The sequence below is a fragment of the Excalfactoria chinensis genome, chromosome 2 (assembly GCF_039878825.1).
Source record: "Excalfactoria chinensis isolate bCotChi1 chromosome 2, bCotChi1.hap2, whole genome shotgun sequence".
NCBI classification, from domain to species: Eukaryota; Metazoa; Chordata; class Aves; order Galliformes; family Phasianidae; genus Excalfactoria; species Excalfactoria chinensis.
Genome location: NC_092826.1, coordinates 39,940,685 through 40,229,042, shown reverse-complemented (window position 1 = coordinate 40,229,042; position 288,358 = coordinate 39,940,685). Strand labels below are relative to the sequence as shown.

Below are 288,358 nucleotides of genomic sequence, written 5' to 3'. Positions count from 1 at the left end.
CCTGCTTCACACCATGCTGATCAAAGCTGCAGCCAGTGCTCAGCAAGTTGTGAACACCTCCAAGTGTTGGTTGGAATAAAGCTGAGACATTAAGAAATAGTTTATTGCAGCATATAACCCAAAGTATCTTCTGCTAAAATTCTGAGGACTAACCTTTACAAAGCTGATGGATATTAAACTAATTAAACAAGACGTCTTTATTCAACATCTTTATTAATAATTTTGATGAGGGGATTGAGTGCACCCTCAGTAAGTCTGCAGACAACAGAAAGTTGGGAGGGAGTGTTGATCTGCGTGAGGGGAGAAGGGCACTACAGAAGGACCTGGATAGACTGGATTGATGGGCCAAGACTGTATGAGTTTCAATAGGGCCAAGTGTCGGGTCCTTCATTTTGGTCACAGCAACCCCAGGCAACACTACAGGCTTGGGGAGGAGTGGCTGGAAAGCTGCCTGATGGAAAGGGACCTTGGTGTGCTGATGGACAGTCAGCTGAATATGAGCCAGCAGTGTGCCCAGGTGGCCAAGAAGGCCGATGGCATCCTGGCTTGTATCAGGAATGGTGTGGTGAGCAGGACTAGGGAAGTCATCCTGCCCCTGTACTCGGCATTGGTGAGGCCTTATCTTGCGTACTGTGTTCAGTTTTGGGCACCTCAATACAGAAAGGACATTGAGGTGCTGGAGCAGGTCCAGAGAAGGGGAACAAGGCTTGTGAAGGGCTTGGAGAATCTGCCCTACGAGGAGAGACTGAAGGAACTGGGGCTGTTTAGTCTGGGGAAAAGGAGGCTGAGGGGAGACGTTATTGATCTCTTCCAATACCTGAAAGGTGCTTACAGGAAGAGCGGGGTTGGTCTCTTCTCACTGGTGACAGGACGAGGGGAAATGGCCTCAAGTTGCACCAGGATAAGTTTAGTTTGGATATCAGGAAAGACTTCTTTACAGAAAGGGTTGTGAAGCACTGGAATAGGCTCCTTAGGGAGGTGGTTGAGTCACCATCCCTGGATGTGTTTAAAAACTGTTTGGATGTGGTGCTCAGGGACATAATTTAGAGGAGGGTTGTTAGAGTTAGGGTAGTGTGGTTAGGTTGTGGTTGGATTTGATGATCTTGAAGGTCTTTCCTAACCTGAGCAATTCTATGATTCTATGATTAAGAGGTGCCTGACCTGACTTCTGTGCAGTAGGATTGTCAACCTACTTTGAAGTACAGTGCAATGCATACGTATGAGCCCTACTTTTTTTTTTTCTGGTATTTGTATGTTGATAGATCAGAGAAAATTTCCCTTCATAATGCCAGTCCCAGCCCAGTTCCCAACTGATATGTACTCCAAGCCCAAAGATGCAAGGGGATCATTAAATAAACTTTTAAACAGGATCCATTATTGACATATCTGCAAAGTTTTAAACTACAAGTGTAAGGGCAGTGAGAATTTTGATGCTGCTTTTGAATTTCCAGTATTGGCTTAAACTCTGTGAGAAAAGGATAGGTAGTAATTATTTTGCAGTGCATCTGACCCACTTGTGCTTGTGAAGCCTAGGAAAATCACTTGGCTCAATAGCAAAGTCACTGACTGTGCATTACACATAATTCTTATTAAGAAAAAAGAAAATATCACAAGTGGCAGCCCATTAAGTATGGCTGCACAACAAGCTTATTTTCCTTATAATAAGAAAATAAGCTCAGAAATACTCTTCTGTAGGCCTTCTCTTAGCAGAGTAGCCTTTTTTGCGGGAATCTGAAAGCAACAGTGTTTTCTGCAAGCAGTATCCTACTATGCTGTAGCTTCTGTATGCTTGATTGTAGTGTAGGTGGGAACTCCTACCAGCAATAAACCGAAAGCAATAAATGTCCACCCATAAACTGTTGCCATGATTTCATCTCCGCCTGGGGAATATTAAGTCTCAATACAAAATCATCAAAGTGAAAGAGAAGATAACTTCATAGTTCTTGGCTCTTCCATTATCTGGGGCTCAAATGAAACTAGAGTTTGAGACCAGAGTACACAGCCAAGAACAATCAGCCTCACTCTTTATTCTACTTTCTTAAGTTAGGGTCTATTAAAAAGATTTTGGATTTCTTTTCTTTTCTGTGAGGGTGCACCTCAGTGTGATCAAGTTACTTCTCAATTTTCTCTTTGATAAAGCTATGGACACTCAGGCTTTGAAAGGTTTGTCCAGGCTCCATATTTGTTCTTTTCAGTTCTGGACTTTTTTCTGTTTGTTTCCCATGTCATCTGATTTACAGTAGCAGCAGCAGCAATGGCGTGCAATATTCCAGTGCCCCATTTAGCAGTAAAATCCTTTTTCCTCGCAAGTTGCCAGTTCACGCACCATGTGCTTCGACAGGGCACCAGGATTTCCTGCTGAGTTGCTTATTTCCTGGGATCCTCACATCTTCTTCCATTCTGCTATTTTCCAGGATGTGACTGCCCGTTCTGTAGCTCTGAACCCTTTCTTTTGCCCTGGGTATGTATTCAGCAAATCAAGTAAAACTCTATAATACAATGAACATTTACAGTCTAGTTAACAAATAAGCATTCTCCAGTCTGTTGAGTTTAGTAGTTCTAAATATCAAAGAACTACAAAATCTCTTCCTTTACTTTCAAAAAAAAAATAAAAAATAAATTAAAAAAAAAAGGATTTATATTCATCAGCGCTGAGATTAAGAATTTAGTCTGCAAAAAAGGCTGGAAAAAACAACAAACAAATTACTGAATGAACTGCAAGGCAACAACCAGAAAGACAAAAATATGCCTGAAGAGATCTAGCTTCATTAATAAGTGAACAACAGATGATGGAGTAATTACTATTTCAGTATCAAAGGGTCTCAGTCTCTTTGAGGAGAGAAGTGAAACAAGGCTACATGCTGTAAGTAGGAAAGTAACCAGCTGCACAATCACGGCCAGAATCTGATCTTGATAAGTTAGCTTTACTTAGAAATCCTGTCTATACACAGAAAATACAAGGCTACAAATTAATAAAGCAAGTACAATCAAAGCCTATTTATACTTTAGAATAAAACTCAGTGAAAATATTTGCCTTCAGAGACCATAGACATATTGAATTCGATGTAAAATTCCCAATTTAATTGATATGAAAGACCTTTGTCTCCAGCCAAGGTGGATCCAACCAGTATTTGATAAATTTGATCTGCCCATTAGATCAATGGTTTCCTTGGTAAGGGCCAGAAGCTGAGAAAGAGTGCTGTTCCCTGCTCAGATGATCAACAGCCCTTGGAGGAAGCAAAGAGATCCCACTGCTTTGTAGGAAGCAGAGCAGTCCCTGGGTCTGCAGCGAGCTCTCTTGGAGTCAGGTGCTCAGACACAGCCTCATCTCAGGGCCATCAGTTAAGTGGTGTGTGAGCAGGCAGCTGGCCACATGCAAAAACACTTCGAGAAATCCAGGGAGGTGGGAGAAAGGTCAGAGGGAGAAGACCGTGATTCTGCAAATGCATGCATGTGTCCATAGCTGTGAAATCATAAGTTATCCCATTGACTTTAAAGGGCGGGCTGTAGGTTTACTGGCAAGGCGGGAGCCTGATGTCATAAATCCCTTGGGGCAAGAGGGATCCATCTGGGCTCTGCTCACAGAAAGTCTCAGAGTCTTAGGGCACTAAAACAAATGGACCCGTCATTGTTCTTCTCTGTACAATAGGGCTATGGAGGAACATCCACTGGAGATGGTAAACAAAAGGTGAGTTGTAGCCTCTTTGTGTTCTCTGTTGTCGCCAAAATAACCAGGGGAAGGACCACCCTTGAGATCATCTGTGTGTGCATCAAGGATGATCAGAATCCAGCCTGTCACCCCATAAGATGACACCCTGCCTGGTAAATTCCTCCTGAGAGAAGAGAGCCTTAAAGCCCAGCAGGTGTAATGAGCACACGCACATAACCCTACATGCATTTATACCAGTTCTGTGCTGTCTGCAGCAGGCTGCTTGGTGCTGCCCCTGGCCTGTGCTCATGTCCTGCTTTGTGCAGCCTTCTTGGCCAAGGGCTGGGTTTTTGTGTGATCAGCCTTTTCCTGTATAAGGCAAAGGGATGCCTTAGGGCATGAAGCAGGGTTTGGTACATGCCAGCTATCTCACACAGCCTCTGCTGTACTGAAACTCAAGATAGGAATGGAGGTAGCTGCACTGCCTCAGGACCATCTAAATTCAGATTTCTCATGCTGGAAAAGCATATACTCACCAGGACAACTGAGAAGACTGGAGCAGCAAGAGTGACTTTAACCCATAAAAAATCTATTCCAGTTCCAGTAAAATGGTCAAGCCCACCAGTCTGCATTATTAACTGCAAAAGTAACTGGAATTTCTTATCCTTCATAAGTCCATGCATTTTATGTCTCTGGTAATTCCTTAGCCTGCAAATTCCCAGAACCAGAAATGTCCTAACAGGCTTTTCTGCCTATCATGAAATGCACTTATTACTTCTGCATGGGAAAGTAATTTGCTATTTTGATTTTCAACAGTCATTTCTGTGTGAAGCACAGCGACTCTCAGCAGCAACCAGCAGCTTTTTGTAAGCTGGAAGTTAAACAGTGGCCACCAGCTCCAGCCGTCTCATTCTCCTAATGAGATTAAGGCTTGTTTTTCAAACTAATAATAAAGTTTAATATTCTTTGAATCATAGTTGTACTATCTAGAAATATTCTGAGCCTCATTTTATGATTGAGACGTAGTCCCACACAGCACAAAGTGCTTGGAAATGCTGTGGGCTGAGGCTCAGTGCAGTATGTGGAACAGATCCTCCACTCTGGACGTGACGCTCTGCAAAGCTGCCATCAGTTGTGTTTAAGTCATCGTGTAAGGATTCCTCAGCCCTGGGGAACATCTAGAAAGTGTGAGGCCACTGCAGAGTTCCTCCAGTCAGTGCCCACCACTGATGGAAGGAACTGCTGTGGGAATCCAGTTGTTCCCGTAGCTGGTTTAGCTGCGCTCCTTCTAGGGCTATGGATAGGCACCAAGATAGACTGTTTGCCGGGAAGTTACATCATTTCAGTGAACTCTGATGTTTGAAGCAGAGATCTGCTTTGAGGTCAAGTGCGCTGTTCAGTGGTGGCATTCCACGGATGTTTCTGTGGATGAACCACGGCCCTGGCAATCAGTAACACACCTGGAAAATCAGCTGCCTGAGGGTTCTGATTTAAAGCATGTTTTTGTTTTTTTTTCAGGTGGAAGCAAGAGAAATCAGTGGAAGCATTTCAACTGGAACAGAAATCAGAGGTCTCATTTGCTCGAAGATGTTCAAAAGGAACAGAGCTGCTGGCATGCTGACAGCTCCCACATCACACAGACAGGAACAGCGCTATCAATGCAGGCCTTCTTCTGGATCAGCTTCAGGCTCTTTCCCACCCTTCCACCTGCACTGCTGACAGAAACAGTGGCTGATGCCTCTCCACGGCTGCTGATGCTTCAGACACTCTGGTTGGAAGCCCAGCACAGTTTCTCTTCGCCAGGGAAAGCCCCATCAGCGGCACACGTTTAATAGAGGTGCTGCCGGCAGCCCACCCGCTGCGCTGTGGCTGCAGGCAGGAGCAGGGCTGGCAGCTCTGCCAGGACACAGACAGGGCTGTGGGCAGCTCACCAGCAGCTTGCACAGCTCTTGCCCAGCCTGCGTTGGTGCAGGCAAGCTCTCTGCACAATGAGAGAGCCCGGGGCAATAGGCAAACGCATTTCTCTTCTCTTTGGGAGAAAACAGAATGCTGTGTTGTAATTAAATTTGCCAGGCTCTACTGCAGCATGGTAGTGCAGATGACAGGATACAGATATATATTTCTGGGCAGCCTACTCTCACGTTAAAGCACTGAAAGGTTGAATTTCTTTGTTTGGTTTACAAATAGCCTCAGTCCTGCCTAGTCCAAAAGGGAGTGTTACTGAAGGACGGCTTACAAATATTTCTTTCTGCACTAAAAGGAGGATGCAATTTTTATCACTGATAAATATAGCAATGTAACTTCTCTCCAGACCCGAGCTAACGGAGGTCTTGATTTCCTGACTTGGAAAACCAACCAATCAAACAACAACACACAAAACAAACAACAGCTACCACAGCAGCTGAAGCAAATAGAAGGTCTATGGAAGTGGAGTTATTACTTATTGCAAAGGATTTCTATTCAGACTGTTATGACTTGCTCCCACTGATACCAATAGAAGACGTTTGTCCGTAAGGAGAGCTGTACCAACTGATTTTCATAGAACACAGAATCACAGCATCACCAGGGTTGGAAAAGACCTCCAAGATCATCCAGTCCAACCATCCACCTACCGCCAATATATCCCCACTAAACCATACAATCATAGAATCATTTTCACATGGTTGTTCTGTTTAAATATGTTTCCTCAGTTTCCCAAGGCACAGAGGAGGACAAGGTTCAGCATTTGTCTTTGAGTTCCCAGCCACTCTGTTTGGACTACTGTGGCTATGCATTACAAAGTGGTCACAAAGCTGCAAGTAGCTCATTTCAGATCGTGCTTCTGATCACCTGGGAAATCGGCTTTTATTGTTGTATGCTCAGATTCCGTCATGATCCAAGTCCCTGGGCTGATCAGTGCAAATAGCTGCTGAATACATGTATAACCTCTTCTGATTATTATGCAGCTTTACTTGTGCAGTAGCTTTCCTCCATTTACTTTGTCATTACCTGTTTAATGTTCCTCTGTCTCTCTCTTTTAAAAAGGAAATATTTTTGACCTCAATCAGTGTTTCTTCAAACTCCTTCCTCCCCCACCCCTACCAGGCTCATGCTTCTCCATCAGCCTATAATGCTCCTTCACTAGGGTGGCTTGTCCTTCATCACCTGCTGTCCCTCTCCCATTTGTGCTAGGGCATCTCTGTGGCAGGACATGAGAGCTTCTGCCACCCTCGCTGGCCTGTAGTCACTGGCAGGAGGATGAGAGGAGCTGTGATGGTGACACACGCACTCTGTGCAAAGGCAGCACAAGCCCCAGCTGGGGGAGCGGGGAGAGACTGAGAAACACGCTCCTGTTTGCACTGCACCATGGAGGTTGTGCTGCCGTGGGATGCACCAGGCTTGCTTTTGCACTGAGGCTTTTCGCAGATAAGAGTGCCCTGCACATGATTTTGGATGACCAGTCCTTATAACCCTGAAAGGTATTGTTTGTGTAATGGTGGAGAGGTTGGAAAACATGATGTATTTGTTGGCATGTTCACACATATTCACACAGAGGGTGGTGATGCACTGGAACAGGCTGCCCAAGGAGGTTGTGGATGCCCCATCCCTGGAGGCATTCAAGGCCAGGCTGGATGTGGCTCTGGACAGCCTGGTCAGGTGGTTGGTGACCGTGCATATAGCAGGGGTGACAATTAGATGATCATTGCGGTCTCTTTCAACCTAGGCCATCCTATGATTCTGTGATATGGCTAGGAGGCACTTCAGTACTTACAGATATCATCCAGGACACTTTTGAGAGCAGTGACGATGAGACTGGAGGAGGATAACTCAAAAGGAGCACCGGCTGGACTGCCTGGGCTCACCTTGTAGCATTTTCACAGTTCCAGACTATCACATCTTGGACAGGGGCAGGGCTACCTACCACAAACATGACTCAGCTTGATGGTTAACAAAGTCTTCTTGGTAGTTAATGAAGTCTTCTCCAGTTCAGACTCAGAGAAGGAGTTTTTGTGCTGACTTCCACCTCCTTTCAGCTTTATAACCTTGTTCTTCAGCACCGGCCCAGCTGAGTTTCACCCTTTTCAATATCCCAAACTTTTCACTGTCCCAAACATCTCAAAGTAGTTACACCCTATTGGAAAAGCAAACATCAGCTTTTCTTGTCCGCTAATTACCTCACTCTAAAGATACTGGCTACCCAGAATTTAGCTCCCGCTTCCAATGATCTGCTGCCATTAAATTCCTGTTCTCCTTGCAGAGCCCAGCAAGCCCTCTGCAGCAGCACCGGTTCACTCAGCACACAGCCAAGGACAGCCAGGAAGGTTAATGGCGTTTCACACTTCCTCCAGCTCTGTCTCTGGCACTGTGGGATTCCCGCAGCCGCTCACACCATTCGTTCTTGTGCCAAAAGCGCTCTTTAGCTTAGCTTAAATAGCCCTTTCCCCCTTCCTGCTACTATCTCTTCTGAATTACTTATGAAGGGAGATCATACAAGCTCCCAGTCTTTTGCTGAGCTAATTACTCTTCTATGTATTCCCCCAGATGAGAGTGGCTGCCCCAGCCATCACCTTTATATCTGTTCCAAGCTAATCAAGTCTTTCCAGACTCATAGCCACTTCTGTAACATGGAGATGAGATCCCTCCAGAGATTTCTTTGACAGCAGTAATAATAATCCTTGATCTCTGTAGGAAGTACTTTGCCTAACAGATTTTTGGTCACTTGTTTTTATTTCTCAGGTAACACTTCTCAGTGGTCATTGTCATCTTGTGAATAATAAAGCCAAGACACTCCTCCTCAGTTATTCACAGCTGATGAACATGAAGAAATTTCCATGATTAATCCCAAAGTAAGAAGACTATTACTTTACTATTAAATACATTTTCACTTCAACCTAGAACTTGGCTGAGAGCTGAGTCTGCCTCTCCTCAGCTCGAAGTACATGTGGCAAAATGAGCTTGCTACCTGTCTGTGCTACAACTGCCTTCCTTTCTATGGACAGAAAAGAAGGGTCAGTGGTTTTACCTGGGTACCAGAAAATTAATTCCATATTCTATGAAGAATCTTCCTTTCAAGTGCCAACTGAGAGGTCAGCGTGAGCACCCACATTTCTAAAGCACCAGATTAGGTGATAGGAGGGTAGGCTACCTGCCGGATAGGCTTTTACACTGACTATACATTTTGTAAATGGAAAAGAGAGGTGGGTGCCAAGCACTGCCATAAATTTTTCTGCTGCTTGCTTTCTTTACTCTTTCCTTACTAGAATTAAATCCTATCTATCATTAATATTTTGCAGTAACTGGGTGCAAGATTTATTCCTTTATTGTCTGCAACCTACAAAAAACATTTGTGCATTTTTGTGTTTTGTTCTCTCTAAAAACTGATTCCTTTCCCCACTCCATTTGAAGTATCTAGCAGCTTATTTTGGGTTATTGTCTCCTTAGTCTCCCCCATGTTATTCCAAGGCTGACATGATGACAAAAGCCATTTAAGGATGGCAGCTAATAAGGCATCTGCTTTCCTGTAGCGAGGGTGTAGGGAGGTCTGTAAGGCAGCAGTCAGATGTGTGCTGGTAATAGGATGCGCTACCTTTCAACTCTGGGTCACTGCTTCACCTCTGATCCTGTCAAAAGTGGCCAGAAGTTGTTATCTGGATGTAAATCATGAATCTAGGAAAAGGAGTTGATGCTCTTTCTTGAAGCCCTGCTGACAAGCATCCACACTGCAATTAGACAAAGTAGGCAGGATAGACTGCAGCAGGGTCCAGCAGGTCAGGGGCAAGGATGCTTACAAGGCCAAGGGCTGGATAGGACCACCAGTGGCTGAATTCACATGGGTCTGGAGAACCACCATGCCACAGTCACAAGATGCATTTTGATAGAAATAGGAGTAAAGTACAGTGAATCTATGCAAGATTTAGATTCCCTGTTGTTTCTAGAGTACCACAAATAAGAGAAAAAGGTGCCCATTTGGTAGAGTATACTTTAAGTAAGACTGGACAAAAGAAACTCTAAGATAAAAAAACATAATTTTCAGTTGTTACGGAGTCAGAACCTTTAAAGAGTCTCGTGGTTCCTTTAGTGTGCACTGTGGACAACTCTGGGCTTTGTACCGATTTTGGCTGCTTTGTGTTTTGGCCATACATAAATCACACCAGAACTGCCAGCCAGCTGTGCCACACTTGCAACATAAACATTACAAATTTCCTTTGTAATTTCTCTCCGTATCTTAAGGACAATGTAAGATTTAAGTCTGCAGTCTTTTTAACTAGAGCCATTAATCAGTGAAATGTGCAATGCTATCAGGTGGTTTGTGTTAGCCAGTTTCACTATGTGTAATTACCAGTGTTCTTCTTAATTTCAGGTTGTCACTGTCACCATATTATGCATATAGATCACTGTATTTGTTTGTAGTCTTTATGGATGTCAAAACGTAACAAAAACTTAATCCCAATGAAAGATACATTGAGGAGCTCCATTTGTGCTGATTAAATCATACATTAACCCGAAAGAACAGGTCTGACATCACTGTCAGGTAGTTAAGGATTATGCTTCATAATGTCTCTGAATATTATCTTGGAAATAGCCATGTCGGAAGGCCTAGAAACTCCTCAGAGCTTCTTATGCTGTCTTATTTTCAAGCATCCGATGTCAGTACATGATCAGAGAGAGACACAGAAATATGAATTAGTTAAATGGCCCACTAGAGGATTAAAAAAAAAAGAGAGAGAGAGAGAGAGAGAGAAGGCTAAAACCTGCATTTCTTTAGTCAGCTCTCAGGCAAATCAGTCACCAAATACTTCTGGGGTGATTATTTTGCTCAGGAAGTTATTTCTGAGCAAAACAGGAGCAGGCAGATCCAAATATCTCACAACTACTAGATAGATAGTTATTTCAGAAAGCTACCCCATTCACTTTAGTGAGGACAGGGACAGACATTTGGACTTAGCACAAGGTCTATATTTCCTTCAGTGGATGCTCCAGGATGAACACCAGAGATTGGGAAACAAACTATGATGAGTCTTCCACTAATTCCTCCCTCATAAAACAGCAAACTGAGGCCTTCAGGAAAAAAAGAAAAAAAAATAAATAAAAGAAAAAGAAAAAGAAAAAAAATTACTATCATGGAATCACAGAACTGTAGCACAGTTAGAAGCTCATCAAGTCCCACCCCCTGCCATGGGCAGGGCTGCCTCCCAGCTGCTCAGCTGCCCAGGGCCCCATCCAACCTGGCCTTGACAGCCTCCAGGGATGGGGCACCACAGCTTCTCTGGGTAGGTGTGCCAGTGCCTCACCGCCCTATGAGTGAAGAATTTTTCTGTCTAATCTAAATCTACCCTCTTTTAGTTTCAAGTCTACAGTCAAAGCATACATAAAAATTATTCATTCTTACCAGTGCTGCACAAAGAGGACTTATTCTTTTACCTGCTCTTCACTGGGTGTAATAAATATTCTCTCTCTGGTGCTGACGGTTTGCATGTGTGTGCCCATGCCTCATCCAGCTCCTCAGGGCTTTATTCCAGCAACAGGCTTAAGAGATTTGCAGCCTACTCATAGAGGCCATAAATAAATGCTAAAGGCCTGAACACCCAGGTCATTAGGCATTGCCCACTTCCAAGCCTTTTACTGAGAGACTGTGAGAATCATAATCACCAGACTTGTAAGAATCTGGCAATGATGTTTTTAATATTTTATACCCTATTGCGCTTGGGAATCAACCAATCATCTTCAGTCAGTCTATGTTTAAGCTCATAACTCCAAACATAGAATCATAGAATTGCTCAGGTTAGGAAAGACCTTCAAGATCGTCAAATCCAACCACAACCTAACCATACTACCCTAACCCTAACAACCCTCTGCTAAATCATGTCCCTGAGCACCACATCCAAACAGTTTTTAAACACATCCAGGGATGGTGACTCAACCACCTCCCTAAGGAGCCTATTCCAGTGCTTCACAACCCTTTCTGTAAAGAAGTCTTTCCTGATATCCAAACTAAACTTATCCTGGCGCAACTTGAGGCCATTTCCCCTCGTCCTGTCACCAGTGAGAAGAGACCAACCCCGCTCTTCCTGTAAGCACCTTTCAGATATTGGTCTCCCCTCAGCCTCCTTTTCCCCAGACTAAACAGCCCCAGTTCCTTCAGTCTCTCCTCATAGGGCACATTCTCCAAGCCCTTCACAAGCCTTGTTCCCCTTCTCTGGACCTGCTCCATCACCTTGATGTCCTTTCTGTACTGAGGTGCCCAAAACTGAACACAGTACTCAAGATGAGGCCTCACCAATGCAGAGTACAGGGGCAGGATGACTTCCCTAGTCCTGCTCACCACACCATTCCTGATACAAGCCAGGATGCCATCGGCCTTCTTGGCCACCTGGGCACACTGCTGGCTCATATTCAGCCAACAGTCTATCAGTACACCAAGGTCCCTTTCCATCAGGCAGCTTTCCAGCCACTCCTCCCCAAGCCTGTAGTGTTGCCTGGGGTTGCTGTGACCAAAATGAAGGACCTGACACTTGTCCCTATTGAAACTCCTACAGTCTTGGCCCATCAATCCAGTCTATCCAGGTCCTTCTGTAGAGCCCTTCTCCCCTCACTCAGATCAACACTCCCTCCCAAATGGCTGTTGTCTGCAGACTTACTGAGGGTACACTCAATCCCCTCATCAAAATTATTAATAAAGATGTTGAATAAAGACGTCTTGTTTAATTAGTTTAATATCCATCAGCTTTGTAAAGGTTAGTTCTCAGAATTTTAGCGGAAGATACTTTGGGTTATATGCTGCAATAAACATTCCCAGTTAGCCAGGACTGCTGAAGAACGATGGACAGTGGCTTGGCAACCACATCCACCAACTCCCTCTGCACTCTAGGGTGCAATCCGTCCAGCCCCATGGACTTGTGAGCATCCGGCTTTCGAAGCAGGTACAAGACCATGTCATCATGGGTCGTGCAGGGCCTATTCTGTTCCCCATCCCTATCTACAAGCACAGGGGGCTGTGTTCCCAGGGAGTAACAAGTCTTACTATTAATGACAGAGGTAAAGAAGGCATTAAGTACCTCAGCCTTATCCTAATCCTTGGTCACCAAGTTGCCCTCAGTGTCCAACAAGGGATGGAGATTCTCCCTAGCCCTCCCCTCCTGCTGTTGATGTATTTATAGAAATATTTATTGTTGTTCTTGTCTTTCTTTCTGTGAGACACGCTTTGCATCACATCAGCTGCTGCAGTGCCATGGCTGCAGCAAGGCCCTGCTGGGTGTGGGAGCACAGCAGGAGCACTCCTCACCCTAGGAGACACCCATGGTCTGAAATAAAGGTGGAAGAAAGGCTCGTGTTTGCAGGGCCAGGGGCATCCATTACACAGAGTGGAAAAGCTGGGCACAGGGGGAGGCAGGGAAATGGCTCTGAAGCATGTACACCCTGGGCCCTGGCTGCTCCCCTGCTTCTATGTCCAGCTGATTTCACAGATAATGTGGGAATGAGGAGAATGAGGAGCTGCAGATGCTGCCCAGCCTCACACGCCTCCTCTTTGGCCTGAGCAGCCTGCCCTAATTTCACCGCATGTCCAGACCATCTGCAGCCACTGCCTTGCATGAGACTGCACATCTATTACATACAAACATCTAGTTTATATCTGTGTGCAAAACGAGCTATGTAGAATCCTAATTAAGAACATTTGCTCTGAAATAAGAGCATCTACTCAGGAAATTAATTGGAGGCAGTTAATTAGGGATAACTCCCCATGCAGTGAAGCCCTTAGCGCAGACATGGGAATGGGGCTAACTGCTGTGCAACTGCTCCTGGCTCCTCTGCAGAGCGTGTGCAAGAATTTGTCCTCAGGCTCCTGGTGAAGAGAAAAAGCGAACATGTCACTGTGGTGAATCTCTGGCTTGGCTGCTTCTACAGGATTTAAGCTGTTGTCTAATCAAGGTGCTTAAAAACACCGCTACAGCTTGATGAACTGGTGATTAATCTTCACTATGCTCCCCAATGGTCATCACAGCAAAGAGCAGCACCCGTGTGCCTGCTTGTCCGCTCTTCTGAAAGTTTCACAGGTAAAGAAGGATTTGGTTGAGGGTTAGATTTTGTCATCAAAGCCAATTTTTGTTCACATGAAGCAAAAAGGAAAGACTCACTTTTGAGGGAAAAGGGGAGTAAGAGGAAAGCACAACTGCTGGGCAGTTTTCTGTGACATTTTTATAATGCAGTGTGTGTCCTTGCACAAGATTTCTGTGATGAGGAAAGAAAGGTATAGACTGAGAAAGGTTACCAGGGTTCTTCAGCCATGAAGTCATCTCCAGGCAGCAGCCGGTGCAGTTTATAAACAGGTTGTGCTACCACCCATCTGCGTTCACAGACCCACAGCACCATTTAACCCATTTGCTTGCTGGCAGTTGTTTAATAGCCAGCTTTGATTTTCCCCCCTAACAGGAGCATTAAAGCAAGGAATTAGGCCAAATGCTGGATTTAGGAAAGATGTTTGCAGGCAATGCCCTTGCTATCCTGTGTTCTGCAGAGGACCCACGCAGAGGAGGTGGGCACCAGATTGGGAACTTTGTCCCTGTTTGCTGGGAAAGCACAGCTGGCACTCACAAGGGGAGTTCTCTAAGCCCTGGGCATGGCTTTCTGTGAAACTGAGAAGTCAGACAGATGGGCAGAGGATGCAGATGAGGGCAGAAATGACAGGATGAGAACCAGCATTTGGGCTCTGTTCCAGCTGCAGATCCATGAAGAAGGAAATCCAAAGCCTTTCCTCAAACAACTAATATGTCATCTATGTCAGAAGCAGTCACTTTGCTTTCTGTTTCTCTCTAGTTTCTAAGCAATATGACTGACTCAAGCCATGGCTCCAGGGTCATGTTATTTCTATAGTTACAGTACCTAGACTATTATTTCTATTCTGCTTGGAGTGTATTACCCTACAGAAAGCTGTGTGGGCACCCTCACAGTCAATAGGTAGATCTTGCACAGACAAGACTTCTGAAGATGGAAGTCCAGAAGCAGATGACACAAAGCTGAGCAGCACAGCTGATATGCTGGAGTGATGAGATGCCACCCAGAGGGACGTGGATGAGCCTGAGAAATGGGCCCTCATAAAGTTCAACAAGGCCAAGTGCAAGATTCTGCACCTTGGCTCAGGCAATACCAAGCACAAAAATAGGCAGGTCAATGAAGAGAACAGCCCTGAGGATAGTGATTTGGGTTATCTGGTTTATGAAAAGCTGGATATGAGCCAGCAGTGTGCACTTGCAGCACAGAAGGCCAGCCATATCCTGGGCTGCATCCAAAGAGGGGTGGCCAGCAAGGAGAGGGAGGGTATCGTCCCCTTCTGTTCTGCCTTCATAAGCCCTCTTGCCATATCACATCCAAGCTTATAGCAGTAGAACAGGGGGTGATGGCTCTTAGCAAAACGAGGGTAGATTTAGATTAGCTATAATGAAGAAATTCTTCACTGTGAGTGCAGTGAAGCACTGCAACAGGTTTCCCAGAGAAAGCTGTGGATGCCTCATCCCTGAAAGCATTCAAAGCCAAGGTTGCATGGAACCCTGGGCAGCCTGTTCTAGTGGGAGGTATCCCTGCCCACAACAGGGAATTAGAACTGGATGTAAGGTCCCTTCCAATAAAGACTATGCTAAAATTTTCTGATTCTATTAAATACAGAAACGCATTTGGAAAAGCTGGTATTATATTGCTAGGAAATCTAGGCAGAGAAGTAGAGGTCTCTCTGTTTTCCTGCCCTTGTAGTGCTACCTAGCTTACCTGAGGTGGCCTGAGGCACCAAGTGGTCCCACTTCATGGCTTGTGAAAAACTACTGTTTTGTAGATTGCAGCACTCTCGAGCAGGAGTGGGCAAAGACCAGCACTGGAGTTGCTGCTGCACTTGTAGGGCATTGACATGAACTTGCCAAGAACACAAAAGGTCTGGGAGTAGAAATACCTCTTCCTCAGGCTCCTAGGCATAGTCTGCCTCAGAGGTGAAATGCCTGCAGATGTAATTCTCTTGGTCACAGGATGCATGATAACACTAGACTTCTTTCAGCACACTGAACTGATCCTGAACCTAAAAGAAATAGTAACCATGTATAAGCACAGCTTAGGTGCTTTTAGAGAGCACATAGCCCACATCAAGACAACTTACTCTCTAGCAAAGACAAAAATGAAATGCAGTTGTTGTGGGATCATGAAGTTGTCTGTTTTAAAGCAGTCTATAGCGTCTTTCACAGTGTTACTTGTCAGCGTGCAGTTAGGAATTACTTGGCCAGTGTGACCACTGTTCTTGTCTGCAGGTGGGAGCACTGCCAGCCTTCTGCTCTGCAGTTCTGCCATTGTTAACTGTACAGCAGGAAAAGCGTTACAGTCCTCACGTCTGACAGAGAATAATATACTCTGCATTGTGCAAAGCGGTGTTTAATTGGAGACATACAACATAGCACTTCCTACTGCAGGGAGCAGCACGGGCATTCACATTTAAGCTTGCTGCACTGCCATTTGAACCCAGCTTGTACACACTTCATCTTGCAGGTTGGTTGCCCAAGATCTTCAAATGCATTCCTGTTGCTGGCTCCCATTCATTCACTGCCTTCTGCACACTGAAGCTAAGAATGTGTGACACTTGGTTGTGCGCTCCATGCAGCTTACCCCTGCCCTTTTTAATCCATTCATTTTTATTATTTCTTTCATTTATTTATTTGGAAGAAGCACCCAGGTTCCAAGGAGATTTCTGTGCAAATGACGAGTAAAGACGGCCGGTGCAAACCAAAGAACTGGTGGAAAGCCCTCAGCTGAACACAGTCGCCTGACTCAGGTTAAAGTGCGGCACATCCCGAGCCCGCAGGGAGCTCTGGCCACACAGATCCCAGCTCCCTCTACCGGCACTTGTAGACAAATCCCTCCCCCCTTCTCCCCCCCACCGCTTTTGTGGCTGCAGTGGATGGAAAAAGAATAAACTAAAACCCTAGTAAGTCGCTGATCTCTTAATGACACAGAAGGTTCTAAGGAAAAATTCAGATAAATGCCTGAAATTATTCGAAGTTGGGAAGACAGAAGTAACTGAGAGAACAGAGGAATGCTCAATACTGCAATGGGTGCAAGTTAACACAAACCATGCATAAAAAAAAATACAAATTAAAAGCGAACACTGCAAGAATGTATTTGAGAGCAGATGCACTTGGCAATACAAAACTTCAGTTCTGTGACCCAGAGGGCTTCAGGAGATGCTGTGTCACAAGTGCTCATAGTGGCAGCATGGAGGGTCCCTGTGCTGCCAAGGCATGCTTGTTTCCTTGTGCACCCAGTGTTTTGCTTCAGGGACTCTTAAAAGTCGTATTGCCCCCTCCATGCGTATGGGCAAAGAGAAGCATTTGTGTCTGGAAGCATCTGTGCCCTGTGTCTTCTCTGGCTGCCTGAACAGCCAGAGCTTCCTTTGAGAAAAACAAGTGTCGGGCCTCAGAAAGCAGAGATATTGCACTTTCTGTACAAAAAAGGGGTATAGCTGATTTTCAGAAAAATACTCTCATTCATGAATTTAATTGCAGCAGGCTGACTTCTCTCTTGGCTGTAGTGTATTGAAGGTGATGTGAATGAGTACCGTAATAGCATCTCAAAATATATTGTCATGGAGATAACCCGAGACCTAGGTTTAGCAGTTTATATGCATTTGGTTAAAAAATAAAACTTCATAGAACCATAGTATATCTCCTGAGCTGGAAGCAACCTACAAGGATCAGTGAGTCCAACTCCTGGCTCCACACAAGACCACCCAAATCCAAACCCAGTGTCCGAGAGCACTTCCAGATGCTCCTTGAACTTGGGGCCATGCCCACTGCCCTGGGCAGCCTGCTCCATGCCCACTACCCCCTGATGCAGACCCTGTCTCTGACCCCCAGCTGCCCCTCCCCTGGCACAGCTCCATGCCATTCCCTCGGGCCCTGTTGCTGTCACACAGAGCAGAGCTCAGCGCTGCCCCTCCACTCCCTGAGAGGAGCTGTGGCTGCCATCAGGCCTCCCCTCAGCTCCTCTGCTCTGGGCTGAACAAATCCAGGGACCTCAGCCACTCCTCACGTCTTGCCCTCCAGGCCCTTCACCATCTTCGTAGCTCTCCTTTGAACACTCTCGAATACTTTTATGCCCTTCTCATAGTGTGGCACCCAAAACAACACTCAGTGCTGGAGGTGATGCCTCACAGCACAAGGCAGAGCAGCACAGTCCCTTGCTCACCCTCTGGCAGTGCTGGGTTCAATGAACCCCAGGGGGGAGTTGGCCCTTTGGGCTGCTGCAACACAGTGCTCTCTCATATTCACCTTGCTGCCAGCCAGAACTCCCAGATCCCTTTCTCAGAGCTGTTCTCTTGCCTCTCATCTCCCAGTTGACACACACCTCCTGGGCTGCCCCATCTGTAACACTGCAGATTCCACTACTTGCTTTTGTTGAATTTCACGTGGTTGGTGATTTCTCAGCCTTCCAATTTGTCAAGATGTCTCTGTAAGGCCTCTCTGCTCTTGCAGGAACCAACAATTCATCTTATTTTAATATTATCTGCAAACTCACTTGGTATTTCTTCAAGTCCTGTATACTAAGAAACATAAATGTCTGTTTAGAATTGTCATCCAGTAGGAAAAAAATAAGTCTTTTATGAGGTACGATCTTCATCAAACTAATATATATCTTCTCTGACTCAAGTGAAATTGAAAAGCAGCTGGCCATAATGCATTTACTTGAATAAAAGTGTGGCACAGTGGAACACAGGAGTTATATTAGGAAAGCCTCCAAATTTTTATATCACCAATATACAATATTTCTGTAAGATGCAGATTCCGGAGGCTGGTAGCTGATCTAAATTAAAAAAGGAAAGTGAATATGCAGAGAAAAGGAAGCACAAACTGTGGTTTCATATAATATATTTAGCAATGGTTGTATGTCGTACACTACATAAATTCAAAACCAGCTCACAAACAGTTATGTTGTGAGAGCTGAGGGACTGGAAGGCCTACAGCCCTACTTGTTCATGGGCTTGGCAAACTGCAGACAGCTGTGTAATGTGAACAGGCCTTACAGATGGCCTATTTTTTGAATGAGGTTCACAGTCATCCTTGTTCAGCCCTGATCACTTCTTCCATAGAGAGAGTGGGATACTTTTTGCACTCTGAAATAAGGTCTGCAAGGAACTCAGCTGAAACCACAGCTTTCATTATACTGATGGCATTGGGCTGGGCATGGAGCATGACACCAGTGCTAGCCCTACAGCCATCCTGAGGCATTTACTATTTTGGAACACATTATGGTTCTGCCTGTGCCCTTCCTGGCCTGGAAAGGAGAACTCAGTGTGAGAACTCATCATTAAGACTAATGTTTGAGTGTAATTGCTCTTGGTGTAGTCCCACTGCTGAACATTTTTATTGTGTGGGTTTGTAACATTTGTACCATGGACCTATGAGAGAATGTGGGCCACAGCCTTAACTTGTGTGTGAGAGATACATTATGAAATTAAGTAGATGCTTGATTTGAGGAATAGTAACTGCTCAGTTCTGTAGGTTACTAGGTAAAGGTAACTAATGGATAGGATTACAGCAAGTCTCTTTTAAGTGTCTTTCTAGGTTGTTACTGGCATGGAACTTATATGACAGTTTACAGCTGGGATACTGCCTTGTTTCTGTTCATGATTTTTGATAAAATTAATCAAAAGCATCACCTGGATTGAGCACACTAGGTCAGCTTCAGTGCTTACAAATATCTAATGATCATAAGACAAGTGGATGTGGCCAGGCTCTTCTCAGTGGTGCGCAGTGACAGGACAAGGGGCAAGCAGGACGAACTTGGAACACAAGAAGTTCCATACAAACATGAGGAAAAACTTTACTTTGAGTGTGACAGAGCACTGGAACAGGTTGCACAGAGAGGCTGTGGAGTTTCCTTCTCTGGAGATATTCAAGACCCGTCTGGACACTTTCCAGTGTAACCTACTGCAGGGAACCTGCTTTAGCAGGGGGTTGGACCCAGTGATCTCCAGAGGTCCCTCCCAAGCCCTACAATTCTGTGGCTCTGTGAGATATAAAGGAGTGCTGTGAGCCTTTGATTCATTCACCTTGAACAGTGACAGAAAGCCCTGGACTGGCTCCTTTCTTGTGCCTGAGTGCTTTGGGCACGGCATACTCCCCTGCAGTCACCCCACATTCAGTGATCTAAAAGCTGCCATGGGTCTGCAAGGAGGAGGAGGGTAGCCAAAAGGGCTGAGGCTGTTCATTAGCACTTCCCAATGCAGTGTATCTCCTCTGAGGCAGGGCAAGGAGGATGCCTCAGACCATGATCATTACACCTGTATCCAGCTGTGTTCATCCAAGGACCCCACTGGACTGCAGGGCCATGGGAGAAAGCAAACCCTCCAGTAACCAGAGCAACACATTTTCTGTTCAGTCACTGAGTGCTTCACTTCCCAGTGCTGTTCATCATAAAAATTGTCTTCCTGATTTCAGAAGCTGCTATCTATGGTTATATATAGGCTGCTCAGCACTCAGCTTTTTGCCCACATTAACTCTTGCTGTGTCACACATGGAAGTGGAATCATCACCTACTGGTTAAAGGACCCTGCATGTGATATAGGGCCACCTGCAAATGGTGTTAGAAGAGCAGCTTCAGAAACCATCAGGACTTGAATTGCTCCTGCCCCTGAGAGTGCTGCATTCGTGGGGCAGCAGCCCACACTGTGCAGGTGCAAGGCTACGGGCACAGGGAGGGGAGGATTGGATGAAGCTCCAGTGTGTTTTTGTGAATGAAAGCTTATGTCACCATGACCCACCCCGAGCAGAGGGAGCAGGGGAAATGTTACTAAACATGAATTCACAGGCACAAACAGAATGCAAACTCATCTTTTCCTGCAGAATACACATGCGTAGAAAGCTTCTATGAGTACCAGACGCTGCTCGTTAAAAACTGGCATCTGTTCAACAGAGCTACCAGTTATTTTTCCATAAAACACATTAAGATGCAGTATAAATGCCTTCATGGATTTCACACCACATTAAAAGGAGGGAGTGATCGACTGCCTTTGCAGTAGCTTATTTTTCATCCTTTGACAGCTGTTAACCAGACAGAAGCATTATTAGTTCAACTTCTCATGCTGTAAAAATATTTGGATATAGGAAGTTGGCCAATTTTTTTCCTTCTTGTTTCTGACTTCCTATCAGAGTTGTTTAGATTCCATCGACAAAGCTGGGGTACAACTAACACAACATCTTAAAGGGAAGGCTGATTTAGTTTCCAAGCTTCCAGGTTTGCTAAGGCGGACTTGAAGCTCTGAGTAAAGAAGCACAATCTCTGGTCACAGCACTCCCAAACAGTTTCGGTGTGCTCAGGACTAGATCTGGGTTTAGCTCTTCACAAAAATTGGAGCTGCTTACAGAATGTAGATATCCAGTTTATGGTAAAGATCTCCCTGCCACAATCAATAGATGGCACATGAAAAATGAATGTGGTATGCTAGTGCTGAGGCAAATCTGTTTTTCCCTTGTGAACTGGACTACAGACAGGAGAACATCCTTCCTGTTCATCTTGAAGCTCTGCAGTTTTTATCATTAATAGTCTATCTATGTGTCTTCTGGCAATTGCATCCTCTTAAATCAAACTCCTTTGCAATCAAGTTTCAAAATACTTAAAATGTTAGTTATAGAAATAAAAGAACTTCCCAGCTGTTGCAGTATCTCTAGCAGAGCCGCTGCTATGGACCTTGAGGAATTTACCTTACTTCATCATTGGACCAGAGGTAATGACCTCAAGTTGTGTCAGGGGAGGATCAGGTTGGATATAAGGAGAAATTTCTTCTCAGAAACAGTGATGAGGCAGTGGCACAGGCTGCCCAGGGAGGTGAGGAGTCACTGTCCCTTGGAGGTGTTCAGGAAACATGTAGATGTGGCACTGAGGGACGTGGTTGTTGAGCATTGTGGAGATGGGTTGGTGGTTGGACTAGGGGATCTTAGTGGTCTTTTCCAACTTTAAAGATCTTGTGATTGATTCCAGCAAAATGATTGCATCAAAAGAGCCAGGCTACACAGAGCCACATTGCAGTGTCGGTCAGCAAGAGTAAATGCAAGGCACCAGCACCCAAATCAAGAAGCTGCTTTGCATTTAATTCAGGGAAACTGGTACATCCCTTTCTGAGCCCTGCATGTGCTACGGACAGTGCAGCTAACCAGACTCCGGGCTCTACCAACTCTGCTATGATAAGCCCAGGGGTTTCATAATCCCATCCTTGTAGGAAACAATTCCTCATGGGGAAAGAAAACACCTGAACCTTTCTCAGTGTATTCATCAGAATTATGGACTAGTAAAGCATACAGAAAGTTTTGGAACAAACACAGGAACAATTCTACCGCCTGCTCTCTTGGAATATAGTTATTTTCAAATTAAGTCTAAGCTTTGAAATGTAAATGTTACTGGCCAGAGCTAAATTATAAAGGAAGATCTGTTGTTGTTTTGTTTCTAAATACATAAATGCTTTTATTTTTAACAGGCACACTGGAAGCAGACGTTTTTCAAGAGTATGAAATGCTCACTGCTGAGCAGCATAAATAGCAGCTGCTGTTGCAGCTACTGAGTTTGGAGGTTCAGTATTCTTAAATGCTACTGAGAAAGCATTTCCCATTCCAACAAAACATTTCTGTATTGATGTTGTTGTGTTTTTTTTAATGCAAATATATAAGGCTGTAAATAAGGCAGTGGCAGAGATGATGACCAGGTGAGCACTCTGCTCAGGTGAGGAAGCAGTGGAGGTGACAGCTAAATGACCATGGCAGGCTCCATTTGTGTGGGGTTGGACCTGTTATTCACCTGAATTAAGACAGAAGCCTACTTTTATTTTCCTGAACTATCTTCATACAACTAATTAATATCTCAATCAGCAAAGAACAGGCATTCCTCGGGGAATCACTGCATAGAGGCAGTACAATTAATTTAGATGAGATCCATTTAGATAGCAAGCTACTTTTAATGGATAGAAGCAGAGACAGGAACATGATTTTTCAAAACAACTCTGAGAAATCAAGTTATTTTCCCCTTTGGCTGTTGCCTACCTCAAGCAAATCCTTTTATTTGTTTAATTATTTTTAATACAGAAAGCATAGCAAAGCCTCTGCTGACTTCCTGTGGGTTTCTGCCTTTAGCTGGGGCACTCAGGCCACGTAACAGTGAAGACCAAACTACTCATCAGTGCCTCGTGGAGGGAGGAATATTCATCAATCAGATCAGCTACAAAAGCGAAACTGCATCAAAGGCCAAAAAAAATTAAGTACTTTCAAACAGCACTAATTACATTTTGTCAGCATTAGAAGTACACCTTCCAAAAGCTAAGTCAATAAATTATCACTGTGTTGCTTTTTTTAGGAGTTATATGACTAAAGATTAGGGGGGTGAAGGGGAAGTGGCAAGCAAGCCTTATCCCTTTGTAGGCAAACTGGGTTATTGTAAGCTGTCCTTGTCACTGGCTGCCAAAGTGCAGCGTGTAGCTCTTGCCTCCCCCATGGGCCGCCATCTGCCAGCACATCTCCTTCTCCTTCCTCTGTCTCCCTGTCCGGGTGAGCTGGACCATCACAGGCTTTGGCAGGCTGTGTTCAAAGCAGCATTGTGAGTTTCCTAAAGGCTGAGGCAGTCTGCTCTTGATACTGTTTCAGTCTCAGCCTACAGGAAATTAAGGTCAACAGTCCTTGGGTTGCTCTCAGGCAGAATCCCCAAAATGCTACAGGAATGCACTGGGCACTCTCTGTCCCAACCAGAAGATCTGCTTTTCCATTCCTGCACAGCACTGCAGCAGGCAGTGATTACGTTATGTTATAGGGAAGAAGGGCTTTTAAAGTTTATATAAGGCATCTTTGTGCATTTAAAAGTTGCTCGCAGCGTTTGTTTTCAGCAAACACCTCTTTACAGCTCATGGGAGGCTCTTTTTTGAAGTATTAGATTCAGCTTACGTTTGTACAGTGTTGTATGTGTGTCTAGAGGAAATGCAAAGTCAAAGCTTGAACCAGTGAATGAGCACCTGGTGGGAAGGCAGGGCCCACCCAGGGGAGCTCAGGTGCATGCAATGAACTGAGTGACTGGAAGGGCTGGAGCCAGGATCCACCCCTTCACAGACCTCATTTAAGAGTTGGCAGTGGAAGCAAGAGCATCTTGCTGGTGATTCCTGCTTATGTGTGGTTTTCTATAGTTAAGTAATTTTTCTCCTTTTGCTTCTGTGCCTATGGCTGCTGTATTTGGGCTTGTCCTCATTTGCTGCAGCTGAAGGCTTTGCCACCCTGCTATTATTGCTGTACTTTCCATCACATTACAGTGTGTACAGGTGAGACTCTACTCAACGAGAATTTCACTTGGACACTGTAAGGCTGATGCAATCCATTAATGTGATAACCAGCAAATCAGATACTGACTAAATTCCTGCCCGACTCGCTGCTTTTGCAGTGTACAGTGAAAGAAAGTCCTGAGTGCTACTGCCCAAGATTATGCGTTAAATACAAAACGTTAGAAGGACTGTTTCCAATTATAGCAGGCACTCCATACGAGAAGAAAATTCAACAGCCGCAAGTAAACAGCATGATGACGTTTGCCTAGGAAACCTCTTCTATAGCTATTTCAAACTCTGTACACCCAGATGAGCACTTACATTCCTGTGGGTTTTGTTGTTGTTGTTGTTTTGGGTTTTTTTTTTAGGAAAATGAAGCAGGATGTGTTTATGAAATGTTAGTTACAAGTTGTTTCTGTGTTTATGCAAGTCAGAGCTCAAACCCCTTGGACAAGACCTGTTCAGTGAAGACCCCAACGTTGATGTCAAACTTAAAGCCTGACTGCTGGGCTAAGGGAATGTTCAAGGGAGGTTTTCTTGTACATGTAGTTCTCTGTCAGCCACTGGTTCATTTTCATGTCGTGTTACAACACAGGGAAATTTGAGTCTAATGAGTTTTTAGGTAACTATAACCTATATTTTATTCTATTTTTAAGTCTGTAAAAAAGTCTAAATGAAATAGCCACATCTAGCTCTGTGGAACAAAGGAGGCAATTAAGATAAGTCACAGAAATCTCAGCACCCTGACTTGTGTTCCCTGAGGCGCCATGAGATGCTCTGACTGTTTTGGGGATCAGTGTTGGCAATAAAGAAAGCACACTTTTGTCACAGCTGCTGTGATGCCACAGCAGAGAATCATTGAGTTTTTCTCTGAAACCCACCAAAGGGCCTTCCAGCATTTCTATGCTGAAACAGGTACTTACCCCTGTTAGTGTACTGACGGAATATTCTAGCATCAACTTTCCCACAGAAGGAGTCTTATTTTATGTGAGGTGTAGAAAGATCTCACGCTAACAATTAACAGCTGTTTGGTGAAATGTGATGCAACAGCTTTCTCCTTTCAGTCATTCATGCTGTTTCACCCTGGAAAGCATCTATAGATTTATAAAAGCATCTATAGATCTATATGTCCTGTGGCCATAGGACTTCACACAAATCTGAAGGTATACAGCTGCAATACAGCTTATGTGAGGTTCTCATTTCAGCTCCCATCTATTGCTTCATCGCTGAGACATAAAACTCCATCCCTCACCAAACTGCTGCTTCCTCTTGTAAAAGAGAGAGTTTTGGGAATCTGCTCAGAAACAGCTAGGTTTGGTCCAAAGGTTAAATGGCCACTGTGAAGCTGCTGGAGGTGTATTGATGCCCAGCAAGTAGCAGTTTCAACAGAAGATTTCCAAAAGGGTTAAGTGGAAAGAAATGTAAATGTATGGAATGCAATGGCTGTTACAGAAACCTTGTTCAGTGACTGAGGGGAACAGATCAATCTCCTGACAAGGTAGAGGTGAGAGATGTCATGTTGTGTTATGTTTCCAGGTTTTGAAAATATGCAAGAAGCTATAATGCCTTAGGACAAAATAATAGTAATAATAATTACTCAGAGCATAGGAAACTTGTTCAATAATAGTTTTTCTACAGCAATACTTGGAGCATTTTTTTTTCTCATTAATTCTCGGGGACAAATTTCCCTGTGGTGTAAAGACATACATCTATTTTAAAAAGTCCAATAAGACCCTTTTCCATTGGTGACTTAATTACATCATTTGTAATGCAATTTGCAAATATTAGGACACTTCTTTGTGTGATTTCCAGTCAAGTTAATTAGAATAGTTCATTTAGGAATGCCAACTTTGTCCTCAGTTCAGGTCTGCTGCTGGTTGCCAGTGTAGTAATGAAGAAAGTCAGTGCCTTCCATCCCAGGTGAGGGCTGATTTTCAGTATGGGATTTGCAAGAAATAACAAAGATGGAGCACTCAGAAAAAGTGCATACATTGCACTTACATAAGTCGGGTACATCTTCTGTTCTGTGTTTTTTACAGAATGCAATAACAGAATGACTCCCAACCATGCACTCATGAAACCTCACTGTAACTTCTGCATATGAAACTCCATTGACTTATAGTAAGTGCTAGAATAGCTTTATCTCCTATTGCTTCAGATTTTATTTTCCTGATAAAGGTTATGTGAGCTGCAGAAAGAAACACAATAAAGGCCTGCATGGTGTGTAGGTAGGGAATTTGGCTGCAGTTTAACCAGTAGGGAATGGTCCTTCCAAACCAATCATTCAGATTCAGGTGAAGGAATAAGGGAAATAAAGAGCAACCTGAAGAATCTCCCCAGTATATGTCTCTGAAAGGTCAGACATGAACAAGTCTGTATCACTGTTCTGACTCTCTTGCATGAAGAAGCAGAGCCAGCTCTAGGAAAAACTACTGCCTTCATTAAATTAGAGATGGCAAAAGCCCTGCAGATCAACAGGCTATGGACTTAGTGTGGGTGCTGCCCCACACTAAAGGAGGTATGAGGATGCCTGAGGCAGCAGCTCTGGCTTGAAGAGCACAAGACAGGGAGAGGATGAACCCTGCCCTCTCCTTTTCCTACTTGCATGCCACATCTCAGCCACAGCCCTCCTCTGTTGCTCTGACCGGTCCGCTGGCCCAGCCAGTCATGGCCTCCCAGCCTTGAGGTGGCCAGGCCAAGCTGGCCCAAGGAGACCTTGAGTCTGATCTGCAAGGATTCACATTCACCTGGCAACACTTACAGAATCCCCTTGAAGCCCTGCAGCTTTCCTTCTACATTCTTTCCCCGCATTTTGTTTCCCTTCTATTTTGGCTGTTCTACACTATTACGGGTACAGTGCACTTCAGTTCTCTGTTTCCCTTCTAATCAGCTAAGTAGCTCTAATATCAAGTCTTCTTTGGCATTGCATTAGGACTTTCCTGAACAGTAATAAAATAAACAAATAAAATACGCAGTACAGATCCATCACTGTGAAGTTCAAAGGTGTTCACAATGATACATTAGAGGAGGATTATATATGAATCTCTAGTTAAGATGATTATACATGGCTCAGTTAGCAGCCACACCTGGAATTATGAGCATTTCCAAACTGCGCACTGTATAAACCTGTGTATTCATTATATGTGAAGTATGAATACCTATATGAATATTGCGTGTGCATATACAGATAGATAGAATTCAGGGCAACAAAACTGTATTAGATGTGGAAAATGAGTTCTGCTACATATAGAATATGTAGCAGAATTTTTATGGTCTAACACAGTAAAAAGTCAAAGGATTAACAAAATGCATAAATACTATCAAGCAACATGATAAATGAAAGGGGAACTATTTAGTTTCAGAAAATAGCAAGTCCAGGACAAAAATCTTAGATTACATAAAGTTCTCTATGGAGCACTTAGATGATCACATGCATAGATTAAAAAAAGAAGTTGGGAATGGTATGTCTTAATATTTAATAAGTAAGTTCCCATTACAGTAACATTGTCATAGCAAACCTGTACTGAAGACCGGCTGAGCTATCACAGAATGAGACTTGCTCACGGTTCATTTCATTACTAAAGTCAGCTAATTGGGATGTATCCCTGCTTTCTGCATCACCCTTTACCTGCTATATTAGATCTTTAGCAAAGTAGGCATAAAGTGCTAATACGCAGAGTAAAATACTGTATCAGTGGCTGCAGTAAGCTTCACATTTGTGTTACTACCTTGTAAATTTCTGCACGTGGCAATGACAAATCAGCTTCTCTTGTTGTAGGCTCTCAAGTACAATTTAAACAAACCAGTCAGAATAATGTCTTTGTCAGAAGGCAAGAATATCCTCTTAAGTACGTGGGACAGAACTAAGTGACCTGAGTTCTGACACGGTTATCTATTCTTTCAAGAATGTAATTCCTTTTCTCTGTGAAGTCAATATCCCACACCAGAAGAGTATGATGTGGTTTACTTTTTTTTTTCCCCCTATGAATATCTGCAGAGTAATCAGTAAAGTCAACAGTACTTGGGAAATAAGATGCATAGTCCTCATCTAAATGTCTGTACCCATCAACTGAACAAAGAGTTGGATTCCGATTTCTTAATTTGTTTTCCCCACATGGGTAGCTCTTCTGTTTCCAACAGCATTTCAGATTCCGTACATTTAAACATTTACTCCATTGGAGATTATTCTGTTTCTCAGAGAAAAATATATTGGATGTTCTTTTTTTAAAAAATAAACAAATAAAGAAAGTAAACTTGTGACTTTAAGATGAAAAACAAATCTCTTGCTATAGCAAAATAATTATAAGACGGGTCAAGTTTTCAGTTCAAATTAATTGGTGACATCCCTTCAAATTAGTTATGGACTGTCACAGTCAAAATCTGTTTCTTGACATTAGCGTGACATTTTCCATTCCCTTAATTCCCAAGGGAGCGTATGTGAATTTTGGTGACAGAATTTGTCAGAAAATCTGAAAAATACACATCTGAGAAGGTCTGGGATGTGAACGTGGTCTTAGACTGTTTATCAGAAACAGGAAGTAAATAATGTAACATTAGGCCATCGTCTTTAGGTAAGCAATGCCAATTGCTCTAACTTGAATGAGCAGCGATAAGGACTGATTAACTTAATTGGCTTTAGACAATTCCCAAAGGCTTTCACATGTTTCTTACACAAAATACACAGAACGTTCACAATTCCTCCCGATGTGCTGCATTCCTGGAAGACAGACATGTTTCTGTCATACATAAAGAACTTGTTATTGCACTTAGTCCAAATTTATGCTAATGTAAATCAAATCCACGAGAATCACCTCAGCATAAACCCTGCCTAAACGAAATCTGGAATCAAGCCTTATGAAAGTCCTTCCTCTCATCTCAATTACCAGAGCAATTCTCTATTAACATTCAGTCCAGATTAGTCTGTGTGTTGTTTGAATAACGTATTTCTAAATTACATTCATTAAAAATCATTGTAACTTCACATTATATGGAAGACTTTCATGTTGTTTGGAGTTCAGCAGTAGGAACATCCTAGGGGCGCTCTGGGCATCCATCAGATGAGCAAGGAAAGATAAAAGATGGCATGTTACATTATCCACTTAAGTGCCACTACTCCATCTGTAAACTAATGAGAATTCATTACAAAGATACTAGAGAAAAGCAGATTACCTCGGATTTGTGGCAAGGTAAAGCTGGTTTTGTTTATTTGTCTGTTTGTTTATATTCAAAGTCCTTACAAATGAGCATCCATTATCTTCTTTGTTCAGCTTTTATAGTTCTCTCCTTGCTGTGAAGTTAAAAATGGAAGATCCGTATTGGAAAGTTGATGCAGATCTGGTCCAGTCTATCATTCTGATTTTTCAAACACCTGAGTTTGAAGCAGGGCAGCTTCTACATCTGTGTTCTTACATAACCTCTAACAAGCATCAGCTGGTTACATGGGCAAGATTTTCAGAAGTGGCCATTGATTATCCATTTGCTTTATAATACACGACTTTCCAGGAAGTATTAGCACTAGTTTTCTCAAAGTTATAAAATCATAAGAAAGAAGGGCTGGAGGTAAATTTGCAGTAGGGGACGCATAGAACTGGGACAATTCAGAGCAATGGAGAGGAAATGTGTGTAGAAGATAGGGAAGTGGTGCGAGCAGAGATGAACTGGAGTCCAGTGTAAGGTGGTATATAGTCCCAGCACTTCTCAGAGCATCCAACCCATGCACCAGCATTTCTCCGACAAGGTTAAATAACAAGTAAATGATTTCACAGAGAGAATCCTAACTTTTCATTTGATTGGATTTTGATAAGGCACAAATAAATATACCATATAAATATACAGGAGGAAATGTAGGGGTCAAAGGAGATGTAAGAAAAGATATTCCTATCTCTTTCTGCTCCATCAGAGTTCACATCTTTACCCTAATCATTACCATGAAATATACATTTCTTATGGAGACACTTGCTGAAGTTTTTGTGGATTGTTCTGGTGGCTCAAGACACAAAGAGAAGTGTGATACCCCCTGAAGCAGGTAACTAAATGTTTTCCTGTAGGAAACTGAGAACTTACAGACTCTTGAAGCCAGAAGACTTGACACCAACCTCTGTCCTGGTCAGACGTATGTAGGTCATATATTCATATGAGAGCTCCTTGTTGGACAAGAGCTCCTTACTCTTGTTAGCATTCTACCACCTTGATGATATAAGGTGCACATCAAAGTCTGTCAGATCAAACCTTATTTCAGTAATCCCTGCTGATGCGAGGTTAAGAACTTTAAACCAATGCTGCAAATTGCTGCAGTCTCGCAGCTGCTGTAAAGTGTATCTTATTTGGGCTGGATCTGTAGGATTCAAAGTCTCCTTATATTCTGCTCTTTCTTTCACCAAGAATTATGTTTGTTATTATTCTCCCGTCTTAAGCAAAGATATCATGGTGCAGAGAAATAGGGCATCATTATTCTTCCCACGTAAAGCACGGAAACCTTAACCCATAGCACATTTATGCAGTAACATCCAAGTCTATATCTGTTGCTTGCTTAGTTATGACTGCATGTCTATCCCCTCATCTCTACCTCATATGGGATTGTCATGTTAAGGGGAACAGCTCATGAGTTTAAGTCCTTATGGCACCCAGAAACATTGGTGTTCCCTGTTAGAGTATGTTGCACGTGAGAAGTAAATTATCTTGCCTGTAATATTCTGGCAATGAGTATTTTTTTGGAGATTGATTACATGCTTCAGCTTTGCTCAGTCTATTAATCTCAGCAGCCATTTATTGCTCTGTATACTACAGCGCGTTTGGGATTATCCCTTAAGCACTGTGCGTAGAAAGCATGTAGAAGCAAGATACAAATCATGCATCTTGGAAATGCTTCTCTGAAAATGAAGAAAGGATCTGTCAGCAAAAGGCACAATGGTTAATATTTGTACTGGAAGCCTCAATACTTTGTCATCAGTATCACGAGCCTCCATTTCCCACAGGAAATGAATGATACTAACTACGGAGAACCTAGTGTGCCACTGATGCACAGACATTGCATGCCTGTTAATTCCTGGTTATAGCTGGGTCAGGGCAAAGTGGACTTAAAACACTACAAACTTCATATAGCACTGTGAGCAATTGCTCTTGTGTGTTGGCTGAAGCATTCAGCCTCTTAATCCAGTGAACTGTTGCTACTGACTACAAATGCTGCAGGTATTGTCATTCTGCATATTAAGCGTATCTTTCAAGGTAATATGTGCATCCTAGTGGATGAGGCAGACTTCCAACATGTACCGATTGTGTTAGCATAGAGGCTACCAACTTCTTTGATTTCAAAGAAACCAAGCCCTAGGAAGTCTTTTATTGAATCATGACTTACTTTTTTCTTTCATCTAAACTGATGCTTAATGAAACGACGTGAGCTTCAGTGGAAATATGCCAGTCTGCTGCAGCAGCAAGACAGGCTCTTTGCTGCTCAGCCACTTTGTGCAGTCATACCAGTGACCTAGTATGAACTTCAGTAGTTCTATGAGCTAGACAAGAGTATCCATGCTAAGGAGCCCCAGAGAGGATCTGGAAAAAGACATATCTTTGAGATTTCCCGAGGTTTCAAGCAGCAGTGTAAGACACTGAAAACTACAGGATGAAAACAAAAACAAAAGCCAGGAATGGTGACAGCCTCTGAAGTTTTTCAAACATAGCACCTGTAATGTCTTTCAGAGGCATCAGTTTAACCATCATCCAGGTTTAGGTGAACTGAAAAGTAAAAAAAATAATAATAAATAAAAAAGGAAAAGAAAGAAAGGCACAAAGCTCAGGGGTCACATAGGAGTCTCCAGCTTTCCGATGCACTGAGTGTTTTTCAGACAGGAGAAAGTGAAGGACAAATGGAAGTAAATGGGTAAGAGCAAAGAAAGGTCTTATAGAAGTACTAGAGATAGAAAAAGAGTTTCAGTGTGAGCTAGTGGCTGCCAGAAAGCAGGCTCAAGATAACAAAGCACAGTCTGGCTGTAACAGAGAGGGCAACTGATATGGATATGGAGACAATGCAGCAGCTCAGGGGCATTCAGAATAGGTCATTATTAGTATTGTAAAGAACCATCTGCCAAGGCTGCCAGGCCTTTGCCTCCCCCTACTTTTGGCATCTCCAGTGTCACACAGCTCTGTCAGCCCTGACTCCACCAGTCCCTAGCACCTGTCCTACCAGGAAAAAGCATTCAGCAGTTGGCTCCCCAACCACAGCACAGCTTGGTCTGACACAGAACGGGGACACTATGAGTCTGATAAGAGACCCTCAATGTATGGGGGATCCCCAAATAGAGAGACTGTTCTCCAGGACTATAAGCCTTCCCACAAAAAGCTCTAATATTACATTTAATTCACCCTTAATTACGAAAATATATTCCTACTTCTCTCTTTTCATTTCCCTCTCTGCGTTGATCAGAATGGCCTCTAAATTATTTGTGCATGCACCTCTGGTGCTATTTGTTTTCATGCACATTAAGGACAACAGAGACTTATCTTATTTACTTAGTAAAGCCACATCTTGTTTACTGATTAAGCATCATCTTTTTCTTTTTTTTTCTCTCATCAGCTGATTTTAAAATTCATGACAAATCCATATAATGAAGCTGCTAATTCTGAAAGCTGAAGCATCCACACAGAGAACACACTTGGAAATACAAGAGTAACGTTTTACTGAGGGAAAAGAATCCAGGCACTGAACAGAAAAAAACCTTTCTGGACCTACAGGTGAGGGCTCTCACCTAGATTAGCCTTTCTGTGCTACAGGCAAACAAGGATCAGCATCCATGGAAGCACAGACAGGCTGCAAAACAGTCCTTCTGATGCACCACGCTGAGCCCTCCCACACATTAGGACTGACATGTACTACTGCATTTCAGAAAAATATAAAAGATCATTAAAAAAGAAACCAAGTAGTGTTTGAAAAACAGTATTTTCATTCCTTGGATCCAGTGCTCCAGCCATCTCAGATTATGTACTGCTGGCAGCTCATGCTCCGGAGGACATCCCCCAGGCTGTTTGACCCCAAATCCATGAACCTCTAACCAGGGACCCCGAGCTCTAACCTTTAGTCTCAGCCTTATGCAGGGCACAGTTCTCTATTGTAATTCAAAGCATATACTGCTTGGATAGCTCAGGCTCTCTGCCTACTGTTCCACCTCCTATAGAGAAAACCTACTGTCACACTGCAAATGCTTAAATAATGATGAAATAGGAGTGAATTTTCTTCCGCCCAGTGAAAAGCTTCCTTAACCATGACTGTAGGAGGATAGAAGAGAAATGCTAATAGCATTTATGTTCATACTTCGAACCACACTGGAAAACTACTCCATTTTTTTTTTTTTTTTTTCAGTTTTCACTAGGGAAAAATGGATAACAGTTTATGAATATTCACTCACAGTCTTTCCCAAGCAGACTCACGTTATTATTAATCAACATAGCAGGCCATAAGATTCAGCAGTGAAATAGAAAAGCCTTTCTTTTCTAAACTCACTGGGTTGGTATGGAGACAAACAGTGTCTGCTGAAAGCAGGGAACACCATTTTTTGTCGTTGTTTCCAGCCTTCTGTGGATGGCAACCATTATGGTTGGTAGAGAAGGTACTTCTACATAGCAGCATGCTACACAGCCATAGCAGTTAATTCAGGGTCAGTCTCCTGATAATTAATCAGAAACAAGGAGACTAGTCGCTTATGAGTTTCCCAAGTGTTTGTTTCCAGGACTATATCCTTTGACAGCCTCAAGTTACTCAGCCATCACCGGTCATTCCAATTCTGCTGCAAAATCCAGTCCAACCAATCTCCACATCTGTTCATATAAAGAAAACCAGTAGAAACAAAGATATTGAGTATAGTTAAGGGACAGAATTATGCACCAGGAAAAGGCTGAGGTGATTCTTGTAAAGTGAGCTTATGAGATACCGATTTATTAGGGTTCTTTCTAAGAGTTAATGAGCAAGTGAGCTAAGGTGATTTATTTGATATAGTATACTTCAATTGCCAAAGTTTCAATGAGATTCTTAAAGGCTCTCGAGAAGAGAGAAGGTGTCTTAATAAACTGACCCTCAGTTAAAAGGTAGGAAAGAAAAGACAGGAATAAATGGAAACATCTTGTAGCAGAGGCTGGTTCCCACATATTACCACAGAGATAAACGGCAGGCTTGTTACCAGATATTTGAAAGTCAGGTATCAAAACATACATAAGGTTGCAAAGTTTACAGATGACATGGCTGCTCAGAGAGTAAAGCTGGCTACGAAGGATTTTTATCGTCTTTTATTAATTGGTGGCAAAATAGCAGAGGTAATTCAGTGCCAATCCATAAAATATAACATGAATGGAGAAAACAATATGAAGTATATGTGCAAAGTAGACAACAGCACTTGCCCTTCCCTTCTCCACTGTGCCATCACTCCATCGTATGAGGTCCCTAGGTTGGCCAGGCATGATCTGCCCTTAGTGAAGTCATGCTGGCTGTCTCAGATCACCTGCCCACTCCTCATGACCTGTAACATCTGTTCCAGGAGGACCTGTTCCATGATCTTCCCAGGCACAGAGATGAGGCTGACAAGTCAGTAGTTCCCCAGGTAAAGGGTACTGTGAAAGTCAGAAGAAAAGTGAATTTTATAAAGGGATTAAGTTAATACCTTCTGACTGCTCAGGAACAAGGTGCCTAGCAGGAATACATCCTGTTTCTATCCAGATGTGTCACTATTTCATCCTGAGCCACAAATTTAAAGTCAGATGGCAATGAACTCTTGTGACAGAAGACAAATGATGGCATTTTTACTCTTATGTGATAGAATACAGAAAATGCAGATTTACAGTGGCTATCAAAAAGATATGCTTCTAGTTCCAATGGAACAATCCCAAAATGCACTAGGCCCCACATTACCCCCAAGCAGCATGAAATTTTAGTTTGCAGCACTGAGGGAATACTCTGAAAGAAATCACCACCATGATGAAATAATGACTTATAGCGAGATAAAAGCCAATTGCTTCGTTATCTCTACCTATCCCGGAGCAGATAACATGAAGCCAGCAAATAGAAAACTATCATTTCTGAGGATATTCTCTAATGCAGAGAAGTTCTGAGTGTGAAATTAAGCATCTGTGTTTTTCAAAAAATTCTATTGACATCTAGTTGCTCATGAAGCTTAAAGGTACCTAATTGTTTTCATTATCATTCTACAGTTAATATAATACTGTAAGCTGCTACCAGAGATCCCCCTGGAAATGATATCCCCCCAAAAAGCTTCCAGACAAAGACGAAGTCTATTCCTGTACTAAATCTACATGGTAGGAAATCAAAACACAGATTTTTACCCAGGATGGCAAAGCTAGGGCAATCTTCTAAGACAGAGATACCGCAATGTGAAAAAGAAAGGGACAGGCTCCTAAACAGACATCAAAGTACTTCAAGGGAGTTTCCAAATACTTTTCTGTGAAGGTAAAGTGATTAATGGTCTTGTTGTTTCTCCTTGTATCTCAGTAGGACTCAAGGTTGGTAATGCCATTTTGTTATTGATTAAAATGGCACATCTTTGCTAAAATCTTTGCTGGGATAGGCAACATGTAGTGGGATTAGCCACTCCAGGGTATTCAAAAGCATCTGCAGCACTGCCCAAGGAGGCTGTTTTGGGTATGGGAAAGCAGGACATGATGGAGGGCAAGAATCTGTGGAATCTAAGCAGTAATCTGTATATCTGATGACACGATTTGAACCATATTATAAGTCCAAGTATTTGGCTAAAGTTGTTTACCTACCTAGCATTGTGTTCATGTCCCTCAGGTTACACAGACATATGTATTCATGCCAATAATGTTGACTCAGTAAACCAACAGCTATTTCTGCCTGTAACTGAAAGCACTTAAACCCTGAGTTTAACCATAGACTTGATTTTGCTGCCTTGGATCCACAGAGCAGTATAAATGCTGCTGCTTTACTGCACGTGAAAAAGTCTTAAAGTGTTCAGTCAATCATGGGACTGTGGTACAAACACAAACAACTTCTGCCAGTTGTTCGCTGTGTTTAAAGTTGTAGGTGAGGGGAAGACTGAGAGAGCTGAAGAATCAGAACACAAGAGTAATTTAAGAGTATATCTTTGCAGAGCAGACATGACATCAGCACCTGTAGTCTGAGAGCACCAAGAGCCGCACTCATCTAGCCCCATCTTTGCCAGTTGTGCATACAACCATCCCCTGGCACCAGGCAGTGCTGAAGGCAGGAGCACTTCTCCATGCTCTTTGATGAGAAATCCCCATTGTTAGCACAGCTGAGTGCTAAGTGTGTCACAGGCAGGTGCCTTTGCACTGGTGGGTTTGGGGAGCTCCTATGCAACGTTGCTGCCAGGTGTAAGCCTGGCACACAGCAGTGCAATGTAGGTGAGGAGTCATTTGCAATTAATGTGGCACAGCCCTGCCTGCAGACTCCATGGCCTCTGACAGCAGTAGGGCACTTCCTTCATTTCAGTGTAAAGGTATTTAGGAACAAGAAAATATGACCAAAATGGCACTAATGCATGAACTGAACAAATGTCTGGAAAACTGTGTGTGCGAGAAGATTCTCACAGCTTTCTGTGAGGTCTGCCTTTCCTGCCAAGTTAGTTGCTCTTGGTTATTTATGATTTATGTATTTATTCAATTTTAAAAGTGCTGGAGGGGGTGAGGAGGGTTATGCTTTGTATGCATGCTAAGTGAAATATGCCTGTACTCAAGAGTCAATGTTTGTTTCAATCAGGTCAGTCTTTACATCAGTTTTGTTAGTCTATTTGAGTTCCAACACTTTGAAAAGTACCCGATTCCTGTTATTTTGCTGAAGGTTCCAATAGTCACATTTATTATAGAGAGATCACAGGCCAACATGTCTTAATGTTCTGAAGTCTATGTTCCCACATAGCTCAATGTACTCAAACAAACAGTGCTAAGGTTTTGTCTTTGTGTTAATATGATTCTAATAAGAAGCGGACTAATACTAGTTTAGCCTAATGATACTAAAGCCTGTTATTTCTTTACTTTTCCTATTACCCAATTTGTAAGTCACACTGGGTAGTAACCAAAATGCCTGCCGGGTGACTTTTTAAGTAGGTATTCTTTGCAGCCCATTTGCTTCCATACAATTGATCGAGGTGGGGCTGAATCTGTCAGTCAATTTGAAAAGGCTTTTTGTAAGAAAGTTATGAGCCACCACCACCTCATGTTTACAGCTACGGTTTCTTTTGAAAAAGACAGTCTTTTCAAAAGAGATTGCGCGTTGCTAAAGGTTTGAGAGGTTTATTTGTTTTCTTGAAATACAATTATCCCTGGGGTTCTAGAAGTGGTAACTGAGAAAAGGTTAAACTAAGCCGAAATCATTTGTATCAATTGTGTTAACTGATAAGCTGACACAAACAGTTGCAGCCTTATTTTACCACATCAGAGTATCAATACTGCTGTGCCCACTTTCTGTTGTGATTTCTGGTGGGTTGTTATATATTCATTTGTTACGCTTACTCAATCTGTTTGCTGTCTTTGGGGCTCTGACTCCACGTTATTAATATTGGACTTCTACAACACTTGGGAAAAGAAAACTGATCAGGATCAGGGAGGAAATTACATTTCTGTCCAGTCAGCTGCAACATCCAGAACATGATTCACATTGACGGTGCTTTATGCAGCCTCTCTAAGTTATTTCTCATCCAATACCAGCACTATAAGGACAGTAAACACCTGATCTGGCATGCAGTCTGCACAAAGTTAACCCTTCAGTATATCTAGAACAAATCTGAAGCAGTTGGGTGAGGTGCCCCTGCCATCCACAAGCTGCATTTTAATTCCCCACTGCTAGCTTCACATGATATCTCTTGAAACCACAGCTTAAGACTATTTTGTTACCAGTTCTCCAAAACCCATCTGCTTTATCGTTAAACTGATTGTATTGGTTGTTAATATACAGATGGTAGCAAATGTACAGAAGGAATAAGTAAAGGAAAACTCACCAGTGGTGGTGCCTTGGCTGAAGAAGCTGGGGCAGTCCTCACTGGTGAGCAATCTCCAAGAGACATTGCCTCAGTGGGAGTCAGCCCTTAAATGAGGTCTCAGAGGGGATGGAGTCGAGCTCCACCCCTTCTGGGAGCACAGCTACATCACTCTCACCTGTGCTCCCACAGCTGACCCCACACTTGCCTCAGCTGATTAATCAGAGGTTCAGGCTGTGATTACCAATCTCCCATACACTGATAAACTGCAAAATCTTGTCCTGTTGCATGTACTATCTCCCCTGTAGAGCAGTTCAGCTGACTCTTGAGAAGCTGCCCAATGTAAGCACTGCCCTCACTTCTGCTGTGAAACACAAGGTGTGTGGGCACGATGACTGCCACTGAACCCACCATGGGTATGTGAACAACACAGGAGTGCACAGATAAGCTAAGCGGCACAACGTCATGGTTGAGTGTGATAATGCTCTCTCAGTAGAATCAAAACTGAGTGCCAGGCTCTCAAGCACTGTGCCTCTGTGAGATCCTGGGGCCAAAGAGTGACTCAGTATGAGAATGCCAGGGGTTACTTTATAGGATTAGCAACCAGATTTAAATATTACCTAGAAAACCAGGTCCTGCTTTCATATCATCACTGACGCTGGTATCAAAAGGTATCTCTTCAGTGACATTGTTTTCTACCTGACACACCAAATATCTTGACAATGGTAAAGACCTCATCATCAGTCTTGTTGCAACCGATGGCAAGTGAATGGAAGCGAATCTGTCTCAAAGTTGGGAACATATAATTATTACAGTGTTCGAAGATTCAGCTCACAGTGTTGTGTCCACAGTGACTTTTCCACGCAGGAAGCAGTATTCCCTGTAGATCACAGCTACACCTATTTTATCCAAACTCTGTCCCAGAACTGTTCAGGAACATGAATCTTAATCCAGCTGAAAGGCTGCCAACACAGTTTGCTCTTAACTACTAGCTTCCTTACCCCTAAATGATGTTCTCTTTTCACTTGTCTCCACCGTAAGCAACACACAGAATAATTATGGTTCTAATTTAATATTCCGTGAGCACCTGAGGGCTGAAATTAAATGTATTTTTTAATCATCTCAGAAATATGAATAGAGTAGTGGAAAATTTTTCATGTCTATATGCTTTACTCCCTACTACAGCTACTTCCTAAGGGTTTCCTCTTGGCATTATTTGCAGATTGCACTTAAGGGTCTGCCACGAAAAATACCCACATAGGTTTAGGATAAGAACAGAGAGAAAGAGCAGAACCACAGCCCCAAATGGTTTGGGTCTTCAGCAACAGGCTGGGATCTGATGATCCCCTTGTTCCTATTCTAGGTTGAATTTTCATCCTTCCTTTCTTTAAGATGCAGTTGACAAGACAGGGAGTGAAATAAGCAAATGACCATTTGCTTCTTTTAGCATCAGACTTCATTGTTTCTCTCTGCGTGCTTCACTCATAACCTGGAGCCTTTGAATTGTCTCTTACTGTTTCCACAACTGTCTTCCTAAATCCATCTTTTGGAAAGATTATCCAGAAAAATATGGCTAAAATGTAGTGTGAAACTGCCTCTCCTTTTGTCCTCAGCCTTCAACCTAACCCAATGGACCACTGAATATTCACAAATTGGGCTCTTTCACTTATTTATTTTATATATATTTTTTTGCATAAACCTGACCTAACATTATTTGCTATAGTACTAGGAATCAAATCAGGTTAAAATAAGCTATCAACCTTTAGCACTTCCTTCATCCTCAATCTGTGCATTCCTCAACATCCACCATATGCTTTTCAATGTTCCATTTCCCTAACCCTACTCCTTATCGAATATCCTGCATAATCAACTGGAAATCTCAGATCTGTACATATCTAATCTCTTGGTACAATCTCCAAAAATGAACAGCTGGGACAGGATTAAAACAAGAAAACAACCAGTGAATGAATAGAGCATTTTGCTGCACGTTGATCTTCTAGCAGTTCTACTCTAAAACCAAGGATCCTGGGAATGAGGAAAAATGCTCGTACAAGGTGTACATGGCAAAAATAAGTTGTGTACCTTCATGCTGCTGTTAACAGAGCTGCAGAGTAGTGCTCTAGAGACATCACAGGCCAGATCCTCACTGCTACAAGCTGCCAGCAACCCACAACCAGCAGAAATACAGAGGCAGGGGCTAGCTGCCTGCCTGGACAGCCAGTCCCACCTGTGGTCCGCATGGTGTTGATCTGCACAAGGACAAAAGTAAGTGCTCAAGGTACTCCTCTTTGCACACGTAATTGGATTGAGAATGGGTTTTAGTTGGGCTCAACCCACAAATACCAGTGGAACAAGCCAATGAAATATACTACCAAATTGATACTTCTGCATTGATACTTCTGCACTCTGCACACTAGTAGTATGTAAACAAACGCAGTCCTTCAGCTTTATATAGATCTGAGTCTCTGTTTTCTCCTGAGCAAAGGTAACATAATTTTACAAAGACATTTGTGAGGTTATTTAGGACTGGACTCCGGGAGAAGAAATCGTACCATAGTAAAATATTATGACACATTAGCTTTTCAGCTCTGTACACCACTATCTTATCAGAGCTCTGAATTAATTGGCTAATATTGACTACACACTTTAACACTGACTTGCAGAATTGGATTGCTGAGAATTATGTTATCCCCTGTGATTTAAGCTGTTAGACAAAATCACAGACACATAAGTTTAGAGAAAACATATGGCTCAGATCTCCTTCAAGAAACAATCAAGTCTGCCTAGCATATTCCTGAAAGAAGTTTGTCTGTCCTGTTCCAAAACTTTGATGATGTCAGAGATGGTTTCTTAAAGATGGTTTCTTAAAGATGTCAAGAAGAAACACCTTTAATAAACCTCTTCAAATGCTGAGAAATGGTTTGTCTAACACATATCCCTTGCTGCAAGTCACTTCTCATCTAATTTGCTGTCAGCATGGAGAAGACTTGATTTTCTTTGCAAGTCTTTTACACTGGTCATCATTCAATTTCCTTTTGTCTAAATTAAATAAACTCTCCCACCCCAAGATTTATTAAATCTTGTCACACCTACTGCTATTATCCTGTTTTCTTGCTTTTTCTTTTTCTCATAGTGTTCCATCCTGGACATACAATCCTAGTTATTAGCGCTGAGTAGACCAGAAAAATCACATTAATAGTCACCAGAATTACATTTGCTTGGTTCGTGGGGCAGTAAAGGCATTGTGGGAGGAATGTTTTTTCAGCAGCATCATACTGTTGACTCACAGTCATCACTGACTGTAAGATCCAAAGCCTTGTCTACAGGACTGCTGTCTCACCAGCTATTCTCAACTTCTCATTTGATTTCTCCCCCCCCCCCAAGAGGAGTTCTTTGCATTCTTTATTGAACTTGATCTTATTGATTTCTGGGCATTTCACCAGCGTAGCAAGATTATTTAAAATTCTAATCTCATTCACTAAAGTGCTCACAAACCCTTCTGTCTTTATGTCATCCACAAATTTTACTCTTTATTCAAACCGTTACGCTCATCCAAGTCATTATTGAAAGCACTGAGTAACGCTGACCCCAGACAGACCCTGGTGGGACCTCACTTACAGTGTTCTCCTGGTCTGACAGTGAATCATTGGTAATTACTCTGGACAAGTGGTATTTCAACCACTTGTGCACCTGCCTGACTGCAGTGATTTTATCTTTTTTTTTCTCCAGTTCAGCTCAGAACATAAGAACATGGGACCACATCAAAAGGTTTTAAAAGCTCTTGCTTATAATTCATGCTTACCACATCCCAGGTAGTTGAGGGTTGTCCAGTGTACACATCTCATGGACTACATCCTCCAAGTTAGCTCATGTAGCCTGTAGCCAACAGCCAGGCATCTGCTGTACCTATGTATACAGCAAATGATGTTCATTTGCAAGTCTCAGCCGTATGCACTGTGTAGTGCTTGCCCTGCAAATCCAGCAGCAACAGGAAGAAATGAGTTTTGCAGACAGTAAGTGTTTTCTGGGCGCCATGTTTCCACAACACATGGGGAAAGCAAGGGAACTCCTGTGTTCTTCACAAGGAGGACACAGCAGCAGCAGCAATAGGTGCCAGGAAGTTTGTCCTAAAGAAGTGGTTAAATCGGTTTGACACAACGTTCTTCAAAAGTCCTTGTTACCTGACTCTATTTTGTGTGTTTGGGGACAAACTGTATCTGTTTGTCTTAAAAAGTACTCAGCAGCACTCCCAGCTTGACTCCTCCAGAAGTCACAGAATCACAGAATTACAGGGCATTGAAGAGACCTCAAGAGATCATCAAGTCCAACCCCACTGCTAAAGGAGGTTTCATACGATGGGTCACACAGGTAGGCATTCAGATGGGTCTTGAACATCTCCATAGAATTAAATTCCCACTTTTTCCCTTTTAATGACAGATACTGTGCTTATCCACTGGGACTTTTCTGCTAGCAGCTGCCAAAGATTATAGTTAGTGCTTCAAAGGCTGCTCTAGCACTCCAAATTTATCAGCATTAAGTTCAACAGGCCTGGATGATTTCAATGTATCTACACCTCCTGGCATTTTAAAATGTACTCTTTTACATGATTTTCAGCTTGTCTATACCCCTCTTAAAAAGAGGCTTGCTAAGTTGATGGTACCAGCACCTTGTTTGTGACTAAAAGCCACTGAGTAAGTACTTCAGTCTTGGTGTCATCTGCTTTTCTTCTCATCCCTCACTCAGCTGTAGACTTTCCTTCTAACTCCCCCTGCTTCTAACATCCTTTCAAAGCTGTCATTACAGTTCGTCCCTTGTGACTCATTTTGTGCCTTAGCCTTTCCGAGTCCTTCCTATTCAGGTGCCCTTTGTCCCTCTATCCCTTTCTGTGCAGTTGCTTTTGTGTGATTCCTGTCATTTATTTTGCAAGGTGAAACTGGAGATGCAGCAGGGCATTTCTGTGGTGCTTGCTGCAGTCACAAGGACACAAAGAAGGCAATGCAGTCACACAGCAGCTCTCTGTCACACAGCCTTGCATGTGCACAGCTGGCAAAGTGGTTCTGGCTCCTTTAGAGCCAGTAGTGGGTTAGTTCATGGACATGCCACCCTCCCAAGGGAGTGGAGCTTCATACTCACATCTTTCACATGTCCATGTTTGAAGTGCTTGCTACTGTTGTGTGCTCCCATAGGGAACTTTCCATGCAATTAATTTAAATGGTGGATATGGGTACACCTAATCCCAACAAACATATCTACCAGTTTTCCTTGGCAGTTTTTAAAAGTTTGGCAGTAGAATATGGAAAGGTGAGGACTACTTCCACAGCAACACTTGGGGTGGTGAGTTAGGATGGAAATCCTGGCTGCCAAATCCCAATCCAGCATCCTGGTCTCAGCTTCGTTGTTTCTTCATGGATAAGCTGCTGATTTCCTTCAATATGTACCGAGGTACTGATATACACCTATCTTCACTTTCCATTTTAAGAGGCATACCGCTCATCTGCTTGGCACAGACAGCAGCAATGCACTAATGAAATTAAAGTGTTTGCAAAGCCCTACATTGTTACAAAGTGTCATCACCATGCCCATCTTTCAAACACTTCCAACCATTCGCATCTGCAAGATGTAGAGTACAACAGTGCGGTACATTAATGCAAATAACAATCATAAAATCGCATGTATAGGCTGATGGTAATTGCACGGCACAATGTTTTCACTCTTTCACAAGATGACTGACACCGCTGTGCTATTTACTGAAGACAAAAACTAAAAGAGAATTAAAATTTCCACTGTGGTGACTGACGACCTTTACAGCATCATCCTCTCAGACAAACTGAAATCTGATTGCTTAAAAGGATGCTGTTTGGGGAAAATCCCTCTGCTTCCTCACAGCCCCAGCAATAGCATTTGTCTGCCTCTCTCCTTCCCTCAGCAATGCTTTCCCTGGGTTCCCTTCAGCCTGTTACCTCCTCTGGCAGTGGGGCCAGGCTGCACCGTGAGGCTGGGAGCCCACAGTTACAGGGACCATCTGCTAACACCTGCCACCAAAAAGGCTTCAAACTCCTCGTGGAACAGAATAAGCGGCACACCCAGAAGGTGCTTTGTAAGTGTTAGATGTGGATAGCCCTCCCATTTTGCAAGCAAATACATGCCTGTTGCAACGTATTTCCAGTACAGCGTGACTTCTCAGGGACTGCCATCGTGTTCTGAATGGGACTCATGCAGCTACCACAAAGTTACCTATTTAGTAACAGACTTAATCACGATTCTAACTTCCAGATCATTAAGAAAGCCCAATCTGTTACTACCAGTGCTATTGGTGTTGCGAGCCAACATCATTTCTTTCTTCTAAGGAGAGAATGAATGAAGTATTTAGTGGAAAAAAGAAAATACAAAAACCCAGCATTCAGATGGTTTGTAGTTCCCTGCAAGCACATTATCCACTATTTTTTTTCCCTCTCTATGCAGCACAAACTCTATTTATTTCTATGACATCTCCGTGCTAAGCACCACATTTATTTCAATGATGTTCTTTATTCTCTGTAATGAGTCAAGCAAACCACCAGCATGCGGTGTCAGTATTTTTACTACTATTATCTGTGTTGTGGCATCTCTGACAAGTTAGAGATCACAGTAATGATGATGTACCCAAAAGTCCAGTTTGGATAATGTATCCAAATGGAACAAATTCAGTTCATTATTCGATTTCACAGGCACTTAATCATACAAAACGATGCCTGGCTGGCACCGTGGTAAATGAACAAGGGAAAGATTAGATTTGTCAACTGTAACATTAAGATCAGCACAGCCTAGTGTGATTCCCTCCCTCCTCACGCTTTCTTAGATGTGGGAGGTGTGATCTCCTCTCATTCTTCTGCAGTGAGGTGATGTCAAACTGGGAGCCCCATAAGCTGATACCAAATAGTGGGACGGCTGCTTGGTCAAAAAGTGCCACTATCAAGTCTGTCGTCTTCATTGCTAAAGCACCATTCATGTGACCCCAGAGGACATCAGCTGTGCATGGAAAACTTGAGAGAACTGCTAGAGCTCATAACTTCTCGTGTTATTAAGGCGAGCCAGTAAAAGGTTTGTGAACTGCTTCATGAATTGCTGCCTGGAAAGAGGAGCTGCTCAGTGTGTCCCAGGACAGCTTGTTTGGAGGGCATGAAAGATAGCAGGGCCAGGAAGGAGCTGCAGACAAAACGGCAGCTGGCCACACCTGAGGCACTTCCTTCCTGCTGGAAGGAACTAGACAAGCTACACAATGCACGTACAAATTAGATTGATGGTTTTTATGGACAAAACACATCTTAAAAACTCAAAGTGAAGGATAATAGGCAGCAAAGGAAGAACCTGTTCTTAAGTTTGCCCTAGAATTACATTCCAAGTTTAAATGACTCTTGGTCATTTTCATTTTTCAGCCTTGTAATTAGGAGCTTGCCCTTATGCCTGGCTGAAGTAAACCTTTAATTTGGTTAATGTTTGCACTCTCAACTAGTGTTAATGAGAAGCCTAGGTGAAGCCAACTAACCTCAGAGTGTTCCCATCTTCTGAGAAAGTCCAAATGCTTCTAAGGAAATGGGCATGAAGAGGCAGCTTCTAGATGAACTGCTCCCCAGGGCATATATAGAGCATCAACAAACAGAATGCGTTCCTTTGTAGGTGCGTGAATTAATGAGAGGACAAGAGTTTTCAGGTGTTTGATTGCAGAAAGATGCCTGCTCTGATAGACACAAGCCAGTGCTCCTCCTGCAAGGGAAGGATGCTCGAAAGTTATCTTACAATCACAGGCAGCTCTCAATGTGCCTGCCCAAAAGCAGGATTTTCCCTTACCAGCGGTTTCCACTGCTGGTATTTAGCTTTCATCTAATTCAAGCAAACCCACTAAAAACAGTATTTCCATGTCTCGGTTTCATTTGGGACAGAGCTGACTCTTTCTTCATCATGTCTGGTGGGATGCTGTGTTCTGGCTTTCAGAGAAAAACAACGCTGATAACACACCAAGGTTACAGTTGTTGGTGAGCAGTGCTGCACAGAGCCAAGGACATTTCAGTTTATCAGCTTCTCACGCTGTTCTTCCAGTAAGGGGCTGGGGGTGGTTACAAGGACCTGGGAGGGGACAGAAGCAGGAGAGCTGACCTAAACCCGCCAAAGGGATATTGCATACCATCAGACAGCGTGTGGGAAAAAACAACAAACAGCCTTGAAAAACAGTGGGGAGTTGGCTGGGAGGGCAGCTCCTGCTCGGAGACTGGCTGGGCATCAGTCAGTGGGTGGTGAGCAATTACACTGCATACCACTCGTTTTGTATGTATGTATAGGTCTATAATTATAATACGATTTTTGTCTCTTCCTTTTCTGTCTCAGCAAGTAGCTTTTACCTCATCCAATGAGTTCCACTTCGTTGTTTTTTTGCCAGTTTTCTCCCCTCATCCCATTGGGAGGGGAGAGCGAGTGAACAACTGCTTGGTGTTTAGCTGCCTGCTGGGTTAAACCACAACATACTGCAAAACAGATATTTAAGGGAAACTCCACTGATGTTCAGAATTCCCCACACAAAATAACCTCCCTGCTGTGGCAACTGCTTAGTTGGGTGGGCATGCTTGGCCCTTCCCCAGGACTACTAACAAGACCTAGAGCAGCCTGGAAGCCAAACATACAGCTCCTAAGGCACTCTGTCAGGAACTAAAGCACTTTCCTAAAGGAATTCGAGTCTGCTGAACAGTTGCTGCTGACACAAATCTCAGTCCCCTTTGGAAAGACTACTGTGCAAAAACCATTACAGCCAGATCTTTTGCCCGTACTGTGGGCAGTCCTTTAGCCATTTAGCCTTGGTAGTCTCGTTCTGGAGAATGAGAGATCATGGCTTATCATGGTGAAACTGCCTCTAATTGAAGTTCAAGTTGTTTGTGTTGTGTTGGCAATTAATTCAGCCCATAGTTTCAAGAAATGGAGCGATACACCCTGACAAAGCCGTGGAAAATGTAAATGATAGAGGCTGCTCACTGGAGGACTAAGGACATCCTCAGCCCTGCTAACCTCTTTGCTGAATCCTTAGTGAGCACCAGGCCTTGTCATCCTGTGAGCTGGAATCAGAAATTCTAAAGACAGTTTCTTCTGTGGTCCCACCTGCTTTATGCATCACTCTTCCCTTTCAATAAGGCTACTGTCATTTAAACCTCCCTGCTTACATGCAATCTTTGCTCACCTCGGCATTACAGTGACAGCAACCCTTGTTGCAGGCTCACTTGTGACACTACCTTTCCCCTGCACTTTGTTACTGTACTCTGGCAGCAACAATCAACTTCTGTAGCAGGTATGGTCTGCAAACACAGAGAGCTCCCTTCTGCCCCTCCATTCCCTACCAAATCTGATTTCAAGCTCCCATTTCAACCTCTGTGTCTTCCACAATGTTGCACTGTACTCCAGTTGTTTTGTCATTGCTGTGCACTCCAAACCCTCCACACTGCCTCTGCATTTTACCAAGCCAGAGGGTACCAGCAGACCATGGTCTGCATTACCGAATGTTCCTGCATCACATTCTTATCCCATTATCACCTCTCTTTCCCACTGCTCCGGCAGCAAGAGGAGGCCAGTAATTGCAGATGGGTGGAACATGGCATCCTGGTGTGAGAATCCAGCCTTGCCTGGGCAACACCATTCTCCTGTGTTCAGTGTCAGATGTGTGTTACCAGATTCTGAAATTTTTACATGCATGTGGATAGTTTTGTGCCCTAACTATCTAACATTGCAGCCTCCAGAATGACCAGATCTTCCTTTCTTCTTACTTTACTGATTTTTTCTACTCAAAACTGGCATCTCTTCATGTTGTTTTCAGATTGGTCAAGCAGCAATCCAGTCCCAACACCCTGCCTTGAGCAGGGCTGCCACCCACAAGAGCAAGCTGCTCAGGGCCCTGGGCAGCCTGTGCCAGCACCTCACTGCACTCTAAATGAAGAGTTTCTGCCTACCATCTAACCTAAATCTCCCATCTTTTAGTTTAAAATCATTTCCCTTTGTCCTGCTGCTATCAGGCTCTGTAAAAAGGTAGTTCCCTTCCAGCTTATACGTTCACTTCAAGTATTGGAAGGCTTCATTGAGCTCTACCCGGAACCTTCTCTTCCCCAGTCTGAACAGCCCCAGCTCTCTCAGCCTATCCCCACAGGGGGTGTGGGGAGTGTTCCATCCCTCGGATCATTCGTGTGGCCCTCCGCTAGACAGGCTCCAACAGCTCCATGTCTCTCCTGTACCAGGAGTCTCAGGCCTGGATGCAGTACTCCAGATGGGGCCTCACAAGAGCTGAGTAGAGGGGGACAATCATCTCCCTCTCCCTGCTGTCACCCCTCTTCTGATGCAGCCCAGGACACACTTCACCTCCTGGGCTGCAAGAGCACGCTGCTGGCTCATGTTTGGCTTATCATACACCAACAGCCCCTTTTCCACAGGGCTGCTCTCAGTGAGAACAAATATTGTTTTAAATACTATCCATTGCACTCCTAACGCAGACAGGCATCTCTTATGTGTGTCAGTGAATGGAGATACAAGACTGCTTCAATGACTAGTGCTACATTTGCTTCCCCATCACCCTCGCACAGTGTATGCTTGGCCCACACAGCTCGCCCCCACGGTATATCTGAGCATGAGGACACAGGTTGGTCACAGGGAGGTTCATGGCTATCCCCACACCAAGGCGTGCAGTAGCAGCCTAAGCTTTGGATGCCGGCTGCCTTGTGTGTGCGGGGTGCTGCTCGCAAGGACACACACCGCTCCTGAGGAGAGCCGCGGTAAGGCTGAGCACTCACAGGGCCACCGGCATCCGCAGGAGCCAAACGCAGAGCCATAAAGGCTGCGGCTTTGGGTTAATACGTACATTCGCGTACCTGCTCGGCTCCACGCGCCGTGCCGCACTGCATGGCGCAGAGGTGCGAGCTTCCTCCGCATCCTGCGGCAGACCCGCGGCGGCGGAGCCGACAGCGGCTCACAGCGCAGCCCCCGGAGCCCGCCGCCCTCCTCGCGGCTCCCCCCCGCCCTCCGATCCCGCGGAGGGAGCGCTCCGCTCCGCCCGGCCCCGCCCGCTCCGCCCCTCGCAGGGAGAAAAGGTGACGTCATCCCTCCCGCTCGGCCCCACGGCCGCTCCCCCGGCCCAGCCGCCGCCCCGTTACCGTCGGGGTGCCGTACCCGACCCCCCCCTTCCCCCCGACCCGCAGGGCCCAAAGCGCGGGACGCGGGGCCGCACTCCTCGGGCCGCCGCCCGCCGCCGCGCCCCTTCCCCACACCCACGACGTCATCCCTCCGCCCCCCGGTGCTGGCGGGCGCGCGGCCCCGAGGGGGGAGCTCCGCGGCCGGGCAGCGGCGTCGCGGCGGCTTCGTCCTCGGCAAGGCGCCGGCGCAGAGGCTCGGCGCCGGCGCGGTAGGACGGGCGCGCATGCGCAGCGGGGGGGGCGGGCGCGGCGGGCGGGCGGCGGGGCAGCTCCTGCGCTGACACCTGCAGCATGTGCCAGGAGCTGCAGCGGCAGCGGCCGCCTCTGCCTCTGCGCGGCGCGGCCGCCCCGCTCCGGCGCCGTGCGCGGCGGCGGCGGCGGAGCTCCCGCTCTCGCTCCCGGCGTCCCTCCCGCCCGGCGCCGCGTGCCGGCGGCGCGCCGTGACCTTACCGAGCGGCGCTACCTCGCAGGTACGGAGCGGTTCGCCCCGCCGGGCCGGCAGAGCGCGGGCGGCGGGGCGGCGCCTGTTGCCGCTCACCTGTGCGCGGCTGCGGGCGCCCGGCTCCCTGCGAGGGGCTCTGCGGGGCGGCTGTGGGTGGGGGTGCGTGGGGCTGCGGGGCTCCCTCTCGCCCTCGGGACTGGGGGCAGCGGGGCCGCGCTGATGCGTGTGACATATGACGGGTGCGGGCGGCGGGCAGCTCCCCCGCGCTCCCGGCTCTCAGCCCGCCGTGCGGCCCCGCGGACGGGCTGAGGGAGCGCCCCGTCACGCCCGCCGCGAAGTTGGGTGAGCGGCACCGCCGGGCGCTACGTCGTGTCGGCGGCTGCGGGGACGGGTGAGCCCCGCGTTTACCTGCTGCCTCCGTTCCACAGCGTGTGTGGGGGGGGTGTTTAAACCTGATGTAAAGCATCGGAGGGGGAACGTGCTGCGTGTTGAACCGCCGCGTGCGCTGGTGGCCCTGGAGGTGTGGAAAGGAGAGCTGGAGAAGTGTTAAAGAGGTGCCACAAACTCAGTGTTTTCTGGGCTTTAAATACAGTTTCGCGTTGGAAGTTTTGTAACTTTCCGTTCACTTCTGAATGTTGCCCTTCCCGTTCCCGTTGGTGTACTGGAGCGGTCATACAGTATTGAGGGGATAAAGGCTTGGAGGCTGTATTTTAACCCTGCTGTGACCACAGAGCTGTTTCCTTAACTTTTATCTCTTTCGTGTATCCACCACCAGTGAGTGTGCTCGTGGCTGGGCACCTACCTGCTGATGGAACGATGGCAGCTGGAGCACAGTGGGTGCTGGGTAGTTGCTTTGTGCTGGCATCTGGCTGCCCAAGAGTAAGTGAGCATGAGACAAAAGCTAGTGCCGTGTCTACTAATCAGCTTGTCTTTGCTTTGCTCCTCCAAGCGATACACTGGTGACGTGTGTTTGAGTTTAACCCTCTTATTGGTGCACCAAGGCTCCCGTATCGATTCAAAGTTAATACTTTATGCACAGAATTGGGCACCTGTGTGCTGTGGTCAGAGCAGGTGGGTGACTTCTGCATGTTATACATGGGATAAGTGCCTCCCACCAGTGTAGTCATGTCTACAGGCAGCCTTTGGAATGCTGTTATGAATGTGTTCCAATGCCTCAACTACGCCAGCTCAACCCTGGTGGACTCAGCTCTCTTGGAAGCCCCTCACACCTTAATTGTGAAAGCAAAGCGCATGGCTGTGATTGCTGTATGGTGGGTTAACCTGCTGGTTCTATAATGGAAAACCAGGGAAAAAAGCCCACAGAGTACACCATGGGAAGGTAGTGAATAGCAGTCTGTTAAGGTTTAGAGGAAGGCGAAGGATGGATTTTTCTTGTTTGGCTTTTGAAGACGTGGTGCTGCCTTAATGATTTCCCCAATTTCTGCAGTTGTGTGCTGTCACAGAGCAGAGAACAGCTGATCTCCTCCTATCCATTTTACCCAGCGTAAGTCTGTTCAGAGCAGTCCTTAATGGCCAGCACTGATCTAACGCTCGTGGCAGGCAAATAATCAGTTATAATTGCACTGAAATCAATGAGTATATACTGACACGAAACCAAAAACGCTTTCGTGGAGCTTTATATTTGTGTAGCTGAAAGTCAGAAATAGCTGCCACAAACACAGTGTGTCCCTTCAGACAAGGCAGTCAGTGTCACTTTTAGAGTTGCCCATAAAGTTTCTTTGTCCAGTTTCAGCAGCTTTTGGTGAGGAAAGCACAAGGAGCAATCTTGGAATGAGAACTGATCTGGGGAAACTTCTTGTTCTAGTGACTAATCTCTCTCATTCTCTGGTCTTAGTCTTAGCTTGCACGTATACAAGCTATTAGCAGTGGGCAAGGGCTGTTCTCTTCAACACGGATGCTTGCTTATGTCATCAGGTGTCACAAGGTTGTTTCTAATGACCGTGACTGTTTTTCTTTACATTAGTTGTAGGTGTTCCTCTCTAGGCATAACAACCAAGTGTAAGGGGGAGGCGATGTTACATTCCAGTTAGTTCTGCTGTGCAAATGGGGACTGTAGTTGAGGGGGGGTCTTATATGGTCGGTAGGACTTGTGTTTTGCCTGGAGAGGGGGGATTCTTGGGAGCCCCAGGGGGACACAGTGGGTGTGTGAGTCAGACCCCTGACTGCGGCTTTAATGTTGTGATGTACTCTCACTCTGGGTGTGCTGCATTCATTGAGCACCTAGATGAGCACCTAGCAAGTGAAAAACTCACAGACACTAGGTGCCTTTTCTTTATGGAGCTTATCCTGCTCCTTACTGGAGCGCAGCACTGTTGGTTGCATTTGTAGGGAGAACTGCGGTACATAAACTTGCCGAGGAAATCGGGTCTGCCAGGCAACACAGGTTCATTTCCTGCATTGTCTCCAATCCAATAGTAGTATGACCTCATACTTCTATTTTCACTTTCTGCATTGTAGATTTGCGTCAGCATTTTTTAGAGTCTGAAAGTGGATCAGGAGTAGAGGAGTAAGAACAGCGTTGCATCTTCATACGTTCCAGTGTCTGCCTGCGCCGAATTACTTCTATGGGCGTTGCTGTGGACTGACATCTTTGTTTCAGTTTGCAGAGAAAAACAGCGTTATTGCTAAATTAAGGAAAACGAAGTTTCTTAGAGGCAGCAGCCTCGAATATGTTACACAGTGAGAGCTAGGACTGCTCGCTCAGCTGTTCTCAGGAACAAAACAAAGCCTTATGTCAAAGGTGTCTTCAGTTCGGCACTTACTCTGAGCTTCCTTGAATGGTAATCGTTAATAACATCATCTTCTCAAGCTAACAGAGCGTGAAAATTCCTTCATTTATAATCATTTAGGAGCATGCTTGAAATTCTGTCCACTGACACAAACAGCACAAGAGCTGTGCTTTTGCTGGAAACTGGGAGGGGGGGGGGTGGGCAGGCAGGTGGCAAATGTGTGGAGTAACCATAATGGGCTGGAAGAGTGTAATGCGGTGACTCTCTCTCCTATTTCGTTACAAAAGCCACTGGAGAGAGCATGTTGGAAGAAATACAGAAGGTTTTTGTCTGAAAAGCATAGCAGAACTGTATTGATCTGTATATTTTTATATCCCTTGAATGTAACCAGTCACCATTTTGTGACCACCACAGGCGTTTGCACTCTCCTTTGGGAGAGGGCGTTAACGGTCTTGCAAACATAAAGTGTTCCCACATTGCCTTCAGTTTGGAAACCAGTACATGGAAAATGGCTAGAAAGGGTGTGGCAATTCACGTGTAAATCCCCCCAGGTTCTGATGGAGCATAAACATTTCATTTGTTTTTAAGGTAGTAGGTACCCCTGTTGTATTCTCTGATAGCACATGTTCAGCAGTTGAGATGAAATGCAAAGCCACTTGGAAACATCAGTGGACTTTGTGTCCTGCAGTGGAGATCAACAAGCCTAAGACAGGTTGCACTGGTGAAGAAAGTGATACCAAAACTATGAAGCTCCAGAGAAAAAGAGCATCTCAAATGTAGAGATGCAGATCTAAGAAAAGCTTTCAAATATGCCTTGTTTGGGTTCAGTTACTGTAGAACTGGAACATCATGAATTTTCAAGCTGTAGATTTCAAGCCCCTTGAAGTCTACAGAAGCAGGGTTTTGCCCACTACTTGGGATAATCATGGCTGAAATCCCCCGGATCCTTTTCTCATTTATGATGGCATAAACCCAGTCCTGATATATTCTTCTCCTCACATGGAAGAGAAAGAGATCGCAACAACCCTACTTCCTATCTGCAACATATCCACAGTTCCTGCTGGAGAATATGCTTCTTCCATTGTGCTGTTCAAAACCATTACTATTAGTTGTATGATGTCATCTCCTCCTCCTGTATCCATTCTGTGTGTTCTGACTCTATGAGAAGTACCGCTGACAGTGCACGTACTGGTGCATATGCTGCGAGGACCCGCAGGGAAATCCTCACCTGCATCTTTTATCATACAGAGGCTGCTTTTGTGTATGGATGCTCTGTGTAGCTAGAATGGCTTGTAAAGGAGGATTACAACTTAACAGAATTCCACCCTATAATGTACAAAGTACAAAAATTAAGGCACTTTTCAGTTAAATCCTTTGCCAGAATGGTGCCAAGAAGCAAATAATCAAACAATTTTTGTGGTGGTGTTTTTTAAATCTTCTTAACCAGAAGAGATGTCAGAAGAGCCAGGGGTGGAGAGCCACAAAAATTAAGTAGAAGAATCATGTGGAATTTCTTCATGTAGTGGTCTGGATGTCTCTGCTTATTTTATTTAAAGTGAAATTCTGACTTCAGAAGCACGCTTGATTTTCGTCTTTCGTGATGCTGACAAACTCTGCCTCGGCTTTGTTGTCTAAAGAGGTAGCAGCAAGTAAAATGTGATGTGACAGCGACTTCTATAAACTGTTTTTTTGATGTAAGAGTCATAACGTAAGATTTTCTTTTGACGAGATGTAAATTAACAGGGAAAAGGAAGCCTTTCGGTGTTAGCCACAGCTTTTCAAAAGCTCAGCTGGAACTTCTTCCTGCTGGTCAACTCCACTCACAATGGAGTGTGGGACTCAAGGCCCATCCAACTGGTGGAACTCTTTTATAGAGAAGTTTGACTGTGTTGGTTTGAGTAAAAGGCCTTGGGCATTCCTGGGGAATGGAGCAGCTCCTGCTTTTGTGCCAAAATTTGCTAGTCATACGTATGGGCAAATAGATTCAGTGAAAGCAATGAGACCATACTGAACAGTTCATCTTGGTTCATGCAGAAGAGTGGAACTGGTTTGCACCTCACCTTGGCAGCTCGCAGAGTGGGTGAGATGTTTCCAGCAGCTTTGGCTACATCCAGAAGGAAGAGCCATGCAGAGCAGTTTGCGCATCTTGGTTGAGAGAAGATGGTTACCGGAGGAAGGGAAAAGTAGGAGATAATGCAACGTTTTCTGGAGTGTAAAAGATAAAAAAACAAAAGTAAAACACGATTCATCTCTGTTTTCAAGTGATAAACTACAAGGAAAGACAGCTCGTCTTCTATCAGAAATGTAAGAGGGAACTGTGGGAGCAACTTAGTAGTGTGATCTCTCTGAAAAGATGTGAGTTGAGTGTAAGATCTGATGCAGGTTGTTCTGATCGTCACCCTTGGTTGTTGGGTAGCTGTAGTTCCTCACGGGCATCGGTACCCACAGGAGCTGTCTTTGTAGGCCATTTGTTTGTGTCCTTATGCCTTGCAAAATTGTCCTGTATAGCAGCAATTTGCATCTATTGAGTATTCTCACAATTGCACTGTTGTACTTGTATGGTGCCAGAGTGAAAGTTAAATGATGGTTGGCCAGTGCTCAGCTGCGGGATCATTGTCCCCCCAATAATCGCTGCCACAGAGTAGGTCTTGATCACAGCCTGAAGCAGCAGTCAGCTTTCCTCTTTTCTTTCCTCTTTGAAACACTCTTTGCTTTGGCATGCGTGTCAATGAGCGTGGCCATGTGGCGTTCAACACAAACTCCAGCGAGGCTTGCCTCTCTGAAGAAAGCAGAGCTCTTGGCGGCCCACCAAAGCCCATCACGGCTTGACAGCTATGCTTTAATGAAACGGACCGACCAACTTCCCAGCAGGCAGTGTGCCAGCCTAACAGATGAACCTGAATGTGGGCAGCCAGCAAAGCAGATACATATGCGTAGATATAGATATTGTACGTACAGGCATAATAAATTGGGATCTTTTCAATTTGGAAAAAGATGTCCAAGTGGAAGACAGCTCTAAAACCAAGAGCCTTTAAAGATGCTTTTGAGGAGGGGGTGTGTTAGAGTTGCTCAGAGGAGGATCTGTTCTTTCCTTGTTACTCTCTGCTTGCTGTTTGGCAGATTATATAATAAACAAAGGAGGCTATTTAGTCTTTTGAATCCAGGCACCCTTGTTATTATAACCAAGAATGTGGAGAATGATGCTTTACTGCAGCGAATCCCTTTACAAACTTGCTTGAAGCTTGTTTCGGCTCACATTCTACCAAGATGCTCACTACAGCTTGAGATCAGTGCAAATCTGTGCATTTCATGCTTTTCATTTTGAATTAATTACGGTATAAAGTACTTTGCAGATTGAGAGTTGCACAGGAATCAGTTACAGTACAGAATGCAACAAAGCCTTTTCTGTAGGTACCAGCCTGAATCCTTCTAAAATCTGGGTGTGCTTAGCTAGTGAGTAAATGCCAGGCCCCTTCCATGGATGGCAGTCAGTTGCCACAGGTGTGTGGGCTTGAGTAGTCGTTGCCCTGCATCAGTCCTTTGAAGAACTCAGCGTTAGTTACATCTCTGCAGAAGGGCCATAGGAAAGCAAAGTGACTTGAACTTGTCTGCAGAGGGTTTGGATTGCAGAAGCCTGTGTCTCTTGAGACCTCAGCCTAATTTTATCATGCCAGAGAATTGCCTAGCCTTGCTGTTCCGGGTCACACAGGTACTTGGTTGAAAGTCTAGCTTGCATTAGGAGAGAGCACTACTGAGCTGCAAGATGAATAGCATCACATCCTCAGCTTGAAGCTCCTCTTAAAACTCTGAATGGTCTTTGGACGTAGTTTTCCTTAAGCCCCACAGGGCAAACCAAGGATCTGTGATTTTTGGCAAAATCCGTAACAAGCTTTGAAAGCAATTTACTTCCTTCAGAGCTGTCTTCATCATCCATATGGTTAGAAAGGTATGGGATTATTATATTTTTTCCCACTCGGTATGAAAGTAGGGATTTAGCTTTATGATTTGATGGCCCTTGCATTAGACATGAGCAGGAGTTCTCCTTCTAGACCAGGTTGCTCCAAAGCCCCGTCCATCTTCCTCACTTTCCAGTGAGGGAGCATTCACAACCTCTCTGGGCAACCTGCTCCAGTGTCTCACCACCCTCATGGTAAAGAATTTCTTCCTGATATCTAGTCTCAGTCTACCTTCTTCCAGTTTAAAACCATCTCCTGTCACTACCTGCCCTTATTAAAAGTCCCTCCCCTGCTGTCCTGCAGGCCTCCTTCAGGCATTGGAAGGCTGCTATAGGGTCTCCTTAGAGCCTTCCCTTCTCCAGGGAAGAAGAGGGGGCTCTGGACCTGCTCCAGCAGCTCCATGTCCTTCTTGTGTTGGGGGCTCCAGGACAAAATGAATACAGAATCAAAGAATAATAGTGGTTGGAAGGGACCGCATTTACCATTCCCTTTTTGCACAGGCTAGGGTGAACATAGCCTTTAAATCTCGTGTGATTTTTTATCAGTTTTCTTATCACCTGCATTCAGCTGCTTCTGATGGGACTTGAGAAAAGACTCCAGTGTTGTCCTGCAAAGGACTGGGAAAGGGCAAAGGCATAGAAGAGCAGGACGGAGGAGAAGGGCTGTGGAAAATGGAAGGTGGGATGGGAGAGAAGTTAGGTGTGAAAGGAGGAGGAAAACAAGGCAAAAGCAAAAGGTAGAAGGAAAGAAGAAAGAAAATAATCTTGAAGGCAATAGAAAGGAAAGAGAGAGGGGAAGAAAAAGGAAAAAAAAAATGCAACCCAAAACAGATAGTCAGATGACAAATACGGCATCGTGTTGTTGAAAATTAGCATGTGTTCCAACACAGTTCTTTTTCTCCTTACCTGACAGAGCAGGACTCATCTTGCAGTGGCTTCTCTGGGACTAACATGAGAAAGTCACTTGAGAAGACCTTTACAGGGCTAAGACCAGCATGCTAAGAGTAGCAGGGTCAAGCTGTATCTGTTTATGCCAGTGGATAGGATGCTGATTTCCTTTTCATCGCTGAGTCTGCTGAGGTAGGAATGTATTTATCCTCAGTTAAGTGCTGGCACTGGGAAGAGGCCAGTAAGTTGCTGTATGTTTCAAGTCTGCAGACGGGCGCATTGAAAGCTGAACTTCATCACACCCTGCTCTGTATAACCTGCTGCAGAGAAAGGTATACTGTCAAATACCATAATATTAGATTTATTATTTCTGTGGTTCCTGTTCCTCCAGACAGCTACAGAAGCTTTAAAAGCAATCAGTGTTCGTGAAGGTGTCATCAGTCTACTCTAAAAGACACTTCACTAATTTTTGCTTAACCCCTGTTTAAACTAGTCATATGAGACTGATGTTATTATGGATGACCGCGTGGATGTTGTTTGCGCTGTAAAAGATAAATGTTGTACAAGGTTGATAACTTAAATGCAGCTCGTTAGTTCATTTCTCTGCACCGTGGACTAGGCAGTCCTCCTTATGGAGGAAGTACATTTTGAAGGATATATTACATTTCAGAAAATATTTCATAGAATCATAGAATTACTCAGGTTGGAAAAGACCTTGAAGATCATCAAGTCCAACCGCAGCCTAACCAGTAGCCTATCTCTTAAAAAACAACCACAAAACAATACCACAACAACAAACCTCTGCTAAATCATATCCCTGAGTACCACATCCAAACGGCTCTTAAACACATCCAGGGATGGTGATTCAACCACCTCCTTGGGGAGCCCATTCCAGTACCTAACCACCCTTTCTGTAAAGAAGTTCTTTCTAATATCCAACCTAAACTTGCCCTGGCGCAACTTGAGGCCATTTCCCCTTGTCCTGTCACAAGTCAGTAGTGGGAAGAGACCTGCCCCACTCTCACTGTAAGAACCTTTCAGGTACTGGAAGACGGCAATAAGGTCTCCCCTCAGCCTCCTCTTCCTCAGACTAAACAGCCCCAGCTTCCTTAGTCTCTCCTCATAGGGCTGATTCTCCAAGCCCTTAACGAGCCTCGTTGCCCTTCTCTGGACCTGCTCCAGTACCTCCATGTCCTTCTTGTGCTGAGGTGCCCAAAATTGGACACAGTACTCGAGGTGAGGCCTCACCAATGCTGAGTACAGGGGCAGGATGACTTCCTTAGTCCTGCTCGCCACACCATTCCTGATACAAGCCAGGATGCCATTGACCCTCTTGGCCACCTGGGCACACTGCTGGCTCATATTCAGCCGACTGTCCATCAGCACACCAAGGTCCCTTTCCGTCTGGGAGCTTTCCAGCCACACCTCCCCAAGCCTGTAGGGTTGCCTGGGGTTGTTATGACCAAAATGCAGGACCCGACACCAAAATGCAGGACCCGACCTTGTTTGTCCCCTTGTAATGCTCTCCTACATTTCCAAAAGGAATGTTATGTTTCTTACACTCTGGAAACACCATATTATGATTACTGTTTGCATTTACGCTAAAGTGTTTCTTATCTTCCTTTTAAAAGTAAAGCTAGTAGAGCATTATTCCTTTGCAATTTGTGGCTTTTTGTTTCGATGCATGGAAATCATGTGGGGCATCATAAAACTACTTTTGATTTGTTGTGAGCAGTCAGATTTTCGATGGTGTGCTTGAATGTTAGAACAAATGACCACGGCTTCTTAACCATAAGTTCTATTCCATACAATTAATGTAGTGTTATCGGACTTAGCGAAGCAGTGGGCTACACTGCAGTGACTGCAAAGCATGGAAACCTACCGTGCCTTTCTCTCATAAAAAGGCTCTGCCTGTGCTGTAGATCCTATGAAGAATTTTTAGAGATACTTGAAAGGATAAACCGCTGTATAAATTCATGAAGTTCAAAGAGGAAAATACCACTCGGGATAAAAAAAAAAAAAAAGAAAAAGGGAGCTTAGCCCAGCAGCTTAACCATAAGTGACAGATCTAGTGCTAAGTCCTGCACCATCAGTGCGAATGCCTCTGGGGTTCACCAAGTAGCCAAATGGAAGGACCAGAAGAAAGACTTTGAGAACACTGACCTCAGAGGGGTAGTTGGAGAGGGCACCCTTTTGCCTGTTAAGTGATGCAGGTTGTCCCGGGCAAGATTCGAATGGGGAAGATTTAAGATGAGTACAACTAGATCTGTCTTCTGTCTCGTATTTCCCATGAAAATGGCTTTTAGAGGCATTAATATGTATTTGTCAGTATTACTGTGAAAATATTATGCCAGAATGAAACTGGAAACTATGTGAGTTGGCAGCGCTGTTATTGTAATGTAGGGATAGATTATACCAGGTCTGAAATATACCTTTGAGGACTGAGACTCGCTAAGTCTCATTAGGTATGAGGGTACTTCCCTCTGTGCCGTGTACATGAACATTGGGTCAAAGTTGATTGGCTTCAGGTCATGAGGGCAGCCCAAAGTTCAGCAGTAAGTCTGGTTTAGAGGTGACACTTCCTTCTTGTCATCTTTGTGTGTATCCTGGACCCAAGTGCTTTTATTTCTCACCATCCCATGCCCTCCTAGCTCTACAGAGAAACATTCCATAGACCCAGCCCAGCCACTCCTGATGCTGGCCTCCCTTTTTCTCCCCCAGCACAGAGATGCTCCTTCCTGTACAACCTGAAGCTCTGTCTGCCCATGGAGCTTGGATTGAAGCAGCCCTCCTGTCTCAGCCATTGCTGCGTATTGGCCATACATGCAAGTGATCTCTGTAAATAAATTGCACTATTTGTCCCACAGAACAGCATAACCTTGGTGGCATAACCTTGTGGCAGACTGCTGTTGCATTAGGAGATGTGTGGGGATAGCTACTGGATACTGTTCCACTTCTTACTGCCTTTATTTCAGGCAGCTCCAACATTTGGAAGGTAGGAAATTATATTGTGTCCAGAACACCTTGCTGTTAAGTGAGATATGAACATGCAGCAGTGAGTGCTCTCCTTGAAAATAGATGTGAGGCTGCAATCACTACTAAGGCATGTAGGCTTGTTGGAGGCTGTGTTGTGGCCTCTGGGCCTTTATTGGCTACAGTAGGCATAGAAATGGCTCGCATTGCTTCTGAAGCCTCACCTCTGTTCCGAAGTTAGAGTATAGTTTAAAGGTACTCCCTTTTTCCCCATGGTTTTGGTTTTAAGGAGGCTGGAGCCATGTATTCTAAGCAGTTGTGGGAGCTTTAGTGACAGCTGTTTTGCTGGAAAGCCTGTAGCTGTCAGTGTCTGTAACATGATTTGATGTAATCCTTTGGATTTCCTCATGCCTAAAAAAGCTGCAGAGTCTTTCTTGCCTACCAAGACACATCTAACAGCTGAGATTTTAGCAGTGAATATTTCTAAAGTCTACCATTTTTTGCATATACTGTTTGATGATCTACTATTTATGTATTTTTAATACACCTCTCACTTCAGTCTAAACAGCCAGTTAAGGGCATAGCTTTGGAAAACAAAAAAATTAAGGGGGGAAAAAAAAGGAGCAGAAGTAAAATATCACTAGCAGAAACCTTAATAGTCTCATTTCCTCTGTACTGTTTGCTGCTCAAAACTGAGCAAAAATATTTAAAAACCCAAGTTGTCTCTTCTGACAGACTTTATGCCTATGAGTCAATCTCATCTTACTACTCAGCTGCTGAGATTTGTCCTTGAAACCCAAATTTCCCATACTTCACTGACATGCATTTAGGAAGACCTTTGGATTATGCAATAGTAGGAGAGATGAAAGCTGCTGCCAAACGTGCCAGCTGGGCTTGGTCCTGCAGGTTGAGAACTGTGGCACTGCTGCCGCGGCTGTTGGGAAAGGCAGACTTAGGCAGCACAAAGCAGGGCTGACATTCCTTTGACATTGGCAAGAGAGTTGTCACTGTTGTCACGTTTTGTTCACCCAGAAGGCTTCGCTTTTATTTCAGGCAGAGATAATTGAAAGGAAGCTGTATATTACTGGTGCTGTGGGTCTTGTGCTACACTGACCCTCTCAACATGCAAGGAGGTAGTGGCACCTGATTATAAGACAACCAAGCTCAAGGCAATTGAATTTGATACCTTGTTTGTTTGTTTGTGTGTTTTTCCAAAAGGACTTGCTATGGCCTTGCTTAGCAGAGAGAAGAATGCAGTGAACATCGTGCAACTGGTGCTGTGATTTGCACCCCGATTAGTTGATATCAACACATTTATCTTTGCTAAGCTACAGACAGATAAACTTGATTCATCAGATCCAAACTGATCTGATCCAAAACTGTCTGCATCCAACGGGGTGATTTTTATGGGGCTCTGGGAGGTAAAGTGTGTTTGGTTTTCATGGTGCCGTTTTTAGTGTTCCTTTGCTTTTCTTATTGCCAACTTCTTTCTCTGAATTGACAGCAAGTGTTGGCTGTTATAGTTAGGTCTTTGTGGATGTGTCTCCATTGAAGAGCTGACTACAAGATACTGAGCCAGTTTACATTTTTCAGGTGGACTTGGAATGCAGTAATGGAGAAGAATGTGTTGCTTCCTTCACAAAGCCCCAAACCAAAAGAAGAGGTGTTCCTTTTGACACCTTGTCTTTGGCAGGCACATAAGAGTGAAGCTCCCTCTTGCTCACTGCTTGGCTACGTCTATAGAATCTCTTAACCAGGGGTCAAAAAGAGTATTTTTTTTTAATGTTTTACTTCATACTTCTGCCTGTGTTTGTTTAGAACTTAATGCAGTTCCTTACCAGTCACTAGAGTGATTTCTGAAATGTTATTGAATGTTATTTAAATGGAAGCTCCAACGTACACTCATATGCAGTCCTCAAGTAGAAAACCACTTGTTAGAATATGTTACATCATTACACGAGCAGTTAGATTGAAATCTTAGAGTATTCAGAGGGTCTTCACTGTTTTTTAATGTGAAAATCCTCCCTTGTTTTGAAAGAGCTGACTGATGAGACTTTGTTCTGGAAAATGGCAGCATCTTCTTGCGTGCTATGCTCCAGTCGTCAGTGTCATTAGATAGTGAGGTGTTTAAGTGGTTTTAGATATATTAAGCTCTGCTCCATGCTGTCTGTGCTTCTGTATTAATTGTTTTCTTAATTATTGTGTTTTTTCTACTTAGCAAATTCTCAGCAAAAGCACCTACAGCAGTTGCTCCTAAAAATGCTGCATTTGTAAATGGTAACTTGTACTGTTACTCTTAGAATCAAAGGATCATAGAATTGCAAGGTTGGAAAGGACCTACAAGATCTAGTAGTCCAACCATCCTCCCATTACCATTGCTACCACAAGCCACTATATCATATCTCATAGCTCCTCATCCAGACGCCTCTTGAATGCTGCCAGGGATGGCGACTCCACCACCTCCCTGGGCAGCCATTCCAGCACATGACCACTCTGAGAGAACAAGTTTTTCCTTATGCCTAATCTAAACCTCCCCTGACACAACTTGCAGCCATTTCCTCGGGTCCTGTTTGTTGCCTGGGAGAAGAGGCCAAACCGCTCCTCATCACAACCTTCCTTCAGGAGGTTGTAGAGTGCAATGAGGTCTCCTCTGAGCCACCTCTTCTCCAGACTGAACAATCCCATCTCCCTCAGCCGCTCCTTATAAAACTTGTTTATTCTGTTGTTTATTCTGTATTTATTCTATGCTTAAACTCTATTTTTAAATCTCCCTTTTAAAAAGAAAACGCATGGGACACCTATCAAGAAGTACAGCAGAGCTACCACAGTCCAGGCAGCCTTACAATAGAAATCAAAGCATCATCTGTCTCCTCATTGAAAAGAACTGTGTAATACAGCAGCGAGGTGTAGCTTCATGAGTTCATGCTGTTCCACTGAACTTCTTAGAGGATCTGCTCTGACTCTGAGTGTGTTCCCTGTGAAGCTGCTCACCGTGAAGAGCCTCACACAAACAACTAGGACATGGTCAAACTACGTGTGCATCAGAGAACTAAATGCCTGAGTATACGAATACATACATGTGTGTAAAGGCAGGATGGCTGAATTGCTTAGCATTTTAGAAAGTAAGGTGGAAGGAGATGATGGTAATACCAAGAAAACACAACAGTAATCAATTTCCAGGAAGCTTATGAAAAGCTTCGTATCACAAAACATAACTAGAAGGTGAAAGTGCTAGAAGCGTGCACTGAAGTGATGAGAAGCCCTTTCAAATGGAGTGGAATCAACATCTGCATGAATCCTTATTCCAGGAAGGGGGGATATTTACAGCATTGGGAATATTTACAGCACTGGGACTTGTTCTGTTCATCTTGGTGATCTGACTGCGACTGAACTTGTTTCCCACTTGTAATATGAATGATATTCAGGCATCTCTTTTCTCACTGCTGGAATTCAGGTCCTAAAGAGGTGTGAGTTTATTTGTTTTATTTACCAACGAAGTGGAATTGTCTCCTTTGATGTTTACCGGCTGCATCTCTGGACACATTGGCCACCATGTGTAATGATCTAATTTTGTCGGATTTAGACCTGTATAATAACAGTGTAAAGTAACAATGTTTCTGTCGGTTCTCTTTCTTTATAACTTTTTCTACATACATAGAAAGTGGAAAGAAAAAGTAGAATCTGGGAGCAGATATGAGAGTTGACTTCCAGGGGCAATATCTGCATACAGTCCTAACTGCTTTAGCATGAGTCAAATGCCAGGTTAGCCCCTGGTTATGGAGAGAAGGCTTCTCTGGCTGAAGAATAATGATTGTGACTTTGCATATTTAGACCCGTGTTTCATCCACTTATTTCCTCTTTTCTCAGCACTTCAGATGATGAAAAATAGCTGGCGAACCTTTTTTGCATGTTTGTTTTTAAGTACTCTTTTGAACTGACAAGACATGAAATCCTTGGACCAAAGGACAGCTTTTGTTAGTAGGTTACAAGTGTCTGAAAGTAGAAATGCCAAATGTGTTTACCTCAGCCATGATTTCACTGGCATAATAAGATTTCTTTTTGCTTTGCTGCAGGACTTTAAGATTACGTTAGCTTACTTTGAGCTAAAGGCAGATTTGGGATTTGGTTGTAGAACATGCAAGAAGCGGTTTGTGGCTGCAGAAAGTCTCTTCGTTTCCCTTTCTATGAGAGGATGCTGGTTGGGTTGAAAGCAAGGAACACGGTCCCAACTAGGGTGTTGGTGGCCATCCTGTCTGCACCCTGTGCAGCTCCTGAGGACCTTGGCAGTAATTCTGTTCCTCTTCCCAGGGGCCTGTGTTTTCCTTCCAGATCCCTTGGCGTTCATCACCACTGGAACCAATGGTGACCAAATGTGCCTGAAGTCAGTGAGCACGCTTCCTCTCCACGCCACGCTGTTGTTAAGCCCCTGCTAGCAACCTTCAGTAATTGCAGCAGTAGCACTCATCAGCTTGTACAGCTTGTTCTGAAGGTCACCCACCCCTATGGTATGAGCGCCTAAGTAAGCCCTTGTGTTCCCCTCCGTGGGAGCATCCACAATGGCTGGAGCTTAACTACTATCATTTGATGATTCATTTGCAGTGCTTATTTTCTAAAAATTGCATAGCCTGTTCTCAAAAGCAAAGCAAAGAAAAAAACCAGCTGTTATGAAAAGAGAGGAAGAAAAAACTCCACATAGAAAACACAAGAGCTTTAAAGAACCAAACCCACATTATTGGGGTAGGAAAAAAAAAACACACACACACACAACAATTTGCCACATCTTATCTTTGAAAAAGATCAGAAATAGAGTTATATTCTACACAATTAACAGTTTTCAGTGCTTTATACTTCACAGTATAATGCAAAGCAAAAAACTGTAGCTGAAACTGAAGCTTCCCATTAAGGGATTTCTTAAAATTTGTTGTAGGAATTTGTAATAGAAATGGAATGTTTTAACACCTCCAAATACATTGTTTTCTTTCACCTCACCCTGAACTTAGATGTTTTTCTGCCTGAAAAAGAGCACCTCTTCCTCCCCCTCATATCTCCTAATGAGCCTGCTCAGTCCAGAGATACATTTGTCTCTATGTGTCAGAAGAATGCGGCCTCTGTACCTGGTGGGGAGCCTGTGTTTAATGCTGAGAAGATGCACTACTCCAAAGCAGCCCCTTGGTTCGCTCAACAGGGCACCAAAATTAGAAGTCCAGAGTGGTGCTTCAGATAACACAGCTTATCCCAGTACAAAACACCGTCTGCTCCGAATGTGATATATTTTCCTGCACGAATCAAACCTGGCTTTTAGTGCAGTGCTTTATTTGGATTTTGATGATGAAAGGTTTCTGTTTTCAGTGTTTGATACAGTGTTTCCTTGGTTAAACTCCATCTGTTCTTTTTGGTTCTGCTGACCAGCTCTCTTCTGAGGCTCTTCTGTTCACCATTTGCATGGCTTTTACCTGGGAATATATTTGTTGTGAAGGATTCTCTCCTAAGTTGTGCTCCCTGTTGTTACATGCAGGGAACTGTGGAACCAGTCTCAGTCATCTCAAGGTGGAGAAAAGGCATGACGATGAGCTGATAAATTTTCTTGCAGACTAATGCGAGGAAACTGGGTTTCAAGTCCTGACTGACTTGGAGCCCAGAGAAACAAAAAGCTCTGTCTGCGTGTGTGTAGGTAAGGGAATAACCCACAGGATGAGTCATGAATGCAGCATTACTAATGACCCTACCCACACCACAGCTGCTGAACCTTCCTGCAAAGCAGAATCAGCTACAGACCTCCCCCAGATGACAAGCACATCTCATCAATACCCTGCGGAGCTGATGATCTCGGACAGGCTTTCAGAGTTGCCCCCACCTTCTAACTGAGCTCCCTTTGTGGGGGCTCCCCAGAAAGATCTGCTCACTTGCCTTGGCCTCACCTCCTGCTCCTTGAAATCCCCCAGTACTACGGCTTTCACCTTAATGTCAGGAAGCTGCAACAGGGAGTCTTGCTAAATGAGTGAATGCATGCATATAAATGTAAAGCACGGAGAGTGTGGTGATTTCTGCAATCCTTGTAGCGTGGCTATAGGCCTATTAGCATTTTCTTTGATGGGGTGGCTTTCTTTTGATGTAGGACATTAACATATATATATATATATATATTTAATGACCTTTGTAAAGGCAATTTGCGGGGGAAAAAAAAAAACGGTGGAAATGGTGCAGTGTTGTTTCTGGAATGGGCTAAAAATTACTTTGCAGTTCTTCTTGTTAAACCTGCCCTGAGCTGTAAGAAGAACAGTGCTCCTGGTTCCGGTGCAAGCATGGCCAAACAAATGGGCCGGTTTTATGAGCAAAAGTAATGGATTTTCAGATGGGGTATAACAGATAGAGTCAATTTACAACAATGAGTGCTTATTGATGCTTTCATACTTTTGCTGAAGAAATTATAGCATAAACGTGTTCCTTCCTCTTCTTCTAACTTGTATATCTGAAAATGGGAATCACTTCGGTTCTCAAGGATCACTGAATACTCATGGAGCATCTGAAGCAAAAGGTGATAATCATGTTTTAGGAGGCAGGCGAAAATCACTGCTAACTCTTCCTTTGAGTTGTGTTGCGAGTAGGTTAGTTTGAATTGCAGAGAATTATTGTAGAAGTGTGTTTGGAAAATGTGTTCATAGAATCATAGAATCATGGAATGGCCTGCGTTGAAAAGGGCCACAATGATCATCTGGTTTCAACCCCCTGTTATGTGCAGGGTTGCCAACCACCAGACCAGGCTGTCCAGAGCTACATCCAGCCTGGCCTTGAATGCCTGCAGGGATGGGGCATCCACAGCCTCCTTGGGCAACCTGTTCCAGTGTGTCACCACCCTCTGTGTGAAAAACTTCCTTCTGATACCTAATCTAAACCTCTCCTGTCTTAGTTTAAAACCATTCCCTCTTGCCCTGTCACTATCCACTCTCATAAACAGGAAATTCGAGGAAAGAACTGAAAACAGGCGTAGTGAACTGATGTGCTAAGTTTCATTCTGCCTTTATCCTTAGCTCCTGCACCAAGACAAAAAGTCTGTCTGATTAATGACATTCTTCAGTATTTGACAAAACGGGAAGCTCCTGTGACTTGTACGCTTTGCCAAGACTGGATTAGGAGTCAGGGAACAGGGAGAGCTGCTGTGCATGTGCAGAGCAGTGTGGAAGAGCTTGCACTAAACTTGACCCATATCAGTGCTGCCAATCTGTCATTATTCGCAAACACGAGAGACATCACATGGCTGGCCCTGCACCCAGTGTTGCTCCAGAAAATGCTAAAGGCTGGCTTAATGGAGAGACTTAATGAAGGGATTGATTATTTCTGTATTTCCTCCCTTGCTTCTAAGTCTGCTTCATTCTTGGCTGAGAAGGTTTCGCCTTTCAGACCCTGCCATGAGGGCAGCATTTGCTTGTGCTCCTCTGGGATGAGCTCACATCGTAAGTGCAGCAGCAAAACTGAAATATGCATGAGATTTGTAAATGTAATAAAGGGGGTTGAGACATATTTGAAGATCGTGTTCTGTCCCAGGTACTGGCCTTTGCTAGTAAAATTCTTAGCCACTGAAAACACAACAGGTACACTGAAAGGGTGTGCTGACAGACATATTTCAGAACCATTTTTTAAGTTCCTCTTGAACTACTTTTTCCTTGGCAGCATTTTTAAGAATGTGTAGTTATTGTTATCTTTTTGACTATCCTTAACTATAATAACGAGAATAGTAGAAATATGCTCTTGAAGAATAGATAGATGTGAGCAGGACCAGCAGTCTATAGCAGCGCTAACCTTATGCAAAGAGCTGTGCTGTGAAACCCAGTGGAAATATTGCTGTGTGTGAGGCTTGTTGAGTGTGTGTCATCCTACCTGGCTCAGAGCCTGGGATAAACACCTCTACTTTCTTCTGGGACACATAAAGTGGCTTTGAGAAAAGCTTTTCCTAAGCCTCTTCATGTGAAAATCTAATACCAAATCATTTCTGCTACACTTTATTAGAGATGCTTGCAACTGTATTGCTGTAGATTGCCATTTAAATCTGATCTCGCATTTGAAAAGTTACAACAGGAAAATGTCAGTGATATATGTCTAGCCCCCCATCAGATGTGAAGGAAAACACAGTATCAGTGACCTGCTAATGGCAGAGAAGCCACTGACTGTTCGCAGCCTAAAGGCCTCAATCATACCATTGCTTAAGAGTTGCATGCCTATAGTAACATCAGTAACTGCACAGAGTACATCAGACACACTAGTAGGAAGAGCTGAGATATCAGATCCTGCTCTGACAAAAGAAGTAATGGGGCATTTAGGTTTTGTAGGAGGCATTCAGCAGACCTTGGTAAGGTCCTGATAATCTCAAGTGAGGGTGGACCTTCAAGGATTTACCCAGCTGATGCCAGAGCTTCTAATAATCCCACCTCTGTATTTTCATCTCCAGTTCATACAGTTTTCCTTGACAAGTATTTTCTGATGGTTGTAACACTTAGAGTTTTGTAAGCTGTGCTATGAAAACCTGAGTTCCCTACGCTATGATTTTTTGTTTTACTTAGATGGAAGAGCTAGGCTCACTTTGTCCAGTTCCCCTGAATCAGAAGACACTGTGTTCTGGGACTTGGGAGACTTTGAATGATGAATTGATGTCCACTGACCAAAATGCTTTGAAGGTCCTCAAATGGATTTTATTTCTAAATGTTATTAAAATGCATCTTCTTTGAAATACAAAGACAGTTTCACAGTAGTACTGTCCTAATTCTAGTGATCTTTCTTTGCTAGCGTCAAAAGAAATTCATAGCATTTATTTTACTCATCCAGTGACAGTATGGGTTAATAAAAATTGTGTAAAATAAGAGAGCTAGGTGGGATTCGGATCAAGGTAAGCTGTTATTTCAGACACACCTGGCTAAACTGCTAACCCTGTTGGCATTGAGGCCGATCTCCACCTGAGTCTTAAGTAGGTAAACATCCTTGGCTTGGCAGTGATTTTCCTGTTATTTCACTCTTCTGCTATTGTGAGAGCATGAGAAGGAAAAGAATATTATTTAATGACCAGATTCTGGTATCTGTTTTGCTGTGGGAATTAAAAATGAGTATTTATGATTTGCCCTGTACTGCATCCACTGTGGCTCCCCTGCATTACTATCTAGCTGAATTCTATCCTTCAATTACCTCTCCAAAATACTGAACTCATTCTCAAAAAATAGAATGTTTTTCTGACGTATGCCTCTGCACAGAGAATGAATTAAACTCAAGTAGAACACAGTGGAACCTGTGACCAGAAATCTGTATCTCTGGTTACAAATGAAGTGCTTAGCTCATAAATTAGTTCCAATACATTCTCTTAGCTGAGGACATTCTGTCCCAGCAACACCAGCATACATGCTGTAAGGAAGCAGGTATTGCTGTTACTGTTTCAGGGAGAGGGGACTGTGAGTAAAGCGTCCTTACACGATGTTTTTGTGGAGTTTAGGCAGACTCTTTAATCACATGAGTATTTATGTTTTATTGCATATGGAAAGTTGGTTCCTCCAACCATTTCCATGTGCGTGCCTATCTACATTACCATCCATGCATAGGAGCTTCGGTGTCAAGCCACAGCCACGCTTGCATGAATCATAGCTGTTAGAAAGAAAGACTTATTAGTCATCTACTTCATTGCCCTTCCTATATAGAATTATTCTATATTGTGCTGTACATTTTCTGCTTTTATGCTAGTCTAATTTTAAATTATTGAAGAAATGGGGCTCCCACTGCTTCCCTTGGGAAAATGTTCCAAAGCATAATAGATCTGCTGTCAAAAATACACTCATTTCCTCATATTCATTTTTCCTTTATTAACTTTTTAATTCCACCAACTTCTGTCTTCTCTGCATTTTCCTGTGATGTCACTTAGAATCATGAGCTTTGAACCCTGTGAATATCTGTTTATTTTCAGCCTCCTATAGGTGCATGTAAATGGGTGCAAATTACGCGTCCATGCTAGTAAATTTGGCTTGCATTTAGGAGGAGTAAGCCAGTAAGATTATGAATGTTAGTTGGTTCATTTTGAAGCAGTACACCTTTGCAGCAGTGTCAGAAGTGACTGATTACAAACAGTGGCTTAAAGTTTCATGCCAGCTGAAAGTTAATTTCTTCGGCCACTTCTTGCAAAAAGTGGCTCCTCTGTGAGAATGGAAGCATGCAGAGTATGTGGAACCTTTGTGGAAGTTGGTTTTGCCTCGAATTACCATGTTTATCCAGAGCATTCATGGAGTACATCAGACAGATGGAGAACTTAGTTTCCCAACTGAGGTGCACTCATGTGAGCTCCCCTAGTCCTTATCAGCACCGATGTTACTATAAAACCAAAGTCAGTGCTGGCTTCTGCTGCCCTGTTATTTCTGTCCTGATGTGGCTGAAGAGCACTCATTGATCATCACCATCTTGTGGGCTAAGGCAGTGGTTTAAGAATGCCTTTCTGCTTTGTGTTCAAGTGAACTTCATTAGTTCAGGAAAAGGACAGCAGCTTAGTACAAGATCTGTCAGAAATCTTCAGACATTCTCATTTGACTGGGCATTAAATCTGTTTTCAGTACATATCAGGTCTACCTTAGTTGGATTCTCAGTGCCGGTATATAATCTGACTTAAACTGCAACTTTACAGCATTATTGTAATATGTGTGTATTTAATTGGCCCACTCTGAGCAAGTCTCATTTCTGAGCTACTGACTACTGAGCAAGTCTTATTTCTCTCCTTTTGCTTTGAAATTTGCCATTACAAATTTCCTTCCAAGCCATAGATGGTACAAACAGCTTCCAGGTGGCTTGCATGCTTGCTAGGCATCTGCTTTTCCTCTCTCCTGGTCTTGGGCAAGTCTATTTTGCACTGACCTCGTTCCAGCTGCTAGCGTCCTTACTGCTGAAATTCCTCTATGGTTCCAGGTCACAGGGCTCTCTTCTGCTTTGGACGAAGGCTCAGCCATGATGTCTTAGCCCTGGAAGTGAGCACCTTTCTGAAAGTTTGAGAGTTTGTCAGTTTTATTCTAGATCCGTAATTCTTTTCCCGGTAAGTGACGGTATTTCCCTAGAATATACTTCAATAGAACTCAGTGATTTTGAAAAGGGAATGTTTTTAACTGAGGTTAAATGTTAGGCAAGAACATAAATAGAATTTGATTTCATAGAATACATTCCATAGACAAGGCATCTGCTTTGTGGAGGACAGAATAAATGCCTGCAGTGCAGAGAATGAGGTTGCAAACATGACTGTGCCCTGTGCTCAATGTCTCCTGCTTTTCCTGGAAGTGTTTGCATCTTAGGCAGATGGATTGTCAAGCCATTGACGTTAATGAGAAAACTCCGCATGACATCTCTCGTGGTTTCTGTGTGTTCCATGTTCCTTCCTAAATACCCGGGAAACCCATGTGAGGGAGGCAAGACAAAAATAGATCATATACATTGTGCGGTTTAGCAAAAATGAGCATCCTAACTTGTTTGGTCTTTGCCAAGTTACTCGCAAAAGTTGGGTAATAAAGGGGAGAGACACTCTCTTCTGAGATAACAAGTCTTAATGCACTTCTTTAGCTCCTTTCAGGAGCCAGCATGCAATTTTATTCCATACAATGGACTAAAATGAAAGTAAGAAGTGAATCAGTCTTTTGGGTTTTGTCCCAGTATTTCCTCTAATTGGCATTGCTAAGGTGACAGTGCATATATTACAAAAGCAGCAATCAGATGTTCAGTGTTTGAAGAGTCTTTTCCATAGGCTAGCTGCCTATGATCTTGATGGGATATGATCTTATTGTCACTGAATGATCGTACTGTCCCTTTTGTTAACTAGAACTGGTTTGTAAAAGTAATTGTTCTTCTAAAATTTCAATAGAATCTGAAGACTTTACCTGATAATGTTGACTGTGCAAAAAGCATGGAATGCCATTAGTGATGTTTTATGTGCTGTAACTGACCATACATAAAACTGTGTAAGAAATTAAACCTTAACAAATGAGACCCCTTGGCAAGGGATAGATCCCAATTAAGTGCCTTTAAAAATACTGGATAGGAAGCAGCTACCGTGCATGGAAAGCAAATATTAGTACGCAGCAAATACATTTTCTGAGGCATTGTAGTAGATGTGCTAGTTGAGTTGACCCTTACATTTGGAATTGTATCAGCAGAAGTGAGAAGCAGGAAGTGGCTTTGCAAATCAAAATGGAAGCCTAGCAGTAACAAGTAACCTTGCAGAGAGCAGGCAGGGCTAATGCTTGCATTCAGCATAAATCCTGCCGTATGCTATCACCTTTTTGGTGTGTTGTATTCTCTAATGTAGATCTACTTAGGTATGCAGAACTTTTGTATGAGTTTGTCTTTGATTGTATATTCTATAAACAGTGACCTTGCAACTCTATGTTGGCAGATGAGAGGTTTTTGCTGTGTCCAATTTAGTAACTCAGAGAAAATAGCAGAAAGCCAATAAATGCCTGTAAGAGTGTACCGGGCTGAGGTTTCTAACTGTGGCGTGTATCTGTCATGTTCTGATGTCATTGCTTTACCCTTGGGCAGATCCTTTGGTGAATTCAGATTTGTGACCTTCCAGCAGTAAGAAGTGAAGGTACGGAGCAGTGACAGCACTGGATACACAGGGAGAAGTTTCCAGTTGAGAACAGCAGTTGTAAAAGCATGTTTGTCTGCAGTCTGCAGTAGAGAATAGTTCAAGGAAAAAATGCTTATAGTTTACCCCAGATTTTCTTAAACAATTGCAGAACAAACAGCTGAGTGGAACAGTAACACCACTTACCAAGCTGAGTGCCTTCAGAAAAGCAGGCCTCTTTTAGCAAAGGGAAGAATCCATTCTGTCACAGACTAATGATGTGTCACATTCTCGGACAGAGAAAACATTTTGCTATCTGCTCACCTTTCTAAGCTTCTGTGAGTTTAGAATAGGTTTCTGAATTCTTGCCAGTGGGGTAACATGCAAGTTGTTGATAGTTGTGTGGCAGTGCAGAGACCAAAGATACAGAGCCTGGCAAACTATTTTCGTTTGACCATTTGGTTATTTTATGTTCAGATAGCCCATTAAGTGTATGTGACTCCTTCTGCTAGCACTTCTGACATGTCATAAATGCAGTGACCCCCAACAAAAGAGGTTAATGGCTTTCTTGTCCTGATGTTGTTGGTCCAACAGAGATGTAAAACAGAGAACTGAAGGGGTGGATCTGCAGCGTTCTTTGGCTTGCTCAAAGTATAATTTATAGGAATGGCAGCTAAGGAGGTTCTGGGATATAGGATACAGCCAGAACTGCTCTTCTTTATCTATCAAGTGAGTGGTACATATGTTCTTGTGAAAGGGAACTGAATTTAATCACATAAAAAGTGTTTTTCTGAGTAACTTAAGGGCAAGTAAATATTTATTAGTAGTGCAGAATCATAGCAAACCACAGCAGAGTTTTACTGAGAAATAACCGTATACTTAATGACTATCTTATAAATGTAAACTATAATAATCTGCCTTTAAAATACGGGTCAGTGACTGTCATCACTCTGTAGTAAAGGCTGCTAGAGAGGAAGCCGTGCAGCAGGCTGAGGAGAATGCTCCTGGGAGCTGGCAATTAACACATCCTGAGCTCACAGCTCCCACAACAGTGCTTACTCTGCATGTGACAGAAGCATTAGGAAAACTTGTACCGTTCCATGCTTTTCTTGCCAATAACAAAACTCACAGTAGCTGCAGTTTAATTTATGTATGCATTAGATGGAGAAGCTCTAGGCATTCGTGCGTTAAACTATGGGAAGTAAAGTAACTGGTTTTCTTACCCTTAGCATGTTGTTTTTTTAGGGATGGCCACCTCTGCTGTGTGACAAAGACTGAGCAGATCAGTGAGGGCTAGGAGAGACCGAGCAGCTCTCAGCTGGAGTCAGCTACTGCTGCCAGTGCTTTGTGCTGAGGACTCTTGAACTGGCAGGTCCCAGGGTCGTCTCCTCCAGCCTGCTAGGTCCTTGTGTGACAGCCTCCATGCAGCTGGCAGAGATCTCTGCTGAGCGGTGTGTGAAAGACTGCAGCAAAGTGTCCCTGGGTAGCTCCGTTGCACATTCATGCTCTTCAGTGCAGCAGAGGGCTTTTGTGCTGAATTTGTGAACCAAGGTGAATCTCACTTCACCAGTAAATCTGCTAGAACTGATGGAAATGGCATGTGTGCATTTATTATAGGATTTACTGCCAGTGTTCCGTGAGTGGTCCATTGAGAAATCTCTTAAATACCAGCAGGCAAATATATTCCTAAGTATAAAACCTTCATGTTAAGCAATAAAAATAATAATGAAAAAAATCCTATCTGTATTGTCTCCTTCCCTGTTTTCTTATGCCTATTTGCCTGCATCTTCGGTCTAAAATAAGCAGGTGAATATATTTTTGTTCATTTTGGAACTACAGCAGCAAGTACAGTGTCGTGCATCTTAAAGAAGACCAACTGAGGAGTGTAGCTGAGTAGTACCTGTATATCACAGACAACATTTTTCCTTCTTCTGGCATCACAGCAGAGTTTGCTTAAAACGAATCACTGCACAGAAATGTGAGTATGGTGTCTTTAGTCTATATTTAGTCTTTAAGGTCGGACTAATACTTGCAGTTTTGGAGGGATCTGATTCATACCTACTGTCTTTGAAAAGCTCTAGTTGTGAGGACAGCTGGGTTGTGGCATTTGTCCCACAGTGACTTCCCTCACAGTAAACCTTTTCCTAAGGCAGGATCCCAAGCGGAGCGACAGCCACCCTCCCTTTGCAGGATATACTGTGGGATGGGAGGAGCCAACCGGATGTCATTACAGTTCTGTTGGACTGCCCTGTTAAATGTGATGGCTTATTGCTGTTTTTAATCAAATTTGGGGTGTTTTGTTTTTGTGTGAGAATGGAGTTGATAAAGCAGGTTGTTGCCACGCTTCGTTCACACACCTAAAGGGAAAGCAATACAAAGGAGATTCAAACTAATTCACATGGGAGACAGCCACGAGAATTTCCAGATGCACATATTTGGATTACTCTGAAAAGATTACGTTTGCTAGGGAACCCACTTCCATCCTAATTTCTGGTCATACCTGCTTATAATTTATAACATCAGTGCCTTACATTATGAACCTTGGGTTTCTTTTGTACTTCCCCAGGATTTTCATTGTGAGCCAAAGAACACCTGGATAAGGATATACGTTTCACCTTGTAAAAATACTTTCTACTGTTTCAGCAGAAGTAGAAGAGACAGAAATTAGAGCAAAGATCCTTACTGGGGCCTAGAAAAAGAAATGACAGTTTGGGCAAGTTGTGGTAGAGATCTGTCCATAGCATCCAGATAGAAGTGTAAAGGATTGAAGTGCCCTGCAGGTAATGAGCTGATTGCTCAGAGAATGGTTGGGCAGTGTCAGGGAGGTGTAATACGGCAAGCAGAGGACTAATGAATTTTATTTCCCTTCTGATTTTCACATTGAGAGTAAGAGGGGGAAAAAGGCTGCGTAATGTAATCCAATGTGAGACTACTGTAAGAGAAGAAGGGTAATGCAAGCTAACAAAGGCCTAGAGGGGGGACTGTTGATGAACCTCCTGGTAGGCAATGAAAGGAAGTGTGTTTGCAGTGGATGTCCAATGCTTCAGATTCTGTGCAGGGGGTATCACTGAACCATGTGCATGCATCCACTGTAGTTCTGAGATGGTAAACTAAGGCAAGAGATGTGTGATCTCTCAGTATAATTTGACCTTTCTACATATTATGTTTATGTTTGTTTGTGTAGCTGCTTGGTAATTAGTTCTGCCAGCTCTTGGTTTCCATATGTCTTAAGTAACGACAGTATATTCTCAGATTTACTTCTATTTATACTAATTAAATAGTAGTAAACCTGTCCACTTAAAGGACAAATTATAAATCATCATTCCCTCAGCTTCATGTTGAGCCTCTCTATATTCCTGAATATTAAAGCTTCTTTATTTTTTATGTTTCCCTTTCTTAGAACAGTTAAGCAAGTTTATAGTCCTGCATAATTTAGCTATACACTTCTTAGATTAGGCTCGTACAGAGGAAATCATGACAAATTATGTAGGAGGAAGATTTCCAGTTATTCGAGGCCTAAGGTGATGAAATTGTGTAGAGGTTTATACTTTTACGAAGCAAAATTGCAGTGTCTCCAGAACATTTCCATTGCATATGAGCTTGAATATACATGAGAAAATCATTATCAAGGTTACCTACTTGAATTTCTTTTAAATAAATGGTTATACGGGGTTGGAAAACAACAGCTAGCACCATAGGCCTTAGGAGACAGAAGGGTAATTCCTGACTTTGTGGAAGGTCATCAAAGCAGGCTGTGTGTTGACGGCTGCCAGTGCGAAGGGAAAGGAAGAATACTTATAAAATAAGGAAAATAGTGGGGATATCTTCCTTAAGAATTTGGAGCAAGGGAAATGCTTTCTCTGTGGGGTGGTCATTACCTGTAACTGTGATGGAGATGCAGGCCTAGGCCAGCTGTCTGCCCTGTCCATGCGGCACAGCCCCACACTCTGTCTGACTTGTTTTATGGTGAAGGCAGAAGGTGTTTCAGCCGATGGATTGCAGTTCAGTGTTTCGCAGTCAGCAGTGGTGTGCACTGAGTAATTGCCTTCCATTTCCAAACCTATGTACTGAATCAATTTAATGGTGTCCTACCAGTCCCCCTGAGCAGGGCGAGCATTTCTTCCGGGCCTTTGTGGGCAAAGAGCTGTGAGATGGAGCAGAGGTCTGTCTGTTCCTAGTTAGCACAACTACATAGAGAGTTGTTTTTTTTCATGGCTACTTATGGTTTATCTGAGGACTTCTGTACAGTCAGCCATGCCGTAGGAAGTCAGCGATCATCCTAACAGGGCCTTCATATACAGAGATGGTGCAGTGTCTGTTCACCTTATGCCACCCAGCTTCCAGCTGACTGACAAAGTTGATCTGTGTCTTAAGGAGGAACACAGAGCGTGGTCACGAGGCCAAATGTAGCAGCTGCATTTTCTGCACAGCTATGTCTCTGAAGCAATGATGTGATCTTGGAAATTTGGCAGAAGGGATTGCTGTGCCAGGTACCTGCTTGTCCTTGTTGTCCTTTGTGCTATTGGAAAGCAGACACAAAGAATTACTTGGCTGTTGAGGAGAGCTGTATCTTATCCTGCAAGCTTGTGTGTAGGATGCTGTGGAAATTAGGTAATTTTTTACACACTGAAGTCAGAAGGGGCTTGGCATCCGTCCTCCCTTGGTTTCATTTGCCCTGGTGCAAGGCAGAATGCCCTTACAAGCATGTGCAAGAGGGAGCAGAGTTGGTCTGACTCTGGGTAGTCATCAGTGCAAACCAGGAATGTGTGAATGCCTTTCAACACAAGATAGATAGGTTTTTATAACCTCTGTTATCTGTAAGAGATCTTCTCTTCTGCCTCTCTCATGCTTCTGCAGTCATACTTGAGTTTTTCTGTAGCTCAGTTCCATTCCCAGAGGCCTGAAATGAATAAATCCAAACATGCTCTATTTCAGCTTATACCTCATGAACAGCACTGCCAATGTGACATTTTGGAGACTGAGGGAAGCGAGCCACGTTTGCTCGTGGAAAAAAAAAGAAAGAACTGCAGCAACACAATGACGTAAGGTTTATCCTGCAGGTTCACCTCGGGTTACAACCGGATCTAATTCAGCATGCTCTTGTCAGTACAGCTTACTTCGGCTGAACCAAGAAACACAGCACAATTCTGCATGCAGCTAACTCCCACATAAAGCATCAAAACCTTTCCAATCTGATTTTTGTTTTTAATTGCAATTTTATTTTATTTTATTTTTTTCCACTTGAGGAACTCTTGGGCCTGAATAATGTGGGTTTATTTATCTGTCTGCTACCAGCTGAAAGTAATTTCATGAATTTGATTAAACTGAAGTAAACTGGAGAATCACACACTTAAGAGAGCTGTTCCCACGCATAGACAGTAATGAAGCTGTACAGGAGAATGTTGCTGTCCGGGGCCTCTGCACACCCCCAGGGAGCATTTCCCCACTGGGAAAAGGTCCTGCTCTGCAGTCCTGACCTAGAGTAGGGTATGAAGTAGCTCTGCCAGCTAGCGATGTGCTGAAGTATTTTGTTGTTTTCATCTTGGTAGACTCTGAGAAACGACTTGCATAAATTTCACAGCCATGAGATGTGTTTTTAATGTGTAACAATTCTGCGGTTTTCTTTTGTATCACGGTGTAGCGGCAATCTTCATCTGCTGGCAGACCCCTGAAGCTCCCAGAATTGCAAGTGCTGATAACCACGGTGCCAGACCAGAAGTCACATTTGTGTGGAACGTGTCAAGCAGTTCCAAGAAGTGAATTAATGTGCCTTGGCCCAAACCTTGGGCAAGGTGTTTTTACACACTAAGGCAAGTGGAATTGATGTATGCTTGCTGCCTTCATCTTCCAAGTGCTGCTAGCTACTGGCAGAGTGAAAAAATGCTTCAGGAAGCAAAGGTTTGTGGTGTACTCCCAGGGCTGTAATCTTTGTGGTTTCTTTTTTTCTTAAGCAGAAGTTTTACACAGAAATCTCTTAACTAAACTTCAGCGTTAAGCAAACATTGTTGTGTTGGATCTGACCCCAATGCATTGTTCCTGACAGTTTCCAACTGGCCAGTGGGTAGCTATGAAATAGTGTGACAAAAGGGGAATTTTCTTCTTAATCCCTCACATTTAATCATTGCTAGTGTCAGGAAATATAAATATTTGTCTTCTGTTGCTTAAAGAAAGCAAGGTTCATTAAGGATTATATCCTTTCTTTCAGAAACAAATGAGTTTCTAATGGGAACATGCAGGAATTCATTAACAATCTAATGAATATTTTTAATAGTCCTTTTTGGTCCCAATTATATTATAATGCAGACTGCTCCACAGGGTAAACTACATTTCAGGTTTAAAAAGGTAGAACAGACTTTTCATTAATCTCTTTTAGCTTTGCCTTTCAGTTTTAACCTCCCTGTTGAACTGGCTACAGGCGGTGCTGTCCCGATGCCAGCTTTACAGTCGCTTATTTGCTTTGCTTGAGCAACGAGGGTTTCTGCACCCTGCCTCAGGTTTCAGGTTGTGTGCCTGACATTGCCGGTGTCACCAGGAGCACAAGTAGGTGGCACCGCCAGGCTGCTGCCACCTGGGGTGAGATCACCCAGCCAGCCTGCCTCTGTGATGGATATCTCTAACTCTTTCCAGCTCGAGCTGACTTTGATCCCACGTAATGAAAAGCCTTAAAATAGAAAGTGGAAAGGAACAGAGGGGAGGTTTAATTATTTACTGGTGAGGTAGGATCTGTATCTTTTGTAAAGATAATTCTTTTGTTGTTTTTTGGTCTGTTCAGTTTTCATTAAGCCAAAATAAAATCTTTGTGCTCAGCGTCGATTCAGAATCTGGGGCTGATTAAAGAGGCTTTTGAAGAGAGCTGCATTCTTTCCTTCTTTTACCTAGTTGTTCTTCCCATTTCCTAAACAAAATGAAAATGCTCCTTTAGCAATTTACAGTATGTTAGCTGCAGTAGTGCTGGGAGAGATACTAGCTTGAAGTTTTAGTTGCTCTAAGGATTTTGGTCTTTGCCTTCTTCTGCAAGCAGTGGAGATATCTTCTCATTCACTGCACTGTTAATACAGTAAGTGATCATGCAGATGACAAAGGGCCTGGAGCACCTCTCCTGTGAGAAGGCTGAGAGAGCTGAGGTTGTTAAGCATGGAGAAGGGGAAGCTTAGGAGGATCTCATCGGTGTCTATAGACCACCTGCAGGGAGGGTGCAAAGAGGTTGGAGTCATTCTCTGTTCAGTGTTGCCTGGTGCCTGGACAAGAGGCAGTGGGCACAAAATGGAGCACAGGATGTTCCCTCAGAGCACCAGGAGCATTTCTGTGCTGTGCAGGTGACGGAGCACTGGCACAGGCTGCCCAGAGGCTGTGTGTGGGCTCTGCTCCTCAGAGACCTTCTGCAGCCCCATAGACTTGGTCCTGGGGTCCATCAGGTCCTGCCAACCTCAGCCATTCTGAGTAAACAAAGGAAACAAATTCACTTAAGGAGGAGGTTGGGAAACTGTTTCCAAGTGCCACAGAGGTCCTTAAGGATAAAAATGAGTAGCTCTAGGCTAGACTGGAAACTAAAAGTTACTGAATGTGTGTATGGGAGATTGGTAATCACAGCCTGAACCTCTGATTAATCAGCTGAGGCAAGTGTGGGGTCAGCTGTGGGAGCACAGGTGAGAGTGATGTAGCTGTGCTCCCGGAAGGGGTGGAGCTCGACTCCATCCCCTCTGAGACCTCATTTAAGGGCTGACCCCCACTGAGGCAGCATCTCTTGGAGATCACTCACCAGTGAGGACTGCCCCAGCTTCTTCAGCCAAAGCACCACCACTGGTGAGCTTTCCTTTACTTATTCCTTCTGTACATTTGCTACCATCTGTATATTAACAACCAATACAATGTGGCTGATGGGTACTTAGTATTTTTAGGCCCAATTTGTAACTTAGCTACAAGGGGAAGGGTGGAAACTTAAGTGCCTGGGATATTTTTCACAATCCCCTAAAGCCCACAGCCTGACTGGTGGATGGTGGGGCTGGCCTGCCCTCACCTTGGTGAGCACCTGACCCTGGCAGGGCATGCAGGAGGCTGACATGTGTCATCCCAAACCCAGTGCAGGAGCTGGAGAAATTGACACCACCCCAAGGACATGAACTCCCAGCAGGCTGAGTGGGTGGGGAGGGTGGGCTTTTGGTGCTCCATTTCCTTGCCGTGCTGTGCTTGAAGCCAGAAACAACTTAGCAATTCCTGAGCAAAACATAACTTGATTTGTTTTGGAATGATCTTTAAGGTTCCTTCCAACCTGAGCCATTCCATGATTCATAGTATGTGTGCTTGGGAGATCTGCGTGCTCACACTGAGACTTGAGGAGCCCTGGTGCCCATCTATATCACCATGTCCTCAGCTTCTTCAGAGAAGTAGGCAGTAATGAGAAATACAGTGAGGGCTCAGAGAAATGTCCTTGCTTTATCCTTGGTGGATGGTCTTGATGCCATTAACAAACTACTGTACATAGGGGAAAACATGCCTTTAATAGTCTTGTCTCAGCTGCTGTTAATTTGATTTCCCTCAGGTATTCTGTGTTCAGTCACAAAGTCCTGGAGCAAGGCTTGGTGTAGCAAGGAGTACAAATAATTTACGCTGTGATGTCTGAGGTTCCTAGATAAAGCATGCACTATTTCAAACAAAGCAAAAGAAAAATTCCTTTTATTTGGGGGTAGCCAACACGAATTGAGAGAGAGGGGAGGAGGTGCTGTAATAAGCAACATGTTTATTCAAAGCAGTTTTGTGGTATCTGACAGCGAGTAGATTACGTCCAGACCTGTGCTCAGCTTCTGCGCATACACGTTGTACATTTGCAGGTTGTTTGTGTCATGATGCTTCACAGAGCAATGTTAAAGTAGTTTGTAATTATTGTTGGATTATTTACGCATAAAATATTTTTCCATGTATCTCTTTTCCTCTGGAAGTTGATTCAATTCCATTCCAGCCATAAATGTAGAGAAGATTGCTTCTTTTTTTCATGGAAACTGAGTAAGTGTGAGTTAGGCACATAATTATGTCTGTCTTGAGACTAAAACTGCATTTGTTTGCATTTGTTTGTGTTTATGTAAATCTTCAGTAGGACAATTGGAAAGAATGGACTGGATTCTGCCCCAGATCATCATCTCGTATTGCGTTGCTGGAGCCACTCATTTCAGGGTGGGATTTTTCAATAGGGCTCAGTGTTGCGGTTGCATCAGTTCTGCTGCTACTGTGGTACTGCTGTGCTTGCATAACTTTGCAAAAGCTAAAATTAAAGCATTTTGAGAAGAAATAGGTCATGACCGAGTGCATTTGAATGGTAATTATTCACAACTTTGAAATTATTGAATGTGTTTCTTCAGATTTGCCCTGTTCCATAGATCCCATTGACATTTAAATGTAATTTACTTTTATCGCCGTGTTGTATCATAAAATCCAGTTTCAGATATTTTCATTAACCGGTAGATGTTCTGTAATATAAAGGAAATCATACTTAGGTCGTGGAGGAAAAGGGAATGCAGTTAATCTGTTGATTTCTAAAATTCGCTAATTAATTTTTTTAATCTCATACTGGTGTTAGGAAGATTTGGGGATTTATTTTCAGTAAAACTTCCTGAAATTCTCTGTACGGTTGAAGATGAGTGTTACGATTGGAGGTTCAAAGTCACCAAATCTTAAATGCTGCACTCCAGCCTTTTGGACTTGCAGCCTTTAATCGTCTCTTTTCATATGGAAAATGTGTGCTTCTCCTGGAGGTGCTGATTCTTCTAATCATTCCTTCCCATTCTGATGAGTTTGCACCTTCTCGGAGGAAAGCGCTTGAGAGTGATTTCTTAATCTGAGGTAGTCCCTACTCTGGTTTGAATTTCCATAAATCAGGGCTGAAAGGGAAGTTTGCGGTAGCTGAAATATTGCTCTGAAGATTGCAAGAAAAGCACTGTAATGCCTGAGCACTTGAAAGCGTGTATTTTTCTTGGGGTACCGGTTTTCACTGTATTCAAAGAGGGATTTTTGTGGCAGCTGCAGATGTCTTTCGTAGGTGGTATTCAATGCTGCTGATTTCTCAGCCCTCAGAAACAGTGCGCACGGTGGGATTTTTGACCGGAGTAATAGTCAGGTGGTGGTGGGTTAAAGAAGTCGCTCTTTCAGCAATGATCAAATTGATAATTCACAAATCATTATTTGTCTTTCTGTAAGCCCGTTTTCCCCTTTCACCTCTTTTGCCTGTGCTCTGTTGTGTGAAATTTGGTGTGGCATTAACGTGACTCCCAGGTCGGGTGTTTCTTCCTTCCCGTTTGATGTCTGCGAGGAGCCCAGGGTACGCGAGGCATTTGCTGCCGGCATTGCATAACTTGTCATTTGGCTGCTGTAAGCAACCGTGCCTGGGGAGCTTCATGCGCCTCTCTGCAGGCTGAGCCGCGCAGCTGATCGTGACACCCGTCCTCGTAGGATGAGATCATCAGCTAAATATAGGTTATAAAGCGGGAAGACCGCGCTCAAGGAGAGGCGTTGTTTCCCCGTTTTCCCCGCGCCGTGCTGGAAGCAGAAGGATAACATCTCTCCTAGCAGGTACAGAGACATTTAATGTGCCGAATGCGGGAAGACGTGCATCGCGCCATCTCCTGCGTGTGGTGGTCTTTCCTTCCTCATCAGTGCGATTTCTCCCTTTTCTTGAGTCCACCTGGGTCCGTGCGGATTTCTCACTGAAAGCTGCCATCTGTCATCCCGGCTTCTCCGGCTGACATTTGGGATTTCTCTGCAGGATGGGTACAGCAGAGGGAGCAGTAGGACAAGCTTCTCCCAGACTGTCTCTCCTTGCATGCTCCCTCCCAGCTCGCACCCCCCGGGCGAGCAGCATCCCCTTCTGTCCCTGCTCTCCCAGCAGGACCCAGCCCCAATCCAGGGGGCGTGTGGATGCCATGGGGTCGGGACGCAGATAGCAGGAGATGACTGTGTGGCCATGACACCTGCCATGATGTCTGCAGAGCCCTACACACCTCAGGGTGTGAGGCAGACACTGCTGGCATTTGTATAACTGATCTGGTGGGATTCCTGTCGCTGCCCTCGATATTGATGCTCCAATAACCATCATCACTTGTGAGATTTTTAGGCGTCCTCCTGTGTTCTTGCTAGGTATTTTTTTCCTTCTTTTAAAAAAAAAAAAAAAAAACAAAAACAAAAACAGTTTTCCTCTTTCACCAAAGTTTTTGTCTTGAGAGTTGAATAAAGTAAGCTGTGAGCTTAAGAGAGACTCAGAGCTCTTGGAGCAGGTCCAGAGAAGGGCCACTAAGATGATCAGAGGGCTGGAGCACCTCTCCTATGAGGAAAGGTTGAGGGAAGTCCGGAGAAGAGAAGGTTCCTGGGAGACCATTGTGGACTTCCAGTACATGAAGGGAGCATATAAACAGGAGGGGGAATGGTTGTTTACAAGGGTGGATAGTGACAGGACAAGGGGGAATGGTTTAAACTGAGACAGGGGAGGTTTATGTTAGATATTAGGAAGAAGTTTTTCACAGAGTGTGGTGATGCACTGGAACGAGTTGCCCAAGGAGGTTGTGGAAGCCCCATCCCTGCAGGCATTCAAGGCCAGGCTGGACATGGTTCTGGGCAGCCTGGTCTGGTGGTTGGCAACCCTGCACATAGCAGGGGGGTTGAAACCAGATGATCTTTGTGGTCCTGTTCAACTTTGGCCGTTCTATGATTCTGTGATTCTATGATTCTGTGATTCATTCTAGAGCGGGAAGGATTTTCTGGTGGGATGTGGGATTAATGAAAGATGGATGTTCCTGTGTTGGGCTGAACTGAACAGAGGATGTATTTCATAGATTATTTTCTCCCGGTCCTGAAAGAAGTGTATGTCTCTTCATTCACACGTGTGTCTGCCTGCACGCACACTTCAGACATTGGCCAACTTTCCATGAAAGCCCCATGGTTGTCTGTCTAGGCAAATGTAAATACCTAACATTTGTGGCACCTTAATGAAAGAACTTACTGGAAGTCTTCTTTCACTTCAGAACATAGCATTGCAATGAAACCAAGGTACTGGAATGAGGAAGGATAGCAGAGCCATTTTCTTAATAAAAATATTCCATTTGCTTCATAATTTTAAGATGAAAGACATGAATATCAGAATAAGGATGTGACAAGATGAATTTTGGTGCTGCAGTCTTTAGTCTGATATGTTTCAGCTATTCTTTTCAGGCATTGGATGCCATGAGCTCTCCTCTTTAGCACTCATCCCTACTTTTGCATGTAGGGTTAGAACAGACATGATTTCAGAACCAGATTATGGCAGCACCCAGAAGGACAGTTGTGAAGGCCTGGGGAAATTCAAAGGATGGTTGTGGAGATAGTGTTGCAGCACGATTGCGTGGTAGGTGAGAGGAAGCTGAAGGTAGACATGGGCAGCTCTCAATTCCTGAGGGATAGGGATATTGATGGGAGTTTAGAGGAAACAGGGATTGCTGTCACCCGGAGCAGTAATTAACAAGGTCCTTAAATCCTTAGGAAAACAATCTTCATTAGATGCGCTGCTCACCAAGCAACTTTAATGAAATACAGCTGTCACTTCAAACCTTCCAAGTTCAGCATTTTCAGGCGGGGAACCAATACTGGATGATACAGCCTTTTTAATTTATCCCTGAGCACCACCAGGCCAGGAAGGACTTTTCCAGGACTCAGCACTGGGTGGAATTAGGTTTACCTGTCTTTGGTTTTTGTTTCATTTTGTATGTGCATGTTTTTCCTTTCAGTGAAGTAAAAATGACTTACAATGACTCACTGATTTAAGTTCTTTTGATTTTATTAAATCTCAGAGGTCTTGGTTTTAATGGTCAATTTAGATTATCCCCTCCACTCCCCGTGATGAGCTGTAGGCCTGCTGTTAGGTGGTGAGCCTCCTAGGAGCAGTAGGAGGACTCGTTTTAGTGCCCAGGTGCCAGAACAAATCTCCCTGGAGCAGTTTGTCTCCTCTTTGAGGGCTGGGGCTGTGATGCCATGCTGGTCCCCTGTGCTGCTTCAACAGTGCTTTGTCATGAGAGCAGCAGGGGATGACACCAAGAGCCCCCATCCTCATTGACTTTATTAGCTGTTCTCTATCTCTTTCAGTCTCTATTTTTTTTATTCTCTTGGGCTGAGCAGCCACCAAACACATGAAGTTCAACATGAGAAAGTGCTGGAATCTGTACCTGGGATGATGCAACTCTGGATATATGTGTGTATGTATATATATGTGTATATATAGTGAGGGTGAGAAGCTTGTGAGCAACCCCATGAAAAGGGATTTGGAGGTCTTGGTTGACAAGAAGCTAAATGAGAGCAGCGTGTTCTGGCAACCCAAAAGGCTACCTGTACTCTGGGGTGCATCAGGCCTATCACTGTCGTTGCATGAGGAAAGGGGCTGTGCTGCTCTGCTCTGCACTGTGCCACCTCACCTCCAGCACTGGGTGTGGGTTTGGGTGCCATGCTATGAGAAGGGCATAAAACTAGTAGAGAGTGTTCAAAGGAGGGCCTGTATAAGAAAGTGTGAGAAGGCTGAGGAGAGGCCTCATGGCAGCCTACAGCTCATCACAGGGAGTAGAGGGGCAGCACTGAGCTCTGTTCTCTGCTGACAGCAACAGGGCCCAAGGGAATAGCATGGAGCTGTGTCAGGGCAGGAGTACCCTGGGAGTGGGGGTTAGGAAAAGGTTCTTCACCAGAGGGCGGTGGGCATAGCCCCAAGCTGACAGAGCTTAAGGAGCGTTTGAACAGCACTATCAGACATAGGCTTTCAATTTGAATTCTCTTGTATGAAGCCAGGAGTTGGACTAGATGATTCTTAAGGGTCCCTTCCAACTCAGGATATACTATTATGGCTTATTACAAAGGTGCTAGATAGAAGGGAAGCAACACGTAGGGCAATTCTTGGCCAAACCTTGCCTGTTGGACCTCACTGGACAGGACTTCTGGTGTAACCAAGCAGCTGAGTCACTAAGTCTGGAGATAGACTGGGGGTAATGGAGTCGATTTAAGTATCACTGAAAAAAGCCCATGTGTTTGATCCTCCATGACGCATGGAACTGCATTCCTGTCAATGTAATGGCAGTCCTCTACTCAAAGCTCTTACTCTTGAATGAGCCTGTGCTGAAATCAGCTGTAGAGGTTAAAGAGATTGTTCCCGCGAGCAAGAATTACTCTGAGTAAGACTTAGAAGGACAGAGCCCGTAGGGTGAAAAATGTTGCTTGTCCCAGTAAGCCCAAATCTTAAGACTGTCAAGAGAAATGAATTCAAGATGCTGACAGACAAGGGAAGATCAAGAGCAAATTCTATGCACGTTAAAAATAGCTGAATATGAAGGGACAGTGCATGCCTCTTAGGCACTGGGCTAAATTGGAAATGGGTAGGAAGTCACATGGTTTCAAACATGTTACGTATTTGTACTTGAGACTAGTATCAAATTACTCTCACCTCTTCATCTTTCTCTCCACAACAGCTCCTGCCTCTACAGTAACTCATTCCCGGTTTGTATTTTGTATGTCTCAAATCTAATGGTACCGGTGCTCCCCGGTGTTGCATTTAGTGATGTATTTAAGCAACAGGCCTTGCTAAGAGAGGAAAAGCAGTAATCCTCCCAGCCATGCGCTGTGCTCAGCTCTGGCCACGTGAGGTGCTGGTATTGCTGTGCACCTCTTCATCTGAGGGAGCTGGATACCTGTCTTCTACTTTGGCTTGTGTGACACAGGTTTTGGACATAGGACCTCTCTGTCCCATTCATGGGAATGGGACCTTGCTGTCTACATCAACGTCCAAGCTTCCCCCGAAATTTGAAGCATCCAGTTTTACAAAGCTCCACCTCTACGTACTCTTACGTTTATAATTAACATGTGATGAGACTTGAGGAGCATATACTTAGTGTTCTTTTAGAGGATCCAAAACCTAATCTCTTTTTCCTCATATCTAGTAAAGGAAATAGAAGCGATGAGTAAAATTTCTGTGGATTCCCCTCCATTGTTTCCCCTACAATTAAGCATTCTTTAGAAGTAGATTGGAGTCCAAGAACCAGCTCAGTGTTAATTCTTCACCTCACTTCTGATCCATCACACCTTCTTCCATGGAGAGCTGTTTTCCTCCTTGCTGGTTGTGTTAATGAAAAGGAGCCCTCAGACACAAAAGTACAACTTGCCTTTGTTCTTTCTTGTTTGTGTCTCTGAGCTTCTAAAGTACTGTGCTTCTTAAGACCTAATGTTAACTTTGCTTGTGGTGCTTATCTGCCCTTTAGGTCTCCCATGCTTACAGAATGGTTTAAGAACACTGATTTGAGGTACAGTGTTGTCATTACACAGCATGGAGTTGCTCTGTTTGAATGGGAGTCACTGCCATGTAAGGCCTTTCTCTGGTGTGAGAGATCTGTAATGGTGGATGTGGCTCTATTGGAAATCAGTGCAAGGCATTGTTCCTGCAATTCACAGCAACTCCTAAAACTGAGTAATAGACATGTTCCTTGAATCTTGCGAGCCACAGTTTTGGGACTCAAGGCAGAGTAGAAGTTGAGCGACTGCCTTAATTTCTGGCAGGAAGTCAGTAGCGTATTTTTTTGCTTGCTGGAGTTTTTAAAGCTCTCTGCAAAGCAGACATTAAACATACTGAGCTCTGTATTTGCTAATAGTAAAAAAGATTAGCGACTCAAAATAAATCTTTTGATTCTTCAGGAGTCATCTTGTCAGCTTGTTTATTCCTTAATATTTGTATGTTGCGGGCAGCTTTTCCAGGTGCATGAACCTTAGCTGATTCCAAGCTAGGAACTCTTGCCTTCCTGCCTGCAGGACTGGCCACAGCAGGGGCTGTGTGTGCACTTTGTGTTTTTATCCAACTTTGTCTCCTGCAGCAGCGTAGTTAACAGTAGCTCATCAGAGATGAAGTGCAGACTTCTTTCTCACTAACACACAGCCCTTCGGAGTATCCTTTTGCAGCCCTTTCAGCCTTTCCAAGTTTGAGCTGTTTTCTCTGTTAGCCCGGACTAAATGCATACTTGCTTTTATTACTAGATCAGCCTCTCCTCTCAACATGGGTGTTCTGGGAAGTGTAAAGTCTCATCAAATAGGCCATTGGCAGAGCATTTACAAACTGTGCTTTTAGCTGAGTGCTGATGGACACAGCTTGGCCTCACACCCCCTGCCCTGACCTGTGCTGGCAGCAAGATGAGGCTAAGGACTGTGAAGCAGAGATATTTACTGCATTTTTCTGCTTGAACTGTCGTGACAGTAAATTGCTGTTTTCCAGTTTTAATACTAAGTGTTCAGTAATTCATGTACATACAGCGTTGTTCCCTTCGCACCAGTCTTTGAGATAAGGAAACCCTGATGGCAAGCAGTATTCAACCGAATGCATGCTTACAGATTAAAAACCAGCTGCTTCCCAAGGTTGATATCAAGAGCCAGGGGTTTGCGTCAACAGTATCGACTCCTGAAGTCACCGATAGTAATCCTGGCTTTCTGTGCTTCGTGGAAAGACTTTTTTGTTGCACACTTAATTGCCTTGAAAGCTGCCAAGAATCGGCAGTTTAATTATTTCGGAGCCTGACTTCCGAACAAAAATTGCAGTGCATTGCTATTGTAAAGAGACACACATTTAAGAAGAATGAAAGTTTAGAGTCTTAACATTTAAAATCAAGTATGGACTTTTTTAGTTCTATGCTCAGTTTCTCTCTACAGATCTCTGAATGGGCAAAGGTGCTATTAGCATCCAAATATGCATTTCTGCTGGAGCTTGATACGACAGAATGCTGCTCTACACCTTTCTTTCCCTTGCCCTCATGCCCCACGAGCTGGTGGCATTTGCAGACACCTACAGAAAATGCTTTGTAGTGATCCTATTTCTTTCTGTGATTAAACGAGTTACTGCAGGATTCAAACTCAGAGACTTTGGCTGATAGTAGTTTTTGGCACGAGCAATGACCCCAGGTCCCCACACACTGAACATAAGCAGTGCCACTTAAAGCATTTTTATTCCCAAGCGCTACAACAGCGTGTTTTGCAGCAGCTTCCAAGGAAGGACTGGATTATTTTAGTGTATTCACACAGGCTGAGCGAGCCTCCAAAATGTAAACCAGCATGTTCAGAATGCGGTGTTTGGTGGCAGTGCGTGCGAGCTGCTTGCAAAGGGGGTTATTTTTGTTGGGGTGAAGAGAGTGCGTGTGCTGTGTGTGTTGTGTTGTGGGAGGTATGTGCTGTGCATGGGGGGCGAGGTGGGGATGGAATGTCAGCTTGGGGAGAGGGAGAGGAGGGAGGGGGGTCTGGGTGCCTGTGATTGGTAAGAGCTCCACAAAGGCATCTGCCAGCAGGACTTCAGAGGAATGTGAAACCAAATCATTTACAAGTTAAAGATAGACGCAGAATACACAGCATCTTGAGCCAGGACTTAAATTCATCCCTGTCTGCCTGGCTCCTCGCAAAGCTCTGCCTGTCAGCTTTCCTCTGTCTCCTCTCAAGATTCTAATATTCCCTTAAAAAGTACCTTAATTCTGGATTCTGTGGGATTACTGAGGTGGCAAGAGGGATCATGGTGCATACCATAGGGTAAGTAGGCAGCTTGCCTTTAGCCATTTGCTGCGGTGGTGTCTCTGCTTTGCTTCTGCTTTCGGAGCTCAGTTTTCAGAGCCCAGGAGTTCCTTTAAGGTAGATATCCAAGTAATGCTTTCCCTCGTGAGTTCTTTTGCCCTTTTTTCCCAAAACAGATTGTTTGAACTTTATTCTTCAACAGAGGGTTAACTCACGGGGTTACTTGTTTTGATGTACTTAGTGAGTCTTTGTCTTTAATAATCTTTCCCTTACAGTTTTGAGTGCTGTTTCCCTATCGGCTGGATTTTGTTTTAAACCTTTGCCCTTCATCAGGGCTGCCTGAAATGCTGCTTTTTGTTACAGAGTTGAAAAGCTAAACTGCTTTTCACAGTGCAGAGGATACAATCAGTATTTGTTTGCTTGTTTGGCCGTGCATTCGCTTACCTGCTATTTCCTTGTGTGAGTTTGATCACAGCACAGTATTCATTATCTTTAAACTTTGTGTTTGTTTGCTCCCAAATAATGCTCTTACTTGTCTTTTGGCATCGATACTTAGTTACATTTTGGTTTTTATGTTTTCTCTAACCAAAATCAATCCTATCAGTAATGAAAAAAACATACGCATTCCCCTGACGGTCTTTACTTAAGATTTGAGTCTGTGAGTAAGAAGAATCAAAGCGTCGTGTTCTTTCCACAGCTTACCAAAAGTAATTGCAGTATCTAGTGGATTCATCTTGTATTATGAGAATCACCTAAGTGGCAACGTCATGTATTTTGGGCACGAGTACTGCACGTTTGCAGCAGGGATGCTCCTAGACCTGGCGTCGGCGCCCATTCACCCAAATAGGTTCAGCATCTCTGACGTGTCGGTGGTGCCCACAAAGGCTGTAGGAAGTGGGTACTGCCTGCAGGTTCCTGGAACACCAGTCATTTCTGGTTATACATACAAGCACAAAGAGACTCGTGCAGTGTCATTCTGCGTCTTGCGAAATATGTGCAAGCGAATGAACTGAAATAGAAATGCTTGAGGGAAAGATGATGGATCTGATATGTTTGATTGTCTTTCTTCCATTTGATCAAGTTGATCAACCTGTTGATCAGCTTTCTAGAATTCTGTAAAAAAACACCTGGCTGAGCAGATCTGTTGGACTAAGGGAAATGATGGGCTGGATGATCTTGGAGGTCTTTTCCAGCTGTGGTGATTCTATACTTCTGTGATCTGCTGTGAATTCTTTCCTGTGTGGTTAAATGTAGGGGATGAAGGAGGGGGAAATGCAGAATCTTCAGTGGAGCTGTAGAGAGAAGAACAATTACAGGAGTGAGAAATGCCACTTAAGCCAGTTCTGATTGTTGACAATAGTTGGGTGTTTTCTTAACTAGTTGGTACTAGTTAAACACTTCAGTCCTATGCAAAATTCCAGGCCAGGTGGTTCTTACATTAAGGCGTTTTGGTATTGAAGTGGAAGAAGAAGTTTGAGGAAAAAATACGTATGTTGGATGAGTAAAACATCACAGTGGGTCTTAGCAGAGCTATGGTTGTTTCTTGCTTTTGCACTTGATTCCTGCAGCTTTGGACAAGCTGATTTTTCTAAACCCCTGCAAAATGGAAGGGAGTGCTTGTATTTAGATAGCAGGTCTTGCAGGGATTAGGCATTGCCTCAGAATCACAGCATCACACATCATAGGGGTTAGAAGGGACCTCCAGAGACCATTGAGTCCAACCCCCCTGCCAAAGCAGGCTCCCTACACCAGGTCACACAGGTAGGCATCCAGGCGGGACTTGAATATCTCCAGAGAAGGAGACTCCACCACCTCCCTGGGCAGCCTGTTCCAGTGCTCCGTCACCCTCACTGTAAAGTTCTTGTGCACATTTGTGCAGAACTTCCTATGCTCCAGTTTCTGGCCATTTCCCCTTGTCCTGGCTCCACACACTGCTGAAAAAGTCTGACCTTGCCACTTTGACCCCCACACCTCAGGTATTCATAGACCTGGATCAGGTCCCCTCTCAGCCTTCTTTTCCCAAGGCTAAACAGACTCAGTTCACTTAGCCTTTCTTCATAGAGGAGATGCTCCATACCCTTCACCATCTTTGTGGCCATCTGCTGGTCTCTTTCCAAGAGATCCCTGTCCTTTTTGTACTGGGGAGCCCAGAACTGGACACAGTATTCCAGATGATGTACCAGCCTCTGATAGGGCTTAGTACAATTAACTTCTCTATTCCCCAGGGCTATGGCAAAAGGGGGCAGGGAGGATGAATTCACAAATCTGGAAGCAGAGGTTCACCGCACCTTTCACAACCTTCCTAAACTGCGTAAGAAAGATAGACTGACACTCCGAGGTGAGCAGAAAATAGAATTAGCGTTCCATGGGAAATTCCTGACTCAGTTCAAAATTAAATTGCATTTCCCTACCGCAGTTTATTACTTTTCAGAAGCATTGGTTCAGGAGCGTGATGTTCCCTTTTCATTATCTGAGGCCCTTCTCTCGTAATTAAATGTCCAAGAGGTGCTGGAGAGCTTCGTCAGAGGGAAACCCGCTTTGTATTGTGGGAAGTGAAGCCGCCAGAAACAAACAGCTGCAGGAAGAAACAGGCACCTGAACCAGGAAGAGATGCTCCTGGGATAAGGAGCTGCAATGCCACGTTGGGTTGACTTAAACAAATATGTTCTGGTGTGGAACCTGTCCGAAATAACAACTTTAATTCGTGGTAAATTGGAAAATCTTTAATAAACTATTGTTTTCCCGTGGAAAATGTTGATACCTTGGGAATAAGCCCTACTTTACCATGGCTAGTAGCATGCTTGGTCTCAGAGCAGGCAGGCCTCAGCCTCATACCTGTTACCATCAACTTGTAAGTGTCTTTGTGATGGGAGTTCAGGAAGGTCATAAAAGGTATATATGGGTTTGCAACATTTTTTTTTTTTTCCTTTAATAAATTATACGATTTTTCCATTGTGAACCTTGTTAAAAGCAGTGGCAGGAATGTACATAAGGACTTTATAATCCTTCCTTAATAGTCTCTGCAGTTATTGCCTGTGGCTCTTATTTCCTTTCTGTTGTGATCATTTTTTTCTATTGTACGTCTTTATTTCTAGCCTCATCTTCAGCGTTTTTTCAGTGATCATTGTGCTGAAGATGAGGAAAGAGGAGTATTATCTGGAATTGCTTGGTAAAAAGTTTAAGGGCTTTTCCCCAAGGTTCCCTGAGAAGATGCTGGCATGTTTCTGAGCTCACACACACCTGGGAGCAGCTCTCAGTGATATAATTTCCTTTGGGTCCTAATGAATCTACTCCTGGTGCCAGCAGCTAATTTGTTTTGGCAGAATGTGACAGGCAGTGCCTTACACAAGGCACCACACTGCAGAAAGCCTCGAGCCTGTAATTCTGTAACTCTGTCATAAAGGAAGAGAACATGCAAAACCAAACAAACCTAATGAAATTAGGGTGTCCTGTGTAGCCGTGTATGAGCCAAGGGGGTCTCACAGCTGCATTTACTGGGAATCCACGCAAGTCCTGCACTCGCTATTGATCCTGGCTCCATGAGTATAAAGCAACAGAGCACTTCTTGAGCTAATTATTACTGTAATTATTTCAGTATGAAGTGACTCTACCTGGAAATACAGTGAGACTTCCCACTAATGGGATGCTTAAAAATGCATCTAATTGCAGCAATGGTAGTTGAGAAAGCTTTTGATACCTAACAGTCTGGAGAAAGTTACCCTCCCCTACCAAGGGGGCTGTTGCACAAAGCCAGGTTTCTGAACCAATTGCATGGCCTCTTGTTACATTTGGCTATAAAACCAGCACTGAGATGTGTGCTCTGAGTAATAAAGATGGGACGAGAAAGCGCTGGGCACAATGAATCTCTGCTTATTAATTTATTTGTGGCGTCTGCTGAACTTAACCTTCCCTGGGGCACAGAAAGGAGCGGAAGACAGCAAGTATCTGCCCATCATCTCTGATAAGCCACGTGAGGGCTTGGCGTCTTATTGTTTGCGACTGCTCTGAGATCAAGGGATGGAAAGTGGTACCTCAGTTCTTGTTTTCTTTTATATCTTTTGTAAGGATGAGGCTGCACTATCAAATACCTCCCTGTAAATTTCTAAGGATGTTTGCACTCAGTGGAGCCCCAAAAAGAAGAAAGAAAGTGAAAAAGGAATGAAACACAGAAGTCTGTGAGCAAGTAGGCATTAAAAACAGTTTATTGACAACTAGTGCCTAGTTCTTTCAAGCACAACAAAATTAAGTTCAGCTAAAGCACGGAAAAGTACATTAGGAGCAACATTGTCCTTGGGTACTCATTACCAAATAACAGCTGCAGACAGAATTAATCTTAGCCTTTCCCAATGCATTTCCAGAGTACACCTTTTAACGAGACTGGATTTAGTTTGAGAATGTGGAGAAGTACACGGTTCTTAGCAACAGAATTAAAAGTGTTTCATTTCTGATTGCTATTATTATTATTTAGCACAGGTGGGACTGTCTCCTTTCTTTAGCTCTGGCTTCAAAACTCGTTGAATGAATACACATGAAACGTTCAGTTTGACTGCAGTATCTGGTCTGTGGAATTTCATGTCAAGCACAGAGTTTAGCAACCAGAAATAAAAAGTTGGTGGTGACTTGGACTAATCCTTGTGCTATTTAATGTGCACCCACTTGGAAACAGTGTATATTGCCTCTGATGAGGGCATAAAGCAGATGGGCTTTGTGCCCTTATGCCAGCATGGTGGCGTTGGGTTGATGATTGATGGTAGTGGTCTTTTCCAACCTTGGTTGTGTCTGTTTGGCAGGTAGGGAGGGAGGCAACATCTCCCAGTATGGAAATCACAGAATGGGCTGTTGCCGAAAGGAGCTTGGTCATAGAATCATATCATAGAACCATAGAATGGCCTGGGTTGTAAAGGACCACAATGATCGTGTAGTTCCAACCCCCCTGCTATGTGCAGGGTCACCAAACCACCAGACCAGGCTGTCCACAGACAAAGGGAAATGGCTGTAACTTGAAGCTAGGAAGATGAGGTAAGCCCTAGGAAAATGTTGTCTCTGAAATACACTGCCAGTGGAGGCTGTGGAGTATCCCTCTCTGGATGTGCTAGGAATGGCTTTAATAAACATGAGTATATCTGGCTATATCTCGCAGCAGGAGGTGGATTACAGATCTTTTCTGTCTGCCCTGTGATTTGCTGATACTGGTGATAATCCTGTGCCTGGAATTATTTTCTTATTGCAGTGCATGCTTCCTTAATTCTGTTAGGACGGGTCACTGTGCAGAGCAGGACAGTTTTTGCTGAGGTGCAGAGTGCAGAGGCACTTAATCATCGTGTAGTTTCCTCGTTTTGAAGTGTTCCTTAGGTGAGTAGTTAAGATACAAACAGCTGGCTTTGCATTTCAGCTCAAATACCATCATCCTGAAATACTTGGAGACATCACTCTGTCAGCTGGCACTTGACAAGCCGTCCTAAATTTGCAACGCGTAATTGGATTCTTAGGATGAAATCCGAGTCCCCTTTGAAGTCATGGGTTTTTATAGGGTACAGATTTCATGCTGAGGCCCAAGTGGCGTCCACTTGTACATGACGGGCTTTGCTGTCCCAGGCAGACTGCTGTGTGTGGGATGGGTGCACTGGAGGGTATGAGAGTGTGTCACTCATGCTTGGCCAGCACTTGTATGCAGAGGGGCCTTTGGAGTGCCTGTGCGGGTGAGGGAGGCTTCACGACAGGCGTTTTATCGGGGGAATCAATTACTCTTACTTTTCTTTTTCCAGTTAATGTCAACAAAACGGTATTACGCCATCTGGAATGAAAGAGGAGAGGCAGTCAGTGAGAACACAGAACCCGTTTTGGGTTTTCAGATTTGGTTGGCTAAGACTTCAGGCATTCTGTGTTCTCTTCAGTGTAACTTTTTTTTTTCCCTTCTTGCTTTTTTTTGGGGGGGTTCTGCCCCCAAAATATTGTTTTTTAGTTTCTGATAACCTATCATTAGAATGTAATAGATAGGCATAACCGTAAGTCAAATGTTTTGCTAACTACTGGTTAGTGCCCTGTGATGAAACTCATGTAGAGCTGTCTCCAGTTGTTGTGAGCTCGAATAGCTCCACTGGAAGCGCTCTGGCTTTGTTTATGGCAGAACTAACTCAGAGCAAGTTCACTGTTCACGCTGTGGCTACTTTAGATTTAGCGGAGATAATTGGACGTTCATCCTCAAACAGAGATCGTACTGACGTAAAAGCTCGGTGCTAATCTCCGAGCTGGGAGTTAAAATTTCTCGTGTTCCTTAATGTATGGTTGCATTTCCACATCCAAATTGCTTTGCAGGCTTTTCTCAGCTGTGCAGTGATGCACCATGTGTATGAATGGTACGCGTGTACCCGAGGCTAGAACCAGCCTGCAAGGAAGCACAACGCCTGGGCTTTAGGACCACCAATAGATCAGTCGTTAATAACCTTACTGTGTAATTAAATCAGAATGATTCGAAACGACCGTTAGGGGGAAGAGAGCAGAGGAAAACTGTTTCATCCTCACAACGTCATGTTTTCATTGACCTACTTACAGCAGGGAAAGAAACGTGTCCCTTCCCATTACAGCAGAATAGGTTTGTTCAGCGATTTTATAATGCAGCAGCATAGGAGCAGACCGGCTTTTCTAACCACGCCAGGAGGATTTGGCAGCATGAGTAACATTATTTCACACACTTAGTGCTAAGAAGTGTAAGTTCCTGTCCAAGCTATAATGTTATTAACCCAATCAATTCAGCACAAAGTGCTTCGACTGAGAAAAAAGACCTGTATTCAGAGGTGAGAGGAAAAAGGATGTGCCTGGAAGTGTGCAGGGAAGCCTTTTACTGGCAACCACATCTCCATCATCTTCCTTTTCTCAGATGCAGGGCCCCTGCCCTCCCTGAGGCCCCTCTATCATCCTCTTGCCGCTGGGCAGCCCTGCTGCAGCGAGCTGAACCAGGGGCATTGGGCCTGCCTTCCCTCCGCATGTTTGCCCTGCAGCAGGTGTAACAGCACACAAGGCAAATCCCAGATGCTCTTGGTCTTTCAGGGTGTGCCATGAGGCAGTGGTGGCCGCTTGCAGGGCTGGGGACATTGCAGGGAGTGAGGGGGAAGGCTGGCTCAGGCCTGGTGGTATGGGGCTGTGCTGGCTGCAGCACTCAGCGTGTGATACTGATGTTGGTTGCCTTATGTCTGGGTCAATAAACCATCTCATTTTGCAAATAAACACCTGCTGCTAGCCCTTCTCGGGCCAGCCAGGTCACATCCCTCCGCAAGGTGTTTTTGCTAACTTGGTATTGTCAGAAGCATTAGTCACTGCAGTGGTGGCTTAATAAGTCACAGTAGGAGCCAGCTGGTAATTAACAAATTAAAGATATCCTAGATATTTTCCTCAAATATTTCATGTGTAGCAAAAATAATTAGAAGCAGAGCACTTCAGCTGTTTGGAGCAGTTACATACGTGAAAAACACCCTGCCTTGTCAGGAAATAATTCATTCACAGTGGCCAGCAAGGCCTCGTTTTGCTGCCATCTCAGGATTCATAAAAGCACACACAAGAGCTGTGAAGCAGGGAGAGAACAAATCTTGCCCCCTTTTTAACCCTTTAATTCTGTCCCGTTTAACATACTGATCCAAATGGCTGTCAGTTGCATCTATCTTTAGGAGCGGCACTGCTCCATAGCGTTCAGCTGCTCCCTTCTGCGCTTAACTTTCTTTCATGTTAGAAACGTTCTGAAGTAGCAGCTCGTGTGTGTGCTCAGGAGCGGATCGTCTCTTGGAAAGATGAAATCAGCTTGTAGTCACAAGGAGGAGAAACAAAGGCAGTACAAATTGTATTAAACCTCTAACCAGGGCGAGGCTGTACGGTGTGAATGCAGATGATGATGGTTTTCATCGTGTAGGTTAGGGAAAGTACTTTGGGATGCACAAGCTTGCTTTAACTCACTTGGGGTTGCTTTATTTTATCACCAGATGGTGACCAGTGGTTTCAAATTAAGATGCTCTCACTTACCTGTGCTTAAAGGGTGAGTGATAGAGCGCTTTGATACGTCTGCCTTCTGTGCTGCTTCAGCTTCCGTCATCCCGCAGCCTGGCTCAGGGCTAGGCTCTGAGTGTGCCAGGGGCCTTTGACTCTGCTTTTTCTCTAAGACAGGATCTCATCTGAGCACTTTGAGGCAGAAGGAGGAAGGAACAGAGTAAGCGACTGGAGAGGCATCATTTCCATGGGTAGGGCGCAGCTAATGCCATCATGGGAGCTATTGGTACCAGCAGCAGCTTGGAGAAATATGATCTGCATCTGAAAACTTTCTTCTTGGAGAAAGGGAAAAAAAAAAACCTGTTTGAGAATGTGTATCTTTTGATAAAAAGCAAGTGCAAGTCTTTGTCAGACAGTGGCAGAGGTTTTATTCAAGGTTGGGCTTATCGTTAGAGGTGTGAAGGGCTGTATGATGCAGTGAAAGACAGAAGTGGCTGCCCCCGTAATACCTTCCCTCTTTGCTTCATTTATTCAGCTCCACATTGTTTGATGGATGAGCAGCAGGGATTTCAAAGAACGTGTTTCTGAAGCTTATGAAAGAAACAAAATTCCATGTGCAATTTCAAGTTTTTAGCTTCTTAGGGTCAGACGTTTGGAGTACTTAAACCTTTCTTTACTACACAGGGGGTAGAGGTAGAAGAGAAGTCATTCTCTTCTCTGAAGTCATTCACACAAAGTAGTTAACAGTGCAGACCTGTTCTGTGTACCCTGAGTTCTCTGTTGTTGTTGGGGGTGGCTTTTACTTTGGGGTTTTCTGATCATGCTTTGTACTGGCTGTTGTTCAGGCGTTTCACTGTTTTTGCTGTGTAACAGTAGAGCAGGGAAGCTCAGGCAGCCCTGGAGTCACTCTGTGTGCAGAGTGTGGTCCTGCTCACCACACTGCAGATGGTGAACCTAGAGATCCAGTGGGGCAGGCAGAAGCGTGGCAGCGTGTTGTGCATTACCTGCCATCCCACAGCCTTGCTGTGAACAGCACCATAGGTACCTCTCCCAGTGCTGCCAGCAATCCCAGTCCTTCAGCTCTGCAGAGTTGAATGTGCTGTGCTTCCCTTCTTCCTGAGTTCCTGGATTTCTGTTCAGAACAGCCCAAGGTCGGGGCACGGGGCTGGTTACCACCTGGATTTGTTTCTCTTCTCCCATTACATCGCAGATTAGTATTCCTTCAAAGAGGATACACAGAATTCTCGTGGCATTTTAAGCCACGGAGATTTCTCTTTAGTTTGTTTTAGCCAAATAAGATCCTTGTAGCTCAAGATTAAAGGAGCATTGTGATATTTGGATATTGCCTTCAAAGCCCTGTATTTCAGTGCAATCATTCAAAAATAAACTTCACATTGACAAACTGCTTTTTTTTACCCGCATTTCCTTTTATTCTGAACAACTATCCTTTTCATTCCAGCTGCATAATGCTCTGCAAAATACCTTTTCTGACATTCTTTGTTCTTTGCTCATTGCCCCAGTCGTTCGAGTCAGGCTTATGCCATTCTCTTCCATTTTTATCTGATACCTGGGAAGCAGGGAGCAGGAGCACGAGTTGTGCGAGGGGTCTGGATGGCTGAGTAATTCCACAAAGGCTGCTGCTCACTTGTCGGTCACTGCACTTGCGACTTACTTTTGCTAAGATAAATACCAGAGCACTGCCGCTTTGGTTCAGAATGCAGGTGGCTGAGCTGGCAACCTGCTTCTTTTGTAGCTTTCAGAGCTGTCGCCCCGACCTGGAATCCCCAGCAGGCTGCAGGGCAGCAAGAACAGCAGTTCTGCTGGAAACTGATTGGAGCTCTGCTGACCTCACGCCCGCAGAGTGCTTCCTTTTATTTTAAACAGCCATGCAAAATGCCCTTCCCAGCCCACTGCCTCAGTGTCCTCCCTCCCTAAAGCAGCAGGTGGCTGGACCCTGACATGCCACATCTGGCATGTCACAGTTTGCAGTTGTTTTCTGCTTCTTGATGATGCAGGGATATGGACTGGATGTTGTTTCAGCTGCTCTGTCTGTTCCTCTGCTCTTTGAAATAAAGTCTGCCTGCTTTAGGTATTAGGATTTGCCGAGGTTGGTTCTACTGTTGAGCTTAGTGTATTCGTAGGATCCCAAACACTATGTGTACAGATCCTTCTTGCAGCGAGTATCTCACTGTGTGTGAGAACCCAGGCACGTATATGTGTATAGTTTTGAAGCAGTGATCATGGTGATACGTGCAAACTTCTTTACTCAGCCTTTTCATTTGGATGTAGATTTCCGCGATCAATTGCTAGTATGAAAAACCCAGTCCATCCTGTTCAGAATACACATGTTTATTCAGACCATTGTTAAAGCTCATGCTATTCATGCATGCTCTTTGCTCCCATGTAAGTTTTATTTGGCTTTGATCTTCTGTAGTGCCCAACATGCTTTTAGAAACCACTTCCCCACAAACTGTTATTTCACTGTAATTATAAGAGAACGCGCATATAAATTACAAATGAGAATATAACCCGACTGGATGTTCTTAGAAACAGGAGAGCACTTACGTGCAATACAATACATTAATCATGTATAAGGATTCAGCTATTAACTGAATTCTTTTAATACAGTACATTCAGTACCAAGATTATGTGAAAAACCTTCTTGGGGGAAATGTTGATGGGCTTTTGAAATGGCCTTTCTTTTCCTTTTTCTCTTTTTGGCTTTAGTTTTCTTAACTTTCCACCAGCACTCTCTTGTTACAGATTTGAAAGTGAAAAGCTCAGATGACTCCAGGTTAAGTTACCTCTTGTGTGTATCGATGGGTGTGCGTATATGGATATACCTACAGACGTATGTATCTGTACACATATGGGGTAATATGTTTTGGACCTTTTTTCTACAAGCTTTTCTCTTGATGAGAATCTCATGGTGCATTTAGTGCTGCTTTGTTTCAACAGGACTCCTTGTGGACAAGGGGTTTGCCTGCTGGATGCGTTCACAGCGTGGACATGTGGTCACTGGTAGGGCATTTCTCATACGAACTCAACCCTTGTAAATCAAGTGAGCTGTTGTTCCTTAAGAGGGTGTTATCCCTTGGGTTGGCTTCAGGCTTACACATTTCTAAATGTCACTGATAAAACAAAGAGGAATGTGGAATGCTTCAAGCAACCTTGCTTTGGATTGCCTCTACAAAGGCATGTGCAGTCCCTTCCTCAGGCTGGCAGGATGTGCTTCCATGCCAACGCCAAGCTGAGGAGCCTTGTTAGCACCACATGGAGCCCCAGCAGCTGCTGGGGCTGACAGCAAGTTGGAGCTGCCTCCAGGAAGCAACTCAGAAAGCAGAGAAGCTGTCTGTCCGTGTAACCCATGAATGTCTCATTCCTTGCATGGCACTTGTGCCCAGTGCAGGTAGTGGGATAAAAGAAACTTCTGCTTCCCTGGTCTTGTCCTTCTAAGCTTCTAGCTTTGGGGTGGTGACTGTGCAGAGGACTGTGGTTATTTTATAGCATCTTTGCTCTGCATTGATAGAGTGTAGGTCACAGTCTGGGTCACTTTGGGTCACTTGAAATTCTTGTACTGATTTAGGAAGAACAAAACAGAAAAAAGAGGTGGTTTGGGGATGAATAGCCATTTTGCTTTTAAATAAAGAAGGGGATTTTCCTGAAACTGGAGGAAGTGACATAGGAGATAACACATAGATAGATAACACATCTACCACTTGTAAATTATCTTCTATTTGAAGTGCAAAAGTTTGAGCAAAAGACATTGCAGTTCTCTTTGGAAGAAAAGTCTGTTTTATAAGTAGCTGGTTCTCACCTAAATCCTTTCCTACTGGAAAACACATCAGTTGTGATGCCCGTAGCAGTATTTAGAGCAGCAGATATATTTAAATGTGAGTTAAATCTCACTACTGAGATTTGCATAGTGAAACTTTGCTAGAGCCATCCCACCACGAGCAAGTGCAATGCCACAAGAACTCTGCAGATTAAGCCAGATGTTCTTTGGCACTGGTAGTGTTCTAGACCTCATTCTGTGGCCAGAAACCCAGCTGGTTTGTGCTCTGTGCTTTCAGGTAGATCTGTAGAGACTCTTCTGCTTCTCCCTTCTCAATGACCCCTCCGCAGGGCAGTGTGCCACACTCGAGTGCTCTTCACAACCTCTGTGATTGATGGGATATGAGAGAAGCGTGTTTCCTCGTCTCACACAGTGGACAGCACTCCCATTCGAGGGGAAAAGGAAAGAAGCCTGCACCTTCCTGATGCCCTGTTGACTGCCATCCTAATGGGTTTTTGGGAAAGGATGCTCATTCATTCATAACTTCATTCATAAAATAACCCCATTTCACGCCCTGGAAATAGAGCAGTAGTGGAGGCTGGATTGCAGGCATAAAGCTTACAGAGCTTTGAATGTAGCGTTACCATTTGTGTCTGACTTTTGGAGATGCTGTGCAGCTGTATCTCTGAATGAAACCCTACATGCTAATTACGCTGTTATGGTGTAGCTATCTTTACCGAGTCTGTCCTGTATGGCTTTTGATGGCTGCTTGCTGGCACTAGCAGCTCACCCGGTTAGTTATCTTATGTCTTATCTTTTGTCTTTTATTTAATAAATATTGTACTTATAATTTGCCCTTGTTTTATACTGTCATCCAATTTGTGATCTGGAGCAGCAGTGGTTCTCCTGACCCTGCAGGAAACTGATGAGTAGAATTGCTTGGAAAGTAATCTCTACTGGAAATCTTACTACAAAGAAAATTTAGCTGGTTATTACAGAATTGATAGTCCTGTTCATTGACCTGCCCGGGGCAGAATGGAAGGTCAGCTAAACATTGAACCCTTAGTAAAGAAGTGTCACTTCATGTTAGTATGACAGTCCTAAGATAGGATCACATATTATTAAAGGTAAGATGTGCAGAAGCCTGCTTACAGATTTAAAAGCATCATCCTATATGAGAGTGATTATTGAGCAAGACGTTTGTGTTGTCATCTTCCAAATGGCAGCTCTGTCTGTCTATGATTCATCATGAAGGAAAGAATTTCTGGTGCTCCAGTTCTTTTGACCCGATGTGAGAACTTTATGGCTTGACTTTTTGATCCCCACAAGTTAAATGCATTATTGCAGTTCTAAATCTAGTCTTTCCATGAAGATACAACATTACACAGTGAATGCTTAAGAATAATAAGGGGTTCCTGGTAGTCGGTGGACAGACCTGAGGCATGGTACTGAGCACGCAGTCTCTGCTTGGCTCTGGAAATGGTCTTTTGCTGCTCTGAAGAAGCAATCTGCTCTGTTTTGCTCCTCTTTCTCTGAAGGTCGGTTTGTGTAAAACCTGCTCCAGATTTCCTTTTGGCACACAAATAGAACTGCATGCTACTTATCTGGGTATCCTCTTTCTTGAATCTAATACTAGCACGCATCTCAGATTTCTTTTTCATCTGCAGGAATATGACTGTGATAATTTTACCGTAACAGCCTGTGTGGCTCCACTCATGTTTAGGCAGCCCATTTGGCTCTCTGTGGCCTTCAGACACATGACCTTGGGAGAGGCAAAGGCTGTTCATGCTGCGAAAGCCCTCTGCGTGGGTACGATGTGTGTGGGCATGTGTTTCATCTAACTTTGAAAGGGCATGACTGATAGACAAACTATCCTTCTTTGTCTCTCACTGCCCGGATTGGCCACAAGACACTTCTTCTGGACTCGTCTGAGTTCGGCTGGCAGCCCTGCCGCCTTTTAGCTTCCCTTCTTCTCTTTATTTTTCTGCGAATTATCAACTCACTGGAGAGCAGTTGATAATATTGTCTGTGATAAACAAAACACATAAAGTCCTAACTATGTAATAGCACTGCCAATTAGGAAGGCTGCCCAGCTGCTCCCAGTATAGTACCCTGTTTTTTCAGGGTATTCTTGTAACTTTTAACATTGGAGATGAAACCTTTCGGGGCAGCTGCTTTCCTCAGCTTGAGTATTTTTGGAATATTTCAGCTTAAGTGATTCAGTAAGACTGAGAACAAAGCTAGCATAAAAATAAGGTATATATATATTTTCATGTGAAAAGAAAACCTCAGATACTGTCTTTGGTATGCTTCAGTATTCCTGTGCTTTGGAAGAAGGATGTAAACTTCAGTAGACCCCTTGACCTTTGTGTGAGGAGCATTTATGTGGTTTGTGCAAACGTGCCCATGTTTGACCTATATATTAGCCCTTAGGGCAAAAAAATGCCAGAGTTGCTCACATGTGCTGAGAACTGGTTTTAAACTAAGACAGGGGAGATTTAGGTTAGATATTAGGAGGCAGTTTTTCACTCAGAGAGTGGTGAAATGCTGGAGCAGGTTGCCCAAGGAGGCTGTAGATGCCCCATCCCTGCAGGCATTCAAGGCCAGGCTGGATGTGGTTCTGGGCAGCCTGGTCTGGTGGTTGGCGACCCTGCACACAGCAGGGGGGGTTAAACCAGATGATCTTTGTGGTCCTTTTCAACTTAACTTAGGCCATTCTACGAGTATAACCAATTGAATCTTTGACACATTCAGTTCTTCCACACATGCTGGAGAACTTCTGTGCTGCATTCTGGCACTCAGAGCACTTGTGAATCCTTGAACACCTGGCAGACTTTCTTCTGCATTTGTTTACTTTGGTAGACACAGAGCTGCTCAACCAGAAGATGAGGAGTTGAAGATTGCATCTATAGCTCTTACACACAGAGAGGATGATGCAGTGCGCAAACTGAACTTTGTCATCTCACAGCTCTTAAACATGGAGGCTACTGAACCAAGCAGACATGTAACATTCTTGTTACCTAATTCCTCTGGAATAACGTACTGTATATAATTTGACGTTCAAAACAGCTCTGACCCAAGATCTTGGTGTGCTTTTAAGCTTCGCCTATTACCCCATGAGGTAGGCGTAGCACAGTGAGGACCACACAGCCTGCCAGGGAGCAGTTCTAGGGCAGCATAGGCAATGCTGTTCAACAGATGGAGGAGGGCAAAGGATCGATTCCTATTCCCGGGCAGTAAAGTCTCAGGAGAGAGAAAGGGTCTTATATTCAAATTTCATTTCGGTGTTGGTTTATGAAGAACTGCTTTTCAAAACTTATAGTTTTCTGCCATGTTGCCAAGCACTGGTCAAACAGATCTCACGGGGAAAAAAGCAAAACACAATGAAAATAAATATATCAGCAATTTGAAACCTTGGTTACAGAATACTGGCTGGTATTGAGATGAAAATAATCCTCCTGTCATCATTGTGCCTTGTGTTAGGAGCACATCTCTGCTCTGTATTTATTTTTTGTGCTTCTTCAGTGCTCTCCCTTCAGGAAAAGACTTTTGATTGAATTTCTGTTTATTCACTCTAGTCAGATGAAGATTATTTCCAGTTTGTTTATTTAATGCCCCGTGCTTACCATATTTTATCCACATGAATAGGTTTGCATGAGAACAACGTGAAAGTTGCATGAGGAGGGGAGCAAAGAGTTAATATTTTTCTGGACTACACAGTACTTTGGGATACGTTTCTTTAATGACTCTCCCAATCCTCTTAGGTCCACCTAAATAAATTCTTTATTATGGAGAAGAACTTAGCAGTTTATAATGCTAAGAGATATTTTTCCCTTAAAAAGATCTTGTTTATATATCACAGAATTACAGAATGGCCCAGGTTGGAAGAGATGTCAAGGTTCACGAATCTCCAGCCCACTGCGCTACAGGCAGGGCCACCAACCTCCACATGTAGTACTAGACCAGGCTGCCCAGGGCCCCATCCAAGCTGGCCCTGAAAACCTCCAGGGATGGGGCATCCACAGCCTCTCTGGGCAGCATATGCCAGCACCTCACCACTCTCATAGTAAAGAACTTCCCCTGATATCCAACCTAAACCTTCCCTCATTCAACTTAAAACCATTTCCCCTTGTCCTGCTATTATCTATCATTTCAAAGAGTTGACTCCCCTCCTTTTTATAGGCTCACTTTAGGTACTGAAAGGCTGCAATGAGATCACCCTGCAGCCTTCTCTTCTCCAGGCTGAACAAGCCCGGCTCCCTCAGCCAGTCTTCATAGGGAAGGTGCACCAGCCCCCTGATCATCTTCGTGGCCCTCCTCTGGACTCTCTCCAACAGCTCTCTGTCTTGTACCAAGGGCTCCAGACCTGGACACAGCACTCCAGATGGGGCCTCAGAAGGGCAGAGTAGAGAGGGGCAGTCACCTCCCTGTCCTTGCTGGCCACCCCTCTTCTGATGGAAGTAGTTGCATTGAAACTCAGTGCAACTGCTCCAGTTTCCCCTCTCATAGCAGTGGTGTAAAGATAGGTGAGTCATTAATCAGTACTTCATTGAAAGGAAAACTCAACCCAAATCCGTAGTTAGGTGATGTACTAAAGGCATGGCCCTTCATTATTGCAAGTCAGACCTTCATTTCCTTTGGGCAAATGCATGTTTGGAAACAAATGAGAAGAAGATAGCCCACATCCCAACAATTTGCTCCAGACAAAAGCTGCCTTCCTGTCTTCTTTGGAGGAACACTCAATAGTTATGTACGCTGTAATTTTTGTATTAAACCATAGGCCCCGGTATAAAAGCATTAAGGGTTTACCCTTAGCTATACAGAACTCAGTCATTATTTAAATATGCTCTGGGCTTTCATTGTGGAGTAAATGGATAACCAGCTGCTCAGATACAAATATTCTGATTAAGACAGGAGAGTAATTGGTAAGGACTGGTTAGGAAGGACAAATGTAATTCTCAATGTTTAGACAGCACAGAAAAATGGTGAACTTCACATTGCACAACTGAAAGATGCTGAACTGAAGGGGAGCCGCAGCTGATGTGCAGACATGAGTGATGTGAGCTTAGACTGACACTGCAAGAGTTTTTTGTGTATAGGAATCAGGCAGTGTGCCAGTTGCCCTTTCTGCTGCTGGGGCTGCCAGCGCTCACCTCAAACCTGATGTTGCTATCGGGACAAGCTTGGGCTCTTCACAGTCTCTTTGCTGCTTGAAATGCAGCCCTGTGTATCAGTGTCAGACTAAGGAATGAGGGTTACTGAAGGAGCATCAGACAGTCAAGTCTCTCATGCCCATGACAGGAGGAGGATGAAGGCCTGCCAGCTCCATGCTGGACCTGTGCTCTGAAAAGAGGTCCAGTGCTACTTAGGAGACCAGAGATGCCTTGTTTGGCCTTCCGAGCAGCCTGGAAGGCTTCCTCAGTGCTATCTGTGGGCAAAATCCAAGTTTCTGTGTAAGAATGGGGTAGAAAGAAAGGCTAAAAGAGAAATAAATAAATAAATAAATAAGCCTATTTTCCAAAAAGGTTCAAAATCTTGGCTGTGTAATCACTGGTAACATCTGTGACAGTTACTCTCTGATTTAAACAAAATCGTTCAGCTACATCAGCTGGGAAATTGATTTAGGATGTCAGCTCAAGTGGTCTCACTCTACTAACATGAAACATAGCTTTGGAGATGAAACTTTGCCTCTGGCTGAGTGCTGAAGTAATGAAACTCCCGCTCTCCGATGACATTTGTAGTTCAGAGGATACGTGATAGCACAAGATATACCTCTCATCCCATGGATTCTCACCTTACGCGGAAGAGCAGAAAAGCCTCTTCCTTGTAGGCACGGAACGACGGAATGGATACGACTCATTCCCAATAGGGGCCATCACTAATGTCAGCAGTTAATACACAGCACAGCATAAACCAAGAGGACTGCTTTGAGAAATGAGGTCTGCTTTGAGGTTTTTCTTTCTAGGTAGAGGAGCATGCTGCTGTTAGTCTTCCAATGCTCAGGAGCACAAGCTAGGCTTTTTGAGAGTGTCTTTATTTTCACGCTCTCCTTGTTATTTTTTGCCTTTGTTCATTTAATAACCTCGATTTGGAGCTAGGAATACTTGAACTTAAAATACCGATTCTTAGGGAAACCATTGAAGCTGAAGCAGTTTTTATGAGGTTCAGCAGCTTTTTACCTGTCCTGTTTACCCATCGTCTGTGCTTGCCAGGGGAGTTCTGTTTCACTTGTGCATGTTCCAAAGGATAACAATTCCTCGGGCAGGTACGCACTTTATCTTTGTTTCTTGCTCCTAGCGTAGGGTCATCGATGGAAAAGCTGGACCAAGTTTGCACTGTTGGGGTCAGATTTGTGTTCTCTGCCTGCTGAGAACACACTATCGTGCATTTCAGCTTTAAAGAATTGGCACCGAAATGGTGAGTTTGAAGGGTATGATCTTTATCAGTGTACTCTTAGGTCTGCTCAGCCACTGTCAGGCTTCTCACTTGTGGTTGTGGCAGGAATTCTTTCAGGAGCACAAGGGAAGTGGCAAATCTCTCAGGTAAATCAGCTGGCCTGGGATTTATCATTATTCCCATTATTATTATAATTTGAAAGGGAAAAGGCTGATTTTAGACACGAGCTTTTCTCTGCAGTGTGTTGGATTTACATTATTCGGAAGGAGCTCAAGCATGCAGATAAATACATCTAGCTGAAGAGGTAAGAAGCTTGCTGCATTTAACAGCTCACCGATGGAGGGCCCGGGGCTGTGTCTCTTCCAGTAGTGCATGTGCTGCAGAGATCACAGAACCACACAGAATTGCAGGGGTTGGAAGGGACCTGAAGAGATCATCGAGTCCAACCCGTCTGCTAGAGCAGGTACAATAGGCTGCACAGTTAGGCATCCAGACAGGTCTTGAATATCTCTGCAGAAGGAGTCTCCACAACCTCACTGGGCAGCCTGTTCCAGTACTCTGTCATCCTTACTGTAAAGAAGTTCCTCCCGCATGTTTGTATGGAACTTCCTATGTTCAAGTTTTAGGCTCCTTGTCCTGTCACTGACACACCACCAAGAACAGCCTGGCCTCATCCACTTCCACCACCCTTTAGATATTTATAAACATGAATCAGATCACTCCTCTGTCTTCTTTTCCCCAGGCTGAACAGAACTGGGTTACTTAGCCTTTCCTTATAAGGGCCGTGCTCCAGGCCCTTTATCATCTTTGTGGTCCAGATGCCCCTGGCCCCTGCCATGCATTAGTCTCAGTCTCCATAGCAGGTGGCCACAAGCAGGCAGCCTGCTGGAGATGTCTCCGTCCTGTGCAAACTCTGAAACCATGCTCAGAAGCTCTGTGGAAGAAAGAGGGTTGTTTAGGACCAAAAACTGCTCCGGGGACTGCTGTAATGCTTCAGTGGTGTAGGCAGTGTGCTTCTGGTACCTGGAGCATTCCCTGCTCTGGTTTCTCCCATTGATGTAGACGGGCTTATCGCTGGCATGTTTGACACATCTGTTGTGAACCCTGCTGCAGGCTGTAGCAGATTATGTAGTAATTCTGGGCAGGCTGCCTCCCAAGCAGCTCCCCAGTTCAGCTGGACCAAATCTTCCTGGGAAGCAGCAGAACCCAGTTGCACTGTACATCTTTGGACGGGTGGGATTTTGCCAGCAGCAGCGATATTCGAGAGATGGTGCAAGTTTGCTTCCAAAATCAATGAAAATATTTGTGGGAAGGTCTCAGCATTGTATACAAAAAAGCATGTCCGCTGTGCCTCGCATGTAGTCAGTGCACTGCTGCACATTGCTGATGCTGTGTTTGATTTTAGCCTCCCCAAAACATTTTTCAAACAGCCTCGTGCATTCTGTTCTCAAGCCATTATTTCTTGGTTGACAACCAGTGGACATATTAACGCAGAGTCTTTGCTTTTATACATGCTTTTAGGAAAGGGGGTTCAACCGTGGAGTTTATTCTGGCCTTATTCTTTTTCCTGGTTCCTATATATTTGTGATTTTGTTTTCTTCTGTTGGCAAAGTATTTGTATTGGTACCTCCGTGTGCATTACATGGTGATGTTACTGTGGGATAAGTAGCAGCCTGTAGCTCTCCTGTCCCGGACACGTCAGAGATCACTGGTGCCTTTGTGCAAACAGCTCAGATGGGAAAATTTGGTTTCAGTTTTCAGGGAGCGTCAGCTTCACTTCAGATTGATCCAGATTGCGTCAAAACGTTCTTGTATGTGGTTATGTGAGGAGTCACGGTCAGGGGGTGAACTGAAGGACTGCTCCAGCTCGCCTCTTTTCTTAGAAATGAATTACATGCTGAGCAAGCGAGCTACTTCTGTAGTTTCCTTGGTACAAACAGAAGTTTCATTTGACGTGTATGTTAGAGTTATGCTGTTTTAGGCTGAAGTTTCTTGTATAATTAATAAACACTTGTGTTTTTATTCAAGACAAGGGTCCTTCCCTACACGGTTCCTCTGTCTTTTAATATGGGAGCTCTTGGTTCCAGTTTTGTGCTCCTGGATTCGTGCATCTGTAGCTAGTACCAGCCTGGTGTGTTCAAACACCTCTTTAAGATGTTTTGATTGTGGTGATGCTGCGTGTCAAATGCCATCACTGGAATTTTCAAGTCACGGGCAAAGCAGAAGGGCTGAATCCAGCCCAGGACTCAGGACAGCCTAATATGGATGTAGAATGTATCTGGCCTCTGCATTTCAGAGCATGCTCAGAGCCTGCCAGCATCTCACTTTGGACCGTTTGCACGATGAATTCATGCTAAGCAGTAAACAAAATGTGGTTAATGCTCTAAGTAGACTTCTCTGTTTCCTGGATTCTTTGTGGTTCAACTGTTTCTTTAACTTCAACAACAACATTTTTATTTTTTTATTCCTAAGCAGAATTCGTATTTCAGATTTTTCTTGCATCCATGCATGTCCACAGAGCACAGCACTATGCAGCACTAGGAAACAGTTGTTTTACTATAAAATACATAAACTTTAATCAGTTCCGATCTTCTATTTATTTATTTATTTATTTATGTTGATATTTGTCTCTGCATTTACAAATTCCCTTTTTTAAAAGTTTAATTTGAAAATGCTGTTTTAGATTTAGCTGTAACTATCATGATAGAAAGAGTTGTTAGGGCACCCATGATCCTGGCCAGTCAGCTCTAGGTGTCCCTGCTTGAGCAGACGTTGGACCTGAAGGCCTCCAGAGGTCAATTCCAACCTCAACCAGTCTGTAATCCGGTTGCTGTGCCCATGAGACTGCTCCAGTTCTTGTAATAGATGCCACCTAAACTCTGACTATGGGGCTGGGTTGCTACGTGGGTTAACTGGTGGTGGGAGACTCAGACATTACACAGCCACCCACCTCAGTGGTGGTTTTAATAAGTCATATTAACTGTAGGAAAAAGGCCTTATGGGTCCTCGGAAACGAAGCAGTGCTTTCTGCTTATTTTAAAACATAGTTCAGAAAAAGACATTTCCTCTGGAATGTTTTTTCTAGCCCTTGTTTGTTTGTTTTCAGTTGAATGTCCAAAGGGAAGAGACTGGTTTCTGCGTTGTACTTTTTGCACTTGGATAGGAGGGATTATCTTGCTAAGTTTTGCCTCTGATGACCACAGCCAGTAACCAACTTACCCAGTGTCACCTCTTCTGCTCCACTATATTGAACCCAAAAGTCACTGGGGAATTACATGGGCTCTTTTTTTCTAGAAGGCTGGCTTACCTACATGTAATTTCCAGGCTTTCCTAGACTCTCCCATAATTCAGTGTGGGTGACTTCTGTGACCATTATTAGTATTGAAATAATATTAAATAATGGTGCTTCAACATCATACTTCCTTTTTGCTATTGTCTCACGTCATGAAATTACTGACCACGTACCTGTTGGCAGCCTTAGCATTTTATTTGTAACAGCATTGGGATCATTACTTAAATTGCCTAACTCTTATAAGGCCAAACGTGTGCAAACCAAAGAATAAGAGCTCAAACTGGAAATACGTATGGGTGTGCATCTGATTGAGATGCTCACTGTGATAGAAAATGTGCTATTTCTGCTGCTATCCCCAGTGGACTTATCCAAGTTAATTGTTTTGGAGATGTGGGAATGGGATTCTTCATATAGAATTTCCATCTTCTTTAAGAAAGTAGTTAATTAACCCTTGAGGAGTAAATAATTTGGGGCAAGGAGCTGCATGTCGGATTTTTGTAAAGCACAATTAATTCTTAGCTTCTTTGTCTCACGGCGTAGGCTCAGACGAGACACCACCGGGCAGATGAATGACTAGCAATGATGTAATTTAGAGGTATATCTGGACTCCCTTAAGGAGCATGAGACTGTTCTGAAAACGAGGAAGGAAGAAATGGTTTCTTCAAAGAAATTAGTGCAATTTGCTTGTCTGTGTAGTCGTGACTATGAGGGTATCCATAACATTGTAGGTTAGTTCATTTTTCTCTTGTAAACACTTAGGTTCTGTAACTGAAGTTATCAGTGAAATCAAGGAAATTCCTCACAGAAAACTCCTTTGGTAGGTGATGAAATTCTTTGTTTTTCTGGAAAACAAAAATCGAAGGTTGGCTAAAAGTAATTATTGAGAATGTAGAAGAGGTGAATATCTTTTACTTTCATTTGCATGTAGTTGTCAAGTTATGGCAAGTAAACTTGAGGAATTATTGTATCTTTAATATTACTGTTACTTGTAGGTAGTAAAGCATCGAGGTCTAAAAAAACATCTTCTTAAAGTCTTATCTAGTTGGAAATGAAAGTAATTTCTTTGCGTTTTTAACATAAGTTGTAAAGATTAGAGTCTAATACAAAAGCCATTGAGTTTGGGGTTCAAGCACAGCACTTTATGTGCTTATGTACATGGTCTTGGGGGTGCACTGGGCCAGGTTAGTTGCATATTCAGAGTGGAAAGCCAAATTAACTGGTAAAAATACGACACCTTTGAAAACCACAGATAAGAGTTTTTTGAATTTGAGCCTTTTCACTTGGCAGTGTTCTTTAAAAAGCCAAAATAGGTGATTTAGCAAAATCATCTCTGACTGGCATTCAGCCACAGAAGGCTTCTGATGCTGTGCATCATGAAGGGCAGAGGCTCTGTCTCCCCTGAGCTCTGTACCACCTCCACCTCCTGAACCTGCTGCCTGCTCCACCGGCACCCCAAGCAGCTTGGGAGCTGGTTCTGTCCCCTTGAGGCTATCAGGATTGAGCAGTAGCGTGGCTAGTTATTTGTAGAGCTAAGAGGTATCATGTTTTTCCATGAGGGACCAGTCTTCTTTTCAGCTTTCTGTACAAATTGCCAAGGACAGAAATTAAATGAGAGGGAAGGATTCGTAGTAGCACAAACCATTGAAACCCTGTCTCAAGTAATTGTTTGTGGGCTTGTTATGGCATCTTGAAAGGAAGCAAGCATTCACGTGCTTGATTTTTAGCTTGCAAGGGAAGAGGTATTTAATGTTCCTTTCTGCTACATCTCTCAAAGTGTTCTCACTAAAGCAGGCTCTGCAGTCTTGGAGCTGGTTACCCAAGTCTTTCCTGCCTCTGAACATCTATTCCCACAAAAGGATATTATTGAAATTGGTTTTCACCGTAAAATTTTAAGTAGAACTGATTCTGAACTCTTAAACACTTTGCTGCTGGCAGTGATTTGCGATTTGCAGTGTATAGCCGGCTGCATTTTGCTCTCAGGAAGTCATAAGCATTTTCACATTTTTATTGTCAGGTTGCTTGTGGTGCCATTTGCTTTGATTTTGGCTCCCGTTAAGTTATATATAGTGTGTTTACTTAAATTTTTCTAAAGGAATATTTTTGTCTGGGATTTTAATAGTAGTGCTGGAGCAGGCCTTAAATCTCTAAGCAGTGATGGGATAAACTATTCAGTTATGGTGAGCTCTGGAAAAAGATTCCTTCTTTCCTCCCCGCTCCTCCCTGTTCTCTGAACTTCAGTATCACTGCTCATGCTTTAGGTTACTGAAAATCAATGAATTATTTATTATACTTGGTTTTCCAGCAGTTGGGTAATGAATGGGCTTGCAAGATGTTGCTGGTCAATAGTCGCACTCTGGGGTCAACGAGTGCTTCTGATGCATCTTTAACCTTCCTGCGAGACTGCTTTTATTTCCCTCTGTTCTGTGAAGTAGCAGAGCAGTGCCAGCAGCAACAAAATGAGAGCTGTGATCTTCCTGAGTGGGTAAGACAGCCTGCTAAGCGTGTGGTAAAAATAAAGCGGGAAGTCAGTGATTATTAATTTGTAGAAAATGCATTTCTATCGGTCTTCGGTCTGATTCCTGATGCTAGCAAAAGGAGAAGCTCTGCATCTGGGCAGTGTAATTCTGAGTTATCTATAGCGTCTTTTCCCCTAGCTATGGCATGGCCTGTTTGTATTTTAAGGCTTAAGATCTCTAAGAATAATAACAGCGGCCTGGCATTGCTGCTCATGTTGAGTACTGTGGCTGGGATAAATAGATGTGAGATACAAAAGAAGAAACAGCCATTTTGTGTTCAAGACCATGTTGGATGGGGTCCTGGGCAACCTGGTCTAGTAACAGATCTGGAGGCTGGTGGCCCTGCCTGTGGCAGGGGGTTGGAACTTGGTGATCCTTGGGATCCCTTCCAACCCAAGCCATTCAATGATTCTGTGATCTTTGTGCATTTAGTTTGCTTGAGTAAAGGCAGTATATGGCAATGTCAGCAGGGAAGAAGCTATACCTCTCAGAGGCTCTTCCCTAGATTACAAAGTCAGCCATTACTTGCTGCCCTCCTAGAGAAATTTGCATCCCCGAGCTGAGCAGGTTGATGGGGAGCCCAGACCTGACTGCCAGGTGGTGGCAGGAAGCAAACCCACACAGGAGGAAGCAGAGGCAGCTGATCAATGCCTCCTTTTGATGTCAGATGTCAGAGAGGGACTGTCACTGCTCTGCCGCATGGTGAGCCCCTGCTCTGGGCTGTGCCCTGCAGGAGTTGGTGTGTGCTCAGACTCTGCAGAGGAGGAGCAGGAGCTGGCTGCACACCTGCCAAGAAAGGGAATCCTGAACAACTGCTCCCGCTCCAAGGAGATTGGGAGATGGTCCAAAGATTTCATATGTGGATGATTAAAATTAGACTCCTTCATCCATATGTGCGTTCTCATTTTGAAAACATTGCCTGCCTCAGCTCTCTTCTCTCACGCTTTTTATGTAGTCCCCTAATGGGCTAATGATTCCCCATTTCCGCCATCTCTGACAGCATCCCTTGTACACAGTGCAAGTAAATTTATCTTTCCTCTCCATAATCATTCAGTGCTGGAACATGGCTTCTGTCTTTTATTTTCCACTACTGTTCTCTGGATAAGTGGTTTTTTGTAAGGGAAGAAGGTGATTGTTTCCCCTTGGGAAAAACAGCTGAATGTGGAACTCCCTGTGGGGTTTTGATGCATGACCAAATGGAGGCCCTCCCTGAAGCCAGTGTTGTGAGCTGTGGGGAGGTGCAGGCCTAATGGAGAGGGTTCCCAAAGAGCCATGGGTGAAGGCAGACAGACCAGGACAGAACCTGGATATCATGTGCTCATCTTTGGCCTGTTTTGATCCCAAGAATAATAACCATGAAACAGTAGAAAATGAATAAGGTGGACAAGGTGTGGCCGAATGATCTCTGATTGTGAAGGATGGACACTTGCAGTAAGCCACATGAAAACGTTGGTGCAGTTTTTGGTATCACGATATAAGAAGGACATAAAACTATTAAGGAGCTTCCAGAGGTGGACTACGAAGATGGTGAAGGGTCTGGAGGGTAAAGTGTGTGAGGAGTGGCTGAGCTTCCTGGGTGTGCTCAGCCCAGAGCAGAGGAGCTGAGGGGAGGCCTGATGGCAGCTGCAGCTCCTCACAAGGTGTGGAGGGGCAGCGCTGAGCTCTGCTCTGTGTGACAGCAGCAGGGCCCGAGGGAATGGCATGGAGCTGTCAGGGGAGTGTTAGGAAAAGGTTCTGCACCAGAGGCTGGTAGGCATGGAACAGGCCATGCAGGGCAGTGAGTGGGCTTAGCCCCAAGTGCTGGAGTTCAAGGAGCATTGGACAGTACTCTCAGACAAAGGGTTGGGGTTGTCCTTTGTGGAACTCCATGATCCTTGTGAGTTCTTTCCAGCTCAGGATATTCTATGGTTCGATGGTCAGCTGAGTGAAAATACATGTAGATACAGGTCATCAGTGATTTGTTCTTACCTCTTGAGAGCTTGGAAGCGTCCAAAGATCCAAGTGCTTCCAGAAAGAAACCCTTAGGTTTCAAAAGACTGTTTTTTGATGTTCCCCTCTTAACAACCCTTCTTAGAAAAATTAGTAGACTTCCTGTACTGCCCTTTAGGGACTACTAGGAAATACCCATTAATGCTACTGTTTTTGAAGCAGCCAGGCTTCTACATACTCTTCCTTCAAGGCTGTGTATCCAATGCAGAGCTTGAGAGCCACAGTGGGGTGAGAGCAGGGGAGACCACATTCACAAGGGCTGCTCAGTCCAGTCATGATTCTGCTACAAATCAAAGAATCCTTGCTTGGGAAGGCTCCTCGGGGCAAGGCAGCAGCACAGTCCCCACTGCAGCCAATGTGACTCTCTTATATGGGCTTGCCCATCACCCTGGTCCTGGCCCTTCCTCGTGCATCACCGTACCAGGTGAGCAGCCATCCCAGGCCTTTCTTGGGGAAGAATCTACTCATGCAGAAAGACTGATGCATTTTTGCTGGAGGAGATGTTGGGTGGCAAATGGAGGCGTATTTCTTCCTTCCCCCCAGGGCCCCAGTAATGCTGGGTTGGGTGCACGGGAGCTCCCTGTCCCTGGTTTCCATTCCTCTGGAAGAGTTGCAGGCTGCTGGGTGCAGGCCAAGGCAGGCAGATGAGAGAGCTGATGTACTCACAGTTCTTGCCCTAACATGGAGTGAGGACATGGCTGTAGGGCAGACCCAGATACAAAAGCTTTTTTTTTTTTTTTTTAAATATATTAAAGCTTGAAACAAAACACCCCGTATAGCAAAACAGACTTCATAGCTTGCTTCAGCTGGGAAAAAGACTTTTCAGAGCAAACTTCTGGCATTGTTTCCTAACAACCCTGAAGTGTTTGTTGGAGGTAGTTTATCTCAAGCCATCTTTTCATTCTTGATTATTTTAAATTGTCCTCCTATACCCTCAAAATTAAAGCAGCGTATTCATAATGCAACATCCCAATTAAACAAAAACTCAAGTGAAAGCTGTACATTTAACAGAGCAGCTCTGCACCCTGCCAAATGTCATAGCTTTAAGAGGACTTGCACTTTATAGGTAGCCTATAAGCATATTTCCCAATAAGGGATATTTTCCAAGTGTACTGAGTGGAATTTTGAACATTACCAATGTTAACATTCATTGTGTACTGGCAGGATAACAGTGTAAGTTCAAAAGGCAGAGATTTCAAGAATAATTAAACTGCTATTGTTACAATCTTGACAACTGAGTGGAGGGAAGAAACCAAATGAAGTCCCCCTGGAGCAACAGGAGAGCAGAACTCAGCAGTTAAAGCCTGTTGGTGGTAGGGGCCAAACCGCCTGTGCCCTGCCCAGCCCTGCACATGTTGGTACTGCTGGGAAGGTCAACAGGGCCGGCTCCACTGGAGATGCAGAAGTTGTGTTACAGAAAGAGAAAGCTGGATATTGTATACAATGGAAGGAAGTCTTTTGAGAATCGCATTTCACTATTTCTGCTGCTTAGGGAAAAACTTGCTTGTAGTAAAATGCAGTTAGCAGGAGTTGTTTATGTACATGCACATATCTGTATATATGTGTGCATATATGCATACAGCATATGTGCATGAAGAGAAGGAGCTCTGTCTGTGGTTGGTCACCCCGAGCATGCTGCTTTTATTCCTTTTTAAACCCTGTGGCCATTAACAATAACACAAACAGACATCAGGAAACTCCCAAGGTAGCGTGCGTGCATGTGTGTGTGAGGCAGTATGAGTAACTCATCTTCACATTTAGCTGGAGCCTCGGTATTGCCAGAGCAGCTGAATCATTGCCTGTGAGCTGCCATGTTTGCCATGGTGATAGCTTGATGGCATGCCAGCAGTGCTGCCTACAGTCTCTGACAGGCTGACCTTGTAACAGCATCAACATTCTTTCTTTGGCTTTTGCTGACATACTGTAGGCTCTGGAAGCTGTTTTCAAAACAAATACATAATGAAGTATTGTGCTTGTAAAAGCAATTGTGTTTCCGTCCGTCAGATTATTTTAGGGCGTCTCGCCTGCCAAAGGGCAAAGCAAAGAGACATGCAGGGAGGACGCAGTGCTTCAGATAATGTGAGAGGATCTCTGCATGCAGGGGCAATGGGAATGAAAAGTAATCTTTGTGAAATCAGAAGTTAATGGTAAAATTGTGACTTTTTGTGCTGTTCCACTGCAAAATGAAATGTTTATAAAGGTCACAAACAAAGCAAGGATGAGTGAACAGAGCAGGGAACATACAGGGTCTAAAAGCAAGAAAGCTTCTTGATTTAATGTTTGTTGTCTACTCTTCTATATCTTCATGCAGACAGAAAAAAATCTCCATCTAAAATAAATTATGGAGATTTTCCATCCAGACGTATATCATGGAGAAGTGATAGAGATGTGCTAAAGACAGTACCTGAATACAGAAATCCTTTTCTTGGCCCTAGGTTTATCCTTCTCTGTACAGGATGACTTGACACATGCAGGCATTACCTGCTTGGGAACTACTACAGTTGGTATTGCCACTGCCCATGGGTCCACTGCCCACTAAACTTCACAAGCCCTCTGTTTGCCCAGTATGTTCACCAGGACCCACCTTGCATTGGAAGCAAAACAACCCAGACTTGGCACTCACCTCACGCTTGCTTCTGCTTTGATCACAGGGACCAGAGATTGAGATATGCTGTTATGATTCTTTTAATTCTTGCTATTCTTGCTAAACAAAATGAATATAGCAACTGCTGGTATCCCAAATGACATTTCCCAGAAAGCTGCTGTGAGATCTGAGACTGCATTGTGGATGTGTGACGGGATTTCTTGCATGCAGCGCACTAAAAGCCATACATACGGTTAAGTAACAGTAGTTTTAATTTTAAAGGACTGGAAAATGCAGTTAGATTAAACCTAGAACTGTGTAGGTTAAGAATAGAATGAAAAATGGTACTAACAAAAGTCTGGCGGTAAATCTTTATGAGACACCCCAGTTTTCACTCTCTGTCAGAGATCTATTTTCAGGTCTTGCCAGAAAGGAGATGTAATTTACACCAAGATACTTCCCCTGAATCCATCTAAAGGTGCAGTCTCCTAGATTTGTTACAGCCAGGTATGCGTACCTGATGTTCCACTTCAGCTTCTGCATGTGGAAGTTGAAGTTATTCTTAATTTTACATAGTAAAGGATAAAAACCGTATTGTTTGCCCTTGTTATTGTTTGTAACTTACCTACATAAAAGCCATCCAATAGGTAAAGCTGTCTGACTTCAGCATGTTCTGGCACTTGGAGGAGCTTTAAGGATAAACAGGATTTGTTTTCCACATGCCAATGCATTACTCTGCCTTTATAGCTTATATATGGCCAGTAAAACTTGAGCTACACCAGACAAAAAATATCTGAGAGAAACAGCAAGCACATTGTATTTGCCATTGTTTGGTTTAGATTGTTACATTTTGCAGTTGAGTACTGGGTTTTAACTTGCAAATTTCCACTTGGGCTTCATTTTCCTTAGGGTTTGCCTTTCTCTAAGCATTGCTAGCAATTGGGTTGAGCCAAACCAAGAAACAGCATGAGACTGAAAATAGTATTTTCAAAGTGAAGATAACTTGCTAAGGGACGTATTTCCAAACCTGTAGTCACTTTGCAGCAGTGAGGAAGGCCAGGCCTGATCCTCATCAGGTCATCTGGATGGCGTAGTGTCTCAGACCGCTAAGAGGGCTGCTTGAATTTGCTGGTCCTGTTGTTCGTAGTCTAAATGAGACGTCCAAGTTTAGCTTTGAGAGGAGCATTTGAGCTTAAAAAAAAAAACAACAGTTTTTTTGTTGGCTAAATCAGTGGCACAGAGAGGGATGGAAATTTGAACGGGCTCCAAGCTGTGGTGGACAGGAAGTGACCAGATCTTTTTAAACGTGGCCACTAAATGGGTTCAGATTTGGGAAAGCTTAGGAGTCGGTTAGGATGTCTGAACTCCCTGAGCCAACTGTACAACAGAAATCTGGTGCAAATTAGCCTTCTGAGGTAACCCTGAAACCTCGCTTCTCTCCCTACAATGAAAATAGGTAGTTATTCTGATGGTGAAAACATTCGGTCTTTCGGTGTCTGAAATTAGTTCCCAAGCCTCAGCGTTTATATCCATTCAGCTTTAATCTAGAAGCAGGAACTAGGTCCCGCTGCATTGTTAAATGTCAGCTCTCTGTAATGCAGAAGCCTCCTTCTTACAGTCTTGGCATCTCCTGGATGCACAGCAAGAAGGGTTTTCAGGGATGTGCAGAACTGATTTGAGGATAGTGAGCTAGCTGTTAGTGGCAGTGCATAACTGCCCAGCTTACTAGCTTATCCCAGTATTTCTTCCTGTTTGTGTGAGTGGGATTACATAGCAGAGACTGTCAGCGTGCATCTCTTAAAAATTAGGTAAGGAAAGTTTCCCTATCAAAAGACAGATGAGAAAATTTTCCTTCTGAGAAGGGTTTGAGGCTGCAAGGCAGAACTGTTAGGACGTCCAGCAGCTGGTGCCTAAAAAGTGCAAATTAGCTTTAAAAATTAATAATGCTCAAGTCTCTGCTTCTGAATCCAAGGGAACAGTGCGTTAGCTGCTCACTGAACAGACTATCCAACTGGACCATAGAAGGAGAAGAGGAAAGTGCTGTGGAAAATAAGGCTGTAGGCTGAGCCAGATTTCTTCCTGTTTTTGTGCACAAAAAGGTCTTGTTACAGCCATATCCTTTAAGCCCCGAGGAGACCAGATCCATAGCCAAGAACGTCTTTTTCATCTCTGATCGCACGCTGCCTCCTCCACCAGCCTGTATTTTTTCTAAAAATAATTCTGATTTCATACCTTAGCTGATGGGCCTCCTAGCAGCCACGATAGAAACTGCCTCCTTGGAAAACACACACCAGTACGTACAAGCACTGGCCGCTCTGTGGACAGCTTTTGAAGAGGCATCTTCTGTATTTTCATGTGTGCTAAAGTATAGCAAGCTTACACCGAGCCCTTTCTGCTTCTCCCAGAATGAACACGTAACTGCCGAATACCAGGTATCTTATACAGTGGAAAAACAAGAATCCCTTTTCTCTTTAAAACAAAGAGAACAAGAAGTCACTTGGCAAGGGGAAAGAAAGGATTTGTTTTTCTTGTCCCTAGGGAAATCTGTCAGGCTGAACAGCCTGAACCTGCTTGTGCTGCATGACGGCCGCCAACAGCCAAGGGAGCATCCCGAGACAGGAGTTGTGTCCTCAGAGAGAGTGGGGAGAAAAACTGCCCTGTCTGTGGCAGATCCCTTCTCGGCGCAGTCCCCTTATCCCAGCTCATGCCTGGGGTTGCAGCAATTTATGTGCTTGGCTGCCAGGACAACCCTAAGCCAGTTCTGCTGCCAGAGGAGATCTGTGTGCAGCAATTCTCTGAGTGAACTTAAGAGCTTGCACAAAGCCATGGGGTGCTGCGTGTGGATCCAGCAGAGGTACCAGAGGTGGGTAACATGTTTTCACATTAATTCAGACTGTTTTCCCAGCGCAGACGTACCCGTGGCTTGAGAACTTCTTGAGCTAGTATTGAGGCCTCCGTATTTAACAGCATTACTGAATGATCAGATGTGGCATTACAAACGTCCCTGGTAGTCCGACCCATTGATCTGGGTTGTGAGTGGCACTTTTCCTCTCCATTTTCTCTCTCCAGCAAACTACAAAGAAACTCAACGAGTTTCCACTGTTTAAATTATTGCCTAGAATAAACAGGCTGTGAGAGAGAGGGCCTTGTTCTGATCTTATGGGAGAGAAAGTACTTTGTTTACAAGGAAAACCCTTATCTGCACTGGAAGTTTCCACAGTCCACCTTGTCTAGACTGGATGTTGCTCAAAGTCATGTGTAAAGAAGACAGATTTCCCACACTCATGTGAGAGGTGAAGGTAGGGGAGAGAAAAGCCAGAAGCCTGTGTGACAGCGAGACAAGTGGGACCTTCCCATGGGCATCCACAGCTTCTCAGTACATGCGTCTTATTCTTTCAGCCCTAGCTGTTTGTGAACGTGGATCTGTGCTTAACAGGAAAAATTGGCAGCAAGGAAAATAAAGGCAGTGCAGCAGGTCAGTGTGAAGTAATGTCAGCATCACAGGGAGGAAGGTCTGGAACCTGGAAGTTACATCTAGTGTTTGTATCTGCCTCCTGGTCATGATGCAAATGTGACTGCTTAGATTTGGCTAAGCAGAATTGGACCTTAAAGTGCACATTTGACATAAATGCACCTCCAGCATTGCACAGCTGACAGCCGGAGGGAGGACAGAATTGCACAAAATCACAGAGGTTGGAAGAGACTTGAAGAGATCATCAAGTCCAACCCCCCCCTACAATAGGTCACATAGGTAGGTGTCCAGACAGGTTGTTAATATCTCCATAGAAGGACACTGCACAACCTTTCCAGGCAACCTGTTCCAGTGTTCCATCACTCTTACTGTACAAAAGTTCTTCCACGTGTTAGTATGGAACTTCCTGTGTTGAAGTTTCAGGCCATTATTCCTTGCCCTATCACTGTGCACCACTGAGAAGAGCCTGCCTCATCTATTTGCCTCCCACATCCCTTTAGATATTTATAAACATGAATCAGATGCCCTGGCAGTCTTCTTTTCCCCAGGCTGAACAGATCTGGGTTACTCAGCCCTTCCTCATTTGAGAGATGCTCCAGGCCCTCTGTCATTTTTGTGGCCCTCTACTGGGCTCCTTCTGGGACATCCCTGTCTTTTTTGAACCGAGGAGCAGGAGAGCACCAAAGCAGCTTCAGCCATACAGATGTTAACATGGGGGAAGCATCTCCATCCCAGAGTACTGCAGTCTGCCATTCCCACTGATGAGGAAACATGGAACAGAAAAGCCTTCGAGCTGTGGTGCACCAATTTACAGTGTCTGTTTTTCTCTATCCATCCCTTTTTTATATGGGGCTTACCCTAAGAAAGTGAATTGTCATTCTGATAAACCCAGACATTTGTAATCTGACTTACTTTGTCTTTAGTAAACCTGGCTTTAGTTCTGCTGGCACAGAAACATCCATTAGCCGCGTCAGTGAAGTCACTGTATTCAGAAGCAGGGTCCACTTGTTGCTCAGTGCACACTGACTCAGTACGTACTACAGCTAAGAGCTATTTTTTCCTTAGGAGAAGAGTCAGAGATTTAGTTTCTTTGTAAAGGGGCAAAAGATTAGTATAATTCTGCACTCTTGGTGGAAGTAACAAGAACATAATAGCTGGTTTCTGAGTGGTATTTCTGTGAAACTCAAGGGGCTGGGGAAAGGGGAAGCCTTAAGAAACATCACAAGTGCTACTTGAAGTACTGCGGTACTCGGTAGCCAGTGAAAAACAGAGCATCTGAGAAGAATCAAACACCGATATTGACAGTAAACAAAGACGTTCCCAAAGGCTTTTGAAGCTGCTCAGTTTATAAACGTAACCTGTAAGGCTGTGATGGGTGATACAGGCTCGGGCTGTTGATTCACATCTCACCATTTTGTTATTGAGGTGGGTGGACTGGAAATCATGATGACACTGGAGATCACTACAAAAGCCTGTGTTGTTTAAAGGTTTACCACGGTTTAATGATTTTTTTGTTATCGGTATTCCATATCATAACATTATGTAGTGACATGCAAGGTTCAGTCCAACCAGTTTCAGAGCTGTATTTTTTCTTCTAGTAAAAACGTTTTCAAGCAAGTCCCTTCTTTCCCCAGCCTTAGTGGGCTGTTGCATATACCTGCAAGAATTGCTTAGGAAATCCTTGCCTTCCATCAGGAGATTACGCCTTACTGTCATTTGGGTGAGGGTTAAGCTCTGTTAACCAGGAGGATGAAGACTGGTGCAGTTGCCTTAGGGAGCCAGAGGGATGTTTAGACTTTTGGCTCACTTGATTTATTGCTCAATTATTTGACTGCATCCCAACAATTGCGTGTGAATAGCGAGAGCTATACATTTCTTCCTGCTTTGTATTAGCAGCCTCCAGAATAACAGTCTGTATTAGGAGCTGCTTTTGCCTTTTTGTGTCTGGGGAAGAAACATTTGAAAGCCTTTATACCGTAGAGTGAATTAGGGAGAGAAAGAAGGTGCCCTTGTCTCCAACTCCGCCTTTATGTCTGGTCATTTGGGCTTCTACAATGAGCAGTTGTAATACTGGTTGCTATTTTCTTATCTCCCTACTTATGAGGCATTTTAGAGAGAAGCTTACAGGCACGCAGCTGGTGAAGGATTATGGGCTGCACGGTGCGGTTGCTCTTGTGTATCATGAGTGATAGGGGAAAGGCAACTGCGGGTCGGCTTCTCCCACTCTTCACAGCAGATATTTATGTTAGTCCTGGTGGAGGGAGTGATGGCTCTGGTTAAGAAGGAGTGGTATTTGACACTAAAGAGCGACCCTGCAGGGAGATGTATTCTGTGTGTTATTTGAGATAAGTTAATTGTCAATTTGAGGGTTTGCATGGTGTGAGAAATGTAAAGTACTCAGGCTGCTGGGAGCAGACACTGCAGATGTTGTTATGACACAAGGAATATGTGAACTGAAACTTCGGAGAAAACCTGCATTAAAATCTGAACTGACTCCAGCTGGGTTTTCCTAAGCAGCTCTAGGAATGGTAGAAAGGTTCATGTGAACATCAATTAGTGGCATTCAATACTGTTGTGATTCATAAGTAAGGCACACATGCCTTGAGCAAGAAAGTTTCTATTACAGCAGCTTAGACTTACTCTCTCTCTAATTTCACCATCATTTTGCCTCCACACTATCCCATCTCTTCAGCTCTGACTCTTAATACTTATTTACCTGTTACTCTCCTCTTTCCTTCTTCCTCTCCCTCATTTCTTTTGACTCGTCGTGCCCTTCTCTCTGGGAGTCTCCTTCTAGCCACTGCTCTCTGCTTTGGCTGGGCTTGCTCTCTTCCCAGGAAGCATGGGGCTCTAGGAGACCTTTGAGAGAATCCTCTTTAATATCATTGAGACTTATCCTATATATTGGGCTGGTGGTTGGGCTGTTTGATGTCAGTGCAAAGACTCCTAAGCAAGAGTGGTCTGGCAAATATCTGTCTTGGGTATTTCCAAGCTTCTTATCGGTGTGATTGTCTTATCACATCAGTGGGACAGAACGTGCTGTTCATCCCATTTTGTAGGCAAGGGGCTGAGGTCAGAACAAAGAGGAAATTAAGCCAGGGTCTCCTAAGTTACCAATTGGTATGATAATGCCTTTTTATGAATACATTCTTTGTTTCAAATTGGAAAGTTTTTTTAAGCATGAAAGCAAAAGAGTGTGAAAAATGGGGCGAAGCAGCAGTTACAGGGCTGCTGAAACATGAGGAAGGGAGGAGTCAGGGAATCATAGAATTATATTATTATTGGACATGCAGCATCTTGTCCTTGTATTGAAATCTGTCAGCATTGACAACGTGATTTTTTCCATTTACCATTGATTCAAAGCTAAGTTATTTTCAAAATAACATACGGAGATGGATTCCCAGAAACATACACCAGAAGAGCCCGGAGGTAAGGACAGTTGCTTTTCCTGGTGGCGTTCCAGTTTCAAGGCTCCAAAGCTGTAGTGACGGGGTAAGGGATCCAAGCATCTGTCTTCTCAGTCGTCAGCGGGAGTCCTGACTTCACATTGCGCATGTACTTCTTTTGGCCTTTGAGGAGAAATTCTACCATAGACCTGAGAAAGCCTCCTGACAAAACTGTTAATGAAAGTAGAGTGTGCTGATGGTAGATGTTGTGTTTGATCAATCAGCATTTGCTTATTACGAATTCCTGTTGGAAAAGGTCCCAGCCAGCTTGGCTTTTCACACGGTACTGCAAGAAATGTGCTCATCTTTTTTGTGTGCCAGTTTTGACCTCTGTTAGCCATGCTTGACGAGTGTCTGAGCAGATAAGCTGATTTCAATTATCTCCCACTTGATTATTTTCTATTTGTTTTCAGCTTAGTGCCATTTGGAAAATAAATAAATAAATAAGGCACTTTGATTTAGCTGTAGCAAGAAGTAAATAAGTGAAGTTTATCCCAGCTGGGGAGAACTCAGATCCAGCTCTGACCTCCCAGGGGAATAAACCAGCGGTTAAACATAGATTTTCAGATGCTGTCAAGGGATGCAGAAGTTGCAATCCTGAGTTCCTCATAATGCTAAGAGCGTGCCGACTGCACAATGGAGAGTAATCCCGATTCTCTTGTTTGATCCATTCTTCTTCCTCTCATCTTTTGTGAGGAAGAAATGCGGTCCCAAATGAAGAACTCCTAGGACTGTTCCATATAAGGAACATCAGACCTGCACAGGCTTTCTGATGCAGGATTTGTGAGGTGTGTAATCTCTAGACAACATGAGGTGCCCAGATGTCTAGTATGTTCTCTGAAACTTGCTCTTACTATGTGTCTGTGTGGTGATACTCTCTTTTTTGTAAGAAGTAAGCATTTCTGGTGGGCTGATGCTACCTGAGGGCGGTCAGGATGAGCGTAGATGGCATTTTGTATACTGTGGGTAAGAATAACTTGATGCTCTTCAGATTTGCCCCTCTCCTACAATGTAATGAGATAAATGTATTGCTTTATGTAGTCTGCAGTTTGGATGTCACTTCCCTCACCTCACAAGGCTTCCATTTTAAGGTGCAGGAAGGAACCTTGCTCAATTTCATGACGCCTATTTTTACCACAGTTGAATGATCAGTCATATTCCTGCTAACTGCGGATGCTCCATGACCTGCCTGGATTTCGGAAGTGCTGCAGTTGCTGCAGAGCCCATTGCCCTGTCTGCAAGGGCAGGATGGCCAGCAGTCCCAGCTGTCTGTCGGGCTGATGAGCAAACACTTCATTTGCATTCCTCCTCCAAGTGCTGGCTGGCTCTCACAGTGCTAGTTAAATTAAAACTCTTTTAATCAGTTGCAGCTGTCTTCAACTTGATTACTTTGAATACAATTTCCTAGCTGGCTTCCCCCAACATTTATCTGTAGATGTATTAATAATAACTGTAAAGATAGATAAGTACAATATCTGCTTTAAGCGTACTTATGCAGGTGCTTCATTTGGAGGTCAGTGGTGTAATTGGTCAGTCATTTGTAATGTGCTCGAATCCCGAGAGCTCAGTCATGTCTGTTCCCTGGGCCACAGTTCATTTACCTCATCAGGTCACAGAGGTTTTGTCCCGAGGATGGCCCACTGTTGGTGACCTGAAAGGCTCTGTCCTTTCTGCTTGCAATTTGAAATACAGCAGGGATTCTTACACATCATAACCATCCTCTCTGCCTGGTACAAATGCCCAGTGATGCGGGGTTTCTTTTGTTCAGAGCTGCTGAAGAGGTGCTCTAGGGCAATGAGTGAAGTGCAGCTCAACAGTGGGATGAGGACCGATGCTGTTTTTAAGATGTTCAGAGCTGGCTAAGGAGAAATAGATCCCTCGAAGCTTGGGATAAGTATGGGATTTGAGGGTATTACCGGGGCACTTTAAGACTTTTCGTTGCAGCTAGTGGTAGTAGGAAGAAATCTTTCCTGTCATGCTTGATGTTTTGTTAGTTTGCATCCAGAAGCAAGGAGAGATTAGAGGTTCTTGGCAGGAACAGGAGGAGGAATTCCAGAGTCAGGCAGTGCCCGCTGGGCAGAGATTCCGCAACACCTTTTGTGCAAGGTATGCAGAAGTCAAATTGCTGAGTTTCAGAGCATCTGGAAGCTTCTCCCTCTTCAGAAAAGGCTGTATCTGGGAGGGAGCGGGTCAGATGTAATCCAGCACTCCTTCAAAGTCAGGACTTCAGCCTCTTATTTTGAGTGTGAGGCAGTGAGTAGCAGGGTGCTGCCCTCTCCTCCCACTTGGAAGGTACAATTGAAATAGAAGAGGATTTTAAAGGGAAGGATCAGAAGGAAAGAAGCTGCGTGGGTTTTTGTAGTGCATGCAGTATTGCAATTACAGAGCTCTTGCGTTTTTGACAGGTTACTTACTGGTGTGCACCTTTTGGTGGAATCAGAGTGGGAAATGAGTGAGAAATCTGAGGATGCAGATGAACTAATTCATAATTAGGCATAGTTGGTGACATAGATTGACAGACAGTGAAAGAAGATAGCAGCACCCATGTGTTCAGTGGTGTATTGGTTGTTAATATACAGATGGTAGCAAATGTACAGAAGGAATAAGTAAAGGGAAACTCACCAGTGGTGGTGTCTTGGCTGAAGAAGCTGGGGCAGTCCTCACTGGTGAGCAATCTCCAAGAGATGCTGCCTCAGTGGGAGTCAGCCCTTAAATGAGGTCTCAGAGGGGATGGAGTCGAGCTCCACCCCTTCCGGGAGCACAGCTACATCACTCTCACCTGTGCTCCCACAGCTGACCCCATACTTGCCTCAGCTGATTAATCAGAGGTTCAGGCTGTGATTACCATACAAGCGGTGTGTTCTAAATCAGCTGTAGGTAAGACATGTTACAGCACAAGCAGATGTGGATTTCCAGACATCTGTGCATCTTTCATAAACAGTTGAATCAAAAACCTATTTTATCACTTCTGTTCTGTTTCACCTTTTTTTTTGCGACGGACACCAATCCTGTATGTTGTTCTTGGTTCAAAACACAAAAGCAGGGAGATCAGTGAGCTGTGTTTTACCTTGGGCAGGGGAGTTCTGGGGGAAGAGGAGAGCGGGTTTGGCCTGTTGGGTTTTGAAGCTCATCTGTAACTTAAGCCAGAAATTAGTTTTCAACTCTTTTTGTTTTCAGGGAAAAGTAGGGGTCTAAGAATTGCTACGCATGGCATTTTAGAAATTGTCTAACATTGTCTCCGGGGCTATTTTGCTAACAGTTCTGTTGGGTTCAGAGGTAAAGACGCCTCCTTCCTATGGTGATTGGTGTAAAAAACAAACCTTCCTATTGAAACAAAAGCAGCTGTAGTTCGTTTTAGATTGAAAAAGAAAGAAAACATTGCCAAATCAAAGACGATAAACTAATTTTAAGGGAATCCTTTTCAACTTTCCGGCTGGTAATAAAAGTAGAACTTAAATTAAACACGGTGAAATTGCTAAAAATCATTTGAGCACATTGTTGAAAAATTAATGCAGAAATGTCCTTGTTCGGTGACAGGTTTTGCTTGAAATGCATGTTTGGGTTGATGCTGTATTTTTAAACAATCAGGAGCCAGATCCAAAGGAGTGTCACCTGAAAATCACATCTTGCATCTGAAGGACCATGCAGCTGTGGTGTGTTTATTGCAAAGCCTGTATGGGTCATCTCAGGAAGGCAGGGACTGTTCTGCTGCTTCTGTAATCAGCATTGCTCCTTTGGTTTCCTGCAAAGGGCTGCTCATCTTCTCAGATGGAGTGGGAATGTGTGGTTGTGGTGGTGTTGTTTTTTTATGGAAAAGCACTGGGGGAAGACTGAATTTATTTTTATTTGCGATACAAGTAGGAAATGAATCCAATTAACTCCTTACAGCCTTTCCTGTCAGAGCCCCTTCTACCTTTGTGGGATGCTTGTCAGAGAATCAATGGGATAAATGTCAGCAGAGGAGAGGCCTGATGGAGGCTGTTAGATGTCCTAGTGCACTGCCCATGTTTAAAAGTAGGAGAGTGCTTCATCTATTGCACAGAAATCACTAAAACAAAGGAGTTACCTCTCAATGGCCAACAATTTCAGGTGACCTGTCTCATTCTGTCTTCTTCCATCTTCATTCTGTTCCCTGTATTGCTGTGTATCACACCATAGTCCCAACACGAAAGTGAGGTTTGCTTTGGTTTAAGATGTGTAAAAAACACTGCTGTGTTTTACCCACTGTGTGTAATCACATTTTCCTTAAAGCTTTCTCTAGAAAGGCTTTTACATTTATCACAGTACTGTTCCACATGCTTATTGTTCCTGCTAATAGCAGACACAGCAATACTAAGACATAATTGTAATTGGTGCTGATGCTGCCCTATTTAATGCCATTTCTTTCTGAGTAGTGTTAGAGTTGCTTAATCCATCCGTTTTTACTTTCGTTAAGTAAAAAAAAACCCAAAACACATTAACATGTTTTCAAAGAGACGGGGGGGAGAGAGAAACCACTGCATCCCAGAGCATTAATTTAAATAAATGCAAATAGGCCCATAAATGAAAATCAAGTGTTGTTTCTTTTGATAGTTACTCCTCTGTCAATACAAGAACTATTGGTTTCCAGTCCTCCCAGTGCTTGTGAATGTGCTTAGTTGGATCCAAAAGCAGCGTTTCTTGCACTCTGTGGAGCAGAGGCCCAGGAGTTGGCTGAGTTTTGGATCCTGTGAGCCTTCACTTCACCAGCTTTGGGTTTCCTTGTGTGGGGACAGCACAAAGTCAGGCGACATCTGTTCAGGGGTGCCTTCTTTGCTAGATATGATGCAGGACCTTATAAAGTTGAGATGTGCTTCTGCTTGAAGCCAGCCAGGTGGTGCCTCACAATATATGAGGGGTTAAATGGCAAAAGATTAAGGCTGGCACAGCGGGGCGTACATGCACTGAGGTATCTCAGACTCCTTATTGCCTCATGCTCATTTTCTGGACATGTTAAGGCAAGCTGACACAAAGCACATGAGCCATTAAGGAAGCTCTGTAAGTATTTGTGGTAGAATAGCGAGGTGAAATTGAAAACTGCAGCAGGATCTTTCTCATTTTCATACTTCAAAGTACAATCAAATATTCAAGAAAGAGTTAAAAATATTTTCAGTTATTGCACTTCCCTTAATCTCTCGTCCACGTTTTGATTTCAAAAGCACTTTTATTCTGTCCCGCCTTTCTCTCTTCTGCTGTTATATCAAAAAGCTCCGCAAACAGTAGTGCCAAGTGCTGCTTAAAACCATAAATCAAACCAACAAATTCCAAAACTACTTCTTTCCAGAATGGTTTCATTTGGAGTCATTTTAAGTATCGCTTAATTACAGCACAACTGAAAGTCGGAGGAGCGATCTTTAAAAGAAGATAGGTTGGTTATATGTTTTAAGGACTGTCCATATAAAGACTGTTGTTCTTTATAGTAAGAGATAGAAAATACACAGTCACACAAAGGCCTGTGCAGATCTTTTGTTGCCTGAAGGCAAAATAAGTTCCATAGCATTTGCAGAGGCACGCTGTTCCTGCCCGCTAGCAGGATAGTGCTGCAGCAAGGACATGCAGAAGAGCAGATAGGTAGGAATTTGCTCTTGGTTGCCATGGTGTTTGGACACTGTTTACTTCACTTAAGGTGGATGCCGCTCCTGGCTCTGTCCTGGCCACTGCCCGTGGGTGCTGCCACCATGGCTTCCTTCTGCCTTATGCACATGGGCTTCCCTGACATCCTGCAATTAACCAGTGCCTGGCTGACGTATCAGTTTTAGCTTTTCAGCTAGTGATGTCATGGTACTGTCTGCAGTTAACTTCAGTTCTGTTAAGGTGGCCTTACTGCCAGCAAACTATTGTTGCTAAAAGGTTGTTGGTATACCCTTAGTCATTTTGAATATAAAATACATAAAATACCCTTGTGCTCCTCTGGCTGAGTTGGTTAAATGACACGGCAGTGGCCCTACTTGTTAATTGTCTCATGAAAGACTCAAATCCAAGGGTTAATTAAAGCATGGAACAAGTGTCTAGGGAGGCATATAAAAATGCTAACAGGATTCCTACTTTTATCTTCAGAGGAAAACATCACCATATATAGTTTATGCTAAGCTAAGGACAGAAAATCCTTAGATCTCTCATAAGGCAGAATTTTTACATCTTGTGGCAGCTTGTAGCCTTAGGAAGCCCAAACGACAATAAAACAACACAAGATTTGATAACGATGATATGTAAATATATCCCTAATAATCACAGGGATTGAGCATTCCAGAAGACTGCATAAGGCTTTGTATTTATGGGAATCTTATCAGAAGAACCTGCTTTGAGGGTCAGAAAGCAAGAAAGGCTGCTGTGTCCAATTGCAACTGCAGGGAGAATTGGAGCCATCAGAATTACTTACTGATAGCGTCATCTGGCTAGTGCCTCGGGCCAGGACATGACGAAGAAGAACTGCAGGATCTGTCATGACAGGCGATCAGAGGTGTTGCCTGGCCTCCCGCCTGAAAGCCCCCATGTTCAAGAGTGTCTGCTGGCATCTCTCGCCAGCTCAGAGGAAAGCACCTCCCAATCCCCACCCTCCTTCTTGGTTGGCCTCGGTTTCCCCCGAGGGCTGTCTTTCTGTACCAACCTCTGGTTATGCTGGGTACTTGAGTGCTGCTAGAGCTTTTGACAGGAGCCTTCATCAGAGCCAGTGGAATAAGTGATTCTGTGGAGTGTTTCTCTAGCCCCCAGCTCATGTGGATTGTGATCTACACTCCTGAAACTGATTTTTTAGCATTTCTGGAGAGGGTAGCATTTGTCTACTCAAAGCAGAGCCTTAGGAGATGCACTGATACCATCTGCTTTATACATCCAACTTGGATGCAATTCAGAGGACAGCATTAGGGGAAGAAATTCCCTGCAACTTCACTGCGGAGAGGCAGGTGTCTCTATGTGGGCAATTCAGGTCATTCGAGCTAGATGCTTAAAATAGCAGATATGCAAATGCAGTTCGTCTGCTCTCTTCATCTAGTCCATTGCTTACATCTATTTGTGTCTTGTGCGTGATTGGTCATCTCCCTGCTGAAGGAAGCTTGGGGCCCAGAAGCACCCATGGGGCTTTTGGATGGGTAATGAGAGGCTGATGTGGGGGCTGACTTGGCCTGGATGGGTTTTGAGGCAGTTCAAGCTATGTTTTTTTTTGTACAACTATGATCAAATATAAATGCAGAAATGTGTTCTGTATAAAGCACTCTCTGCTGGAGTATAGAAGAGTCTGTAGTGATAGGGAACCTAATTGCTGTTATACTTGTGGATGTTTTTTAAATGCATCCCTTTGAGAAGCATCACAGAGAGGCTTCTGCCTAACCTGTTGTCTTTGCACATTGATTTCCTTGTGTAGGGAGCGCTCAAGCTGTCGCTCCTCCATGTTGTCATGGCCCAGGCCTGCAAGCACTTGCTTTCCCAGGTACCACAGTGCTGCTGGTGCTGGAGTAGCGGCTGCTGCCCGAAGGTTGTGGGACCAGGCCACAGAGTGCCACAAAGGCAGTCTGACAGTTACAGAAGAGGCAGCATAGCCCTGGTAGTGCTTTGTGGCAGCCTGTGAGTTCTCCCTAATCAGAGGAGAGAAGGAGGGGCTGTGGAAATTTCAGAAGCCATGGCCTCTTTTTAGCTATTGGAAGATTAGGGACGCAGTTCCCCAACGTGAGCTGTGTGACGTGTAAGATCACTGTAAGGTCTTCCCATGTACCCACCCCACAGCTGCTGGCTCCTGCTGCTGCACAGGGCCTCCTGGGCAGTATTAGGGCAAAATATTTGTGGAGCCGTGAGTGTGGAGAAATACCCTGATCTCACTGGAGAGAGGAAATGCAGTCAAGGGGAAAAATAGAAGCGTAAGCGCTGGCCTCTGTCTAAAGGACATGCTAGGGAGGGGTGCCATGATGGCTGTGTGAAGGAAGTCGCACCACTCTTTCTGACAAGCGAGGACACAGAGAAGAAATGTAATTCCCTCCCATCAACTCTTGCTCAGTGCTAGAAGGGCTGCAGCGGTGCCATGGCTCCATCCCTGCTGCCTGGGCAGCATTTTACAAGGACATACGAGTCTTGGTGGCTGCTGCTGCAGCCAGGCTCCTCCAAAAAGAGCCAGTTCATCTAGGAGCCAGGCTTTGCCTTCATTTTGCATGGGTTGGGCTTTGCTTAGAGAATCAATAATTCCATGATAGTGAGAGAAGAGGCCTCTAAAAGCTTTACATGAATCAGCAGCATTTCTGATGAGAAGATATTTTTGTGGCAAAGTGGCCGTTCATCTTAAAAGACCAAATGCTGCCTGTGTAAGGCAACCCCCTGGCTGTAGGAAATGTAAAGGCAGGCAGAGTGACCTCCATGTGCATATATTTGACATTGGCACAGTCTCTCGCATGACTTCCAGGTGTGCATTAACTGTTCCAGAAGAAAAAGCATGCTCATGTCCGGCCCTTCCCACCTGGAACCTTCCTCAGGAGCACGCTCTGTGTGCCCGCTCCTGTTAAAATACTGAGTTCAGGGCTATTCTGTATTACTACCCAGCTAGCTTGCCTTGCAGGTGCCCTAAGTTTGCTGCAGACCCCCAAGAGCATAGGAGAACTGGGCTTAGGGGGCAGCACAGCAGAAGAGAGGAAGCCTGTTAAAGCGTTAAATTGTGAGCGACATGGGAGGCTGCCTTTAGCCTTGGGGCACCTGAGCAGACATGAATTATTGAAATAGTGGCTCTGATAATGGCTGAATTGTCAGCCCTGCCATAAACAGCAAGCAGGTGCTGCCTGTCCCACGGCTCTCTGGTTGGGGTCCTGCTGGTCAGGGATGGAGAGGCTGGTGCTGGACGTGTGAGCTATGCTGGCTGCAGGTTCAGATAGAGGGGCCATTTCTCTTCAAAAGCTTGCATTCATTTCTTTCAGAGGAGGTGACTTCCTTTTATAGTCCATGAGGCTCTACTGATAGGATTTCTTTTCTTCTTTCTTTTATATATATGTATTTCACTCTACACACAAGCTGAGCTGAGTCATTAAAGGCATACAGAAAAAAACAGTAGCATTAATAGATGTGCACAGAATGTTTACTTGCCTCTTGGCTTTTGTTATTTTTTGCTTTTTTCTCTTTTTTTTTTTGTTTGTTTGTAAAGTGTTTATCATAGTGTTTGCAAATGCGACAGCCAAGACTGCATCACATTATACAGCTTTAGGAAGCATTTTATGGTCTGTCTGCTCTCCTGATAGTGAGAATCTGGGGGGAGAACATTCACAGCAAGGTAACAAGATGCAAGTTATTGTAGAATTACAATACATATGATATATATATATATACAATATATATAATATATACGATATAGTAATAGTAGAAGTTGTTCTGAGGAACATTCCCTTGCACCCTGAGCTTTGTCCCTCAGAGATGAGAGGTTATTATGATTAAAAAAGCTTAGCAGGTCTGGGGGAAGGCTAGCTGCTGGGCAAACCCCTTCTGAAAATGCTGCTGTGGGTCTTGTGCCGTGGATCAGTTTCTGTCAGCTGACTTGCTGCTTGTGAAGAAGAAACTACCCAGCTCCCCAGTCAAACTTTGTTCTCAAAGGTGCAGTTGTGAGGTGCTAACCTATGTATTCTAGTTTGCTTCCTGAGGCAGACTTTGAGTGATACTATTATACTATCGATCTCAGCAGTGCAATAATTCCTTCTGAAGCTGGAAAGCCTCAGTGTTTAACTCCAAAGCCTCTGCTGTGATTAATACTCATGTACAATGCAGCGTGGTACACTGATTATTTAGCATTTTCCAGATACTTACAATTACGTTCCAAAAGCAAATAGTCTTGGAAGAGTTTCCCAGGCCAGGAGGGTGGAAGAACCCATTGCATTTCCGAAGGTGCAAATTTGCCTTTTGCCACCTGTGCTGATCATGCAGCTATACTGTTGCATTTATGTTAAGTGCGATCATTTGTTTTCATTTCCCATGGAGGCAGTGACCTAAATTTGAAGCCAGTGAATGTCAGGAGCAGAGAAACAATGATCAGCTGTTTAAGGGATCAGTGGTGATTTCATATCATTAATCCATTTATTCTCTTATAAATAAAACCCAAATCCCCCGAAGTAAAATGTATAGTTAATTGTGTCTTTCTTCTGTTCTTCATCACAGGGTCGCTCTCATAGGTGGCATGAGTCTATCTGGATTAGATTTGCTGCACCAGAAAATAACCCTGACTTGCCCTGGGTGGGTGGACAGGGGGAAAAAAAGAAAAAGAAAAAGAAAAAAAAAACTTTTTATCAGTCTTTTGTGTTGCAGCAGCTGGATTCATCGCTGCTATGGCAACACACCACATGATGAGGTGTATTAGGTTGCTGTGTGCTGGGTGTGAGGGGAAATGAGCTCAGCTCCTTGCTGAAGGTAGAAACTGCTCTAGAGCTCCTGTTGCAGAGCTGGGTAAGGTCAAGTGCTCTGGTTCCCAGCACATGTTGTGCTCGGAGAAAGCAGTAAGGGCGCGTGGCTGCGTGAAACTGCAGAAGCAGGTAAGCATCGATTAAGCTGAAGCCTTGCCTACCTCTCTGGGGCAGCAGAACTTCCAAGAACGTTTTCTCTTTGTGTTTATCCAAGTTCTGTAAAGTCACTGTGCTCACGTGGCAGTGTGAATGCCTCATCAGGTGTTTAACTGTTTGAGGGACTCCCTTACTGCTAAAAGGAAAGTCTTGTCATGTAGGAGGTGGCTGCCTTCAAATCATTAAAAAGTGTATGAAGATTTCTGCTATTCTGTTGGCTTTGCCCCGAGGTGTGGGACTTGTGTTTGTCCTTGTTGCTCAATGATTGGGAACGTTTGTTGTCATTAAGAAAACAGTGTTTTACCTACTTAGGCTCTTTTTGTTCTTCTTAAGAATCTGCTTTAGTCTTTAGTATTTATTAACATGTCTTCCTTTCTCTTTCCTGATTAGTAGCATCAGTGTCTCTGATGAAGGAAGAAATGAGTTTCTGTATCATTTCCTCCTACAGATTTTACACAGGCTCTTTAAGTTTGGCAGCATAAAGCCAAACTTCAGTGCCCATGTAGGGACGTGAACATGGAAGCAGTGCCACAAGTTATTCCATTTCTTACCCCATAAGCCATTTATCTACATACAGATAAACTGAAATAATTACCATCAGCACTGGGTTCTATCTGTGTATTTATACCTGTATCAAACTCAAATGAAAATAATAGGGGGATAAATCTCTCTATGCACCCTTTTTCTTTTTTTCTCTTTTACACATAACTAGGTTAAATGGGACAGGCTGCTTTTAAAACCCTTGTTCTTCACTGTATGTAAACTGGAAGCGTTCCAATGGGGCTGGTGAAGGTCAGCCTGTCCCTCTGCTGGTGGGGAGCAGTGGCGGCTCGAGTTATGGTGTAACTAAACCAAGTCTGAGAGGCTGGTAACTTTGCCACAAGCAAAGGCGACGTGTACTTTATGCTATGCTGTAGGGAATAAGTGCTCAGAGCTCAGGTTTTCAACTCAGCTGTAATTAGGTGATTTTATCAAAGGTGAAGAAAAGCAGCCAGCCCTGCCTGTCAGCGTATGAGATAGAATGCGTGAAGTAAAGAGGTGCAAAGCTAAGCAGTCCATTTATAAGCCCAGAATGCAACAGATTTACAAGGTGTTGAATTCTTGAAAATGAGCAGTTTATATCAGTGGAATTCTATGCAGGAGAAGATTATCCAATTGAGGAAGAAGTCAAGCAAAGTATGACTGTGATTTAACTCTGATTCCACCAGTTGAAGCAGAGCAAGAAAAAAATCGGATCAAATTATCCAGCAATCAAAGAAGTTTGATCTCTCTAGATTTAAGGACCTCGTTCAATCTGGTGAATGAGGAATCTAATTGAAACACTCAGGAGCTGATTATCACTACTACCGCACATCCACTGTGACCCAAAGCGTAAAGCAACAGGGAAGCAAGTGATTCATAGTCTAGTATCACTAACACTCCTCTGACTGTCACAGAGATACACTAGATGTGGGGATTTGAAAATTAAGGAATTTAGATGAAAGGAGATAAGCCACCATCTTATAGGTATTCCCCTCTCCGTGAATTTCATCTTTGAAGTCACAGCTGTGATAGCTTAGTTAGGGCCTCAGCAACAAGCAGGATAAAAGAGTTGGCATTTAGCTAGTCATCTCTGCAAAAAGGTAAGAGAGTATGGAAATAGGGGCATGGGAAATCCTCGGGGAATTCTGGTGAACAAAAAGGTGATAAGCGCTGTCTGAAAAACACTTCCTATGCCCAATCAGGTGTTCTGTTGTGTGGTTTCTCTAGGAACATGCTAGGCTGTGCAGGTGATCTTAGAAGTAGCCATCTTGATTTAGAAATGTGGTCATGTTTTGATGAAGAATGCTATTTTCAAGAAGCCGCTTTTTGTCCGTTTTTAAGAACTATGTTCCAGTGTCTCACCACAGTCACAGTAAGGAATTTCTTCCTAATATTCTAGTCTAAATCTTCCCTCTTCCAGTTTAAAACCGTTTCCCCTCATCCTGTTGATGCCTGCCCTTATAAAAAGTCCTTCCCCAGCTTTCTTGTGGGCCCCCTTCAGATAGTGGTCCCCCTTCATAGTGTGGTCCCTCCAGAGCCTTCTCCAGGCTGAAGAGCTGCAGCTCTCTGATCATCTTTGTGGCCCTCCTCTGGACCCACTCCAGCTTATTGATGTCCTTTCTTGTATTGGGGGCCCCAGAACTGGACACCGTATTCCAAGTGGCATCTCATGAGAGCAGAGTAGAGGGCCAGAATCACCCCCCTCAACCTGCTGGTCATGTTTTCTTGATGCAGTCCAGGATACAGTTGGCCTTCCTGGGCTGCAAGCACACTTTGCTGGCTCATGTTGAGTCTTTCAGCAACTGACATTAAAGTTGTTACAAGATTTTGCTGTTCACATTTTGCCCAGCTTTAAAGCTCGTAACTCACTTATAATATCAACAAAGTTATTAGAGAGATTTCATCAGCCCACTTCCATGAAGTAAAATCACGTGATTTACTAGGATAATCACCTTTTGGTAGTTTTGGATTCATGGAAGACAGTGGAAAAGCCAAAAAATGATTCCACTGAGTAGAAAAACATTGATCCATTGGACTAACATAATTGCCTCAGTCTCTTGAGAAGAAAGAAATCTGGAGACTTGATTGCCCAGAATCAAAACAGACACAGAATTTTAAGGCTGGTTAATATGATGTGTGTATGTGTTGTATGCAAATAATAATTTAGGCAAAATTCCAGCGAGGAACAACTTGCAGTGACTAATTGATGCAAGAATATGTGTACCAGGAGGAGCAGGCCAGTCCTTCATTCAACCATCAGATGGCTGAGATATTTTTCCGGGGATAAATATGTTACAGCAACAGATGCTAACTTTAAGAGCTCGGGTTCCACATCCAAATGTTCATCTTGCTCAAATCAAAATGGGCAAAAGCATTTCTAAAGGGAGAATAAACATCCCCTGGGCCGCATCTCAGATCGCAAGTGGGTGAGTGGATTGTAGCAGTCCAGGCTGTCCTTCCAAACAGGACCTGTACTCTTGGGGCCAGTTATTTCTAGAAGATCCATCTAGCTAAAAACATTAAGCAATGGAGAATTAGAGAATTCTATTCTCTGGAAAAATGTCCACTATGAAGATATCATAGAAGGTTATTGAGATCATCATTGAGCACAAGGGATTGTGGTATCGGTGTATTTACCTTGGATGTCTGTAGAGCTAGTTCCAATTGCTATTTCCATTTTAAAGGTGCACTGGAACAGACCAAAACAACGACTCGCACCAACTTGCAGCAAAGGAAGCTCCAGCTCCCTGATGTATAAGGGACCCTTGTGCATGAGTATCTCAGGGAGAGTTGTAGAGCCATCACCTAGCTGTGTTTGCCTGTGCTCAAACAAAGACTTGGGCACTTGACTTCAGTACTAACATCTCAGTGCTCACAGGTCAGTCACAGTCAGTGCTACAGGACAATCATGGGATTTTGGAGCTTCTTTCTGAAACTTTCTGGCTTGCTGCAGAAAAGATGAAACCATGAACCTTGGAGTACTGGAAAAAGAGCATAGTTTCTTCTTACAGATTTGTCCCACAATAAACCTGCACTGAAATAATCTCTAGCTCTGAATGTCAAACAGCTCCCAGATCTTCTGCCAAGAAAAAGCTCCTCTTCATTATTTTACTACTTTCTCCATCTCCCCATCTATTTTACTACTTTCTTCAGGCTGTGCTAAGTTAGTAAATAATCTACAAGACTCCTCACTCCCTGCCTGTCTCATGTAATGTAACCCTTATATGCATGCTTTGCTTGTGTGCACATACATGCAACCTCACATAAATCACGTAGCCTTGCTGTTTGTTATTGGACACGAATGAGTCTGGGATTAATTACTTATATTTTCCTGGCTGAAGAAGATGTTGAGTGCCTCAAGCTGTTATATTAAAAATAAGTGGCATCATCATAGAATGGCTTAGGTTGGAAGGGACCTTAAAGATCACCTAGTTCCACTCCCCTTGCCGTAGGCAGAGTTGCTGCCCGCCAGATCAGGCTTCCCTGGGCCCCAGTGCTTTTTGAGTACCTCAGCCTTATTCATGTCTCTTGAAGCTGGTTCTCCTTTCTCATCTGTCAGAAGAGGTACACGCTCCTTGGCCTGTCTCTTCTGACCAGTATATCTTTAGGACCCCTTCTTGTTATTTTTCACATGCCTCACCAAGTTCGGTTCCATCTGTACCTTTGGCTGATCCCATCTCTATATCTGGACAGCATCCCTTTATTATTCGCTGGCCACATGACCTTGCCATCCACTTCTAACATCACACTGGGTCAATCAGAGTGAAACTTGCACAAACTGCAAGTCTCCCCTTCCTTTTACTGCACAAGTAGCTTACTAATTCTGCCAAATTATGTGTTGATCCAGGATGGTGAAGTGATTTTGACTGTGAGGGTGACCGTTCTAGTCTTGGTGTGAGTTGCAACCTAATACTGGATTGAAAGTAACTGGATTTGCAGGGCTGAGAGGCACAGTGCCACCTACCTACTAGTGGTAATTAAGTATGTATTTCTTACATGTTTATGTAATGAGGTGAAAGCTAAATGCCTCTTAACTCTCTAGCTGTGGATATTTTTGTGGGGGATGCTGCTTAGAATTTAAAGTGGCAGATTAGACTTTCAGGAACCCTTTGACAACAGCAGTGAACTGTGGGTGCTCTGAGGAATGCTAATACTGGACAAGTGTGAACATCTTGATTGGTAATTCTACTGAAGTTAGCAGAGCAAAACTGAAAAAGAGAGTGGATTTTTTTCCCCTTTTCGTAACCCCTAAGCTTTATAAATGCATCACGCTTCCTTATTGTCAATTTGCTCGGGAAATCACTGCTAACATCTCACCTAAGAATTTATTATCATTCCAGTCAGGCTGACTTTCACGTATATTGAAGATTTCCTGGATTTTTACCAGCTTTAAATCATATTGAAAGCAAGCAGATGAACATTAAATTAAAAGGTTAACTGAAGATGAAATATTGAGCTGGCACAATACAAACTGTATTGAACAATGATTGGTCCCGCAAATATCCTTCAGGTCTTCTGCCTGACAGAAGACAGCCAGCTATACAATTCTCTTCTTCTTTGAGGGCTTTTTTTGACATTGACCAGCAAGATCCTTGTGAGGAAGAGTTATTAGAGAAATGTACCATCTTTTTCTTTTCCCTAATTGGAGAGGTGGTTGGTCTCTGCAGTAGAAGGATGAGAAAACCTGAAAGAAATCAGTTTTCCCGTTGGCTTTTCTAGGTGCCTGATTTAACAGCACTGTGGTAATTTTTAGCAAGTAACCAGTTAGACTTCATTGGCTTTATAGCATTTAAAGCTCTCTTCCTTTTTTACAAGGTATTTTGCCTATTAGAGCATCTGCCTGAATTACGGATATGTGGGGACTGTATCATACTGAAACCACCAGTCTGCAATAGTTGGAAAAGAGTGGTTTTAACCCCAGCATGTATTTATGATTTTATTTATCTTGCTAGCTACACTGCAAGAGAGCAGACAGAAGGTAGATGGAGAAAATGGTCCTAATGCATCCTGTTTTGCTCAAGGTGCGATGATAGATGACTTTAGTCATCTTTTATAAGACTTTCTTTGTGCACACATAGCTCCTGCATTAGCAGTCACTCAGCAGAGAAAAAAAGTGCCTACATGTCTCTCTAGTGCACTGTTTCAAATGGATGTCTTCTGCAAGTAGGCTGACCTCAAATACCTGTTATTCAGGCATGTTGAAAATATAACTCCTGACCTCTGAAAACTCTGTGTGCAAAGGTATGATTTACCAACTTAAGTGAGCATTGAAAAAGCCCCCAGCACCTTTGCGTGAAGGTACCCCTTATTATCCAGACTGTATATTCATTGTCTTTCGTTACTTCTTTTTACTGTCCCCTCCTGCCTGCTTTGCTGCTTCTTTTTCTCACTGATCTATTTCACTCCTTCTTCACTCCTTGTTCGCCATATATATGTACTTTTTTTGTCTCCATCGCACTACTCATTGCATCAAACATATTTTCTAGTAGCCAGATGCTCTTTCTTCACATCTGTCTGTCAACATTTATGCAAGGAATCCCTTCTCTTAGCTCTCATCACCAATAATCCATGCTCTTTTTTCAGTTCCTTTAATAATTTCCATGTCTTTCTTCTTGTCTTCATTGGTGGCAAACTTTTCTTATGCTTGTAAAACATGAAAGATACATGTATGATTCTTTGTGAATACTGATTGATTTCAGAATTCTCACTGCAATTATTTTTACACTTTGTGTACAGTTGCAAATGTATTCAGATATATTAACTGGACTTGACCCACACTCCCGCACGTCTTTGCTTTGTGTCTGATAAAACTTCTTAATTTATGTCCTATGTATCTTAGTGAAATTAGGCGTTGCCAGAGCCCAGCAGTTACTTATTGTTACTTACAGTAAAAGTACTGCAACAGAGAAGCTGTGCCCATGATGAAGCCCACATCACTCCTGAAGAGGAGCTGAGCTGATTTGAGGAGAGGATATGAATAAAGCATGCTCCTTGACCAGCTGCCTCTCACATTGCTGCCTTGTGTGCGCTGGATTGCCTAGGGGTTGTGGCTTCTCCCGGCATGCACACCAGGGTGCCAAGCAAGCTTTGAGTTGTCAGCATCACCAGACCTTCCATCCTGATCTGAAAGGAGACCTTTGAAGGTGCCAGAGACTGTGCGCCAGGTCTGGGCTTGTGCAGAGACTTATCTAGAGGGCAGCCTCAAGGAGGCTTCCAAAGGGTGCTCTGGGCATATGCTAAAAACACCAGTGTTATAAAGTCACTTATTTTTGAGGTATCCCTGTGTGCTAGAGGCTTGGGAGTTCCTTTCTAGCTAGCTAGGCTATGAGGTAAGGTGAAAGAGGAAGCAAGTCTATTTTCTGCACCTTTAACAGTGAACAATGATCTTTGGAAAGGACAATCTATGGATGAATGAGCAGAGGTAATAGTGTCACTGGGAATGGACTGCCTGCTTGTTAAAGAAGAAACCTGAGACAGCTACACCAGGTGTAAGGAGATGAAGCTAGCTCCTGCCATGCTGCCTTTTTCTTGTTGCTGCACCTCACTGCTGAGCCTCCTTTTCAGAGTGATTTTATTACAGTGATATATTGAATGCAGGAAAATATAATCCTGAGCTATGATTTGAAGCAGAAAAAGGAGGATGCTTTAAGCTAACCATTAGGGGAGGGTTCTTCTCCCATTTGGCAGTGTGAGAGTCTGTGAATGACATAAATAATTGTGAATGACATAAATAACCTAAAAGGCTAAAAGCAAAATGAAATAATTATTCATTTTGGGTCAGGTTTAGATTTTTAAGAGCCTGAGCGTGATTACTCTGGCACAAGGGACCTTGGTTTTAAAGGAAAAGTTTTAAAGCATGATTTTAAAGCAGAGCTGGCTGCAAACAGGAATCCTCGTGCCTTCAAACCCGCCAGGCCAAGCAGTGAGGCCTTGTCCCGTGAGCCAGGGCACCGCCATCCCACCTGCGCTGGGGCCTGTGTGGGCCTGGGGGCCTGTGACGGCCTCCTAGCAGCAGTCAGGAAAACAGTTCACAGTTGTGCTTTTCACCTCCATTTACATGTAAGAGTTTTATAACTCCTGATGTTGTAGGAGCTATTTTTTTATTTCGTTCTTTATGTTTTGTAAGACGGAAAATGTATCAGATAGATGCAGGAGCAGGTCCTGCTGTTCAGAAGTGTTTTGAATTGCTGAGTATCTCCGGCTCTTAAATTTTGAGTGAAGTTCAAAAAAATGACTCCAGAAAGACGGTGCAGAATTTAGGCAGGCCATCTCGTTCCCAGTGACACTCTCTAGAGCACAGGCAATATGGATGAGCTCAATCAGAGATCCACCGGTACAATTAGCATTAGCTCAGAAAACATTCCTTAGTTTATGGTGTCGCTTGGTGATGCTGAGAACAGCCACAGGTCTGAAAACAGTGAGACAAGGGGCAGAAAATGCTTTCACTGGCTTTTGGCAGGCTCACATCTGTGTATTTGAGTTCTGACCAAAACCCAGGCTATCACAAAGTTGTAATTACAGTCAGGACAATGTTGCAATGAGCTCAACGGTTCATTTTAAAAAGTTTTCTGTCAGTATATTTATCTGAACTGTCCTCGTCCTTGTTTATAATACTCACTAAACCAAGGTTTTATGTGTAAGTTGTAATTTCTAAGAGAAATAAAATAGTGCAGTGTATTTTAAAGTGAGTACTATCACATAGGAGAGTGTCTTCAAAGTGATATTTCTCGTTATGAGTTAGCCCAACCCCAGACGTAAATATTATGCAGTTGTATCTTTTGGAAACTGAAAATGAAAATCTGACATCCCGGTTTCTGAACCTGTGTTGTTTTGGAGAAGTGGGAATGTGTAAGTGAGAGTACTTGGGATTATGATGATCAGTGCTCCTTTCTACTGCTGCTGGTCCCACCTGTGTGCTGGAGGCATGACCACATGTGACTCCATGGTCTGGAGCTTCTCCCATCCATCTTTGAAGTTGGCTTCGAAGGGCAGGACAGTGTGAACTGTTGCTAACTAGAATCCTGGCCGTTTAAATTCCTTTTGTATCAGATGAAAAATTGGTATGTGAAAATACCTACAGGCCAGGAAGGACATTTTAAATGATTATGCCTGCAATTGAAAATAATGTTTTTTCCCCACACACTGCGAATTGTTTCATAAAAAAAGCTAATATTTTAAGCCTGCCTCCTTCTGGGAGTATCCCATTCAATCTTTATGCCTTTGCATCCTCTCTTGTATCTATTCACTTATGGGTAGAAACACTTTGCTATCAAAATTCTGGATAAATTGCTTTCATTAGAATCAATGACTGAAATTGTTCCATCAAGGTCATTTGGTTAATTTATTTTCTTTGTAAAACAACTGCTAATTTTGTATCCAAAATTATCTAAAGTGGATAAAGGTGTGGGGAAAATGATCTGGTATGATGATGTGCATCTCCCATCAATGAGTGTTTCACATCTGCCACTTGAGGTTGAACAAGATTTTGTCATTTGTAATAAATGCCACCTTTTTCATGGAAAATCTTAGCATAATTAAACTGCCAACACACACATTGCCATAACGCCTTGTTTATCAATTGTTATTTTTGATGTTGCTGTACTGTTCTCTCGACTGTCTCTTGATTGCGATCTGCTCACGTTACAATTTAACCTTGCAGCATTCTAATTTTAACACCACAACACTATAGAAAATACAAACAAGTTATTCTCCGGTTTCAGATTATGTTTATTTTCATTGCCCAGCTTGATCCCAGAGGGAGAATGAGAGCTCTTCCTTTTGTGAAGGGCAGTCACCTAACAGATATCTTTCAGTATTTCCAGAAATAGAGGTGTCCTAAATCACCAGTTACTTTTGAAAGCATAAGCCATTATAGGTGAAACTAAACGTGAATAAAACCCTGACAAAATTGACTTCATTATCACTGAAGTCAATGCAAGCCTTTCTATTGGTTTAAATAGAACTGGGATTAAACTCTGTATTTATATAGAAGATGAAGAGCTCTCACTTTTTTTCATACAAATACATGCACACTTCCTTGTTTCAGTGTAAATGTACTGTACTGGGAAAGAGCCACTTAAAGTCCACAACCTTTATGAAAGATGACATGCCAACAGCAGAGAAGCATTAAGGAGTGAAGGACAAGCACAACTACATACATCAGTTCGTTCTTTTTGTTCCAAGCAGAGAGGGCATTTCCTTTGACTACACTGCAGCACAAAAGCTCCATGTAGGTTTCAGCAGGCTTCACCTGATAGATTTAAACAAAGTTTCAGGCGTGTTTATTGAGGCTTTCGAGTTCAATGTATTACATTTTCTGGAAAATGTTATGCAGGATGCATTTGTGAAAGTATATTGTTAGAGCAGCTTAGAACAACGTACTGAATATCCACTTTGCAGCTATCTAAGCCGTATCAGTGTTCAATATAAAAGGCTTTTCACTTTTAAGCATGTTTGTTTGCACACACAGACGTCAGCTGTGCCCTTTCTCTGTGTGGCAGTAATCCGAAGAGCAGAGAGCTTTGCCTGGTCTGGCTTGTTCCAGGTGTTTAATCTGAGAAGGATTGCCTGAGGGCCTGGAAGCAATGAAACAAGGAATGATGCATTTTACAATGGGCTTCCTTAAGAAGCGGGGCTTGTACAAAGATGCCATTTTGTCAAAATACAATTTGCAGTGTTTGCTCCAGCCAAGATAAATTTGCCACAATATTTTGCTCAAGTGCTCATGGTTAGCTGGCCTGGCAGCCTCAGGCACAAGTCTCCCCAACTGTCTGCTTCTTATTATGGCAAAATTTTGATCCAGCACCCCCCCCAAAAAAAAAACCTAACCCAAACGAAACACTAAAACCTTTATTTTAAAGAGCTGACATTTACCTTCTCACACAGTTACCTGACTGGAACATAAAGGAACTGTTTACTGAGAAAAAATGAAAGACATTTCTTCTTTTTTAAAGCCACCCTCTGAAAAGGATGAGAAATATAAATTAAATTTCCTTTTTTTTTCCAAGGTTGTATTTTTATCCCATAAGCATCAGCATAAACAGATACATATATTTTGAAGTTCATATTTGTTGTGGATATATCCCTGACTTCTAGAACAAGCAGAGTCTGTGGGGTAACTTCATTGTTTTGATGAGAGGTGAGTGACGGGAGTGTTGCTCCTTATATAGGAGGAGTATTTGTGGCTGTTAGAGGGGGAAAAAAGCTCTCTTTTTGACACTTGGGGGTACTGTATTTGTTGTTTTCTAATCCTTTGCTATACCAAAAACAAAACAGGCAAGACAAAAATTATGTGTATTTTTGATCCTAGCAAACATGATATTCAAGTGGTGTTTTTTTTTCAGTATGTTTGCATATTAAAGGTGAAAGGAAAACAAATGACCATAGGAAGCATAGGGTTTTGTGTATTTTTCCTTTTCAGAGTAGCTTACATAGAACTCTTCCAGGATCTGAGCTTTCAACACTGCTGAAGAGTTTGGCTGATGTCGTGCTGGCAGTTGTACCAACTTCAAGGCACATGAAAAGATTGATGCTCCCACTTTTTTTAAAGTACATTAGTTCATTGTTTTAATGGTTGTGTAAATTAGTTTTGTAGTCCGTCAGAAGAGGGGTGGCTAGCCAGGACAGGGAGGTGGTCATCCCTCTCTACTCTGCCCTCATGAGGCTCAATCTGGAGTACTGTGTCCAGGTCTGGAGCCCCCAGGACAAGAAAGACAGGGAGCTGTTCCTCGTCCAGAGGAAGGCCTCAAAGATGATCAGAGGGCTGGAGCACCTCCCTTATGAAGACAGGTTGAAGGAGTGTTTCACTCCAATTTATAGGAGGGAGGAGAAGTTCTTTGGTATATGTATACCCGGCCTGAGATTAAGAAACAATGGTTCAAATGTTGATCCAGTTTATTACAAATCTTAATCAGGAAGATGGGGGAGGACGGTAGGGTGAAGGGGAAGGAAAGGCAGGTAATAGAAAAGATAGAAAGAGGCAAGAATTGCATAAAGCAGGGATAGTCACCACCAGAATCCAGCAGTGTTCCTGTTGCAAGATGTTTCAGTGGTCTGAGGCAAAAGCACAGGGGGGAGGGGAGAGAGCAGCAGCGTGGCCAGCCTTGGGCAGCAAGCAGGTAGCAGGAAGAAGCTGCAGGGTAAGTGCAGGAGCAGGCAGCAGGATTCAGGTAGCAGGTCCAGGAGAGTCCATCAGCAAGCAGGACTTCCGTAGTGAGGGATCTGATGGCAGACACCTTCTTCTTCAGCATGCAGGTCTTAGGTCATGAGGAATCTGTTTTCAGAAACCCTTCTTGTTCTTCTTCAGCATGCTGGCATCATGTTGTGAGGAATCTGATGTCAGAAACCTCTCTTGTTCACGCTGTGAGGAATCTGATGTCAGAAAACCTAACTTCATGGTTGCTAATCCCTCTTTTATCCTCCTTTTTCCTGCCTACATGACATTCCTGGGTGCTTGGATAAGAGTCATGTGCAATATGCCCTGAGATGGCCATCTTCCTCGAGATAAGCCCACACAAAAGACTGCTGCCTGGCCATTCATCTGCAGCTCTCTCTCCTTGCCCCGGGCCTTGTCCATCTGTGTCCCTCAGACAAAGGATTTCTGAACCCTTGACCAGGACTTGCTTGGATTTATTCGTCTGTGTCCTTCAGCAAGCTGTGAGTCAGTGGTATAAAAGAATAATCTCTTACAGGGAGCTGGGCTTGTTCAGCCTGGAGAAAAGAAGGCTGTGGGGCAACCTAATTGCAACTTTTCAGTACCTTTAAGTTCCCTTTAGGGAGCCTATAAACAGGAGGGGAGTCAGCTCTTTTAAAAGGTAGATAATAGCAGGACAAGGGGAAATGGTTTTAAGTTGAAGGAGGGAAGGATTAGGTTGGATGTCGGGGGGAAGTTCTTTACTATGAGAGTGCTGAGGTGCTGGAACAGGCTGCCCAGAGAGGTTGTGGATGCCCCATCCCTGGAGGTGTTAAGGCTGGGTTGAAATGGAGCCCTGGGCAGCCTGATCTAGCACTACACCGGAAGGTTGGTGGCCCTGCCTGCAGCAGGGGGTTTGGAGCTTGATGATCCTTGGGGTCCTTTCCAACCCAAGCAATTCTATGATTCTATGATTAATAGTCTTGCAACATTTTCTAGTCTCTCCCCAAGACAATGACACCTTTTCAGCAGTACAATTTCAATAGATTATTCAAAAGAAAGAAAATGTAGCTGTTTGTGTCTCGGATTTTAATTTTCCTTACCTGGCTAACACGATTTTCAAAAGTATTTATTCTTTTTCTTCGTTACATGAGAAATTAGATGGAAAAATAAAGAGTTTGAAGGAATTCCATTACATTTTTTCCCCTCGCTATTTTGACCTTATTACTGCTGTGGGTTATTTATAGCTCAGTGACTGCTATGTTTAAAAGCTTTGTGAGCAGACTGAGTCTATGAGAAGCTGAATATTTGAAAGGCTTCCAGGATCACTGCTACTTTGGATGAAGATCTGTTCCACGCTGGTCTCTTGTGGGCCCTTGGCTGTAAGATGACCTCCCATAGGCAATTCATTCAATCGACATCTGAATAGTTACCTCCAGAAGCGTTGCTTTGTAGTGCTGTTCTACCTTGCTCCAGTCTCTGTGATGTTGTGCAGAAAAAAAAAATGCAATTGATGATACTACTTTAAATAGCCTACTCGGATATAGTGAGGAATGACTGGCACTTGATATAAATGAATGGCCCTGGTGTTGGGGATTGCCTGTGGAAATCTTTGCAGTATTTCCCAGTTGAAGAAAAATGAGGTATACGTGAGGAACACCATCAAAAGGCCCCTTTTTGCCAAATATTTCAACACCTTACAGCATCTAAGTCTGTTCAAAGCAAAGATATCTGTCTTCTCTGGACGCTATATGAATAAGATTGAGTGGCAAAACTGTAAACAAAATCAAAAAATAAAACAAAGTTGTAAATAACTGGAGAAGAGGCCTGCCTGCCCTTTTAACATTCCCTTTCTGACTCGTTTGTGTTGTAAAACTATGCTTCCACAGACGTGCTTAGAACCAGGCCTGCAGCTAAATATTTACCCAATAGATTTTATTAAATCTGCTTCATTGCCTCTGGAAATGAATTCACACCTCTAATTCCTAAGTAACCTTTGCCTCTGGGCATCTGTAGTGAAAAGCAGGTATTAGAAGAGCTGAAATAGAGTTGAAATAACTGATAAACTGAGTCAGTGTGTAAGACTGAGAAAACAGAATAATTTTTTGTCTCTCTAGGGTTTGGAAATGGAAATTTTTTAGCTGAAAAGCTGACTTGCACTTGTTTTAGGTCCTTTAGATGATGCTGGAGAGATGTTTTGAGCTGCACGTTGTCAGGCCTCCTGTGCCTTCCATGTCACCTCTGGCCCTTCCCAGGCTGGATCTCTGGAGAGAAAACAGTACTGTGGGGTGGTGCCACCACCTTGCAGTGGGAGACCTGAGGAGGATGCTATCTTCTTGGAATTGCTTTTCTCAGGGGACAGTAAAAATCCCTGATCAGTTCAGAGAGTCTCTACAAGGCCCTACAGTCCTGAAGTGAGTTGTATTCCATCTGCTTGGCAAAAGTGAACCCTCACAACTGAGACATGGGTCAAGAAGATGGCCGCTTGCCTCACATTGTAGATAGGCCCACCTGTTTTTCTTCACTGCTCATTGTATTACACTGTGTTCATTCAGCACACCTACTAGTCTTCTCCATTTTCTACTTTTTCTACATCTTCATGGTTCTCCTCTGCCAAAATGCCTTTGCTTCTTTTACTGACTTTGCCACAGCTTTTTGTCTTGCCCTGGCCCAGGATCCTAATACACAGGAGTTACTCATTTCCTGATTTGGAGCCCCATCTCTAACTGCGCCTACCCCTAGACCTCTGACCTCTAGAAACCCAACTCTGATCTGTAATGGTTGACTTGGCTGCCTGTCTCCATTTTGGTCCTTACTTCCTCCAAGCTAAATTCATCATGATATTGCCTTGTGATGGCAAAGCAAGAATCACTGGTGCTTCTTCACCTACCACACAGGTTTGTCTTTCCCCTTTGCGTGATTTAAAGGCTCTCATTGGAGCTTAAGGTAGAAGGATGAGGGGCACTCTCTTGCAGAATGTTGGGACAGCATACCCCTGTCCTCATAGCAGTTTGCCATCTGTGAAGTGGAAGAATTTGCTCTGGAAAGTTCCACTAAGTTTCCGCATGTAGCTCTAGCATCTTCTGAAAAGTGGTGCCATTTAATTGAGCCCAGTTCTAAAAATGACCCACCAAGGTGAAGAACATATAAGGAGTCGCTTATACCAAGGGGCTTCACCTGCTCCTTTTTCTGAAGGAAAGAGCAGTTTCTTTGCAGCACTAACACTTCTAGTCATCCTGTGAGATTTTAATGCACCTTGCTCATGTATAGTGTATATTGTCTTCTTTCTTATAGGTAAAAGGTAAGCTTGGTTATTCTTCAGTCCTTTTCATGTTTCAGCCTTTGAGCTTTCAGCACAAATGAAAGATGAGCCCAGAATCCAAAATCCAGCTATGCAGTTCTTTGCATTCCTTTACTGTCTATTTACACTGCAAGTCTGAGGCAAGAACAAAGTGTTTGGCTGTCACTGAGCAGTCTGTTGTAGGACATCACAACTTCATGGTACAACATGGGAAGCCTGAGAGGCAGGAATCAGTAGAGGCAAAGTAGATGCTTTGGGAGAGACGCAGCAAAAGAAAGGTAAAAGTGAAGGCAGAAATAGCAATAAGGGAATGGGATGTGGCTAATGAGCTAATCTCTTTTAAAGACTGACTGTTTAAGAAATTAAATGATGAAATATGTAAGATGAATAAAACGAATACACACATGGGGAATGAAAGATGGTTCGCTGCTATTTTATACCATCTGAGGATCTTTCCTTGAAAGACTTCTAGAGTCACTATTTCACCTCACTGAAAATACAGTCAAGCCTACAATATATGCGATAAAGATTTATTGGGATAATTTTGAAAGCCAGACTGCAGGGCATTCTCCACGTTTCTTGAGAGACTGTCCAAGCCTAATACATCTTTCACTTCTGAGTACCCCTGGTGAGTTATGGCAGTTTCTGTGTTGAAGTATCACTCTTTTTATTCCCAGTTAAACCCTATGTATCGCACCTAATAATTAGCTCTCTCAACATCAACAGTATACAACTATATTATTTGTAGTTCATCAGCATTCAGCAAAACTCTGTAGGTTTGATATTATTCTCATCCCAGAAACCAGACTGTCCTGTCTCCATCCTCTGATTACTTCCCCATGTCTCCTTCTCACTCCTTCCACTCTGTCAATAGCTTTCAGACAACTTGGTGCCTGAACCAGAGTGGAGTAGTTGAATGAGGTTGAAACAGAGCCAAACAAGGAAGAAAGTCTCTTGCTTCCTGCTCTGATTTGATGCCTTTAATGACACAGACCACTGCTGCTTTCTTTTTGTTGTTGTTGAAATGCTCAGAAGAATAATAGACATGATCTGAGAATTAAGCAAACGGCACTCGAGGTGCACTTGTTCTTGTTTTTAAGTATCATTAAGCAGCTTAGTTTAAATCTGCTTACACTACTTCAAGTTAGATACCTCGGTACCAGTGTGTCTGCTGCATCTTTCAGCAGGGTTCTCTTTGGAGGTGGTTTTATCAAGGTGATGATGAGAGACTTCTGACTAGCATGGAGCTCTCCTTGACTCAGTTTCTGTTCTCTGATGTAAACAGGTTGATGTCTGAATGCAGTTGGAGCATTGCACTAGTTACAAATGATCAGTATCTGTTACTGTTAGTATTACTGTAATGTTAGACCTACTAAGAACCAAAGTATTTCGCATAAGAAATTAACTTGCATTTAGCATTGGCAAAATACATCATGTCCTTCAAGTTGCTGGAGGCCCTAGCACCCTCCACACTGCTGCAGGCTGTCTTTTCGTATGACCATCCCTTCTTCCCTTCTCTTTTCTTCATCATCTATGAGTTTATCTGATAGTTCATGGCCACCCATTTTTGGTCACCAGTCTGCAGAATACCTATGTAAGTGTGCTCAGTCTTAGAAGTTACACTTTCATAGCTAGAAGCTCAGTGACTGGGATTGCACCGTGTTCTTTGAGCCAGTTCAGCTAGAAATAGTGTGTTGTTTAGGCTTTAAATCCTGCTTATGAATGTGACTTTGACCTAAGAATAGGGACAGGGAAGTCCAATGCAAGTGTTGAGTAACTTCTAGTTGTACTGATTTGATCTTGCCAAGTATCCCCAATAACTTACTGATTGATGATCTTGGGTTATTGCATACCTACTGTCTGCCACAGCCAGCTTAATCAAAACTTTCACTGCTGACAACAGCACAAGAAAAGGGAGAGGATGAGGTACGCCAGATTTCCACAGTCTCCAGGCACAAAGATCAGGCCCATCTGTGGTGGGATGCAGCCACATTTTGCTGGCTTGTTTGACCACCACTCCAGCTGTGCACTCCAGTTGGCACTTTGCAGCATGGTCCGTGTGTCTGCCCATCTTGCAGCAGTGCTTCCGTGTCCTCTTTTGTTTTCTGCAGGGGAAAATCCTACACCGGTGAAAATGTTGACTTCAGGCCATTAGTTCTTCCTGACAATGGGAGACCTACAGCATGTAAAACATTTATTTTCCTTTGTAGCTTTAGGTGTGTATTTAAATATGAACTTGTTATTGTACTAGATGTATAAAGAGTAATGAACCTGAGCAAGAACAGAAGGAAAATTAGACCTTCGTAAAGGAAGGAGGTACTGAGATATTAGTCTAAGGAAGTATAATCTTTTGTGAAGCGTGACAGAAACGTGTACAGATCTGAATTGCTGTGTGACAGTATCTTGACAACTTTGACACCTCTAGTAAACTGTAGTCAGGGTTACATAATTAAGTTTTCCACAAAGGCCAATGCATTGTGTGCATCCATTTCTGTGCTGGCATAGGAGTGTATTTTGTCTTGACTGCCCTTACATTAGCATTCCTAAGAAGCCATCTACTTGGTTTACATGAACGAAAGTCTCCTTAGCAGCTGTTGGGGGATTTCAAAACACATAAGGAATCCCTGCAAACATAGCTGCCAGCCTGATGAGCTGTTCCTCTGCATTGCTGTTCTCCCCTTTGCTTTATTCATGTTCTCATTTTCCTCTTGCCATATGAAAGGTCAACTCAGGACACTGAAATTTCTCCAGATGAATGTCTGCTCACAAGAGTATTTCTACCAGCTGAAAAGTTTACTTGCATTGGAGGGGTGTTTATAAGCTGAATAGTTCCTCATAATATAGTTAATATTCTTCTGTTAGAAATGTTCCTCTTCAAGCATATTTTGCATATACAGCAGTAATTCTTAATGTCTAAGACTGTTTGCTACGTAATTATATTGTATTTCATTTTCTTCTGTACGCTGTTGTAATGATGGTATTGCCTAATAAAATAATGTCAGATTTTAATTAGGTTAAAAATAATTTGGTGTACTAGGTTTTCTATTTGCAAAACTAAACCATCTAGTAGTGCATATCAGACTAGCCATTTGTTAGGTACCGTTCGTTTAGATTTCATGTCATCCTTTACCTGTTGAGGTAAGAGGGGGTTGGTTCGTGTTGTCTTTCTTTTTTATGTAAGTTATTTCAATCCGTCATCGTCTTATATCTAATATTTTGTCATGAGGATGGAAGTTGCCAAAATATTAAATACATTTATTATTTATTTCATGCTTAGTTTTGCAGAAATTTCTGCTTTGAATAAATAGCTGCACCTTATTAATCACTGAAATGAGTTATCCAGCTCTAAGAAGAAAGGATCTGGTAATACTGCATGAGAGTAGTTCAGCAACTGGAGGCCAAAATTTGCTGGGAGGCAAAGACAGAATATATTTGCATCAAAGGCAGTTTTGTAACAGAAAAGCTTATGCTAGCCTTCTGTGGTGGGATACTTGAAGAAAAACCAGTGATGTATAAACTGACATAAAATGTCTTTTCCACAGTTCACTTTTATATGTGTCCTGAGTAGCACCTCAACATATACCCGGATAATTAGGATGAAAGAGGAAAGATTTCTATGGGTTTTGATCCTCTTCTCTTTAATTCTTTAATTCCTTGTGCTTTCTAAGTGACCTCAGTACTCTGTAAACTTCTACGTGGTATGTGGAGGTGTGTTCTTTGTTAGATACTTCTCTGCATGTGAATAAAGACAGTCACGTATTGAAAGGTATTTTGACTCCTCAAAGTGCCATTTTTCCAAGTACATCTTCTTCTGTTACGTGTTTACTGAGAACAAAATAGAAAAATCTTTGAGTCCGGTTTAGCAGTCCATTCCTTTTCACCTAATACTCACTCACCACAATGGAGTTCAAGTATATCCTTTAATTATAATGTGTGTATGAAGAGTTTGCTGAATAAGAACATACCAAAGACAGCTTTTGTTGAACTGGAGCCTGTCTGAGTCTGCCTTTCCTTTGTGTTCACTGTTAGGAGGCAACAGAAATGTTTGTATCTGCATATGATTTCTGATCGCTTACCTTTGTACAAATTTAGATGTCTTACTGCTTGGGTTGGGGTTTTTTTTCTGCAGTTTCTTTTCTTTTCACGTGGCACGCCTGTTACGTTTCTTTTGGATATAACGATTGTATCGATGTACTGCTTATGAAATTATTCATAAGTATGCAGGCAGGTACAGAATAAGAATGTACAAATGTTGATTTCAGTCACTGACTTTGTATAGTTCGTATTTTAGCTGAGCATCTTGAGGACTGAACTGTTGTAGCCAAGGCTGCCAAATGAAATCATTTAAACAATATATATGGCAGTTGTATTCCCACCACACACTTGTAACTTAAAAGGCTGTAAGACTTAGACTTGCATCCTTAAATGTAGTCTGGAAGTTGAAAACGGATTTAAAAGCATCAAGTTGGTGTCTGTTTTAAAAGAGTCTTGAGCTACCAAAATGTTTAAGTTGTGCCACTTCTACCCAAGTCATCAAGCCACTCACAGAAGGGATATGTTCAGTAAAAAGGAGAAAATCTCCCATGTCTTTATTCTCTGACAGTAGCTAATTGCTAAAATGCCTTCTTCAGATATCGATCTGATCAGCTCATAGGATAATCTGCTTGCATTAAAGATTCGGTTTCTTTCTGCATGAGTCATAAAGATGCAGTAATCAAAGCTTTTTTTGTTTGTTTTTTCTTAGAAGGCATGCTTTTTCCAAATATACTCGTGAAGTCAATGATTGCCATCCTACTGCCAGTCTCTTAGCACCTGCTATTACTGCTTAGGACAAATTAACAGTTACCGCTATGAAAGAGTGTACATGAAGATTTTCTTCAGTGCCTCATCAGTCTTTCATTTGTAATTTGTTTTCCACTTTTCCCCGCATTAGGTCTTCTTAGGAACTTGGACTTCTGTGGGAATGACTTTAAAGAATCTTCTTTCTTAGCTATGTTCTTGAGAAAGAATGGAGAATATGACTTCATGAATCTATTTGTTACAGTGTTTTGGAAAATTAGAAAGTAGAAAAAGTCCAGAGGGGCCTATTTCATGCATGAAGATGAAGAAGTTTAAATTCTTGGTTCTCTGTTGAGTAACACGAAACTCTTTGTAGCTGATAAGGTTGTTTCGTCTTCTGTAAATCGATGGCTATTCAGTTAATAGTTTGGATGCTGAAACTATTGATCAGATAAGGTGACAAAAACCAGCAGCTTCCCCGTTAACTAATTTGACTGCTCAACAATACATTCAGTGAAAGATTTTCACGGTGCACACAGAGGAGCTCGATAACTTCAGTTGCCTAGGAGTGTATCTTCACCCACAGCTAATATTGGTTTATCTGGATGTTTTTGTAATTCTACCTACTGTCCTACAGCAAATAATCATCAAATCCCTATTTACAAAAACTGACAACTTGTCTTATTAATGTTGGCAGAAGCCAGGAGATGCTTCCCAACACAATCACTGACAGCTTACTCCAATGAATTTGGGTTTAATTATGCCAGAACAAGAACTGAAAAGAAATCTTTGACTAAGAAGTTTAATTATATCTGACATCCTGTAGCCTCCTTTGTGCGTCTACAATAGCAAATGAAAAGAACTGAGAGGACACCCTCGTACCAAAGTATTGGTGTATCAATTACATACTTTCTGTGATAAAAAGTCCTTATAGCTTTTTATCCCTTGAGTTTCATTAAGGCTTTCCCTACAGGCTATTCTTTGTCTAACCAAATGAAAGAAGTAGAATTGCAAACTTGAGTGTTTAGAGGTAATCAATACATTATTGATCCCGTTTTTCAGAAAAATAGGGGGAAAAAAAAAAACCCACAACAGATGTTGAATGAAAAAAAAACCACATTTTGGGTGAAATCCAGGTCCCCGAGGAGGGCATGGCAGAGCTCCACTAACAGATTAACACATCAGACGAGCGGGTTTGGCATCGCGTGTTGTCAGTTTCTGTCTGTGAGTTTTGAGAGTTTGTTCTTTTTCTGAAATGTGTTTTTAACGTAATAAAAAGTGACTTAGCAGAAGTTATTCCTGACAACACCTCAGCTGTACAAAGGCTCCGAAACGTTGCGAAGTATAAAGAAAATCAATATCCGCTTAATTTGGCTTAAAATATTTAATGAACTTGGACTAAATATACTTTGAAGATAGCATTTGAATAGGACTTTTGAAGAGCTGTATTTAAATCCGCACCATTTAGCTGAAATCAATTGTTGCTCTTTATCAGAATTGTGTATCAGAAGTTATGTCAATGAAGCACTGGAGAAAAAGATTTTGGAGCTGAGCAAAATGATTTTATTGGATCAGTTCGTACTCTCGGAGGGTGAAAATACATTTGAAGTGCTGAACGTTGTTTTTCCTTCAGTGTTTCAGCCGATAGAGTAGTTTCTTAAAGTGCCAAGAAGGCTGACTCTAAAAGCACACAACTGGAAAAATATATCTGAGCACCCTGTGCGTGGCAGCCTCAAGGATTGCCTTGCTTAAGTGTCTTTCCTGTCTCAAGTGGTAAGAGTCTCTTCTGTTGAGAGGAATCCTTCTCCAAGTTTTGTGGTGAAAAGCTGAAAACTATCCAAGCGACCCTAGAAAGGTTTTAATAACTTTCTGAATTCTGAAACTTGACAATGCCTAGTGCACGTGGAAAATGGTTGGTGGTTCATTTGTTCCCTCAAGTACATTGTCAGTCATGACATTCTCTGTTATGGTTCTCATTCTGTACAGCGTTAAATATGAAATTTCAATGCTTTGACTGTCATGTTTTCTACCTCCAAATTGTCCCTTTCTCTTTATACTGTTGATCTTCGTCAGAGCTTGTTCTTCAGACCTTGCAAATAAGATCTGTGTAACACTCAGACTTGGCTGGATACCGGGCATTACAAAAATGGGTTGCAGTGGGTGCCTTATTAAGCATTTTTGGCAGTTTCCTTCTAAGAATGTGGAGCTCCTGAAGGGAACTGATGAAAAAAATTGGTGGAAAATTCTTTCTTAGAAATTAACAGCACATTTTGCCGAAGGAATAAATCAAGAGAGATTTTTTTATACAGTATTAAAATTGCAAAAATATGACAAAAAATTAAGAAGATGGAGAACTGCAGGGACTCACATTGAATGTAAGCCTAGCAACAGCTTTCATTTTGTCTCCTTCACTGTAAAAAGCTCATCTAGATAAAATACAAACAAGCACTGTAAGTGCAATGCAATTATACCTAGCCTCAGGAAAGAGCACTGAGCAATTTTATTATAGTGCCAAAGATTAATCCTGGAATGTAAGGCTGCAAGAGTCCTGTCATGGGCCTGCTTCATTAAAAAAATGTGGAACAAGACGTTTGTAAGGCACCAATAAATCCATTAAGTGACAGAAGACTCTGAAATGGCCTTTGATGATTTTAGCTATTAAAATCGCTGAGGTTGCTGACTGCAAATACACTTTTAGCTGGCGCCCAATGTCCCTTTTAACCCTCAATCCTCTGGTCCAAATTCTCCTTGAAATGAGCGACCATCACTCTGCTCTGGTTAAATGGGCAACTCCCAGCTGCCTGGACTGAATCTGGAGTAGATGGAAGAAAAGAACTGTGGGTTTAAAATCTGCTCTTTCAGGTTGCTGTGAACGCAGAGTGAACAGTGCTTCAAACCCAGGTATTGCCTAGAGTTTTTTCAGTTCTTTGTTAGATCACTGTAAGCTGGACCTCAGCGGGCTCTTTCATTTCCAGAAGCTGGAATTTCTGGAGCTGAAAATACCCTAAAGGGAGCAGCAGCACTTCAATAAAACTGTCCCAAGCAGAAGCAGACCTGTGCTACTGAAGAGCAATACTATTGCCTAGTGAAACCTCTCTTTACACTGTGACCAGCAGCATAGGAAATTGCATTTGATTTGTCGGCAACATGAGGAAAAGCCATTGAGAAACCTACAGTTCTCTCTGCATCCTAATGCCTCCAACTTCCAAAGATAGCTAAGCAAAAACTTTAAATTGAAGTATTTTGACGTTTTATGTTAGATTTAGAAGTAGCTCTTTAGGTCAAGGGTTGAAGATTTCCATGCCAGGGAAATACATGATGCTCAGATAAAGGATGCTTGAGCCCTGTTGATATTCTCTACCAAATGAAGTTATTCTTTCCAGAGGTGATCTCGGGATACTCACTGTTGACTTTACCAAGCTTCTGGAGCAAAACTAGAAGATACATCCCAGAGTATTCCCAAGTGCTTCGAAGCTGTAGTAAGCATAAGTGAAGACTCAAGCAGACAGAAATGTTTTCTTCTGTGCTGGCTGCAATGGAAAGAGCAACTTTTATCCAGCCTACAAGGCGAGCAGAAATGTCACTGATCTGGATTCACAAGCCTCTTGTGTCAAGGTTGTAAAAACCCACAGCTGCGTCACAGCCATCACGTAGGAGTTTATAAATTTTCCATGCCACAATTAATCAATTTCAGTGTATGATTTTCCTCGCTGGCACACTTCCTGACTCCCTGTGGCACTTCATCTGTCACCGATAAACAACACAGGGATTTGTCAAAGTGTCAGTGGGGGTGGCTTTTCTCAGAGTCACCAAACTATGCACGTATGTGAGTGTCACGTTAGGAATTTCTTACAGTCCCCTCCTGGATTTATGGAACTCTCAAGAAGAGAGCTCCTTTTCCAGTTAAACAAGCAATTACCTCCTTTTGGGTTTTGGATCAAATAGCTTAGTGGTAGCAGGTGTTGCTTTTGCCAAGTTGAAGAAGCTGGTAATATACTAATTGATGACTTAAAACAGAATTTGATAAAAAGCTATTTATCCTGGGAATATTAAAGCCAGAAAAACACTTATGTGAGATAGAGGTTGTTATATTACTCATAAATCAAAGCAACACAAAGGAAAGAAAAGTAAGGCATGATGTATATATGATAATTTCTCTCAGATTTTATAAGGAAATAAAATATACTAAGAAACAGACCAGCTATGCTTCTGGTGCATGACAAGCATGAAGATGAAATCGTCATTGAAACTGCTCAAATCAGCCTAAGCCATTTGTTTACTGATTGTTTTCCCTCCAACTCTACTGACATTATAAAAGCACTCAGCTCAAAGCACCAGCGGAAGTGAAACATTCATGGTATCCTTTTCAGTGACTGGAAATCTTATGTTTAATGATTTCTGCTCTAGAATGCCTGCAATGTATTGAAGTCTTAATACCTCGCTAATCAGTACCTCACTAATTAGTCCATGACAAGAATGTTAATTAGGTGCACAGTAGGTGTTCTCCCTGTGTGCAGAGCAGCTTTTTCCCAGAGAGAAAAGTGAAGAAAAAATGATAGTGGAAGGCATCAAGGGAAGACAAGTACGTCTCTTCTACTGAGAGAAGAATGTATAAGAATTAATATTTGTAAAAGTTTTCCCTCTGATAATTTGTTCTATTTTGTAAAATATGTTAAACTTCACTTTGTGATTTGCTGCTTGTCACTGTAGAACATAATGTACTTCTTTTTTTTTTGTGAATTGGCATTTGTTTTAAGCTAGACAAGAAATACTGGAACATGACTACAGTCAGTTATACTCGTGGGCCAGCTCCAAGGACTGAGATGAGAGCATCCCGAAGTACAAGTCTCTGTAACCTGAGTTAAAGAGCTGAGCTGCATAATTGTAAGATGGAACAAGGTGGACAGGGTAAAGTCAGTCCGCTGAATATGAGCCAGCAGTGTGCCCAGGTGGCCAAGATGGCCAACGGCATCCTGGCTTGTATCAGGAATGGTGTGGTGAGCAGGACTAGGGAAGTCATCCTGCCCCTGTACTCAGCATTGGTGAGGCCTCACCTTGAGTACTGTGTTCAGTTTAGGGCACCTCAGTACAAAAAGGACATTGAGGTGCTGAAGCAGGTCCAGAGAAGGGCAGCAAGGCTTGTGAAGGGCTTGGAGAGTATGCCCTATGAGGAGAGACTGAAGGAAGTGGGGCTGTTTAGTCTGGGGAAAATCTGAAAGGTGCTTACAGCAAGAGTGGGGCTGGTCTCTTCTCCCTGGTGACAGGTGACAGAATGATGGAAAACAGCCTCAAGTTGTGCCAGGGGAGGTTTAGGTTGGATATCAGGAAAAGCTTCTTTATAGAGAGGGTTGTTAAGCACTGGAATAGTGCTTAACTCCCATGGGAGGTGGTTGAGTCACCATCCCTGGATGTGTTCAAAAACCAGGGACATGATTTAGCAGAGGGTTGTTAGTTAGGATGGTATGGTTATGTTGTGGTTAGACTCGATGATCTTAAGGTCTTTTCCAACCTGAGTAATTCTATGATTCTGAAAGGAGATGCACAACACCCATCACCAGTGTCATTAGTTGAGCCTTGGCTATCTACCCTACTATCAGAGGGAACCCAAAAATAACAGTATTGATCACCGTCATCTGTATTTGGTTGGCTACTTAGTCTTATCAGAGAAGCATGCAAGGGAGGAATAGGAGATACTTCTGATGATACTGTCAGTGTTAATGTTCTCGTTAGCTTAATGGTGTATATATATATATATATATATGCTGCTGCAGAGAATTTTAGGAGTGTTTTGCATGAAATCTGCAAAAAAGCTACTGCAGTGAGAGTCTTACAAACTTACTTGTATTTATATGCATGTACCTCAGGCTTCCAGAGAGAGGCCCTTTTCAAGTCTTAGAATCTCCATATGCTCCTGTTTTCACAGCTGTGAATAAAGTATTTCAGTAGATTTGGGACATTCTGAAAAATAATGACCATGTTCGAAGAACCCTTCATATAAAGAGATATAACCGTCAGTGAAATAAAGATAAGGTTGAACTGCACTAAAGAGAGAACTAGTTGATGCTTTTTACCCCACTCCGTAAGGATATTTCAGCTAAAGGTTCCCTGGAGGAATGTGAGATCTTGTTGTAGAATTAGATTGATTTCAAAAATGCATTTTTCACTTGGTTTTGATTGGGAAAATGCTTTGACATGGTTAATATGGTCACAGGTAAGCCATGCTCAATGGATGCTCTGTCAGTATTTAAAAGCTGTGACAAAAGATTGCTTTTGTCTACGAGGCCTTGTAAGGGAAGCGTGAATACAGTTCATACAGTTAAACACGTTTATTAACTCACCTGTTGTAGGAGATCTAGTAATTTCCCATAGCAGAATTGTTTGCAACTGTAAGTTCAATTAGAAAGAGAAAGGCATGGGGAGCTTGAGCTGGGATTAGCGGGATTACATGATTTTTCATCTTTTATGGGAAGAGATTTAAAGCTGGTCCAGGTACAAACAATCTTGCTACTTAGAATGTAGGATGGGTATCTTAAGGCTTATCTCATTTTGCAGATTGTTGTGAGCCTTCCTTGACACCTCCGACCGAACCAGCAAGACACAAACTAGCTCCAGATCAGAGGCTGTGTGGACACTTTAGTAAAGCACCATATTGAAGGCTTTTATCTTTAGAGAAAGGCAGGATATATTATCTCCAACTTATGCCGTGGTATACACATTGGTATCACTCATAGCCAAATTAGAGCATGAGTGAACTTGAATATACCTGTAAACTTGGTGCAGCTATGCCCTTTGTCTGCTTTGTAATGAGGCTGCTACTCATATCACAAAATGTCCACAATAAACAGCACTTTAGTGGAACCTTTATCAGTACTCTGAGAATTGAATAAGCTATTGGGAAAAGGTAGCTGTAATGTACCAGCACTTCGTTTGAACAGTGCATTACGGGAAAAAAATAATAATCAGGATCTCTTATGTGATTGCCTTCTTTTCTCCAAGAAATAAAAGGAAACTAGTCTTCCATCCAGACTCCTTTAGTAGGCAGGTAGTAGACTTCAGCAATTAATACTTTCATCCTTCCTATTAAGTATATGTGTGGGTTTGCTACTGAAGACAGTAGAGTGTTTTGGATTGCTTCTCTATAGAGTATCTCCTTTTCATCCCACACGGCCCAATGTTATTTGACACGATCTAGTTGAAATAAGGGTGTAAATTAAAATGCAGGTCAGAAGCCTGAACCAGGCTTGTTTTGCTGGAGTAATTATCCATAGGAAGCAATGAAGCTGACACAGATTCCATTTTTTTAAGTGATGCTAAAGATGTCTGTCTTTATTCTGGAGGCTTTAGTCTTTTACAGTTTGAATGCCAGCTGTGAAGGAAGCCATAGTTTTTCTCTATTCTCTGTCCAGCAGTGGTGTTCTTAGTAATATTCTGAAGACTGGAAGACAAAATATTCTTACTTCTGAGCCTGCTTCTGGAACTCGTTTAATTAGAACCATACTGTCCTGAGTTTGAGTGAATATTTGGAGTGTATTTGCTTGAATAAATAGAGGTGCTATGTTGTAGAGTATGGATTTAGTTGTGTGTGACTTTTTGTCTGCCTCTTCCAACCAGAACTGGCTAGAAAAGCATTTTCTAAGCTATGAACTAATTTCTGAATCTTTTATGATTTCTTCTCTCTTATATAATTTAAACTGAAGATTCCTTATTTAAAAAAAACCTAAACTGAATTTCAGAGCTTGTGTTATGTAAGTCAGTTAGTTACATCAAGCGGAAAAACTGAACATTGCCTTTGGGAGATAGAGAGGGGGAAAACAAATGCTTGAAAGCAGAGTCTAGGGAATGGAGGGCAATTCTGGGACCAGCTTTCCCCCAGTCCATGCCACAAAGAGGCTGGCAAAAGGCAATGAATACATGTGGAGCACCAGTCATCCACAAAGGTTCTCCGGGATCGATTATGGATACTTAAATATGAATGTTCTGTCTGGGAATAATATTTAGACTTTTCACATGATTTTGTCTTCCAGAATGATTGAAGATTGTGGGAAAAGAGGAAATACCATGGCAGAAAGAAGGCAGCTGTTTGCAGAGATGCGTAAGTACTTCCTAGAAATTTCAGTGCATTAGACCAAGCCACTTGCAATGCAATGTCAGTAAAATTTATGTAAGTTTTCCATCTCAAGTAACGGATACCTTTGCTTCACAAACAGTTTAATATTGTGAAAACAAAACTACAGCAAAATGGGCTGATTTGGCCAAATAAGAGAAATGAATTTCCTACACTGCATTTTGTATTTTTTCTACACTATGTTATATTATTGAAATTAATGACTTTTTGAGACAAATATGCTGAAATACACAGGTAGCAGTGAAGGGGGACGGGGAGGGGAAGTGTCTCCAAAAGCAGAGCAGTGCCCAGCCAGTCTCTGAGCAGTGCCCACCTTGGAAGACAAAGCTCCTCATCCCCTTCTTCTACCCCTAGTTTTTATTGCTGAGCATGATGCTGTATGGTACTGACTACCCTCTGTTTATTACAAGTCAGCTGTCCTGAATGTATCCCCTCCCAGCCTCTTGCTTACTCCAAGCCTGCTCACTGTGGGGGCACAGTGGGAAAGTAAGTAAGAGCACCTTGATGCACTGCTCAGCAATAACTAAGAAACACTGATGTGCTGTTGACACGGTCTATTTCTATAGCCAGAAATAAAAAATACAGAACTATGCAGGCTGCTATGAAAGTTAACTCCATCCCAGCCAGACCCAGTATAAACTCTGCCCTTTATTCCATATCACTTGCATCATGCTCACATCTTGTATGATCCACCATTCTCCCGGCCCTGTAGCATATGTGCAGATACAATTCCTTTCGTCTAAGAACCACTCCCATCAATTGTCCATAAAATAGCCATTCAAATGCCTGTAGAAATCTGTTCATGTTAATTTGAACTATAACTTGAGCACCATCTGTCGTGGTGGTCGCTCAGACAGGATAGGCAACCCACCAAGTTTGCCTGGGTCCTCTTATGAAAGCAGTGCCACATATGTGTTTGCCTTTTCCCAAGGGAAGAACAACCCATGCCATCTGCCCCAGCCAGTTTCCTACATGCACCATGGAAACTGTACTGCGGGGACTTTATCTCCTTCCATAGTATGTAGTGATAAGAAGGAAGAAATGCTCTTGGTACTCAATTTGAGTCATTAAGCCTCTTGGGACAATCTTTCCCCAGCCAAGATGCAGGCCCATAGGATGAATGAGAAAGAGCGATTCTCTTTGAATTCATGAAGCTGGAAGGACAGTCTTTGTGTGGTTGGTGCCTTGATGTCTGTCTGAGCAGCCAGTTGTCACAAACAGTAGGCATATAACTCTGGTGTGTTGCATACCAGCCTCCACCACATGGATTGTGTGCACTGTACGGCATCTGGATCTTTTGTGTCCTGTTTGTTGTTCAGATTGCTGCAGACCCTGTCCACCATTGCTAATTCCCTCAGATACTTTCCTCAGCAGTGGTCTACTGTCCTCGGTACTTTACACTGTTTTGGAAGGCAATCACCTTCATGCTTGACACGAGCTGCCTCCAGAGGCTGTGGACAGCTGGCCCTTTTCTGACTACTTTGTGGGTTGGGTGATCCCAAGTGAGGGATCCCAGCTGCTGAGCTTCCCTGCCCTCCAGTTCCATACCACTGTACACACTGGCCCAGCATTTGAGCAGCCAGCTGCTCTCCTGGATCATGGCCACAGGCATCTTGCATGTCCCACAGCTTATTCAATATTAGAGACAAGGTGGTTTTTGCCTCTTCTATGATGTTTCTTTTCCCTTACATGTCCTTACATCTGCCCCACTGAGGACCAGGCTGCTTCCCTTGGTTTTCCCTTCTGCTGCCACTCAAGGGGAACTTCCTTGTCCCTCACCAACAGTCAAGAGTTGAGTGTCTGGTTTAGCCATGATGTCTGTTTGTCCTCAGATCTGTAGACCCTCCCAGTGTCCATCTGTGTGCCCTCAGAACCAGAGATCCTCTCACCCCACTAGGGACTCTGTATAGAGTATCTTGGTAGACATAGAAGGCCCCAGCATAGTGCTAGAAGCTGCTGTCAGGAAAGACAAGGCATCTCTATTTCAAGGGATGAACCACAGTGCAGAAGAGTGAGGAAGGAAAAAGAGAACCTAGATGCTGTGCAAGAGTAGCTAAAATATTGGTGTATTATCAACACCAAGTCACAGGCCAAAAACACAGCACCATGCACGCTGCTGTAATGAAAGTCAGCTCTATCCTAGCCAGGCCCAGTATAGGGTTTCATGTACCTCAGATACCACTTCAGTGTATTTTTTATAATGTCTAGTTAAGTTTTGTGTTCCCTACAGAACTGTGTGTCATGGATGTGTTGTTCTAACAGCGTTCCTGCTATTCTCTTGCCAGTCACCTCTTCTTACAAACAATCCACCATTTCACAAGGAATTTGTATCATGTATGAAGTTTGAGATTGGCACCCTCTTGCTAGATCTACCAAAGTTCTGTTTATTTGATGGTTATTTCTATTATTTGTCCCTTGAAATACAGAAAAAGATGACAGAACAGTGAGACTTTGATTTCTGTGAATATTTATTCCTCAAAATATTTCATCAATTTAGCACTCAGAGCTGGTTGCCATGTTCTGCCCTGTGTATCAAGACTTTGATTCTCTGAACTTAAGGGCAAGGCCTTAATGAAACAAGGTATTAATGGGACCGGAGCAACTGTGCACTCTGAAAGACCAGGGCTATCCTTGTGAATCAAATGTGGTCAGTAGTGTTCTCCAGGGATGAGCTCAGGTGCACTGAATGGTGTATATCTGCAATACTGAGCTCTGCAAAATAAGGACTTTTCATTCAGCTAGCCTGTTGAGAGCAGGCTTGGCCCATTCCACTGTGTTTGCTTGCTTTGATCATAGAATCAAAATCATTAAGGTTGTAATGACCAATAAAATTATCTAGTCCAACCATCAGCGTATGCCTGTGACCGCTCTAGACCACACCATTCAGTGCGATATCACCCTTTTCACCTTCAGGGATAGTAATTCCACCACCATGTTAGGTAGCCTGTTCCAATACCTTACCACTCTTTCTGAGAAGTTTTTCCAGACATCTAACCTAAAGCTCCCCTGATGAAACTTTAGGCCATTACCTCTGGTTCTGTCACAGTTACATGGGAGAATAGGCTGACCACCACCTCGCCACAACCTCCTTTCAGGTCATTGTCTCCCCTGAGCCTCCTCCAAATTGAGCAATAGTAATTTCCTCAGCCACTCACCATAAGAATTGTGTTCCAGATGCTTCACCAGCTTTGTTGCTCTCCTTTGGACACACTCAGTGTCTTTATTGTAGCAAGGGGCCCAGAACTGAACACAGTACTTGAAGTGTGGCCTCACCAAGTGCCAAGTAGGAAGGGACCATCACCTCCCTGGTCCTACTGGCTTCACTATTTCTGATACAAGACAGGATGACGTTGGCCTTCTTGGCCATCTGGACACACTGATGGCTCATGTTCAGCTGGCTGCCAGCATACACTCCCATATCCTTTTTCCTCCCTGAAGCTTTCCAGCCACTGTGCTCCAAGCTGTAGCAATGCATGGGGTTTTTGTAACCAAAATACAGGATCCAGCCCTGTACTTTTTTGCTCCCTACTACGGGTAAGGACACCTCCCACTAGACCAGGTCACTCATAGCCCCATCCAGCCTGGTTTTGAACCTAGGAGATGGGCATCCACAGCCTTCCTGGGCAACCTGTTCCAGTGTCTCAACACCTTCACAGTAGAATTTCTTCCTGATATCCATTTTAAGTCTACCCTCTTCATGTGTGTAGCTGTATGATAACTGTTGGGTCTCTGCTTGAACCACTGATTGAGCAGCTGGGGGAAGGACCTGCTCAGCCCTGGGATTACAGGTGAAGGCAATTCTGTGTGACCAGGAGGGGTGGAGCCTGGATGCACCTCTCTTAGACCTCAGTTAGGGGCTGGTTACTACTGGGGAGTGGTTTTTTTCTGGAGGTTCTTTCTTTGTGGTGTTTTTTTTCTTTGAGCCTAGATCTTTGGAGGCAAGTGAGTGGTCCTTTTTCCTTTCTTTATAACACCTTTCTATTGCTTGAGTTCCTCTGTTGTTGTATGTCTTATATCACCCTTCCATTGTGTTGATCTTTTTGGTTATTATAGTAGTCATTTTCCCCTCATGCTACCTGCCCTTATAAAAAGTTCCTCCCTAGCTTTCCTGTAGGCCTGTTCAGGTACTAGAGGGTGGCTTTGAGGTCCCCTTAGAGCCTTTTCTTTACTAGGTGGAAAAGCTCCAGCTCTCTTAGTCTGACCTTATAGGGAAGGTACTCCAGCTTATGTGAAGGACTTGAGCCTGTATCAGCCTAAGTCAATAGAAAAGCTTCCATCAACTTGAGTCAGTTTGATGTGGTCATGAACTGCTAAACCAGAGGATCATTCTCTACAAACTTCCAGTGAGGATTTATGATTTGCTTCCATGAGGTTGATGGCTGCTTTGTTGCTTTGAGGGAATTAAAGCAGTGTTTCTAAAATATACAGTGAGCACTGGGAGGACAAGGAGGGACTGTTGTCCTATCTAATACACAAATACTCATTGACTACTATTTTTCTTCTCACATTTTAGTGTGTTAACATGTTTACTTGTGTCTGCTTCTTGGGTCAAGCATTCCTCCCATTTGCCTGTGTCAAACCATGACAGCCTGATATGAGTACTGTTAGATTGTGGCCTGGTGAAGGGATGTAGCCAGCCCTGGGAGCACAGGTGGAAGCAGTTCACTTGTGAGACTGGATAGGATGGACCCAAGGTCCTCCCCTCTCTAACGGCATTCAGAGACTTTAGGAAAATCTCCTGTAGGAGTTTTCTGCATTATTCCTTTATTACCAAGTTGTGAATAATACCTTTCTTGGTTGATGTGGAGGTGATGAAAAGCTGTATCTGCTGCCTCCTATCATTACGGTCTGCCTCTCTTACTCCTTTTCCTACACGTGCTTCTGGAGAACCAGTTTTCAACTACATTAAAAGATAGAGAGGAAAGCACTAATTTCTAGTGATAAACTAAATATGCTGTAGGTAAGAAAATGTCCACAGTCAGTAAATGCTTAATTTTGCATGTTTAGAGTACCTCTAATTCCTGCATTAGTATGGAGGGTGTGCATTAGTACAACAGCAGCTTGTCCTACTATCACTGCATTTAAGTTTCTTCAGCTGTGTGCCAGTCCATGTTTAACTGTAAATATGTACTTAACATGCCCTACATACCCTTGATGAAACAAAGTTTCAAAAATTGTAAAAATAAATAAAATAAAAATATGCACTTCTGGTAAAAGGTTAAACTCGACAATTTTAGAGGTACAAATAAATGATATTGAGGACTTTGCCGGTGTTTTAGTTTCTAGTGGTGATGCTGGCAATTCCGTGGTTAAAATCCCATGGTATTTTTAGAAAGTGGATTGCGCTCGAGACTACGCAAGATAACAGCAACAAAAAAAGTCTGTCTATTCATTCCTTTTAAAGTAGGGAACTTGTTCTTAACAAGGAGGAACTTACTTCAAATCTGAGGCAGTGTGTGCTTTTTCCCTGTATTTAGAGAAGTTTCATTTGACTTTTGAAGAGGCATCTTTCTGGTTCCAAATTACAAACATTTGCCTCTTAGTATCATATTTTGTAGGGTCTGAGTCCAGATTGTCTTATCTCACAGAATGCACCACTGGATGTCAAATCAATAGGCTACCCTTAGTCTAACCTGACATGCTCATATGTATCCAGGCTGCTCTGATGGAGAGTTCATAATGAACATAGTTGTTGTGCTGCCAGCTTGTATTATGTAGCATGGAAAAAGCAACCAAAGCTTGCAACCTATTTATTTATTGCAAGCCGTCAATAGTATTACATAAAGAAGAACATTCAAAAGAAATAGTGAACCAATGCCAGTAGTCAAAGAGAGTGAGAAGCCACTGGCGATCTTGGTAGGCAAATTACAAATTCAATCTCATTTGCCACACATCTTTCTGCTTACTTTTCAGCTCCATGTAAGAGAAGCAACGTTTTGCAGAAGTGATTTGGCAAATAGATTTCAGACTATGGTAAAATGTGAACTGTGTCAGAATTAGTTAGTATGTTCTGGGGATTTATCAACAAAAATACATAGTCTGAAAGTAATTGTGTGCAAATAGTGGTTGGGGGGAGGGGGGGAAGGCAACGTTACTGCCTGCAAAATTGTTTAACTGTTAATATTGCAACCTAGAAAGACCTGTGAGGCAGAGTCTTGCTTTGCTTTGAAAAGGTGCTAGATTGTTTAAAATAGTGTGGGTGGATGGTGCCAGTTAGGTATATGTTCAGCAGTGAAGCTGAGCATCTAGTATAAATAACGTCAAGATGAATCCTGAAGGAAACATTTGGGAAACACATAAAAGCTGAATAGGGCATATCTAAACAGAGTTTATCTCTAAATTGAAGAGAGCCATCCATATGAGGGGTGGGCTGTTTGGTAGATAAGGAAGTGGATGGAAGGCTGTATGCAGAACACCTTCTTGAAATGTGCTGTGCAATTAATAATCAGCCCTGTATTTAATAGGCCATATTGTAGCTATGCAGCAATACTTCTTGGGTAAGACATACCAGCCAAGAAGGAGAAATCTTTAATTAACAACTTAACAAGCTACTCCTCTACTTTCTGAGATTCTTTGAAAATGTTATGAGTGATACACAGCAGCAAGATGCCTGAAGGCACTGTGTCATATACTGTCCCTGTCCTGGTCCCTTTGTGCTGCTTTTATGTGTGGAATAGCTACCAGTCAGCTTCTACCTGTATCCCCTGGACGGCTGCTCTGGAAATCTTGTGGAATCTTTAAGCAGTAACAGCCAGGACCATACAATGTGTGAGCCAGAGAGATGACTATTTGAGATCTCCAATGCAGAGAATACACCTTTATGAGTTGGAGGATGCCTCATACTCCTTGCAGTATTTTTGCTCCCTTCTGCAGATTGCTATCAGTCTATTTCTTACAGCATGATATTGTTTCTAATTTGGCTTGCTGGCAATACCATGTTCTGATCTGGCATGTCAGCCAAAGTTATTTGTTAAATATTATAATTAGATGAAGGTTTTCATCCTGTTGGAGCCAGGCCATTGTCATTTAGCCTGCAGCTTGACCAGCTTGTTCTTCAAAGTGACGGACACGGTGGGCTGACTACTTCTTGCCTTTCTTCACAGAAATCTTTTAACACTGTAGCTCCTACCCCTTCTTGCTCACCCCTCACTACCTTCCCTGCTCATGAGATAGCCTTGAAAATAATTACAGTCAACTGTTGTGTTCTTTGTTTTCTGTGCTTTCCCTGTTATGAAAGATACACATAGGTCATATTCCATACAAACGTTGCTGTTATTGTCTTCCACTAGGGGCTCAAGATCTGGATCGCATTCGTTTGTCCACCTACCGAACAGCATGTAAACTTAGATTTGTTCAGAAGAAATGCAACTGTAAGTATGTCGGCACTTCTTTCCTATGCTGTTGGTATTAGATTTCCATTGCGCTACACAGTCTGCCTTTCAGATCAGTCCCAAAAGAGGCTGTTGGATCTGGCATGGCAAAAGACACCAATCAGAGCGCCTGGGAAGATTTCAAATACTGGCCTGTTTGTATAAGGTGCTTGTCTCTATAGTAATGCAAATTAAGAGTTATAGCAACAACTCTGTGATGGAATAAAAGTGATCCTGTTCCTTGTCTGGGGTGCAGCAAAGTATGTGCAGTTTAGTCAGTCCTGTTTTTTCCAGAAGGCCGGCTAGAGAGATCTCTTCAAGAGGGTGAACCTGCTTGTTATCTCTGCTTGTCTTTCTTCTGCGTTCCTGACTTCATTTCTAAGAAGTTTCCCATTTGATTAGTGATCTTTTTAGTATTTCTTCTGAGATCTGGTCTCTCCCCTTTACTGTTTCAATTTTTATTAGCACATTTGTGAGAAAAACTATTAACTTTAATGGAGTTTAATGCATATAAAACCTGTTATGGATTGTATCGTTTGTTCTCCATCTAAAATATTGTTCAAATATGTAGAATGATGGGTTTTGGTTTATGTGTTTTACTGGAACTTTCCATGCTAAGTTAATGAAAGTCATCCTATCTGTGGAAGCTCTTGTTGGTAGAAACAGAAGGAGGAGGACTAATGCAGAGAGAACAGGTATTTTAGTCTTCATACTTAAACTAGAATGACAGCCTGGCTGTGCTTGTGCTATGCACAGTGATAAGAACATTAAGAAATGTGCTGTAGATAGGGATTAACCCCCTGGGAGGGAGTTCCTGGTTTTGAGGTTATACCTGTCTGTGTTACGGAAATGTTTAATTCATGCTGTCCGTACACACTACAGGGACCAAGATGAAAGAAAAGACTTTGGAGAGAGAGTGTTTGGTAGATTATTAACAGAGCTGGTCTTTCAATCACTTCTGCAGTATGTTTCTCCTATTTTTAATTTGTATTTAGCTGAAGTATGAGTTGACAGGTTAGTACCACATTGCAAGCAGGCTGCCAGACAAGGAACTTAGGAGGGGCTTAGTACCTACCCAGCAGCTGTTTTCTCCCATTCAGAAGGAAATGCATTGAAATACGCTGTTATGCTGTGTTCAGTTATTAATTTTTAAATTTTTTTTTTAGATTGTGTTTAAGAGGATGAAATTTCCACTTTTGTTTTCATGGTAACAGTTCAATAATCTAAAGTGACAGAAGTATCTAATTAAGTTGATGCTGATCACGAAGATGCAGCACTAATTGCTTTGGTAGCTGCTGTATGAGAAGCAAATGGAAAAGCAAAAGAATGAGACAGTCAAGTTGTTGCGAGTGGCTGACTGGTGAAAAATATTGGTTGTTAATCTCAACTTTATTCCTCTTAAGTGAGAGCTATTTCTGTGGAACCTATTCCTTTTGTTCTTTGTATAGAGACCCAATGCACATAGCCTTCAGTTGACCAGTTTGTACTGAGTCCTTCATGGGTAGTACTTGCCTTCTGGCTGTCATTGATAACCTAGGAGAAGTGGTTTGGTGGCCTTACATTAAGAGTTACGCTGTATCAGCCCTCTCTGGAGAGGGGTGAGGGAGAAGAAGTCTTAAAAATGCTGTCCTAGGAATTATGTTCTGTGCAACCTGAGGAATAATTTGTGTTGCTCAGGATCAGGCTGAATTGGGTACATGTTTTCACCATAAAGTACAATTTTCTTCTCATTTCTGTCCGACTGCTGCTCTCCCACATAGCTTCCTCTCACTGGTAAGAAGAGTCGTTCATTCACTGTGTGATGGAATCATTCATTCACTGTGCAGTGCTTGTAAACATAGAGCCACTGAACAAGGCACTGGTCTAAAATGGTTGATGTCTGACCTCTGGCTCATGTTAGTGACTCTTGTTCCCTACAGAAATTGCCATCAAGCTCTACTTAGTACTAAGATGGGGGGAAGGAAAGGAAACATCCTCTTGTATCCTAGCTCTTTCATATATGGGAATATAAGAAGGAAAAAGCTCGGTCTGCTTCAGTCACCCAAGCCATCTTCATCTTCTTTTGGCTGTACTCTCTCGCCCTGCCTTGACCAGCTTCTTGCTCAGTCACTGTGGCCCAGACTGACTGGGAAAAGAAATTGCTTGGAAGAAAGTGTGTGTAAGGGGTTCTTTTAAAGAACTAATTTAATAAATTGCAGGGAGCTGCGCTTGGCTGCAGGCTGGGGATGCATGAGGATGGAAGCAAAGAACTGTTCTGAGTGCCAGAAGTGGCTCTTCCAAGAAAAGCAGAGCAGAGGTTTTACTAACACCAGCCTTTTTTTACCCTGAGGTGCACATTAGCATAGAACAGTGTGTGACAGTCCTGGGACAGCAGGTGGCTGTGTTTATCACAGACAGTGCAGTGCTTGTTTCTGCATCCTTTAAAGCAGACGCACACACGGTCATCTCCTTGCCACCCCCTGCAATGTCTTTTCTTACTATGTAAGGGTGTTTTGCTGAAATGTTCATCATTAGGGTGGGTTTTACTGGTGATGTGACTACTGTGTAAGGGGTTAAGATGCACTGGCAATCTTAGAGCTGTTCTCTGCAGTATTTCTCCTTAAACTATTTAAATGATGTGGCCAAAAGTTATAGTGGAGGTGGTAGTTTACCACCATTTACCAGAACACCACTGCGTATGTTGTGCTGAGTACTAGCACTTATTGATCAAATTAATTCATACCACTGGATTATTTCACTTTCTCAGGAGGAAGATGCCTTTAAAGGTATTTTTAAAATATCCTTCAAAACTGCACATACGCTGTAAAACATTAGGGGGGAAAAAAAGGAGAAGTGAAAAGTATTCCTTCCATAAAAATCTCTCTGAGCGCTTAAACCAACAGCCAGTTTAAATAAAATCAGCAACGTGAGGAAAAAATCAATATCATTCACTGCCATTATTTGTCAAACAGAACAGAATTGAATCCAGTCCAGGCTCATTCTTCAGAGAAGCAACAAATTCTTCATGAGAAATAAGAAAATATGTGCATAAATATGAAAAGAATGCAGTGCTGACTTTTAAGGAGAGCTTCCTTGGAATTAAGTATTCTCATTTTCCTGTGTTGGTACTATCATTAAACAGTGATAGCACTGACAAACTATTGGGGCATACCTCTGAACCTGTTAGTGCACGAATGTGAGATGCCAAACGTATAACATCCCAATACAAGAGACCTACAGAATTCTGCACGTGTGCATTCTAAAAGCTGGAAAGCTTTACTACTGCAGCATGAATATAAATTCATTTTGTGCTTCCCTATTTCTGATAACAATTTCTAAGCATAGAAGTAATGGAAAGACAAACTGCAGGTAATGTTGGTACCTCTGGGGATATGTTCAGTATAGAAGAAGATGATGTGCTACTTCCTCATGAGTTTGCACATCTTCTTGCAACAGCAGTAGTCTTCTCTTAAAGACTAACACAGGATGTAGATACCTCTACTGTAAACAATAAATAAATAAAATTTAAACCTTAAGAACTTGAGATGGGGGTATGAATAATTTCAAATGAATTACAAGAGCCTTGGAGAGGCAGACACTAGAGAATTACCCTCCTGGAGGCAGCATCTTCTTCAGATCTAAGAATGTAAAGATGGAACACATCAGCTGACTGTGGCTGCTCTCGGGGATCTTCGTGATGGATGTAGTCTCAGGAATAGCGGTGCTCTAATCATCTGAGGTTAAATTTCATTATTTGGGATGATAATAACACAGAGGAAGCAGGTGTGGAAACATGATCAAAAGTACAAAATGTACAGGCTGTACAAAATGTAGCAGGCTAACTTCCTCTATGTTTTCTAGTGTGAGGAGGCCCACTGTCAAGGGGGGGGATGAGAAAGCTACAGGTGAGCGCTGTGAGGTCTGTAGCAGTCACAGAACTCAAACCCTACAGACTGATGTTTCTCAAAGTCGGGCATTAGGGTATTGTCCTTCACTTGACCCTTTGTGCGTTGAAGCAGGTTTTGAAACATCCAGTGTACATTCTCACTGTGTAAGGAAGATGCCATCTTGGCAGTACTGACTTAAAGCTGTTAATCCATAACATTCAGGCACAGAAGGGTAATAATGCTTTCCTAGAAGAAGGCATGAGTGTCCAGTGGCAGCAGCTGCATTTATCTTTCACCATTCACCTGAATTCAGGAAACACTGAAGAATTATGATTCACAGTAATCCCCAGTCATCCTTGTTCTGTTGGTTTATTAAAACCCAATTGTTTATACAGAAAAACAATCTGAGATGAAATGTCATGTTAACATGCAAATTCCCTCTGGGCTATGGTGGCAGCAGGAGGAGAACATAGCAACATATCGTAATCAAAACCATTATACAATTACACATCACTCACTTGTACAGAACTGTACAGCTGGAAAACTGCTGCTGTCCTTCAGTGAACTTCTGAGTGTTTTGTGAGGTTATTCTCTGACTCTGGATGCAGAAAGCAAATTTTGCTGATTTCCCTAGATCAGAATAAGTCATTGGCAGTTGAAAGTTTAAACCTGAAGCCATGCCAGTGATTGTAGTAAGACGCTTAATTAATTCAGGCAAGAAGGCAGCTTTTTTTTTCCTCTTTTAGTTTAATCTCAGCCCCTTAGGGTTCTGGAGTCTTTGTTTCTACCTTCAGTACTCTGAATTTGGTTTGGTTTGGTCTGTCTTATCCAGGTTGCAATGTAGCTGTTTCCACACAGGGAGTGCAGCTGCCATAGCTGTGATGGAGACCTTGTGAATGTCCAGGGCAGCCTCCTCCACCTCCAGCCTCCTCTTCCTTCTACCTCCTCTGGGCTTAAGCAGTCACAGCCTGGCATGGAGGCACATCAGCTTAATTCCCATACATGCTCCCAGGTGCTGCTCTGATCTGATCTGCCTTTTTACATTTGCTTTAAGTTAAAATAATTTCTCACCCTCTTGCAATATAATAATTTCCCACTGACAATGAGTGACAGCTATTGTAAACACACTGTGTTTAGATACTTTTCTTACAGCTTTTTACTTTCTGTGCTCTTATACCTTCTGTAATGCTACTGAAACTGGTTTGTCTTAGAAACTGGCAGTTTGGGTATAAAATGATGTAATTGGCCTTTGTGAACTACTAGCCCTTGTCAGAATGGCAGTCGCTTTTAAGAAAAGGGTTTTATTAAACCAAAGTAGAATTACTGGTAAGTGCTGTTGTTGTTTCTTTATTTTCCTGTACTGGACTAACGCTTAGAAGTATTTATCTAAGCATTCCCATTTGACTTGCCATTCCCCACAAAATGAAGACTTACAGTATCTGGTACTTGTGGTAAAAGGAAAGGGTATGAAGATATGCAAGTCTTGATTCCGCAGTAGAAAAGTTGTTGTGACCTTTGTTTTACCCCAGTGGCCTAGGAAGACATTACTCGATACTATTTCAACTTTGTTCTGCATGAGAAAATATGCTTTGGTCTTACCTATTGAAGAAGTTCACTTTTGGGGAACAAAACAAGGGAGTATTGAGAAGTGTCCAGGTCTGGCCTGTTGATAAGCATCATCAAATCTTTCATCTTTATATTCTAATGCAGGAATCGCTTCTCTTTAATAAGACATAGAATCATAGAATCTCACCACCATAATAGAAAGCCATTTTTTCTTTGATTCAGTGACTTCAGTTTCTCCAGTATGAAATGAAGGCCACAGGAAATATTTGATAGTATGCAAAAATCCCATAAAGACCCTTGTTGTGGCAATATCCTGCCTTATAGTTCTAAAGGACTGTATAGCCTTTGCAGTTTTGTGCTTGCCCTGCATTCTTTTTTGCTTTGGATGACCATCACAAGTGGAGCCTCCAAATTATCATAATTGTAGAGTCATTTAGGTTAAATAACTTAATCCGCCATCATTGTCGGGTTCTGTGGTTAGTGTTCTGTTCTCACTGTAGGTTTTTATCATGTTTTTCATTCCATCCTGGAAGCAATAAAGCACAAGATGGTTTCTGGCTGGGTCACAGAGCAATCAAGCTGAATGACAAGTAATGTTGCCTACTTGAGAAGTGTAAAAGGTCTGCTTGGCTGCAATTTGAAACATTATTTCCAGGGAAAGCAGTCTGCCACTTGAATATTTTTTTTATCGTGGCTCCCTTATATTCCTCTAAACCCCCTGTCATGGTCTTCTGGGATATTTGTGTAGAAATCTTGTGATTTGCTGTTGTTGTTGCTGACCCTCATGGATATTCTACAGTCTGCTTGTTAGTAATTACTAAGTTAATATAGAGGCCTGAGGTTTTTGGTTTTCTTTTGTAAGAAAACTGAGACTTAGTCATTCATGCAACTCCAGAAGATAGAGCTTTAAAAAAGAAAAGAATAGCTCTGTATATTACATTACTACATTACGAGAACATTGTGTAAGTTACTAATTCTGGTATCCTGCAGTACTTGAATAATGGAGAGAAAGATGAGCTAATGATTTTGAAAACTTTTTTGTTCCTTTGTCTTTACTAGCCACTTGGAGTCTAAATGCTTCTGGAACTGCTAGTACCATTCCATATGGGTTTCCAGGCAACTATGGGGAAAAGATGCATATATTATACATTCTGCATTATGCATCAATTATTTAATCAAAAGTTCAAAAGGGCTTGATTTAGCATATTCCCTGCAGACAAATCCTTCATAAAGATTTTAGGCTGTAAGTGTTCGCTCACAGCATAATATCTTGAAAATGGTTTCAGATTTTCTTCTTTTAGCTGTAAAAGTTTGTTAATATGCTTGACGGGTCCTAATACCTGTCATATAAGCTGCATATTTGACATGTTCCACGGGACTGATTGCGGTTCAGCCTTCTTTCAATGCTGGCACAAAGTGGACTGTTATTACGTGAGGGATTGCAGTGTCTCAGCTCCCTGATTATTTGCTTTTAAAGGCTACCATCGCAATTCCATCTCATACAGGATTAACATAAGAACTGTCAGTTAACATTTGGAATTCATTTCAGTGTCAAAAAGGGTGATCCAAACAAGGCCGCATATCTTAAACTCTCAGCTCTTTGCGTGCTTACAGATTGATCTTTCAGCCACACCCATGATTCCAAGTAGCTCCTGTTAAGAACTGAGTTACAAAAATTGTCAGCTAATATGACTTTATTCCTTACTGAGGAAGATGTCTGGATTGGCATCCTTTGAGTCAGAAGCTGGCAGGCACATAAGATAGGCCACGTCCCTGGTATACCTACGGGCTGCCCTCCATGACACCGGTGACTCAGCCCCAGTTCTATGCAGACAGCTTTGTAATTGGATCACAGCTGAAAATCTTTTCTGACTGACTTCCTGAACTCTGCTACAGCTGCCACTTGCTGCGTTATCTCTGATGGGTTTTCTGATACAGGTTTGAGACTGGGCAGTCTGTTCAGTTCACCAGCTGCTGTCTCTGAACATCTGTTCTGGTGTCAGGCATTAGTCACCTTTGACCCAGCATGCTTTGGTTTAGTTATCCAAAACCAGAAAGTGAATCCTATTTCACACTGGTCCTCCTAAGGAACATTTACAACAAAAGAAAATAGTTATTAACTTAGTACTGTTCTAGACATTCTAAAAATTGCAAAATACACATGCATGTGGATGCAGTCTCAAGGAAACCCTTGAAAACTGTTTTCCTGAGGAGATAACCTCCAGCATTTTGCCTGTCCGTGTCCTGTAGCACTGCATTAAAAGTGTCCTTTTCCACAGCAACTGTTGAGTTGGATTTTGTTGAGGGTTGGTGGTTGGTTGGTGTGTTGCTGTTTTTTGGCTTTGATGCTGTCACACAGCTCTGAATAATGACCAAGCACTATGTAGCTTTCCTAACCAGTTGTCTCCTCTGCAGTCTTCCCTAGATGATCTGATGTGTATCTTACCCTTCCTCGTTCCCAGTTTCATTCCCTTTCAGCCTCTGTCTCCAGTAACGTTTACAAATAAAACTGCTGTGGAACCATCAGGCGTGCTGGCTGTGTGTGACCAATATTCTCAGCAGCTGTGGGCTGCTTTAGGGTGAAGAGAGCAAGTAGTGTAAAGAAGGGAAGTCAGAATGTAGGGCTTGATCTCGTTTTTTACTGTAATTCACTGCTTCTGAAGTTCCCAAAGTGTTTTTTTTCCTTCTAAAGCCATGTTCATTTGTATTCAGAGTTGCACCAAAAGACAATTTGTGTACCTCTAGTAATATAGGTCAGCTTCATAATGCCCAGAATATTCAAACAGAAGCTTAACTATTACCTATTTTTACATACCAGCTGTACCTACAATCATGTTCGGTTAGTCTTAGTGGAAGATTTCATACAGCATATATTATATGGCATGCCAGGACAAATTGTGAGAACAGAAGATGTTGGCCATGAAAATAATTTCCCACGTTTAAAAGTGTGAAGAGACTACATAATGTCCTTAGTGTGTGCTGCTCTCACTATGATTATGAGACACTACAGAATGAACATTCAGCTTCCCGTCCTTGACTTACTTGTTGATGTACAGTAGCTTTGCAGAGACAGTTTTGCTTGTGCTGAATTAAGCCATTGCAAGGCCAAATTCAGGCTGAGTTATGCCTGTGATGTTGTTGTTGGCTGCAACGGACTTGTAGCAGGGGAGCTGCCAGCAGTCTCAGAGCCATCACTGGGTGAAGTGTGGCTAATTCCAGTAGAAGTTCGGGGGATACTCAGCCTTTAATTTGGTTCATGCAGACACATCTCTTCCTGACAGCAAGCAAATTGGAAGTCAGGCTGCTGAATTCACTGACATTACTGTGGCATGTGGAAAGGAGTGAATCGGTCTCTTAGTATATATTGTGAGAAGAGGTTGAACTCGGTTTCCAATAAATGAAGTAAATGTTAGTATCATAGTGCATCTCTTGTAAAAGTGCTGATCTTCTCCAGGTTTAGTTTTCCATGTTTTATTCATGCCCATTTTACCTTAAGACTCTTTATTTTGTCTTGGATTTGTAGGATATCTTTAAGGATTGCGTGTGTAAAAGATGACAGCTGAGTGGCCACGTACATCCCGTGTACATCGAGACTCTTACTCCATCTAGGGGCCCTGACAACATCATTAGAGAGTTTCTGTCATGCAGAGGAGAAGGGATATAGATGTGTGGTACTTCATCTAAATCCTACTTATCTGTCATTTTACATTTTGCGTTTTTGCTTCCTTTCTCATTGTTGCTGATTGTTGAGCAGTGTTTATGTCAACTGGACCTTTTCTCCTTTTCCTGGCCTAATCCTCAGGTCTCTCTCCTTAAGAAATGTGATGGTTTAGTGCACGATACCATGAATCGCTGAAGTAGGAGCCACTAATTGCCTTCTGCTTCTGAAATTATGGTTGCTGAATGGTTCAGCCAGAGACTGGGGTGCTGGCTCTTGGGGAAGGCATTGCTCGGGGTATGAGTAATGGCAGGACAGCAAACATGCAAAGATTATGCAAACACAAAGATAGGGTTTAGTCAAATATTCTGTATAGTTTGCATGAATTATTCATTGTCTCTTCAAATGAATTCAATATAAATAAAAGGATCTTCAGGATACCAGGATCCATCTCAGAGCTGATTATAACTCAGATCCCAAACGACTTTCTAGGCAAACAGATCATCCTGTTTTCAAATGTAACAGATGTTTAAATGTGAAAGTTTGTACCCGTGGCAGTAATGAGCACCTCCATTACCAATCTCAGCAAAGGATTAAATCAGTTTGGAGTCTGAACTGTCCCTGTGGCTTTTGCCATAAGATGTTTTTTCGTGTAAGTCCTATGTGCTATACAGGAACATCCAACTTTATCTCAAGGCTCCTGCTTTCAGAGTCTGAGGCTGACATTGGGATTTTTGTCCTCATAAATTAAGGGCTCCTACATCTCTCTGGATTGGCCCAAACTCCTGAGAGCAGAAGAGAGAAACATCGTCTCTTTTTTGTGTGTCACTTCTGTTCTGGGGGGTGAAAAATACAATCTGATATCAGCAAGTTTACTCAAGCAATAAGTTCCATTTAACTATTTCCCTAGTTATTTTTGATTTATGAAAATTCTGTGGGCCAAATTCAATCCATGTTCCATAAGAAATTATTTAAGTGAATATAAAAAGGATCAGCTTACCAATATGCTTGTATATAAAATAATACTTTCATATTCAGGGAGATGTGCAGTTCCTCATTCGTTAGCATTTTGTACCTTGTGTTGATGTTTGCAGTCCTGTCAATCCTAAATGATTAAAAGAAAGAAATCAAGAACAAAGAATAATGACATGAGTCAAACTCTGAAAAACAAGATGGGCCGAGGAAAAGCTTTGTCTTCAAGCAGTTTTGAGTGTATAATAAGTGCTCATACTTTCTCACTGACCTTTGTGATATGACTGACCACTAAATGTAGTCTCAGCTTTTTTTCCTATGGTTATGAGGGAGGAAAGGGTTATAAAGACCTGTTAAGCTGAATAATTTCTTGCCGTCTCAAGCTTCCAGTGTCAGGGATTTTAAGGAAAATAATAGTTACTGTAAGATCAGGGCTAATACTTTGTATCATTAGAGCTGGTAGCGCATACTAATTCAGGGTTAGTGGGAGATATAGGTAACTCAGCATTTGCTTTACATTTGCTGTTTGCAGGTAACGTGGCTAGAGCCAGGTGCAAGTCTCTTATGGTATGGAGAGGTTCTGAGGGGTAGGGTCAGCTGGGAGCAGTTGTACCAACATAAAGAAAAAAAGTGAAGTTATTTAGGAGAGAAAGATGTGGTGTTAGTCAGAGTTGGTACCTGAAGAAACATGTTTCCAGAGGAGATTTTATCACCGTAAAAAGGATGTTCAACATGAAGATTATTCGGCCCTTTCTACCTCTGAGGTTTAGCATTATTTGCCTATCAGATGAGATATAGCCTTTATAGGATGTTCACACTGTCAAATCTCCAAGCACGTATTCAGCTTAATTCATGGACAAGGCAGTTTTCTGGGGACAGCAGTGGGAATACACAACCTTTGATTTGTGTTAGTTTGGTTGACATTGTGCCAATACAGAGTTAAAATTTAATGGCCCATGTGTGCTGCATTTACTATAACGCACCCAGTAGTGCCATCCTGTGGTCAAGGCTGTGATGAACAGAAGGTTTGTGCACTGTTCTGCCTATTCTCTATTTTGCTTTGGATTATTGCACTGAAGCTGAGTTGTGCCAGGCTGTTAAATTATAGCTTTCTTCTCAGACACTCAGTCATTTCTGAACTTCTAGATTAATCTCCTAAATAGGGCTGCCAGACCACGTCTTTTTCCTTTACCTGGAAACACCTTTTTGAAAGTTTCCATAATTCCTTTTCTGTTACCAGCTGGGTATAACAGAGATGGTGTTTTGAGAATCAACTGCAGTTATGGTATCACCCGATGCTGGAGGTTGTTTTACCTCCTTTTGGGAGTGCAGAAACATCTTCCTAATCTATTTCTATTGCACTATATTACCGAAGAATTATGACTTAAGGCAAATTGCCCTTATTTTAAGAGAAATGAGAAAGCTGTCGTGTATCATCCGCATTTACTGACCAAGTTTTGTTACCTCGTATATCTCCATTTGAAGGAAAGACTTAGACCTGATCGCACAGTGCTTTGAATGAGGCATTTCTTATTAGAATAGTGATAGGGAGGGAGACTAAAAATTGTCATTTTGGGCAGAATTGACAAAGTTTGTGGATATGGAATATAGATATCAAGTTTTTAGAACAGGTAAATGATATCTAAATTGTGGATTCAAGCTACATGACTTCTAGTAACAGAGCAATGTTTTAACTGAGTGTTCTCTCCTGTTTGACATACAAACATTAAGGAGCTTAGAGTTACATTTTTTTTCTTATTCTAATTTAGGTACATCATACTTTATTCAGCATTTCGAACAAATGACTTCCAGGTGTGCTTAAAAACAGGAACCCCCTTCCCAGCAGCTGGGTGAAAAGCAGCAGCAGCCATTTTCCCAGCCCAGCACTGTGGGGTGCATTGCCCCCTGCTCTCCCTTATAGGATTGACTGTCATTATCAGTGCTTGCTGGGGAGACTGTTGGCCTCAACCACCCACACAGAAGCCCTTCAGTCAGTACAGGTGAGACAGAATAGGCAGGAAGAGACAGCAGGGGGGAGAAGGTGCTTTTGTTGTAAATGCAATTAATGTAGATGATAATAATTTTACTGGAGATCTCCATGTAATTTTACACACTGGTAGCTTTGTCAGTTGCCATATTAAAGATAAAAAGACCACATTTCAGCTTATTGTTAACCTAGCAGTTCTTCCTCATTAATAGCACTTGGCCAAGTTGACAGACACATCCAACAGGCCACATTTGTTTAATGTGCTGAGCGATCAGAATCTCAAAAGGTTTTAAAATAACTCACTTTTCACTCTGGGCAGAACAGTAGATGAGGATACAAGAATGTAAGCCTGGTGTTTGGACAGGAGAACTTTTAAAACTTTTCCCCTGAAATTCAGCACCTCAGCTCTATACATTTTGTCCTTCAGATTTCCAGGCATCCAGCAGCCAGCTTTGGCAGCAGTTCAGGAATATTGCCTGTGCATGCATTCTGTCCCATCATCCTGGTCATTAATGAAGGTGTTCTACAACTTTGGCCTCAGAGTTATGCCTCAGGGTATGCCATTAGTGACTGGCCTCCAGCTGGACCTCCAGCTGGACTTGGTGCCACTGTTAACAAGATTTTCAGCCTAGCAGTTCAGGCAGTTTTCAGTCTAACTCACTTTCTACTTGTCTAGTCTGTAGTTATTATTTTTTTCAGTGAGGAAATTATAGGAAATTGCATCAATAGCCTTGCTAAAGTCTTAATAAAGAATATTCATTGCTCTATCTTGTCCAGAGAGGCAGTCACTTAATCGTGGAAAGCAAACAGGTTGGTCAAGCATGATTTCTCCTTCATAACTCCATGCTGACTGCTCCCAGTCATTTTCTTGTCCTTAACATGCTTGGAAATGACTTCAGGAGGATTTGCTCCATCCCCATTTTGTGGACAGAGATGAAGTTTTAGTTCACTAGATCCTTTTGCTTGTTTTTAAAGAGAGTAACACCAACTTTCTTGCAGCTCTCAAGAACCTTGCCTTGTTGCCACAGCCTTTCAAAGGTAATTGAGTGGCCTTGCTGTGACATCACCTGGCTCTCTCAGCACATGTGGGTGCATATAAGGTACCATGGCCTTGTGAATGTCCAGTCTGTCTGAATGTCCTCTAACCAGATGCTGAACATCTCAACCAAGATCATCTTTAATCTTCCTCTTCTTGACTGTCCCATTTGTCACAGGGACCTGCATCTTCCTGAAGATGAAGCTTGTCAGTAAAGACTAGGTAGGAAGGCTTCAAGTAGCTCAGCCTTCCCTATGCTTTTTTTGTCACTGGGTGACCTACACTTTCCTAAGCTTGTCCTGCTGATGTGCTTATAAAAGCCTTGTTACCCTTCACATCCCTTGCCAAATAAAACTTGAGATGGGCAGTCTTTGATGAGCATTTGATTTCTATGAAGAAAGATGGTAATGTTGTCTCTGGTTACTCTAGATAATCAGTACCTCAGTGTATCATCCTCTTGCAACCTTTCTTACTGTTATATGGGGATACAAAAAAATAAAAGCATTTGTGGATCAGAATAACCTGGCTGTAAGGATTCTGAATGTCTTGTTAATTACTTCTTTAAGCTTGAAGTATGTACTCGGCAATTGTTGTGTCTACAAAACTAGTAATCATATGATGTAGCAGAAAGATACAATTATAATTTATATATGTATATATATATATATATATATATGTTTAGTAAAAGAACTCACACGTGTGACAGCAACCTGGATGCCCACCACTCTTGACTTTTCGGAAAGCAGTGGTGACCACCCCAAGAGCTGTTAGTATCTTGCGGAGCATTCAGAACTAGCCTAGGGCATGTCATGCCTGTTAGATTAGCTGCAGAGTGGATGGCCAGATGTGCTAGAAGTCACCGTGCTGGATAAACTGTGTCTGGCAGCAGAAGTAGATAAGGGAGGTAGAGGAGAAGCATAGAGGACGTTTCCAGTAGCAGGTTCAGATATTTGGGCAGTGAGCATAGCCTGGGTGTGACAGGCTATGGAGGGTGACATCTGTCGCCAGACATACACAGCCAAAGAGTGGAGTACCTCATTTTTAGCCAAACAGGCCTAACACCCTGTTACATTTTCTTTTTCATGTAATTTGGCAGCAGAAAACGTGAAATGCTGCAAGCCATCATAGTTGGCATTTTGGTCTGCGTAGTGGTAGGACAAACATTAAGGCTTTTACTGAGCATGCTGCAGCTGCTTGGTATGAGGGGCAGCTTGGCCACAAACAGGTGTTCTGCAGTGGGAAAACACCTTGTTCAGTGCTCCATTACCCTCCTGGCAGCAGAAAAGAGGAGATGAGCAGAAAGAGTGAGTGGCTTCCCAGAGCTTCACAACAGTGACGATGACAAATGGCTCCAGCACCCTCATTGGTGATGGGTTCATGGATTTTAATGGATTCTAATCTGAAAGAGAAGAATCATCTAATATATTTTATAACATTTGGGAGATTGTTAGACAAGGAATCATAGGTCTTTCACTTCTAATGAAATCCACATTAAATACCTGACATACGTTCAAGTGCCATTGATTTCAAATTATACTGCTGGTATGTTTAAACTCAGGCAGATCTGTAAGAGCTGTGCTGAACTAAAGTTGTAATGAAGTGTATCCGTAGATTTTTGAAGTGATTTAAATTAATACTTCTTTAAAAGTTTTCCTTGTACTCACCAAGAAACTCTATCAAGAAGGAATTCTGTGGTAACTATCAACTGGGCATGTTTACCTTAGAGGTAGTTAGGCCTACAGTGCATTAAGTAAATATGAATTGATTTTTAAAGCCATAATTTAGTTGCTTCTCTTTGGTTAAACACAGCCTCCTCTTCCATGTTCATTTAATCATAAATGGAAAGATAGTATTGTACAGTTCATGGTTCAGGTGGAGCACAAAAAATACAGGAGATGTGTTTTTGTGCATAAGTAAATCGGTTTCATCTTAAATCTTAAACACACAAACTGTTTTATTCTGTGGGGCTTTTTTTATTGTTGCTTTTTCCACTTAAAAGATAACTTCCACTACACTTTTCGTTTTTATGCTTGCTTCAGGCAACAGCATTGCTTGGCGGCTGATATTTGAAGTAATCTGCCTCCTTTGAGATTAGTGATATATCCAAGATTATCTCACAGCTTCTGTATCTCATAGTAACTATAAATAAACTTCATGATGGGTGGAAGACTTCATTCTTTCACCTTATCAATACGTTTTAATTTCTTTGCTTTAAGCTGAGGGGGAAAAATAAAAATAAAAAAATAAAAGTATAAAAAGAAAAAAGAATAGCCTATATCTTATCTCACTTTGCCTACATTGTAATCTACCAAACAGAAAAATGCTATTTGAAAGTAGCCATTAAAATAAAAATGCATTGATTTCCTCCTAATGAAGAAGCTGAAGAACTCTTGGCAGAAAAAGGAAGATCAGAATTGGTAAAACATATACCTGTATAGTAAGCAACATAATTTTGTCCAAATTTCTCTTTAAATGTATCGAGTAACTGACAGAGTTGTAGAATGGTGGGATTCAGCACTGTGGCTTCTCGTTCCTGTTTTTCGTTGTAACAAATGGGTAAAAAGCAATAGAAAAGGTTATTCTGAGCACAGATGAAGAGAGAATGGCAGGATGTAAATCTTCAAGGGTGTCTAAAAGCTTTTTGGGTAGAGGAAAATGTAAAACACTTTTCAGACTGAGACTGTGGTATGCACACTGAAATGCTGCAGAGAGAGACCGATTCATTTACGTTGTATTGGCAACAGTATCTCTCTCCAAATGCTGTTTTATCAGGTGGAGAAGTTCGCTGAAGGAAATAACGTTTGTTATTTGGAGTGCATTTCCCCTCCAAGAATGCATTTGTTACTAATAATTGCTGTGAAGAAGAAGTGAATGCAGCCGTCTGTAGCGCTGTTCATCTGCCTCCTGCGCCCTGTAGTTGTGTTGTGCTTACACAGCAGGGTTTGGTAGCTGTCAGTAGAGTCCCACGTTAGGTCAGAGCTAGCTCTAGCCTTCTCCAAAAGGAACCTGCCACTGCCCAGATCTGAGATTGTGCCTCTGAGAGAGCAGATTTAAGAGAGGGAAAAACAGTGTGCAGCCGCAGCTGAGAGAGGGGCCCACAGTGGGGCAGGAAGGTTGGGGGAGTTGCTGCCCACAGGAAGCCATGCTGGAGCAGCTCCTGAAGGTGGGCCCTATGGTACGGACCTGTGTTGGAGCAGTGCTTGGAGAGCTGCAGCCTGTGGGAAGCCTAGGCTGGATCAGTTTGGGAAGGACAGCATCCCATGAGATGGAGCCCATGCTAGGGCAGAGGAAGGAAGAGGCCGTGAAAGAGTAGTTGGAGCACAGCTCCCATTCCCTTCGCTGCTCAGGAGAGGGAAGCAGGAGAGGGTGAATGAGGGGAAGGTGCTTTTAGTTTGCTTTTAGTTCTCACTGCTATTGTCTGTTAGAAATAGACAATAAATTACATTAATCTCCCTATGCTGACTCTATTTTGCCTGTAACAATAATAGCTGAGCAATCTGCCTGTCCTTATCTCAGTCCTTCAGCACTTTTTCTTCATATTTTCTCCTGTTCCTTTGAAGAGAGGCAGTGGGAGTTCAGCTGCCTATCAGATGAACCCACCACAGCAGCTTGCAGTTGATGTTTGGCTGGGCTGCGTAGCTTTGAATCACCTTAACTCAGCACAGATGAGCAAAAAAGCTTGAGCAGGTTTTGCTCGTAATGTGCAGCAATAGTCTGGTGACACTGTAAAAACAGTTACCAGATTTCTGTAGGTTAGGAGATCTGCTTGAGAGAGGGCATTCTTCTCATGTTGAAGGGTAATCTTTTGTGGTATAAAAGTGGGAAACACAGCCAGAGCTGCCACAGTGGCCATTGCAGAAGCTGTGATAAACCTACAGAGTTTGACTTTGTTGAAGGAATTAGGGCAGATTTTTGGAGAGGAAATGTTTTCTAGCATTTGTAAGCTGGTTACACAGAGAACTTCCTATCACCACAGTACTTAGAAATTAGATTCAGGTTTTATTGCACTACATGTTTTACAAAGTAAGGAGAAATGCCTTCTTCAGTGAACTTAAGACAATCTGAGGAATACGCAAATAAATACATGAGCATAGCGGGGTGATGGAGAGGATGAAAAGTGAAATGGGAGGGAAGTAAGCTTATGGGAAGTTTGCAAGGTTCTGTTTTTGCATTAAATAGGGTGTGACGCTACAGATACCTTATTAGCTGCAGTTTGAAACTGACATAAGTTTCTAATAGTATAGACGGGTAGAGTGGAGCTTATAGAGGCCTGTGTTTTCCTCTGCTTTTTCTCACCCTAGGTAGGCAACGTGGTATAATACTTAAGCTTGCTTACTATGTAAGTACACTTTTAAAAAGTAGGATTCTGAGTGATGAGTTGCACCCAGATGCAGTCAGTGCTAGGACAGGGGATGCAGAGGTGGGGGCTATGGTAAGGTCTGATAGCTTTTTATACAGATTAAATTATTTATTATTTGTATTTTCTATAAGACCTAATTATTCTAGGCCACGTAGTGGTCAGAACAAGAAAGGCATCTTTCCTTAGTATTTAAAGAACAAGGTGTGGGATTCATCTCAGTTAACCTTGCCAGCCCTGAGGTCACATCTCAGGTATGTTGCTGTCTTATGCTTTACAGTCAATAAAGAAAAAGAAAAGCACCTTCAAAGCATCGTTCACCTCATCTGTCTCCAATGGCTGATTTTAGATGCCTTTCAGTTTACCAGTTTTGGAGGGATTAAACTTGGGTGTGTGAGTTCCAAACTCTTGCCCATAACAACTAACTTGATTAAGAGCTGGGGCAGACCTTATAACAACAGTGCAGCAAACTCTACTTGTGATTGTAAGCTAGAGCTTTGAAGAGATGCTTTCAAAATTAGCGGATGTTAAAAATTCTGGATCTTATCCACCTTTCATTTCCTCCTGCAGGAAGGAGCCTCCGTAAAATAAAATTCATGAGTAAAATGAGAAATAAAATGGTGCGGTAGGATTGTTGATTATTTGGCTTCGAGTGGAACCAAGGCATTTCTGAAGGGCAAAAAAAAAAAGAAGAAAGCCCAAGTAAAATTATTTATAGTATGAAATGCACAGCAGTTCTGTGAGACTTAATATTTTATGGTGGGTGGGGGACGGTTGCTGCTATGCGCTTTCCACTAAATCATTTTCTTAGATGTGTGCCCTACCTTTGTGGCATACCAATGAACGTCAGGGCAGCCTGTGAGGCTTTCAGGTTAGAGGTAATGCTAAAAACCATTTTTTTTCTCCCAGATGTGTTAGTATGCTGATACTATTAGTCTCACCTCTGCTAGCCTCTGGATATTTCCCTTCTGAAAACCGTCATCAAAATTAACCCTGGATGTGACTGTGTTATGAGAAATGTAGTATCAATGGGAAAAGAAGAAATGCTGCAGGGGCAGAAGTGAACCAAATATGCATGTGGGCACAGCAAGGCTTGTTGCTGTCTTCATTTCTCTGCACTGCTCAGAGGCAGGGCAGCTTGAGGGGTACCCCAACCATCTCCAATGACAAGATTTGTTGCCCTTTATATTCCCTTCTTCCACTGCCATGTTGTTTTTTTTCACGTGCTGTGTTCATCCGCTCTCAGATGAGCGGCCTTTCCCACTTTGTCCCTTTTCTACCTGCCACAACGTTCCTGATTTTACATCCATATTCTGTATTTATGTCTGGGTTGCCCTAGTAATTTCTGCCTTGGTCAGCAGTGCTGTTCAGCTGGTAACCCTGCTCATGCTTTTTCTGGGTTTGGTATTTTGCTAGTGTAGCCTCAAGACAAGGTTAGCCATCTGCGTAGGTATTTCTCTCTTTCTCCTGTTAATTATGCTTTGTCATTGCTCACACTACTACCACTCAGTGTAGCTGCAACCCAGGTCTGACAGTTTGCACACAAACCCCAGCACCCTGAAACTGCTGGTGGAAGCACCTTCTCCTTCATCTCTTTTGTCTGTTACTGGTGGCCAGTCCCATGGCGTGTAGCATCATGGTGCGTAGCGAAAACTTCACAGCCAACCTTATGCTTTCTGCCTGCCTTTCCTCTCACATTACTGTATAATTAAAGTACAAAAGGGCCAGCCTCTTGCTACATCTTCCAGCGTATTGCTCTGTGTTTCTTCCTTTGCTACCTTATGCTGGTGACCCAGATTGGGAAATTCATTAACTTTTCTCCTGGACCAGACAGTGGTTTGTTTTTTGGTGACCACTTCTGTCCTCTGCCTAATCTGTTTTCTGAGCTGTGTAGAGAAGCTTCCTAGCAAGGGGCAGTTGTTATGTGCAGCCTATCTTTCCTAGGATTGTTCATCTCCTCTTTACTGAGATTACCTTGGTGGCAACTTGACAGTGAAAACTGATTGAATAGGAATGGCTGCATTAACAGGATCTGAGTCTTACACTGGATTTGTTTTGGGGAATGTGCTCTTCCTGAAAGATAGAAAGGATGAGTTCAGAGAGACCTTGTGTTCACCTGCCTGCCTTCATTCAGGATGGGTCTCTGAAGATGATTTCCTGACAAGGTCAAGCAGACAAGGTCAGCTGTAGAAGCTTCCTTTTAGTATAAAGACCAAGTAAGCAGTCAGTGTAACAATGGAACTACATTTTGCACTTTTCCCAGTTATTTGCTAGGGAGAAGCGAGAAGAAGTGGAAAAGTGCCTTGAGTAATGCCTGAGTAGTTGCTGCTGTTATTGCCACTTGCCTGTATGCTCTCTGTTCCTCATTGGGCCTTGCAGCTTACATATGCAGAAGCAGGGCAATAGAGATGATTTTTTTCCCCCCTGATAGAAGTAAAGAAAACCAGTCACCAGGAGAAGTCTAGACTAAGTAAACAGACAGTTAGTGTAGTTTCATTTATCTAACTAGTGTTGGCTTACATTTCTTTGCCACCAGACCATCATGCCACGTTGCAGTCTGAGACGGCCTGCAAAGCAAGCAACTGAAAATATAATGATGAGGATTAGAACTCATTTCTATTTGCAATAAAGTGCATCTCCATCCAGATACAAGTAGCTCTCAATACGAAGTCATATTGTTAGGTTAAGTAATAAGAACTGTACAGTAGTTCCTCTGGTAGAAAGAAAGAATTTGCATTCTGAACCTTGTGATTTATCTCTTATTGACATTTTTAGGCAAGAAGGTAATACTTAAGATTAAAAAAATTAAAAAAAATTTAAAAAAAAGAAAAGTTTTATTTTAGTCGTGTTTAAACTAAATCTAACTTTTGAATGACTGTGGGTTTCTTTTTGATTTTTGGCATGCTCCACTACTTCAAGAGTTGCCAATTTGCAGCATGCCAATCATACAGTCACAATAGCACTGCTATGCAAACAAGATCTCTGTTCAGATACAGTATGAGGGCTGAGCAGAGATTGTCCTTTCAGCTGTCCTTGCAGGCAAAACCAGAGCCTGTGAAATTTGGCTTAGATCAGGATTTTATGAAGGAGAGAGATTTAACAAATCATTTGGAAAATATATTTAGGAGCCCAAGATGTGACTATGGGATCACTCGTTACACCTTCTCTATTTATATGTAGTTTGTCTGCCCTGACTCAATTACAACTCTGTTTCTGTAAAATATTTTGCTTTCAGTTCAGACTGCTGAAAAGCATTTTCAAAATGTCAGTGTGTTAAGCGCTTAGTATTCGTAGGTTCCTCTGAAAAGCCCATATGTTACGTAAATTAATATCTAAGAGTAATTTTTGAATGGGTATCCATAGAGACATGGTTCAGAAAAACTATTAGTGTGTGTTTTCCTTCCAGTGGTTTCTGTGAAATACAGATTTTTACTTGAACGCTTCACACAATAAGGAGTCATTTCCTGAGCTGAAGTTGTACTCGTTGCATATAGCGATAACAGTATATGGTTTGTTTATTAATGGATTTGGTTTTTCTTTGCTCTTTCCTCCACAAAGTTGAATACTTGGTGATGGGAAATGCATGCATTCCTTTCATGTTTCCTGAAGCACCCCCTGTGTGATCATTCAGGAATGTATTCCCTGACTGTCTGTGTGCTGTTCCCTAGTGCACCTGGTGGACATCTGGAATGTGATAGAAGCCTTGCGGGAAAATGCCCTCAACAACCTGGATCCCAGCATCGAACTGAACGTGGCTCGCCTCGAAGCCGTGATTTCAACCATTTTCTACCAGCTCAACAAACGGATGCCAACAACCCACCAGATCAATGTGGAGCAGTCCATCAGCTTACTGCTCAACTTCTTGCTAGCAGCCTTTGATCCGTAAGTCTGCTTTCATACCCCCACGGGCTTCCCTCCCTCCCTGTCTAGTGAAAGGGTTTCGCTTGCTCTGAAAATATCTCTGGAAAACAATCCCACAAGCTATATTCTGACCCAAATAATGAGCGTGTGAATAGTGCTCGCTAGGGAGAGAACCTAAAATTAAGGGCCTCTCCTTTCTGCTGAGCCAAATACAGCACAAGCGTGTTTCCATCCAGTTTCTTAGATTCGTTCCAGTTTATATCAAAGAAGAATTATCTACAGAAATGAATTTACATCCACTTCTAATTTACGTTGTTATTTATTGACGTACCAGTGGCTGACACCACTGCAATGACTCTGCGGCAGTGACAGGGGTTAATAGCTCATTATTTGGAAAGAGCTCAATTTACTGCGCGTTCTTGCAGCTGTAAGCATTTTCTTTTCTGGCTCATCTCAGTGCAGTATGATTTTGAGACCATGACAGAAATAGGATAAAGACCAGGAGGTGAAACTGAAATTCGTGTTTCTTATTACTGCATGGAACCCGTTATTGCAAAAAGGACAGGTTCAAGATAGAGTAAGCTGCTTGCCGAAGCGAGTGTACCTTGTGTATGTATTACAGTTACTGAATGTGTAGACGTCAGCCTGCATTGTTGTGTTCAAAATCCTCAGCCCCATGCTAGTGGAGAGCAGCAGTTAAGTCTGTATATTACCTATTGCCTCTTTATGGCGGTTCATCAGTTGCAGACATCGGCCATGATGCCCTGACATCAGAGTGCTACCCCTCTCCCCTCCTTCTTTCCATCCTCTCACTCCATGGCCCCAGTGCTGGGTATCAGGGCTGGGTTTCATGCACCTTTTGGAGGCAGCCCAGCCAGGCGGCTCGGTCACCATGGCAACGAGGAGAAAAAGTACTTGTTCCACATGACAAGGCTGCACCCAGCCTCCCCTCCGGTCCCTCCGAGGGAAAAACAAGAAGTCAATCAGTTGTGGAACTGTAGCCTTGTCACAGATTATCTAGATTTACCTGTATCCGTGACAGGGCAGCTGCCCCGTAGGGCCTCCCCTCCCCTCCCGGGGCCCCGGAAAGGAAGGGAAAATAAAACAGTGGCAGCAATCTAAGGAGGAAAACTTATTTTACTAAATATGATATCGGAATACAATGATTGAGGTTAATTAATTGAACAAAACAAAGAGAGAGAGTCCCCGAAAACCGAGAGGCCTACTGTGAAGTCTAGGCGACACGGCAGGAATGCTTCTCACTCCCTGAGAGTCCGAGAGAGAGAGAGCGTTCCAGCCTGGGAGCGAGATTATAAATGTCCTCCTCCCGTGACTTATCTCTGGCCGCGGCGTCCTCTGGGATATGTAGTTCTTCTCCGAGAGCTGAGCACCTGGGATGCTACCATTCTACGGAACTGGAGTATGGATGATCCATACTGCACATGATGTTATAATGTGGAATATTGACAGCAGCACCACAAAACTATGACATTCCACCCCTTATTCTACATTATTACATCATGGTTAATACATATATACATATATACACGTATATAAAACTATGATAGCTAAATAGTACATTTAAATGTAACATAATTAAATGTATAATTATAATAACTAAAACACACTACACATACAAATATATACATAGATACATAGAATTATTGACTGCACTCCCCCAGCATCAAATTCCCTTGTGGTACACATTGAACATCCCCATCCTTCTGCATTACCCACCAAGTGCACCCAGGTCCCTGGGCAAAAACAGTTCCACGGACAGGTTTTCCTTTTCCGGAGGCTGGAAGGACCCAAACAGCTTTTCCCAACATGTTCCTTACATGTACAACAGGGACCTTATCTCCTTCTATTGTGTGTAGGGGGCTAGATTGGCTAGGACCATCACGATTAACAGATCCTCTTGTATTGACCAACCAAGTGGCTTCTGCCAGGTGCTTTTCCCAGTGCTTAAATGTTCCACCACCCATTGCTTTCAACATTGTTTTCAACAACCCATTATATCGTTCAATTTTACCAGAAGCTGGTGCATGGTAGGGAATATGATAAACCCATTCAATGCCATGATCTTTGGCCCAAGTATTTATAAGGGAATTTTTGAAATGTGTCCCATTATCAGATTCAATTCTTTCTGGGGTGCCATGCCGCCACAGGACTTGTTTCTCAAGACCCAGTATGGTGTTTCGGGCGGTAGCATGGGGTACTGCGTATGTTTCAAGCCACCCAGTAGTTGCCTCCACCATGGTAAGCACATAGCATTTACCACTGCGAGATCGTGGCAAGGTGATATAATCAACCTGCCACGCTTCCCCATATTTGTACTTTTGCCATTGCCCTTCCTCCCAGAGAGGTTTCATCCTCTTGGCTTGTTTAATTATGGCACATGTTTCACAGTCATGAATAACCTGTGCAATAGCGCCCATAGTTAAGTCCACCCCTCGGTCTCTGGCCCACTTATATGTTGCATCTCTTCCTTGATGGCCCGAGGTCTCATGGGCCCATCGAGCCAGAAATAGTTCACCTTTATTTTGCCAGTCCAAGTCGATTTGAGCCACCTCAATTCTGGCAGCTTTATCTACCTGATGGTTGTTTTGTTGTTCTTCAGTAGCCCGACTCTTGGGCACGTGTGCATCCACGTGACGCACCTTTACAACCATACGTTTTGTTCGGGCAGCAATGTCTTTCCAAAGTTCAGCAGCCCAAACAGGTTTACCCCTCCGCTGCCAGTTCTTCTGTTCCCACTGCTGTAACCACCCCCATAAGGCATTTGCCACCATCCATGAGTCAGTATAAAGATAAAGCATTGGCCACTTCTCCCGTTCAGCAACATCTAAGGCCAGCTGGACAGCTTTTACCTCTGCAAACTGACTTGATTCTCCCTTACCTTCAGTGGCCTCCGCAACCTGTCGTGTGGGGCTCCACACAGCAGCCTTCCATTTGCGATGCTTTCCTACAATACGACATGATCCATCAGTGAACAGGGCATATTTCTTTTCATTTTCTGGTAGCTCGTTGTATGGTGGGGCTTCTTTAGCACGTGACACCTCTTCTGTTGGTGACGTTCCAAACCTTTTACCTTCAGGCCAGTCCATGATCACCTCTAAAATTCCTGGACGGTTGAGGTTCCCCATCCGCGCTCGTTGTGTAATCAGTGTAATCCACTTGCTCCAGGTGACATCGGTAGCATGATGGGTGGAGGGAACCTGTCCTTTGAACATCCAGTTCAGCACTGGTAGCCGAGGTGCCAGAAGGAGCTGCGTTTCAGTACCAACTACTTCGGAAGCAGCCCGAACCCCCTCATATGCGGCTAAGATCTCCTTCTCAGTTGGAGTGTAGCACTCTTCAGACCCCTTATACGCTCGACTCCAAAATCCCAGGGGTCGGCCTCGGGTCTCTCCTGAGGCCCTTTGCCACAAACTCCAAGTGGGACCTTTCTCTCCAGCAGCAGTGTAGAGGATGTTCTTTACATCCTGTCCCGTTCGTACTGGCCCCAAGGCCACGGCACGGGCTATCTCTTGTTTTATCTGCTCAAAAGCCTGCTGCTGCTCAGGGCCCCATGCAAATTCATTCTTCTTCCGTGTTACATGATAAAGGGGGCTTACAATGAGGCTGTAGTTTGGAATGTGCATCCTCCAAAAGCCCACTACACCCAGGAAGGACTGTGTCTCTTTCTTGTTAGTTGGTGGAGACATGGCAGTGATTTTGTCAATCACATCTGTTGGGATGTGACGACGTCCATCCTGCCACTTTATACCTAGAAACTGAATTTCTTGGGCAGGCCCTTTTACTTTGCTTTGCTTAATAGCAAAACCAGCTTGTAGAAGAATTTGGATAATCTTCTCCCCTTTTGTGAAAACTTCCTCTGCTGTATCACCCCACACAACAATGTCATCAATGTACTGCAGGTGCTCAGGAGCACCACCCTGTTCCAATACAGTTTGGACCAACCCATGGCAAATGGTTGGGCTGTGCTTCCACCCCTGGGGCAAACGGTTCCAGGTATACTGAATGCCCCTCCAGGTGAAGGCAAACTGTGGCCTACATTCTGCGGCCAGAGGGATGGAGAAGAAAGCATTAGCAATGTCAATGGTGGCATACCATTTGGCTGCTTTTGACTCCAGCTCATACTGGAGTTCCAACATGTCCGGCACAGCAGCACTCAGTGGGGGTGTTACCTCATTCAGGCCACGGTAGTCTACTGTTAGCCTCCATTCTCCACTGGCTTTACGCACTGGCCATATAGGGCTATTAAAAGGTGAGTGAGTTTTACTGATCACTCCCTGATTTTCCAGCTGGCGAATCAAATCATGAATGGGGAGCAAGGAATCCCTGTTGGTGCGGTACTGCCGCCTGTGCACTGTCTTTGTAGCAATCGGTACTTGCTGCTCTTTTACTCGTAGCAGCCCCACAACAGACGGGTCCTTTGACAGGCCAGGCAAAACAGACAGCTGCTTAATGTTGTCTACAGCAGCTATTCCAAAGGCCCATCGATACCCCTTAGGATCCTTGAAATGCCCCCTTCTGAGGTAATCAATACCCAGTATACATGGAGCCCCTGGGCCAGTCACAATAGGATGTTTTTGCCAGTCTTTACCAGTGAGGCTTATTTCGGCCTCTAATACAGTCAATTCTTGAGAGCCCCCAGTCACTCCAGAAATATGGATTGATTCTGTCCCTTCATGACTGGAGGGCATTAGAGTGCACTGTGCACCGGTATCCACCAGTGCCTTATATTCCTGTGGTTCTGATGTGCCAGGCCATCGAATCCACACAGTCCAATAAACTCTATTATCCCTCTCCCTCCCCTGACTGAGGGCAGGGCCCCTCTATTGGTTACCTGTGATGACTGGAGCAACGGTGCTGGTGGTTGGGATGTTTTGTAGTTCTCTCACCCGTGCTCGTAGTACAGAAGTAGGCTGGTCGTGCCACTTCCTCATGTCTTCTCCGCGGTCACGTAGGTAGCGCCACATGGAAACACGTGGTGGAATTGTACTGTTGTTCCTTGCTCGAACTGGAAAACGTGTGCGTCTAATAGCTGAGACTTTTGATGATACAGGGTAGGAGTAGGACTGGAATACTTTGATCAGATCCTTCACTAAACCTGGTGGCTCATACGGGAATTGACCTTCGTCAGTCGTTTCTGATACTACCACAGGATCACTACGATTTGTTGATGGAAACATTTTCTTGCACATTTCATCTAGTCGGTCTTCTAGCCGTGAGATGGCAGAAACTGCGGCGCGCAGTGGGGGGAGCTGCTGTTCGATGTTTTGAAGTGTGATAATCAGTTCAACAACTTGAGGCCTTCTCTGTTGGTCCTCGTATCCTCCAAAAGTTGTTACCAGTGACTGTGCATATCTCTCTGGTGCTGTACTTGTGAGTTTCTGCCACATGTCAGGACCGGTCCTCACTTTCTCAGGATCACGTTCGTTTGGACCAGGGTTGTACAACATTTCCATCATGGCCATTTCCCTCAGGTACTGGATACCTTTCTGGATGGTATCCCACCTAATCATTTTAGGCTTCAAAGCATCCTTGTAGGGGTACCTTTCTCTCACGGCTTCTAACAGTCGCTCCCAGAGAGTGGCATCTCCATCCGAACTTCTGCTAATTCCTCTGTCGATACCTGGGTCTTGGGCAATACTTCCTAGTTGGCGAGCTTCGTTACCATCTAGGGACAAGCTGTTGGCCCCACTGTCCCAGCAGCGAAGCAACCAGGCAAGGACACCTTCATTTTGACGCCGTGTAAACTCTTTTCTTGAGCCTTGGATTTCAGTCAGCTTCAGAGGTCGACGATAAGTAATTTCCTCCTCATCATCAGTCTCTTCTTCATGCCTCTTGGTTTTTCTTTTTGCTTTTTTTGGTGCCGATCCAGACGAGGGGCCTGGTTCTTCTGCTGCCTGCTCTGCTTCTCCTTCTCTTCGTTCTAGACGCGTGGACACCCGTTTCCATTTCTTGCCTTCCACAGGGGCAACTGACATTGTTACTGGTGCCTCCTGTGACTGATCAGAGTTGACTTGGGATTTTCCTTTTTTGGCTTGAATCTCAGATCGAAAACTCTCTCTCTCCAGAATAGTATTATACAGAGCACGGTATGCGTAAGCCAAACCCCAAATAATGTTTACCTCCTTAGATTTCTGACCCAAGTATTCACTTAATTTCTCAGGGTCCCTCAGGTGTTCAAGAGTGAAATCCCACGACACTGCGGGTCCCCACGCTTCTAAGATCTTTCCTAAACCTTTCCATATTCCCTGCCAGTCAGCATTTTCTGGTTTTAGAGAAGACTTCCGTATAGAACGAATGTATTGGAATACATTCATTAATATTGATAACATGGCCACAAGTATGGGCACTAACTCGGCTATTGAAAAATGTGCGGCAATCTGAGAGTACAGCCTGTACACTGGATTGAGAATTTTGGTGTCTGTAAAATTGTCTATTCCATCTGGGAAGCAAGTGCTTGAAAAATTGACCATTCCATCTGGGATGTAAGTGCCAACATTCAAATTATACCATATCACATATAAATACCAGGCAGGTGTCTCCATCAGTGCCCTTATTAGGTTATATATATACATAATACCACAACAAAAAATCATGGGATGGACAAATGGCCAATACGTTGAGAAGATCATAATTGCTTTCAATCCCTTAAACAGAGCAGCTGGAATGGAGAGTAGATTCATAGCTGGTAGTAATTAGCAGACACTGTGAAAGTCAGAGCCAGCTAACTGTGCTCTGAGAGAGCAAGAGAATCTCTTTGCTTTCTTCACGAAAGCAAGATAGCAATGCTCAGAGTGTACAGCTACTCCTGAATGTTGACAGTTCGCCTGGAATTTCAAGGTCAAGCTCCCAGGCGCAGAAACGTAAACTTTAGATAGCTCCTTAAAGGAAAAAAAAACTCGTAGCTCTGTAAAAAACTAAAAGGACAGCAGGAAAAACAGCAGCTTTTGCAGTTTTTGCCCACTTTTACCCAAATTATGCCCACTTTTGCTGGCAATCTGCCCGCATCCTCCACCAATAATCTGTCACAGATTATCTAGATTTACCTGTATCCGTGACAGGGCAGCTGCCCCGTAGGGCCTCCCCTCCCCTCCCGGGGCCCCGGAAAGGAAGGGAAAATAAAACAGTGGCAGCAATCTAAGGAGGAAAACTTATTTTACTAAATATGATATCGGAATACAATGATTGAGGTTAATTAATTGAACAAAACAAAGAGAGAGAGTCCCCGAAAACCGAGAGGCCTACTGTGAAGTCTAGGCGACACGGCAGGAATGCTTCTCACTCCCTGAGAGTCCGAGAGAGAGAGAGCGTTCCAGCCTGGGAGCGAGATTATAAATGTCCTCCTCCCGTGACTTATCTCTGGCCGCGGCGTCCTCTGGGATATGTAGTTCTTCTCCGAGAGCTGAGCACCTGGGATGCTACCATTCTACGGAACTGGAGTATGGATGATCCATACTGCACATGATGTTATAATGTGGAATATTGACAGCAGCACCACAAAACTATGACAAGCCTTCAGGAATAATTTTTCCCTCTCAACAGCAGTAAAACAGGGAATAAGCATTTTAATGTACGCCGTTGGGACTGTGACAAGAGCACAAAAGGACAAGGAAAATGGCCGGACACACGCACTGGTGCATGCCGCACGCAAACTGCTGCCCAGCTGACAAGCAGAAGCCCCAGGACCATGAGAGCAGGAGCTGTGATAACGTGCTTGTTTTGTAGCTTACCACGGGGGGGGAGTGGGGGGGTGGAGGTGTCAGCTGGATGTCAAGGCCACTCGTAGCAACACTGAGAATAAGATTTTGCTCCTTTGTACAGAAACAGAATGTGAGAGCAGGGTTCGGCTTCCCCTGAGCACAGCTTCCCACATGCTGTGTGTGGTGACTTGGTTTGGGCTCCCAAAGGACCTGAGGAGGCCCTAAGCATCTCCTTGTCCTCCTCGTGCTGCTGCCTTCAGTTGGGTACACAGGGTGTGTTTCCTAGGGCAGAGACAGAGCACCATGAGGAAAATTTTGCCTTGGGACCTGATGTGGGGACTGGCTGCACATCACTCTGTGTTAAATGAACCAAACATTGTGTGTGTGGTTCATCTAACCACAAGGTTCAGATGCAGTCTGTGATGCATAAGTTCAGGCTTCACGGAGATCCGTGTCAGCTAGATGTCTCTTTCATGAGATGGATGCTTGCCCACCTATCACAAATATAGGCATGAAAGTCAAACAGTCTGATTCTCAAAACTGGTGTCAAAATCCTTTAGTGTGACTCAGATGATTGATGTTTTGTTTTGAGTGTTTGTTTAGCAACCGCTTGTGGTGCAGATTTCCCTGATTCTGATGGGAGTTACTCCTGCTCAATAGAGGAGTGTAGAGCTGTCTGGGTTCTTAGCAGCAGTGACACGTGTCCATACATTGCATATAGAGAGAAAGGAGTGGAGCTGTGAGGCTGGATGAAGCCTTTTCTCCAATTCCTTCATCTTTTGGAGAAACTGGACAGTTAAGCTAAACTGCCTGGAGTCTTTTCTGATGGAAAAGAGGATTTTATTAGGTGCATGAGTCATGCTGAAATCAAAATAGTCACTCCTAAAATAGTCCTGTTGTCTTTGACCCAAGTTCGCTCCTCTGATTTTTTTAGCCATGTTTTCAAGAAAATGGTTGGTCTTTCCAAAGTGCCATCTGAACTTCCAGATTGTGAGGGGTGTGTTTATTAACAAATAAGATCACTTTTGATTCTATGTACGCGGACAGCAACAACAAACCCAAACCATAAAAAAACCCACTCAGAACTGCTTTCTAAGGCTTAAAACAACATCGTAGCTCTTCAGTATCAATGAGAACTGATCACAGAATGCCTTGGTGTCTGTGGCTTTGCAGAGCAAAGGCTGCTCCTGCTGTCTTGTGGGCAGTTTCTGAAGAGATTGCTCAGTTGCTCACATCCTATTTGAAATGCATCGGAAAGGAATGGAGAAGTGGAGTCCATCACTTAGTGTATAAGAAAGGACCACAAGGGACAAGTCAGTATGTGATTTAAAATCCAATACACCTCTAATTTATTCAACTCCGGTCAATATATACTGCCCCACATGTACCATGCTGGCAACCTGCTAGAAACAAGTTGAAGATCATCCAAGCTTTATACAGCGCTGCTTTTATTTATAGCCCACTTAAAATCTGGCAGGATTCTCTGCCTTTCTGCAGGGAACATTCCCCTAGGTCTGCAGTACGGTTGTCTTCTTGGGAGCTAGCATCTGGCCAGCACAACTCAGTTATCATGGTACAATGCCAGCTTCCTGTGCTGAGCCCTCATCCCAATTCTACGCATCCCATATTCTTTCACAGCACTGGAGGTAATTATGCCCCCCTGCTGCCTGAGCTTGAAGGGAGGAAAAAGTGGGGAGGAGTTATAGTGTGTGAGATTTCACGTTACATTTCCAGTGGTGCCCTTCCATGCTAAACCAAAACCAAAGTGCAACCTCAAAAAACTGCAAGTCGACAAAATCAAAATTCACAGACAGAAATGTCGTTCTGCTTAATTTTCCCCTAGCACATGGAAGTTGCTTTCATGTGATAGAGGTCCCTGATAGGTAAAAAGTGGTGAATGGGCAGACTTAAAAAAAAAATAAGAAAATGGACAAAACCATTCCTGGTTTGCAATATAATGCCACATGGAAATTGGGTGATATTTTTGCTTCAAGGGCTCAGGTGTTTAGCTGGCTTTATGAACTAATCACATACCTCATTCACTGGCGCACAGACGCTACGCAACATGACAAGTTCAAACCTCTCTGAAAAATTCATCCCAAGACATGTCAAAGCCCAGACAGCCAACTAGGTGGGATGTCAGCCTCGCTCAATAAGGCAGTTCCTAAAAAGACTCTTATTAAGCAGACTGTAAGATAATCTGTTCTAGGTCATCTTCAGTATCTGCTCAGTATTGCAATACAGCTGTTCTTCCCGCAGAGTTTAACTGACAAGAATATCACAGATAGCAGATATTTCTGTCCCTTGGTGTGTTTTTCTCACAGATAGAGCTGAGAGCTCTGGGTGATGAACAAACTAAACCTAATTTCAGGGGCTAGACTTCTGCAGAGTGAAGAGGAAATATACATGCCTGTTTTTAATCAAGCGTATATTTGAGCTATATTGAGTTCAACACATAGAAATGCTCAGTGTCTGTTTGGATATATAAATTCGTGCTAGGCCATCCACTTCGAGCTGTGAAGTGTAAAACTGCCCTCTTGAACATCTTTGCCAATCATTGAAAGTGGTGTGGTCAGGCTGGATTTCATGGAGGAAGTGCTACAAAAAGAAGCATGTCAGAGAATCAGCCATTATGAATTTTTCTTTCCTGAATGAGAGAATGTTGCTTGGTTCCAATAATTTTGTCCCTGAAATCCATTTGTGAAAATCATAGAGTCATTGAATGACCTAGGTTGGAAAAGCCCAGGAGGTTGTACCTACAGCCTCTGACAATACAGCTTCCATTGCTCCAGTTAAGGTGGATCATAGAATCATAGAACAGCCTGGGTTGAAAAGGACCACAATGATCATCTGGTTTCAACCCCCTGTTATGTTCAGGGTCACCAACCACCAGACCAGGCTGCTCAGAGTCACATCCAGCCTGGCCTTGAATGCCTCCAGGGATGGGGCATCCACAGCCTCCTTGGGCAACCTGTTCCAGTGTGTCACCACCCTCTGTGTGAAAAACATCCTCCTAATATCTAACCTAAATCTCCCATGTCTTAGTTTAAAACCATTTCCCCTTGTCCAGTCACTATCCGCTCTGATAGGAAGTTCACAAGTACAGAAGTTTTGCTACTAGGACTTGATGGACAGTTGATCAGGCAGTCTGGGGGACTTCCCCACTCTGGAGAGAGGTCATCTTTCCCTGCAATCACACATTGAATGAAGAAACCTTCTGCTTTGCTCTGTGTCTAAAAGCATGTATTACTTTTTGCCCTTTTCCCTCCAGCAGCAGGAGATAACCTTAGTGCCCTGACCGCCATTCCCTTCTCTAAGTACTCTCTCTCATGCTGCTGCTGAGTGCATGTCAGCTTCAGGGGTTGCCTTGGCCATCATTAATGCTTCCAGCACTTTTCTGCAGGGAACTGAAGAGGAACTTCTGGAAGAAGGGTGCTTTATAAAACCAAAACATTTTCTGCCCTCTCCTGTTTCTACTAGCAGAATTTATATTTTCCTGCATCATTTGTTAGGGTAGTATGGTTAGCCTGCAGTTGGACTTGATGATCTTTAAAGTCTTTTCCAACCTGAGCAATTCTATGATTCTATCCAGCCTAAACCTTTGCTCAGTGGAGGGTTTCATGCTGCTGTGAGCTGCTGCTCTGGCATTGGCTTTTATGACTCAAACAGTGTGAGGCTGCACAGCTGCCAGTCAAGGGCATCTGTAGTGCTTAGCAGTAGCTTAGGGCACTTCTGTATCTGAGTGATACTGTAAAGTCTTAGGCCCCATTATCCGCTCTGTTCATCAGTCATATTTATTTATGCATGCATGTGTGTCTATGTATGTGCGCACACACACGTATATTTTTGGAGGGCTAATTGAATTTCTACTGGGTCTAGTGATGCTTTTATGAATACAAATGACCGATACAAAACACAGTGTCAGAAGTAATCAACTCTAACCAAGAGACTGAAGAGATAAATGAAATCTTATTCTTTTATGTTCCTCTGTTTCGTACCATTTGTGTGTGGGAAATGCCAGTGGCTCTGGGATAGAGAGCTGAAGGCGAGTTGATGTGTCTGCCACTCAAGAGCATAATCCTGTTAGTAAACATAACTAAATCTACTGGGAAAAAAATATCTAAATCTGAAGTAGTTCCACATGGGCTTCATTTTTCTTCCCAATTTTTTCCAAACGCTATTGCTTCCACTTAGCATTTATTTTTCTCTAGCATAACAACTCTTTCAAAAGCAGGTAAAAGCCTCATGATAAAAACACTACAGAAAGAAATCCCCAAAGGTCTGGAGGGTACGATGCAAAAGAAAAGGAGTGCAAAATGATCAAATTCTCAGCTTTAGCCACTGTTTGTTTGCACAAATTAAAAGTCTAACCAACAAAGAGTGGAAATGCAAAGAACTGGAATAGATTCTGAAAGTCTTATGCTGGGATTTTAATCTCAGGAAGCCAGGCAAAGGGAGCACAATGTAATGAAAAAGAAGACGTGCACCAAAGCCAGCGCTAAAGAACACAGTAAAGATTTACTTCTTAAATACTGAAGTAGCGAATTTGTTTCTTTTTGTCTGCATCTCTTGTTGATTTTCTGACAAAAAAAAAAGCAGAATTTTAAAAAATGAATATAGCTGTAAAGCATGTAGTGTGCTTTAATGTGCTAAAACAAGTAGAAGAGGGAAGCCATGAATTTGTCCTTCGGTATTACTGTTGCATAAACAGCGGTAACGGTGATCACCTTAATGCACAATGAGATAAGCAGTTTAATACTGAGAGTCACATACATTGTGCCTCACTTTTGAGGTCTCTACAGAGCAACGTACTGATGTTTGCTCTTGCAAAACTTCAGAGGTCTTTGTGTGTGAATCTCCTTATAGCGTGTATTACAGTATGTAGTGTCAATGATAAACATTTGAAATGGAAAGAGATCCGCATTACAAAATATGTCTACTTTCTATTTTTGAACAGGGAAGGACATGGTAAAATTTCCGTTTTTGCAGTCAAAATGGCCTTGGCAACTCTTTGTGGAGGAAAGATCATGGACAAATTAAGATGTAAGTCTTTGGGGTGGTATTTTATTATCTGTTAATCATTGTTTTATTTGGAGATACAGTAGTACAGGCAGGGAGAAGGAGGAACTGGAATAGTTTATAGTTTCATTGCTGGGTTTGGGATTTGCACTGTATGCACCTGCATGAAAATCCCACTAAAAGTTTGGCTGAATGTCACAGAAGATTTCATGCTTTTGAGGCCACATTGCACATATTCAGGCTCTGAATAGTGAAAAATTGTTGTTTTTTTTCTTTGGGATGATTAAATGCAGATCAAGTGCCTCAAATGTTCATCACGAAGCATCATATAGCAGTTTCTTAGGCTTTAGAAAAAAACAACACAAAACATCTCATTTAGCACTTAGAAGTACGATATATTTACTCACTATTCATATTTCTTCCCATGGGGCACTTATTAACTCCATCTATTTTGCAGAATGCATTCTCATTTCACAGGACTTCTTTGCAGTTCCCAATCAGCTAAGATATATTTTACATGTGGCAGCAAGGAAAGTCTTCATGTTCAGTGCTGTGATGTCTGTAGTTCAGGTCCAGAACATTTTCCAAACATTTTCACCAAAGGATTAAGGTTAACCTTCAGTTTCCTCTGAGCCTTCTTCCACAGCTGAAGAAAATGGGATTTACAAACTGATGGGATTTACAAACATTTACAGTGTTTGGAATTTACCAAGTGTTGTTGGTTAGAGTAGGCCCATAGAAATTGCAGATGCACGGTTAGCTTTCCAGATTTGGTGTCATTTTTTAGTATGCAGTTTCTGTGTGGGGATTCAAATGCAGAGTGACTGTAAATTCAACAGTGTTCTCTAGGCTGCTTTAAGAATAAGGAGCAGAGTGCATGCAGTGGGAGACTGGGGAATGATATTAATTTTTCCAGTAGCAGCCTCAAGTTTCTATCACTGTCACTTCATTCCAGCTTCCTAGAAATGAAGCAGCTGACATCACAGCCTGAAAAATGATAGATATGCCTTAGTCCATGATCCCATGATAGACTTAGGATCCTTTGAGACAAGAGGAAAAGTAGTGGGTGAGAAAAGAGAAACCTGCGTATCTGGAGCAATAAAGCGATTTAGTATTTTTCTACAAGAACAAAAAAGCTAACCAGAGAAAAGAATAGAAAATAAAGTATTTGAAAGAGCTTGTGTTTTGTGTGTCCATAACAATGTTAATTAATTAATTAATGAGCTTGTTTTGAAGATTTAAATTTGACAGGGTAAGCTGGCAGTAGGAAAAAAGCTGATGTTGCGTATCTTGTCAAATTAGATCCTTCTTATCTGATTAAATTGCTGCCTCGTGTCATGCATCAGACTTCACTTAGAAGATGACCACACACAATGGGGGAAAAAATAAAGCAGGAATATTTACATATCAAAATCAGCTTCTTTTTTATATGTAAATCGTTCTCTTTGTATTCTACTGAGTAGGGTTATACTTAAAAATGCGGTAATAGTGGCTGTTCCCATAAGCAGAACATGTTGTTTAGCACTTCTGTTTCAGATCAGATAATACTGAATTAAGAGCAGATTTGAAGCTCAAACTGAAGTTGACGTGTCCTTTTCTTGTCTTTTTTCCCCCTCAGATATATTCTCAATGATTTCAGACTCCAGTGGAGTGATGGTTTATGGCAAATACGACTTGTTTCTGCGAGAGGTGCTCAAGCTGCCCACAGCTGTTTTCGAAGGGCCTTCATTTGGTTATACTGAGCAATCAGCAAAATCTTGTTTCTCACAACAGGTAAATGAAGAACGAGTGTTATCGACACAGGCTTTCAGTCACACCTCAGAGGAGGCATGACTGGATGGAGATTCACTTTGCTGATTTCTGGCATGCAGGTTAGGTACATGCAGTTGGAATCTAGTCTCTATAGGTTCCCTACATAGTCACCAAGAAGGAAGCAACTTTGCTAAAAAGTAATTCAGAGCAGGGTCCTAGCCTAGTTTCTAAATTAGAGACCCTGTGGAGACTAAATTCCTAATCTAATCACTGAAGTTAAATGCAAACGCCTAAGTAATGTAAATGCCCCCAAGACATGCTGTCTCCCACTGCAGTTTGTTGTTGCTGCTGCAACATATATGAAACTTTAACTTCACCATAAAAACTCTCGTCAACCAAACTGCATGTTTTTCAGGTGATGCTGTACACACAAAAATAAAAGTTTACAGGGGAGTAGAAAATTTTGTCTCTCCATTGCAAATGGAAATCAGTAGGCACTAGAAAATCCCTATCTCCAATGAAATACCATCAGAAAAACAGTGAGGTTACCCTGAAGAGAGTAGTGGATTTGCCACACCTCACCAAGCTGTGTAGGCACAGCTTGGCACACCGCTTTGGCAGCAGCTAAAAGCAAACACTGATTTCCCATCACTGGGGCTGAGTGTCCACTTTTCCAATACAGTGGAAGGAAAGAGATCCTCTGGCATTTGCCATGCAGCGCACTGAGCAATGCCATAAAGGCACTGAGCAATGCCATTCAGGGCCAATATGTCGGCCAGACCCTCTACATAGAGAGGTCTGCTGCCTCCCGGGTGCCCGGGTTAAGGATGTAAGGATGAAGCTTCCTTCCCTAGTCCACCCCTCTGACTACTATCCCCTATTAATGTTCCAAGTTGGTAGTGATGAGGTAGGCAGAACTTCCATGAGGACTCTGAAAAAGGATTTCAGAGCCTTGGGGCGACAGGTAAAGGGTTCGGGAGCACAAGTTGTGTTCAACTCTATCCAACCTGCTTCAGGGAAGAATGAGGGATTCAATATAATGGGCCAACAGATCAATACCTGGCTCCGAGCTTGGTGTGCCCGGCAGGGGTTTGGGTTTTTTGACCTTGGGTTCCACTGGTCAAAAGGGATCTTAAGGAGAGAATTGGGTAGGTTCATCCAGAGGGCTTTAAACTAGTTATGAAGGGGGGTGGGGCAGTAGCTGGGGTCACCAAAATGGAAACTGCATGCCATGTCCCTGTTCTTGCAGGAGAGGGGTATGCTTCTAAACCCCTAAGGTCATGGCCCTTGGTGAAGGAGGAGGATGACTTGCCTCCTTGTAGGAAAAACACGAGGGCTGGTGTTAAGCTGGTGGCTGTGGAAACGCCTAATAGTAGTCACAAGGCTATTAGGGCTGCTGCTGATCGCAAGGAGGCCAAGCTCAGGTGCCTTTATGCTAATGCACGCAGCATGGGTAATAAACAAGAGGAGCTGGAGGCCATTGTTTGTTCAGAAAATTTTGATATAGTTGCCGTCACTGAAACATGGTGGAATGACTCCCACACATGGAGTGCAGTGATTGAGGGCTACCAACTTTTTAAAAAAAATAGGCTAGGTAGGAAAGGTGGTGGTGTAGCTCTCTATGTTAAAAAAGATTGTGAATGTGTGGAAATCAATAATGATGATGACAGGGTTGAAAGCTTATGGATCAGAATAAAAACCAAGGCCAACAATACCGATGTTATTGTGGGAGTTTGCTACAGGCCACCTACCCAGGATGATGAGGTAGATGAGATGCTTTATAGGCAATTGGGGGAGGTCTCAAGGTCACTCCCCCTCATTCTGGTGGGGGATTTCAACTTCCCTGACATCTGCTGGGATTACAATACAGCAGACAGGGAACAGTCTCGGAGGTTCCTAGAGTGTGTGGGAGATAACTTCCTGACACAGTTGGTGAAGGAGCCGACGAGGGGAAACAAAACTCTGGACCTGCTGTTTGTTAACAGAGACGGTCTGGTGAGGGATGTAAAGGTTGGAGGCCGTCTGGGACAAAGTGATCATGAAATGCTAGATTTCTCGATCCTTGTCGAACCGCGGAGGGGAGTCAGCAGAACTGCCACCTTGGACTTCCGGAGGGCGGACTTCAACCTCCTCAGGACTATGGTTGAGAGGGCCCCCTGGGGAGTATCTTTGGAGAGTGTGGGAGCCCAGGAAGGTTGGGAATACTTTAAGGAAATTGTCCTAAAGGCGCAGGAGCTGACTGTCCCAAAATCGCGAAAGATGAGCCGACGGGTGAGGAGGCCGGGCTGGCTGACCAGAGACCTTTGGCTTGATCTAAAGAACAAAAAGAGAGTTTACGGTCTCTGGAAGAATGGGGGAGCTACTTATGAGGATTACAGGTCTGTAGTGAGGCTGTGCAGGGAGAAAATTAGGAAGGCCAAGGCGCAGCTAGAATTGAGCTTGGCTTCTAAGGTTAAGGAGAATAGTAAATGTTTTTATAAACACATCAATACCAAGAGGAAGGCTAAGGAAAATCCCCATCCCTTGTTGGATTCTGAGGGCAACTTGGTCACTGAGGATCGGGACAAGGCTGAGGTACTTAATACCTTCTTTGCCTCGGTCTTCAATAGTTATGCTTGTAACTCCCTGGGAACGCAGCCCCCTACACTGGTAGACGGGAAGGGGGAACCAAAAGAGCCTTGCGTGATCCGTGATGAGATGGTTCTGGACCTACTTAGAAAGCTGAATGTTTATAAGTCCATGGGGCCGGATGGGTTGCACCCTAGAGTTCTGAGGGAGTTGGCGGATGTGGTCGCCAAACCACTGTCCATAATTTTTCAGCAGTCTTGGCTGACTGGGGATGTCCCGGTGGATTGGAGACTGGCAAATGTGACGCCTATCTTCAAAAAGGGCCGGAAAGATGATCCTGGCAGTTACAGGCCCATTAGTCTCACCTCGGTGCCTGGGAAGGTTATGGAAAGGATAATCTCAGGTATCATCATGGACGAACTAAAGGTCAGCCATGGGATCGGGCCTAGTCAGCATGGGTTTATGAATGGTAGATCCTGCCTGACTAACCTGATTTCATTCTATGACAAGGTGACCCGCTTAGTAGATGAGGGAAAGGCTGTCGACGTAGTCTACCTGGACTTCAGTAAGGCCTTTGACACTGTCCCCCATAACATTCTGGTAGAGAAGCTGGCTGCTCGTGGTTTGGATGGGTGCACGCTCCGCTGGGTGAAGAACTGGTTGGATGGCCGGGCCCAGAGAGTTGTGGTCAATGGAGTGGAATCCAGTTGGCGGCCGGTCACAAGTGGCGTCCCCCAGGGCTCGGTGCTTGGGCCGCTTCTGTTTAACATCTTCATTGATGATTTGGATGAGGGGATTGAGTGCACCCTCAGTAAGTTCGCAGACGACACTAAGCTGGGAGGGAGTGTTGATCTGCCTGAGGGGAGAAGGGCACTACAGAGAGACCTGGATAGACTTGATCGATGGGCCAAGGTTAATGGAATGAGTTTCAACAGGGCCAAGTGTCAGGTCCTGCATTTTGGTCATAACAACCCCAGGCAACCCTACAGGCTTGGGGAGGTGTGGCTGGAAAGCTCCCAGACAGAAAGGGACCTTGGTGTGCTGATGGACAGTCGGCTGAATATGAGCCAGCAGTGTGCCCAGGTGGCCAAGAAGGCCAATGGCATCCTGGCTTGTATCAGGAATGGTGTGGTGAGCAGGACTAAGGAAGTCATCCTGCCCCTGTACTCAGCATTGGTGAGGCCTCACCTCGAGTACTGTGTCCAGTTTTGGGCACCTCAGCACAAGAAGGACATGGAGGTACTGGAGCAGGTCCAGAGAAGGGCAACGAGGCTTGTTAAGGGCTTGGAGAATCAGCCCTATGAGGAGAGACTAAGGAAGCTGGGGCTGTTTAGTCTGAGGAAGAGGAGGCTGAGGGGAGACCTTATTGCTGTCTTCCAGTACCTGAAAGGTTCTTACAGTGAGAGTGGGGCAGGTCTCTTCTCACTACTGACTTGTGACAGGACGAGGGGAAATGGCCTCAAGTTGCGCCAAGGCAAGTTTAGGTTGGATATTAGAAAGAACTTCTTTACAGAAAGGGTGGTTAGGTACTGGAATGGGCTCCCCAAGGAGGTGGTTGAATCGCCATCCCTGGATGTGTTTAAGAGTCGCTTGGATGTGGTACTCAGGGATATGATTTAGCAGAGGTTTGTTGTTGTGGTATTGTTTTGTGGTTGTTTTTTAAGAGATAGGCTACTGGTTAGGCTGCGGTTGGACTTGATGATCTTCAAGGTCTTTTCCAACCTGAGTAATTCTATGATTCTATGATTCTATGAAATATAGCATAAGGGAAGATGCTGAAACTGGGAAAACATTAGAAATAAAATGTTATTTTCCTTCTCGTTATGTTCATTACTAAAGTGTAACTGAATGCTGTAGAACAAATGGTGCAGGAATAGTGTCATTTTCATGCAAAACAGTCTCATTTTTTATTTTCCTTCAGTTTCATCACTAATCAGTAGGCTCTCCAGTCAACTGAAAGACACTGTTGAAATTCACTTATTGAATCATCTCTCAAATGATTTGAAATGACGATGCTTGCATATGTGAAAATAGTCTTGTTTCACAGCGGGAGATTTAAAACAGCACTTCATATTGTGTTGAAGAATTCACATAGTAAAGTGACTTTTGGTAGTTTTGATGTACAATAGTAAAAAAGCGTTCTTTCATGGCAACAGAGCATTCAAGCGTTGAATGTTGATCGTGATACAATGAAGATCAAAAATTAGTTTTATCTTTTAACTTACAGCATCATTTAGGCCTCATTTTTTATCCAAGCAGCCATCAGAAATGGGGCTTTCATTGTCACTGCATCCAAGTGAGTGGACCAGACATCTTATGCTACCTAGAAAAAGACAGTCAAACAGTCATTAGAAAGTTTAGTTCCAGACTAAACAGGCTCCACTTAAAGCCACTAATGGTTAGGTTTCTGAGTAATGTCAGTACCAAATAGATTTACAAGGCTGCTGGTCTGCATCTCTAGGCAGCCAAATGTTCATGTAAATCTAGTCCAGTAATTCAGTTAGGTTTACTTTCTGCAGTTCTCATTCGGTCATCACTAGGAATGGACAGGAACTTTGAAATATGACTCTAAGCACTGTATCCCTTTGACACTGTGATAAATGGTAGCCACAGTCTTCGTCACACCAAAGGTCATTCTTTCACTTTCTCATATTACACTTAGTGTACCTTGGGATAAGTTTGGCATTCTCTCTGTTGTTGTAAGCATTCCTGAACTTCAGATATTTCTTCTGTTGTAGTTAATTGGCTATATAAGGTAGAAACAATTACCATTTATTTTTAATCCATGGATGTTTGCATGTATTACTACCATATGATATATTCAGTATTGTTTTTAAAGTTTTGAGTGAGGGAGTTTGATTCTGTGCCCTCCAGGTTGTACATCTGAGGAGATGGGTGTATTAACACATTCATCCCAATATTCCAATACATTTTTGCTGTATTTGTTTTTTTCCTTGTTTTATATAGTTATATGTTTCAAAATATCACTTTCCTGAGCAAACCAGATCATTTCACTAAAAACACGATCAGGTTGAACTATCAATTAAAAAAATAAATAAAAATTGCTAGCATGTAATTGTAACGTAATCATATACAGCTAGGAAGTTACATTGATGGTCTGATGGCTGTCTATGAACATTTGTATGTAAAAAATAATTGGTACTTTGATTATCCGTAGATACACACATCTGCTTCTTAGCATAGACTTTGCCTTCCCTAGAACAGGGCATTCAGGCGTATTATTGACCCAGTACACATATTCTGCTCTAGAAGGGAGACCTCTCATACATTTACACAAGTCTTTTTTCTGTAGGACTTCAGTGCATTTTGTGTCTGTTTACTTCTAGCCATTGTCCCCATGCTCCCAGAGTGATAATGCAGGGAATTGAGGTGCTCAGTTAGCCACCTCCATTTGCTCTCACTTTGGGCTACCAGAAGCAGCTCAGCCACATAGTTAGCAGATTCCTGGATGTCACGGGAATAAACAAATTCTGGGCATGATCTTCTGCTTGTGATGCCAAGTCCATTTCATTTTGCATCTGAAAGGAGTTTACCTGTTAAAGAAATGTTTATTTCTTCCCCATTGTATTCATTCATTTGAGTAAACCGTGCGCATTCCTTTGCCTTTGAACCACTGCTGGAGGCAATGGCTGATGGAAATAGAAACAGCATTTCCTCATCAGCAAATGTATGGAAGTTATTGAAATGCCAAGCAGAGCCAATGATTTCACGTTTCAGAATGTGGATCTGTGGCTCAAAAAGGAGTTTTATAGCTGCCACTTTCCCCCATGGATAGGATTAATGTGATATTATATTGTATTCATATTAAAAAGTGCTATGATGCTAAAAGCCATATTTTTAATTTCTCTTTTTATCCCAAACTAAAAAAAAAAAAAAAGAGGCGCTAACGTCTTTTTCTTAGCACTTGACTAAGTGTTATTCCACAAAGCCAGACTCCATCTGCATGTGACATATATTTAGAAAACAACTTTCTGTTTCTATTTTCCCAGCAGCCGGTAAAAACTGCAGAAGGAAACGTATCTTCTCAAATGTATGGAAATTGTTCTGCTGGTGCCCTTTCAAGGGACACTGCTTTCTCTATCCATAAAACCAGTGACCATCGGGGGAATGATCACTCAACCTCTCCAGCCATGATGCTGTCGGTGAAGCAAAGTTGTTTAGTTGCCCCTGTTTTAAATTATAGTTGCATGCAAAAGCTTGATCCATTGTGGAAGAGCTGTTATTGTCTCCCTATCTGTTTGCTTGCTTAGGACACTTGTGGGTGCACTGCCAACTTACCTCCCAGCAAGAGCAGAAAGAAAACAAGTTCTGCTCGGCCCTACAGCTGGGGCACTGGAGGACCCCCCTGTTCCCAGATTTGGCTATCCACTCTGGGAAGGTCATCCATACAACAAGCAGGTTGTAGTTATTCTGGTAGTGCACTGACTCAAGCTGACATGGGAGACTGGCAGAGCTTTAATTACCCTTTCTAGACTGTATGTTAGAACTTCCATACTGCAAGTATGGCAGGGAAAAGGCTGTATTTCATTAAGATTTAAATCTTATCTTCCAGCTGCTTCTGTTCTTTAAAGAATCAAGACTGTTTTCAAAAATAGCCTGAGGTATTTTCTCTTGTCTTAGGGATGTAAACCTTTATATGTTTACCAATATCTTGAAATATTTCAACCTTGAGATTGCTCCAGAATGGAAAGTTTTCCATTGATTGCTCAGTGTATCAGAGAAATATTGATTTTCTTTACATCTGGCAGCAACTGTATATAAATGCAGCTGAGGCACTACAACTGGAAATTTCAGCTCCTAAAAGCACTTCACTACACGTGAAGATAACATGTCACTGCATAGCTGCTGTTTTCCTTTCTGATGAGGGTTACCACCCTTCTTCAGCAAGTCAAGGCAGTACTTAATCAAATATGAAAACTTAGCAATCCCTTTGGATGTGGGGATGCCACTTAAATACACATGTCTATAAATTACACTGGCACATATTCTCAAGAGGACTTGGTATTTTTTATCTTAATTTTACTTTAAAGGAAGGCTCAGTTTCTGATTTCTTAAGGACTCCCTCTCTTGGACCAACCAGTAGCTGTGTACTTATTACTCCTTTTGTAGCCAGTGTACTACATAGGAAAGTGGAAGGACTTAGAGAAGAGATATCTGAAGCTGAAACATCACCTGTAGGTCTGAAAAAACAACTGAACTAAGGTTTGTGTGACTCCAGACATCTAAGAAACTTAAGGCCTGGTATTAGATTTTTAAATCAGCAAGGATATTTTGGAGTTGAAATCTCTTTGAAAGACTTAACATTGTAGTGTTTATAGGGATAGAGAAGTAATGTTTTCAAGGTCCCAGAGTCAGAGCTCTCCTACAGCCACTTACCATAACCCAAAGGCTATGACGAAATCTGCTGTGATGATCTGCCCATATCTTGCACTGTTTTCTGGATTTATACTCCCTTGTCATTTTTTTTGTCTTTGTTGGACTATCAGCCATTCTTTGCTGACTGTTAGCTATGCACAGTGATACCCTACATTCACTTGTGTTTTTTAGAGGGTATTCAAAACATATGAGAATGTAAATGTGAACTTTATTCACAAAGGATGTTCAGGCGATGACTCTACAGGACCATTCTAGTAAGTGGGAACAAGGAATCTCCAACCCAGCCTCATGGAAGTCATTAGTAATACAAATTCTGACTCCTGAAAATAATCCGTGTTTCCTAATTTTTGGTATTTTTTTCAGTTGTTTTTTTTTCAGTAAACAAAGGTTACGAGTAACGAGTATCTCAAGCTTGTTCCCAAGTGTTTCTCTAAGGACAAGATTAAATCTCGTTGATACATCTGATTACTGATTTCTTTGTGCGTGTTTGTTTTCTTATTCGAGCAGAAAAAAGTCACGTTAAACACTTTCTTGGATACTCTCATGTCTGATCCTCCGCCACAGTGTCTGGTGTGGTTACCACTTCTGCATCGGCTGGCAAATGTTGAAAATGGTAAGTAAGAGCTGTTGCCAAAAAAAACCCCTACATTACAAGAATAAGCTTCTGTATGAGGGTTTTCTCACTCTGTGGGTGATCTTATAGGAGCTACTGTGCTGTGTTCATTAGTTTTGTGTCTATTTTTACAGTTACTGGTAAAATATTTGAAGAATCCTGTTGATCCTTCAACCATAAATGGGCTACTCTGCTCTAGGGTACCTGCTTTAGCAAGGGGCTTAGACTTGGTGATCTCCAGAGGTTCCTTCCAACCCCTGCAATCCTGTGATTTGTGGTGAAGTTTTGCTGTCTTCTAGAAATTATCCTGGTCTTGTCCACTCCTCCTGTGCTCTGGATAAGCAAAGGGTGATAGGATTTGATCCATTCACATACTTCAGGGCCACAGCTTTTATTAGCTGTGACATATGGCAGTAGTGGAGGAACAGCTTGGTAGTTTCCGTTCATGTGATATTCTTGGGAAGAGAAGGGCAGTGCAGTGCAGAATACCAGGAGGTCCTTAGGAAGGATCTCCTCCTAAGCCTATGCTGCCAGGCAATATACTATAAAAAGAAGCAAGGAAGTTGCAGATTCATCCTTACATTTTTCTTGCATGGAAGATGAAGATTAACTGTGAGATGTCTCTTCTTTTCCGTAAGGATTGTCCGTCCCCACAATGAGTAGATGACAGACATTAAGACAGGGAAGGACCAGGAAGATTAGTTAATTTGGTTATTTGCATTGAACACATTGCTTATCTCTGGACAGAAACGTCTTTCAGACTCAAAACTCATTGAGCACCTTGGAAATAGTCTCACAAATGTGGAGTCCTCCAGCCAAACCCTTCATATATTATTTCTCTGTGACACAGGCAGTGCTGCCATACTGAAAGTGCAGGGGCAGAACTGAAAAGTCTGCCTGTCTCATTTCAGCGTGTGGCCACTAAATTGCACACTGCAAACTGTGTACAGTACCACAGGTACTTCTGGAAGAGGTTTTGTCAACTGTTTAAGGGCTGGTGTGGCCCAGTTCGGTGACTAGCGGGGCAGAGAGATTTCACATTAACACTTAAACTCCCAGTACACTACATGATGTTATGGTGTGGAATACCACTAACCAAAAATCATAAAACCATGACAAGTTTCTCAGCTCCAAACCAACATGCTGCTGCTCTCCAGAATGACAAACACTGCCAATATTAAATAGACCAAAATAAAAGACAATACAAGGAATGCCTGTCTTGTTTAGGTGTACTTGTTCTTAGTAAAGGGGCATTTCTTGCTCACTGGTATCAGAAGGCAGTCATGCTGACAGGCATTTTTCCAGTACTGTTAAGCCTAGAAAAAGGGAAATTTAAAGGAAGAAGAAGTTTATACCAAAACAAACCCCACATTAAAAGGCTAATTATGCTTTATAAATATTTTTTTATAAATAATTTTTCAGCCCAGTGTTTTGCCTCTGAGGTTGCTATGTAAGGAGCTTGTTGAATATTCCTGCATTCCTGCTTCTCAGGTTTGCCTCTAGTGTAACTGAATCTTTGAGACAGTGCAGGAGTAAAGAAGCAAAAGTCGGAAAGCAGAACAAATCATATATACTCACACTGTTGGGGAACGAAAATAATCAAAATGTCCAGACATTTTGGTGATAACAGGAGACAGAGAACTTTGTACATCTTCTTGTCCTAAATCCCCTTTCCACTTAAAGGCATGAGGGTGGATGAGTTGACAGTCTTAAGTCCTCCTTGGCTACAAAGCCAGCAGTCAACCCCACCTTCCTTCAGGTCTCGTCATCCGTCAGCTTCCTCCTGCTCTCCTCATCTATCACTGTCCCTTATTGGCTTTGCACAGTTTCCCAGCCTCAAGCACAAACCTTTCCTGCTGTGAAATTCTGGCAAGGAAACGAAACCCTGACACACTTAGACTGATCTAAATCCTCCCAGACTGAACCTCACAAGGGAAGAGCAGGTGTTTGGTTAGACAGAGAAGTACAGTGTCCTATGATAAGTGTGACACATGGTATGGTGAAGAGAGAGGAACACACATAGCAGAAGTGCCAGGAGGGGGTTCAGAATGTCCTGAGTGGCGTCTTGGTGCTTGAAGCCTCATTACTGCCTGCTTCTGAGGGGAGCAGAGAGCAGGAACAAGCTGGTCCTTTCAGTGGCCACATTTCCAGAGTAAGACACCCAGAGCCAAATGTGTTGTTCTGTATGCCTAAATGACATCAGCCTCCTAACAGCGCAGCAAAACATTCAGCTTCCCTCAGCAGCGTAGCTGAAGTCTGCAGGGGATGTTCGTACTTGCATATTTCCTTTATGTTTTCTTAGATACAGTTTGAACATATTTCTTGCTGCTGCAAGCAGAGATACAGGTATCTGTCCAGCAGAAGTCAGGGGCTTAGGGCGCAGTGTGGCCGCTGTTCTCCGCATCTCAGGCCAGATTCATGGAGGGGCACACAACTTTTTGTACATAGAGCTCAGTAGATCAGAGCTGCAGACAGATTTTTCCTAGATTCCTAGGAAAAAAAAAAGATTCACCCTTCCATTCAGAGGTTTTCACATCAGCTTTTTCTTGGGTTCCTCTGTCTGGGGTTAAAGTTTGGCGTCTCTCTCCCACAGTCTTCCATCCCGTTGAGTGTTCCTACTGCCACAGCGAGAGCATGATGGGGTTCCGCTACCGCTGCCAGCAGTGCCACAATTACCAGCTCTGTCAGGACTGCTTCTGGAGAGGCCATGCCAGCGGTTCCCACAGCAACCAGCACCAAATGAAAGAGTACACGTCATGGGTAAGGGGAGGCTCGCGTCTGGCCAAAGGCACTTTGCTCTGGGGCAGGGACTGCTGGTTGTGATCAGCAGCCTGTCGGGGAAGTTGCACCCGGGGAGCTGGCAGGAGAGCACAGAGGTGGGAACAGACTTTCTGGAGCGTGGATGCAGGGTGCGTGTGTGTGACAGCCTTGCTGCAGGCCTGCAGCGTCGGGGGCCAGGAGTAGAGCGCCAGCCACACAGTAAGTCTTCCTGCTCCCGTGGGACTGTCCCCAGCTGTCCCTGCTGGGCGCTGCTGGCTCTCTGTAGGTGAACTTAATGCTTAATGCTGTCTCATCAGTATTTTTAACCAAGTGGCTGCAGATTATAGATAGATTTTGGGGTGATCCTGGCATGGTAGATTTGAGCATGGTCATAGGCTTAGATCCATCCATGGCAGTGTTTATCATGGAGAAAAGCAGCCTTCAGCCTTTTATCATTAAATACTTTATCTAAGCTGGCACAGAAGCACTGACAGCTACCTTACCCTTTTCAGGGCATCAGGTGTGGGGACTGGAGACAGCTCTTGGTCCCCAAGCCTCCCCATCCTTCAGGGTGCTCAGCCAGAGACCAGCAGACAAATCCTGACTGATCTCAAATACAGCAAAAGTGTAATTATTATAAAAGAAAATGATAAGTGAGGCACCAACTCACACACACACAGTGCTTTTTGTATTCTTCTTAAGAAAGCTCTGAAACTTAACATCTATAAAGCAGCAGTCTTACTGTTGATGGAGCCGGCAAGGGTTAAGTCTGATGTGATTTGCTCTGTATGCCGGTCACATGGCCCTGCACTGCCTCAGAGCAGATCTGGGTCTGTGAATGTTTTTGTGGGTCTTAATTGCTGCTTTTTGCATAGGCATAATGACTTGAGCTTGGTAGCTGAATGAGGGAATGACAGCTACCTAGCTCTGGCTCCACTTACAGCAATCTGTGCTATAAAACCATTTTTGGCTGTAGCAAGAGAACTGAAGTTATAGGCAAGAAATCATTTTGATATATCAGATTTTTGCTCAACAGAAGACAAAGCACGACCATACCTAATGGTTTCAAATGCCTCGTAGTCAGAAACAAACATTTTCCTTCAAGTATGAAATAGCCTTTCTGTAGTGTTCATTAGCTTCATTCAAAACAGGTTAGCATTATCCATAATAAATCTGTATCAAGCTCCACATGCAGGTTAGAGGTGTTAAAATACATGGTGGAGTTCAACTGATCTGAATTCAGAGTAAAATTGCATTTATAATATGAGAGAAAAAGCCTGAACTTTACATATTTAGTTTGGAATTGTGTAGTAGAAATATTTCATTATTACCTTGATTACAGTAATAACTTTATGTATCATGCATATGCACACATACAATACCTCTCTTGCTAACTTCTGAAAGCATTTATCAATTTCATCCTGCTGAGCTGTTTTTTTGTGGGGGAGGAGGTGTAAGGATCATCAGCCTGGGTTTAACTGGCTGAGAAGCTGAGTCACAGAGAGGTGAATTGGATTCCCCAAGAATCTCTCACTAAAAGGCTAAAAGGGGTCCTCAGTCTCCAAGCTCATATCTAGCATAGGGTTCAACTGCAAGGAGTGCTCAAACAAAATTGAAGCGCAGTGTGTTGTTTTTTTTTTTATGAGTACTGTTGGAAGACTAGTGGGATTTGAGGCTGGAACTTGTGCTTTCTGCGCAGAGCCTTCCAGTCTTTTGGTGGCAATGACAGTGAGTCAGCTTCTTCTCACACACTGTTACCATGTTGGTGCAATTCTGGCCACATTTGTGTGAGATTTCCCAGGTCCTGGTTCATTCACCAGTGTAATGGAGAGGTGAAGATGAGCTTTATAGCAATAAAGCACTGAGCTGAGAAGGGAAACACTCATGACAAGGAGAACAAACATAGCAACTCTGTACCTGACCCCCAGCTAGAAAGTGGATGGTGTCTTGTACAGTAAACTATACAGATAGGCACAAACAGATGGGTTCAGTTCACATTGCCAGCTGGTGAGTTATGGCCAGCTCCAGCCTGTGAGACCTCCCTTTGTACTGCCCTACCTTCAGTGTTAGCTGAGCACAGGGACACATGGCAATTGTACCTGTCTGTATAGATATATCCCCTCAGCTGAAGGCAGCTGAAGGTAAGAGCAATCTTTTCTCCAATCTGAATGATCTTTGGCTTGCCAGAGTGGGGTGGGAGAGGATGGGGGAATATCAGTCATATTGATGTAAGCAGTAGAGCTTCCTGTTGTTTTGTGCGTCCTACAGCAGAAGCAGTTTGCACCTTACTTGTCCACATTACCTCTACCTTCCTTGTTCCTCCCAGAAATCACCTGCTAAGAAGCTAACTAATGCACTTAGCAAGTCTTTAAGCTGTGCTTCCAGCCGTGAACCTTTGCACCCAATGTTCCCTGACCAGCCTGAAAAACCTCTAAACCTGGCTCATATTGTGTAAGTATCTGTGTGCTCTAGAGAAAGTAAGCTTTGTTGTGGGGCTTGCTTACACCTAGTCTAGATGCTATAGCTCTGAACAGAGCAGGAGGCAGCTGCGTCCTTACCAAGTTCATCACAAGTGCAAATCTGCTGAGAGAGATAATTAGTACAGAAATGTGCTTCTGGTGTGTCTTCACTAGAAGGTTGGTGAAATATCTACATATGATCAAGTATTGGACACAGTGTTGGTATGTCTCTGTTCTCCTCAGAAGTAGAGAATGTCATACAGTTTCAGCACCTTGGGATGTGTTCATGCTTAGAACGTTAGTTTGTAGGCACCTGATTTCAGTGTATCAAAGATACACAGATACAAAGATACACAGGGCACCAGAGAAAAGCAGAGTGACCAATTTTGTCAAACTCAGTGTCAGAGTTCTCACTGGCTTCAGTGGAGCTGTGACTTCAGCTGACCTCAAAAACCAGCTGTATGAGTGCATAAGTTGCATCTTTAGTTGACAAGTCGCTTGGAAAGGGCCTGTTATCTTTATGTTTTTGTATCCTTCCTTGTGTGGCTTTAAAAGTCTTCCAAGGCCTAAAAGTGTGCTCTGCTTTTCAGACTTGAGGTGCCCCAGCAGTTAGGCAGTGACAAGTTGCTATAAGGCACAGCTCCTTGTGGAGCAGCTCTTTGGAGCACATCAGCCAGAGATAGATTTGCTGAGCAGTCACTCTGCCCTGCCTGGTGTAAAAGCGTGGCTGTGCTGGTTGAGGCAGTGTAATGTCACAGGGCAGAACTGTGCCATTCACATCTCAGGGCAGGTTTGGAAAGCCAGGAAGCATGGAACCAAAACCAAAGCCTCCATTCCCTGGTGGGGTGGCTGAGGTCCTCTGAGGCCTCAGGATGTGTTGGAAGATGGCAGCTAATAAAAGCTGGGCTGCTGTGAGTGGGCTGAGTGCAGTTAGGTAAGGGAAGGAGAAGGTACTGTAATTGATTAGGATCTGTTCCAAGTCTTTGCTGCGAAATTAACGCCTTCCCTCTTCCTAGCTATATGGGCATAATTTAGAGTGATTGGATGTGAGAACGAGCCACCATCTATTTTATTTTATGATAGGATTTCTCTTTATCCGTAGATTGAAGGCAATATAGCTATATTGGCTATAATGGGATGTGAGTGAAAAACCACTAAGTTGTGGAGGTAGCATGATCTACGGCATAATTCACATAAATTAACTGAGGGGAGAAATATGCCATGGTACCTCATTGAGAATAACTTCTTGCCAACGTGATTTTTATTTTTAAACATAATGGAAGTTGAGAGAAACAGCTCTGGGCAAGAATCCAGGCAAAAAGGTTTTTATACGTGCATTTAATGGAAGAATTCTGGCAACAAAACAGTATCCTTTTTTTAGTAGTTTCTTCCTTAAATGAGGACAAGTACTCTCTGCATTACTATACTATCTTTGCTGTTTATAGTTCTCTCATTTAGGAGTGGTAGCGGACAGAATGGCGGCAGGATTTTTCTTTTTTACTGAAGCCACACAAGATTTTCAATTAAGTAATATCTCTAAGGCTCATTCTGAATAGTTTTCAATGTGTAGTTAATCTGATGGAGGAATTATTAAGGGGAGATTTTGCTTTTCTATAGCTAAGACTGGCAACAAAAAATGTCACCATATTCTGCAAGGACTGAGTGGCTTGGTCAGAGGGATTTTCAGATACATTCTGCAGTGTGCTATTGTTTGCATCCAAGCCAGTAGGAGCATTACCTGTGACATCAGTAGGGATAGTTTAGACGAGCAAGGACTACTTTGTAAAATTCCTGTTATTATTTGTTTTGTTTTGCTATGGGCATGTGTTATGCTATATGCATTATTACATAGCATTTTTAGGTTGTATTGTTTGAAGTGTTTTTTGTCTCCTTGAGAAAGTTGACTGAGTATCACCTGTTCACTTACATCAGGGAGCTTAATCACTCACTTTCAGAAGTTTAGAAATAACCTCTGAAAGATTTGCATTTATAGTCAATAGGTTTCCTTGGTTTTACCACAAGGGATGCTGTTCTTGTTTTACCACATCACCAGCTTAAAAAAGGTCTTTGTAGGTGTGTTTGAGCATCCATTTGGTATTCAAGATAAACCTGAGGAATGTGACAGTGGGCATCAACCTTGCAGAAACTTGACTTGGGAAAGCTCAGATTCATTTTAAGTTTTCTTGATATAAGAATTGATGAGCGAATGCTAATCACAGAAGTTTAGCTAAGCCTTGGAGTTTAGAGACATCTGCATGCAAGAGTAACTGCATATGTAAGCAGCGTCAGTGACCTTTTATGCATAGAGGCTGTCTTGTTTTTTATAGAATCAGGGTCATAGGAATGGAGATTGTCCAATGCTGTACTTAAATCACATGTTTTTAAACTGGCAATTTAATTAATTTTCTCTTTTCCATTTCATTTTGGCTGCAAAAGAGATACTTGGTGAGTATTTTTCTTTAGTAAACTTGCTGGAGGAAAATAGGTTGAGAAAATTCCATGATCTCATTACCAATCCCTAACTTTTTGTAGGAGTCCGCAACACAATCCATCATTGTCTTTGAACGCAAAGACATATTGAAAGGAAAGAACTTTTCTAGGATTTAGAAACCTTTCACCCTGACTTTGAGATAAAACTTAGAAAAGACATGAACCTGAAGCGCAGGTGTAATGATCTGCTGAATTTCATGGATGCAGTGTACCCACTTCCACTCAATCAGGAAGAGTGAATGGAGTGCCAGGCAGAGTGGCACTCGAGCTCTGACAAACCCCTCCTACCTCCTCTCTAGGGGAGCATTGGAAGCCAGCCTCTTCTCCTGTCCTCTTTGGCATCTAGGACTGCTCAGCCTTGGGCTAGACCCATCTTTCAGAAAGGCTGGCCCCTGCCCAGTTCAGAGTTTGGATGTATTTGCTGGACAGTGGTTGCACTGTGAAAACTGAGGAAGCAGCAGATCAGTAGTTGCTCCTAAATAATTACAGTTCCTGGCCAACAAATCACCAGTTGCTTACCCGTTAGTTTCCAAGTATTCCCTCAGAGTTTCTTTTAAAATCCGAGTATCTCAAAGCTCATCCTACAATGACTTTTCCATTATCATGGAACCATCATGGCCTCACCCGAGCTCTTCCTAGCTCTGATGGGGCAGTTTACAGCAAATAATACTTAACACTTTTTCATCCGGAGATAAGAACATAGAACACACAATTGTTCCTAACACAAATTTCTGACTGACTAGATCTGCAGTTCTGCCCGTGGGTCTGAAGATGGGGGCTAAAAAGTATATTGCCCCATAAGTATGCAAAATCCTGCATCTTTCTATTCCCAGATTTTACTATCATATTTTCTGTTTTTTTTCCAAAGCTCCAAATCTTTTGCCTAGTGTTGCATAAGAAGTTCATTAAGAATGGAAAAATTTGCTTTGATGGGCACAAAAAAAAAGAAAAGATTGTGCACAATGTGTTTTTAAGAGGAGGCAATAAAAGAAAGCAGAGGAAATATTCCTTCTCATTTCATTTTTAGTAAGAGTGGGAAATAAAAAATGCAATAATAAAACCATCATTATTAATAGGTCCTTTTTAAAACTAGAAAGTTATTTTAAATTTTGATTTAGGGGTTTAATATACCAGCTGAAAAGCTTTCCACTTAAGGCAGTTTTGTACTACAAGTATTTTATGGGACAGTGAGGGGTATTGGGTACGCCGTGGTCACTGTGGAGATATGGTAGCATAGAGCACAGTGCTGTGGATAAATATGAGAAAAGCTGTGTATTTCAGGGGCAAATTAATTAAAACAGAAGATGCCAGCCGTAGTGTTCATTGAAACAAGAAACTTATTTAATTGTCTGTAAATACTGTTGCTGGTTGATTGTTCTGTACCCAATAAATGCAACTAGATATTTTACCTTTTTTTAGGCCCCCCCGACCTGTAACCAGCATGAATGACACACTCTTCTCCCACTCTGTTCCCTCAGGAAGTCCCTTTGCCAACAGAAGGTGAGTTGTTACTTTAATTTATGTTAAATCACCATATGAGGATGGTAGAGGTTTCCGCTTCTAATCTCCCTCCTGAAAAAAAAGGCAAAATAAAATTAGCAGATGTGAGCAGAAAAATACCCAGATACCTCTGTGGGGAGATGAGGAAGGGGCACTCCAAACTCCTCACAATGGAGTGTAGAGCTCGGGTTCTTATTTGGACCTTAAAGTTCTACTAAATGTGCTCAATGCAACTCAGTCATCCACTGTCAGAGGCTGAGAATGGGCCTCTGCAGCCATAGATGTTGCAGAGCTGTGGGTACAGAGGTTGGGTCATACCATTACCTGCTGGGAATGGTTGCATCATACTGCAAGATGTGATATGAACAAAAGGAAAATGTGTTCATTCTCACAACGTAGAGAATGGTACCCTTCCTTCTGTTATGCCATTCTGATTTTCCCTAAAGGTTACAAGAGAGAAAGGGCTGTCTTGGAATATGGTGAGTCTTCAGGAAATAGTACAGAGAAGAGCGATCAGAAACATTAATCCCTAAGAAAAGGTGCTTGCAGCTGAGTGTGTACATTTCGGCCCAGTATTTTGGCTCATATGTCCAAAATACATCTGTAGCATTTGCTGGCTTTTTCATCCAACCTCTGTGTTAAGCCTACCAATGTACACAGATGAAAAAGTGGCAGAGAAATAACATCTTGCTATGCTGGGGAAGGTGAGTGATATGTCTTCCTCAGGTGCATTTTATTGCCTGGTCCTTGCTGTATTTGTCAGTGCTTCAGTGTTCCCTAATAACAAAACACAATCTCTGGGTATGCACGGATACCTTTTTTTAACACAGAAGAGAAATCCTCAGTGTGCAACACTGAAATGTCAAAGTAAAGATGTTTGGTTACTACTTTGATTTATGAGCTTTGGTACTGGGAGCTATAAACTGTAAACTCTCATTGTGATCTTAGGGCAGGAGGCTGCTGGGTACATCCGAAATGCTTTTTGAAAGCCAGCCCCAAAGCAGCCCTGCACAGACAGTGAGACTGCAAATCCAGATTTGTTTATAGAGTTGGTATATATGGGATTTTATGTGCTGGGACAAGGCAAAATAATCTTACCTGTGGCCTCTCCAAGACAAGTCATCAAAAGCAGTGCTCTTCAAGAGTATATCTATTGCTTCTATTTGTGCCCAAGAAGTCCCTTTCAAAAGAAGTACGCTTTGCCATGTATGTCAGCAACCTGCAGGAACAATTACAGCATAGTAAACTATGTGCAACTTCTGTTTTTGTATGTGTGAAAAATTCCTGACAATTGTACTTTGGTCTTCTTTAGTAGTTCAGCTGACTGCTTAACTGTCAGCATTAAATGTAGGTGGTCTCTGGGCCATTAGAATTATTTTCCTCCTGGAGGAAGAACCAATTGACAGAGAGTTCCTGTCACTCTCCGTTGCAGGAGGCAAAGCCCAGAACCATGGGTACTCAGACTAAGCATTCAGTGTGACATCCTTATACCATAAAAGTTTCCTTGATGCAGTGGTTGGTTCTGTCTTTTTTTGTTTGTTTTTTGAGCTAATAATACCCTGATATATAAAACAATTCTATATAATAAATGCTATTGTAACCTTTGTTTCATTTCCCTAACTGCATATTAAGAGCTTCACAGCTTGTTGTCATTATTTTTAACTCTTATACATTTCAGTTGCATCTGTTTATTTAGAAAGAAAAAAATTAACAAACATGTACAAACCATCAAGTCATTGTTCTTTCTAAATGGTTATAAGTTGCATTTACTTTAAAGAATTCACTGTGAACACGCTACTCTCTGTGCTTACTTTTTGGAGTATTAACAAGGTTTCGTTGTTTGAATCATTCAGGTTACTTGGGGGTATAAATGTAGCCAGTCCTGTGGCTGATGAGCATTCTCTTATAAAGCTGTATGTAAATCAGCTTCACAACAATTCACGGTCAGTATGAGAGCACTAACCCACTAACTGCCGTAGTTCTATAGCTCATGCACTAAATCATTAGCAATTCTGCTCAATTACTAAAGATAGTCTTTAAGGAAGGGCTCGGGCAGGCTAGAGGGTTTCTTGTTGCTCTAATTATTCTTTTGATTAGACTTCCTGCTGGCTGTGGGCTTTGCCAACTTTCCTTGCTTTCGCACGGCACTAATCTTTCATTTCACCTTTTCACATAGGATTAATATTATGTATCTGGAGGAAGCTGGACACATTGTTTTTGAAAGCCAAAAACTGCACCTCTGTGTTTGCATCTTCAGTGCATGACTTCCCGGGTGTATTCCTGACAGAGGCATGAAAGAGGCTTGCGCAAGAGTCTGGAAGTGATTCTAAGTCCCGCAGCCAGCCTGCCCTCCCTTGTCCACATCTCTTGCTGCTGAGAGTTAGTGGTCTGCAGTTAGTGCTGCTTGCCAGTAACCCTCCCTGAACCACTTTGCTTTTCAAAATGGCCACGGAAGGCGGGTGTACATCCTCCTGAAGTTAGTGAAAACCTGCCATTTCCTCAGGGAGCTTCAGAGGTGGAACAGTGCCTCCGGCTGAGGCGCTTTTCTTCCAGCAAATCTCTCATTTTAGTGACCTGCAGGAAGAGCCAAATTCGTGTTATGTAAAAGTACCCGACTGGATAAGAACAATTTCCCATTTTCTTTTTAACTGTGGAGTGTAACGACCTTTCTTTTTCTCTTCTTTGATTAGTGCATCAGATTAGCTGTAATTCAGTGAGTAAGTACTGAGACCAAGGTACTTTTTTTCCTGAATGCCAACTCGTTCAATCTGTATTAGACTAATAACAGTATCTTCCTTCATTCTTGTAGGTTTTACTGTTATTATTGCCCTGGGAGAATCAGGCCTCATTAGTGGAACCTCATCCTCTCATATATCAGAGAAACAGACTTTGACAGCCTTGTTTGCAGTTCTGCTGATTTCATATTAAATGCTCAGTGATTCATGTTGTAATAAAAATTGCACAAACTTAGGGTAGAATTTCTAGCTGAACATAATCAAGGGTAAATCCACTGGTTGTTTTCACTGCAGACAACTTACAGTTACTTTAATGTGTGTTGCAGTCCACTTCAGTGGTTTCAGATAGCTCCGAAGAAAGTTTTTATGTAATTAGGTAGTTAAAGCAAAAGAGGATTGGCACAACCTCTCCTTTGTAGTATTCCTGTGGTATTTGTTTCAGATAGCCGCACTCACGTAAGAGCATTGCCATTCACAACCAGTAGCAGGAAATGCTGAATGCAGCACACCAAGTCACTCTGCTGCTGGAAATGAATGCGGTAGCATAAATGCAGCAAAACACTCTCTCCATTTCTGGATTCTTGGGTGAACAAGTGAAAAGGTCTGGGAAGAAGAATCTTGTTAAAGAGAAGATCTTTGATAACTAGCAAATGATGAACTAGCAAATGCAATGATAAATTGTGGGAACAGCTGAAAGGAGACTAAACACGGTATGTTATTTGTGGCTTAATTGAGCTTTGGGTGGATGCATAATTATTCCAAAGCAGAAAGAAAGTCAGATTTAGGCTTTCCTTGAGATGCTTCAGTCCACCTCAGAGTCACCGGCTGCTTGCTTAGTTTGAGCCATTATGTCTGTTAAATGAGTGCTAATGAGAAGTTTGGCATAACGATTGCCTTTCTTTTAAATATACACAGTGTGCAAATTGGCATCAACACCACAGTGTGCTCAGCTGAGTCCTTTACCCACCTGTACAGTTAAGAACTTAAAAGCACTTATTGTGGGAAAGAAGGAACAAAAATCACTGATCTTCTCCCAGATACCAAATGAATAGGCATTTGTTGTGATGACAGCTAATAAGTGATAAACTCTACAAGAGCCGATCTGTTTTTACTGTGGCTGATATTTACCCACGATTTTTACCCATGATTTTTTTTAATCTCACACTTATTATTGACATCTCTGATTAACTAGAGGGCAGCGGAACATTGATACAGAGTAGGCATTGCCCTTAGAAACCCAATGAGCTGGATGTGTTAATCTGAAACAGGTACACTGAGCATTATAGAAACTTCTGTCTAGTCAAGAATAACTCTATCCCTAGCTGAATTTGCAGTGTCTTCCCTATTTGGATTCTTTTGTTCCCCAGCTACAGTCTGTCACTACCGTAGTAATGGATACAACCTCTTTCAGTCTCCTTTAAACTATATAATTACAGGGTTTGAGGTGGGATAAGATTACACAGAATGGCTTTTCTTGCATTTTTTTCAGTGCCCCCTCACAAATGATGCATTTAGGTCTTCTAAAGGTATAATCAACTCAAATAAATTGAGTGATGCCATACATTCTAGTAAAGTTAAAATTAATAATCCTGTGGTAGTCAGAAAGAATACACTGAGATATCAGGTGCCCGTAACCAATGAGAAATCGAGTGTTATTTAATGCTGAGTAGTGTACATGGTGCCTTCTTTGAATTCCAGGTAAAACCTTACAAAGAATTGGTTATTCGGCATGAATGTAGAGCACAGAATGATTTCTGGTCACTATCTCTGGAGCAAAGCATACTGGTTGCCTTTGTTGTCCACATTCCTATGTCTGAGGAGCGTAGTAAACTTGAACTGTCAGTTACCTTTGCATGTTGTTTTCAGAAGATGAGAATCCTTAGATAAATCCTTGGACTTCTTGGCCCGTGTTCTGCCTACTAAAGGCAGGCTAAATGTCCGGTTGTTTCAGTGGTTCAGGTAGGCTCTAAAAAGAGTACAACTTTTTCACAAATCTTCTTAGATGCACGTAGAATCATAGAATCAATCACAAGGTTGGAAAGGACCTGTATGATCATCTAGTCCAACCGTCCTCCCTTTACCATACCTATAGAAAACCACTAAACCTTATCTCTTAGCTCCCTATCCAGATGCCTCTTGAACACTGCAAATACACATCTTTAAAAACATCTGCCCAGAGGTGGAGGTCTTGCCTCTTAGTTTGGATAGGAAAACATTCTTCAGCAGCTCATTGTAACCAGAATGTATCTTAGTCCAGGTTGTTGGATCCAGACAAATTCACTGTGGCCAAAACAATCTTTGTGTTATTAGCTGTATTTAAGGGAAATTATGGGGGATGTAGGAGGTTGTGGGAGACAGGGAAGGACAAATGTTATCTCTTCCAAAGAAGGAAACTGAAGGTGGAAATGGACACAAAATCAAAGAGGTTATGCAAGTGGGAGCCTAACTTTGGTATCCAATAACACTGAAATTATGAAAGAATTACTAAGTTCCTGGAGGATAATAACCTGATGAGAAATAGCCAGCATTGATTTGTCAAAAAAAAATTATGTTAAACCAAACTGATGTATTTCTTTGACAGGATAGCTGGTCTAGTGGGTAAAAAAGAAGCAGCAGATATGGTACAGCTTGACCTTAAAAAGACTTTTGATGTTGTCTCCATATGACACAAAAGTACCCAAAGGAAATAAGAGCCTAGGGAAATTAGTATAAAGTCAGTGCACAAGTGGTTGAAAAACAGTAATTAAATTTTCTCAAGTTTGCTATCATTCTAGGAGGACATGTCGTCTGGGATTCTTAAAGTCTGTCTTCAGTCAGACACTGTGCCCTATCTCTTGTAATGACCTACTTGGAGCAGCAGAGTGAATGTGTGCAATTTGTAGGTGGTACAAAGGTTGAAACAGTTATGGAGAGGAGTGCTTGGAGAGCAATTCCTAAATTGAAAAAGGAGCTCAATTGCAGTGGTAGTAATTGATGTCCAAATGATTTGAAATCAGAGGAAACTCAGTAATTCTAAGTGCTATAGCAAGGGAGCAAATAATCAAAATATGGAACATAGTTGAATGGACAGATATATTTTGACAGAGGATCTACAGTTGCAGTAAACCACAAACTAATTGGAGTCAGCAATATGATTGTTAGAGTGCATCTGACTAGGACAGCAGGAGAGTTTATGCTCGATAGAAGGGACATCACAATGCGCTGTTAGAAAGCAAAGCTTGAAATCTTCCCTGCAGTCTTCAGTCTCCAGTTGTGGCAACAAATTTATCTTTAATGAGGAACAAATTTTTGCATTTTTTGGCTGGAGGGGCACATTCTGTATCTCCTTAAAGCATTTTCCTTGTGTAATTGGGAATAAAACAGTGAAAAAATGTATGCTTCTAGACAAAATGGAGCATGCTTTCCTGCATGCACATTACTTCTGTAGAAGCACAGCACATGTAAACAGCATGCTGATGGACATAGAAACTAGAAGCAAGTTGTTTTGTTTGCTTGTTTGTTCTGTGTGTTATGCTGCATCTCACTGAGCTTTCTTTCAGATTTAGTATAAATCAGTAGGGCTTGGATTCCTGGGACACCTTTTAGTGCCTTGTTTTTCAGAACCCCATGGATAACCTTGGTCTCCCATAGCGGTGGGAGAACGGCACATATTTCATCTTAGATAATTCCTTATTTATTCTACTATTAAAGTTTTGCTCTTCAGTCCATCGGAGCATCATGTACAATATTTATTCAAAATAATCTGCCTGTACACACGCACATCTGAAAGCACAGATACATGCATGCTAACACAAAGGCTTTCTGCTCAAAATACAGTAACAGTAGTGTATAGGAGATTGGTAATCACAGCCTGAACCTCTGATTAATCAGCTGAGGCAAGTATGGGGTCAGCTGTGGGAGCACAGGTGAGAGTGATGTAGCTGTGCTCCCGGAAGGGGTGGAGCTCGACTCCATCCCCTCTGAGACCTCATTTAAGGGCTGACTCCCACTGAGGCAGCATCTCTTGGAGACTGCTCACCAGTGAGGACTGCCCCAGCTTCTTCAGCTGGTGAGTTTTCCTTTACTTATTCATTCTGTACATTTGCTACCGTCTGTATATTAATAACCAATACACAGTAGCCAAACCCCAAAAGAAATTTTAAAAGAAAGTAAAATATGTTTCTGTTTATTTGTCTACAGCCAGAAATGCTGCAGCAAGAAAGAAAAACTGACATTGAAATTTCTCTGCTTTCGGCCAGTCTTATCTTAACAAGTTGTTAACATGGATATTTTTGTACTGGAAAAGATGCAGTTACCGCAATCCATTAAATATAGTAATTAAGAAAAAAAGAGGCATTATGCAATTGGACAGTTGAGGTTTGATGATCTGTATGTTTTTTAATCAGCAGAAAAGCAGTACTTCTGAAAACAAAATTGATGTGTCCCATTACTACATATAAATAAACAGATTTCCACGGGTTATTAAAACTGCCTCATGGCAGGCATGGAGAAAAACAGCTTAGTTGTTTTGGGGGAGTTCTGCCGACTTGGAGGCTGCATTTCAGGTAACGTTTACATCATATTCAACCTGCAAACTATACAAATCTTCAGCTCTCCATTTGTGAGAGAAGTACATTTTGTTTCTCTTTTCCATAGCAAAGGCATTATAGTTTGCTTTTCAAGAACAGGAGGGAAAACTAATTCTTGATTTCACATTTCTGAAGTTTTCTAACATTTCTTTAAAGCTCTGTGTTCTTTTTCTCATTCAGCCCAGGCTTCTTGAATGAGTTTCTCCAGACTGTTCTGTAATAAATGTCAGGCTTCAGTGATTACCCTCTTCTTAGTTTTGCTTCTCATTAACTAGCTCTCCCTCCAAGAACACTGAAGTAGAGCAGAGCAAACTGCTGGCTAGGGCTGCTCCAGCTTTCTTGAAAGGCAAAGGGTAAGTTAAAGAGAGAATATGTTCATAGCTTGCACTAACACAGCTAAAGCAAAAAACTTCCCCTTTCTTTCCCCTGTTTTTAATATATTCTGTAAATATATTTCCTGTGTAGACTCTAGTAACCAATTAACCCTGTGGGCTCTATAGGGCATGCTTAATATGTGCACCTGAGCGTGAGGTCTTGGTCAGACTCTTCCAAGCAAATCCAGCTTGGGATTTCAGTATGTTAATAATCTGTGTAACAGAGATATAGTTGATGTATTTAAACATTACAGAATATACTGAAACAAATAGAGCTGACCTTACAGTCTTCTTGATTTTAAAATAAATGGTTCTGCATAGCCCCAGTCCTTGGCCCAATCTGGCATCTCACCAATTTCCATGGCTGGCTCTGAGTTGGGTTCTATCATCCTAAGTCATTAAATACTTGATATGTAAATTACAGTAATAACAAAATAATTTCTGCACTCGGTGTTTGTTTTTTTTCTAAAGCTCTTAATTATCCGTTCCTACATTCTCATTTTGCAATCTCACTTGCTCCTGCTTTCTCTGTTTATTTCCCTTTGTCTGTCCGGACTGCACCCTTTCTCCCTGACCTCGTTCCAGGTTACAGTACAGCCTCGATGTTGCAGACAGGCTGGCCGATGAACATGTGCTCATTGGGTTGTATGTCAACATGCTGCAGAGCGTCCCCGCACGGTTAGTGCAGGTTTGGCACTTTGGGGGGATCCAGGAAAGGGACGCTGGTCGGCCATGTGCTCTCCTCATGGCTACCCATGAAGCAGCTTATTATGAGCACTAACCTAAAGGGAACATGTATGTTTGTGGGGTATGTCCTCCCAAAGCTGGTGGAGGTATTGCTGGTAGCGAGGTATTGCGAGTAAATACTTGAATAAAGAGTGACTTTACAAATCAGTTTGGAATGCCACACACCAGTCAGTGAGGGACTTGTCAGTGATAAAGTGTTGACACAATGACTTGATTTTGCATTTTCAGGGCAGTAATGTTTAAGATGATACCTAATTCTTAGCTTCAGCTTACCTTGATAGTGAAAGTGGGAGTAGTACGTACATAATGCCAATAATAGGAATTTGCTTATTAGCCTGGTGAAGGCAGGAGTTCATTTCAATTTTTACTTATGCCAGGTATTGTATTTACATCTAACTGCTTTCTGCTTTGTTTATAGGTATCTTATATACATATACACACCTTATATTTCATTCAGATTCAGGTATGAAAGGTTTTTAAATGGGTGCCTTGAACATAGTTCATTATTTCTGAGGAAGGGAGTATGGAGTCCTGTGCTCCAAGCTACTTCTAAAGCCATATGCTGTCCTAATGCTGGTGGCCAACGGCCTCACAGCTGTTCCTACTGCTACTGCAGAGAATTTCCCAGGTTAGAAACTCCCTGTATGCTGTTACACGTAGAGAAGGCAATAAGCAGCTTCTTCAGGGAGAGAGTGAATGCAGTTGTTCTCTGCAACCTTAGAGAATTGATTTCTGTGTGTAGCTCCTGTTGAAAATGGTAGCTTGCCATGTAGCTGTGCCCTGTGGAGCAAAGAATCTGTATTTGTTGTTCTGGAGCTGCTTTTCTACTCTGCATCCCACTAGAATTTGCCAGTGGAGAGGAAAAAAAAAGGCAAACTGAATTTTAGAGAAGAAAATGAAAACCACTTCCTCAAAACAAAAAGCATTTTGAAAGGGGATTTCATTCCCAGAGCAGCACTTCCAAAAAGCAAGCCTACATAACAGTGTTTACAGAGTGGCCATGAAAACAAGCTGAGTTTAGAGCCGTCTTTGCCCACTTATGATTAAATAGAACAGGAGGAGTTTACCAATACGGCCTAGTTTGACAGAAGGCCCTGCCTTCCGTGGGTGACTTACTCAATAAGGTGATTCAGGAGGCCAACATAGGTTGGACCTGGTTAAGAGTCATTTTTGATGGTGCGCTACTGATGCCATGCCTGTGATTGATTTAGCTTCAGTAAGGACCACCAGTGAGATCCCATTTGAGTGCCCTGCCTAATCTTTACCTTCTTCATCTTCTAAATTTTATCCAGTGTACTGCAACCTGCTCCTTCAAGCCTGCGGGCCCACCTCACCACATGATAGTACATATTTGAATCCAAATATGCATGTAAAATTTATGTGCCGTAGCATCCTTAAAATTTCATGTTTTTAAAGAATGAGTGGACAGTGACTGGTAATGGCATTAATTACTGGAATATCTGATGCAATGTATAGTACGTAGCATCTGATTACCAGCTTTAAATCAATGCAGTCACAGCATCCTCAACTAGAAACAATCTCAAACATTTATAGGAGATACCAATTAGATTTTGATAGAAACGTAACCAAGAGGAACAGCAGTCTCAGTCATGCATCAAACCATTCTGCATTGTCAATTTCAGCTGCAGTGAGACTGATAATAAATGGAATGGTTACATTTTGGTTAAGATGGAAAGAACAAACCAAATGTCACCAGGATGGGTAGCTGAGTTCTCTGCATCATCCGGGGCAGCATCTTCAGGAGAATGGGAATTCCTCCTGTCCTGGTCCCACCATGACTGGATGCAGCTTACTCAAAACCCACACAGCCGTGTTAGGGTGGTGTTGAGTTCAAACTCACTGATGCTACAGCTCAATGTGTGGTCAATTGAGCACAGCACAGAGCTGACCATAATCAGACAGCACTGCAGCAAGCCAGCTCAGCCTTTGAGTCTTCCTGCAACACACTGTGTATGCAAACCCCTACGTGCCGCAGCATGCTTTCAGGTGCTGCTGGTATCTGTCAATGAAAGGAGGAATGATTGGAGGTGCACCTTGAAGACACACAAATACGCTTGTGAGCACAGTACATCAAAGTGTATTGACAGCTGTAAGTAGTGTTTCCAAACAGAACAAGTTAGCTTTTTTAGATAACAGCTCTGGCTAATTTATAGTAGCTAATGATCCAGTATAGTCCAGCTAATGTTTTTGGCTGTTTAAGCATAGCTAATATTCATATTTGATTTTTTGAATTATTTTTCAGTGCTTATCTTTGCCTTTCATCTGCAGTTACTTGATACTGGAATGGGAGAAGTACAAGCTTCCTTTCCATCTCTCATAGGCTTATAAGCTACTTCAGGTTTTATTTAGAATGCAGTTCTCCAGGGCAAATTAAGAAGTAAGAGAAAGACTAATTCATTATTTATAGTAACTGTATGGGTAAAAATAGCACCCCTTAGCCAGTTGCTTTGCTTGTTTTATTCCTAAAGTGTGTTTTAGAGTGTAAAACCAGTAGATGATATTTGTGTTCATTTTTAGTGTCTGATTCTGAAAGAAAAGCTTTTAGCTGCTCCTATTTGTTCTCATAAGTTAGAATTTCTGCCTAGTTTTGCGTATCAGTTTCACATATTCCAGTCTTTCCTTTTAGCTGCAGAATAAGAGAAGATACATTATGAGGAGGAGGGTATTTTCGTTCCATAGAAAGCTGGCTTATGGTTTTTATGTTATGCTGGATATTACTGTGGCGAGTCATATTACTGTACTATAAAAGTGCCATGTTATTCCGTGTTGTTTTAGAAGATGTTAATTACAGAAGCGTGCAGAAGAGCTAACTAGGAAAGCTGGGCTCACTTTGAGCTAGATGGGGAGAAAGTAAAGCTTATCTCTGGGGCAGCTCAGCTTCACAGGCTTCAGAATAGTGGAGCTGGGTTTCTGTTTGAGTCTTCCCATGAAAGGGGAAAAAACATCAGAGACCCTCTGATGATAGAGGAAGTACATAGACACCGGGCTCCCTCAAGTGGAATTAATTTCTATGATTAGATCTGCATACCTTAGTGATACTGACATTTCTGTGGTAAAACATGGGTGATTCTAAAGTAAATTGCAAAGTAACAATAGCAAAGAACTCAGATGATACATCTCAGCTTTAAATGTCTGTAGACCAGAACAATTCTGAAAGTCTCATAGGTAACAAGCAGCGAAGTGCATTGGTGGGTTGCAGTTAGAACACTGTTCTTGTAGCACTAATACTTAGAAACCTAACATTGAATTTGTCAGCGTTTTTCATAGTATATTATTCATTTATTAACTGAGTGAAAGTTTGCATTTTATAGAACAGGCCATTTTATTTGCAGGCCGTGCAAATTCCAATATTGCAAAACTTTCATAAGAGAATGGCAATTCAGAGTCTTTTCAAACCATTGATGGCATCATTTTAAGAATGTCAGGGACCACTGCATCCATAACACCCAGTGCAGAGCATCTGCTGCTGAACAGGCTAATTGGGCACATCGAAAGCATGGGAAATAGGGTGTCTCTCCTCTTCCACAGGCTATCATTCCTATGCCTGGAGTTTTGAGATCCTTTCTCATGGGTATCCTTTAGCCTCTAAAGTATTCTACAGAAGAGCAAAAGTCTAAACAAAAAGTCCTGTTGTAAAGGGAATAGTATTGGTTGTTTGTCAGACCAATTACTGCTGATAATAATCAAGTCTTTAGAGAAATGGTCACTAATGAAGCAGCAGTCTTAAAACAACTGTGTAACTTTTTTAAGACTAGACTCGTCAGCAAACTGTTTATATGTGATGAATCTCCTTTAAAAGGATGCCTGTAAGATTCTCTTGAGGATCCCACATTCTACACACATATTCATAACATTTTAAAGCTTGTGTGTTTTCATTGTATGAAGTTGCTGAAGTAAAAACAGAAGTGAATTATGGCAAATCGGAAATCTAAGACATAAAAGTATTGGCAAGCTAATGCTGCTGTACAGACGTCTGTGCTTAATGATCTCATAGAATAGGTATATTTCAGAATTAAATATATCTCAGACATTGAAATTTAATTTACAGGGAGTTGAGGCCACTGATTTCTGGCGTTCATAGGCCAAATCTGATGCACTGCTTCATCAATTTTATGACATCTGCCTACACATAACTGTATATCAAAGGCATAAATAGGGAATAAAAATCAAAAAGCAGCAGAGCTTTGATTCTTTCAGTGAAGTCATTGTTTTAGGGGTTAGCTCACATCCCAGAGCGGTGCTGCAGATTGTGTTGTGCCAGCAAGCAGAACTATAATCCATTATTTTTCCGGGATGGATAATATAGTTGCACATTGCTGTGAAAAAGATGACTGATGCTCAACGTTTGCTGTTTTCACAGCCATCTGTTAGAATGTTATGTTTTTAGTCATTAAGGAAAAATTTAAAATGAATTTTATTGTCACAAAATTAATCCTTATTACCTGATTTGCATGATCGTTTGTGTCTGTAAGAGTTGCTCCTCCTTTCCTTTCTCGGGATGACATATTGGTACAGTAGGCACAAGTAAGAAGAGAGCTATTTGTGGATTTAGAAAGATCAGAAAAACACCTTTGGCCTGACACTTTCCAGTAAGTAACTCCATTGTATGCTGTCATCCTGCAAGAATCTGAGTAAGAACAGAGTTAAGCTATATGTGCAACAAAATAGTTGAATAACAGAAACCAGAAAAAAGCACAAGCTGAGGTTGCACAGGCCCTCTCACGTTTGACTTCTCATAGCTTTAGTGTTTTTCTAAACTTCCATGTTTGTGGCCTCACACGTTATTGTCAGAATGAGAGAAAGATGTTTATCTCTTTTCCCATACCTCAGCAAGTCATAACAGATCCACACGACTCCCAGCTTTAGTTTAATGATCAATGAATATCAACAGTTACTCATCTTTCCTACATAACTTCTAGATCCCAGTGGACTTAATCAAGCCAACCAAGAGGTGCACACTGTACTTCGTTGAGGTACCTGGGGATATGAACTCATTGAGAATTTTTGGAGAAACATTTCAGTTTTCTTTTATATCTGCTGATTCTTCAGAATTAGAACTTCTTGCTCAAGAATTATTTTCATCTGGCAGGCTTTTCAGGTTCAAGGCACAATTTCTAGCAAAATAATAGGATAGGATGCCCGTGCTCTTGTTTTGTGCACTCCTTTCAGATGTGAAACTCATTCTCCAGCAACAAGCTGTATGTCCTAATTGGTGCATGAGTAGAGAGGCACGTGCCTGTCTCCCTTCAGCCAAAACATCACACGGTTTCCAAGGCATCAGAAGAGAGGGCAGGCTTGCCTCTGTCCAGGATCATCTGCAGGGCTGTCATGTTCCACACAGCAAAACATTCTTCTTACCTTCTCTCAGCAGCTTCATCTTCTTTTTTTTTCACTTGTATATAATGGGCATAATGCAGTATAGAATAGTTTTGGTGGTTCTCTGTGAACTCCTAAGTACTTAGAAGAGGTAAATGTTTTCACTGTATTACTTTTTGCTTGCTCTTTTAACTTAGTAATAACCTCCATTTAAAATAAGGACAGCTGGGAAGGGATTAACCTGCGAGGAGTATTTCCTTTGGCATTGTTAGAAAACAAATTGCAGTAAGATGCAATATTTTAAAGGAATTCAATATATTTGCTGTAAGTTCTTATACTTAATTAGCATTTTTTTTGTCAGTTCCATATGTGACCAAAGCAGACTGTCCTCATAGTAGGTGCTACTAAACTCCTGCATCCTGGCAGCATGAGTTGGGTCCACATTAAAGCCAGTCCAAGGCTGGGATCAGTTGGGCACAACTTTGTCTGAAATCTTACTCCCAAATATCAAGAAAACAAGAATAAAAGAGAAAGTCTGATCATAAGTTCCTAGATCATTGGTTCTAAAGCCATGGTCTGTGAGAGCGTGGTAAGTGCCCTGCAAACCTACCCCTAGGAAATTACTCTTCCACATTTCTCCATTGCTCAGTTAACATCTGCTGTTTTGAACATGTTGGTGATGTTTTGTTTCTGAGACAAGGGTGTGTGAGTGGACAAAGTGGCAGAGCAGCTGCCATGCAAACTGTGCGCTAACGTGTCTGCCCTCCCTCCTCTCCCACCACGAGCAGCGTGCTCGACAGCGCAAGTCGCCTGGATGAAGAGCACAAGCTGATCGCCAGGTACGCAGCAAGGCTGGCAGCAGAAACTTCTTCATCAGTAAGTGTTTTAATTAAAGGGAGGTGCTTTCCTTCTGTCGTGTTCCAGGGGCTTGGCAAGACCAGGGAAATTACGTCTGACAAGCTCCATGGTTAATGGGTTATGTTTCACTAGCCTTCTCATCAAATGTTGTTATATTTTATGAGTAACATTTTATTTAAGTCAAAGAATGCACATATTAATGCATATAATCTATAAACTAATGTAATGGTACTTAAATAAGTACATCAAAGGGAATCTGACATCTTAAACTCAGGCAAAACTGGAAAATATTGTCTAGACAAGCTTTGGCTAAAGGTTAATGGTTTACTGCATTGGAAAAACGAGTGATGAATCCATTTTATTCTTCAGTTCAAATACCACTACCACCAGGGCCTTAAGTGCTGAGGATTTTAAAGAGTGATCTCCAGCAGGATGGCCATAATGACCCGCTGCATTAGCCCTGGCTCTCATTTTCATTTCAGAGCAGTGATTATTCAGCTCTGTGTATCTCAAGACAGAAGGTGATGACAGGCTGAAACCTCGCTAACTGTGTTAGAGGGGGAAGTGGGAGCCTAATCGAAGTATATAAGATCTTAAATGGCATAAGTAAGGTCAGCCTAGTTACTTTTTTTCCATCTCAGCACATTTGGTTGAGCAAGGAATCATAAATGATAGTTAAGTGAAAGGCAGCCGGTCCAGGATGTCAGGAAGCATACTTTCACACTGAGATTTACACTGTGGGGTCAATTGAAAGGGTGAAGCCAGGCTGTGCTCTCGATGTGAGGGAACCCCGTGCAGCCATCTGTAGGTGCAATTTCTCTCTCGAGGAGCAGGTTCAAGGGCTGTTGTGGTCTGCCCCACAGCAGTTCTTTTCTATGGCATGACACACAGCCCTCAGCTCTTGGGCAGCCTGCAGGTGACTATTAATGAGGGACTATTACTGAAGTAATTCATCATGGGGACAAAACTCCCTACTGATGACGTCTCTGAGTAGGAGTTGGTAGAAATCAGGCGTATATAACATGTTTCTTGATAGAAGGGAGAACTGAGGAAACAATGCTTAAGTAGCTTTTAAATAGAGGTGGTCAGAGTAAAATTAATGTATTTCTCTTTGCTAGCCAGGTGCCCATTTCTTTGCACTCTTTGAAGAGACAAGACAAAAGAAAAAATGAAGGTTTCCATATACAAAAATCTGTCAGTGGAGCACAAAGTAGAACCAAGTTAGGAACAGAGTAGGAATGTATAAAGCTTTTCTGGTGGCCGCTGTGCTTTTTAAGGAACCAAATGTATTCATAGCACCGGGCACTCAGGACAATGACTCTGGCTCCCTCAATATCAGGCACCCACCAGCCTGTCTCAGTTCTTCATGCACTGCCCTCCCTGCTTGTTGCAGTGTCAGTGGGAAAATGCACCCACAGCAGAAAAGGTAACACAAAGCTCGCTGACCAATGCAGTAAATCTTCATCCATTTTGAGGGCCAGGTCCTGCAGGAGGAGGTGTCTGGCATCACACAAAGCTGGTCTAGGCTTCACGGGGTTTGGACAGTAAGAAACACTCAGATCACGGCAGCAGCTCAGCAAAGGAACCTTCACTGTCTGATTCTTTCACGCTGATGGAATTACAGAAACATAGAATGGCCTGGGTTGAAAAGGACAATCATCATCTAGTTTCAATCCCTCTGCTATGTGCAGGCTTGCCAACCATTAGACCAGGCTGCCCAGAGTCACCTGAGTGGCTGTCTTTGATAATTACAAGACTTCATATGTCTGTGTGAATTCTTGCCCTGCGTTGTAATTGGTGCAGTACTGAAATACAAACCAGTAGTTGACAATTGCTGAAAAAGTACGCAAAAAGAACATGGCCCAGTAAAACTGAAGTGACCAATGCCTAAGTTAGTAAGAACTAATTCAATTCCCACCTCATTTTATTGGGAAAAAAGGGACTTTCAGAAGTATTACATTGCGTATGGGAAGACTTGGCTGAGTGGGCTGTGCATTCAGACTGAAACCTGGACACAAAAGCCTTCAAATTGAGAGTAAAACCCAACTTTTGAGGGAAGGAAGCACTGCTGAAATGGAAGCACATCCTCTTCTTTTTGGAAAGAGAAGCTGTTTTTTTGTCAGCGCCTTCCTCTTGTCTGTAGTGTCCATACAGCAGCTACCTGCTGCAGGGCCATTCCCTCAGCTTTTAGATGGTGGGGCTAAGAAAACTCCCAAAGGAAGGGTGGAAAGACTGGACTGGAAACACTCCATTATTCACTGTAGCACCTGCACTGCTAGCTAGCAGAGGAGCCTTGCTGTTTCAAAGCAAAACATGGATGATCTCTGTAGGTGGACACGCATGGTACTGTGTGTTCTGTGAGCAGGTCTCTTGTGTTGAGCTTGTGGGTGCCCACTGGCCATCCCTTACTCAGCAGCCCCCTCTTTTACAGCAGCAGCAGGCACAGCAGAGAGGGGCAGCAGACATCTCCTTCACCATTGATGCAAACAAGCAGCAGAGGCAGCTGATTGCAGAGCTTGAGAATAAAAACAGGTAAGCATCCCCAGGGCTTTGCATGGCCCCATGTGTTGTGTGTTATTTTCTACCATCACTTCTGTGCTTTATACTTAAATACATGTATATACCTCCCTAGCAAAAAGCAGAGGGCACAAAGAGGTCCACAGAATGTGACAGAGGCTTTAAGATCCCCAGCCACTCTTTTCTTTAATGAACCTGCTGTTAAATGACATGGTACAATCATTGTAACTTTATTTTTCACAGCTGCTGTTTGTTAAGAGTCTTTAAAAATGCCTGTCCTGTTTCGAAACCAAATTAATTTTGGTCTGGAACCTCTGTAGAGCTATAACACAAGATGATAAAAGGATTAGTCATCTTGGTAATGATATGTTCCCCTGCATTTATTTATAAAGAAGATGGTTAGAGCTCCCCAGAACACAACCTGCCTGAGAAAGGCCTGCAGAAAGGTTAGCAGCAGGTGAGGGTACTGATGAAATCAGGCACTACATTCAGATGTAAGTGGGACTGAGGGATGGTGCCTGGGGGAAATGGGCTAGCCACCTCCAATGGGAGTGACACCCACGTGCTGTCAGCAGAGCGTCTGGCCCTAGGTATCAGACTGCCTGATGTCGTGAGATGTATGACAGCAGAGCTCTGCTTTTACTGCTGGACTGTAAAACAGGACAGCCCAAACCAGATGGTTTCCTATTGCAAGCCCTTCATGGCCTTCTGTCATGGTGTAATGAGCCACCAGCTCCAGTCTCCATTTGTCTTTCATAGTTGGAGTCTGCCTCCTGACCGTCTGGTACCCAACACGTTGTGCAGGAGAGAAAAAATCACAAAGGTTTCAACCTTCAGCTGTGAAGCTTTGTGTACGCACTCTGACAGCCTTCCAGGGATGGCATGCCTGTCAAACAAGCCCTGTCAAAGTGCTTCTCCATAAATCAGTGACCATTCTTGGATCTGTGCTTACTCTACAATCTATATATGTATATACTCAAGATGGGGCAGATATTATTTTGTTCTTTGTTAAGTTCAAGTGGTACTAGAAATATTCCTGGGGAAGAAATAGAAAGGAGCATTTTACTTAAGCATATTGTTATTTCATGTCTACTTCTGGCTTTGGGGATCTTGAGGAATTGCTTCCCTTTTATGACAAAGTCCTAAAATCTTATTTTAAATATATCCCAGGCTTCTTCTTTTGTTTGGAGCCCGATCACTAAATCCACATCAGTTAAAAGCTGAGTACAGTCACACTTCTTCTCCCCTAGAGATGCATAGTGAGCTGGTTTTGTGCAAAATGACTGACTTGTCATCTGCTTGTTCCCTTTCCCAAGAGAAATCCTGCAGGAGATCCAGAGGCTGCGACTTGAGCATGAGCAAGCATCTCAGCCCACACCAGAGAAGGCACAACAAAATCCCACCCTCCTGGCAGAGCTGCGGCTCCTCAGGTAAGTGCACAGCAGTAAAACCTCCAGCAGCTCCTCTGACAGCCTTGTAGCAATAAGGGAGGAAGTATGAGGTAAACCTGGCTTATGCTTTTTGGGGCCTTTTTAATGTAAATATAACACTGCATTTTTTTCTCCCATTTCAATGCAGGCTGTGATCCTAAAAGTAATTAAGCTTATGCTTTAAGCAGCATGCATGAAGAATCTCACTTATTACTCATCTACATTAAATTAAGCCTATGCATTGGTGTTTGCAGAGTTAGGCCTTTAGGTCATTTGGAATAGGTCCCCAAAGCCTTGTCCAAGTGTCATTAATCATATGGGAAAAATGTTCCTCTGTCAGAGCAAATGCTTCTACAAAGTCTTCTCATCTATGCTAAAGTAAATATAGAGTTTCATGAAAATACAGCCAGAATTAGACGTTAATTTTTGGAAAATTCCCCATACTTTGAACTCAAAGGAGAGGTCAGTTCTCTTCATCGTGCATAACCAGACTGCAGAGCTGTGCTCCATGCCATGTGTGGAAGGAGGAATAGCAACGTCTGCTGCAGCTGAGGACCTGGAGAATCATTTCTCACATTATCCCACTAAGCTAAAACCATTGATATGGATGTGTCTGCATGTTAATTAGGATATTCTACACGAATATGCTAATTGCATATTATATATAAATATCAAGTTGAAGAAGAACAGTTGGTGCAGATCTGGAGACTCCCCGTGTGTCCCAAAGTTCATGTAGTGAGAGCCAGGCTGGGAACCCAGTAAGAACTATTCAAAACACTTAATCTATTTAGAGAATAGAGTGCAAATCAGTTCTGGTGAAACAATGCTAGATTACTTTTTATTCCCCTGGCCCAAGCAGCAATTCTCTCATGAGAAGACTGAAGTTTTTTGGCCATGTAGCTCTTCCTCTTTGCACTGGAAATATTTTTGTTGCCTAATTCATAACTGAAGGAAATTACTGTAGAAAATGATTCTAACTTCTCTCTTTACAAATACTGTACAGTTTTATTGCTACGTTTTTCATGCTAAAATATTTTTCTCTTTCACAAATGTTTGCTTTCCAGTCTGAAAACAAACAGCTTCTTGATTTCTGAGTGATTTTAGTGTGTAATTACTCCTAGATATCCACAGGCAACTGATGTTCTGTGAGAGTTTAAGATACAAAACTGAGCATGATGAAAATGCACACAGTGCACAAAACATGCTAATGATGTGGCTCCTTTTGTATATCAAGCTGAACCTCTATTTTAAGCAGTTTCAGAAGATCAGCTTTCTATGTAGTTGACAAAATTAATTATCAAGAAAATCCAACACAGATAATTAGTCCTCCAGAAGAGTAAATACAACCTAGCAGTGTTGTTATCTGATCCTCACAATACAGGTGAGAGCACACACGCTAACCTGTAGAAATCAATGATATTTATATCAGTGTCTGCTCGTACAACTTAAAGAGAAGGTTCAAATCAGATTTTCTGGTCTCTTTAAATATAGGAAACGTATTTATTGTTGCTGATTCTGTTCTTCCTGAATAGAATAGGAGAGAATTGGACTAGACTAGACTAGTTCAGTTGCAAGGGACTCATGAAGATCATCTGATCCTACTGCTCAGTCACTTCAGGGCTAACCAAAAGCTCATGTGTATTAACAAGGGCATTATCCAAATACTTTCTAGAACACTGACAAGCACAGGGCATCAAACACCTCTCTAGGAAGTCTGTTCCAGTGTTTGACCACCATCAAGGTAAATAAATGTTTCCCAGTGCCCATTGTGATCCTCTCCTGGTGCAGCTCTGTGCCATTCCCATCCTGCCATCAGTTCCCAAATTGCAGAGCCATGCCCCTCTCTGCTTCCCCTCCTCAGGGAGCTGCAGAGAGCAGTGAGGTCACCTCTAGGGCTGCTCTTTTCCAGACTGGGCAACCCATTGCCTTCAGCCTCTCCTCACAGGACACCAGTTACAGATCTGTTCCCTAGACACTTTTAAGTAACTTAACACCCTTTTTGTATGGTGAAGACCCAAACAGCACACAATACTCTAGGTGAGGCCTTTAGGATAAAGTCATGTTTTACAGGTAGTGCAAGGATAATGGCATAGTGTTTTTATTTGATTTGCAGCATAGTAATGTATAAGATATACCCAAGATATACCTTTTTCAACATTAACAGTTTTAATTACATCATGGCTTCCAGCAGGCAGCAATTCTATATTGTATTCATTTGGGGGACCTCTCATACAATGCTGTGTCAGTGGAACACGTGGTGCTGTGCATCCCGATGGTGCACTGGAGCTGTACAGGATCAAATCTACTGCTGGCCGTGGGGCACAGACTGGCTGCCACACATGGGGTGGCCCAGTATTCACAATGCCATAGGACCAGCACTGGACATGGAGCCCAAAGAGCTATTTCCAAGCAATTACAGTTCTGCTGTGCGATAGTCTTATGCTTGCTTTCTGAAAAGGTAGGAACAAATGCAGTTAGTTCACTGTGGTTTTCTGGCTGAATTTTTGAACTCTTTCAGCTTCTCTCATATCTTGCCCTGTGCAGTGCCCCTGCTGTAATTTCCTGCCCTTCGGGGCATGGCTTTAATTTCTCCTGACAGTTAGCAAGGTTATTAACTAGAGAGATTCACAGATAGAAAAATGAAATCACTGCCAAGCATTCCCACAAGGGAAAATGAACACAATCTTGAACTCTATTTGCTGTTTGGAGAAGGATCTGTGTCAATGTCTGTCTTTTTCTTAATTGCTGTACTCAGTCTCACGAATATTCTTAGTATGAGGGAACTCCATAGCCTACACATAGCCCTGCTTTCTAGTCACTGAATGTGGTTAAGAGCTGCTGAGGGTTAAGGTCTGATCCTATCTGCTTGTTTCTCAGACAGCGGAAGGACGAGCTGGAACAGAGGATGTCCGCTCTCCAGGAGAGCCGAAGAGAGCTTATGGTTCAGTTAGAAGGCCTCATGAAACTGCTGAAGGTAAGGAACTGCACTTGATACTAACTAGGAGGAAGGGCAGAGGCCTTTCCTTTGACAGAGAGACAAAGTGCAGGATTTTGCAGAACTTGGCTGTTTTCATGATAAAACTTGGCTCTTTGACCTCCCCTTTCTTTTTTTTCCTCTTTTTTTCCCCTCATTTTTATCTTTTATCTTCAAATTCAGGGCTTTTAAATGATGATCAGATGATGGGGTTCCTGCAATAACGCATCATCGTTATCATCTACTGCTAAATGGATGGAACAGTAGAGTTAGGCTCCATACTATGGAGTAAATAACACAGTCATTTGAGTAACAGTGTAGAGTGATGCTATACAGCCCCATTTTGCTCATTTGCAGAAGGATTTGACAGTGTCTCTGGACCTCAGTCTGTCAGTCTCTGAAACTGCATCCCCAGTAACACTTGATCATCTTCATAAATGTAGAAACAAACCTGTGTTAACGGGATGAAACATACCTCCAGAAAGGATCTCACTTAAAAGCTGAGGTATCGAAACGTGCACTTTTAAGAGAGGCTAGGGTAAGGTTGAGAGTACATCTTTCTTCAAATCTCGTTCCATTTTTCCTGCTATGCCTCAGGAGAAACAGTGCCAGAAATTCACGATGAGAGAAAGAATTCTGAACGGTGTGAGAGTGTTTTCCTTTTTGCTATGCCAGATTTAATGAGCGCATGGAAATTCTGTGCAGCTTGGGTCAAATGTGGCTCTGATAAAAGCAGAGAGCATTTCAAGGAAATCCATTAAGCAATGTGTATTTGCATCAAATGATGTCGGACCCCTTAAGTTATTTGCATCTCCTCAGACACAGTCTTCTGCAGCCACAGTGCATTGGTGGCACCTGAGCAGCAAGGCCAACCAAACACCCAGCAGATTTTTGCAAGCCAGGAGTAGACAAGATGCTTTTCCCTCCATCCATGAAATACTTCACAGCTGCAATTAGTGGTCAGGTCAGCCTGTTGTCATTGCACTGCCTGAACAAAGAGAACATAGAGCTGGAGGCTGCAGTAGCTTTCTGCACCCTTTACACTGGTGTGGTGTTTCAGACTGCTCAGAGATAGGACCATCACCTGGACACGTGCTCAGCTATCACAGTTTAAGCTTAAATCTGTACTCCACATTTTTTCTTCTATTCCTCTCTTACGTGCTGGTTAATCTAATGTGCTGATCCTCTTTTTCCTTAGGAAGAAGAATTGAAACAGGCAGTAAGTTGCCTACTTACTGGAGACCTCACTAACTCCTAATTGTGATTGTGTTCTTGTCATTTATTTTACTTCCTTTGCTTGAAATGTGTGCATATTCCTTTGACCAAAATTAATATCTTGCATTTCTTTCACACGTTATTTTCAAGTTTGTTGGAGCAGTTTTCGTAATCAAAGCCCTTAGAATGTGAGTCATGACCACAAGGAGTCTTGATCTTATTCTCACCCTTCTAAATAAGGACGTTTATTATGTAAAAAAAACCCAAAACGTATGTAGTGAAGGCAACCTCGTATATGAATTAAAGAGCACTTCCACCACAGAAAACGTTTTGAAAATGCAATGAGAACTTTGGAACGATCAGAAAAATAGAACGGAGTTTAGATTAGAACATTGAACTTGAGATCCAGGAAAGTCAAGGCATTGTGTACACATCTTCCAAAGCCTGCAATGAGAGTCACAGTCCTGTTGGTCTTCAGTACAGTCTTATAGTTTCTGATTGTTTTCTGTCACCTACATTTAAAAGGGCAGTTTTAAATTTGAGATGATTTAGTTTGTTTGGAGCTTTTTAGTATTGAAATGGGTCTTGGAGTAATACTAGGCTACAAAACTCCCTTTTCAGACAGCAGTCTGATTTATAAGTCCAAGAAAGAAATGAAACCTCCAGGTTTCATCAGCAGAAATATAGTTAAAAGTCTGAAGTATTCTGTCTGTGATGCAGCAAGCAGGGTTTGTAGGCAATACGTATCACATAGTGCTTTGCATTTTGGCTGATTTTTATAAAGTATCCATCTGTGGCACCCAAAAGTAAAATCTGACCAAATACTGATCTTTAAAGTCCCTTCCATCTCAAGCCATCCTATGAAATAGCACCTCTGTGTAAGAGCAATCCTTATAGTTCTATGTAGCAGCGTTAAAAGGATCTTCCATTCACAAAAGAGAAGCTCCCAACATGAAGAGTTTCCCTATTATATAGAATGTTCAGTGGACAGTATAAGTGAAAGCTTATTTTGGGGTTATTATGGCATGTGAATTTTTCTTCACGGAGTAATAGCCATGCTGAATATAAGGTGATGGTGCTCAGGAATTACTCTCAGTTTCCACGCAATGATCCTCATTACACTGTGCCATTTTGTGATCTGTTGAGAGAAACAAGATTAAATTAATTTCTGGATGAATTCAATTGGAGTGAGCCATCTGGCAAATCATCTAACGCTTATGAACTTTCTATTTCTCTGCTGCCCTTCCTTGAGAAAGGATAATGAGTTCTTCATGTCCATGTAGCTTCTTCACCGCCTGACGAGGCTGCAGGATGCTTGCACATCTGTGATCCCTGCTCAGCCCCGGCAGAGGGAGCAGTGCACCAAAACTCCTGCTTCCACTCCGAGCCTTTTCTCCTAAGAACGCGTCATGTTTAGTGATGGGAAACTTTCTCCTGTCTAGCAAGGGTTAACTTCAAATCCTGATTACGTTAACTAGAGGTGGTGAATTAATTAAAACACAGGTTTTCCTAAAAGGCAACAAAACATTGACAACTGAAGCCAATTACAGCATAAAACCTGAAGTCGTCTACATTTTGGTGGTCACTGTCCTAGCTTCTTTTTCAGCATGTCCTAGTCCTCATCTGGCACGACTGGGCTACTTTGGGAGCAATTAGGTGCTTGATTTCTACGCTCAAATTAGCAAGGAGTCATTAGTGGTGGTCTCTGCTGTTTCAGAAGCTCCAGCCTATGAAAGCTACATTTCACCTGATAGCCCCTATGCAGGAATAACACTCCTGTTCCACAAATTCGGGCTGAGCTGTAACTAAGTAGAATAAGGGTTCATTTCTCTTTCATCAGGCGTCACCTATTATCTATCTATTTCAGCATTGCCTTCATTACTTCTGTGTGATGTTGCCCAAACAATACAAAAATTGAAAAGTTTTTAGCTGGACAGCGAGATCCAAAAATCTTCATTCCTTTATGCTTCACAAACACTTTGTTCAAAAACTGAAAGCTTCAGATAAGAAAACACTGTTTATAGTAAACACAAGGTCTCAGCCATAGCTGTAAAGCAAATTTACATTTCCCTTGTGGGAAAATTCCAGTGAAGGAGTACTGGCAGGCATCTGTTATTTTTAGTAAATAGAATGCCTGTTATGGAGTCCATTCCTTAAATGTAACTTGGTTATAGGAAACAAATTTCATCCCTTTTTTTTTTCCATATTCTCTGAAAGTTCCACTGTTGGTGTTTCCCAGAACTATGACCAAAGGCAAAGGGGAGCTGAGGAAAAAGGGCAAGCAAAGGAGGGATCTGGGAACAAGAAATTCTTTAGAAGCTCTGTTTGATAGAGGAGTTGAAGCATAGAAAGTTGTAGCTCCCAGGTGCCTTGCCTAACGTGCAGGGGATGTGACCTCCGAGAACCTTGGATCATCTCAAGGGTGCTTTTTGCTCAGCCCCTTGTGGACCAGAGTTCAGTATTGCTGCTTCTGTGGGGACAGATGATTGCAGAAACAGGAGAGCATCTGGCCATTATATATTTGACTTCCCTTTCATCTATCATTTAAATGTTCTAGAACTGATCATTAGAGGAATTTTATATATTAAATCCTTTATTCTTCCATCAGTAATGTGCTTATTCCTCATAAACCTTGATGTCTCTCTGGTGATAATGTCTCTTAGAAAGGGGTGATAGAAACGAACAAATAGCCTAGTGTTCTGATACATAATTTATGGTTAGGAGCAGGGATTTATAAAAGTCTCAAGGGCAATGCTGCCTTCCTTCCATTATGGGCTGCCACTGTCTTTTCTTAGTATATATTTGCCAAGCCTTATCTAGGCCACTGTGGCAACCACTTCAGGAGTCAAAAGAAATGGCATGGGAGTACTTAAGAAATCCTTCTAAATTCTCAAAATGAACATGGGGTAAGGGAGAGACAGCCCATATGTTGCTTTTCTCTGTAAATGAACAGGCGTACAAGTTATAGTTGCTGTGTAAAAGTTTTCCAGCCACCTCTGTCCTCCAGGATTTCAGTTGTTAAGGATGTGTGCAGCTTGGCATGAGCTTGGACATTCATTTTTCCTTACGTGGACCTGCATTCCCAGGGGCTCTGAAGCAGTCAGGGGAAAAGGCACTTTTGTCTCTTGGTATCACTCACCCTGGTAAAAATTATTATTTCATAAAGTCTGCTTGAATTTCAACTAAGTGATACTAACCACGAGGTGCTAACAGCATGATATTTTATATGGCTGGTGTGAAAACATATTAGCTTCCAGCAGCTGAATCCAAAGACAGGATTTGAAATGGCCTCGTCACCACAGTGTTTTGGGGCTGCCCCGGTATATCCTGCAGAGCGAACAGTTTAACGGTGTATGATTTAGGAGTGGCTTAAAATAGTTCTCTAGGCCCAAATAAAAGGCCTGAGGCTGCATTATTTATTGAGCGTGTCAGCCTTCATGTGGCTGAGAGGCTGCCCAGGACCAGTGGGACTCTGTGAGGAGGTGGAGGGCCCGGTGCCCTCAGTGCAGCATCACTCCCCTTCTCACGGTCAGAATCATTACGTTATGTTTTACCACACGTGCATGTGTTTATTGTGTTTGGTGTTTATTAACTTGGATTTCTTGATTTATTTTTAATTTAGCTGCCTGACATTTTCCCATGTTTTGGGAAAGTCAGATCTTCACTCGTATTTTCCTACTTACTATTTTTGTACACTGGAGCATTGCTGTCTGCAAAACAAACAATTGACTCCTGTGCATTTCTTTTTAGCATTACATAGCCCATCTACAAAGAGCACGATGCCTTTCTTCTGAGGACAAGGGCTCTCACAAGGACTCATTTATCTGCTTGGTTGTTTTGCAGACCCAAGGGGCAGGCTCCCCCCGCTCCTCACCCAGCCACACCATCAGCCGACCCATCCCGATGCCCATCAGGTCTGCCTCTGCCTGCTCCACACCCACCCACACGCCTCAGGACTCTCTGACCGGGGTGGGAGGAGATGTACAGGAAGCCTTTGCGCAAAGTAAGTCTCATTAGGAGCTTGTCTGAGGTACTCGGAAACTGATACGCGGAACTGTTGTGTTGTGCGGTTAATGACTAAATGAACTTTTAAGTTGCATGCACTGAAACAGAACAAAACAAACATTTTTCCCCTCTGTACTCAGCACTGGTGAGCCTGCACCTCAAGTAATACATTCAGTTTTGGTCCCCTCACTGGAATGTGTCTGGAGAGGTGCAGCAAAGCTGTGAGAGAACTGGGATTGTTCAGCCTGGAGAAAAGGAGGCTCAGGGGAAACGTTATTGCTCTCTACAGCCCCCTAAAAGGAGGTTGTGGTGAGGAGGGGGTCAGCCTCTTCTCTCTGATAACAGCAAGAAGACTAGAGGGAATGGCCTCATGTTGTCCCAGTGGAGGTTCAGGTTGGATATTAGGAATAATTCTTATCCAAAAGAACAGTGCTGCAGTGGCACAGGCTGCCCAGGGAGGTGGAGCAGTCACTGCCCCTGGAGGTGTTCACAGACCATGTGGATGTGGCACTGAGGGATGTGGTCAGTGGGCATGGTGGGGGTGACTGATGGTTGGACTGGGGGATCTTAGTGGTCTTTTCCAACCTTAATGAATAAGACTATGATTCTGTGAATCCACAACTGTGTTTCACTGTCAAATATCTACTTTGTCAGCTGTCACACCTTGTTTTCCAGGCAGGCAGGTAAGCAGAAACTAGACAGCTATGTCATTTAATGAATTATTTTAACCAGAATAAGAAGAGTTGTCACTGACCTCAGCAAGGCATATTTTCAGTGTGGTTTTTTTACATGAAGACTGCTAAAGAATATATGCTACAACCATAGAATGAGTTCAGGTAGGAAGAGCTCTGCAGGCTACCACATCCTGCCCCAAGAAAGCCAGCTGCAAAGCGAGATGCAGTCGTTCAGGACTTTCACCAGCTGAGCTCTGGACGCCTCCCATCGTGCATCTTCCACAGCCTCTGCTCCAGTGTTTGACTTCATCTCTTATGTAAATATTTTGTCCTTACATCTGAGTGTCCCTTGATGCAACCTGTGGCTGTTGTCCCTTGCCCTTTTGCTTTGTGCCTCTAAGGTCTGACTAGACTAAACAGGAACCAAGCTAGGGAATCTCTTCCTCTGATTTTTCTTATTACTACTGAAGGCTACACCATGTTTCTCATTCCTCATTCCACTGTCTTGTCAAGTAGCAATAAATTTTCAACTGTTTTGAATTTGTAAGGCCACAGGTTAAGTGATTATGTTGGATGCAGAAGAAAGCAAGTAGCTCATGTGACCTGAATGAGGAAATAATCCCTTCTTTTTTTTTTCCTTTTTTTTTTTTGGATCTGCTTTATTCTAAAAAATATACCTCACTTCAGTTCTTTTATTCAAGCTCTTTTGCCTTGTGAAAATGTAAGTGGGACTTTGGAGTTCCCCTGCCAGAGTGAATGTGTGTTTGTTCCTAAGAACCCAGTTCAGCCCTCATGCAGCCCTACCCATATTCTTCTCCAGGTGCTGTCTCTCTGTATCTTACAGCAAGGTCAAATCTATAATGCAATGAAGAGCTCTCTACCAAAATGCTAATCAGTTCATATATTGAACATGTTTTACTTAGGTGTAATTCCTAATCCCAGAACACCAGGCTGATGGATACCTCATTTTCTGTGAGAAAAGAAACAGTCAAGACATATTTTCCTTTTTCTTCTGTGAAAATAAATAAAAAATAAATAAATAAATGACAAAGGCAAAAATTTGGGCCACTAACACCAACGTTGTTGCAATTTCTTCCAGAGCAAAGACTATGAGAAATAAGATAGTGGTGACAATAATGTATCCATAAATAACGCTAATTTGCCTCAGGCAAATGCTCTTAAAGTATATAAATGTGTTTTATTCAAGAAGGAAAGCAGTATAAAAAGGTAAGTGATCGCGTTTAAAAACTGCAGCATTTGATGAATATCTGGCTTTATGTCATTTACCACATTCCCTAGGCAGGGAGGTCAAAACCACAGAACCCGAAACCAGCTACTCTGTCACATCTTGACATGCTGTGCTCCATTCTGCACTGCACCAGCAGAGACCTGCCTCCATATACATAATGCAGACAAGCCATAGCTAAAGCACCATTTCTCTTGCTTTTTTTCTCTGTAGAGTTTGCCACAGTTTAGAGATATAAATCCAAGACAGCTCTAGGGAGGGAGTTGGATATCTGAGTGTTTGTGTGTGAGAGAGAGATTAACCACTTTGATTTACACTCCAGGAATCATCTGCTAACAGCGGTATATTAAAAATAACAAAATTAAAATAAAGGAGTAGGAAAAAAACGTTAGGGTTTGGAGCTTTTTAAATATGTTATTTTACGTTCAACCCATTCTGAAGAATCTACAGCAATTGAATCCCACACGTTCCTGTGAATAAATCAGTCTGGAAGATACGAGGTTCTGTGGGATATACTGATTATTCGGCCACAATAGGAGCTATGTTTGGGATCTGAGGGAGTGAAGCATACGTTACCAACAGCCTGCTCCTAGGGAAGGAGTTTTTCATGCAGCTCACAAGAATCCTCCATGATTAATGATTAAGGGAATATTGCCAGGTCCAGCGGGGAAGCACTTCTAGATTCATTATTAAAAAGAGTTTAAAAGCAGCCTGGGGCTGTTAAGAGAGGCAATAGTGCTTCTTTTATTAAAAAAAAAAAAAAAGTAAATTATGAAATATACAAAAAAGTCCTTCAGCCAGAGCAGAGGCTGAGAGGGAGCAGAGTAGGAAAATCCATATCAATCTTGATGAGGTCAAGTGTGTTTCTTCAACATTTGCCATAATTATCTGGCAAATATCTAGCAATAATGGTGTCATTAAACAGAACTGTGGGAACTTATAGAAAACACTTCATTTCTTTCCTCCTCCCCCACAGACATTTTAAATGAGTTCACGCTGGATTTAATCTTCCAGACCTGGTCTGCTGGTGCCACCGCACAAATGCAAGCTTGATGGCAATGAATAATCTCCACATATCTGGCATTGTGATTAAATGAAGCATGAGGGTAGGCTTCTGCTCTTGCATACAGCATAAGTAAATGAGGCCATTCTGCAGAGAACTCTTCTGCACGTGTCCCTCGTGAGGTCTTTGATACCGTGAATCACCACAATGGCAGTTTTCAAGCAGGGTTAAAACTGCTTTGAACAGGAAAATATGTGTCTTGTGAAGAATATTAACACTGTTTTGTCTGTCTCTTGCTTCAGGTGCAAGGCGAAACTTAAGAAATGATTTGCTGGTGGCAGCAGATTCAATCACCAACACGATGTCTTCTTTGGTAAAAGAACTAAATTCTGGTGCGTGAGGCTGAAGAGGGTGGATAGTCAACACACTGATGTTTCATATATATATTTGTAAAAAATGAGAGCTAAGAGCACACAGACCAACAAAGAAAGCAGTATAATGTAGTTTCAAAGCTTCTTATGCTTATAGAAAAAGAAGTCTCCAAATAACAGTTTCAGAATTCAGGAGTTTTGAAAGCCATGGTTGTAAAGATACAGCTGAATGCAACAAAAATTCATTGAGAAGTTTGCCCCTTGTTTCTTAGGGAAATGGCCTTTTCAGGGAATGGTTGTACCTGAGAGAAAACTTGATCAGTGGCTGTGAAAGCACCCTGGTTGATGTCAACTTTCCATTCCATAAAGAGAAGTTTCCATTTAGAGAGATGACTGGGGTGGCATGGAAGAGGAATTTCAGTCTTTAGAAATTTCAGTCAATACAGAATATGTAGAAACTGATGTAGAATGCAGTATATAGTATACTCATAAAGATATCCTACCTAATAAGCTAAGTAAGCAAAAGCTTCACTATTCTGTCCCGCCACAAGAAGAAGACAGTCAGATCTACAGATACATATAGAAATGTATTCTATGTTCTACTGCATTCACTGTGATGAGTTGACCATCCTAAGCTGGAAAGACAGAGAAAGGTTTAGAGGAATAGACTGGTACACTTGATCTCGTGAAAGTTAAATGGAAACATCTCTCAACTTTGCTTTCACAGAAGTGGGCAGTGAGACAGAAAGCAACGTGGATTCTGAATTTGGACGGACTCATTTTGATGACCTTGTTCCATCTCCAACATCTGAGAAGGCTTTCCTTGCACAGATCCATGCCCGGAAGCCAGGATACATCCATAGTGCTGCTGCCACTGGATCCATGCGCAGTGACATGTGGGTACCTGCTCGATTCACCTTTGTAATCTCACTCTTTTTCTACTGAAGAAAATATGCAGCATGAAATATTTTCTCACCCTCTCAACTACTTGAATACCCAAAAAAGCCTAAATCCAAATGAGGACAGCTTTATGAATAGACAGTAGTAAGCTACTGTTCTCAAGTAAGTACACTTGAAAGGACAGAACTTAGGATGCCTTCAGGTGTGAGATGTCTCATGTCAACTCTGGGACAATTGGGCAGTGGGGAGACTGTGGGACAGCTGTGCCCCTTAATATGCTCTGCAATCCCAATCCCTGCTTATCCAGACCTAAGAGCCTTCTGGAGCACACTGAAAAAAGAAATAGTGTTTTTTTGGTGTTTGTTTTTTTTTTTTTTTCTGGGGAAGACAGGATGCTTTTTTATTGACCAACTCAATTGATCAACAGACCAATTTATTTTTAGAACCAGAATCTTATCAATAGGCATCCTTCCAGTTATTTTTAGTTCTATCTCTTACTTGTTATTTTACTCTCAAAGTAGTTGTTGAGGACTTATTTCCATACACCCGAAACACCTTCAGCAGAATATACCCTTTGGTCTACCTCATCAATACAAGACCATTGGAGAGGGTAAATAACAGCAATGTTTTCCACTTCCAGGACATTTTTACCTGGTGGTAAATGGTGCTGGAGCAAGGGTTTCCCACTGTCCTCAAACTTTGCAATAAAGGGAGGTTGTATTCATTCTGAATGTCACTCATCTCAGGAGCCTGTTTATGAATGATCGTCTTTAGGGTTACAGAAGACGGAGATCCTTTTGTCAGAGCAGATGATGAAAATTATGAGAATGACTCTGTCCGCCAGCTGGAGAATGAACTGAAGATGGAGGAGTACCTGAAGCAGAAGCTGCAGGATGAGGCGTACCAGGTGAGAAAAGGAGCTGACCATACCACTCCATAAACAAGAAACAATTACATTCCAGAGCTGCCCAGAGCCCTTGTTATCCTGTCCTGGGCCCTAGGGTGTGATCTCTTCTCAGTTACTAGAGCAGCCATATTCAAATAATAATGGAGTTGCAGGGCCTGGAAGGGACCTTCAGAGACCATCATGTCCAACCACCTGCTGATGCAGATTCCCTTCAGTAGGTCACACATGTAGGCATCTAGATGTATCTTGAATATCTCCAAAGGAGACTCCACAACCATTCTGGGCAGCCTGTTCCTGTGCTCTGTCACCCTCATTGTAAAGAAGCTTGTCCACATATTTGTGTGGAACTTCCTGTGTTCCAGTTTTTGACCATTGCTCCGTGTTGTATCACTATGCACCACAGAAAAGAGTCTGTCCTCATCCAGATGCCTCCCACACTTTAGATATTTATAAACATTGATCAGATTCCCTGTCTTCTGTTCTGTAGGCTGAGTAGGCCCAGGTCTCTCAGCCTTTCCAAAAACTCCAAAATTCTGAAAACTGCTACTGTTCTCTTCTGTAGGCATGTGTGAATCTAGCTTCTGTGCATGCCCAGAAGGACCACCCCTGAGGCACACAACCATAGTCCTTATCCTTACCAAGGCCCTCAGGTCTCACCTTGTTCTCTGCCAGTTTTGCCTACATCGTTTAGACCTCCATGCTCCATACCACAGAGGCTGGTTTGTGGTATTAAGCCGAGCTCTTGTTATATTTAGTTTTCCACCAGTAGTTGAAAACATTTATAATGGTTTCTCCACTCTGAACTGAAGTTTAAATACAGTCTGTGTGTCATTGTCATTTTCAGAATCTGGAAGGGAGGAGAGGGTCTGGAATGAATTATATCCTAGAGAACCAAGTATTCAGTAAGCATCTAGTATAGTGGAGCCTGGGGATTTGTCATTAAATACCCCCTGAGGAAGTTTTCAAAGGGCGTCTGTTTGAGAATTCGAGAAAAGCTAATTTGACAGAGAGGCCTGGAATTCTGTAGATATCCTGTCCTGCCTGCCCAGCAGTCTCCATTTCTGCCTGCTGTAGTAAACTATCACAATTTTTTAAGTTATTCTGATTTGGATCGTACTAATATAAAACTCACATCTTGTAGTAATGATAGTAGTAGTGTTTCTATTAGGGCATACCCAATTCAGTTACTAAGGAGTAGGTTTGAAGCAAGAGTAAGTATTTTCCCAGATGGTGATCAATTAAAATATGGATCTCACCACTATAGAGTGTAACAGAGAACAAAAATATAAATGTGCAGTAAAGAAATAAATAAAAGAAGGGATGTAGCTGTTACTGAGAGACCAACTGTGCAGAAATCAGATTCAAAAGCACCTTCTAGACGGGAGATTTGCTGGTAGTTTTTCTGTAGTGCCTACTGGTGGTCACTTTGAAGACAAGATCCCAGGACTGACAGGCTCTTGGCCTAATAAAAAATGACAGTTCTTGTAGTTGCCTCTTCTGCAAAGCTGCTAGAATTAATTATTCTTAAAAAGTTCATTGTTTCATATCAAAATTGCGGGTAATTTTGAGGTTGATGAGCATTTTGGGGGGCCTTGTTTGCCTCAGTCTGCTACAGGCTCGTGGTAACTTGCCAAAACTCATTGAATTGCAAAGGTCACTAGGGACATGATGACAGCAGCAGCAGTATTGTTATGGGATATATATACTAAGGCAGCAAACTATCAAGCACCAAATAATAAATGTTATTATTGGTGGTAAAAATTCTTTTTGTGGAAGGGGTGATAGTCCAATTTGGCTGAAATTGGATTACACTATGGAAGTACAGTATACAGTAATGGTGTTACATGACACACAAGTTACATTTTGTGCATGCACAAAACAGAGTGCATCGAGTATAATGCAAAATAAGGGTATTCCTTGTGTAGTAGAAGTTGCAAGTGTTGCTAAATAGACCTGGATGTTTCTCTTGCTCCGGTCAAAAATAGTACTGTCTTTCAACAACATTCACAGAAGGGGAGGAGATCTCCCTGATGGTGTCAGAATAAAACTGAAGCATAGGTGAGCCAAGACTACACCGAGATGAACAGAAATGTGTTCACTAAGGCAATAGAAAATCCTTATTCTAGACAAGTTCCATTTCAGAGAATTTTTCCAAAAGAAATTTTGTACTGTACTCCACTGTCTGTCATGTTGAGAGCTCCTATCAGGCAATTATTTGATAGCAGTAACTTATAAGTAAAAACTATTTCTAGTTGATAACCGCAGATCCAAAGTATGTAATGTGTGTGAGAAGTCCTTTCTATAATATCTGATGCCCTTTTGGTTATGGAAGATGTTTAAGCGAGCAAAATTATGTATGAATACAGTAGGAAGCACTAGGATGACTGGGAGGTGGTTGGATAATATCACATATTGCTCCTAAGACATATGCTTTTGCTTTGGCTTGCTCTCTGTGCTATGCAGCTGATTTGTGGTATTTTATTATGCTATTCCTTTTTCCACTGTTGTCACTGGTACTTCCTAAAGACAAAGCCGCAGCTTGCTTTGCACTTATTGTTTTTAGGGTATCCTACTGAACAGTGGCCAGGTGAACTATTCTCCTTGTTCATCCAGCCATTGGAGTTTATTATAGGCTATTTTACTGTTTGTACTTGCATGTGCACTGAATTCATCTGGATAGCAAACAAATTAACTGGTGGCTGTAGCTGTCGTAATGCAGTTGTCAGCTGAGATGATCTGCAAGGGAGAACTCCTACTGAGGTTACTGAATGGTAACAATGTGGCAAGAGTTCTTACCTCATTAAACATCTCACTTTTTGTAAAAGCAGCACATTTAGAAAAATGTGTAGATGTAGCCTCGCATGGAAAATGGTTGGTCAAAACCCACTCTTGTTATTTTGTGTCACCTTGTCTTCAACCAAGATTTTCAGGCGAAACTCTAAATTAGTAAAGTGAGCAGGGCACTTAGGACGCACAAGGGAATCTGGGACAGGGAACCTCAAAGCAGGTTTCTTTCTCTCTTTTTCTGAAGCATGTTGTAAATAACAACTATTTGTACCAGGAAAATCACAGTTAGTACACAAGTGTAAATGCTAACACTGCTGATGCTCCCGCTTCTGTTAGCAGTTGTGTTCTTGTTACAGTCTTTTACTGGATGTGTTGTGTAGAGCACTTTCCGTTGGGTTTGTTTTCTGGGTCCATAATTACAGCCTGTATTTCTAGGCTTGTGCATGGCTTTCTTCAGAATAATACACTACCTGGCTGCTCACTGGCTTAATTTGTCATGTTCTTGTTTTCTATCCTTTGTTATCTGCAGGTCAGTTTGCAAAGTTGAGTGCAATATCCTTCTCTCTCTCCTCTCAAGTAAGTATCATTATAATTTAGAAGAATGTTTGGAATGAATCCTCGTAATGTATTGCAGTTGCAAAGCATCTTGTATTACCAAGTGTACGTGATGATGCTGTTGCTTTCTTCTTTTAACCTGTATTAGAATGTCTAAAAATGTCACCAAATCATTTCTAATAATCCATTTGGAACCAAAGGCTCATGTTATGCCACTGCCCTTTTCATCTTTTCCATCTGTTGGCCACAGAAGTGAGAATGCAGAGTTTTAGTTTCTGGGGATGATGACAAGTATATTAGGCAGTGCAAAGGAAGCATATACAGAAGATAAGAAATCAGAGATTTCAGGATTTCAGGAGACCTGAGTTTATTTCTTGCAGTGGTTGAGTCTTCCTAGTATAACTGAAATAAATCATTTCTGGCGAGACCAGAACATCTGCTGTAGCGTGGGAAACAGGAGTTAGGCAAACATCAAAGAAAGCAATTCACCAGCTGCTTAATTGTAGAGGTGTCTTCAGATGTGTTGCAGAGGTTTAAAGTGCCCCGGTGCAAAGTGCAAGGTACCCATGTACTAGCTGGAGTCTGGCAATTCAGAGATAAAGCGGGATAGTTTATAAGTTCCCTGCTGGCCCATTTTCAGGTCATGTTCTTCACACGTGTCAGCCTCACTGAGTTTAATGCCAAATTCAGTCATTGCATTTTTACTTGGAAACATAGACACAGACTATTTTTACAAAGCAGCCTGTTATTCTGAACATTTCCCTGGGAAATGGGAGACCACAGGCTTACTTCTTGCCTCATCTGAAGCTGTGGTCTGCTTTTCTGACTTCCAAGGAAAAGTATTGCCTTTATGTATGAGACAGAAAGCCAGCTGGGAGGGGATCGTATCAATTTATTATAGCATCATATGAGTGACATTGCCTCTGATGGCCAGCCATGGGCTTTTGTTCAGTTCCTTATTTATCAGCCATGGATAAGCAACGTCGATGTCACTTGATTGTATTCTATTTGCATTTGCTTTTTTAAAAGTGCTAACGTTCAGTTCTCCAGAATTGATTTTGAAAAAGCACCTGGTATAACAAGATCCCAAGAGATCAACTGGTTTGAGTAATACTTAATATATAATTTAATCATGTTTTGAGTTTATTTTGTATGCTAAATGCGCTTGAATAGCGCTTGGTTCATTCTTAATAGAATTAATGAATTAATTAATGGATCTGAGCTGGTTCATAGCCAGCACTGGGAATATCTCAGAATACAGCCTTGGCATTATTTTGCCCAAGAAGTTCAGAGTAGAGTCTTAGAGGTTTCATTGTCAGTTTGTTTTACTATGATGACATTTCTCTGTTGACAAAAAAATATAATGGTTCATGCAGAAGACTTAGTTCCATTTCTCCTCTAAAACCTTTCACTCATTCATAACCTTATCAAACAGATTATTCCGGTGTTTGGGTGGCTTGGGGTGACACGTTCCATTGTAGAGGTGACTGAAGGGTTTGTATGGAAACAGGCTGAAATTTCTCAGATACAAAACCTCCAGGTTGTCTCAACTTTTTGTTAAGAAGACACCACTAAAAAAAATAATCGATTGTTCACTGTTTTTCCAGGTCAGAATTCTTTGTGAGCAGGACTATTAAATTCTTCTTACCTTTTCCCTTTTTTGCCAACTCTGTTCTCATGTTTATCAGCAGTGATTATAAACATTGCTGACCACCGAGTGAGAAAACCCACAGGTCTTAGAAGATGGTGTGACAGTACAGCCTGCCTGGTGTGCACCAGAGAAGGGCTGTGGGCCAAAGGGCCAAAGGGCTGTGACAGATGACTTGTTGAAGTGCTGTGGAGGCATAACAGCCTTGTATCTCTTTTTTTTTCAGGACGAGATGTAAGATTTGAGAGCAAACCTGCATTTCACTGGCCAATGACATTTTCAGCCCTTTGCAATGTAGATCTGGCCATTTACTGTTCAGGAAAGATGAAATAAAGGACCTGTAGCCCAGGGTCCAGGTTAAGTTACTGGCCCACAGTTACTGGATGTCTGGTTTCCACATTTGCTCTGCCCACTGCCGGAGCTTTTCACCACATTTCCCAGCCGTGCCCTGATCCGAAACACTTCCAGTCAGTGCTGACTGATTGCTTCTAGTGGTTGGCGGCCCTGCCCATGGCAGGGGGTTTGAAACTGGATGATTTTTAAGGTCTCTTCCAACTCGAGCCATTCTGTGGTTCTGTGATTTAAAGCTCATGCACTAAGGCTCATTCCTAGCATGGGCTTCAAGCCAGAAGCTCAGGAGCTCATAGAGGTACAGATGCTCTGTTTGGTTGGGCCCTCTGGAGGCCCAGTTCCAGCATGGGATCCTGTCAATCATAGCTTTGTCTATCAAAACTTGAAGACCTCCCTGGATGGAGATTTCACCACCTCTCAGGGCATCCTGTGCCAGTGTATCACCTCCCTCCTCGTGATTTGTTTTACCCCAAAGTCCAACGCAAACCACCCAAAATGCAGTTTGTCTTTTTTGTATAGTCTATCACTATCAAGCAGATTTTGGCTTCGTTATCATTTAACTACCCCCCAGACAATGCTAACTGATCCGCCCTTTCTGACCCTGCCTGAGGATAAGCAAGCCCAATTTCTTCAACCCTCTCTTCATAAGAAAGTGATGCAGTGATGGAGATGCAGATTACAAACTCTGAATGAACTAATCACATCAATAAGGCATAATCCACTAGCAAAACCATTTGATTCAGTGACTCTTTTAGTTGTTTTGGTTTTTGTCTTACTGAAGAAATGCATAAAAAAACAGCACTTTGTGAGCCATCCCATTTGAAAATGACAGGAGGCTGGCAGCACAGCACTTCTAAAACTGTGTGCTACTTTGTAAGCTATATTTTGTTTCTCCTCTTTATTTTTTCTTCTTAAATCCTCCTCTTCATAGCGTGTAGGTGTAAAAAAGCTGTAAGAGAACTGTGACCAAGTTAACTGTGAAGTAGAAGCTTTAGTTTTTTTTAACTGAGTTTTAAAATTACACAAGTGAGAGGAATGTGTTTTGAAAATCTCTGAATGATACATAGCAGAAAAGAGCCTGTGGAGTCGGTTGTAAAAAAGACTGAGAAACAGCTTTTATAATATGACAAATTGGAATTGATTCTGGCATTTCCAAAACGCTACCATCAATTTGGAGTTGTGAGGTTCATCGGTGCTCATTTTTTCTTTTACGGAAACTTCTCTTTCACGATGCTGGACGTGAAACAGAGACAAGTCATGAAAGAATGTGGAAAACCCTCTTCCCACTCAAAAAGTGGTTTATCCAGAAAATTAGAAACAAAAGTAGCTTCTTGTCAGTGCCATCAGCGCATCCTCATGTGTCCAACGTTCAAAAGCCATTCTTGCTTTACACTTATGGTTATAAAGATTCCTTCAAGAAGTATGAGATGTACCTGCATTTACCTAACCTTTAAATTGATTCAGTAAAAATTAGTCTCACACAGCTGAGAACTGACCTGTGCCATGGCTTTTGGTTGATCAAAGGTGTTCATTTATGAAGCTTTCCAAATTAGTTTGCACAATTAAGTGGTGCAGATGCATGCCTGATTTTTAAAACCTGTTGCTTAAAATACACGTCAGAAATTCTTTGTGAGCCCCTCATTACACTTGCAAAGCAAGTTTCCTTTTCATTCATCAACAGAATGTTAACGTTAAGTCTTCTGTAACTGCCTGACACAGGGAGATACTAAATTAAGATCATCATAGCATTTGACTCACTTAGATATTAAGGAATCAGATGGAAGCATTTGTCCTTGAATAATTAATACAATCAAATGGTGCTAGGAAGAAGAAGTAAGCTAAATTACCTGACCTTTCTTGATTCATCGGGTTTCATTTAATTCTTCTTTGCTGAAACCACTTGCATTTCTTCTCTCATCTGGTAGACCAGCTTTATTCCTGAACTGAGTAGAAAAGAATTCATGTCGGTGGGGTTTGGTCTTTTATGCCGTTACTGTCAGATCTCATGCAGTGTGAACTGGTGATCTCAGGCTGATCAAGAAGACTGAAAGGGGATGAGAATAGAGTGTCTTTAGGATAGATATGCCGAAAGAAAATGGTTGCAGGTCCTGATGTAGTTCACGGGGAGCCTTGGTTGCCTACTGAGCATTTTTCGTTATCAGCTGAATAAGATATTTAGTTGTTCTTCAGGAGATAACAAAAGAATAAATTGGCGTGACAGTGATTCCGGGCTGCTTATGATGTGTTGCACCCAGAATTGCCCTCTGAAGTAACCGCATTTCTTCTTAGTCATAGTAAAATCTACCCAAGCCTTAATGGGGGTGGGATATTTTCACAAGTGGAGGCTCATGGTGGCAACTGGCAAGTGGCTGTTAATGGAGTGGCTCAGGACTCTGCGCTCAAGGGGAATAATCCATGGTAGAGAAAACTGTAAGGGTAAAATGGAAGGGGAAGTGGAAAGATCAGCAAAATTGTGTTAATGTCAGTTACCCCTGTATCCTATATGAAAAACTCCGAACAGTCTTCTCACCATGGTAAGAAGAGGAGGCTCAGGGAGGCTCAGGGGAGACCTTGTCACTCTCTGCAATGCCCTGAAAGGAGGTTGTGGCAAGGTAAGGTCAGCCTCTTCTTCCTGGTAACAGCAGTTGGACTAGAGGGAATGGCCTTACGTTGTCCCAGTGGAGGTTCAGGTTGTATATTAGGAATAATTCTTCTCCAGAAGAGCAGTGCTGCGGTGGCACAGGCTGCCCAGGACAGTGGAGAAGTCACTGCCCCGGAGGTGTTCACAAACCATGTGGATGTGGCACTGAGAGATGTGGGCTAGTCAGCATGGTGGGGATGGGCTCATGGATGACCTATGAAATCTCGGTGGTCTTTCCCAACCTTAATGACTCTAGGATCAATTCTGTGACTCACCTGGGCAGAATTACTTTTTCTTTTTGATTGTTTCATCCATAGCCACAAGAGTTGTCCAGCTCCTCCCTTTCTCTGTCAAGCAGCTTATTCTCACTCCACTTGTAGGTGTGCTTGCATGGCTGTGTACACACATGCAGTGTCTTCCACTGGCTCTTTTTTAAGAGTTTCCCCAAACATTTCTCACCAGGCAAGCTGCAGCCCAACAGACAACGAGAGCTACGTAAGAACTGATGATGAGGAGAGCTGCTTTCGGACAGATGATGAGGAAAGCTTAGCTGCAAACTTCACAGAAGAATGGAACCAAGAGGTGCAGCGTCTCTTGACAAAAAAATCACATAACTAAGTTCTGAGGACTGTAGCACAGTACTTTTGTTCTAAGAGTTGTAGTTTGTAGATGTGTGTTTTGACAAAAGACTTTCATTTAAAGCTAACTTATATTAGCTACATCTTCTGTAACATGGCTCATTACCAGTGAAGAGTACAGACTGAAGTGCATACTGCTGTTACAAAGGATGGCAGTATTAATAACTCACATAAACCCTTTGCACATGATATTGAACCTGTTCAGTTTACAATGACGATGCTGTTTATAGATGGAAATTTGATTTCTGAATACTTTGAGATTTTAGTGGATTGGTTTACTATACACTGTACATTTTCTTTTCCACGGAAGAAATAAAGAGCTGCGATTACGCATTAACGCAGAATGGTTATACTCCTGAGTGTGTATATATCTAGTAGCCCAAAAATCAAAGTACCGGACTATATTTGCAATTTGTTTGCAAGTCTTTCAATTAAGGCTTATACAAAATGTACTAAACCCATAATGATAAGATAACTAATAGTAACGATTTTAAAAATCTCTAATTTAGGGCTAATGTGTAACTTAGGAATGTTTCTTTCAAAATAATCTAACAAATCAGCCATAGAAGTTAGTGTAAATATTTTTTTTCCAAATAGATACCATATACAAAAGGTGACATTCAAATGATATAGAATCTAGTTTTTAAATCAGCACAGATCTTCTTAAAACTGTGAACTATGTTTTGAAATACTCGTTACTAAAGCTGTTTATAAACCACAGGTGCCATAAGATCCCTGAACTGACTGATGTTATGTATAATCTTCCACGGTATTGTTTCATTGATGTTTTAGCTTTAGTAAGCATGTGTTCAACAAATCGTCTCTTTCCATTCCTCTGCCCCTCCGACTTACCCGCCCCATTACGTTATTTTGAGGCCTTCAGCTTTAAATGTACAGGCTTAAAGTGCGCTTGCAACTGTTCTCTTTTGATTTCCGAATGTGTATTGCCTTAGCCAGCCACCAGATGTTCTGCATGCACTCTTGGAAATGCGTGGTGAGACTCTTTCAGAGCTGGATGGAGAATTAACTATCAGTGGAAAACACAGGAGAAGCGGTAGGTTTTCTCGAAAGGACGGGCCAACACTTGCAGAATTGGAGTGTTGTCCATTTTTGTAACTCAAGTGTAAAGGCATTTCAGGAGAAAGGGGACATATCCGGCTGTTTGGGATTAGGAAGTGAGACTGCTAGCTAAGAAGTGTTTGCTCAGCTGTTACTGCAAACCAAAGGGACAGTTCTGAGCAGGGACAGACACAAAATAGCTGGAATATCCCCCACACAGCATGTTGCTTGGGAATAAAGCTTGCACCTGTATGGCAGGCCATGGATTGTGACTAGTTCTAAAGCTGTGTCCCTGGAGCCAGCCCAGGGACAGCTAGACCAGAAGCAGGGCGGGAGCGTCAGCGCAATGGAGAAGCACAGTGCATTAACCTGGGACGACCTCTGGGCAGATGTAACTTTACTGCACCCGTACAACGTCGCTGCTCCCAAAGTGACACTGTGTAGCAGCCCTGAGAACAGCAACATTTCATACAGGTATTTCACACCAGCACAGTTTGCCTACAGCAAGTGATCAGTTACCGATCTGGAGCAGGTGAACATGGTTTGTCTGTCCTCTCTCTCGTGGTTACGTGGATGTGTGCTGCCATATTTACATGAGATTGCTGTGTAGCTCAGCCCTGTTGACTTGCTGCTTTCATGCACTCTCCAGGCTTATGGCTGTTTCCTTGGGCACAATGTGTTAGGGGGATGAGTATCTGTATCAAAGAGCTGCTGCCATCTTTCACTTTCATATCGCATTATCGCTTATGCAGATCTTTTATCCATACCTCCTTGCATATCTGGGCTTGGTCTCAGACATCCAGACAGATTCTGAGGCATCCAGATACCCTCGTGTAAACTTTTCACTTCCGCAGCCACTGGTCCTTTCCCTGGGATATGTGCCAGCCTGTCAAGGCTGGCCCCGTATCCTGATGCCCCTCCTCCAGCCTCCTCTCAGGAATGGGTGAGCCTCCACTAGTGCCTAGCACTCCACATTTAGAGCTACTCCAGTGAAACTGTAGATGTTGCTGTCAGCTCAGGATTCCGGTTGAACATTTCCTGAACAGGGATAGAACAAACAAGTTAGAGCACAGCTATGTGCAATGGCTGACTAATTCAACCCATGTCATGTTTAACTGTACCCAGAGTAGTAGCTCCTTCCCGTCATCTTCATGTCTGTGATCATTATCACTATGCTTAAAATAGACACGGTAGAATAAATCCATCGCAAGGGTTTCCGGACTAGGAGCAATGAGCGAAGCTGGGGAACGCACGCCTTTCTGTCAGGCTGGTGTCAGTGGGGCCATCCCCAGCAGAGCTCTCGGTCCCTGTCGCCCTGGAGCTCCGAGATGAAGCACCCCTCACTCGGCTCTCCAAACATCTATTTTAAGCATTTCCCAACTGTCAGGCTGGCTACATATTCACCCAGCTGGTCTTTGTCTGCTTGTTGAATATTATTTTGATTGTGGTTTGCGGTCATTAAAGCAAACAGAGTTACAGAAGAGGTCCTCGGCGGGGGTCTTTTCTTAGCTCCCAATGGCCCACCACAGCAGTCAAAACTCTGGGTGGTTTTTACTGTCACTGGAGGGAACCAGTGGTATGGATTCAGGAGACAGGGATGTGAAGACGTATAGGGTCCTCGAATGTCCAAAGCGAAGGTGGTGAATGGGTTGTCTGTAAGTAGTAATGTTAACTAAACTGCATAAAAAGGTGTGTGGCCTTTGTTGTGATATAATATGTATTTTCTTATATGCATGAGCCAAATTGTTGCATCATGATGATTTATCATGTGTGTCTGCCTTTACTTTTGGTCATCTTCTCCCATCTTTATTGGTTCTTGGCAATTGCTGTAGATAGACTTTGTAAATATTGCAACCTCGGGTTGCTGTAATCACGTTGGTTCAATTCAGCAGACGGAGCTGCAAACAACGAGCGCTCCACTGTGTCCTGAAGGCAAAGGGCATTTTTACCTTTGAACCAAAACCAAATGTACGAAGAGTTACATCTTGAGGCTACTAACTGCAAGACGTTTTTAAAACTACTGTACTTGACACCACTTGAGACAGATACGGAGACACTAAAGATGTCACAATATTCATTGGTATTGTAACAGAACTGCTATTGTATGGGTTTTTTTGTATTGCTGTTAAGTATTGTTTTGTGTGTGTGTGTTGGAACCTACTGGGGACATGTTATATTTTGAAGTGATTAAACTATTTAATTGTGTGTCTATATTTTGGAATGGAATTATTTCTTCATTAAAAAGATTTTTAAAACTAACGTATGGAGCATCGTGTTTGTGGCTTGTTTTGGTTGCAAAAGCCCATAGAGCCCAAGGATAGGTGTTTCCTATAGTTCCCCTGTGGTGCTGCAAGCAGCCCTCACTAGCTGTCTAGTTAATTACACCAGAGCAGGCTCTCTTAGAATGAAAGTGCTATCAGTGTGTCAAAAATATCCTGTAATTCTTATCGCAAAGTGAAATAGCCCGGTATCTGAGAAGTGGATAAAACTCAGTCTCCTCCTTCCGAGCTTCCTGCTGTGGTAACCTATAAATCAGTGAGGTTTATTTGCCCTAATTCCCCTGTCTGCACGGTGGCGTTCTTCAGTAAAGGTGATCATTTTACATTGTGAACTATTTGCCAGATACTCTGAACTTTGCCTCCGCAATCCCAGACCAAATTCGTATTCTCAGAGTTTTAATATGTGATGACATATTGTTGGCTCACGAGGATAACTCTGCTTTATCCATGCTTAATCTCAGTTTGCTGTATTTCTTCCTAACCCACAGTCAGTCTATAGCCTGTGGGGAACAGAGGAGCCACTGGAAACTAATTTATAGGCACGGGCTGTTTCTCTGTTGCCTCTTGGTTGCTCTACCTTCTGTTCCCCATGAGGAAAATGGACTCATATCGGAAGGAATAAATTGGTTTCATTTGCTAAAGGCAATGAATCAGAGAATAAGATTAGAATAGAACGAGAGTAGAGTAGAATAAGAAAAGAATAAGAACAGTTGTCTTTAGGTCTGGGAAGGTGTAACCTTGTCTGCATCATTTCTAAGTTAGATGACTGAAAGCATCTGGAAATCTCTTAAGAGCATCTGGGAGTTTCATTCAGCAGCACGGGGACTGACGGATGCTCTTCCAAAGTGCGTCTCAGAGGCCTCTTGCTCAGCAGTTGCCTCATAAGCAGTCCATGCGGGGTGAAGCCTTTGGTATTCTGTAAGAGAACATTGCAGGAATATGAGGTTAAGTATATCACAGAAGTGGGTTCAGTGAGGGAGGGAGGAGAAATCTCACATCTTCAGCCAATTTTGAGAGATGGAGCTAACATAGAAGGGAAGTAGAAAGGGTCCTGCAGGTTCATTGTGCAGGCTTTGAGATAAGGTCATTACTGCCAAAGACTAAAAGAATGGGCTGTGTGGAAGAGTAGCTGCTGTTAGTGTCTTAGAGGGAACCAGAGGAGGCCATGGTGTATTCTGCCGTTGTCATGTGACCTTATGGAGTGTGGTTTACTGTTTTGATACAACACAATTTACCATCAGCAAATTGGTTTCCTCGTGATTGACTTTTTTTACAGGACACTTAGCGGTGGGCAGATGGCAGATGTGCTAAACCTGCTGCTTGTTATGCTAATTGCCAGCTGGGAAGGCCTCCCACTACCACTCCTGCTCCCTTGCCTCTAACATTCCAGTCCTGTGTGTAACCTGCCTGGTCTGTAGGGAGAGCAGTGCTCCATGAGTTTGTGTTTTGAGCAGCTTTCTTATTGCTGTGTGGTTTGGCTTGGGGCCCTCCTGGTGCATCAGCTTCTTAAAAAACATGGTTTCCAGCCCGGGGCTGTAGGGCCTGCATTGCTTAGCCTTCTGCCTGTACTTCCTCCAAGCCTTTGGCTGAGTGTTGGGTTAGCTCAGGAAAATGGCCGCCACAGGCCTGCAAAGCTGGAGGCAGAAAAATCTGACTTGTCTGTTCAGCTGGGGGTTCACCCTTCCATGTGAAGGGATTGAAACTGGAGAAGAATGGCAAGCACAGCGTGGTTGTTCCAGAACCCACACCCAGTCCTGCCAGCCCTGTTTTCTGTCTGCAGCCATGATATTGAGAATCAAATCAATTCATTTCAATCAGAAGGACCATGAGATAAAGTCCTCCTGGACAAATGTGAAAAAATAATGATTCTCTCACCTCTGAACGTAGAACTCAATCGGTGTAATGTAAGCCAATGCATTAAAAAAAAATAAAGAAGTCGGGAAGGCAAGGCTTGGATTTATCATGGAGCATCTTTGTCAGCTGCTGTTGCCTGGGTATCCATGTTTCACATTCAGGGGCTGGTTTCTAGGAGTCAGGAGCAGCAGAAGTAACCAGGTTGTTTTTAAGAGTGGAGGACTCAGCTTTGGTGTGCTGTGTTCGCTTTGTTGTGCAGATGTAGGCGTTCATTGCTGATGGCGTATGAGCGCAGATACCCTGCAGCAGTGTTTCCCTGGCTCGCTTAAGCCAGCGTTGCACGGCTGGCTCTGTGTGATGGCTGGCACGTGTGCACCGTGCGTCTGTTCTCACAATGCTGAACAAGAAGCAGCACTTCAGACTGCACAGTGTGAGTCACAGAGCAGCTCTCCGGCCCCCTTAGGGTGGGTTGGGTTGCTCTCATCTCCACTGCAAGGTAAGGTGTGAGAGCAACCTTCCCCCCAAGCAAGGGAGAGCTGTGCTTTACATGCCCTCACACCAACCTCCCAAGGCAACTGCACAACTGTGAGATCCCAGTGGTGTGAGAGACCTGGTTCTACCACTTGGCAACCACCAAACCCTCTGGTCTTGGCTTTGTATCATTTTCGGAGTGAGCAGCTGCTGCGGGGGATGTCAGAACCCCACCACATCAACTGCAGAGGTGAGATGAAGGGAAAGGAAATATTAATTACATATATATGTGGTCATATGGCGTAACTAATGAGGAGCTTCAGGCCAATTTAATTTTAAGATTTCAATAGACAGCAGCTATCAGCTATACATGCTTGCCCCTTGGTTTCATTTGACCACAGGGCATAGTATAATGAAAACATGGATGTATTTCACTACCATCTAGTGATGCCATAGCTCAAACTCTGGAGAAACCTATTTTCAGTCTACCATATACCTACAGATATAATTCAGCTTGCTCTAAAATTTCTGGGTTGAATTCTAGCAAGTTCAACCAGACCCGGTGCTTCCCCTCATCTGATTCCTCACAGAGGCATGTGGACTTGTCTCTGGCTGCATAAAGCTAATTGTGCACATGCAGCCCAAAGCTGACAACTAAATTACTGTTCCAGCAACATTGCAGCCTGGTTTCTGGGACCAGCAGTTTGAAAAGAAAGATTGTTATGCAAATTCCCTTTGGAAATTATTAACAAGAGCAATGCTGGAGAACAGAATCATTTTAAAAGGGCTGTACATTATTGTTACCATACTCCATTTTTTGTTATGTTGGCACAGAAAATGCAGGTCTATGAAGTGCTTATAGTGGAGTGGATGGGTATTTGAATAAGAAGGGAAGATATAGATTGGAAGGAGGGAAGATTTAGGTTGGATGTGAGGGAAAGTTCTTTACTATGAGAGTGCTGAGGTGCTGATACATGCTGCCCAGAGAGGCTGTGGATGCCCCATCCCTGGAGGTGTTCAGGGCCAGTTTGGATGGGGCCCTGGTCAGCCCGTTCTGGTATTACATGTGGAGGTTGGCAGCCCTGCCTGTGGCACAGTGGGTTGGAGATTTGTGATCCTTGATGTCCCTTCCAACCTGGGCCGTTCTGTGTGTGTGAATAGAAGTCTTCATACAGCACAGTCCTAAAAGAGGTCTCAAGCATTCTTCAAAATCCAACATTGACTGAAGGTGTGATTTCTCTCCAATGTGAAGCTGTAACATTTCTGTTCTGGAAGCACTTATTTTCACCATCAAGTTGGCACTGTTCAGAAGTGAAGTCACACTGTTAATGCAGGGGATACCTTGCTCCCTCCAATCCCATTCCTTTTATATTTTCTGCCTGAAGTCACACAGTCACACAAGGTCTGGAATCTCACAGAACCTACAACCCCTGAAGATCAGTAGCTGGATATGAGTGCAACATATCACACAAGAAGTAATCTCTCAATACTTAAAACTTTGTTTCTTTGTCTGCAAACTTTTTACAGCAAACAAGAGCAGATATACCTTTAAATTAAAGAAGGGCAAACCAGGGCAAGGACCTACTCGTTTGGTAATGAACACAAGGAGCTACTGCAGATGAAAGTCGTCTTTTTATTAATAGGTGTGCCTGTATACAAGAGTTAAACTTTCTATCCTAGTTGAAATTGACCTCACTTATATAGTTTGTTTATTCATTATCATTTCTTGTTTACCCATGACATAGTAACACTCGCAAAAACTTAATACAAATCCAGTCCTCACAGAGGAGCACTGGGCTGATCTGTTACCGCTGACCTGAAAAATAGAACTTGGAAGCACAGATCAAGGCCGTAGTGACAGTTTGTTAGCTGACAGAACATGGAGAAAGTTCCAGCTTTTCATTTCTGAACAATCTAAAAAGCAACGTCCTGCAGACTTGAAACTGTAGAAATCGTTGTTGCTTTTGGTTTGGGGTTTTTTTTTAAGTGCAAACCTGCAACCATGGAAGTTGGAGGGCATGGAAAACCAGTCAAATAACTACAGAAAATACAGGGAGACATGAGGACGTATGCACATCTTAACAGCAGTCATTGGCACATGTGCCTCCTAAAACAGCCAGCTGTACTCCCACTGACCGCTGTCTCCTGGCCTTTTCTACTAGCAAATCAGAAGTAGTTAAGTTGCAAAAACAGAAGAATTCAAGAAAAATAATATATATTCAATAAAACAAACTCAAACTGCTGGGGTTTATTCATTGCAGATAAGGGCATTCCCAAAGAAAGGAATAGTCGGAGTGGAAGAGTAGTGCCACATTCCTCATGACAAACAAAAAACCTGACGTGCACAGATTTTTGGCATGATGTGAGGCTGGGATTTTGAACAGCTCTTTTCACTGCATGTGGAGACAATAATCCTAGCTCAATGTGAGCCAAGTACCTGGCATGCTGCACAGTTTTTCAGCCATCATCTCTTTTCACTGCACAATCTCAGCCACCGTACAACCCAGGGGTAAATCTTGGTCCCTTGATTCGCTCTGTCTTCCTATAGGGGAGCTAAGGTGTGGTGGTGAGGGAGACTGGGAAAGAATAGAAATCTCTTTGGAAATAATTGGAAGCATTTCCCTGAGTTTCCATGGGCAACCTGTGAATCCATGCAGAAAGGATATTAAAAACATCCTTGGGCAGACAGTCATGTATAAAGCCCCTCTGTTAACTTTCAGCTTGTGGCCAAAAAGTATCCTCATTGCCATGGCTGTATTTCCTCTTCTCCTTCATGTTCTTAATCTAATAGTTGTTCATTTTCCAACATCTCTGAGCAGAAATCCATCCCTGCTATGCTTCGTCCTTCTACAGGCTGTGGTCAATGCAACACATCCTGCATTTTGTCCTGGTCACCACAACTGGTGGGACTCAGCTGGACAGGAACAGTGTCCTCACTCCTGGGAGACAACAACCAGCCCCAATGTGGCTGCTTCCCATTCTTTCTCCATCCCATGGTGCTGGGCTGCACCAATAGCTATAACCAGGACTAACACTTCAGGGCATTCCCCAAGGGTTGGAGAGGGAACTTCTTCTCACCTCCTGACTTTTGAAGGGGATTCTTTCATTTCCCCCTTCACATGGGACAAATCCTTCCCAGAGAGGTGGCATTTAACTTAACACTGAAGCTCAGCGAGGCTCACCAACGTGAACTGCAACCTCTGGAAAAGAAAAGATGAACTGTTTTTCCCCACGCTTTTTGATATTTATATGATGCAGCAAAGGCCTTGACTTTGATGGCTTTGAAGTGTTTCTCCCTCAAGAGTGTCTTTGTTTTCAGCCTGAGACATTTATCTCTTGTCTAGCCTTGAAAATGCTGGTGTCTGGAAGCTGGAAAAATTACAGCTTCACAAGAGCTTCAGTGCCAAGCAATTAGGGAGGAGCTTAAGCCAGCTTGTAAATTCCTGGGGTTGGCTGCAACCATGAGAATATTCAACTTGTGCAGGCTTGGAGTCACTTGTGGCACAGCACTGGTACAAAAGATCAGAGGTGCAAACGTAAAGAAGCCTTTTGTACACTTGCTTCTTCTCCCAAGTGCCTGCTGTAGTGCAGTGATGAATTAGCATTTTATAGGGTACGCAGCACTCATTGGCACTTGTGACAGCTGAGGCTCACACCTGCAGGAGCAGAGGGAGGCAAGTCCACCTTCACTGCTGCTCTGAGGGCAAAGGAAAAGCTACAGAGGGCTTTTCTTTTTCAGAAACTTCCATTTAAGCCTTTGAAATGCACCAGAATGGTTGATCACAAAGAGCCACAACACCACTTTGAGATACTTGTCGTGGTAAGTAACCACTGAAACCTACTTGAACACGCTGTTTAATTACTCTGCTTTTCCAAGTTGTACAGTTTTAGCAGTAAAATGTATGGATTTTTCTTTTCATTTCAGAGACTGACCGTTTACTCAAGTGAAAAACAGCTGCAAGACAGAGAAATTTCTTTTCAGAGAGCTTTTTTGTAATGAGTGACAAGAAAAGCTTGGTTAATGGGATGGAAGGGCAACGTGAAGGAAATTTCTAGTTCACTGCTTGAGTGAAATCTCCAAGAACCACAGATAGAACCACTCTCACCTCAGCTTAGACAAAGACAAAAATGGTGAAGTCTCTGCTAATATCTCTCAGCAATATGTGTAGATCAGTGGAGTTTCCTGTGTTACAGAATGGCGTTGTGATCCTGCCTCTTAATGTTTGTGTGTGCCCCACTCAGCACGACCCTTTGCTGATGGAATTGTGATAATGTTTCATAATGCACAAAATAAAATAAGCAGTGTTTGTTCATCTTTCCTCTTTAGCACAAGGATCAAGAGATTTTCTGTCTTCTGTGGGGTCTAATATTGCTTCCTTACAGTGTCAGTAGCAGGAAGGCCTCAGCCCTGCTTCAAGATCCCCACCTTAGGCTCTGCAGATCTGGGCTCTCTGGTTAAGACGAGCAGGAGGGCCACATTTTCCCCTTCAGATCTCACATCAAATAAAACGTATCCAAACAGCCCCTGGTGTTTCAGGCCTTTACACAGTCTCCCGAGGTGTACTTCCATTGTACAGCCAGTAAGAGCAGCATGGCTGCCCTGCTCCTTTTGTCACCACATTGGACCCTGTTTCCTCAGGATGAGGGGTAACACAGGCAAAGCTGTCTTAACAGAAGGCGGCTGCTCACTTTCACCATTTCAAAGGTTGGTGGTTTTCTCAGCCAGCCTACAGCTTACTCTATTCTACACATTGATTTCTGTGTTCCTTGCAGAATTGTGGTAGAGATATATGACTTAAACAGCACTCTGTATGGAGAGAGAGCACAGTGCTGCGCTTTGCTGTGCCAGCTGCCCTTCTGTCAGCTCTCAGGTCTCATTCCCCCAAGCTGTCTCTAGGGAGCCCTCTGCCACCTGCACCCCATCCTTAGTGCTCCCAGGAGGAGCACTCAGCACAGCCCCAGCCCCACTCTCCCAGCCCAGCACTGTTTATTTTGGCCCCTGTGCTCAGCCTCTCTGCTGGGCAACTTGGAGGCAGAGGGTCAGGGTTGTGTGACTGAAAGCTAATTAATTAGATCAATCTCTCGGGGCCTGTTTGTAGGGGAAAACACTTTCTAGTATTAATTTGCTTCAGTAACATGAATGCTGTCTTTCTGGCTCTGTGTTCACAGGCACGGTTCCATGATTTTCACACGGCTAAGAAGATGGACAGTGCAGCACACCCTTCAGACCAGGCTGAGTCTCTGAGCCCCTGCTGCCTTCTTAACCTCAGTGCTACAGCTCTTATCTAAACTCTGATCTATTCCTATTGACACCAGATACTACTTCAATTTTTGTATAAAATCCGCTCATGCCACATAACATTCCACTGTGTGCATTACAACAATCAGCCTTATCCCCACTTCTTGCTAACTCCTCCATCCCTGTGGATCTCCTCACTGTTGCCTGGGCTGCAGCCCTGTTTTATGCCCACCCCCAGGATGGCTCTTATGCCTCTGCAGTTCCTAGGTAGCTCCTGGCCCTGCCCAGCCTTGAGAGCAGAGCAGCAGCACCATGCCGCCATTGGCAGCAAAGGCACACAGCTCTGAACAGCCAGCTATCAAACTAAATGTGGGATGAAACAGGGCAAGAAAACTTTTTCTAGCTACTGACCTGTACCCTGCAGTGCTCTAGATGGTTCTTAAGGACACAAGTAGCATGTACATGTTAAAACCGGCATCATTTGTGAATACTGAATTCACTTGCAGAGAATAACTGGGCTCTCGGAAAATGCTGTCTATTTACTGCTTGTTATCTGCCCTGAGTGATCGGAACCCAGTACCTGCTAGAAGCATGGAAATGCAGACCCCACCCAGGGCTGCTGCTGTTCACCTGGCTCAAAGTCCTGCAGGAGGTGTGACATCCAGTGCTGCACCCTGCAGAGCCTTGGTGTCTGCCAATTACCTACATGCCAAAAACATCAAAGGCCATAATGTACATGTACATGCATAGATGTTAATGGTTAAATAGCTATGCTGTCTCATCTGCCCTGGTGTCTGGCTGAATGAGTCCCAAAGAAAGCCTGTCTCCGGTGTGAATGGGAACAGCCACTGTCAATACCAACACCTCCAACAACTGTCGATCTACAGTAGGCGACATCTATCAGATATGATGATTAAGAGATCGGCTTTCCCAGCCATGACCCCAATTGGCCAACAAAGATGCAGAGTGCGGGCACCAGTGTGACTGCATCTGTCAGGGCATATTAGCTCTGAGAAATCATTACCCACCCTAGGGAGGAAAATTAGCAGAGGAAACCATGCTCCCTTCCCCCCGTTCTGGTGTGAGCTGTGTGTAAATGGGGCTGAAAGCAGACGGAAGGAGCAAACCACAACTTTGCTTGTTGCTGTGCAGCCCATTAACTTTCAGGTCTTTTCCTGTAGAGACAAAAGGCAGTGAGAAGGAAGTTTGGCAAGAGATAATTTTTGTCCAAGAGAGCTTCTCCCAGCCTCCTCAGCTTTCCTTCGATGAGAGGAGTGTTTGGGAGACCTAATGCTCCTTCTTCCTTCTGGATTTGAGATCATTTTCTTTGAGCAGAGATCCCTTTCAGTTCAAACACAGTGCACAGCACTCTCTGCAGAGATGAACCAGCAGCATTAGCTCTGGTTGAAATCGGGAATGAAGAAGTAGGTGAAGTAGGGATGAAAAACTTTCACTAATTCAAGATACTCAGTTCTGCTTCTCAGAGAAGTTGTTACACTGAACCTCAGCTTCTCGTTTTGACACATTTCCTATTTCGTTCAGGTTATCGTATCAGGCTTTAACAAGCAACTCTAGCTGTTGTCTGTGATGCAGAAATCAGTTTTCTGTGGCAGGGTGGATGGCTTTGTTGCTCATTTCTGGGTCCAGAAACATTCTGAGCTCGTAGGAGGTGTAAAGTTTATGGTAAAAATATGGAATCTGTGGCACATGATGTTGACAGATGAATTATATCTTCTTCTGAAAGATCTTGTTACAGTAATTATCTTTTTCTGTATTTTTTTTAATAGCATGATGTTTTTGGAATACTCCTTTTTTTTCATGTATCATATCAGAATATATATAGTAAGGGAAAATATACCCATGTCATACAGTACAAAGGCATATTTCTTCTACTTGGAGACAGACAAACAGTGACGATGGAGAGAGGTAAGGAGAGAAAAGTCCTTGAAGCTAAAAATGTACTTTTCTACCCCAGTTGTGTGCCAGACTAAAGGCAGAAGATGCGTACTTGAGCATTCATTAAAAAAACCTTGAGAAAACATTCTGGTCAAAGCCTTGCCCGTACCAAGTGAGTTTCACTCTGAGCTTGAGCAAGGTGAGGCTTTGCCCCCAGCTACAACTACAGTTCCTGCTGCTGCCTGCCGGGATCTCACCATCCAGGACCCATGCCCAGGATCTCAGTTATACCAGTAGATCATGATGGACCTGATCCACAGTAATATCCTCAGAGCATGAAAAGATGTATTGAGCAAGTTAAAAGCATTTCAGTACCCTAGGTACATATCAGTGTTATTCCTGCATTTGATGCTGATTTCCTGGGGGGAACAGGTATATCAGTGGATGTCCACATATACCAACTGCCCCTTGATAAGATGGAGCATTTCACCTTTTCTTTCCCTACATTATAATTCAAGTATAAACAACACAGTGTAGTATCTAAAGGGTCTGTCATCACTTTCTTCCTTCTCTCCTTTGGTATCTTGGTGCCTGGGTAACTGCAAACTGTCCTGCACTTTTATATGGTTGTATGGGAAACTGTTAATCACAGCCTGAACCTCTGATTAAATCATCTGAGGCAAGTGTTGGGTCAGCTGCAGGAGCACAGGTGAAGGTAATTCAGCTGTGCTTCTGGAAGGGGTGCAGCTTGACTCCACCTCTCCTAGATTTCATTTAAGGGCTGACCAGCACTAAAGTAGCATCTCTTTCTGGAGATTGCTCCTTTGTGGAGTTGTGGTGGTAAGCCTCCACATTTTCCATCTTGACTGAAGGCCTCAGAGTTGGTGAGTTTTTCCTGTAAATAACCTCTGGTTATCTATTTACAACTATTCTTGTATTATTATAACTGTACTGTTCTTGCATTATTCCAACTGCTCAATTGCAACGCTCAAACTGAAATCTAAAACATGATTCTCAACCCTGGAACTTGTGAGGTTTTTACATGTTACACTGTGACTAATGTTTGTATGGATCTACATTCTTTGTTTAAGTTATTTTATGCCTGTGTCTGCATTTTCATTTCTTCAGATGTAAGGCAAGCTCTAGGTTAAAGCCCCCAACTGAAGAGACACCAAAATTTCAAAAGCTGGATTTATGATGCCAGGTTTTTGCATGAGTAAGATCTACTTGTCCAGGTTAGAAACTGTGGGGGATGAAAAACCTTCAGAAGTAAGCACGTGCTTGGTTCTACCATTGCTCTGGTGGGAAAAACACTTTTGTTTCCTATATTCAGATTGGACAGGAGTCACAGTACAGCTGGGCTCCAGAAAGATCAGACTTCCAAAGATTCAGAAGTGCTTCTGGGTTCTGCAACACAAATGTAGTCATTGAAGTCTAGCAGGGATTTGCAGGGGAACTGTTGGGATCAAAAATGGTGGGTGATACAGAAGACCTCCTGCCATGCATTCTGGCAAGGTATAGTTGGGATATGATCACAACATGGATATGGAGGCCTTTGCTGAGAAAGTCAGAGTTGTCCCCAGCTGCCCTCTGCAACCCACTGGTGGTGGTGAAGCTGAGCACACTGCACTTGGAGCATGGCTTTGTGCTTACTCTGAGCATCTTTTCTTTAGGAACTGAAGATGATTCTGCTGCTTTTATTTTTAGTTCATGTGAAATTCTCAGACCATGATAGTTTTGCAAGTGAAAGGGAATCCATGGAAATACTCTGAATAAAAACAAATCAGAAAATAGGCCTGGCACTTCTTTTGGCCTCTGTGCTCCCTTCTAGTCATTCTTCTGTGAATGAGTAATGCTGGGCGTGGAAGCCCACATTTGTCAGTGATGCTGCGTTAACTGTGAAAAAGACAACTGTAGGTTAATCTGAAGCATGAAGGAAACTGAATAAACACAGCAGCGTGGTAGATACCGTGAGAACACAAAGTGAAGTTTCAAGGCAAGAGAGAAAAGTTCAAATTGAGGTGACCCGGTTGCTGAGTGTTTAACTTGGCCCAGCGAGCGGGTCTGTAAATAATATAGGATATTAATACCCTGGCATGTTTTCAGCCATCACTGTTTCTGCATGGAACACACAACCTGCCACGTATCAACGTGTTTCAGAGATAGTCTCACCCCAAAGTTTCTCCATGCCTGGCTCATGGCTGACTGAATATATGGAAGGCCCCCACTGACTTCCACAGAGGTTACCTCAAGGCATATGGCGTGTGAAACATGAGTCAGCAAGCGCCTGTCACCTCAACTATTTGGAGATGGCATAAATCATCCAGGTTTCTTTAGATGTTCAGCCCTGTGTTAGATTAATGCAAATCTGTGCTTTTATTCAGAAAATATTCTTTTGGATGCTCCTGCAATGTCTAGGAGTGGGAAATGCACGATTTTACACCTGCAGGAGTGGAGGCCACTTAGAAAGCATCTCTTCCACTGCAACATTTTTAGCTCTCTTTCTCACCAAACTACTTATATTACATCTCACTGCCAAAAACTGTAAGCCTGAGACTGCATGTTGGCTGTCCTCTGCTACTGACAGGCCTCATCTCTCTGTGGTGGGCAGATATTTCTCCCCTTCAGAGAGCTTGAAAGGGAAGGGCTGGAGATGCCTTTCAGTCCCTTGGCTGCTGACTGATTTTTGTTGGACAGGAGCATGACAACAAAGGAAAGGCTCAGCCTGAGTCTGAGATCACCCTAGCACAAAGCAGTAACTGCCCTCTCTAGGAGCTGTACTACTATATCAAGTATTTTCACCCTGGAAATCCAATTCACATGCTCTTTCGAAGAAAGCACTCTGCTTTTCTGCTGTTTGGGGGCCATTTTGTTGATAGCAAAATGTGAAATCTTCTGACTTTCTGTACAAAAGAGGAAAACAAGCAAACACCTGCAGATCTCAAAAAGGGATGGAGATTGTGTTAGTTTCCCAATTGCTGTGTGCCCCCTATCCCTCTCCTCCTCTGCAGCCTTCCTTTCTGACCCCAATCTCTACGTGGGACAGGGCTGTGGCTCAGGCCCTGCAGGCCCACACAGAACCAGCAGACTCACTACAGCAATGAGAGTTGATCCTGGAGCTGGAACTTCTGGGGCTCGTGCTGCTGCAGCCTGCTAGGAGTCTGGCAGATAAAGGCAGTCATAAGAGGCAGCTGTAGCAAAATCTGTAAGCACATTGAGGTGCTGAGAGAAGGGCACTGTGGAAAGGGGAAGTCCCTGGAGATGACATAACAGACTCAAAGGGAACAACGAATGCTTTCAGCATTTCCTGGCAAAGTAGTACATGGGAATTATTGAGATACTGGCAACAAAAAAATGGATTTCAAACTGTTAACGGTTCTTTTCTCTCTGCGATTTCTCTACAAATAGACTCAATTGTTTGAGATTTCCTTTTTTAAGTTAGCCTATAAATGTTTTGCATGAACCCATTTCAGCCTGTGCGCGCTTTTGAGTGCTGTAGCCTTGGGTGTTTGCTTATCCAGAGGGAAAAACAATGACTGGCTGGCTGCTGGTGCTGTTATACCCTCTTAATTTTCACTTTCTTCAGAAGTAATTCCTTTTCTCATATTTCTCTAATCGAGTGTGTTCTATAGATCAATTTTCATTACACTGCATTCTGCCTCACTGGTTATGAGGAACGAACCATGAACTGTAGACCACATCTCATTGTGGCCAGGGGAGATAATCAAAGAGATGGTTAGTTCTGCTTCCTATCCAGCCTGATAATTTTCAGCAATAATCTCCTTATTCCCTTCTCCCTTCTGACCCCTGTGAATGTGACTTATTAATCAGGGTTTCACATAAAAGAGGAGGGAAAAATGAAGCTACACAAGTACCATATTGTAGTGTACTGTAACAGTGTCATTCAGTGATTCTCCCTTGAATTCAGAACTACTGCAAAGCAATTGACATTCCTAATCTTTTAGTTAGAATGTTTTAATTTGACTCATGTGAAGTTACATTTGATAGTACACAAACACAACCAGGACATTTAGCAGAGGGAGGTTCTGGACAACATATAAAAACTATCAAGGAGGTTCTGTTGGATCTCAGTACCTTTGAAGAAAAATGGGTAGAGAAAGAAGCACAGTTTCATAACGCTGTCAGAGGCTCATCTGCAAATCAGAATGGTGCAATCAGGGTTATGTGGTGCTCAGGGATATGATTTAGCAGAGGGTTGTCAGAGTTAGGGTACTATGGTTAGGCTGCGGTTGGATTGATGATCTTCAAGGTCTTTTCCAACCTGGGTAATTCTATGATTCTATGATAATTCTAATCAATTGTATTTTAAGGTTGTCACAAAACAGCTGTGAGTACTGTTTATCCGCCATCTCTTTTGGACTCTTTTGGCTTATCATAGTACTGGTTTAATATGCACTACAGTCCATCTCTCAGAAATCACTCGGAAATCATGATCTTTGTTCAAAATCCATAAGATTAGAGTTCCTTTTACTTGGATCTGGGAACTGAAAACACAAGCTTCAAAGTTTAAAAGTCCTGAGTATTAAAGTGTCCCCTTTTTTCTTCTCCTACTGACAGTTAATATAGGATCAGAACAGATACGGTGGATCAAATTCAAGGTCCAGCTAGATCAGGATTCTGTCCTGTAACAAATACTACATGTTTAGGGAAGAATGCAAAAACAGACAGCAGTGTAGTGAAATTCTCCTAATACAGTTATCTGCCTTCTGCAACTTCAGGGAATGCCTGGACCAGAAATGACATTTTTGTGTTCAATAGCCCCTGAGGATTTTTCCTCCTTTAATCTATTTAGTCAACTTTAACCTTTTAAGGCCACTTGGTTCCATGACATTGTGTGGCAATGAGATCCATAATTTAGATACTTGTTGGGCAAAAAGCACGTTTGTTCTTGCATTTTTTTTCTCAGTCTGACACCCAGAAACTGTATGTTTTATCCCAGTTTCTCTAGCTCTGGGAGTGAGTGATCACTCCAATATGACCTCCTCAGTGCTACAAAGGATGTAATAGAGGTATCTGTCATATGCCCCCACTTGCCTTTTCTCCTGGTTGCAGAGAACATCTATGCATCACAAACAGAGCAAAGCTGCCATGTCCTTCATCTTCCTGGTCGCTTCTCTGTATAGCTCTTCCTTTGCTGTTAAACTCTTCCAGCCAGAAGTGTGGGAGAGAAACCAAATCTAGATGCGCCGTATATCATGTCATAATGATAAATGACAGAATAGTGTGCAGCTCATAACAAAAATGGCAGAAGTTAACAACACTGGGAGTGGAAGTAGCACTGCTGACCCATTAGCAACAGGGAAGAAAACACAAGATCTGCTTTGTGTGGTGCTGTACAAGTATTTTAATTGCATTTACAAGTTCTCACCCATAATTAAAAACACTCATCAGAGAATTACTGAACCTGTTTTAGAAATGACAAATCTTATGGAAATGTTTAGAATGTCAGAAACTCCAGCCTGACACGTCAATTGTAGGTCAGCCCACGATGACCAACTATCTAGGCTCTCAGTCTCAATGTTTTCTCTCAGCTCAACAAACTTGAGAATATTCCCAAGTTTCTGAATGAAATGTTCCTGCTTCAGCCTTGACCTTTCAATTCAAATGTAAGAAACAGGAAAATGGAAAAATACAGATTCTTTTCCAGAATGTTTTCGGTAACTTCTCAGTGTATCTGTGCAGTTGAAGTCCTCCCATGCCAAAAGCTGAGATTCGTCATGGAGTAGCTCCAATTACTGAAAAGGTCTTTGAATGCTTTGGTAGAAATGATTGTGAGACTGATTTAAATCAGCCTAGAGGTGTACCACTGCACAGGAATGTTCTTGCTCTGTGGGTGACAGTGCAGTCTATACAAAGACTTTGCTATTGATATCTGCAAACTTTACCACCACTGCTGTGGCCAGCTAGGGTGAAATCTGGCTCCTTTAGTTACCAAACCCCAGACTTTGCTGCTCTGCTTTGAACCAGCCTCTGAAATGGTATGTTGTGTTCCTTTCTTGGGGGTTGTGTCAGCCCTGCTTCCTAACCTCAAGTGCATCGAGCAGCCTGACACTGACACACAGATACGTGACCTATACTTCTCTCTTGGGTCTGTTTAAATCACATGGGGAGCTGCAGGGCAGAAGGAGCACAGATGTGTGCATGCAAAGGACAGACAGCCTACTTCGGCCCTGACACAGCATCTCAGGCCGTGACAAGTCTTATCTTCCTTACAACGCTCGCACCTCATGACCCTGAAGGAAGCTTTGTTTTGTGGACAGCTGATTTTTAAAACATAATAGGGTCAGATGGGGAGGAGATTTGAGAGGTTTTATTTTGTTGTGTGGTTCCATTTTTATTTTTAATGTTTACTTCTCACCCAGCACATGGAGCAGTAAAAAGCAACAGCTATTGTTATTTTGTATCTTTCTAGGGAGCCTCATTAGTATCAGGGCATCTGCGGCACAGAGAGCTGTGAGTACTATTTGTTTAACTAAATCCTTACAATCAGCCCCTTTCTGGACAATTTGTAACAAACATAGCTGTGTGGTTCTCCTCTTCCTTCCTCCTGCCGCTGCCACTCTTGGCTTTGCTCCCAGACAATTCTCCAGCACAGAAGATGTCCCTTATTGCAAGCCTGAACCATCACTTCACAACAATTAAAAAAAAACATTTGCTATAGTAATTTTTTCTCTGGTATTTTTGTTCCTGCCTGGTTTGAGGCTACAGCGTACATGCTGTCTCCACAACAGCTACGCTCACATTGGGACCTCCAGCCCAACAAGCATTGCCACAGAAGAGTCGTATTTCTCTGCCTGCAAATAGGTAACTAAAAACAGGGTGGTGGTTGTAAGAGATGAGAACAATCTGACTTTCCTTATTATCATCATCAGAGATTGGAGGCTATTTGAGAATAACGGCCAACACATTTATGTGTGCCAAATCCTAACGAAATCCTCAAGTTATTTAGGTGTCTCCTTCAATATCAGGATGTTGGACATCTGATTATTTTTGAAGTAAGCTTATCCAAAACTTGCCAAATTGGGTTTTCATTTCTGGGAGCTTAGTTCTTATTGAAACTCCACAGGCATGGAGCGTGCTGATTCTTCTCAGCCTATTTGAAAATCTCTGTTCATTTTCTGCTGTCACTAATAGCTGGGGATGCCAGCTCACCTACAAAGGATGCAGTGAGATGGAGGTTTCAGCTCAGATCAGCATTATGACTGTCAGGTACACAGCATTTCCCTCTGCCTGCTCCTGTAAGCAGTCAAACCTGTTCCAAGGATAACCATAGAATGATAGAATCATTAAGATCGGAAAAGACCTCTAAGATCACCTAGTCCAACCATCAGCCATATGGTACATATTAAACATCTCTGATAAGTAAAATAAATTTTAAATTAATATTAAAAGCATATTTTATACCCCATGTAGGCAGCACTGCATTTATAGCCTATGTCAATAGTTTTCCCTTCCTTCCCTCCTTCCCTCCTTCCCTCCTTCCCTCCTTCCCTCCTTCCCTCCTTCCCTCCTTCCCTCCTTCCCTCCTTCCCTCCTTCCCTCCTTCCCTCCTTCCCTCCTTCCCTCCTTCCCTCCTTCCCTCCTTCCCTCCTTCCCTCCTTCCCTCCTTCCCTCCTTCCCTCCTTCCCTCCTTCCCTCCTTCCCTCCTTCCCTCCTTCCCTCCTTCCCTCCTTCCCTCCTTCCCTCCTTCCCTCCTTCCCTCCTTCCCTCCTTCCCTCCTTCCCTCCTTCCCTCCTTCCCTCCTTCCCTCCTTCCCTCCTTCCCTCCTTCCCTCCTTCCCTCCTTCCCTCCTTCCCTCCTTCCCTCCTTCCCTCCTTCCCTCCTTCCCTCCTTCCCTCCTTCCCTCCTTCCCTCCTTCCCTCCTTCCCTCCTTCCCTCCTTCCCTCCTTCCCTCCTTCCCTCCTTCCCTCCTTCCCTCCTTCCCTCCTTCCCTCCTTCCCTCCTTCCCTCCTTCCCTCCTTCCCTCCTTCCCTCCTTCCCTCCTTCCCTCCTTCCCTCCTTCCCTCCTTCCCTCCTTCCCTCCTTCCCTCCTTCCCTCCTTCCCTCCTTCCCTCCTTCCCTCCTTCCCTCCTTCCCTCCTTCCCTCCTTCCCTCCTTCCCTCCTTCCCTCCTTCCCTCCTTCCCTCCTTCCCTCCTTCCCTCCTTCCCTCCTTCCCTCCTTCCCTCCTTCCCTCCTTCCCTCCTTCCCTCCTTCCCTCCTTCCCTCCTTCCCTCCTTCCCTCCTTCCCTCCTTCCCTCCTTCCCTCCTTCCCTCCTTCCCTCCTTCCCTCCTTCCCTCCTTCCCTCCTTCCCTCCTTCCCTCCTTCCCTCCTTCCCTCCTTCCCTCCTTCCCTCCTTCCCTCCTTCCCTCCTTCCCTCCTTCCCTCCTTCCCTCCTTCCCTCCTTCCCTCCTTCCCTCCTTCCCTCCTTCCCTCCTTCCCTCCTTCCCTCCTTCCCTCCTTCCCTCCTTCCCTCCTTCCCTCCTTCCCTCCTTCCCTCCTTCCCTCCTTCCCTCCTTCCCTCCTTCCCTCCTTCCCTCCTTCCCTCCTTCCCTCCTTCCCTCCTTCCCTCCTTCCCTCCTTCCCTCCTTCCCTCCTTCCCTCCTTCCCTCCTTCCCTCCTTCCCTCCCTATCAGGGATCTCTACTATTTAAATACAACCACTTCATTACTGAGATCACCTTACCTGTACTGATAAATGAGTTGCCTGTACACACATTTCCATCTTTTATAAGCAGCATGCCTGGGTTTCCAATCAAAATTTGAAGGTGTAACTTCAATCAGGAGGTCATGATATAGGCGTTCTCTTCTTTCTTGTGTTACCGAGATTCTGTGAATATTATAATTTTATGTAAATGAGAAGCAGAGTGCTTTTTAAGTTCAGCAATGATTGTATTTACTCAGGGGACTGGTACTTCTTCATGACTTTCTTTTACAGCTGTTCCTCTTGTTTAACTTAAAAATTTACTGAGTTGTGAGAGAGAAGGTCGCTTGTGGAGGTAGGCATTGCTAATTCAAACTGTTAAGTCCTCTGGGATATGGCTTAGACACTCGTCATTAGTTCATTTATTACCCACTGTAATGGATGAACAGTTATTGGTTTGAATACGCATTCTCAGATGTAATAGTCAATAAAAAATTCTCCTGTTATATAGAAAAAAAATCATCTGTGAACCACTCACAGGAGATCTACAGCCTAATAGGAAAATGTGTTAATTTTTGTTCTACTGTTAGTCACTATTACGTGACAAAGCCAAATGCGCATACACGGGTAGAGTGCAGAGTTAATTTCTTAGAGAACAAAGAAACACGTGGTGACAGGGTGAACAATGATGGGGTTTTCACTGCTCTGCTGACTGGGACATTCAGCCCCCTGGACTCTTCCTCTATTGTTAGTTTTACTCTTTATGGATTCACTAAGACCTGATCCAGCTCTGTAAACACAGTTCATTTACTTCTCACACGGCTTGTTTCTATGGTAATACTAAACCAGGAGATTTTTCGTTACTTATGACTTCTTATTTAGAAATACCAATGTCAGATGTCATAAACTGAACCATTTTGACCCACTATGCTAACTAAGGGTGTCACTTTGCATCTGGGTACCACAGTGCTTCTTGCTGCTCTGATCACCCTGAACTACCTTGGCCTAGGAGGATAAAATGTTGTGTTGAGAGTAGGTGGTTCCTCACATTGCCCCTTATTTCACTGCTTCTGTTCCGGATGGTGAAGGAAGGAACAGGAATGCTGCTCTCCGGCTCCTGTTACAGTGAGATGTGCACAGTATTTTCAAAGAAACATCACCCTTCAAGTCAGATGAGGTGATACAAAGGAAAACTGCTGCAAAGGCGAGATGTGTTCAACACGAGCTTCAGCTCAGCTTCATAATTATCCCCTCAGGGAGCAGAATTTCTTCCAGATGTAAGAAGTCTGGCTCTTCAAAGCAGGAGGTTTTCTGGCTTTTAAAGGGTTTGGGGGACACCTGTGAAAGGTGAGGAGACCTCATAGGATGGCATCACGTGGCAGTTAGCAACCGTTTTGTCAGATCTTTGCTGCTTTTCTTCAGACAACACAGCAACCACAGTGTTGTGTTAGGGGTATGGG

General features: G+C 43.0%; 1 protein-coding gene across 8 annotated transcripts; it reads left to right on the top strand.

Moving 5' to 3' along the window:
- Positions 1–49,437: 49,437 nt before the first annotated feature.
- On the top strand, positions 49,438–268,784 carry DTNA (dystrobrevin alpha). 8 transcript variants are annotated; one of them, XM_072330605.1, is made up of 21 exons: positions 49,438–49,562; positions 163,928–163,995; positions 171,318–171,398; positions 192,509–192,722; positions 205,377–205,462; positions 207,057–207,211; positions 215,663–215,768; positions 218,362–218,528; positions 220,855–220,979; positions 224,897–224,977; positions 226,831–226,920; positions 239,527–239,614; positions 242,028–242,128; positions 243,430–243,543; positions 246,421–246,517; positions 251,576–251,735; positions 254,963–255,052; positions 255,759–255,927; positions 256,706–256,838; positions 260,155–260,201; positions 265,283–268,784. In XM_072330605.1, the coding sequence occupies exons 2-20, from the start codon at positions 163,929–163,931 to the stop codon at positions 260,170–260,172; spliced, it is 2,142 nt and encodes a 713-aa protein (XP_072186706.1). In that variant the 5' UTR covers positions 49,438–49,562; position 163,928; the 3' UTR covers positions 260,173–260,201; positions 265,283–268,784. The 8 variants fall into 8 exon arrangements, with proteins under 8 accessions (XP_072186706.1, XP_072186708.1, XP_072186705.1 ...); XM_072330607.1 differs by lacking the exon at positions 49,438–49,562 and adding an exon at positions 83,126–83,228; XM_072330604.1 differs by lacking the exon at positions 49,438–49,562 and adding an exon at positions 90,046–90,212 and having other exon boundaries at positions 242,031–242,128.
- The last annotated feature ends 19,574 nt before the right edge of the window (positions 268,785–288,358 follow it).

Bases quoted from the DNA above. Each gene is read 5' to 3' on its own strand.
- DTNA (XM_072330603.1), top strand. The intron at 205,463-207,056 runs GTAAGTCTTTGG...TTTCCCCCTCAG, and splicing joins GATCATGGACAAATTAAGAT to ATATATTCTCAATGATTTCA. The intron at 218,529-220,854 runs GTAAGGGGAGGC...TGTTCCTCCCAG, and splicing joins TGAAAGAGTACACGTCATGG to AAATCACCTGCTAAGAAGCT.